This window comes from Tiliqua scincoides, chromosome 5 (genome assembly GCF_035046505.1).
Source record: "Tiliqua scincoides isolate rTilSci1 chromosome 5, rTilSci1.hap2, whole genome shotgun sequence".
In the NCBI taxonomy this organism is placed as follows: domain Eukaryota; kingdom Metazoa; phylum Chordata; class Lepidosauria; order Squamata; family Scincidae; genus Tiliqua; species Tiliqua scincoides.
In genome coordinates this window covers 5,077,851-5,366,208 of record NC_089825.1, presented here as the reverse complement: position 1 = coordinate 5,366,208, position 288,358 = coordinate 5,077,851, and the positions used below count along the sequence as shown (strand labels likewise).

The 288,358-nt window shown below is 46.5% G+C and overlaps 4 protein-coding genes and 3 pseudogenes across 6 annotated transcripts; 3 read left to right on the top strand and 4 right to left on the bottom strand.

The window, feature by feature from the left end:
• Window positions 1-44,354: 44,354 nt before the first annotated feature.
• Window positions 44,355-44,475, top strand: LOC136654485 (5S ribosomal RNA; annotated as a pseudogene).
• A 35,416-nt stretch (window positions 44,476-79,891) lies between these two features.
• XIRP1 (xin actin binding repeat containing 1) lies at window positions 79,892-115,862 on the top strand. 3 transcript variants are annotated; one of them, XM_066627564.1, is made up of 5 exons: window positions 92,309-92,404; window positions 101,579-101,739; window positions 102,882-102,935; window positions 104,920-109,614; window positions 110,108-110,200. In XM_066627564.1, exons 4-5 carry the CDS (start codon window positions 104,920-104,922, stop codon window positions 110,114-110,116), a joined length of 4,704 nt encoding a protein of 1,567 aa, XP_066483661.1. In that variant the 5' UTR covers window positions 92,309-92,404; window positions 101,579-101,739; window positions 102,882-102,935; the 3' UTR covers window positions 110,117-110,200. The 3 variants fall into 3 exon arrangements, with proteins under 3 accessions (XP_066483660.1, XP_066483661.1, XP_066483659.1); XM_066627563.1 differs by lacking the exon at window positions 92,309-92,404 and adding an exon at window positions 79,892-80,003 and having other exon boundaries at window positions 104,920-115,862; XM_066627562.1 differs by having other exon boundaries at window positions 104,920-115,862.
• Window positions 115,863-134,641: 18,779 nt separating this feature from the next.
• Window positions 134,642-149,943, bottom strand: LOC136651263 (solute carrier family 22 member 13-like). Its single transcript, XM_066627496.1, has 10 exons — window positions 149,572-149,943; window positions 146,932-147,035; window positions 144,644-144,798; window positions 143,673-143,841; window positions 143,081-143,201; window positions 142,305-142,399; window positions 140,031-140,245; window positions 137,470-137,578; window positions 136,092-136,301; window positions 134,642-134,729 (listed from the first exon to the last, which is right to left on the bottom strand). The coding sequence occupies exons 1-10, from the start codon at window positions 149,941-149,943 to the stop codon at window positions 134,642-134,644; spliced, it is 1,638 nt and encodes a 545-aa protein (XP_066483593.1).
• A 3,943-nt stretch (window positions 149,944-153,886) lies between these two features.
• LOC136651262 (solute carrier family 22 member 13-like) lies at window positions 153,887-169,833 on the bottom strand (annotated as a pseudogene).
• Window positions 169,834-171,723: 1,890 nt separating this feature from the next.
• LOC136654478 (5S ribosomal RNA) lies at window positions 171,724-171,842 on the top strand (annotated as a pseudogene).
• A 4,221-nt stretch (window positions 171,843-176,063) lies between these two features.
• OXSR1 (oxidative stress responsive kinase 1) lies at window positions 176,064-258,865 on the bottom strand. Its single transcript, XM_066627678.1, has 18 exons — window positions 258,651-258,865; window positions 239,489-239,601; window positions 225,551-225,659; window positions 219,295-219,436; window positions 209,260-209,315; window positions 202,310-202,419; window positions 198,823-198,924; window positions 196,989-197,122; window positions 194,056-194,104; window positions 192,596-192,661; window positions 190,597-190,719; window positions 188,504-188,539; window positions 187,383-187,526; window positions 183,845-183,918; window positions 182,920-182,972; window positions 181,843-181,911; window positions 181,575-181,639; window positions 176,064-179,187 (listed from the first exon to the last, which is right to left on the bottom strand). The coding sequence occupies exons 1-18, from the start codon at window positions 258,721-258,723 to the stop codon at window positions 179,113-179,115; spliced, it is 1,593 nt and encodes a 530-aa protein (XP_066483775.1). The 5' UTR covers window positions 258,724-258,865; the 3' UTR covers window positions 176,064-179,112.
• Window positions 258,866-270,706: 11,841 nt separating this feature from the next.
• MYD88 (MYD88 innate immune signal transduction adaptor) lies at window positions 270,707-277,569 on the bottom strand. The gene is made up of 5 exons (XM_066628369.1): window positions 277,257-277,569; window positions 275,365-275,481; window positions 272,418-272,598; window positions 271,518-271,609; window positions 270,707-270,958 (listed from the first exon to the last, which is right to left on the bottom strand). Exons 1-5 carry the CDS (start codon window positions 277,567-277,569, stop codon window positions 270,804-270,806), a joined length of 858 nt encoding a protein of 285 aa, XP_066484466.1. The 3' UTR covers window positions 270,707-270,803.
• Window positions 277,570-288,358: the final 10,789 nt, after the last annotated feature.

Sequence of the window (288,358 nt, the reverse complement as noted above, 5' to 3'; positions counted from 1 at the left end):
GCCACTGGAATTTGTGGGAGGGTCATGTAGGGTCAATGTAGGTGATGTGAGCCCCCCATTGGCAGCATGGTGTGCCTTGTCAATTGTCAAAAACCCCATGGTGTGCCTTGACAATTTAGTACCTCCGCAGTGTGCTGTGACATGAAAAGGGATGAGAACTGCTGGTCTAAGTTCTGCTCCTTGACGCCACCCTTCTCCCTTGCTGTCGTTGTGCCTCTTATCACCTCTGTGAGCACTTGTGGGATGTTTCTTCACTAATAATCTTCAAATCTCCTCTGAAAGCTCCTGTTGCAAGGAGTCTCTGGCAGCCTCCCCCTTCGTCCCATTTGCTCCCGTAACCAAGGGCGAGCATGTGTGCAACCGGCAGGATTGCATCTGCTTCCACCCCCACCCGAGTTTACCCTGCCTCCTTGCCCTTCTCTCCCTCCTGCCAATTTCGGTAGGGTGCTTTGAAAATATCACCTTACAGCACAAGGGAAAAGAGACTGGTGATTTGTTGGAGGACGAACCTGTTTTTAACCAAGTGGAGAGAGTGGCTCAGCCTCTGGGAGGCAACAAATCACAGGGGCTGCTGTTTTCCGAAGTGCCATGTGTGGACCCTCTAATCACCAGATTGTGGCTTTCATGATGACCTTGGGAAAAGTTCTGCGTCCCCCAAGTTCATTGGCAGTGGACCAGTTTCTTGGCTCACTGGAGGGTGAATTCTGGAAAAGATTCCCAGGGAAGAAGCCAGGGCAGTGTAAGCAGGTTATCGGGCGAAGGGAGCACAGTGTGTTCCATAGATTCCACGGTCAGTCCCTTGGCTGCCCGCCCAGTGATATTCTGGAGTCGAGTTCTCCTAGCAACCGGTCCCCAGAAACATGCATTTTTATGTATCACTATGTATGTGGTGATGTCACGGTCACCACGGCAACTATCAGCTGGAGAAACTATTACATTTTCAGCTGCTAAGGAAACAAGCAGGCCAAATGGGCCCAGACTGAAATATTTCTCCAAGAGGGAACTTCTTATGCAGCTCACATCTGTGCGCCACAAGGGGCACGCCGCAGTGCCTTTTGCTGATGGGGCTGTTCTTCAAGGAGCGCATGGGGCTGCCGCGCACTCCCTGAGCCCAGGCAAGGGGACTGCGCCAGACCTGTCCGGAGCCCCTTGCTAAGGTTTGTCTTGAGAAATGGATTTGTTATGAATTAATCCCTAGTTGCCCGTGGCTCTCGTAATATACTGGATCAAGTTTGGGGGCCAAGAGGAGGAGCCTGTATGTCATCCACCAAAAACTTTTGACACTGGGAACGGTGGCGTCTTTCAGCAAAAGCTGTCTGCCGTCCTCTGCTCCTTCAGGCATGGAGGATTAAGAGGAACGGGTTCCTTGCACAGAGGGAGCGTGCAGTTTTCAAAGGGAGCATCTGCACCTGGGCTGTGGAAAGACAAACACTGTGCTCCTGTTCGGGACTCTCCCTTAAGCAAGAAAAAAGTTCAGGAGAAAAGTTCAGGAGAAAGTTAAAAAAAAAAAAAAGAGAAAGAGGGGAAAAAAATTCTTTACCCAGTCTGTAATAGTCTGTGGAACTCCATGCCACAGGATCTGGCCTAGATGCCTTTAAAAGGACAGATTTCTGGAAGAAATGTCCATCACAGGCTACAAGCCACAGTGGGTATGTGCAACCTCTTGGTTTTAGAAGTAGGCTACCTCAGCATGCCAGGTGGAAGGGAGTGGCAACAGGATGCAGGTCTTGTCTTGTGTGCTCCCTGAGGCTTCTGGGGGCCACTGTGAGATGCAGGAAGCTGGACTAGCTTCCTTTGGCCTGATCCAGCAGGGCTCTTCTTGTGTTCTTTTGTGCTCGTGACAGCTTTGACTGCAGGGATGAGTAATCCAGAGAGCTCAGTCCAGTTTCCAGGAACTATCTACCCTGGCTCCATTGCAGCCCTTTTACAGGAGCCCAGGCTCTTCTTCTGCACAAGCTAAAGCAGAAGTAAAGGGCTTCTAATGTGAACAGCAAAGGGGGGAGGTTGGCAAAGGCCTTCCATTTTTCTGTGCACCCCAAGCTCCTTGCTCTCCCTTGCCAGTCTCTTGGCTGAGATGCATTATGGGGGAACTCTGCCAAAACAGGGGAAAGTGGACCTGTTGGTTCTCCAGGTGGAGTCCTTTGTGTGCCCCAGTGCTGCTGCTTTGTGCTGACCAAGAGGCATCATGGCATCATGAGCTGTGGATCACAGAGGCCCCTCTCTGGATCTTGCCTCTCCCAAGCCACACCAGTTGGTTGGCCTTCGGTAAGCCAAGCAATGTGGGGCCAAGAATACTTCTTGACTTTAACAGGGTTGTTGTTAAGGATAATAAGATCATATGTGTGAAGTACTTGCATGCTCAGAAAATGCTGGGCAACTGCTAATTGCCTAGCGATACATGATACATCATGTGTCCATTTGAAGTGGCAGGCTGGAGGTCTACTTGTGTGCAGCTGCTTTTTGGGGCTGCAGTTTGGTTCAGGGCTGCAGGAAAATCACCTCTAAGCAGCTGTGATGTGACAGTAGGAAGAGTGCCACTGTAGTGAATGGCAGTTTTAGGGTTAAATAGCCTCTTTTTCTCCAGGGAGGGGATTTTCAGTGGGAAAACAGAGTGGAGATCCCCTGCTGCCTGGGTAAAGAGGCAAGTTTAAAAGTCTTATATCTGGAGGGAGGGAGGGAGCAGCTGTTGCTCTTCAACCCAGCATCATGTCTTCTCCAAGGACTGATTGCGGTAGATTGAGCCCCCTTCCCTTCCGTTTGATTTTTGCTGCGTAAACAGGTTTGCGAACCTTTTTACTGAACAGTGACATATAAATATGCTCAATAATAGTGGAGCTAAATTTCCTCTATCTCTCTATGCTGCAGTCCTGGTCCAAATGACAGCCTGCGAAGAGACTATTATTAGAGATTTACTGTTATTATAGATATTACTTCCAGATTTGGGCAGCCAACAAGTCCATTCATTTGGTGCCAATAATAACATTTATATCCCATTTTCAGATGCATCCCCAAGGCTGTTTTGTTCAAAAACAAAATGTCAGCCATAAGAGCAATCATGAAATGACAAGAGGTGGCAGCCACTAAAACTGCCACTAAAGCAGAGGACTCAAGCCAGGTGTTGAGAGGAACGTCTCCGAAAAGGGCTTCAGAAAAACTTCACATAGTCCTTAGGGAGGGACCAGATGGTGTGCCCTAGGCAGGGAGTTCCACAGCCCCAGTGCAGCCACAGAAAAGACCACCCTCTCAACCACATCAGCCAGCCGTGGAACTGACAGAAAGGTCGTGCCATCTGATCTTAACAGGTGAGCAAGCTAATGGGTGAGCCAATTTTTGGTTGTGTACTGCCTCTTTAAAAGACAGGCCCAAAAGGCCTCAGGATGAGACCGGCACTGTTAGAGCACTGAAGAAAATGCTTGCTTCTGAGCAGAGGTTTGTGTTAGTGCTTGAGCTTATATGTTCTTCTCAGGGGAATCCTCTTGTAGGTGTCCACCACTGTTGGAAGGCCAGCTGGCGGTGACACAAGGGAGGGTACCACCCTCTGTGGGTCTCAGGCTGGGCTTCATCCCTGCCAGGATTCTGGAGGCAGCTGAAGACGGACTGGCTGTAGCATTTGGCACTTTTTGCTGTAGTTCTTTCACTCTGCCATGTTTATGTTTTCATGCAGCCAGCCTGCTTTTACTTGTGTCCTGAAGTTTGTGTGTGTTCCTGTCAAACCTCGGCTTGTTTACTATTTTATTGCTTTGTTTGCTTTTAAAGTGTTGCTGTAAGCTGCCTTGCAGTGGCATAACTAGAGGGGGGGCAGAGCACTAAGTTTTGCAGGGAGCCTCCCCACAGCATGCAAGCAGCCCCTCCCCTTCGGAGCCATTCTGGGTGGAGATATATGCCTCTGTTCTCCTCACCCCCCATGGATCCAAAGGGGAGGGGCTGCTTGCATGCTGTGGGGAGGCTCCCTGCAAAACTTAGTGCTTTGCACCCCGCCCAGCTACACCACTGCTGCCTTGAACTGCAATAGAATTATTTTAAATAAAGCATTAAAAGAAGAAGCAATGCCCCCCCCCATCTTTCAAACACATACAACAATGCTGGTTGGCACTCTGTCAGTTGTGTTCTGAACCAGTGGAAGCTTGAAGACACTCCTCAAAGGATGTCCGTACAGGGCAATTTCCAGGAATCCCATCTTGATGTCGGGCATGTGTAACCATGGACTCTCCACTAGATCATACTTGAGCACCCTGCCTTAAGATTTAAGATAGCCAAAGGCATAACTAGGATGCAGCCTGAAGGGCACACAGCCTGGGCACTGTGCCAAAGGGGGGCTATCCCTTAGGTTCTGCACTAGTTACAGAACAGGTGCTGGTGGTTTTGCGTGCGCACACACACACACACACAGACACACACACACACACACACACACACACACCATTTCTTCTCCTTCAAGGGAAAGTTTCAACAGGAGAAAGAATGGGGTGTGCAAAGCCACTGCAGTGAGTGCTCCCTCCTCTGGGGAGAATGTGGAAGTGACATCATGACGTCACTGCCCCAGATGCCCGGGCAGTGTGTTACACCTCTGAAGACAGCTTTTAAAGGCCTACTGAGGCTGTTTTCCAGGGCAAGGGAAACTCTGCATTGCAAAGCTGCCTTTGGGTTATGTTGAAATTGCCACTCCAGCCCTCCTGTCGAAGCTCACATTTGAGGGATAGAGTTTTTGTTTTTAGGAAACCCTGGGGTTTCTCAGAAGCTCAGGGCTCACCCCCTGCCCTTCTGGGGCAGCACCGAGGACCTGCAGGTCTGGCCTTGCGTGATCTAAGTCTGCAATCCTATTCACACTGTCCTGGGAGTCAACCTCATTGAACACAATTGAACTTACTTCTGAGTAGACATGCATGGGATTGTGCTGTATGTGTATGGCCTACGCGACAGGATCCCCTTCAGTATGCAGAGGTTCTGGGGCTCAGGTGTAGAGGTTTCTCTTCAGTAGGTACCAGGGCAACATAGCAGGGTTTACAGCCCTTTTCTCAGTGCTGTGGATCAGTCCTGCCACAAGCCCTGGATTCTTGTTTCCTGGGTGGCGAGAGGCTCTGCTGTGAGGAGGTGCCCCTCGTGACCTTCTGGAACAAGCCTGGGGTGTATTCCAGAAGGTCAATCTTAGCTCAGAGACTCCTGTCCTTTGCCACTGGCCTGCTCCGGTGCCTGTTCCAGCTTCGTTTAATTGTCCCTGTCCCTTCTGATAGGAGGATCTTTTATGCACCTCCTCAACAGTAACGTATGTATATGTGGTGAACATGAACCTTTCACCCTAATATAAAAGCTTTTATATGTGTAAGATGGCCTGAGTCAACTAGGGCAGTCCACCCTTGTGATCTCTACAACCTGCATGTCCACAAGAAAGGTTTAACCTTGGAGCAGGAGGGGCAGGAGGTCTGGTCTAGAGGGTAGAGCCTCCATTGCCTGAAGATTAACATCCACAAGGTCGCCAGTTCGAGGCCACCGGCACCGTGCGACCTTGAAGCAGCTGGCAAGCTGCAGCTGAGCTGTTCCATCTGCTCGGAGCGTGGGAGGATGGAGGCCAGAATGTTAAACCAGATCGGAGTGTAACACCTTGAATGTAGTGGTTCTTGAAAGAAAGAACCTTCTTTCAATTTGTAAAAATCCCTGCGTGGATTTAATAAGCCTGCCTATGTAAACCACCTTGAATAAAGTCTTGAATAAAGAACAAGAAAGGCGGTATATAAATACTGTATATTATTATTATTATTTAGAGCAATGGAGAAGAAGGAAGGAGAAAAAAAGGACAAAATGGCCAAAAAAAGAGGCGCAGCAAGCCCCATGTTGCAGTTTGGCTTCCAAATTTGGTCCTGGGTCTCCAAAGGTCAGAGATTGCCACCTCAGAGTCCATGGAGCTCAGTGCCCCCACCTCAATGCCACAGATCAGGACGCCTGCAATTGCCTGTGGCTGGTAGAGCTGTCTCTTCCACAAGAGAAGAGGAGAGCTCACGACCTTTCCTCAGTAACCAAAGATCAGATCCAGAGATAACTTTGAAAAGCTTCCCCTAACCTACATAACGGTTTCTTGTCTGTGTGTGTTGCTGGTGTGGAGGAAATGGCCTTTTCTCTCTGCACTGAGATCTTCCTGATAAGAAAAGAAATCAGCCTTCTGGATAACAATCTCTGGGGGGACTGGCTCATCTTCTGCTTTGGTTTCCAAGTCACTTCCATCTCTGAGCCGAGGTAAATGTATTTCAAAATGTACGTGGTCGAGTCCTTGTGGGACGATGTCACCTCAGAACGCATGGTGGGGGAAATGCGTCATTGCTCTCCTGCACGAACATCTCTCTAAGCATATCCAGTGAGAAAGAGGCAGCGTTTCAAAGACTGATGAAGGGTGCAATCCTAACCTTGTGTTAGGCCAGCGCAAGTCCCTTGCACCGGCCCAGGAAGGTCACAAACGTGCCGTAAAGCATGCTTGCACCTCCTCGTGTGTCGGCTGGGCTGGCTCAGAGATGTGTGCTGGCCCACGGAGGCTGTGTCCAGGCTCCACGCCAGCCTGGGGAGGGAAGGTTGCATTGGCTGAGCTCGGCCGGGGAGTTCCAGAGCAGGGGGAGGCTGGGTGGAGGGCATTCCAGGGGGTGAACGGTTGGGGGGTGCGGGAGTTATGCTGCTCTGTTCTCCTCAGACTTGCGTCACCTCCTGAGGTGGTACAGATCCAATTAGACCCATTGGGGCTGTGGTGGCTTACCCAGGGATAAGGGGAAGAGTTTCCCCTTGCCTCCGGCTGAGCTACTTCTGGCCCCAATCTTGTGCTGTGTTCAGCACAGGCCTCCTGGCCTGCCTGTTCCTGCACAAGGTAGGATTGCGCTGGAAAGCATTCAGGGCAGCCAAGGCCGGCCCATCAGTGAGGCCAACTGAAGCTGTTGCACTAGGAAGCAGATTGTTGAGGAGCACCCTTCTCTATCCATATTCTTGTTTCCACTGCTCCTTCTCCTCCAACTCTGTTTGGAAAATGAAGAGGTAGGCAGAGAGGAAGCAGAACTGTGGAGGGGAGGGGAGTGCTGATCTAGAACATTGGAGAGCTAGAATGTGGCAGGAGCAGCGGCTGATGCATCCTCAGGTAAGGAGGGACAGCATTTGACAAGATGTCAGGAGGTGTTGGACCAGCCCTGATATTAGCCCCAAGTTCCCCAAACCACAACAGGAAAACCACTGGGTCAGACTTGCACTTCTGAGGCATTTCACTTATTTTTATCCCATCATGAAATGCAAGGCCACAAATTCAAGACCAATCACCAATCGCCATTCCAGAGGCGGTGGATCCAAGAATGCTGCCAGATCTCATCTCAGGTCCACTGCATTTGCACTACAAAGAAGAAGAAAAAACCCAGCCCAAAACACTTACCATGCTCTTTGTGTGCTGCTCTTAAACCCAGAAGTGCAGAACATCTGGTTTCATTTACAGGGACAGCCGAGAAGTCACTAGACTTAGTGTCGCCTGGTGCAAGAGCTCACTGTTCACTATCCCCATAATAGTTCTCCTCCTGTACCAGACAATACAGAATAAATTATAATATCATATGCACAGCCTAAATGTAGAGGCATCACTAGGGTTGATGTCTCCCCATTAACTTTATTTATTTGTTTTAATATATAACCGTACTGGTCACCCAACAAATCCATAACCAACAAAAAAAACCAGTGGCCAACTTGATGACACTCACACAACTGAATACGAGTTCTGGTATAAGCTCTGATACGTGGAAATGAGAGCTGACTGATAACACCTTATAGGTTCTCTGCTGTGTCATAACAACACCTAATTGGCTCTCAGAACAATCAGTCTCACTGGTCAGTTTTGAGTTAAGGAAATCCACTTTTTGTCATCTGGCCCACACAGAGCTTGGCTTGGGAGGTGACATCTCTTGCCCACGTTGCTGTGTGCTGGGTGGGGAGTGGCAGATCAATCACAGAGCTCTTGCGCTGGATGAAGTAACCAAAGATACGCAAAACCTGTTTTAATTTTTATGGATGTTTCTGACTTCCTGCGTGCTGGTATCCTATATTTGGGATGTTAAATCACACAATCAATGCAGCATTTCCACAGCAAGTCTGAGTTGTTGTGCATCATGCACATATTGCTACCTACAACTGTGCATCAGGAGCACAGGCAACAGAATAGTTGTTGCATATGGCGTGCACAATTGTGCATCATGTTCTCCATTCAAAAGTGCAAACAGCTGTATGCATTAATGCTGATCTGTCTCATTTGTATTTAATGTTTGCATACTGCATGTTGCTACAAGCCCATTTGCAAACCTGCTGCTTTTGAGATACTTATTTGCATTAGCCAGTACCTTAGTTGGAGGTGGCGCAAAGCACTACATTTTGAAAGCGCCTGAATGCACCGTGCAAGGGGGCCCCTCCCCATCCCCTTCAAAGCCATTCTGGGTGAGGGCACAAAATGGAAGTGAAGGCAGGATGGAGCGCATGGGCAGTCAAGGCAAATGTCTCTCACCACTGGGAATGGCTCAGAAGGAATGGGGGAGGGACCCCTTGCACAGAGTGTTCAGGTGCCTGCAAAATTTAGTGCTTTGCACCCCCTCTAGCTACACCACTGGCAATAGCAATGTGCAATTTTCAAGTTGGAGAGTGGAGAAATTCACATGCATTTTGCAGCTTCATCCTTAGAAGTAACCCCCCAGCTCTTTTTATTTCTGCTGATCGTGAGTTTTCTTCTATTAAAAGTACAGTTAGTTGGTGTTTTTTTTTTTTCATAATCTGTTGCAACCAATTCTGTAGTACAGTGTTTCTCAAACTGTGGATCGGGACCCACTAGGTGGGTTGCAAACTAATTTCAGGTGGGTCCACATTCATTTCAGTATATTAGACTTGATGCTCCCATGGGATGTGACTGCATTTGGGGAAATGCGACAGACCTGTACTTTTAACAAGCTGCTGTGTATATTCTTTTAACGATGATAGTCAATGGGACTGACTCCTGGGTAAATGTGGGTAGGATTGCAGCCTAGGACTGTTAAAAATTTTCCTGCTGGATGATGTCACTTCTGGTCATGACATCACTTCCGGTGGGTCCTGACAGATTCTCATTCTAAAAAGTGGGTCCCGGTGCTAAATGTGTGAGAACCACTGCTGTAGAAGACAGAACTTCAGGACCTACTGAACTTATCTTATGTACACCCTCCACCCCCACCCCACCCCCATTGCTGCATTTAAGCTTAGAATTCAAATTAAGCAGAATGTTTTTGGAGGGAAGAAGATGTGGAGAAAAAGAACTGTCTTTAAGCACTAATAAATCTCTTTTGCAACAGCTGGCTAAGCCCTTTGAACCAGACCCAACCACCAACTGTGTACCATTATTGGATTCTTTTCTTCTCGCCGTCTCCAGTGGTGGGGAAAAGTAGATCCCACACTGAAGCAGCCTGGCCATTACTGGGGTTATTTCTACAGCAAGATTTTTGTGTGTAATGATGTCTGTTGTTCCTGTTAGTGGTTCGTACAGTTTGTTCACCGTCAAGCAGGAAGGCAGTCTCTAGCAATGCAATCGTAATTTGCCTGCCAGAGTGATGCAATACAACAGATAAGTGAGATATTCACTAAATTGTTAGACTGTATCTCTCTGGTATCCAAAGTTCGATGCCATTTGATTTGAAAAAATGCCAGCCACCCAACTGGGGGCTGGTTGGTCCAGCATCAGGGCAGCACCGGAGCTGGCAGCTCCATGAAGCCAAATGAAATCTTCAAGTTATGTGTCTTCAAGTTAAGGCAGCGTCTACAAGAGCTGGTTCACACAGGTATGGTCCCTCACCTGGTGACTGCCACTTCTGAGTGATAGCTTGCATGTGTGAATTGGCCATCTCAACCTGCCAAACATAAAGTATGCTGTGATGTACATCCATGTGTGAACCAGGCCTTTGTTTGAAGTTGACTGGCTTTGTCAGACTTCAACGCTGTTTACCTGTCAGAACATAATTAACTGGTTGGCAATTTTAAGTGTCCTTTAGGGGTGTACCCATCCTCTTACAAGGTCCTTCTTTTGTGAGCTGTGTCAGCTTTCTTGAGAGAACCTTTCATTCCATTAACTGCTGGAATGAATAATACGAGTGCTGTTAATACGAGTGCTCTAATTACACAGGCCAACACACATTTTGCTTCCTTAAACGTTACACCAATTCCTGGGTATATTTGGGGTGCCGATTCCAAAAATGGCATCTGTTTTGCCCTATCATGTCTAGTTTTGGAGACACGGCATAGCCTCTTTAGTGAATAGTTCAAGCAGCTTCCTCATGAGGAAGCCTCCACCATGGCTTTCTCATGAGGAAGTTGCTTGAACCATTCACTAATGAGGCTATACCATATCTCCAAAACTAGGCACGATAGGGCAAAATGGATGCCATTTTTGGAATCGGCACCCCAAATTCATATCAAACCACCATAAAGTTTGGGGAAAACTTTTCTGACCCTCAATTTTGTAACCCTTTGTTATTCAAAGGGAAAGGTGGTATATACATTGCTCAAACAAAATGTTCCATGGGTTTCACAGGACAACTGTACATCTTCCAAAACACTGTCTTCAGATTCAGATGCATATCTAGAGGAGATTAGCATTGCCCACTGCAGCACTTTGTCTGGATAGCAGCCTCAGAATTTTCTGGCTCCCCTAATGACCACTGGAAAGCAGAAAAGAGTGCGCAAATTCTAAAACTAGATGAAGCAGGGCTTAAGCCTCTCTGGAATTCATGCCATGTGCCCTGGAAGCTTTTAACTGTAAACTCTGAAGGATTAGGCTGGTTACGACGTGCTCCATTTTAAAGGCAAGGCACTCGCTACATGCTTGAGAAACACTTTCCTTTTCCCCATGTTCTAGATTTGAGCCTTTGCATTGAGGACACTGGAACGCTCAGATCTGGGACTGATTCAATAAGGAGGAAACATAATAGGTCGATAATTAAATGTAGATGGTGTGTTCTTTGGTACAGCCCTCTAAATCTGTGTTATTGTTGTTGTTCAACATGGTGCTTATTAATTCCTTCCAGACACTGATCCTGCAGTCGCCTGCAACTGGGAGAGTGAGACTTGGCAAGCGATTGAAGGACTGGCTAGCAAATGCGTTGAAGGTCCAAGATAAGGGTTCACAAGTGCATTCTTCCCCAGGGGATCTGTGGCAACATTTTTCCACTGCAGAGCAGGCATCCTTAGTGAAGTTCCCATTGCAGCCAGGGCTCTTTCCCATCCGCAACAAAGGCTCCCTGCTGTGAAAATGGAATGTCACCAGCTGATTCCGGTGGGGGTGCTTTAGAGACTTAAGTGGTGTACAGAGCAGCGAACAGCATGATTCATTCACAAGAACCAAAAGTACCTAAGGGCCTCCATTCATCTGAAATGCCACAGAAGCCTCCTCTGCTAACATCCATTACAAAAGGACTCTGCTTCCATTCCAGGTGATCCATTCATCACAGGTCCACACACTAGAAGCCAGCACAGCTGGAGAGCTCCTTTTTATAGCTGTTGCAGCTGGCAAGAAAGACAGGAAGGTCTGTGTTTGTCTACATTGTAAATTACTGCAGGGGAAAAAAATGTAGAGGGTTGCCCCATGTGGGACTGTTCTACATTTCCATCAGAGTTGCCCCCCTCCCCCGGTTCTGTGAGGTCTGGTGCTATGGCTGGAATATTACAAAGTATACAGAATCTGGTTTTCTTGATTTCGCTTTCTGCATGGGAGGTGGTAGGAAGCCTTCATTAATAGCAGTCCTGGAGTGGGGGGGGGGGAGGATTGATGCACGTGAAGATCAAGGTGAGACAAAGAGTGAGAGCTACACTGTGGTTCTGATCCAGTTCAGTGCGCTCACAGCTCTATTTACAAAAAGAACAAAATGGACAGGAAGGGTCAAGCAATGTGTTTAAAATTCATATCTACTTTGACTTTAAACTCATTCTGGCTCTACACTGAAACAGCAATTATGCCAATAATCAAGGAATGACTCATTAAGGCTTAGTCATCACAGCAAAGGGGCAGTCTTGCAGGTAAGCTCTTCATCCAAGGAACAGAATCAGCGGCCCCATCTAAGAGAAAAATGGGCATAGCCACAGTGACTCAGAGGCATACCAAGGTCATTTGACACCCAGGACCCATAAATTTTTGGTACCCTCATGACAAAATTGTTTTTAGAAATAGTCACGACATGAAATGAATAATAACATCAACAACAAAAATAATAATAGACTTTTATCATAATAATGGTCTGCATAAACTTTATAAGTTTGTATAATATATTTTTATAAGAACGTAAGAGCCCTGATGGATCAGGCTAAAGGCCGATTGCGTCCAGCTTCCTTTATCTCTTGGTGGCCCACCAGATGCCTCAGGGAGCACACAAGGCAACAAGAGACCTGTATCCTGGTGCCCTCCTTTGCACCTGGCATTCTGAGGTAGACTACCTCTAAAATCAGGAGGTTGCACATACCTATCATGGCTTGTAACCCATGATGGACTTTTCCTCCAAAAATCAGTACAATACCCTTTTAAAGGCATCTAGGTCAGATGCCATCCCCACATCATGTGGCAAGGGGTTCCACAGTCTAACTAAACACTGGGTAAAGAAATATTTTCTTTTGTCTGTCCTAACTATCCCAACACTCAATTTTAGTGGATGTTCCCTGGTCCTGGTGTTGTGTGAGAGGGAAAAGAACACCTCTCTATTCACTCTCTCCATCCCCTGCATAGTTTTGTATGTCTCACATCCCAATCCTATCTTGGGCTGGAATAGGCAGGCCGGTGGGCAAGATGCTCAGCCCAAGGCAAGGGGAAACTTTCCCCCTTACCTCATGTTGTGCTGCAGCATCCCCAATGGGTCTACTCGGATCTGCCATCCAAGCAGCAAATCCAAGCAGCCCAGGACTGCTCTGGGCCGCCCGCTAACAGGGCTAGAATCCAGCATAAGTGCCAAATTCTGGCCCCGCCTCCTGCTCCCTGCCCACCCCTGGGAACACTCACCTCCTCTGCTCTCCTCCCCGAAAACCTCCTCCCCGCCCTCCCCCCACACCCCCAGTTCCCCGCACCGGCCAAGGAAGGCTGACACATGTTAGTGCGCTGGCCTATCTCCCCTTATGTTGGCACAAAAGTGCTTTACGGCACTTTTGCAACAACATTGGGCTGGCGCAAGGGACTTGCATTGGCCCAAGGTGCATTTGGATTGCGCCCTTCTTCATGTCCCCCCTCAGGCGCCTTATATTTATCTCTATTTTTTGGGAGGGAGATCGCTCTCAGTTCTAGTGCATGAAACAAATGTGAGCACACCCCTTCTGTTCCAACCTCCCCCACCCCATTGCCTATGTGGGTAGTAGATACTGTTGAATGTACAGTATTTACAGTATTTGATTTGCAGGTAATAATCTGAGCTCAATCAGATCCTGTGTACAGATGGCCCTTCTTTGTCTTCTTCTTAAAAAAAAACTCTTGTGGATTATTAATATGCCTCCTGGCAAACCTCGTGCAAGACTGGAGACTGCAGAGTAAATCATGCAACATCCAAGAGCCCAAGAAGTGGGGTGAGGGTGTGGCCCAGAGGGAATGATCTTGGTGCAAGAACAGGTGTTGCAGGCACACAAGGATTTTCACCGGCGAACTGTTGCAGTGCATGAAGCGGGTTATCTTCAAAGATTTCTCAATAGGTGCTCTGGAATGCCAGGGCAGTAGTCCGCAGGAGCAGCAGCTGGGGCCCTGGTGCATCTCTTTGATACCACAAACCCCCAACCAGCCTGTCAGCAGCGCACGGCAGACGTGCCTGGAGACCCAAATCAGATAACGCCTCTCCCAGAGACAAGAGGGGACTGCGCCGTCAGGCTGCAGCAAGGTCAGGCTTCAGACTGTCAGGCTCTGTGACTCAGGGAGCTGCCTGTTCATTCAAAGGGGCCAAAGGCTGTTGTGTGGTTTCAAAGAGGCAGGGTTTCCGTTTCAGAGCAGCAAACCAGGGGCAGAGGAGTCAGTGATAAGTACATCATCAAAGTCAAGGCCCAGAGAGGATTAGGAAGACCAGAGATAGGCGCGATACCAAGAGTGTATTCAAAGGCAGGCAGAAGTCAAGAGGCTGGGTACAGGGAAAGGGAGCAGTCCCTACTTTAGCAGAGTCTCCAACTGGTCTTTGGCAACTATAGACCAGTTGCAGAGATTAGGGGGGTCAGTTTGGAGCCTGTGGCCAAAGTCCTTTAACTTTTGTCTGTTTTTCTCAAGTTTTTTGGACCTTTTCAACACTTTCCCCAGAGGTTTCTATGACATCTCAGCATCCTGAAAGTGACATCTACTTAAAGTAAATTCTGTCTTTTAAAACAAATCCAGCACCATAATGAAAAGGCCACAGGGCATCCTAGACAAGTATTCTGTGGAATGCCATCATCTGCTAGTGCTGGGGACTTGAATGTCCACACCAAGGCCCCAGGGACAGTTGTGGCTGAGGACTTCATGTGGCTCATAGCAACCACGGTTCAGTCTCAGAGGACACCTGCTCCAATAATAATAATAAATAATAATAAACTTTATTTATATCCCGCCCTTCACCCCAAAAGGGACCCAGGGTGGCTTACAACATATTAAAAACAGAATAAAAACATAATTTAACAGCAAATAAAAACATATTAAAACACATTAACAGATACCCATAAAAACAGTAGTCAGATAAAAAGTCAGATGAAAAGAGCAAAATGCAGCAAATCATAGAGGAATCAGGGCTGTAAAAATACTAAAAAGATATGAGGTCCTCTCATGGATTGTGAACTGGTTGGAGGCCAGGAAGCAGAGAGTGGGTGTCAATGGGCAATTTTCACAATGGAGAGAGGTGAAAAGCGGTGTGCCCCAAGGATCTGTTCTGGGACTGGTGCTTTTCAACCTCTTCATAATTGACCTGGAGACAGGGTTGAGCAGTGAAGCGGCTAAGTTTGCAGACGACACCAAACTTTTCCAAGTGGTGAAGACCAGAAGTGATTGTGAGGAGCTCCAGAAGGATCTCTCCAGACTGGCAGAATGGGCAGCAAAATGGCAGATGCGCTTCAATGTCAGTAAGTGTAAAGTCATGCACATTGGGGCAAAAAATCAAAACTTTAGATATAGGCTGATGGGTTCTGAGCTGTCTGTGACAGATCAGGAGAGAGATCTTGGGGTGGTGGTGGACAGGTTGATGAAAGTATCGACCCAATGTGCAGCGGCAGTGAAGAAGGCCAATTCTATGCTTGGGATCATTAGGAAGGGTATTGAGAACAAAACGGCTAGTATTATAATGCCGTTGTACAAATCTATGGTAAGGCCACACCTGGAGTATTGTGTCCAGTTCTGGTCGCCGCATCTCAAAAAAGACATAGTGGAAAAGGTGCAAAAGAGAGCGACTAAGATGATTACGGGGCTGGGGCACCTTCCTTATGAGGAAAGGCTATGGTGTTTGGGCCTCTTCAGCCTAGAAAAGAGATGCCTGAGGGGGGACATGATTGAGACATACAAAATTATGCAGGGGATGGACAGAGTGGATAGGGAGATGCTCTTTACACTCTCACATAATACCAGAACCAGGGGACATCCACTAAAATTGAGTGTTGGGCGGGTTAGGACAGACAAAAGAAAATATTTCTTTACTCAGCGTGTGGTCGGTCTGTGGAACTCCTTGCCACAGGATGTGGTGCTGGCGTCTAGCCTAGATGCCTTTAAAAGGGGATTGGACAAGTTTCTGGAGGAAAAATCCATTATGGGTACAAGCCATGATATGTATGCGCAACCTCCTGATTTTAGAAATGGGTTATGTCAGAATGCCAGATGCAAGGAAGGGCACCAGGATGAGGTCTCTTGTTATCTGGTGTGCTCCCTGGGGCATTTGGTGGGCCGCTGTGAGATACAGGAAGCTGGACTAGATGGGCCTATGGCCTGATCCAGTGGGGCTGTTCTTATGTTCTTATATAGAAAAGATGTTTAAAAAGGCCATGAACTCAGAATGCTTGTTTAAACAAAAAGGTCTTCAGGCCTCGCCAAAAAGTCTCAAGAGAGGGAGCCATTCTCAAATCAAGGGGAAGGGAGTTCCATAACGTGCTCCAACACATGATGTGGGACACAAGCTGAACCCGATGTTTACTGCTGGGCAGGTTGATGGTGATCTGAGTGTGGAGGAGATGAAGCTCACTCCTGTGCCACTTCCTGGTGGGTTTTAGACTTATTGCAGCTTTTTGCATGTATAATCCATCCCTGGATGGATCCAGAAGGATTCCTGAGGGCTCTGGGAGGCCTTCCTGTTGTGAGTCAATGATTCATGCTGTACCCTGGTTGACTTCTGGAATGGGGAGATGACGAGGGCTTTGGATCAGATCGCTCCCGAGTGTCCTCTGCCTAGCCACCAAGAGCCACTCCTCAATTTACCAAAGATTCGTGGATGATTAAGTGGTAGGGCAGGCACTTAGAGCGATGGTGGTGGGAACTGCATGCTGAGTCTGATTGTACATGGTCTAGAATTGATTTTAGAGCCTATTCTGTGCTGTGCTGTGCTGACAGCCAAAAGGGCCCTTCTTCTCTGCCACCACCTCATCTACGGAGAATCGTCCAGCTGAGCTCTTTCGTGTAGTCCATGACCTGCTCCATAGGCCCCCCTCAGCAAATGGGGAGAAACACACATTGGCTTGCTGTGATGAGTTTGTGAAGCACTTTGTGGATAAAGATGATCCGATTCAGCATGACTTGGACATCATATTAAGAGTGGCCCTGCATCCAGCACGCCTACCTGGGATAGGATTGGGCCACCGATCTAAAGCCTTGGGCAAGTTCACATGGGAGACAGTCATTCTTAAGATATTGTGGTCCCAGACTAAGAAGCCAAGAAACTGTTGGCAACTTTCAGTCTCGAAAGACTATGGTATTGCGCTCTGAAAGGTGGCTCTGGAACAGCGTCTAGTGTGGCTGAAAAGGCCGATTCGGGAGTGACAATCCCTTCCACACCGGGAGCAAGTGCAGTCTGTCCCTGGTCTGTCTCCCTGGCTGTGGGCCTTCCTTCTTTGCCTCCTTGCCTCAGTCTGTTGGCCAAGTGTCTCTTCAAACTGGGAAAGGCCATGCTGCACAGCCTGCCTCCAAGCGGGCCGCTCAGAGGCCAGGGTTTCCCACCTGTTGAGGTCCACTCCTAAGGCCTTCAGATCCCTCTTGCAGATGTCCTTGTATCGCAGCTGTGGTCTACCTGTAGGGAGCTTTCCTTGCACGGGTTCTCCATAGAGGAGAAGCCAAGAGCAGCACCTTGAACTAAGTGCAGTAACAAAACAGTAATCAATGAAGAGAATGCAAAACCATCTTCTCTTGCAGCACCGTTCATCTGAGTAGTCCTGATTAATCTGAGCACCGAGTGACTTCATTGATTACCCACTGTGGTTAGATTATAAATGTGGATTTTTAATAGTTTTTAATTGGAGCTATCCCCTTTGAAAGCAGGTTTAGTATTTGTCATATATAATAGGTAATTGGCCCATCAAAAGCGGCTATTCGGTAACAGAGTCAGAGCAAGGGCTGTCTCTTTTTAATGCCTCTTTCTCCATCGATGCCCAAGGATGAGTGCTCTTGGACGGCCAAGCGGCTGATAACAGCTCATCTCCCTGCAGTTATTAATCATAGGCTGCATTTTCGATTGTTCAGAGTGTGGGCATATGTCTGTTAAATTTAATTGCAGCAGAAATACAACCACCAGCATCACCTGATTGATCATCAAGGGTGAGAGGATCTGGAATTTGCATTACAGATGATTTTTTTAAACCTTTTTTATATGTAAATTCAAGAACACATTAAAGTCATTGCTCTCAAGCCCTTTTTGAAACAGCAGGGAGCCCAGTTGATTTTTATTAAGTGCATTAGGTAAAAGTACTGAGTTGTGTTTTTCATATTATAGAACCACAAGGTCACCTTCACAGACATGCGGAACCTTCCTTTTACTTTCTGAGAGGTTCCCTCCTTTCCAACTGCATCACATTCTCAGAAGTATCCCAAATTATCATTTTCATGATTTCCAAATTATTACTTCACATCTTCCCAGAGTGTGTACATTTGGGGAGGAGAGCATCTCAAAAACCACCCCTGCCCCTCCATATACAGTCATTTATTATCACTTCATCAGAGGGCCCCTGTGTACAGCACAGACATTCTCGTGTCCATAGGTCAGGGTGGAGTTTGCCACACTTGGTGTGTTCCATATCACATGTGGCCCTGGAAGAGAGATAGACCTGGCCGAGGAAGGGGGCTTATGAAGTTTTACCAATGGCTATTGGCCACAATAGTTAAATGGAACTTCCATATACAGGAGCAGTATACCTCTGAGTACTGGATGCTTCGGGGAGCAAACTGTGGAGAAAGGCACTGGACTCTCTTGGCTGGCAGGAGATAGGACTGGGTTATTGGTTAGGTTTTGGGGGAATTCCCCACATACCAGGGCAGGAGCATGGCACTGGGGAGATCGGGGGAAATGAAGGAGACACTGGCTTCAGAGTTCTCTCCCCCCAATCACTACCCCTTACTTGAGTTTTTTGGAGAAAGCTGACAATTTTCCAATCATTTTTCTCTTAGTCCTTCCCAATCCGCTCTCCCGCCTTTAAAAATATTTAATGTATTTTTGTTCTCAGTGAGAAAAGACCACACTGAGGACACCATTTTTTTGGGGGGGGGGAGGGGAGTGAGACGCCGGTGAGTTGGGGGGGGACTGTATTGAGCAGGGACTAACATGCAGTAATGATATAACATTTTTGCTAACTTTGTAATGGGAAAAGTGTTTGCAGTTTAAATAAAAGAGAGAGAGAGAGAGAGAGAGAGAGAGAGAGAGAGATAGATCTGTGCCTGTGTGTAAAAGGCACATCATATGCTGGCATAGCCCAGCTCCAGGCCAAAGCTGACAATCCATTGTGGATGTAATTTTAAGTCATTTTAATGCATGCCCCAAATGGCATTTCTTGTGGAAGGGACTCATTCCACTAATTGAAAAAATCCTCCAGCCCCATAGTTAAAGTGCAATAGGTCATGAATTTTGCCAGCTGTCAAATTAAGTGCATCTCCAAAAATGGGCCACCGTAGTGCTCCCCTGCCACTCAATTTGTATGCTCACTGCCTTGCAATCACCCTCCACGTTGGTTTTAAAGTGCATTGTTTAGCTTGTAAGAGATTGCCTGGCTCTTCCTTGGGAACATCGCAGGCCAAGCTGACACTCCTCGATGGTCTCGGAGCCAGCCACTTGGCAGGAGATGTAGTTCGCGCATTTCAAGATGAGTCACCGAAAACAACTCTTGAACTCCTGACAGTGAGGAAGGAAAATGCCACGCACAGCATTGTTTCATGCTTATTTTTCTGAGCAGTTCCGAGTTCTAGGACAGCTCTGTCCAAAAGCATAGCTAGAGGGGGTACAAAGCACTACGTTTTGAAGGGAGCCTCACCACATCAGGCAAGCAGCCTTCCCCCTCCCCTTCGGAGCCATTCTGGACAGGGGGAGCAAAACAGAGGCATACGCCTGGACGTGGCTCTCTGTTAGAGCTACAATCTTATATATCAGCTGTTCTCAAACTCTCAGGGAGTTTGAGCCCTGCTGTAAGTTCTTGCAGGGAAGGGGGGAAGGCAGCCAGACGATTGCCAGGATCATGTCACTTTGGAGGGGCGCTGGGGCTTGCTGCCACTTACCAGAGCCTGCAGCAGGCTCCCAGGGGTGCAGGGAGCTCCACGCCAGCCTCTACAGGGCTCCCCAACATGCGAAGAATTTAAAAATAATGATCGTGACCCACTTCTGGCTATTATTTGTCCCAAGTCCGGCTGCAAAAGGAGGAGGGTGGTCACCCTGCTGTGATGATCAGAACTGGGAAACCAGGCAAGAAACTGCATGGGAATCCAAATTACTGCATCTGGGGCAGCCAATGCGCCACCATTGGAGATCCAGGGCGCTGGTGAGAAATGGGCTACTGGCCAAAAAATAAAACTGTCAAAACTGGAAAAAATATCACCAACAATCGCAAAGTGTGGAAGCCTGTCATAAATCATACACTCATCCCAGTGGCACCTGCAGCCACAAATTTGCTGAGAGGACACCTTGCTCTCCAAGCACCAGAAAAGAAGAAGGTGAAGACCCACTAACTGCGCACTAACTTATTAATTACTTAGAGCCCAATCCTGAGCTCACACCTTTGGCATTCCACGGGCGGTGAGTGTTGCAAACATCCCGTAAAGCGTGTTCACGGCCTGCAGTGTAGATCCAGTGCCGGTGAATCACTGGTGCTCCAAGGTTCAGCGGTCATGTGGACCACTGGGTAGCAGAGAGGTGAGTGGAAGCGTGGGGGAGGTGAGGAGCAGGCATTAGGGGGCAGGGGAACATGGAGGGAGGATGGGGAAAGGACAGGGAGGAGGCATGCCGAGGGAAGGGAGAGGGGCGGGAGGGAGGCAGGAACGGTGGAGCTCTGCTCCACCAGATCCTGAGCCTCTGTGTTGGATCTACCGCCTGACAAGGAGGCTCTTGATTCTATGATGACCCAAGGGTTGCCGTAGAATCAAGCAGCCCCATTGCAGGGCTACTTCCCTTACCCAGGGGATGGGGACGAATGTTGCCTTCCCCTAAGGAGCCACTGGCAGGTGCCTGGTTGCGTTTAGGATGCTGCTGCTGCCATTTTTTGCACCACGGCAACCCCACGCTCTGGACAGCTCAAGATTGGGCTGCCCACCAGTCCAGCCAATATCAACAGAAGCAAGAAAATCAGCTGAACCTACACCAGAAAGCTTCAACACTTCAAGAGTCTTAACAGCACTGTGTCCACATTGAACTGGCTGGAGCGAAAACTGCATTTGATTTTGAGAAAAATATCACTGGGGGAAAAAAGATGGGAGGGAAATGCAGAAAGAACTGGAAGCCAGAGACTTGGAAAGAATACCCTCTGTTGTTGTTTGTAAAAAGTGAGTACACAGAGGATGGAAACTCCAGAGAAATGGGCTCGTGGGGAAGCACCGTGGGTCACGCATTGCAATAGTGGGATGAGGCTCGTGCAAAACGTGGGCTGCATGGAGCAGGCCCAATTTATACCAGATGGCTTCTGGAATTCAATATGCCCTCCATATACGTTCACATTACCGGACATTGTCAGTCTCATTTTGCAGAAGGATACCTTTTAGCAGTCCCAAAGGTGCTCATTATACATATTTTTTTTTTCCTGCAGTTCTCTTTTTTTACACAGATTCTTTCTGAAGCTTTAGAGAAATGCCAGTCAGTTTGCTGGGCTGGGTGTGTGTGTGTGTGTGTGAATGGGGGGGGGGCAGTCCTTTGGCTTATTAAACATGGTTGCCTTTTTATATCCTAGTCCCCCAGCCTGTAATTGTGGGAAATATTTGCACTCTGGCTCTTCATTTAGCAGGAGAACTCGGTGGAGGCCCTGGGGCAGGAAAGAAAAACGACATGTCAGATTTGCAAACTCCCCAGGGCAACTGGCTTCCCAGGAAAGCCCCCGGGATGGGGAAGCGAGGAGATTGCTGCAATTCATAACTCTCTGGGTAATCATCGGAGGCCTTTATCTCCCCGGTTGGCCCGGTTGGTTCATTCTTGCTGCCATCTCGTTCCAGCTAAGAAAGAATGTTGCATGAAAACAGCTGTGGTGAGGGAGGGCATGATTCTTCTCCACGCTGAAATGGCCTTTCTGAAACAGCCAAAGGAACATCTGCAGCTACTTTGGCTAAAACACGGGTTACAAACCAGGATGTGCATGTGCAACCTCCTGATTCTAGAACTGGGCTACATCAGAATGCCAGGTGCAAGGGAGGGTACCGGGATGCGGGTCTCTTGTTGTCTTGTGTGCTCCCTGGGGCATCTGGTGGGCCACTGTGAGATGCAGGAAGCTGGACTAGATGGGCCTTTGGCCTGAGCCAGTGGGGCTGTTCTTATGTTTTTAACTACAATTCCCAGGAGGCCTTGCAGGTCTTCTTGTTATCTGGTGTGCTCCCTGGGGCATTTGGTGGGCTGCTGTGAGATGCAGGAAGCTGGACTAGATGGGCCTTTGGCCTGATCCAGCGGGGCTCTTCTTATGTTCTCATGTTCTTATGTTTTTAAATCACACCATTGTCCACTCAGCTCACTATCACCTGGGAAAGTAGCTCTGCAAGTTTTCCTGATGGTACTGCCAGACTCAACCATCTCCGTAATGTATTGTTTTAGAAGTGCTTTTTGCAGGCTTCAAACCTTGCAGGGGATGGATAGGGTAGGCAGAGGCATGCTCTTTTCCCTCTCACACAACACCAGAACCAGGGGGCATCCACTAAAATTGAGTGTTGGGAGAGTCGGAACAATCAAAAGAAAATATTGCTTAACTCAGTGTGTAATTAATCTGCAGAACTCTTTGCCTGTCAGAAGCCTGACAGTTGAGGTGGCATCCTCCAGCTATGCACAGAGCTCTTACCCTTGTGCCACACAAGCCCTGCACATCACAGTCACTCTTGTGCAAGAGCCAGACTGGAGACGTAAACCGTGGGAGGCATGGTTTGACAGTGGCATGGAGTAAGATATGAGAGAGAGAGAGAGAGAGAGAGAGAGAGAGTTGCAATTGGGTGAGTACAGTACTTACACTTAATTGCCTTCTTTCGTTAATTTGTTCCCAGACAAGATAAATTGTTCACTGAGTACATGCTCTGGATTGCAACATCTTCCTGACAAAAACAGACTCGGCGTTGAGGCATTAAAAATAAACGAAGCTGAGCAGAAAAAAAAAATCTCCCTGTCATATCGATCATGTCAGGGCAGAATTCTCCAGTGAATGCCAGAGCTGATTGAGAAGGTGTGGAGATGCAGGGAAGAGATGGCCCTGCCTTGCCAGCTGTGTGTTTGCCACCGCTCTCCGTCCTGACCCTGTTTCATTCCAAACCAAAGGAATTGTTGTTGTTGAGGGTTTTAGCCCCAGACAGAGCCATCTCCAGGGGAGGGCAAAGTGGGGTGTGCCCCAAGCCTTGAGCTTTGGGGGGGGGGGCTGTTCAGGGCAGCAGACACCCCTACCAACTCCTCCAGTGCCACTGCTCTAATTGCAATGGTCTTACTGGAGGTGGTGATTAGGGTTGCTGTGATTCTGTTCCAATCACACTTCTGCCTCTTCTTGAAACCAGCCTGGGTGGGAAGAAAGTGGTGGCATAGCTAAAGGGGGTGGGAGGGTACAGGGTCCTGGGTGCCACACCTTGAGGAGTGTCAAAAGACTCCTCCACTCCTGCTCTCAGTGGGGGCAAGGAGGAGGAGGCAGCTGAAGCCAGCTGTGGGCTCCCAAGGGACTGAGGGGTCACGCAGGACAAGGTACTGCGGCAGTGAAGAGGCCTCCTGTACCCCCTCACAGGCACTCACAGAAATTGCACACCACTCTGACAGGCTGGACACTTTTTTTGCTGGAAAAGAGTGAAAAAGTGGTCAGCCGCTCAGAACGGTGCGCAACCACTCTAAGCACACCATAATCTGGATGTAATTGGTGGTTGTATAAGGTTTTTCATGAGTCAGGTTTTTCACGAGGATTCCACGGCTCCCTTGGCTGGTTTTCCCGGCTTCCCAGAGAGCCACGGCTCACAGTTTGGGAACCGCTGGAGTGGGGCATTTTGACTCGGTGAGGTTGCTTCAAAACTTGCCCTACAACCCTATCGACATTATGTCTGTCTTCATCCCTGCTACACCCACGTTCTGCTGATGGCAAAACTAGACAGGGTGAATTTGTTGCAAATTGTGAGGAATGGCTTTGTGGTGACGTGACTACTGCAGCACTTTGAAAGTTAAATATGCACTTTGGCGAGCCAATTTTTTTGGCAGGAAAATGGCATAGTCATAAAGGTTAAATATCCCCTACTCTGGCTCCAGTCTGAACTGTGGCTCTGCAGGGCTCCTACATGTAAGTAAAAGTAAGCTTCCAATGAGACCGTTATGCGTTGAACGTAATGTGTAGCTTGACTCGGAGGATCTTCTGAGTTTCACAGTAAGAAACAAATCTGCTATTTACGTATGCAACTCAAAGGAATATCTTTTCCCCCATAACCCCTCGTTAGAAAAAAGTATGTGCGGAGAACTGTGGGCTTGAGACTGTTTAACCTTTTTTCCCTGAGATTTTAAAATAAACATGACCCAGCTTTGTGCAGTAAAGATGTGCAAAGCCTCTGCCAGCACCAAATGCCCAAACCTCGTGCATGCTACATTAGTTTTATTTTCCTTCTTTCCTTCTGATTAAACTGCCCACTAGTAATTCTTTGCCTCTAGGCTAGCGCTAGTACAACTCTGTCACTAATGGAAATGGAGTGCGCGCACATAAAACTACAATTAGACTAACGGTAGAGTGCACATCTCAGATGTGGATCTTCCAGCCGCTGTTCGGAGCCTTCAGAGAGCACATTCCCTTTTGCTGCTCCTGGGTACTGCAGAGTGTATTCCGCGCTAAATTCAGATCCATTTACAATTTAAGTGCAGGAGTTTCCATTCTGCCTCCTGAGCCAGTCTTCCAAATTTTTGTAAATGAGACATCAATGCTGTCACAGTGGTCCTGCTTGCGCCAGATTCTGGGCCAAAGACCCTTCAGTGCAGTGCTTGGTGAACCCACATTTGACGCTCATGTCCCATTTTTGCAAAGATTTCATGCAAGCCTCTTCTGGGCTCCCATCTTCCTTACCTTCTTCAACTGACTGATCCAGTGGCACAGCTAGAGGGGGTGCAAAGCACTAAATTTTGCAGGGAAAAGGTGCAAAAGAGAGCAACTAAGATGATTACGGGGCTGGGGCACCTTTCTTATGAGGAAGGCTACGGCATTTGGGCCTCTTCAGCCTAGAAAAGAGGCGCCTCAGGGGGGACATGATTGAGACGTACAAAGTTATGCAGGGGATGGACAGAGTGGATAGAGAGATGCTCTTTACACTCTCACATAACACCAGAACCAGGGGACATCCACTAAAATTGAGTGTTGGGAGAGTTAGAACAGACAAAAGAAAATATTTCTTTACTCAGCGTGTAGTTGGTCTGTGGAACTCCTTGCCACAGGATGTGGTGACGGCGTCTGGCCTTGACGCCTTTAAAAGGGGATTGAACAAGTTTCTGGAGGAAAAATCCATTACGGGTTATAAGCCATGATGTGTATGTGCAACCTCCTGATTTTAGAAATGGGCTATGTCAGAATGCCAGGTGCAAGGGAGGGCACCAGGATGAGGTCTCTTGTTATCTGGTGTGCTCCCTGGGGCATTTGGGGGCCGCTGTGAGATACAGGAAGCTGGACTAGATGGGCCTATGGCCTGATCCAGTGGGGCTGTTCTTATGTTCTTATGCAGCATGCAAGTGAACCTTCTCCCTCCCCTTTGGAGTCATTTGGGGGGGGGGAGCAAAATGGAGGCACTGTGTACCACATCATTTGGCACCCAGGGCCCATAAATTTCTGGCACCTTCCCCATGACAATATTATTTTCGGTAATAGTCAAGACATTACGAGTACACACACACACCGTAAGTTTTTATATTTGTGTATGTTTATATATAACTGTAGATATAATGACACCAATAAACATGCTTCTCTTGCAGGTGGCTGCAAACAGCGCTAGCAATTGCAGCTGCAGCCAGGGTCACTGTCACTGCCATCATCTTGGGGCAGCCTCTCAGATATCCCCCTGCAGCCTGGCATCTGCGGCCAGCCCCCTAGCCACTCTCTTTTTACACCACTGCTTCAGTTATCCAGGTCTCAGTGTGTGAAGCACTTTAGCGGCAAGAGCCACCATCTTGTTTGGTTCCTAGAAAGAATGCCTCCGTTTTGCCCCCGCATGCCCCGTTTTGCCCTCCGTATGGCTCTGTTTTGCCCCCGCACCAGGAATGGCTCCAAAGGGAGGGGCCACTCACCCACCTCCCTGCCAGGCTGAGTGCCCTGTCCCCTCAAGCTATGCCACCACCGATGGCATCATGTCCATAGTTTTCCATTTCATAACATGATGTTATTAATATTTAAGACAATTCAATGGCGTTAAACATGTCAGGCCCCCTGCCCTGAGTGCACATTTTTGCTGTGCTGCCGTGATTCCTCTTCCTGATTAGCTCCCCCAACATTGCTAAAGATGCGCCAGCTAAAACCCTGGAACATTTAGTCAGGCCCTGGCGCCCAGCACTCCTCGCTGGAGAAGCTCATCGCGAAACACAGGCAACCTCAGACGAAAAATATTCCAAGCATGTGGAGGCCTCTGCCCAGACACCTCTCAAGAGAACACACTGTCACGGAACGAGACCTCTCCCCGCTCACACTCAGTGACCTCCGAGCCTCCATTCTGCAGGCCAATTAATCCGCTTGCGTTGCTTTCCCCCATCTGCTGGTGGAGCAGGCTTATGTGAAACACTCAGTACGGTTTTCATCATCTGCCAGCACGTTGGCTATTATATCAGACACAGTTCCAAAAGGTCACCCTTCAGTCAGCGTTTGACTCTGCGAAGTGCATTTCAAAACTCTTGAACATCAAAAGCCTTCCATGCCGCAGCTACAGATGCTGTGTATTAACAGATCCGGAGTGCTGCCAAAACGTTATCTTGCCGGAGAATTGAGAGCTGACTTCTCAGTAGGGCACAAATGTGTGATTCCTTCAAGATGTGAACTGGCCCAGTCCAGCTGCTTTTCAGACTCTGCTCTGTGGCATCAACAAATTTGGCTTCAGACCTGATATGTCACCTTAGAAAATGTCACAATGTGCCGGAGCCACACCCTAGAGTCCCAAGTCAAGTCCCGAGTCTCTGCCCACCTTGACTAGAGTTGCAAAACAGTCATAATTGGTGGACTTCATGACTTGTCCAGAGCCCTTTTCAGAGTCAAAGTCCAAGTCTTTCAGAAAAGTGGGTCAAGGTGGGAGTCAGGTTCAGCTCCGCAGAAAAAATGGTGGGGTGGCTGCATTTTGATTTCTCTGAATTCTTTCTTTCCACTTCCCTGATGTTGGCATCCCATCTGCCATCAACAATGTGCTGAAGTTGGGAGTTCCCAATAGGCCAGGGGTGGCTAAACTTGCTTAACACAAGAGCCACATGTGGTAAACTCCAGATGTTTGAGAGCTGCAAGACTTGAACAAATACACACATTTTATTGTTACATGCACATTTTGTTACAACATTTTCTATAAATATTAAGAAATACATGTGCATAATAATAATGATTCATTTATGTAGCAGGGATAAGAGCTCAATTCAATTGACTTGAAACTAAGGCTGCAGTCCTAACCACACTTTCCTGAGAGTAAGCCCCATTGAACAAAATAGGACTTACTTCTGAGTAGACCTGGTTAGGATTGTGCCCGAAGTTGCTAAAACAGAAGTTTGTGTGACTAGTGTGTAACTCGAGTCGCATGTCTCTGTGACTCAGGACTTAACTCATTTCAGGTCACTGACTCGGAAATGAGTCCCCATATGTGCAGACTCGAGACTCTCTCTGCCTGGGTGTGCTTGCTTGCTTTTTTTGTGGTTTCTGCATTGTGTGAAAGACCTTGTGCAGCAATCCGGAAGCCGGCATTGACTGGTGTGAGCAGCAGGGTAGGTTCGTTCCAGCCAGGACGCAGGGACTGGAGGGGTGAGGGATGGAGGAAGGGTTAAAGTTTTTGTTTTAGGTAGCTGAATCGAGCATGAAGCGGTGGAAGGAGGAAAGTGGGTCCAGTCAGCTCATGGGGAAGGGCGGAGCATGAGAAAGGAGCGACCTTTCTCTACCAGCACCTCCCCGTTTTCTGTGGTGCCATGCCTGATACGTGTATCGAAAAGACTTGTGACTCGAGTCAAAATGAGTCAGTAAAGGGCTCTGGACAAGTCCCAATGGTCACCTATTATAACTCATCTATGAGTCGAATCAAAGGAGGCAGGGACTAGGGACTTGACTCCAGTCCGGGGGAGGTGCCTTCAGCACATCCCTGGAATATAGTCTATAAACTGTTAATTTGTATTAGTTTCAAAAATCACAAAGTAAAAGGAGTAAAAGTCACTATTTTTAATGATATTTATTTGTCTTAGTAAGTAACTGGTCCAAATTATTGTTTTATTGTTATTAACTTTCCGGCAGGGCCTGAAGACTTTTTTTTATTTAGGAAAGCCTTTGAGGCTTTATAATGGCTGCTCTTATTATAAACAAATTATAATGTGATGATTAAGCAATAAATTAAATATATTATTATTATTATTATTATTATTATTATTATTATTATTATTATTATTATTATTATTATTATTATTATTATTATTATTATTATTAACAACAACAACAACAACAACAACAACAACAACAACAACAACAACAACAACAACAACTAGGTATTTATATACTGCCTTTCTGGTCATCGGATTACTCCTCTGACTTTATTCACGGCGGTTTACATAGGCAGGCATTCTAAATCCCTTAAGGGAATTTTTACAAACATAGAGGTTCTGTCTTTCAAGAACCAACAACATTTCAGATGGATCTTCCTGATTTGGTCTCACTTCTGGCCTCCAATTCTCCCACGCAGGCTGACAAGCAGCTCCATCTCTCACACGGAGGGCAGCCAAGATGCTTCTTGCTCACACCAAGAGCAGGTGGAATCACTCAGCTCAGCTTGTCAGCTGCTTCAAGGTCTCGCCATTCTCAGCCGTTCAGGGAGCTGCCAGTGTCCTCGAACTGGCGACCTTCTGATGTTATGTTCGGGTTAACGGAGGCTCTACCCTCTAGACCAGACCTCCTGCCCATTATAAACAAATTAATGTTTTTACTGTGTGTTTTATTGCTGACTGTTGTGTATTTTATATATTTTTTAAAATTGTTTTTATTTTTAATGTTTTTAATCTGTATTTTATTATGTATTTTAGTGTATTGATTGTTAGCCGCCTTGGGTGCCCCTCGGGGAGAAAGGCAGAGTATAAATCTAATAAATAAATAATCTGTGCCTAGTGTCATACTAAAACTCTGCTAATTTCACTGCCCACAACATAGCCACACATGCCACAATCACAGGATCGCAAGCCATGCTCACTAAAACTTGGGCTGCAAACCTAACCACACTTTCTTGAGAGTAAGCCCTATTGAACAAAATAGGACTTACTTCTGAGTGGACCTGGTTAGGATTGTGCCCTAATACTGTCAACCCTAGCTTATGCCATTACTGATCCTTCAGCACAGGAATTCCTCTGTAATCCTTGCTGATCTGAAATTTATTTTTTCCCTCACCCAAATCTAGCATTAAAATTAGCATTCAAATTCTTAAATGTATTTACTCATCATGAACACTAAACTTATCTTTTAATCCAGTGGACTCTCAGTTTATATTCAGTAAAGAATTATACACCTTGAAAATGTCTTATTTACCTTTCGTATTAATTGCTGTGCAAAAGGAGCTCAGCCATCATATTTCCAAGAGCCATACATTATATGTCAAAGAGCTGCATGTGGCCTGCGAACCACGATTTGGCCACCTGAGCTATAAGCCAGGCACGTCTTGGGACTCGGCTACTCAAAGGTGATTTTGTTCCCCATCTCCCTGCCTGAACTTTACGTTCTTCAGCTAAGGCCGCAGCTTGGGATTCCCCTGCTTCCTGAAGCAGTGGTGTAGCTAGAGGGGGTGCAAAGCACTAAGTTTTGCAGGGAGCCCCACCGTGATATGCAAGCACATCCTCCCCTTCAGAGCCATTTCAGGTGGGGGGAGCAAAACAGAGGCATGTGCATGGCTCCGAAGGGGAGGGGCCACTTGCATACCATGGTGGGGCTCCCTGCAAAACTGAGTGCTTTACACCTCCTCTAGCTACACCACTGCACCTGATCCAGCTCTGGCCTGAAAATAACTCGGCATGAGGTTGGCGTGTGGGGACTTGAGACAGGAGGACATTTTGGTTATTGCCTCCGTGCCTCCAAAGGAGCTTACCAGGCACTGACTATGGCGTCTTTTTTGAGGCTGGACAAACTCTTTTTAATTTTCCAAGTCATCCCAGCATGTTTGTTTGATTGATAGTTGTTTTGAAAGTTGACATGGATTTTGCCCAAGACTTTTTCTGGCTATTTCAGTGATTGTATTGTTTTTTTTTCTTGTTTTGGTTGCTATTTTATTGAATCAATTTGTTTTAAAAATAGGAATACCAGCTCAGATAAATGCTATTCCTGGAAATTTTTTCTAATGTGACATAATATCATTAAGCTTAAGGCCCTGTTAACATCTCCAGCAGGGCTTGTACTGGTCACCCGCAGACTGAAGCTGATTCCTAGAGAGACTGGTAACCCTGAGAGTCCAGTGACTGAAAGTGAGTGTTCAAAACCGCCCACATTTGCTCAGCGCAGCAAAACCTGAACAGCTTCTCTTGCAAAATTCCTTCAGTGTTTCTGGAGCTGAACTGCCACCCTTGTGCCTCTGGCTATGCCGCAGGTGGATTTGGACAAATAATTTCTTGCTGCCCACTAATCAGTTTCCATTCTGCTCATCGGCTAGCCGATGTCTCCACGCTCAGGAGAGAAACAAAGTATGCCTTCGTTTTGTATCAGGGTTTGAATGGAGCCTTATCCCTTTGGAATAGTCCAGCCAACAGCTGGCAGAAAACTGCCAGAAAACTAAGGTCTGCCCCAGCTGTGCAGAGTTTGAGGAAATTGAGAGCTTGTTCAGATTTGATCTTGCAATGCAGAACTTTGCCAAGTGACTTGGAGCTGGAGACGTCCCTCTGGGCTCTCCCCTTGTCCTACTTCTTTTTGTAAAGTACCATGAATCAAATGATCTCAGGAAAGACTACCACAACATCACACAGCAGATGTGCCCCAATGGCATCTGCATGACATATTGTGTGCGTTCTGTGGATCCTAAATCCTGGCACCACAGCAGACGCCCAATGCCATATTTCTGCTCTTGTCAGCCGAGTGCCCATTTCACCATCTGGTGATCATTTGCTGCCGGGGTCTCTGTTGCAGCTTGGCGTAATCTGTGACTCTTTCCCATGAAAGCTCAAAGACTTTCTTGACTGAAACTCCGAAGAATCTAGTCACGTGGAACCTGAAAAGACTTTAAGGACACAATCCTAAACAGGAGATAGGCTGGCACAAGTCCCTTGTGCTGGCCCAGCAGTGTTGCAAACGTGCCATAAAGCCTGGCTGGTGTCAGCTGGGTCAGCACAAGGAAATGCACCAGCCCACGGAGCTCTGCATCCAGCCTCCGCGGCTATGGAATCAGGTCAGTTCATGCCAGCTGACCTTGGCCAGTGCAGGAGTCTGGAGCTGACATGGGGAGGGCGGGGAGTTGGCCTTACAGGGAGTGCAGGCCCGTGGGTAGGCGATGGGAGAGTGAGGGTGGGGCCAGCATCCGGCACTTATGCTAGATCCTGACCCTGTTCCCTGGCAGCCTGGCGCAGCTCCTGGCTGCTCAGATCTGCGCCGCCTCCTGAAGTGGCACAGTTCCTCTTGAGGTGTCACCTCTTGAGGTGGCATAGATCCAAGTAACCCCGTTGGGGGTAGCGGGGCAGTTTGTCTGAACCATAGACATGCACCCCGCCCAGTTATGGAAATGGGCCCTAACTCATCTGGAAGATATGTGCCTGCCGTGACACTGCACGCCATTTTTAAATTTAAATCAACACACAAAATAACTACATAAATCTCAGTTAAATCCATCACATTTTGACAGCTTTCCCAAGATAACTACTTAGCCAAAGCCTCTATCAGCCATCCATCATCATACCACATTATTCCATTAGTGAAAAGGGCTTTACTTGTCAATGTGCATTTGATATTTTTCATTCATGTGCTAGACCAGTGATTTTCAACTTTTTCATCTCATGGCACACTGACAAGGTCCTAAAATTTTCAAGGCACACCATCGGTTTTTTGACAATTGACAGGGCACACCAGGCTGTTGGTGGGGGGCTCACATCCCCCAGTGGCCCTACTAGTAAATGACCCTCCCTCAAACTCCCATGGCACACCTGCAGACATAAGAACATAAGAACAGCCCCACTGGATCAGGCCATAGGCCCATCTAGTCCAGCTTCCTGTATCTCACAGCGGCCCACCAAATGCCCCAGGGAGCACACCAGATAACAAGAGACCTCATCCTGGTGCCCTCCCCTACATCTGGCATTCTGACTTAACCCATTCCTAAAATCAGGAGGTTGCGCATACTCATCATGGCTTGTACCCCATAATGGATTTTTCCTCCAGAAACTCGTCCAATCCCCTTTTAAAGGCGTCTAGGCTAGACGCCAGCACCACATCCTGTGGCAAGGAGTTCCACAGACCAACCACACGCTGAGTAAAGAAATATTTTCTTTTGTCTGTCCTAACCCGCCCAACACTCAATTTTAGTGGATGTCCCCTGGTTCTGGTATTATGTGAGAGTGTAAAGAGCATCTCCCTATCCACTCTGTCCATCCCCTGCATAATTTTGTATGTCTCAATCATGTCCCCCCTCAAGCGTCTCTTTTCTAGGCTGAAGAGGCCCAAACGCCGTAGCCTTTCCTCATAAGGAAGGTGCCCCAGCCCCGTAATCATCTTAGTCGCTCTCTTTTGCACCTTTTCCATTTCCATTCATGGCACACCGGTGTGCCACGGCACAGTGGTTGAAAACAGCTGTGCTAGACACAGGGAGCCCAGATCTTTTCCAAAGAACTCAGCAATCAAATCCTTTTCAAGAGTGAACTGCTATTCTGACATCACAACAGCGGACCAAGCCACTGATTATGTGTTATCATAGAGTTACAAGTATGATACTTGTGGCTCAATCCCATTCAGGGCCTGCGTTGGCATTCCACTAGCTCAGGCTAGCATGAAAGCACCATAAAGCCTTAGAGCTGGTGGAGAAAGAGGGACAATTTGTTACTTAAGATAGTTGCCCTAGAAACAGAGAACCTGGAAGAGATTTTCAGTGATTTTGAACCTATGAACAAAATAGTCAAACAGGGCATTGATCATCATTTGAAGTTGCTCCAAAGTCCTGTGGCACACCAATGTGCATGCGAAAATTGCTGCAAATGGCATCCAATTTGCCACTAGAAATGGGGGCCTCGGCCCGTCACTCGATTGGACCAACTTTGCTCAGTTCAATTGCTTTATGTTTGCACAAGTCCAGATTGCATGCTTTTCCAGCTGCCGAATCTCAGCCCATATATTAACAAAGCTAGAATATTGTTTCAGAGCATAATTTAAAAGTAGTACAGCATTTTGGTGTGAATTCTGAAATTTTTACCATCATTTTGGGAAAGTTCTTCCTAAAAAAAAAAAATCTGTTTATTTTTTTTTTAAGCATACATAGATATCCTTCAACCTGCATGGATCATTCCCAACTGAGACTGTGGAGAAGGTTAAATTGTGCTTATCATGTATGTGGCTCATGCATAAAAGATTTTGGCCTCCAGTTGTCTTCACCCATCATGTTTCTCCACTGTTAATTTCACCACTTCAGTGATAATGTAAAACTTGCCTAAGGGGTCACCAGAGCCTCTGTACAGAGAACACAGTGGGAGGTTGGCCTTGACAGTCAGGGAGGGGGAAGAGGATATTTAAAGGGGAAGAGCAAGAGAGGAGAGTGACTGTTTCTTGTCCACTGTGACCTTTAAACAAAGGTACGGCTTGGTTTCCAATCAGTTGTTCTGAAAGGGGGAACTTGGGCATTTGCAAAGGGTTAGTCCATTCCATTAAAAACACCTGAGTTTTGTAGCACCTTAATGGCCGATTGAGGTGTTGTGTAGAATAAACCTGCATGAACTGGAGCCCATATCATCAGAAGAACTTAGAGAAGGATTCTGAATTTGCAATGGAAAAAGATTTGAGCCCCTCATCACACATTCCTCCAGAGGCATTATTGAGGGAGGGAAGGAGGGGAATACACTTTGTGCTCCAAGTCACACATCCTCATTCTGCAGCAGCAACTCACCCGTGGAAGCCTCCCAGGGCTAATATTTATTTATTGTGAAGATTTCTATCCCACCTGTTCTGACAGCATCACCCCAAGCTGGCTTGGAAGTGGGGTATTCAATGGGACCCTCCCTTTGTCCCATAGTCTCACTGCAAATCCCCTTCCATGGGGCTGCTACTTAGCTTAAGAAAAACAACCAAACAACATAGTCAAACTGGGCATTGAACATCATGTGGAGTTTGGCCCTGGCACCTCAGAATGTCGCATTTTGCCCCCAGCTTGGGTGATTGGAGGCAAGTTCACGTACTGTGGGGCTGCCCTTGAGAACAGTCCACAGATTACAATTGGTCCCTTATGCTGCTGTCTGTAGTCTGCAAGACTGGCTGCTTTATGCCAGTTCTTTGCCAGGTTCATCAGCTATCAGTCTGTTTCGGAGGACAACTCAAGGTGCTGGACCTTTAAAGCCCTATATTCTTGGGGACCCAGATGTGTCCTGTTCTATGTCAGCGCTCTATTTGTGGAATGCCGTCCCAAGAGACGTATGATTGGCACTAAGAACATAAGAAGAGCCCTGCTGGATCAGGCCAAAGGCCCAACTAGTCCAGCTTCCTGTATCGCTCAGTGGCCCACCAATGCCCCAAGGGAGCACACAAGACAACAGACACAATCTGCTTCCTGGTGCCCTCCCCTGCATCTGGCAATCAGAGGCAGCCTGCCTCTAAAACCAAGAGACTGTATCCCAGTGATTTTCAACACGGTTTTTTTCTCATGGCACAGTGACTTCTATATTCTACTCCAGTGATTTTCAACCTTTTTCATCTCTTGGCACACCGACAAGCTACTAAAATTGTCAAGGCACAGCATCAGTTTTTTGACAATTGACAAGGCACACCATGCTATTAGTGGGGGCTCACATTCCCTAGTAGCCCTACTAATAAATGACCCTCCCCCAAACTCTTGTGGCACACCTGCAGACTGTTCGCAGCACATCAGTGTGCCATGGCACAGTGGTTGAAAATGGCTATTCTACTCTATGGTCTTCACTTCTTGTGGTGTCACTTCCAGCTTCTGGGAAGCTGTTGCTTCCAACTCTTCTGGGTTCTTCCCTAGAAACAGAGCCACAGAACCCGGAAGAGTCTCCCATAAATCAGATGTGACATCCCAAGAGGCAAAGACCATAGAAAGGACTGTAGAGGTCAGTGTGCCATGAGAAAAATATTGAAAATCACTGCTCTAATGCTTTCTTAGTGCTTTGTTCATGTTTAGAGGATTGTGTGTTGGGTGTAGGTCTATCGTTTTCCTGAAAATTGTAAGCCACTCTGAGTGTCCTAATCAGGTGGGACATGGAGAGGAAAGTGAAATGAAATGGGGAAAAAAGAAATAAAAAAAAGAAAACACAGAGTTGCCCTGCCCTCATTGCAAGTGGCACTGGTCCTCTGTCTTGTTTGACGATACCTTGCTAAAAAGAATATCGGGCTGTTCATCTCTCTGGCAGTTATCTAATTAGGTTGTGTAAAACTGCTCAGCTCCTGCAGCCCTGAAGGGAGGAATGAATGGAGAACTCCAGAGGGGCAAGGGTGATTCATTCCTGCCCTCCAGACTCTCCAGCATGGACTTGGCATTGCTTGGCCTCCTGGTTTGCAGAATAAATGGGGGTGAACGTTATTCCCAGCCAGCCAGGTTAGCTTTTGCAATGTACACAACTGATCCCTGTTCATCACTAGGATGTGCCTGCCATACCAGGTAAGAAACTGCACACAACCCAGCCGGCAAAGACAACCTCTGCTCTTGCTCTCCAAGAAGGGCATCTCAGAGAGATGAGAAACCATATTTAACAAAACAAAATTAAACGAAATTAAATTCAGTAATAATCAGCGCAGTCCTATCTTGCGTTGGAACAGGCAGGCCAGGAGGCTTGCACTGTATGCAGCACAAAATAGGGACCCAAAGTGACTCAGCTGGAGGTAAGGGAAAACTCTTCCCCTACCACAGCCCCAATGGGTCTCCTCGGACCTCGGAGAGCAGAACTATAATGCAGATCTGTAACATTTCCCCAAATGTCTTCACATACCATGGTGGCAACAAGTCTAACATATTAAAAATAAAATACACATTGAAATGAATGGGGACCCACCTGAAACTAGCTTGCAACCCACCTAGTGGGTCCTGACCCACAGTTTGAGAAGCACTGACTTAGAGGATAGTCCAATTTGATGTTCTGGTCCAGTTCCATTTCTAAAACAGCCACATTCTTTTTGTCCTGCACTTTAAATTTTCTCTTGGAAAACCTTGAGTTCTCACATCTTGCATTAAGTTACCTGTCAAGCCACCTCCTCTCCTCCATCTTCCTTCCCTACCCAGGTGTGACCCTCCAAGATGTAGTTCACAAAGCAGTTTACATAGAAAGAAATCAATAATTGGTTCCCTGTCCCCAAAAAGGCTCCCACTCTTAAAAAAAATACAGAAGAGATACCAGCAACACCTTCTGGAAAAGACTCCATGCTGGGGTGAAGAGGAACAATTGCTCTCCCCCTGCTAAATATAGGAGGACACCACTTGAAAAATATGTCTCCTTGCCCAGTTAGCAGGGGTTTGGAATACAAACTTACAAATGATGAGTGAACCATATAGTCATCAGGTATGCTAAGCAGGTCAGCAAGGTGGAAGCTGACCCGATATCCAGATTTATTGCTAATTCAGAAGCAAAGGCCATGCAGAAGAGGTGTACAGGAGTGAATCACAATGGGAACATATGTATTTACATGCTCCTCATTTCCCCAAGTGGCAGCAGGTTCTCAAGGCAGTCTGACAGGACTACTTGCCTTGCAGAAAGAGGGCACTGAAGACATGATGTTCTGGTTATGTGCAGTTCTTTGTGATTACTCAGGCTGAGCAGGCAGAAAGCAAGCAAATGCCAAGACATCAAGTATAGTGCACAAGCTCAAGAGAAGGTGGCAAATCATTTCTCTCCATGTCTGCTGATTTATTGGAAGGGGTTTCTGATCTCCAAAATGCGATTCACACGATCCTTTGTGACACTAGAATTCCTCTATGACTCCTGACTTCAAAACCACACTTGGTTCTTTGTCACGCTGAGTCCAACCTGGTTTCCAGCCACTGTGGGAGATCAGAATTCCTTTAAGAAATCAGCTAAAAGGCCATTATAAATTGGAGCTTGGTGAGCGGAAAATGGGTTTCTCACAGAGCCTACCTGACCTTCAGGGACTCATAGGGCTTCCGTGTTGGCAAGATGATCCTCTGCATCAGAAGGGACCAGGTCTTTTTAAAAAGCAAGATTCATTTTGAAAGTGTGCTTGTGTGCAGGGGGGCGGGGAGAAGAGGCCCTTCTCCCTCCTGCCCGGCTGCCCACTGGCAAGACCCCAGATGGGAAGAGCCAAGTTCAGAGCCGGACTTCAGTTGTGTCATAACTGCTTAGATCAATCATGTCTCATTAAGTAGGGTGACGGATACAAGCGGGCATGACCCATCGCAACTGCTTCCCATCAGCCAGAGGGGGAACGAGGAGGAAGATCTATGCTATCAAGAGGTTGTAAGCAAGCCGCTCCACTTCATTTCATTCTATCGCTTCCTCCATTGTTAGGAAGACTAGGAAGAAAAAATGCTGGACAGACACAATATGTATTCTTAATTTGCATGCCATCGACACTTGCTGCCCAAATTTCACAGGACTAGGGTCACAGTGAAAGACTTCCAAATCCTGACCACTTATAAGAGTCAAACTACATGTGATTTTTTTCTCCATTTTACCTTTTTTTTAAAAAAAAAAAAATAGACTGTGGCATGGAAGGGGAAGAGTCTTTGTAACCCTTTCCTTCATGTCTTGAGCCTAATTAAGATCCCCTCCTGCTTAAGCTGGCCTGAAGAGGACAGTGCCATTCGGAGAGGCAGCTTCAGCTACCATTCAGTTTGGTCTGCAATGAAATTCTGTGCACTTCCACATGTTATTGTTATTTGGTAGGAATAAAATTAAGCTGGGTTTTCTACAGGGATGTTGTGTGACCATGTATGCTAATTTTTTTTTTTAATAATTCTAGGCATAAGCATCTTTCCTGATATAAAAAATGTGACTCCTTCAATTTTATTTCCTATTTGGGTATTGAATATTACATTGTTCTCTCTGGTGTTGTTCAGTTTTGAAGGTTTCAGTCTTTAAGGGACCAGCTCCCAGTGGTCTCATTATGGGGGGGGGTTTACGGGCCACACCGGGTGACACGCATGGAGGGGGTGACACCACTACTGGCTAAAATTTTTAAAATCTTGGTATTTTAGAATAATACCATCATGTTATATATCATTTGATGTGTAATTTCATGCAGAATGCAATGAAGCAAACCACATTGAAATATCTCTATTCTGTCAAAGATTATAGCAAAAAAACTAGTGGGGGTGAGGCAGTGGTGCATCACCGCGCCTACATCCCAGGACATTGGAGAAAGTCTATCATGGGGGTGACATGCTGGCCTCCCGTACTGGGTGACGCAAACCCTAGTGTCACCACTGCCAGCTCCTTTTGGTTTTTGTTCACTCCAACCCCTAGGGCAGTGATTTTCAACTGCTGTGCACATTGGTGTGCCGTGAAAGGTTCACAGGTGTGCTGTAGAAATTTGGAGCACCGTGGTTGAAAATCGCAGAAAAACTCTTCTGGGTTCTGCGGCTCTGTTTCTAGGGCAACTGTCTGTAGTGACAAATTGCCTGTCCCTCTTCCTCTGCCAGCAGAGTCAATTCATTACTACAGACAGTTGCCCTAGAAAATGAGCCACAGAACCTGAAACAGTTTCCCGGAAGTTGGAAGTGACCTCACAAGAGCTGAAAACCATGGAGAAGACCATAGAGGTCAGTGTGTATGTACAGAGCTGGTGCAGGAAGAGGGACAGAAAATTTGTTACTACAGACAGTTGCGCAAGAAACAGAGTTGCAAAATTTGGAAGAGTCCATTAGAAGCCGGAAGTGACACTGCAAGAGGCGAGGACCATAGAGGTCAGTGTGCCATGAGAAGAAAAACGTTGACAATTGCCGCTCTACAACTTTAGAAAGCAACTGCTGAGTCCAGAGAAAAGTGTCAGAAGATCATGGCTTATGCACTGCTATAGAATGACCTTAATTCGGTTCTCCTTTGCTTCGGGACACACTTTTTATTTGTGGGGAGAGTAATGTAGCATGTTACAGCCCTAGTAATGTTCAGTGTTTATGTTCCATAGCTGAGGTTAATGGCTGAATAGGAAACCTTTTCACACTTGAGCAGTGGAGGGAGGGGGGAGAATGAGGAAAGGGAAGAAACGAATACGAGAGTGGACCAGCACTTTCAGCGGTTGGCTCTATGTGCTCTGTGTGCAGTTCTAGCAAGGTGTCACACCTGAGATAACCCCACCTCTTGTGCGCAGTAGCATAGCTACAGGGGGTGGTGCAGTAAGTATTGCAGGCGCTGCAATGCACTGTGTAAGAGGCCCCTCCCACTCACTATCACTTCCCAGAATGGCTCTGAGTGGGATGGGCCACTTACATGGTGTGTTGCGGCACCTGCAATACTTACTGTGCCACCCCCCCGCCATAGCTGTGCAGTTGCTTATGGGCACCCGCTTTGCATCCTAAGGTGCAAGGTCCTCTTTTCCCTCTCACACAACACCAGAACCAGGGGACATTCACTAAAACTGAGTGTTGAGAGAGTTAGGCCAGACAAAAGAAAATATTTCTTTACTCAGCATGTAATTAGTCTGTGGAACTCCTTGCCACAGGAAGTAGTGATGGCATCTTGTCTAGATGCCTTTAAGATGGGACTGGACAAATTTCTGGAGGAAAAGTCCATCATGGGTTACAAACCAGGATGTTTATGTGCAACCTCCTGATTTTAGAAGTGGGGACCTCAGAATGCCAGATGCAAGGGTGAGCACCAGGATGCAGGTCGTCTTATGTGCTCCCTGAGGCATCTGGTGGGCCACTGCAAGATGCAGGAGGCTGGACTACATGGGCCTTTGGCCTGATCCAGTGGGGTTCCTCTTATGTTCTTAAGGTGGGGACCTTCGAAGCAGAGCCTCTGAAGAAGATCTTCACAATCAGGCCTATAGGAAGCCATTCTTGCCTGCAAAATAGATCAGGATGATTACTCTCCTCACATTGCAGATGTATGTGGGAAGCTGGAAGAAAAAGGCCAGTGGAGGAGTTCATGGCCGAGGAGATGAGCACTGATCTTCTTGGTTCCTCCAGCTCCCACTCTTGCAACCACAGCCAGTTATCTGAGATACACAAAGTATTCACTAAGACACTGACAAATGTGGCTAGCATGCAGAATAACACTTTGTTTTTAATTTTTTTTTTTTTTTTAAAAAAAACAATGTTCTGGTTGAACGGCATGTTCAAAGGAAAATTACCGAACAAAGGTTTCCTGCATTCTTCACTCAGCGACAAAAATAGACAGCCAGCTATTTTTAGTCCGCAGAGCTTGCGTGCGCTGGTCCAAGCTCCCACCGCTAGCAATAAATATACCTCGAAGAGAGTCTGGGAACTCTTGTAAACAGTGATTTGCAACAAGCCCAGCTCTGTTCTCTTATTGCTGGAGAGGTATCATTATCTATTCTCTAATTTCATAGTTCATGTCTCATAACATCAAGGTGTTTAGAGAAGGCAGGCAGAACAATACATCATGCAGCACACCACAGCGCACACACTCCCGTCCTTGATTTCTCCTGGCTCTCAGGTTTCGAGCCTGCACTTCTGCTGAGCAAGAGGTATATAAATAAAGCCTGCGACGTGCAAGGAAAATATGGTTTCCAAAACTGTCACCTCTGTTGCGGGAATTCTGGAGGGGGGAGTATTAGAAATGCAGAGGAGTGGGGTGGAGGATATTACGTATCTTGGATTTCATTCTAGGAAATAATTTTCAAAGAATAGTGTTTGGTTTTCACACTTATCTGAGGTGCCAAGCACTGTTTAATATATTAGTGCAGCATCCACCCATGTGATCAGTGAGGCCAAGCACCACGGCTGCTTTGGGGTGGCTCTCACATTTTATCGCATAACTCTTTAAGAAGAATGAGAGTGCAATCCTAATGGAGTGCTCAGCTGGTGCAAGTCCTTTGTGCCAGCCTGGGAAGGTTGCAAATGTGCTGTGAAGCATGTTTTTGCCGCCTTGAGTGTCGGCTGCATCCAGCCTCTGTGCCGATGGAAAAAGGTAGGTCCATGCAAGCTGAGCTCACTAGTGTGGAGGTCAGGGGGTGTGGGGAGGGCGGGAGGGAGGGGGGAGGAGGTGTTTTGGGGTGGGGGAGGGCAGGCAGCAGGTGGGCCTATGGGCGGGCGGTGGATGGGCCTGTGGATGGGCGGCAGGAAAATGGGGTATGGTTCCAAGACCCAAGGCTTCAGAATTCCAAGGATCCTGACCCTGTTGAGGATGTGATTCTGGGCTGCTTGGATCTGCCCCATATCTTGAGGTGGCGCAGATCTGAGTTGACCCATTGGGGCTGCAGTGGCTCCCCTTAGGGTAAGGGGAAGTGTTTCCCCTTGCCCCGGGCTGAGCCGTTTGCAGCCCGAAACTCATGCCGGATACAGAGCAGGCCTGCCCGCCTCCCTTTTCCAGCGCAAGTTAGGATTGTGCTGTGAATCTATTTTCCTCACTCAGAACTGAACTCTAGCGAAGCTCTTTTAGGGTCATCACTGCAGACAGAGGGGAGCAAGCAGAGTGTAAGAAACCACTGCATTAACACATGGCCTATTTCAGTGATTTTTAACCACTGTGCCATGGCACACTGGTGTGCTGAGAAAGGTCTGCAGGTGTGCTGTGGGAAGAAAAATCCTTCTGGGTTCTGGACCTGCTTCGGCAAGGTGCCTTAGAACATTCTATCATCAAACTAAAGGGTGATGATATCAAGAATCAAGGAACAAAGAGCATCAAAGTAACCAGAACATTTTCTCCGTCCTCTGCCTTGCCTGGGCTGCTTACAAAAGGAAACTGTAGCCCTGCTTTATAGTCTCAACCTGTCAAGTCTCTTGGATGGGAAACGTGTTAAATCTAGAGGAGTGTTTCACTTCCACTCTGCACAGGATTAAATGGTTGCTTGCAAATAAAAATAAATAACGTTTGTTATGATAATTATTTCCAATATTTCAATTGGGACTTGCAAACCCATCTCCAAAACAATTCTGGGCAGCGGAAAATTGCCGGCAGTTGTTTTGCTCGTGAGTGTGTGTTTGTGCTTTGTGCGACTTGCAAATGTAGCAGCCGCTAACAACAGCAGAGCGCAACTTAGCGTGTGCGCTGGAGCGTACGGAAGGGCTATTCTGCAGAGTGATGGGTTGCAATAATCTAGCCAAGACATCAAAAAACCATAGACGACTCGTGTCTGCCTTAGGCTGCCTGCAGCGTTTGTCCTAGAAAGCCAGCCGTCCCCCTCCGCAGACTGACTCATGTGGACTGGAAATGATATGAAGCACTGCCCGAGTTCCGCGTTAACAAAGACATCCTTGGCACTCTGTCTGTGAGCTCCAGCTGGACTGGCCCACACTCTTTCGGGACACTCCCATGCATCATGTCTCTGTTTAGTCTGTTTTTTCCACTAGACCTCCTGTGGCTACAAGTCAGCAGCATTGGCCTAATTCTGGAGGATCTGGGCAAGGCCACGTCCTGACTGCAGCACTCATCCCAGACAGGCGTGGACCATCTAATTCCACTTCTGTGTGCTCTGATCGACACGTCCCCTGCTAAACAGAGGAGTTGCAGGAGGCTCCGAGTGGCATGGCCTTTTCAGTTGTGGTGCCAACACTACACAATGCCCTACCCAAAGAAGAACCCTCACCCCCTTTCCCCCATCACTTTATTAAGAAATGGCTTTGGAGGAGGATGCCTTTGGAGGAGCCTGGCTCTTGGGCTTTTCGTTCTGCTTCTGCAGCATTTTCCCATTGATTTTTATTTTTTTGCCCCCCCCCCTTCTGTTCATTATATCTGTACCCTTCTACGTGGCCCAGATTGGCTCCCAAGGTTTTCTTGGGACACCCTGTGGTCAAAATTATTCTGGCTGATCTGTACATGGGAGTGTCCTGAAAATTGTGGGGCTGTCCAGCTTCCTGTGAGTTATGGAAAGCTGATGGGCCTTTAGCCTGATCCAGCGGGGCTCTTCTTACGTTCTGATAGTGCAAGTTTCTTGCAAAGTCTACAGATCTCTGAAATGTATATCAGTGATTCTCAACCACTGTGCCCCATAGAGCTGTTCACCAGCACCCCAAGATCTCTCTCCTGATCTGTCACAGACAGCTCAGAACCCATTAGCCTGTTGATTTTTTGCCTCAGTGTGCATGACTTTACACTTAGGTGGGGGGGACACTATCTTGATTATGCAGAAGACGGCAGGAGTGGTGGAGACTAAGGCATAAGGAGAAGGCACTGGTGTTCCTGGAGGGAGGCAAAATGCTTGGTTTTTCAGGCTGGTGTAAAGCGGCCTCTCCCCTTACTTGCAGATCCATTCAGAGCTGCGAGGGTGAAGCGGAGGCACCTGAAAATGTAGTATTTTGCCCCCCCCCCCTCCAAGAACGCCAGTGAGAGAGGGCAGCTTGCCTCAGGCCACCTATTGAGTTCATGGTTGAGCTGAAGCAAGTTTGAACCGGGAACTTTTTGATTCTCAGTGCACAACAATGCCATCTGCAGGACGCTTGGGGGGGCGACGTATTGTCCAAGAGGCAAGCGACTCAGAGCTCACACACACCCATGCAAAGCCCCAGCATTCCCTGTTCCAAAGACGAAGCCTTGTGTTACCCAGAGAGGCTCCTGCTTTAAATTGTAACTGATACATTTGTCTTTGAAACCTTTTTACTGCTTCTGCTCCTGTTTTTTTGTAAGCAGCAAACTAGCAGGGGCTGGTGGGGAACAATTGGGGAAAGGGTCTTTTGCCAGACACCTCTGCTGCATTTGCACCCACAGACCTGACAGCTGGCTGCCCCACAGCGGGCACGTCAGCACAGTTCGGGGCCCACCCAAGATGCAGCCGTGCCTGTTTCATGGCCTGAACTGGGAGCATTTGATTGATAGCCCTGCTGCGCCAGGCCCAGAGATGACAGGGCAGGAGGGAATCCTTCCCCAAAGACTTTTGATTCTTTCGCAAAGAAAAGAACGTGCTCTCCAGTCATTTCCCCTTTTTCTTTGCTTTAACAAACGGCCCTTTAGTCCACACTCACACGGCTTCAGCGGCCAGCTGGCAACTGGTGCTGGGCAGCCGGGCTGTTTTCGGAGGTGGCACATTTTGTTCTGTTCGGGAGATGCTGTGGGGTTTTCAGGATGCTGAGGGGTGGCTGGGTGGTGCTGGACGATTCCGTTGATCAAAGGCTGCGCTGTGAATAATCCTTCTGGGCCTTGCGCCAAAGACTCAGCTGAATGGAGCCCATTGATACCTGCTGAGGATAATCTGTCATTTTGGAGTTTTAATCCACTTCCTCCCCTTCAGTTTAACTGGAGAGCTGCAACTCAGGTGTGAAATGCTAAAAGAGACTCCGCTAAGGTTTTGAGCCTGGTTTTTTTCTTCATTTTTCTTTTGCCTTTTCTCTTCTGTTACCCTGCACATGCCTGATCTCATCTGATCTCAGAAGCTAAGCAGGGTCAGGCCTGGTTAGTACTTGGATGGGAGACCGCCTGGGAATAGTGGGTGCTGTAGGCTTATACCATAGTCTTTCGAGACTGAAGGTTGCCAACCATTACCAGCTGTTGAACAGCCAATTTCTTCTGAAAAGGAGTAAAAATATATGGAACCATCCTGAGGGAGTCTTTTATCTCTTAGGGCGCAATCCTTTTATCTCTTAGGGCACAGATCCCTTGCAGCAGCCTAGGAGAGTCACAAATGTGCCATAAAGCATGTTTGCTCCTCCTTGGGAGTAAGCCGTGCCAGCTCACCGAGGTGTGCAGAAGCACAGAGGCTGCATCCAGGCTCCGTGGCGGCTTGTGCCAGGAAGGCTGCATCGGCCAAGCTTGGCGGACCCAGGGGTCTGGGGAGGGCAGAGAGGAGGTGGGAGGGACACGTTCTGGGGTGGGGGGAGGGTGTTCTAGGGGGCAGGTGGGCAGGGAGCAGGCGGTAGGGCTGGAACCTGGCAGTTATGCCGGATCCCAACCCCATTCCCCAAGCAGCACAGAGTGGCTCCAAGCTGCTCCATTTCCCTCGAACCTTGGATCACTGTGCCTCCTGATGTGGCACAGGTCCAAGGAGACCTATTGGGGCTGTGGTGGCTTACCCGGGGAGTTTCTCCTTGCCTCCGGCTGAGCCGATTCTGGCCCCAATCTTGCGCTAGATAAAGTGCAGGCCTCCTGGCCTGCCTGTTCCAGCACAAGATAGGATTGCGCTGTTAAAGTCCAATCCTGTGCATGTCTACTTAGATGTGAGTCCCATTATAGTCAATTATGCTCACTCCCAGGTAAGTGTGAATAGGATTGCAGCCTTATCAAAATAATTTTTAATATCCATTGAAATCACTATTGATGAGTGATAGGGATCGGAATTTTGCTTTGGGAAAATAAGTCAGGGTCAGATTAGTGATATGTGAGAAAACCTTGTGGAGAATTTTTGCAAATACTACTGTGATGGCCTTTAACGTCTCTTGGAGAGTCCTACATTCATGTGACTTCTAAATGCACCTCAACAACTCAGGGATCTCCTTAATCTTTTTCAGACCTACAGCCTTGCAGGACCTTCTCAGAAGTGGCATCAACTCCTTGGAATTCCCTCTCTCTTGAGTTACGAACTGCTCCCTCCTTGGAGACCTTCCCATGAGGCCTGAAGACATTTTTATTCAGACAAGCCTTCTGAGTCGTAGCCTTTTTAATTAACACCCAGCTTTTAACAGGATTGTCTTTTTTAGGGGTTGCTGTTGCTGGGTTGTTTAATTGTAATTGTTTTATGGTTGTTTTTAAGTTTGTTTTAATCTTTTATGTATTTATGGAGCAGAGTACAATGGTTTTTAACTGTGATTTTTATTCTGTGCCTTCAGTTTTGTAAGTTGTCTTGGGTCCCCATAGGGAGAAAGGCAGGGTAAAAATGCCTTAATGAATGAATGAATGAATGAAATACAGTTGCACAGATGACAGCAGCCTAGTGTAAATCACGCCCCCCCTCCCCACACACACACAAAGCAGCCAGTTCTTACAGACTGCCCTTTCACATGAGCACTTGGCCTGCTTCTGTGTAAATGTTTAACTCCAACCAAACGGACAAGTTTCTCTTTCCTCACCAAAACTGGACTGCCGTGGAACATTCCATGTCAGTCAGTGTCAGAGGTCTCCCCACCATAAATCCAATGCAATACAGAAGCAAACTTTCATAGCAAACATTTTAATTGCACAGCAGGAAACTTTATTTAAACCAATGGATTACATCAGGCTCATTCCATGATGCTTTTGATCACTGAGGGCCAAGCCAAAATATCTTGCCCTAAGTTTCAGCATCCCATTCACAGGTGGATAAATGAGGGGCATTTTTCAGGAATTTTCAGGGGGTAAAATGGAGACGAACAAGGGGAACCTTACCGCCGGGGGTGTCCTCTGCATGGTCAGCACCTCTCCTTTTTATTTCCCACAAGTGCCCTGGGAACCACAGTACGTAATGTTGTAGCATCAACATTACCCAGGGGGCTTATGGGAAATACAATTGGGGCCAACCAGCTGCCCAGAAGGAATCACTGGCACTGCTACAAAACTGGTGGCAGTGGGAGTTGATTGGGTGGGGGCAACGTCCACCCCTTCACCTTCTCAAACATTATGCAGAAAGTTTTCACAAAAGAACTGTCAGCTCATCCCTACCTGTGACCAGGGATGTGCGGTGGGTGAGGAGGCATGTGAAGCAGAGCCTCCCTACCAGAGTCCTTCGAAAAGTTCCACTGCCGTGGGAGGTGTGCAAGCACTCACAACCCATGTGCTTTTCAAAGGACTCCAGTGGGGAGGCTCTGCCTCACCTGCCTCCTTACCCACTGCACATCCCTGCCTGTGACTGCCAACAGCTGTTGTCTCTCCTCTAAAACAATTAGTTCTTCAGAAAATGCCCCTGTCCACAAAGTTTCTGCAGCAGCCCTGCAGGAACTGCTCAGCAGATGAACAAGCATGAAAGCAGCTTCCCCACCACAGATGGTTTGAAAACCACTGCAGGAGATTGAGCCAGACTGGGAAGTTTATGTTGGACTGCAACATCATCCTCCCCCTCACCTTTAAAAAAAAAAATCCAAATCCCTTGGACTTCTTCCTGGTAACAATAACAAAAGCTGCCCGGATTACGGGCATCATCACGAAGGATGTCAACCCGTTGCACGAAACCACCCCTTACATCGCTAATGACACGCTCGTTATTAATGGCAGGTGCGAGGAAGTGAAGCCCAGAATGTACACAGATTCTTATCCCAAGCTATTCTTCAGCCACTTGGCACAGACACATTACCGCACTGCTGGGCAGGAGACAGAGAGAAATTAGACATTAACCCCTCCCAGCTTTGAGTTTCGGAAGAACACAGATGTGCCCTCCACTGACGAGAACTACAGAGAGGGGCCAGGGGAAGAGATACATCAACAGTGAAGGTTATCGCCATATAAGGCAAAGAAAAGGATGCGCTCGCCAGGAGAAAACAGGTTCAGGCAGATGGGGAGATCATGGGTTTGGATCATTAGAACAGTGGCTGCTGAGTGAAGCTGGGATGAAAAATGGATGAGGGAATACTGCCAAGAGGAAGTCAGATCAGCCAGGCAACTGATCTGTGGGCATACGAATGGGGTGTGTGTCTGTGTGCAGCCCCACCACAATAACCAAGTTGCAAGTATAATTTTGGCTTGGGTCACTGCACACTTTCCCTTCTAAAGGAAAAGCTGACTCATTGAGCGAAAGGTTTCCTATAGGAGGGTAAGCCCCCTTAAACTAGGGTCGATCTCCTAGGTTCGCTTGTTCTTCCACCTATCTTGGGCGGCTCACAAACCCCACTCCTGCGCATTACTACTCTGGAAAGCAAAGCATTATCTTTAGAACTGAATTGAAACAGGGTGTTTTTACAGGGAGTTTTTCTCCTTGCAAAACTCACTCTGTTCTTCAGCAAGTTGTAACAGGGACGTGAACAGGAACCAAAGAGTTCACAGCTTGGCAGCTGTATTCTTCCCTTCCCAACACCCATTAAGTGTGAGGACAATGTGATGCAGGAAGCAGCACTGCCCTCACTCAGAATGGGCCTTTAATGCTGGCTACAAAATCAATTTGGAGTATGGGCAGGAAGACTGATTTGACTTAACGGCTTTTTGATATTTTCATGCACCCCAGTCTGAATGGTTATACAGCATTGTGTTACAGTCATGCTGGTTATGTGATCCTGGGTTGGTTGGGATCATGTAACCAGTCAGATGATGATGCAGTTAAAAACAGTGACCCAAGAGGAGCAGCAATCAGAAACAAGGTCAGCTTTGAACTGGTTCGGACTGGAGTTCCCAGGGACTGAACTTCAGACCTTCTGAGACTGATTTACTCTGCCACTGAGTGATGGCAGAGTTATTATTATTATTATTATTATTATTATTATTATTATTATTATTATTATTATTATTATACAGGTATTTATATACCACTTTTCTTGGTCATCGGATTTCTCCTCAGACTTTAATTCAAGGCGGTTTACATAGGCAGGCTGTTCTAAATCCCCATAGGGATTTTTACAATTGAAGAAAGGTTCTGTCTTTCAAGAACTGCACAACATTTCAGATGAATCTTCGCTAATCTGGTATCGCTTCTGGCCTCCAGTTGCTTCCCACGCAGGCTGACAAGCAGCTCCTTCATCTCTCACTTGAAGGGCGGCCAAGACGCTTCTTCGCTCACACCAAAGAACAGGTGGAATACCTCGGCTCAGCTTGTCAGCTACTTCAAAGTCTCGTCATTCATGGTGCCAGTGGCCTCGAACCGGCGATCTTCGGATGTTATCTTCAGGCAAACGGAGGTTCTACCCTCTAGACCAGACCTCCTGCCACCTGCCACCTGGGAGATATGACCTTCTCCCCTAAATCCAGTGTTCAGGATTAATTGGGCAGCAGATTATATATCTATGTCTGAAGTTGAAGTACTTCAATTGCAGATGGCAGCCATCATCTCAGAAGCAGTATTCCCCAGTTTTTCATACCTAGGAAAGATTGCCTCTTTTAAGGTGACTCCTCCTATGTCACATAGAGGCATTATCTACAAACAAATCTATAATTTTTCCTTCAGAACTTTCATTACTCATATGCAGTTGCATGTGCATTTAATTGATTTATGGCACCATGCATGTCTGTCCAGAAGTGTCACTAAACTCAGTCGGACTTACTCCCAGAAATTGGATATATAATTTCAGCCCCAAACTCATACAATTAACCTGCTCTTCTTTCATTGGATGACTATATTAATGATTACACTCCCAGATTTTTTTTAACTTTACTTCCAGGAGAGCCAAAGTAGTAGAACATCCAAGTTCAGAAATCACCTTTTTCAAAGTCATCAGGTGTCCTTAAATAAATAATTGGTCCAATGAAATAGTTCATCTCGCATAATCTGTTCCTTGTGCTGTGGGACCAGGAGGCTCCAAGTGCTTTGATCCACAGATGATGTGATGAATGCTCTCAGTATGATACAGTAGATTCTGATCTTTTAATTGAAGTGTTCTCCTCCCCTCCCCCCACCTCCTTATGGAACAGCTATCAGAATTGTGCCACTGGTCCTGCATGCGCAGAGAAACGTGAAATTAATGAAGGCAAAGTCACGATGCCACTTTAATTCACAGAAGTGACACTGAAGCTGTGAATAATGAGCCTTTGTGCTCCACGGACCCTCTCTAAGGAGCCCCACATAGACACATTCCATTAAGGAGTCGCTCTATCAAAGCTCCCAGGAGAAGCCACTTGAGTGCATTTTTCAGAAGCGTGCCACTGAGGGGTGGAGGTTGACTTATGATAGATGCCTGATATGATGTGTAAAGCTAGCCACCAAGGACTGATCGAGAAACATGCCAACAGTAATGGAAGACACTTTCAATCCAACCAAGTACCAGAAGGAGGCCCTGATGCAGTGATTTATTTATTGCTACCAACACCATCTCAGAAGAGGCATTCCCTCAGGAAGGAATGCCTCTTCTAAGATCTTGCCTGACATGATGTGCTACATGCCTATTTAAAAACAAAGAATCCTTTTGCCCCATCAAAAAATCATTTGGGTGTATGCAAATTTATGCAGATTTAGGACCCAATCCTATTTTAGCACCGGAGCTGCTGCAATGCAGCCCCAAAGTAAAGGGAACAAATGTTCCCATACATTGAGGAGGCCTCTGTGACTGCCTCTCCACCACAGGATGCAGTGCATGCCCCATGGGTACGGCTACACTGGCACTGGAAAATTAGATAGGATTGGGCCCTTAATCAGCTACAACTAATTTGATCCTAAAGGATCTCCTCTATGGAGAACTCGTGCAAGGAAAGCGCCCTACGGGTAGACCACAGCTGCGATACAAGGACATCTGCAAGAGGGATCTGAAGGCCTTAGGGATGGACCTCAACAAGTAGGAAACCCTGGCCTCTGAGCGGCCCGCTTGGAGGCAGGCTGTGCAGCATGGCCTTTCCCAGTTTGAAGAGACTCTTGGCCAACAGACTGAGGCTAAGAGGCAAAGAAGGAAGGCCCATAGCCAGGGAGACAGACCAGAGACAGACTGCACTTGCTCCCAGTGTGGAAGGGATTGTCACTCCCGAATCGGCCTTTTCAGCCACACTAGACGCTGTTCCAGAACCACCTTTCAGAGCGCGATACCATAGTCTTTTGAGACTGAAGGTTGCCAACAACAACAATTTGATCAATCAAGTAAGATTTCTTTCACTGGGTGAAAGTTGTAGATGGTTTTTAGCAATTCAGTAACACAGGTGACAATCTTATACAATCTTACCTGGTGGGTGAGAGCTATGAAACTAAACGAAGCTTAATTCTGAGCAGACAGGCATAGGCTTGCACTGTCAGTCTTTTCAATTTGATTATACTGTATACTGTATGAGCCCCAGGACTGTGTTTTGTTTTAGAAAAGCAGAATGGGGAGGTAACTGCAAATGGAGAAGCAGTGATAGGAAAAGTACTAATCTTGGCCCATCTCCAGACCACACCTGTCCCTAAACTGCTTTTCCCTCTGTGTATATTTCTGCTTGCAAATATTTGCCATTGTGTAGTCCTGGAGAGATCAAAAATCAATGGGGGGGGGGGGGGGCAGTCAGATTGGACCAAAATCAGCTTGCAAATTATACAGAACCCTTAATTAAGATGGTGGGATTGCATAGAACTCTCCTTTGATCTGCCCAATGTACAATGGGAACAAATCACGTGAAGACCACAACTTCAGAGTTATGCATCATTCCAAAGCTGTACATCTAAAATGAAGCACTTCATTGGAGCTTCTCAGAAACCAATCTCTGTGGGTTGTGTGCTAATTAAAATGTTTTGGTCATAAGAACATAAGAAGAGCCCCGCTGATTCAGGCCAAAGGCCCATCTAGTCCAGTTTCCTGTACCTCAAACTGGCCCACCAGATGCCTCGGGGAGCATGCAAGACAACAAGAGACTTGCATCCTGGTGCCCTCCCTTGCACCTGCCATTTTGGTCCAACATAAAAGCACCCACAACTATTGATCTTTTCACCAATGACTGTGCCAAACAGCCAGCATCTTCCCTCTTCGTGTTTAACCCACTCACACTATTTAGGTGAGTCAAATGGGGAAAAATAAAATGTTGGGAGCTGCATCAGCCGAATAGCAGAACTGTTCAAATGTCTCAGACAGTTCTAGGCAGGGTCTTCTTTGTGAATGACTACCAGTGCCATCTTCCGCCCCCCCCCCACCCCCCGGAGCAGATTACAAAAAGATGTAATGAAAAAAAACAGCTTTTTATTCTCCCAACTGCAGGAGCACAGCACAGAAAGAGCTTGTGGCCACTCCCATTTGTGGCCACCAGTGGTGTAGCTAGGAGGGGGTGCAAAGCACTAAGTTTTGTAGGAAGCCTCACCATGCTGTACAAGTGCCCCCCCCCTTCGAAGCCATTCTGGGCAATGGGAGCAAAATGGAGGCAAATGCCCAGAATGGTTCCGAAGGGGAGGGCCTGCTTTCACGGCGTGGTGAGGCTCCCTGCAAAACTTAGTACTTTGCACCCCCCTCTAGCTACGCCACTGGTGGTCAGCTTGTAAAACAGGAAGTGTTTTGCTTCAGCAAAATTCCCTGAGGCTGAAGGTTGCAATGCGGCACAGAGCCGAATAAGACACTAACTAAGCAGATCAGAACCTGGAATGGTTTCAAGGTGCCAATTCTAGTCCACCAGGTGCATTATTCTAAGAATACATTAAAATACAATCCAAGTTTATGGTTTGCAAATGCCAGGCTGAGCTCCTTAAAGAGGGCAGAGCAGTTGCCAAGGGAGACATTGTCTCCTCCTGGACTCTCCCAAGAAAAGTTTTATTTTCTTTATAACTGAGTGGTCTTGGGGGTGTCCCCCTCCCTCACTAATAGTGTGGCCTGTCTGTCTCCCAACCACTACAGACTTGTGTTCAGCAGTAATGGAATGATCAGTGGCATAGCTATGGGACGGGGTGGCACAGTACTATCCCGAGTGGCTCCAACGGTGAGTGGGAGGGGCCACTTACACAGCGCTTTGCGGCGCCTGCTGTACTTCCCGCTTCACCCCCCCCGGCTATGCTACAGGTAAAAGGCTATATGGAAATGTCATAAGTAGCTCAATAATTCTGTTCTTCCACCCCAGGACATTCAGGCAGTTCTCCACACTCATAAGCGATAAGCCCTGAGAGCATTAGTTCAGTCCCAGGCTTGAGAAGCCAGCTTGTGTGGTATTGCATTGATCCTATGTTGTACATCTTCAGAAAAGAAAACTGCAGGACATCGCAAGGACAGATTAGCTGCCTCCCCTCCTCCCCCATGCCTCTGATTGCTAGATAAACTCTGTGATTTTGCTTTGAGGGCTCCAAAGCAAAGCCTCTGAAATGGGCTCCTAATCCTTTGTTAGCAAACTGACACATCCCTCAGATTTGTTGCTGCTTGTGCACCGCTCCCATTCATGTCAGTGGGGCTTGGGCAGGAGAACATCCCAGCAAACTGGGCCTTTTTGTGGAAGTGCATCATACCATTATGATGGGACCCAGAAACAGATCCCCCCTCCTTGTGTCGCTGCTACGTAGAGACAGCGCTCAATAAAAAAAGTGTGATGATGATAAGTCCGTGTTCAAGCCCCACTGGGTTTCAGCGCGGCTGTCAGACACCTTTGATTCGCTGCATTACAGCTGCAAGCTACAGAAAATCGGAGAGCCTGGCAAAAGAATAGTAAGCTTAAGAGGGTGGGGAGGGTAGATTTTCCCTCTTTTACCAGGGAAAGTCTCAGTTTTCTGCTCCCAGTGCCCGGGAAATCATTCTTGATGCCCATCTTGTGAAGGTTTTGATGACGCTTCTTAGAAATGGGCAGTGGAAGCAAAAGGGAGGCATATGCATGGCTCCAAAGGGGAGGGAAAGGGGCCACTAGCATGGTGAGGGGAGGCTCCCTGCAAAATGTAGTGCTTTGCACCCCCTCTAGCTACACCACTCTCTGTGTGTGTGCGCACGCACTTCTCTGTTGCTCTTTATCTCTGCAAATGATGCCAAGGCAAGTATGGTGGAGATGACTTCACTATGACTTGAAGGACTTGATCCACTGACCAGATTTTTCCTCCTTCTCCCCTGCATGATGGTGGCAGATATTTGTTACTGGTACAAATCACAGTCCTGGTTTCAGCTTGAAAGCCCTGCATGGCTTTGGCCCTACCTCTCTGGACCACCCACTCCTCCAGAAGTAACCACCCTCCTCCAAAGGACCTTCCACCCTGACAGCAAAACTGAGGTGTGAAGAGTGCAACCCTTGTGTGTTTTTTAAAGAGCCGTGATCCTGACTGTTTGGCATCGCCATCAAATATTCAGTTGCACGGGTGCTATTAGTGAGTGTGAGCTAAGTTGTCTGGAAGTGGCTCAATCAGGTGTACCTCAAGGCCTGGCCTATGAGTGTCCAAATCTCCATGGCACATGGAACACAAAACACCACTTTCTGAACCACTTTCTCAATTTTGTAAACAAACAAACAAAAAAGACCAAAGTCTATTAAAAACAATAAGCCGTTTTATCTGGTTTTTATTTATTATTCAATGGGGCAGCATGGGTATGGACTGTGGCTTCATTTGCCAACACTATACCACCTATATCGCTTACCTTGAACACTTTTAAAACAATTGTAACAAACGCATCGGTAAAGCAGCTACCACGTTTTCCAGACTCACAAAGAGAGTCTGGTCCAACAAGAAGCTGACAGAACATACCAAGATCCAGGTCTACAGAGCTTGCGTCCTGAGTACACTTCTGTACTGCAGCGAGTCATGGACTCTCCGCTCACAGCAGGAGAGGAAACTGAACGCTTTCCACATGCGCTGCCTCCGGCGCATTCTCGGCATCACCTGGCAGGACAAAGTTCCTAACAACACAGTCCTGGAACGTGCTGGAATCCCTAGCATGTATGCGCTGCTGAAACAGAGATGCCTGCATTGGCTCGGTCATGTCGTGAGAATGGATGATGGCCGGATCCCAAAGGATCTCCTCTATGGAGAACTCGTGCAAGGAAAGCGCCCTACAGGTAGACCACAGCTGCGATTCAAGGACATCTGCAAGAGGGATCTGAAGGCCTTAGGGATGGACCTGAACAAGTGGGAAACCCTGGCCTCTGAGCGGTCCGCTTGGAGGCAGGTTGTGCAGCTTGGCCTTTCCCAGTTTGAAGAGACACTTTGCCAGCAGTCTGAGGCAAAGAGGCAAAGAAGGAAGGCCCATAGCCAGGGAGACAGACCAGGGACAGACTGCACTTGCTCCTGGTGTGGAAGGGATTGTCACTCCCGGATTGGCCTTTTCAGCCACACTAGACGCTGTGCCAGAACCACCTTTCAGAGCGCGATACCATAGTCTTTCGAGACTGAAGGTTGCCAATACAAAATTAATGTATAATATAAATTTTGAATAAGCACACATAACTGCTTTCTGCACTTCTACCTTTGGAAAACACCAAAATCCTCAAAGAAAACACCGTTTTCACCTCTATATATAACACAGCCAACCCACAATATTCCACTAATGCAATTGGTTGGGCCAGTAGCATAGCTAGAAGGGGTGCAAAGCATTAAGTTTTGCAGGGAGGCTCACCACACTGTACAAGCAGCCCCTCCCCTTTGGAGCCAGGCGTATGCCTCTATTTTATGCTCTAGTTCAGGGGTGCCCAAACCCCTGCCCTAGGGCCACTTGCGGCCCTTGAGCCTCTGGCCCTCTGGAGATTTGTTGGAGCCCACACTGGCCCAACACAACTGCTCTCAGTGTGAGGGTAACTGTTTGACGTCTCTCATGAGCTGTGGATGAGGGTTCCCTCCACTGCTTGTTGTTTCACATCTGTGATGCAGTAGCAGCAGCAAAGGAAAGACCAGCCTTGCTTTGTGCAAGGCCTTTTATAGACCTTGAGCTACAGCAAGACATTCATTCATTCATATAAGTTCCATCTTTAATATATTCAGTTATGTAAACTTATGTAAATTTATTCAAATTTTAAATGTAAATAAGTTCTTCCCCCCCCCCGGCCCCCGACACAGTGTCAGAGAGATCATGTGGCCCTCCTGCCAAAAACTTTGGACACCCCTGCTCTAGTTTATGCTCTAGTGGCCCAGAAGCCTCCAAACAGGAGGGGGAGGGACTGCTTGCATGCTGCGGTGAGGCTCCCTGCAAAACTTAGTGCTTTGCACCCCGTCTAGCTATGCTACTTGGGCTGGGCCTGTTGGCAACTTTCAGTCTTGAAAGACTATGGTATCGCACTCTGAATGGTGGTTCTGGGCTGAATGGTGGTTCTGAATGGTGGTTCTGGTGGTGGTTCTGGGCTGAATGGTTCTGAATGGTGGTTCTGGGCTGGGCCTGCCATATGGTATAGTAATGTTATCTTTACTAGGGATTTAAAAAAAATAGCAGAGTGAACTACGTAGAGTGCAATGTGCAGAGTTCAGAGGTCAGATTGTTTGCTTTAAATTTTATGTTTCTCTTTTCGAAATGTATTTCCTGCCATAACAAGATTCACCGAAAACCTGCTGAATACTTTTTGTTGAGATGCTTACAGTGCAGTCCTAAGCGCGTTTACTCAGGAGGAAGGAAGGCTCCTTGAGTTCAGTCAGATTGCTCTTTTTCCAAAAAGGCACCAGTGCAAACCAAGGAATCGTTTTAATATCCTGGAGAGAAGCTGCCAAGAAAGGCCAAGAGCAGCTGGTTAGGTTTTTAAAACCTCAAAGCTTGGAACAAACTGAGGACATCTGGAAAAACAGGGACTTTCCTGGTTGCAGTGTGGAGCTGTGTTTCTCTCCAAGACGGAAGGATCTAGAGGCACACCTGGGCTGCGCACCTGGCATCCCTCCACCTGCCTTTTATGGTCTTGCCTTATGTTCATGTTTCCTGAGAATCTGTTCGTAAATTGCATTCGTAGCCATGTTCAATGACACAACTGGGATCTGAAGCACAGAGCCAGAGCGGGGTGGGGGGGAGGGAAAGAAAGGAGTAGCATTTCTCTCGATTGGAGCGGAAAGGAAATATTAAAGAATATTGATGGGGGAGAAATTGAGGAATATTAACTGGGGGGAGTTATGGTGGTGAAGTGCAGACATTGCTCTCATTGCAAACATCAACCTCTCCATGTTTACACTGACCCTTCAAAATTATGGGGAGGGGGGTGAGGAAATAGCTGTGCAAAAGTGTACTTGGCCACTGCTGCTTGGTTTTCTTTTGTTCATTTTTCTCAAAGTGAAAGGCAGGTCCACTCAAAGAGTATTCTTGGTTCCACCTTGATTCCAGTTTTATCTCTCTCGCAAGTTGTTGGCTCAGTGGGGACCAAATGCCATTTGGCGTCTCCTCTCCTACCGCTGCTGTACTCAACCTGCAAATGGGACTGCCTTTCCTTTCACGCAATCCTCTCTTAGCTGTTGTATTTAGGTGGCTGTGGAGGCCTGTTTGGTTAAAATTGGGGGAATCAGAGAATGGGGCTTGTGGGTGCCATTCAGAGCTCCCCCACCTTCCCCCTCAAAGGCCCCCTTTCATCTAGTGAGCGGTGATAGTAGACGGGAGGAAGAGGAGCAACGGACTGCCACCGGCTTTGTACTTGAGGCCACAGGGTGGCCATGGGGAGATGGTCCTGCAATACAAGTGGGGTGCAGGCTTGTGGCTAGCAAGGGTTATAGAGCCAAGTACCTGGATTTAAAGCGATCCAAGGGTAGAGACAGACCCCAAGTCACTGCTAAGGGTCTCAGACTCTTCCTGGTCCCAATGAGTAATGAGGTCCGTGGGGAGTGCCCCTTCGTCTTCTTCTGGGAACAGTACATCTGTCTCAGGCTCTGAAAGGTGGCAGGTTTGGACACTGAAGGAGAGCGGCCCATCTCGAGGAAGTTCTCAAGGGCCCTCCAAACCTGGAGCCAACTTGGGGATATGTGCAGAGAAACATGTGGACAGATGAGCATCATCTTCAAACAGGGCAGGCCAAGGGTAGTTGAGTCACGCAGGAGACTCTGACGGCTGGAGGTATAGTCAAGGATTTGCAGTTTCCTGAGCTAGAGGACGGGAGAGATAATTCAGCAACAAGTTCACATTTACATTCAGCTGCTGCCTCCTAAGTAAGAAAGGAGGGGGGGAAAAACATCCCCAACACTTCCCACGATCCCTCATCCATTTTTAATACCAAGCACTGAGATGTCTGGAAAGTCCAGACAGAATATTCCCCCACCTTCACTCTCGCACAGCCCTCTCGCTTCCTGCAGAGCATGGAAATGAGAAGAAGAAACAGTCACTGAGTTCCTCCTCCCCAATGCCCTCACAGGCGAAAATGTGGTCTATGCACAGAGCTTTGAGGTTTGGAAATCTGGGTCTGAAACACATTCCCTGGAAAGAAAACTGAGCCGAAACAGGCATCTCGCTCTGATTAACAAATATGTTCAGACATCAGGGCTCATTCTCTGCATGTACAGTTAATGCATGTGTGCTGTGAGGTGGAATGCTCCACCCCTTCATAAACATGTTCACAGTTTTAAAGGCGACGCCATCACCACATCCTGTGGCAAGGAGTTCCACAGGCTAATGGCATGCTGGGTAAAGAAATATTTTCTCTTGTCTTTTCTAATTATTCTGATACTCAATTTTAATGGATGTCTCCTGGTTCTGGTGTTGTGTGAGAGGGAAAAGGACATCCCTCTATCCATCCCTTACATAATTTTGTACGTCTCAAAACTTTTTTTTCAAATTGCTTTCAAAGGTGGCTGTTAGCTGCCTTGGGCATCTCCTTGCCAGAGAGGAAAGGCGGGGGATAAATGGTTGAATAAGTGCATTTCTTTGGGGCTCTGCCCACTGACTTCAACACTCAGGGAACTCAGGTTAGTAAGAGCAACATCAGACACTGAGGTAAAGCAGCTACCTGTAGCTCCAGAAAAAACAGGAGCGTAGGAAGCAAGAGGATTATTAGTCACTGAGGATTCCAGATGCAGCACCCAGTCATCACAGTACCAAAGTTTTTCTTCCTTTATCTACCTGCATCGCCCACCCTTCATCCTATGGTCTCCAGCCTGCTCACAATATTTTTTGTTGTTGTTGGCAACCTTCAGTCTCGAAAGACTATGGTATCGCACTCTGAAAGGTGGTTCTGGAACAGCGTCTAGTGTGGCTGAAAAGGCCAATTCGGGAGTGACAGTCCCTTCCACACTGGGAGCAAGTGCAGACTGTCCCTGGTCTGTCTCCCTGGCTGTGGGCCTTCCTTCTTTGCCTCTTAGCCTCAGACTGTTGGCCAAGTGTCTCTTCAAACTGGGAAAGGCCATGCTGCACAGCCTGTCTCCAAGCGGGCCGCTCAGAGGCCAGGGTTTCCCACTTGTTGAGGTCCATCCCTAAGGCGACAATCAATCAGTTACATCGAACTAAGAGAGTAAATTCATTGGCAAGGAGAAGTCGACTTCATTGACAGCCGCAGTCCCAAAGCCTGGTGAAGCCACTTTTCAAGAGTGGGACTTTTCCACATCTCTCTTAGTAAAGCAATTCCAGGAAGCTTCAGGGGCTCCACTAACCCCCAGGGGGGACTTCTGAGCAGCCCTGTCAATTGCTCTAGTCACTTCCTCATTCCAGAGGGTGATCAGGGCTTCAGCAGAACTGCCAAGGCCAGGCAAGCAGAAAATCAAACCAAATAGAGCCATTCGGTTCTTTAGGCGTTAGAGAGTGTTCAAGGCACATCACATATGTCATTTCACCAATCCATGCAACCATGTAATAACTAGCATTAGTTATTTTTAAAAAGTGTAATCCACTTCTCAAGAATTCTTAGAGCAGAGAAATGTAAATGATAATATTTACAGAGTAATAGAAGAAGAATTGTCCCCATTTTGCAGATGGAAGAACTGAGGCTCAGAGAAGAGTAGCTCCTGGTAAAGGCTTCCCAGTGAATGGTGCACACCTCACAGTGCAACTCTCAGCATGTTTACTCAGAAGGAAGCCCCACGATTCTCAGTCAGCTTTGTGCCTTTCCTATGCACACATGACTGACACGAAGGTCCATTGCACTCTGTGAGAGTTATTGCTAATTAACATGCACAGGATTGGGCTTGTAGCCACTGCTCTACATCACAGAATTGGACTCCTCTTTTGAGTCATCCAAAGGAATACTGCCAATCCATGATCTTATGAAGGCAGGCAGGGCAGCTGCAAGTACTAATTTTGAGGCTGTACTGCTATTGGGCAAAAGGAGCAGAAGCTATAAATATGACCTCAAGGCTCTCCTAAGGTTTGATCTAAGAATAGTTAGGAAGAGCAAGTCCCCTGGTTGCCCATCTGCTTTCCTAAGGTGGGAAGGCACTATAGAATAAAGGACAGGAGCCCCTCCTAGCAGGAACTCAACAAAATCTGCTGGGAGTGCCCCTTCTTGAAATGTAAACTAATAGAGTCAACAACTGCCTTCTGCAATCAGATCACATCCTCTCTCTCATTAAGTCTAATATGCTACAAGTAACTGAATCTCATTTGTGTTTTAAACTGTCCTTAAATCTAAAAGGAGATTTTCTTAGTCACTAATCAACTGGGTTCCGGTGAAATAGGGAGGAAATTATTTGTGTGTATGAGTTGTGTAAATAATGCTATTCATTGTTAAAATACCAATACCTGCTAATAGTGATATCAAAAATATGGATACCTGCCTAATATGATATAGGGCTTTTTTGATGCAATATTGATTGAAAGACTAGGGCTGTGGTTCCCAAACTGAGTGCCGTGGTGCCTCAGTGCACTGCAGTAAACTCACAGGGGCACCACAGGATGGTTTAAATTTCAAAAGGAAACAAGGCGAAAGAAGCTTAGGGGTGCCCTGAAAAAATTACTGGGAACTCCAGGGGCACCATGAACTGAGAAAGTTCCGGAACCTCTGGATTTGGGTCTTATTAGAATCAGTGCCTTTTTTAAGTGTTCTAATGGTTGCCTTAGGGCCTAATTCTGTCCAACTTTCCATTGCTGATGCAGCCTTGCCAAACATTCCCTTACCTTGAGGAGGCCTCCATGATTGTCCCTCCCATTGCAGAATGCAGCGCTTGGCTGTGGCCATCCTGTGGTGGTGGTGGGGGAGTCATGGAGGCCTCCTCAAGGTAAGGGAACATTTGTTCCCTTACCTTGGGGCTACATTGAGGCTGCATCAGCACTGGAAAGTTGGATAGGAATGGGTCCTTAGAGAACTTACAACATGTGCCAATTTCATGCCAAATTTGTTTCACACCCAGACAGGCTTTTCAGCTCACAGGTTTCAGGTTTTTTTCTGAATTTCTCTCAGGGCCAACCAAGATATATAGATAGACGTGATATGGAACTTCTGGGATTAGTACCCTTTATGTCCTTGCTTTTTTGCTGCAGGGGAGGCATAACCCTTTCTCTCCACATTGCTAACCCTACCCATATAGCAGGTTCTGCAGCTGCTGTATGAGCCACCTGTGAGGGCTCCCCTCCAGGGCTCATGCCAGAGGTGAGATTGGCACCAATGAGGTGAGACTGGCACTAATAGGAGCTTCTCTCCTGGGACAAATAACATATGATTTGGAACCATGGCAGGGCAAAGTTCTGTAGCCGCTTCTGCTTTTACAGTCAGACCCCCTCCACCTGATTGGGACATTCTTGAATGTAAACAAACAGGTCAGGTCAAACAGGTCAGCCAACAATCGCATGTTCTTTGAATCTCCCAGTTAACACACTAGGATTTTCTGTCCTTTGTCCAAGAAACATGTGCTAGAAAAAAAAAAAGACAGGCTCAAAAATAAAATACCAGCTCCCTCTGCTGGTCACTCATGGAAATGCAACGGTTTTGTCTCAGCCTCCACAGGTAAGGGCACTTCGTTCGATGCTTCAGGTAGCCATAAGCTTTGTGATCACTGCGTCATTCAGTGCTAGCCAAATGGAAGTCTAGGATCCAACAAGGCCAGGCTGGGTATGCTTGTTGCCGTTACTGCCCCCAAATGGCTCCAATGATGAGTGGAAGGGGCTGCTTACCTGGAGTGTAGTGGCTATAGTACCTACCACACCACCCACCGCATTCTGCCTATGCTTATGGCTCTGTCCTCGCAAAGGAATCTTCCAGCTGCAGACCTTCATCTGGTCTCAGGAAGTGGGATGAGAACACACAGGGAGGCAGTCCAAAAACGACACCAAGGGGAAGGAGAGCAAGACTGAAAGAGGCTAACTGAATTTGCTTGGTTCCATGTCCACTTGCCAGCTGGCAGAAGGAGCAGCAGAAATGCGCCGGTCCCTCTCAATGGCAGAAAGGAGAAGAGGGAACACCGCCTGGCAGCCAAGCCATCTCTTGGCAGCTCAAGCAAGGGATGACAAGGGCCACTGGGTGTTTTGCCAGCCCCTCCCCAGATGTTTGGGAGAGGGAGAGAGGGATGGTTGCCACCTGGTCCTTTCAGAGGTGAAGGGGGCAACTGGGAGAGACATCAGGGGAATGGCTCCTTGGAGTTGGCACATTCCCCAGAGTCACAGGTGCAAGAAACAAGCCTTGTTGACCAGCAGAGAAAGGGGATGCTGCAGATTCAGAGGTGATTTTAGGAGACAAGATGAGGGACATAGCCAAGCCTGCAGGCACTTGCAATGTTCTTCTCCCCCCCCCCCCCGCATGACTTCCTTTTCGTTTAAACAGAACAGAAGCCGTTCCACTTCCCTTCTCTGGCACAGCACATAGGCCAAGAGTACAAGCCAGGAAGTTCCCAGTTGAAACATCAGAGCCACAAAAACTCCCAAGTAGCTTATTTAACTGTGTATTCACAGCTGCAATACAAGGACATCTGCAAGAGGGATCTGAAGGCCTTAGGAGTGGACCTCAACAGGTGGGAAACCCTGGCCTCTAAGCGGCCAGCATGTGCAGCATGGCCTTTCCCAGTTTGAAGAGACACTTGGCCAACAGTCTGAGGCAAAGAGGCAAAGAAGGAAGGCCCATAGCCAGGGAGACAGACCAGGGACAGACTGCACTTGCTCCCAGTGTGGAAGGGATGGTCACTCCCGAATCGGCCTTTTCAGCCACACTAGACGCTATGCCAGAACCACCATTCAGAGCGCGATACCATAGTCTTCGAGACTGAAGGTTGCCAACATGATTCTGCTTTGGATTTTTAAAAAAGGACACCAGAATGCCTAACAAAGCAAATGACTGTACAATAAAACCAATGAAAATGCCTTATAACAAAAACCAGAGAAACAGCATAAGACCAACAAATTCAATGACAAGAACAAGGGCATCTTATGTCATAACAAATGCCCAGCAGAAGGGCAGCCCAATCCACCGCAACTCCCTGTGCGGCATTGCCAAAACAATATCTGCTGCGTCCCATGGGGGAGTTTCGGTCTTGGGAGGCCTCTTTGGGGCAAGGGGCAAGAGTTGGGCCCAGTGGGCCAACTCGAACATCTACCAATGATAATGCCGGCAAAAGTTCACATTGATCCGTGAAGGTGTATCAGGCCCAAGAGGCAGGTCATGATTTGGCAGACACTGCTGCCGTCAAACCCACCCCTTTCCTGAGTCCAATCTGCCTTCCTCCCTGTCCCCATCACCACCTTGTTCCGCCCAGCCTGCCTACCACCCAGCCCCTGTATGGCACTGCCTGAGGTGGCAAGCATCCGGCATCTGTCGCCGTGCAGACCTGGCAACTCAGCAGCGGCCAGGCCATATTCTCGAGCAGAGTTGTGTTTGCGGCAGGCATAGAGCTTGCTATACTGCTGGAATGCGCACTCTGCTGGCATAGTGCCCAGCTAGGATTGGACCCCCAGTACAGTCTTTAAGGTCCATCAGCCTGCCAGGGAAGAGCAGGCAGCTCAGTCCTCCCAAGGAAGAGAATTCCAGAGCCTGGGAGCACCCACTCAGAAGAATCAGTCCCGTACTGTAGCCAACTGGTCAACTTGTGGAGCAAAGTCTTCTCTGATGGTCTTAGTTCGTGGGCAGGCCCACATGGGAAGCCTCAGTTCATAAGCAAAGCCTGGCCTTTCTGGAATGCAGGCCATCCCTATTTTCTGCTGTAACATGTTGGAGGGGGTGCATCTCCCCCTCAGGTCACATTCAAGCCATGTCAGCTCTTCCTTCCAGGCTGAAGAGGCTTCCTTAGAGACGATATACCAAGACTCTTAAGTTTGCTGCCATGAACCATTCCTGGGCACCGTGACCATCACTGGCTTCCTGCCCACTTCTTCTCTGGGTACATTTGCACTTCTCCATGTAGCTGTTGCACTTATGCACACTGGCCCCCCAGGAGGATGTTAACAGGTTTCCTATACACTTCCTGCCTTGAAATTTATCTTTCCTGGCAAGCCCAGAGGGCCTTCAGAGGCTCTCTTCTCCTGGCTTTCTCTTCAAAGTGGCCTTTTGTCTCCAGGTCAGTTCTTTCAAAAGCTGTGATGTGCATCCCCAAATCACCTTCCGCTCAAACAACTGAGAGATTGTTAATGGTAACTGGCTGAGGCTCCTTTCAGAAGCAACCCAAGGGAGTATCATACTCATTGAAAGGAATACAGACCAGAGGAGGTTCAAGTTGGATTCAAGTGTCTTGCCAGGTGAGGTGTTGCTTATTCTGGGCAGGGCTGCCCTTGAACCCATGTCTGTGGCCATCCATGTTCCCACATCCCAAGGTTTATTTAAATCTCTGCTTTCTAACAGAATTCATTTTTTAAAAATGTGAAAAATGGTGGGGAAGCCACTTTAGGGACTTCACTTCCATTGCATTTCAATGCAAGCAGCTGCACAAAACAGTAATACACTCATCATTTTAGGGTTAGTGAGCCAGCAAGCCATATTATTATTATTATTATTATTATTATTATTATTAACAGTGTTTATATACCGCTTTTCAACTAAAAGTTCACAAAGCAGTTTACAGAGAAAAATCAAATAACTAAATGGCTCCCTGTCCCAAAAGGGCTCACCATCTAAAAAGATGCAAACGAATACCAGCAGACAGCCACTAGAACAGACACTGCTGGGGTGAGGTGGGTCAGTTACTCTCCCCCTGCTAAAAAAAGGAGCACCCACTTGAAAAAGTGCCTCTTACCCAATTAGCAGGGGTTATATAAACAAGGGCTGGTGATTTGAAACCAATTTCTGATTATATAATCAAACCTCATTTGGTGCAACCTTCCCCCTGCTGCTCCCCAAAACTTTTAGTCCAGTGTTCTTCAGCCTTGGGGTCGGGACCCCAAGCCTCAGTGGTGGAGTTGAGGCAACTTATAGGAATGAAAAAGGTTGAAGAACACAAATAGAGCACCACCAGGTAAAGGGGGAGGCATTTGGTATCCCTTCAGGTGCCAGGAGAGTGTGTCTCAGTCCTGCTCAGGTTCTTAGCAATTGGGCTAAAATAGCGTTCATGGTGCCAGACTTCATAGTGACTTTTTCTGCTCTCTCTAACATTTGGTGACAGTGCTGGGAGTGCAACACTCAAGTGCTTTGCACCCCCTCTAGCTACGCTATTGACATAGATCATCTTCTGTGTTGATGGTTTTTCTCCTGCTGATCCTTTTTCTTGCTCTTTGTTTGCTTTCTTCTGTAAACTTCAGGAGCTCATGCAAGATTCTGACAGCCTGGGGGTGCCCATGCACTGGCCTGAAAAGGGAGAATGGTGTCTCTGGGCGCTCCCACGCAACAGTGGGTCTCTTCCCTGAGTCATGACAATATTTGTTCAAGACCAAGCAACTGTTTTCAAGTGTATGTTTGGGGTTTTTTTTACATAACCTGGTATCAAAGGTCACTCTGTTTTTTCAAGGCACAGAACATTTCTGGGTCATGAATCTTTGGCTATAGATGACTCATTTCACATTCAGCTCCTGTCCTTTATTGCCTGCCCTGGGTTGACATATTAACTTCTCCCATTTGATCATTCATGGAAGCTCTTCAGGTCATAGCAGGTGCCTGGAACAGACTGAAAATGACCAGACTCCACACCCCATCCAGATACGGCCCATATACTTATGCACACTTGTAGGAAGCTGCCCAAGGTGGAGTCAACCACTTGGTCCACCAAGTAGGGCATTGTCAACACTGGCTGGCAGCAGCTCAACCAAATGTTCAGGCAGGATTTTATTTTTTTTCCCTTTTTGCTACCAAGAGGTGCCCAGGATTGAATGTGGGATGTTCTGCTTGAGAAAACAAAGGCTTTTTCACTGAGTCGTGGCCTTCCAAATGCAGAATTCAAAGCATACAATCCACAGACCAAGGGCAGACCCACTGGCCCAGACAATGACATGAGATCATTCTAATGAGCCTTGCTCATGAGTAGCCCAACGTAGAAGGGAATCACCGGTTTCAGCCGAGTTATTTTCAGCCCAGAGCTTGATCAGGCATCACCTGATTTGATCTTGCAATTAAGGAGAAACAGAAAGAGACCAGTTCTGACTTTATTCCCGGCTAAATGAACAGGCCTTATAGATGGAGACTGTGTAGTTTTGAAGCACAGAAAAACCACCAGGCAATAAGACTTTCAGAGAATCTGGAACTGTTTTTGTTCTTAATACAAATTTAAGAGGTGATGCTTTTTTCCTGAATGGAGACAGAGAAAGTCCAACTTGCTTATTACTGCATCTGAACCCACTGTTAAAGCAACAATGTACAGCCAGTAAAGAAGGAGTTGGCAATCCCATTTAAAGGCCTTGCACAGGTGCCTCTCCCTGACTCACAGCCCAATCCAATGGATGGGGTTAAATGGGTCTTGCTCCCATGTACATGTGTATTGGGGTGGGGTGTTAAAGGTGCTCAAAACTGCAAAAAAACAAAGGGGGGGAACACTGTGTGCATCACAAGGACCATGTTGTAAGCTTCATGAAGGGTCCCTTCTTTGTCCAGCTGCTGCTTTAGTTCTCCAAGATGATGCTTAATATTTAATTCCAGACCAGCCAGGGGACTTTGCCCACCTGGTTGCTGGAGCAGCAGACCTGCCAGGCCCGGCACAGAGAGGCACTGAAGATGGAAAGTCCCCACTTGGGCTGCAAAACAACTTGTAGCAAGTGAGTACCTTGACAATTGTTGTTGACAGATGTGACCTTTTAAAAAATATATATAACTGTATTCTGTTGATACCCCAACTTTCCTCCAGAGCAGTAGATCCCAAATGTTTTAGAGGCCCTAGAGGTTTCTGCCTGATTTATAAATGCCGTGGGGTATGGCTATAATGGTGATTGGGCAGCAGTGCTTCCCCCCCCAATTAGCGGTTCAACCCTTGATGCACATAGCCTCATCTACCCTGTCAGTTTTGTGAACCACCCAAAATTGGGTCACAACCCACTGGTGGGTCCTGGACCTACAGTTTGAGAACTGCAGCTCCAGGGAACTCCAAGCAAATACATGCTAAGGGTCATTCCATTTTATCCTCCTCAGTAAGACAGGCAGACAGGTGAGGTCCAGTGTGATTAGCCCCTGCAGCCACTCAGTGAATGCCATGGCAGAGGGAGAATTTGAACCCAAGCCTCCTTGGTCTAGAATAGATCCATAGAATAGAAAAGAGCTTGGCCTCTTTTCACTCTTCTCCACCATCTGAGACTAACTGTGCATTCCCAGTCTACCGCTCAGGGGCTTTCTGTGGAATGTTGAGAAGCGAAGTGGTGTAGTGGTGAGAGCACTGGGCTACAACTGGGAGAGCTGGATTCAAATCCCACCAGCCATGACATTCATTGGGTGATGTTGGGCTAGCCACTCCCTCTTCACCTAGTTGACCTCACAGGGCTGTTGTGAGGACAAAGTGGTAAGGGGAGAGAGCCAAGTCTGCCACCTTGAGTTTCTTGGAGGAAGATGGCTGTGATACAATTGGCAGCTGAAAGTGGATCAGCCCAGCTCAGCATTGTCTGCTCTAGGGAAAAGCCTCTGCCAGTCAGCCCGACCTGGAGATTCCAGGGATTGAACCTGTAACATTTGCATGAAAGCACATACTCTACTGCAGAGAAACTTCATCTCCACTGGAAAGTAACACACTTGAGAGGGTATCAGGTGATAGAAAACTTCTCTGTGTGGTGGCCTTTGGGAAGAAAGATGGGGCAGCACGGTTTGTACCACTTCAGACCAGGCAAAGGATTGCATTTTTAAACACTGTCTTGCATTAAATGAAAACTCTCTGCAAGGAGAAAACTAGCACATCAAGAAGCAGTTTTGTCCTAAGCCTCTCTTCCTCATGAGCTAGATTTTTTTTTTAAATTTGCAGAGAATTTTTAATTTTTTACATGAAGAACTGTTAAAAATGGCATTCCCCTTCTATTATCTGAAGTGGCATGGTGCACTACACTGCTGCATGCATGGGTAGATCAAACCTGTGCCAAAACTGGACACAGCACAATCTGAATACTTTTTGGGACTGGGGAAGTTCCACAGTATCTTTTATTTGCCAGTCTTCCTGTGGGATCAGATAAGGGGTTGAGGCATAAGAGTTAGAGCAAAGGTACTTCCATATACCTTCTCTAATATTTGGTTTGCTGGTAAACTGGGGAAGTCCAGGCATGGGAATCTCCACAGGTTGATCACTCCCTCTCCCTGTGCCATCAGGTGAGGAGGCTGTGATGCTGTTTCAGCTGAAATGGAAAGAGGCTCCAGTTTGAGATCTTATATTGGCCACGGCTTTTCTCCTGCGTTTGAGTCTTCAGGAAGAAAACGGACTCTTGGTACAGCACCCCTGGGAAGGAACTCTGTATCCGAATTAGTGGCACAGTAAGCAAGAGTTGATTGAAACACACCATTCCCATCCAGTGCTGCTGTTAACATAAAACAGGCCAGGGGTTTTCAAACTGGGGGTTCGTAGATCATAGAGTTGGAAGGGGCCTAATAGGTCATCTAGTTCAACCCCAAGAGCTTCTTCAAGAGCTTCTTAGGGGTTGCCTGGTGAGAAGTTAAGTTGCTCTTAAGCTTCTTCTGTTTTCTAGCTCGTCTGCTGAGCCAAAAGTTTTCAAGCAAGAACTTTAATCCATCCACGATGCTCTTTCAGGGTAGCACTCATCTCAGGAGTGCCATTCTTTTTTCCAAGAACCCCCTTCCCAAGGACACAATGTGGGCATGTAGCACTGCTCATACAAAGCCTTCTTAGCAGAGTCTGGCCACTGGTCTACCTCACTCCAGGTTGTCCACATAGATTGCTCAGTTCACTTGGAGTGATGGGGGGGGGCTCAGAAAGGCCCATCTGGAAATTGTCCTATCCTAATTTTCGAATCCTGCCGACTACGCCAATTTGTCCCGTCCAAATATCTCAACTCCCTTCTAATGCCCACTTTTGGGCTAATTAACACCCTCTTTATCTCTAGAACAACCACCGTGGTGTGCAGAAGAATGAGCACATAACTCCTTATCTATAGCAACTACCCAAATTTATTGCTATGAACACAGACACTTCCTGCAAGTCCTCTTGTCCAGAGGCTTTCCCTCCCCAAAACTCCACTTAACTCAGTGGGTAAAGGTCTGAAGCCTCCAATTCAAGTCCACTCCGGTCTCCAAAGCACAGTCCAGTCTTTCCAGTCTTCTGTGTCCTCCAGCAGAGTTCTGGCAGTCCCCTTCTCCTGTAGGTCTGGGTCAGGTAGCCCTCTTGGTCTGGTTCCCTCCGGGTCAGGTAGCGTCTCCCTCTGGGTCAGGGTCCGGGTTTCCCTCTAGGTCAACATCTGGCTTCTGGCCCCTTTGGTCCTTCTGAAGCTGCCTTTTATCCTTTGTGTCCCATTAAGTGCAAATGCAGCTCAGCTGTGAGCTACCTCCTTAGCTCATTCAAAGTTCCATCAAGGTCAAATGAAGCTCAGGTGTCCAACCAGGTCTCCATTGGCCTTGATTGATTACAGCTGTGGAGCCAGTCCTGCCCTTCCCAGAGCTGTCAACCAGCTGTCAAAACATGGAATCTCTGTCAACACCACATCATCCACCTGATGATCTTCTGATCTTCCATTACAGAAATGAATGGAGTGTGTGGCCCAGAACTTGCCCCAGAATGCACTGGAACCCTGCAGTGGTCCCCTGGACACACAGGAGTTCCTTCCTTGACAGACAAATTAATATGTGCCAAGTTTCTTGAAGACATGTGGAGTTTTTAAGGCATATGCCAGTGGTTCCCAGACTTTTTTGACTGGTGGCTCCCTTGACCTACTAGGCCATTAGGGCTATAATCCTATAAAGGGTGACAGGTTTTTCTCAAGGATTCCCTGGCTCCCCTCGCTGGTTTCCGCGGCTCCCTGGGGAGCCACGGGTCACAGTTTGGGAATCACTGGCCTATGCTATTGGCAAGTGTTACTGCTTTCTGAGGGAGACCCAAAAGGCCTCAGAATGAGACAAACCATGTGAGAGAACTGGGGCAATAGTGCCCGTTGCTCAGCAAAAGCCTGCCTGTGCACAGATAAGTTGTGCTTGGTTTTTATTCACCAATCTAATTTTTTTAAATACACCAGGCTTTTTCAGGGAGTTGCTAGCAATAAAGAGCTGAGTTTAGAAAAGTTTGCTGTGTTCACCTATCCAGTAGCTCTTATGATGTCACGCAGGGCATTGTCCTGCCCTGGCAATGCAGCCATAGAAAGACAGTGGTCTGTAGGGTGGTCTGTGACAGTGGTCTGATATGCGTTAATATGCTTTTATCTGTTTTTAAACTATGTTGTTAATCTGTTTTTTAATTATGTTGTTTAATCTGTTTTTAACCTGTTGTAAGCCGCCTTGAGTGCCTTCGGGGAGAAAGGTGGGGTAAAAATAAAGTTGTTGTTATTGTTGTTGTTGTTATTGTTGTTGTTGTTATTATTATTAGGGATATCTCATTCCTGGCCCTTGCCAAGTGAATGGATAGCACTCAAAGGACACAGTTTGCTTATTCAGTGTTTTTCAGGTCAAATTTCCTTTGTCGTAGGTTTCAGAATATACTTGATGATGAGAACACTTCCTCCCCAGAGGGGAAACCAAAGGTGAGCAGAAGGTAAAGAGGGTCATCTCACACAACACCCCATAACAAGTAGGGGGTGGGGAGGTGGGGTGCCACGCCAGGGGAGGAGTGCACACGAGGCCCAGCTAAGATGGTGGTGGCTATGCTTCATTTCCTGTTTTGGTGGCTTCATGAAGAACCAACCTGGGTTCAGCTCAGAGGCAGCTGAGCAGGGGTGCAGGAGAGATTATACCCCCTTGGCTCTCATCTTCTGCAAGGTGGCTCAAGTCCAGGAGGTCCTTGAAGCCCTTCCTGTGGATTTCATTATCCAAAGAAATAGGTATATATAGCAGGTCTGAGAATGGATCCACGGCTGATATTGAGGACCCACTGGAAATTTTCATAGTCCATAAAACTCATAAAAGAATTTGAGGGAGACCAGAATATGCAGTTTGGCACACAGAACGTTGGGCAGGAGGTCTGGTCTAAAGGGTTGAGCCTCCATTTGCCTGAAGATAACATCCGAAGGTCGCCAGTTCGAGGCCACCGGCACCGTGAATGGCAAGACCTTGAAGCAGCTGACAAGCCCAGCCGAGCTATTCCACCTGCTCTTGAGGAGATGAAGGAGCTGCTTGTCAGCCTGCGTGGGAGGAATCTGGAGGCCAGAAAGTGATAACAGACCATAAAAGATCCATCTGAAATGTTGTGCGGTTCTTGAAAGATAGAGCCTTTCTTCAATTGTAAAAATCCCTATGGGGATTTAGAACAGCCTGCCCATGTAAACCGCCTTGAATTAAAGTCTGAGGAGAAATATGATGACCAAAAAAGGCGGTGTATAAATGCCTGTATTATTATTATTATTATTATTATTATTATTATTATTATTATTAACTTGGCGCAGAATCTGGGAATATTTTGTGACAAATTTGGAAAATAAATTGGGCCACATTTTCTTCATTAACAATCATGGGGGAGAAAAAAACTTGAGTGTAAAAGATCACCAGACTGAAGGGTCACCTTCCAAGTGGGACAAGGGCAAATCTGCAGAAGTGGCAGGTATGATGGTAAAGTGATGGCGGCGGTAGAGGTGTAGCTAGAGGGGGTGCAAAGCACTCAGTTTTGCAGGGAGCCTCACCGCAGCTTGCAAGCAGCCCCTCCCCTTCCCCTTCAGAGGCACTTGCCTCTGTTTTGCCCCCACTGCTCACAGTGGCTGCGAAGGGGGAGGGGCCGCTTGCAAGCTGGGTGGTGGAGGGTTTGCTTTGAGCAGAGGAGCAAGTAAGGCATCTTCTGATTCATTTCTAGATCCTGGAGAAACAGTTTCCCCGCAAGGCTGCAGCAGGTAGATCAGATGACCTGATATCAATGACTTCCCAGAGCAATGCTCCCAGGATTTCCAGGAGTAAATCTGCAGAGAACCTCATTCTTGGCCCAACCAACCCTGCAGCAGTGAGCTTCCTCCAGACCCGCTTGGACCCCGGAAGGGCTGGGTCCTCTCCAGACGTCTCTGATGATGCATGTGCCGTGGACCTCTGTATGAAGAGCCAAACCAGGTCCACTGAAAGGGGGGCCACTCAGCATCCCAACTCTGGGTTCAGGCTTCAGATAGATCCCTCTGTTTCTTCATTTCCATCCCAGAGCACCAGGAGAAAAGCACAAGAGAGCCGCATTGCCCGTTTCCATGACGACGGTTCAGCCCAGAAGGTAGGTGCCCTTTCTTGTTTCTGAGCCCACAAAAGACCCTCCATTGTTGTTAATAGTTAATTGCATTGCTGGCTTTCCTTGCTTTTATCATGAAACTCAATGCGCATGGATGGAGCTCCCAGGTGATCACCCATCCAGGCTCTGCAAGTCCAGGCCCAGCGATAGCGATAGCGGGCACAAAAGATGTCCTGTGTTGTTTAAGGATTTTACGCCTGAGGAAGTCCTAGTATTGCTTGCCCAGACCACAGGGATCCAAGATTCTTGCAGTTGGTAACAGAGCAGGGAGTCCCACAGGCTATTAACCGTACAGGAAATTCTCCTGCTGGCCTAGAAATGGCAATTATCTGAGCTTACCTCATGTCCCCCAAGACATCTGGATAATTGAGCTGGATCTGCTTGTGCACAGCTCTCTCCAGAGTGGGAATGACGGGAAAGTAGAGAGCTCTCTGGGGCTCTTCTGCAAGTCGTACCTGGACAGCCGGTACCAGGAGAGAAATAGGCTTTTTAAGCCCGCAAGACTTGGAGGGAAGCAGTTCGTGGAAAGAGGGGCTTGTAGAGAGAAGGGGGGCTGCCAAATGGAAACGGAAGCTGCACCGAACAGATCTAGAGAGAGCTGGCGCGTTCTGAAATAGCCAGCGTCTGCTGCGTTTCAGTGCTATGGAACTGGGTGACAAAGCTGTGAAATAAAGATTGTCTACAAGTTAGTCATGTTTCTATTTCACCCTTTCTCTGCAGAACTCAGGGTACCATGCAGGGTTCTCCTCCAAGTTGTCTCCTCCCCCTCCCCAGTTCTATGCTCACAACAACCCTGTGAGGTAGGTTAGCCTGAGAAGAAGTGACTGGCCTCACATCATCTAGCTAGCCACTTCACCAGCTGATACTCTGTGTGTTGCCATTCCGTCACCTATAGGAGGCGCAAGTCACACGGAGAAACAAGGTGACTCCTTTCACAACGGGACCAGAGTCTGCATGTGCTTCAAGAAAGGTCAAGAGCTGTGAGTGAACTGATCTCTTTTGCCCCTTAGGCTATCTTTCTGCTACCAGAATATTCATTCACAGGGCACCAGGAAAGCATGGCAATTGGTGCCTGAGGAACAAACAAATAAAAACCACCAAATTACCCCCTTGCACCTAAAACCCCCCCAACATTTGTTATTTATCACATTTTTTTGACACCCTTTCTCCAAAGAGCTCAGGGTGGTGTTCCAGTGGCATTGCTAGGGGGTGCAGGGTAATGCACACAGGGGTGGTGTCACTACTAAGAAGATAAGAACAGACCCACTGGATCAGGCCATAGGCCCATTTAGTCCAGCTTCCTGTATCTCACAGCGGCCCACCAAATGCCCCAGGGAGCACACCAGATAACAGGAGACCTCATCCTAGTGCCCACCCTTGCATCTGGCATTCTGACATTGCCTATTTCTAAAATCAGGAGGTTGCACATACACATCATGGCTTCTAACCTATAATGGATTTTTCCTCCAGAAACTTGTCCAATTCCCTTTTAAAGGCATCCAGGCCAGATGCCATCACCACATCCTGTGGCAAGGAGTTCCACAGACTGACCACACACTGACTAAAGAAATATTTTCTTTTGTCTGTCCTAACCCTCCCAACACTCAATTTTAGTGGATGTCCCCTGGTTCTGGTGTTATGTGAGAGTGTAAAGAGCATCTCTCTATCCACTTTAACCTTCCCATGCATAATTTTGTATGTCTCAATTATGCCCCCCCCAGGCACCTCTTTTCTAGGCTGAAGAGGCACAAATGCCATATCCTTTCCTCATAAGGAAGGTGCCCCAGCCCCGTAATCATCTTAGTCGCTCTCTTTTGCACCTTTTCCATTTCCATTATGTCCTTTTTGAGATGTGTCGACCAGAACTGGACACAATACTCCAGGTGTGGCCTTACCATCGATTTGTACAATGGCATTATTTATTATGTTGGCATCCTTCAGTCTCGGAAGACTATGGTATCGCGCTCTGAATAGTGGTTCTGGATCAGAGTGTCCTCTCCAGTGCGCGAAGCCTGGGTAAAGTAGATATGGAGGATAGACCCATGCAGCAAATCCCCCCCCTCCCCACATCGCTGAAATTGTCCAATGGAAAGGCAGAAGCCAGTATGGTTGGTTCCAGCGGCGTCGCAGGAGTTGCCAGAATGTGACTGTGTTCAGCCATGAAATGCCTCAGGGACTCCGGCTCCGGATTTAGCCTCGAGGTTGACTCCTGAAGCCTTTTCCACAACTGGATGTAGCCACAAGGCAGTGGAGGTTTGGGATCAGAGTTTTCCTTCTCTCAGATGAGCAGCCTTCCCAGGCTGACGAGTCCCATCTACCCGGTGGCTGTTTAGTCACCTCTTACGACAAGCACAGCCAAACTGAGGGCCTATTCTTATCCCCAGCCCCCAGGGGATAATGGGGATATTATAATATTATAACATTATAATATTCGCAGTTTTGTTCTCAATACCTTTTCTAATGATCCCAAGCATAGAATTGACCTTCTTTACTGCCACCACACATTGGGTTGACACTTTCATTGACCTGCCCACCACCACCCCAAGATCTCTCTCCTGATCTGTCACAGACAGCTCAGAACCCATTAGCCTATATGTGAAGTTTTGATTTTTTGCCCCAATGTGCATGACTTTACACTTACTGACATTGAAGCGCATCTGCCATTTTGCTGCCCATTCTGCCAGTCTGGAGAGATCCTTCTGGAGCTCCTCACAATCACTTCTGGTCTTCACCACGCGGAAAAGTTTGGTGTCGTCTGCAAACTTAGCCACCTCACTGCTCACCCCTGTCTCCTGGTCATTTATGAAGAGGTTGAAAAGCACCGGTCCCAGGACAGATCTTTGGGGCACACAGCCTTTCACCTCTCTCCATTGTGAAAATTGCCCATTGACACCCACTCTCTGTTTCCTGGTCTTCAACCAGGTCTCAATCCAGGAGAGGACCTGTCCTCTAATTCCCTGACTGTGGAGTTTTTTCAGTAGCCTTTGGTGAGGGACCATGTCGAATGCCTTCTGAAAGTCCAGCTATATCATGTCTACGGGTTCTCCCACATCCACATGCCTGTTGACCTTTTCAAATAATTCTAAAAGTTTTGTGAGGCAAGACTTACCCTTACAGAAGCCATGCTGATTCTCCCTCAGCAAGGCCTGTTTGTCTATGTGTTTTGAGATTCTATCTTTGATGAGGCATTCCACCATCTTACCCGGTATAGATGTTAGGCTGACCGGCCTATAGTTTCCTGGGTCCCCCCTCTTTCCCTTTTTAAAGATTGGTATGACATTTGCTACTCTCCAATCCTCTAGCCCCGTGGCCATTTTGAGGGACAAGTTGCATATTTTAGTCAAAAGATCAGCAACTTCATTCTTCAATTCCTTAATAACTCTTGGGTGGATGCCATCAGGGCCCGGTGACTTATTGATCTTTAATTTATCAATTAGGTCTGAAACATCTTCTCTTTCAACCTCTATCTGACTTAATTCCTTGGTCAGGAGGGGTCGTTCGGGCAGCAATATTTGCCCAAGGTCTTCTGCCGTGAAGACAGATGCAAAGAACTCATTTAATTTCTCTGCCATCTCTAAGTCTCCTTTTATCTCCCCTTTCCCTCCCTCACCATCCAGAGGGCCAACCGCTTCTCTGGCGGTTTTCCTGCTTCTAACATATTTGAAGAAGCTTTTATTATTCCCCTTAATGTTGCTGCCCATGCATTCCTCATAGTCTCGCTTGGCCTCCTGTATCACCTTCTTACATTTCTTTTGCCAGTTTATGTTCCTTTTTATTCTCCTCATTAGGGCAAGACTTCCATTTACGGAAGGAAGCTTCCTTGCCCTTTACAACCTCTCTAACTTGGCTTGTTAGCCATGCAGGCACCCTCCTGGACTTAGTCGAGCCCTTCTTCCTTTGCAGTATACACTTCCTCTGGGCCTCTATTACTGTTGTTTTAAGCAGCCTCCACAAACTCTGGAGAGATTGGACTCTTTTTACCTCCCCTTTCAACCTCCTTCTAACCAGCCTCCTCATTTGAGGGAAGTCCGCTTGTTGGAAGTCAAGGGTTTTTTGTGAGAGATTTGTCCAGTATTCTTCCCCCGACGTGCATGTCAAAACAGATCGCAGCTTGATCACTCTTCCCCAATGGCTCAGTAACATCTCTAACCAGTTCCTGAGTACTGCACAATATTAAATCCAGAGTCACCTGTCCTCTGGTGGGCTGCATGACTAGCTGCTCTAAGGCACAGTCTTTTAGCATGTCAAGAAATCCAGTCTCCTTTTCATGACCAGAACACAAATTGACCCAGTCTACATGAGGATAATTGAAGTCCCCCATGATTACAACCCTGTCCCTCCTTGTCACCTCCCTGATCTGTTTCCTCATTTCAAGGTCCCCTTCTGGTTTCTGGTCTGGAGGACGATAGTACGCCCCCAATATTATATCACTCCTGAGGCCTGGTAATTTAACCCACAGAGATTCTATGGTGGAGTCGAACCTACCTTCAATCTCTGCTGGATTCTATCCCTTCCTTAATGTAAACGGCCACGCCCCTGCCTCCTGTAGAGTTTATAGCCCGGGGTTGTGGTATCCCACTGATTCTCCGCATTCCTCCAGTTTCCGTTATTATTATTATTATTATTTTATTAATTTATATCTTGCCTTTTTGCCCAACGGGCACAAAAGGCGGCTTACAATTTTAAAGTACAACATGAAAAACAATTAAAAACAATTTACAATAATTAAAAAATCTAAAAACAAACAAACCCCGTGGATTTTCATATAAAAAGCAAGAAGCAAGAACGCCAGCCAGCCTGTCAACAATTAAAAGCTTTTTGAAATAAAAAGGTCTTCAGTCCACGCCAAAACGTTAGCAACGAGGGAGCAGTTCTCAGTTCTAAGGGGAGGGTATTCCACAGTTCGGGGGCCACCTATGTCCCCTATGTCACAGTTATGACCCCTATGTCAATGTTTTCCCTTGTCACCAGACATTCCAGTTCTCCCATCTTTGCTCGGAGACCTTGGGCATTCGCATAAAAGCATTTGTACATGGAATGCCCCAGGATGGGCTGCTTATTCGCTCCTTTGTCCCCGCATCCTCTCACTGTGCCAAACTGTCTATCACATCCCATCAGGCTACCATTCCCAATTTCTTCTCCGAATCTGTCTTTACCTTGTTGTTCTCTAACCTCCCCATCCTCGTCCCATAGAGATGAGGAGTCCCGAACCAGATGCCCCTTGGCTCCTGTTGGCCTTCCCCCAGGGATTAGTTTAAAAGTTGCTCTACCACCTTTTTAATGTTATACTACTGGCCAAAATTTTTAAAATCTTGGTATTGTAGAATAATACCATCATGTTATATATCACGTGATGCGTATTTTAATGCAGAATGCAGTGAAACAAACCACGTTGAAATATCTCGATTCTATCAAATGTTATAGCTAAAAAACCAGCAGGGGTGGGGCAATGGCACATCAACACACCCACTGCCTGGGGCGTTACCTTACCCACTGCATGGGAGGAGGTCCATCATGGGGGTGACATGCTGGCCTCCCACACAAGGTGACACAAACCCTAGTAATGCCACTGCATCTCCTCCTTTTGTCTTCACCACATCCCTGTCAAGACTAACCGTTTTAATTCTGAACAAGCAAGTAAAATTTCATGCCCAAAATATGCATTTCAGTCTCAAAGTTGAAAGTTCACATTCACCATAGGAATGACAAAACGGGGCATTTGGGGAACAGCTGGATATTTGCCTTGGGGTAAAACAATCCCACCTCTGCCCCCCCCTTTGTCTGGCGTAACATACAGGGCAGTGCAATTGTCATCAAATGAATGTCGTGACCCGTCCCATTCCAATCATATCATTCCTTGTTTTGTTCTCTTTTTCTCAACCTATTTAGAATTTTTAAGCTTGGCAAAATGCAAGGGACAGAATGCAAGTTTCCCACTTTGTAAACATCACATAAGCTTGCTAGAATGGCTAACAGCACTTCCCAGTAATGTTATCATTCACTGACCAGTTCATTGAACAATCTCTAGGAAATAACTCCAGGAAATTAGCACTATTGGGAAGGATTAGATTGCCATCTAGTGGGTAAACTCTATTAAGCAGGGCTCACATTACAGTTAGAAAAGAAAATCCCAATGTTTCCTAACTGTAATGTGAGCCCTGCTTAATCAGACCAGGGGGCCACCTAGCTTTGCACCCTGTTTTAGGCCGTGTCATCCAGTCACCTCTAAGAAAGCCCATGAGCAAGACATGACGGTAAGAGCACTCCCCTCTTGTTTGCCAGCCAGAAACTGACTTCGATAGCGTATCACCCGTGAGTAGGGAGCTCCTTAGTCATGATGACCAATAGTCCCCGGTAGACCTGGCATCCTTCACAGAGGGTGCCCATCGCCATATCTGTGCCTGCGAACTTCAGAAGGAAGCACTATGTGGAGAACGTCCTTGTCCCTAACCTGAATAGCCTACCACCAAATTCAGTTCTTTAGGTGAATATTGTATATAAATTTAGGGTCATAAAATGCCTGTTAGGCTTTTTTCCTACACTGTTTTTTAATGTCCGTGGTGGGGGAAGATGACTGTGGATGCATCACTAATCTACCCAGATGATGGTGCTACCACAAGCGCTTCTATTGCTGAGGAAGTACCATTTTCTAGCACTCAGGCCACTAAGAGCCCATTATAGTCAATGGGGCTTACTCAAAGGAAAGTCTGGATAAGATTGTAGTCTAAATATTCACTGCTGGGGGAAGTAAAGATTGGTGACAAAAGTGTTGGAGGGATGGGAGAGTGGGCAAAAGCACTTATCAAATCTTCAATGATCCAATTTACAAAGGGGCCCTTTTACTCAAGTGATGCTCTTTTTATACTGTATTTAGCAAGGAGAGAGTCACTGTCTCTCTTCATCCCAGCACAGTGTCTTTTCTAGTGAATCTTTGCTGGTGTTGTCATCTTTTTAGTTTGTGAACCCTTTTGGGACAGGGAGCCATTTACTTACCTGATTTTCTCTGCAAACTACTTTGTGGATTTTTTAAAAAAATGGTATGTTAAAAAGACTGGCAAATGTGAGCCAGTCTATCCATCTTTATTCTTGGATAAATTCTTGTCTCATTGCCTATCCAAGCTCACAGGACCATTGGAAATATAGACTGAGCAAGAGATTTTTCAATAACCAGTATCTTCAGGTGACACACAGGGGGAGGGTGACATCATACTGGACAAAATTTTTAAAACGTTGGTATTTTCGAATACCATCAAGTTATATATCAATTGCTGTGTAATTTCATGCAGAATGTAGTGGAACAAATCACACTGAAATATCTCTGTTCTATCAAAAGTTATAGCCAAGAAACCAGCGGGGGGTGGGGCGATGCCGCATCATCACACCCACCATCAAAGGCTTTGCCCCACCCACTGCATGGGAGGAGGTCCATCCTGGGGGTGACGCACTGGCCTTCTGCACTGGATGACGCAAAACCTAGTGACACCACTGATTAGTTTAAATCCAAGTTTTTTGGTTTAGTTGGGCTGCTGATGGGGCATTAATAATACATTAGCTTTCATGAAAGGTATATGACATGATGGCCTCGGCCAAGAGAAATCGTGTCATGACATGACAAGGTAGAGTATGACTCAGGGACGCAATGCCTTCCTCTGACATATTGCTTAGGCATGTTGTCCCTTTCCTGCCTCCCCTTTCAAGGGGATTCCACTGAATGAATGGGGCTTCTTGGCACTGCAAGGGACATGCTGCTGGGGTCTGAAATTCCTTCCCCTAACTCAACCATGATTGACTCAGCCTGATGGAATAGCAATTTGCTGGGCCCCTAAAAATAGACCACCCTTTTCATCCTCCCAACATAGCTCAAGACTCTCAGATATAATCAGCTGTGAGAAGCCAGTGAGAAATTCAGACAGGACTGAGAGTGGAGCAGGTCTCCTCCGTAGGCTACTCTAAGGACTGGGGCTTTTTGCACCAGCCACTACCCTGGGACTTGATACTGAGAAGATACTTCTGAGGACTGCTGGGGACTCTCTGTAAGTCATTTCTTGGGATACTGTCTTGGGGAGGGGATGTTAATTATAATTATTATTATTATTCTGTTCAAGTAGGGAAGAGCTACCCTGCACATGCCCAATCTTGTCTGATCTCAGAAGCTAAGCAGGGTCAGGCCTGGTTAGTACTTGGATGGGAGACCACCTGGGAATACCGGGTGCTGTAGGGCTATACCATAGTCTTTCGAGACTGAAGGTTGCCAACCAACCATTCTGTTCAACAAATAGAAACTGAATGATAGGGTCTCTCCCAATATAGCCCCTGTTCAACTCAAACTCCAATGGGAGCTGAAGGTTGCTAAATATAGATAAGTGTTCCCAAACTTTTTAACACTAGGACCCACTTTTTAAAATGAAACTCTATTGGGACCCACCTAGGTTTACCAGACTTTTAAAAAAGGAGATCTAGAAAGAAATAATATTTATTTTATTTATTAATAAGTAATAATAACCAGAAAAGACCCTCAAACATTTATCTCCCTATGATTACACATGCTTTCAACCAGCAGGAACTGAGCTCTCTCCCGGGCAATTAGCAGCTACGCTATCTGATTTTTGAATAACTTCAGGGCCTGAGGCAATTAGTTATCTGATCTTTTCATCACCCTTTGGCGACCCACCAAAAATCAGGTTGCGACCTACCAGTGTTAGGGAACACAGTGTTCCCACAGTTAGGGGACCACTGTCGTAAATAGAGGTGTTTGAAAATGGTGTTGTTTATTTTACTCACTAAGACTTTGGCTGAAATCCTATCTTAATCACAAGAAACAAACACCTCTATTCATAGAGTAACGTTTAAGTCCTCACATTTTTATGTGTTGAGGTCAAATTTCAGTTAGATATTTTTAGCGGATTTGGGTATGTTACTTCAGGGCATCAAAGGGTTCAAATTGTGCCAGGTTCAGGTGGAGACGTAGGACCCATTTCTTGTGGGCTCTAAAAGTCTGCCTAGGTTTTGATGTGTCATCTTCCAGTTTGCAAGTGGCAAATGACTCCTTGTGCAATACTCTGAAAAATGTATTTGTCCAGTATTTCCTGAAATATGATGCCCTTGTAAACTTCCTGTACCTTTTTTGGAAAGCCAGAATCCCATACCAGCTATCTGTTTGGAGGGTGAGTGCTTGGAGATTTTTGTCTGCCAGTACACACATGGATCAGGCTTATTGGCTGGAGATACAAAATGACTTGTAGAAAGATGTGTGACTCTGATCATCCCTTTCGTTCTCATTCTCTTTGCTTGGCTGCTTTAGGCAGTGAGCAGCTCACAGGGTTCCTCAGGACCTTTCTGAGTGCCCAGGAAGCTGAATATGCATTTGAGACCCTGATCCTACCTCATAAGAAACATAAGAACAGCCTCACTGGATCAGGCCACAGGCCCATCTAGTCCAGCTTCCTGTATCTCACAGCAGCCCACCAAATGCCCCAGGGAGCACACCAGATAACAGGAGACCTGCATCCTGGTGCCCTCCCTTGCATCTGGCATTCTAATACATAGCCCATTTCTAAAATCAGGAGGTTGCACATATACATCATAGCTTGTAAGGACTCAACAGGACCAACCCTTTTCATCTGGGAGATGGAAGAAAATTGCCCCGTTGCATTCCCAAAAAGCCCTGGGTCCTCCTGAGAGGGTACAACCCTTCACCCTCAGCTCATGTTCTGGCCAGTAGTGTAGCCAGAGGGGGGGTGCAGTAAGTACAGCAGGAGCCACAATGTGCAGTGTAAGCAGCCTCACTTGCAGTTGGAGTTGTACTTACAGTGCCACCCTCTTCTGGCTACACTACTGGTTTCAGCAGTAGTCCATCACTGCTAGAATCCTGGGATTCATCACCATCCTGCAGACATTCTGCACACACTTCTAAGAGGTCCCAAGCCATGGCTTGAAATTCTAGGTTAAATCCTAAAAAAATATTTGTGCCATGTTTACCTGGGATCGGTTCCCTCAGAACAGCCCTTGCCCAAATCCTCATCTTGGAAGTCTTGTTTCTTGAAAGAGGATAGTTCTCCCAAACATGGATTATGGTTTTGCACGATTTGCATGAAGAGGGAGTTGTGCTGGCTCCTGGGGAGGTTAGGAATGTGCTGTTAACTTCATCATTTTAAGATCTTCTCCCTCCTCCCAGTTTCCCTACTGGAATGCCTAGCAAATCAGACCTAGAAACATTGTCACTTCCTAACCAGTCTTGAATGACTACATGGCAGCATCTCCTGGTACTATTTGACCTTCTTCAGAGAGCGAAGATTTTTAAATTGCATCCCTAATGGCCAAAATACACGTTAAATTAAGTGCTTACTTTTAAAATGTAGATAGTGGGGGTGGGGGGAGAGATGATCAGGATAAGCACCGCAGTTCAAGGGAAGGGTATTTAATACTTTCCCTCCCATGCAGCACTTTAGCCCCAAGAAAACTAATGCTACAGTCCTATGCGCATTTACTTGGGTGCAGTGGCATTGCTAGGGAGTGTGTGGGTGTGGGCTACACCAAGTGATGTGCGCAGGTGACACCACTACTAGCCAAAATTTTTATAATCTTGATAATTTAGAATAATACCATCATGAGATATATCATTCAGTGTGTAATTTCATGCAGAATGCAATGAAACAGTCCGCATTGAAATAGCTCTATTCTATCAAAGGTTACAGGCAAAAAAAACCAGTGGGGGCAGGGCAATGGTGCATCATCACCATGCCCACTGCCCAAGGCACTGCCCACCCCCTGCATAAGAGAAGGGCCATCATAGGGGTGACCGATGGCTTCTCTCCATCATCTATAACCTTATATGCCTCCATGCATACAGAGTTGGCCATCTGAATATTGCATGTCTGCATTCAACATTTAGATTTTGAAATGTGCATTTTCACAGGAAGTTTTTTTTTTTTCACCATTTCAGAGTGATAGCTCTCGTTGCCATTGTTTGTAGTCTATTTCCTGGGCATCAGCCTATTTGTCTCAATAGTGATTGCTAGAAGATAATTGTTGCATGTAAAAAATAAATAAATCAAAAAGCAAACTGTAGAGGCTGCATCCTCTTTGGGCCCCACATTGCTATCAGTTCCCTGTTCAATGCACTGTATAGCATGTTGTTGGCTTTCAATAAACAGGGTTCTAGTGTGCCAGACTACTCTCTATAGAAAGAGTTCTAGAAAGCTGTATTAATTGAAACAGTGGAGCTGTCATTGGCACCAAGCTGAGGATAATCAGATCAAGAGGAAGAAAGGACATCCTGGCCCTTTAATAGTTGGGAACCTCCCGCTGGCAGATGAAGCCTATCTTCAGGGCTGGTTTAAGACCTCTAGCTACCTAAGATGGCGTACCAAAGCTCCCCTCTTTCACCTAGTGATGTGCCACCTTCTGCTGATGCTGTGTCCCCAAAAAGCCCTCCTCGTCCTAAGCGGCACTTACCGTTCTGCCACAGCACCGTGTTTCTTTCAAGCAGATCTGGGCACAGGGATGTAGAATGGTAAGTGCCACTCATGGTGGGGGGGGGAGAATTTTTTCCAAAACCTGGATCTGGCCCATGGGCCAGGGTTTGGAGAACCCTTCCTCTGCTCCACGCTTCCTTTTCTGCTCCATTCCCCTCTCCCTTTTCCAAGCCAGGAAGTGGGCAGAGGAGTGGAAGCAAGCAGGCATAGGAAGGTGGGTGCTTTTTGTCAGTCTGCTTCCTGCGGCAATAACCTCAGCAAGCAACAGGGTTGGGCCGGCCCTGCCTTTGTCACAGTGCCACAGCAAAGCTCGACCAGCTAAAGCAAGCAAGCAAACACCTTTTTCTGTTCTCCTATGAAAAGTGCAAGAGCTCCCTTCACTGTTACAGGTTGTCACCCAGATCCAACTGCACTCAATGGCACCAGTCAAGGTCACAGTTGTGTACTGCTCAGCAGTAGCGTAGCTAGAAGGGGGCGCAAAGCACTAAGTTTTGCAGGGAGCCTCACTGCTGTGTTCAAGCAGCCTGTCCCCTTCGGAGCCACTCCAGGGAGCAAAACAGAGACGAATGCCTGGCTCTGAAGGGAAGGGGGAAGGGCCGCTTGCATGCTGCGAGGAGGCTCCCTGAAAAACTTAGTGCTTTGCCCCCCCCCAGCTGTGCTACTGCAGCTCATGCTTCTCTCTTCCAAATAACCATGGTGAAAGCTCTTTTTGAAATACTAGCCTTTTGTTTGGTGGGGACCAAGCATTACTGCATGTGGTCCCTGACACTCCTTTTGTTACTAGAAAAGAAAAGGATTTGAACAGAGCTTCTAACCTTTTTTTACTGGCTCTGCTCTTGGGTGTTTAACAGTGATCTGTTCCATCATGCTGTGGAAAAGCTGCACCTGCCCAGTTGATGAGCATGACAGCTGCTATGCAGGGCACAAGAACAGGGTCAACCCAGTGGCGTAGCTAGAGGGGGTGCAAAGCACTAAGTTTTGCATGCACCTGAACATGCTGTGCAAGCGGCCACTCCATCACCACCACCACCACCACCTTGGAGCCAGTCCAGGTGGTAGGAGCAAAACAGAGGCATTCACCTCCCTGCATTCGCCTCTGTTTTGCTCCCACTTCCTGGAATGGCTGAAAGGAAAGGGGCAGGGGCTGCTTGCACAGCATGTTCAGGCACCTGCAAAACATAGTGCTTTGCATCCCCTCTGGCTACGCCACTGGAGTGGATTCCAGTAGAATCCTTTTTTAAAAGGGTAGCAGCCTTCATACGCAGAACTGACCAGTCTGTTCCTGCAGAGGACTCTTACTCAGTATCACGCTCTGCTCAGATTGATTTCCTGTTGTGCAAACAGCCAGGTTTCACACAGTACAGTTTAATCCTGCAAGTGCACACCAAAGTCACGGTTTTTCCACAGTCTTCCTACTGGAGACTTGCTGCCACTTCGCAGATCTAAAACCCCGCAGTACAAAAACACAATAGTGGTCTGAGGAGCAGAAATGAGAAACCCATTGCAGCAGTTCTACAATCCAATAGAATCCTGACCACCACCCTGAAAAACTGGGTGGACCAGAGACATGGCAGGGCAGAATAAAATGAACATGGAGTCCAACCTCGACAATAATGGCTCGACAATAATGGCTCAGCAATGCAGATCTCAGCCTCTCTAAAATAATGGCTCTGTTTCCAGTTCTCAGCCTCTCTAAAAAGCCCCCTTCTGCCGACAGCCCATCCTTCCAGGTCCATTCAAAACAACCCTGGCACCAGCCTTCTGTGGAATGTCCTCCATTGTACTTGAGCCGGCTCTTTAACATTCCAAAGGGTTGCAATATTTTTCCCCCTAGGGCAGGAATGTAGCTCCCATGGCTGGGTTTCTCCCACCAGTTGCCTTCGAGAAGGCCAGCCCCCCCTCCCCACAGCCCAAAATGCTACCAGCAGTTGTCACCCAGGGAACTGTCTTTGCATTTTTGAACCAGGAATAGAAACCCAACATTCTTTCTTTCAAATCCCCTCCCCCCCCCCGCCCTGCTTCCTCCTGGACCAAATATAACAAGCACAATCATTTTGATTCCAGTGAGGATACCATTTAGATGGGTGAGGGACAAGTCCTCTTCCTGGGATTAAATATTACAGAAGTCCTCAGTATTGTGTCCAGTTCTGGTCGCCGCATCTCAAAAAAGACATAGTGGAAATGGAAAAGGTGCAAAAGAGAGCGACTAAGATGATTACTGGCTGGGGCACCTTCCTTAGGAGGAAAGGCTACGGCATTTGGACCTCTTCAGCCTAGGGAGGTTTTGCAGGGAGCCATTCCAGGTGGTGGGAGCAAAACAGAGGTGAACAGCTCCAAAGGGGAAGGGACTACTTGAACACAGTGGCGAGGCTCCCTGCAAAACATAGTGCTTTACAGCCCCAATAGCTATGCCACTGTTCAGATTAACAGAGTGCAGTGTTCATGTTGGCATCATGAGGAAAGGCTCTTTAAGGTTCCCTATGAGGAAAGGCTACAGCATTTAGGCCTCTTCAGCCTAGAAAAGAGGCGCCTGTGGGGGGACATGATTGAGACATACAAAATTATGCAGGGGTTGGACAGAGTGGATAGAGAGATGCTCTTTACACTCTCACATAACACCAGAACCAGGGGACATCCGCTAAAATTGAGTGTTGGGAGAGTTAGGACAGACAAAAGGAAATGTTTCTTTACTCAGCGTGTGGTTGGTCTGTGGAACTCCTTGCCACAGGATGTGGTGACGGCATCTGGCCTGGACACCTTTAAAAGGGGATTGGACAAGTTTCTGGAGGAAAAATCCATTACGGGGTACAAGCCATGAGGTGTATGCACAACCTCCTGATTTTAGAAATGGGCTATGTCAGATGCAAGGGAGGGCACCAGGATGAGGTCTCTTATTATCTTGTGTGCTCCCTGGGGCATTTGGTGGGCTGCTGTGAGATGCTGGAAGCTGGACTAGATGGGCCTATGGCCTGATCCAGTGAGGCTGTTCTTATGTTCTTATTTCTTGCTGATGTATTGGATCTAGTGAGGGTCAGGCTGCACAATCTGTGATACCTGCCCTGAGTTCCCTGGGTGACCTAGGACTAATCCCTCCTTTTCTACTTATTTAAATAATGCCACCATGTTATTTATCATCCAATGAGTAAAATCATGCGGAATGCAATGAAACAAACCATGTTGAAATAGCTCTATTCTATCCAAAGTTATAGCCAAAAAACCAGCAGGGCAGGGCAATGGTGCATCACCACAAAAAAAAAAAAAAAACATTAAAAAGCCCCTCTGGATCAGGCCGTAGGCCCATCTAGTCCAGCTTCCTGTATCTCACAGTGGCTCACCACAGTGGCCCACTGCCCATTGCCCAGGACATTGCCCCACCAACTGCATGGGAGGAAGTCCATGATGGGGATGATGCCCTCGCTTCCCGGACCGGGTGACACAGACCCTAGTGATGCCACTTTTTATATATATACACACACTGAGAAGAACACACACAGTGGTAAACTGGCTGGGACTACAATTCAGTGCAGCCAGCCACTCTGAACTTCCAAATAGCAAGAACACTTTCAGAACTCGTGCTTGATCTTTCAAGTGGCCCCTTGTTCGCACGCTTGCCTTCAGCCTAGCGTTTCTGCTCCCTGCCGTGACTGAAAGGGATTCATGTAGTGAGCTGTCAGGCACTGGAAATGGATTCCTCGATCAGGAGTGTGGACCTGACAAACTGGGCTGATCAAGGGACTGACAGTTGGACCACGGCTCATCAGCATGCAGAAGGGGCTGAGCATGCAGCCATTGATTGAGCAGGGTTGGCAATCAGCCAGTCCCCCTGATTAAACTGCCAGATTGACTTCTCCTCCAGCTATTATGACTGCTTACCCATCTATGAGAATGGCTAAGGCAGGGCACATGAGCGGCGCCGGTGCTCAGCGAGCCCTTTGTCAGGGTCCAAATGATCTTGCAGCAAACTAAAGGGAAGGGATTAGGGGCGAGGCCACGTGAGCGCATTCCTCAACTTCCAGCAACAGATACGCAAACCCTGAAAAGCAGGGGCTGGAATGTTGGTGTCATGGGCAGCAGACGAAGCCTGGGCTCCTCAGGGGGAAGGCCGATTTCAAGAGCAATCACAGTAGCAGGCTCTCTGCTCCAGCTTCAGTGCTTGCATGAGACACATGCCTGCTAACCTGCAAATCCAGCCCCAGCAAATCAGCCCTTAGCCTTTCCATTCCCTGGAACTTGAAGCAGATTGTCTGTGCCTTTGCATTTATTTGTTTTGTACCCATCTATTCATTTATACCAGTGGTTCCCAAACCTTTTAGCACCAGGACTCACTTTTTAAAAATGACACTCTATCGGGATTCATAAGAACATAAGAACAGCCCCACTGGATCAGGCCATAGGCCCATCTCGTCCAGCTTCCTGTATCTCACAGCAGCCCACCAAATGCCCCAGGGAGCACACCAGATAACAGGAGACCTGCATCCTGGTGCCCTCCCTTGCATCTGGCATTCTGACATAGCCCATAGACTAGAACTAGACTCACCTAGTTTTTTTTAAAGCAATCTAAACATAACATAAGATGAGCCCCACTGGATCAGGCCACAGGCCCATCTAGTCCAGCTTCCTGTATCTCACAGTGGCCCACCAAATGCCCCAGGGAGCACACAAGACAACAGGCACAACCTGCATTCCGGTGCCCTCCCCTGCATCTGGCAATCAGAGGCAGCTTGCCTCTAAAACCGAGAGCTAGCACATACCTACTATGACTTGTAACCCATAATGAACCTCTCCTCCAGAAATTTATCCAATCTCCTCTTAAAGGCATCCAGGCAAGATGCCATCACTACTTCTTTCTTTGTAAGCATCTGTCTGTCTGTCTGCAAAAAACGTGATCCATTTCTCATAATGAGGGTCTTAATGAATAACCTCAAGGTTCAGGGGCTTAGTTATGTGATCCCAGGCTCAAATCCTAACCAATTTTCCAGCACTAATATAGCTGTGCCAATGGGGCATGTACTGCATCCTGCAGTTGAGGCAGTGGCTTCCTCGTGGTAAGGGAATGTTTGTTCCCTTACCTCGGAACTGCATTGCCCTTTTCTTGAAGCATAAATACAATCAATCAATTCTTCTCATGACACAGCAACCTCTATGGCAGGGGTGCTCAATAGGTGGATCGCGATCTACCGGTAGATCGCGAGGCAAAATGAGTAGATCGCGGAGTGCCGACCCCCCCCTTCAGGTGCCTCTGGGAGGAAACGCCGGGAGTAAGGCCCATTGTACTCAATGGGGCTTACTCCCAGGTAAGTGTGGCTAGGATTGCAGCCTCACAGCCTAATCCTAGGCATGTCTACTCAGGAGTAAGTCCTCTTATACTCCGTGGGGCTCAAGGTACACCAACATACATTGTACACATAAATGTTATATGTTATGATGACGCGAACATTGTAAAAAAAACTCTGGTAGATCTCCAGGCCTTGCTGGGTTTCAAAGTAGATCTCAAGCCAAAAAAGTGTGAGCACCCCTGCTCTATGGTCTTCTCTTTGGTCTTTGTTTCTCGTTATGTCACTTCTGGCTTCTGGAAGACTCTTCCAGGTTCCAGGGCAAATGTTTGTAGTAACAAATTGTCCTTTTCCTCCATCAGCTCTGCTGGTGGAGGAAGGGGGATAGATGATACGTTACTACAGAGTTGCCCTAGGAACAGAGCGTTAGAACTCGGATGAATTTTTTTGGCAATTTTCAATGCTATGCTCCAGACGCCCATGGCACACCTGCAGACCTTTCACAGCACCCCACTGTAATCGCTGCAATAAATGCACAACTACCTGAGTTGGCTAATAGTACAGACATGAAGATTTAGAGAATCTCATGTGACCAGGATTGTAGGGAGCAGACTGGAATGCCCACCTTTTCCACAATATGCATCAAATAACTGAGGATAAAAAACAGTTCCTCAGGTCAGTTCAGCCTCATGCTGGTTGGCCTCTTGACTTTTCTCCTGCAGAGAAGCATGTTTGGGATAAGAACATAAGAACATAAGAATAGCCCCGCTGGATCAGGTCAAGGTCCCATCTCGTCCAGCTTCCTGTATCTCGCAGTGGTCCACCAAATGCCTGAGGGAGCTCACAAGCATGCCAAAGATTTTTGGGATGCCAAAGATTCCATGACACTCAGTCCAGACAGTCATACAGACCACATAAAAGAAGATTTCTGCATATTCTGTTCACTAAAGGACATGGCTGCATGTTGGAACTGCATCCACATTGATTCGATCCCTGTAATCGTGGGCAATAACAGGGTCAGCCAGGCTAGGAACTAGCTGAGGGCACATGCTCTGCTTAGGGCCCACACTGCTGACTCACGAAGTCCCCATTACAGGGAGCAGTGATGGAGCAATGCCCTTGACATCACAAGCCACCACATCCCTACCAAGTACAATTGACTGGAGGGTTGGAGAGGAATGACTGCAATTGGCTGGGGGAATGTGGGAAGTGGAAAGAGTTGGCACAAGTCCTGTGCTGACTCCTGCTCCCCTTGACTCCTCCTGCGCCCCCTGGCCCCCCCCCGCCAATTGGATTGTTCCCTCCAAGCCTCCAGATGCAGAGGGTTAAAGAGGAGCACGTGTCTACTCAGTCACCAGCTTGAAAAAAACCAAGCAGGTAATCTAGGGGGAGAAAGGAGAGCCTTGCTGGCAAGGGGTGCCTTTGCACTTGAAAAAGGTACCTTCCCCAGTTTCTTGCCCAAGGACCCAGCATAACCTGCCACTGCCCTTGTCAGTGATGTGATGTCAGTAGCTAGTGCTGGGTCTTCCTCTGTTCCCACTGTAGATGGGAACTGTGTGGTCCAGGAGAGATTTCTGCTTTTTCATAGTGCCTGCTCTGTTGCACTTCCTGTTCTTCCAGTACTGTGCAAAACCATCTCAACCACAAGGCAATTTGAGTGTCTCAAATTGCCTTGTGGTTGCTGTCCATAGGCCCCCAAATTTCAGCTTGTATATAAATACAGAACATTTTATGGCAAGGGGTCTCTGGGGCAGCAGCGTAGCTAGAGGGGGTGAGACCAGACCAAGACAATGTGCATCCTAGTCAAATTCCAGGCTGTCACTCTAGACTGTCAAGGAAGTTAGATTCAAAATAAGTGTCTGCAGAGCAGTAGCATAGCTAGAGGGGGTGCAAAGCACAAAGTTTTGCAGGGAGCCTCCCTGCTGTATGCAAGTAGCCCCACCCTCTCCCCTGTGGAGCCAGGCGTTTTACTCCCCTGCCCAGAATGGCTCCAAAGGGGAGGGGCTGCTTGCGCACCCTGGTAAGGCTTCCTGCAAAACTTAGTGCTTTGCACCCCCTCTAGCTATGCTACTGCTCTGCCGACACTTATTTTGAATCTAACTTCCTTGACAGTCTAGAGTGACAGCCTGGAATTTGACTAGGATGCACATTGTCTTGGTCTGGTCTCATTCTTTATCACAGGAAAAAGAATGGAGAATATCGTGACCAGTCTCTGGTTAGTGACACAGAACCAGTAACAGGAGCAGGTAAACTCTCTGTGGCCATTAAGTAGATCTGCCTTCACACTGGGACTTGAAACTATATCTCTCTGGTCCAAAATTAACATTTGATCTTGTGGGCTTGGTTGCTCCATGTCTCTGATGTAGCTGCAAGTGAAATCTGGAGTTAATTTGGAAATTTCTCAGGTGACACATCTGAAGAATTTCTGAGGAAGCTGCTAGATCTCCATGGAGCTGTATCAGTGATAGAAAATATGCCCTGCATGCATCAAGCCTGAGCTTTGATCCCTGGCATTTCCAGTAGGAGCTGGGACAGACATCTGTCTGAAACTCTGAAAGATTGTCACCAGTCAGTTAATGCAGACATCACTGAACTAGATGTTCTGCTATGGCAGCCTTCAGTGTTCATAGAATTTCAATAAAGCGTAAATAAACTAAAGTAAACCTTTATTGGCATCAAGAACAAGACTAGAGACACTTCTCAGTGGGGTTCCATAGACTTGGTTATCATCCTTATTTTTTCATGCAGTTAAATTCAGAGCTAATTTGGGGATTCCTCTTTAGGCAAAACATTCAAGGAATTTCAAGGGAAATCAAAAGAATTTCAATGAGGCAAGCAAAATTGCTGGGTGGGAGGGAGGGTGTGTGGGAGGGAGGCACACACACCTGGGAAGGAGCAGCTTGGGAACCCCATGTATGCAATCCTGTTTCATCTGAAAGGAAAAGAGATTATAAATCTCCTACTCAGAGACAGGTGTTTAAATCATCCTAGACCATGTTGCAGTGTTTTGAGCAGTGGTTCCCAAACTGTGAGCCATGGCTCCCTGGAAACAATCCAGAGGAGCCATGGAATCCACTCAAAAAAACCCACCGACCTATAATATATATAGGATTGTAACCCTAATTAGGAACCATGGCCAATGTCCCAGTAGGTCAAGGGAGAAGCCAGTTGAAAAAGTTTGGGAACCACTGGGTTCGATTGTCAGGCTGGGATTTGGGAGACCCGAGTTCAAATCTCCTCCCAGCTGTGAAGTATTCTGGATGACTTTGGGCCAGTCATCGTCCTTCAGCCGAGCTTACCTAACAGCCTACCTTCTTTGGGCTACAATGGGAGAGCCACGTGTACTCACCTGAGCTCCTTGGAAGATAGAATAAAAAATGAACAGAGCAGGTGCTGAGTATTTCTGTGAGTGCCAGGGACAGTAATCCTGTGGGATTGGCACTTGGGACGGCTGGCCAAAAGGGGGCTGACACAATGACACAATGGAGGTGTGCTTAGCAGCTGTATTTGTTCAGGGCAGATGGTTTTAGTCGGAGAGCTGATGACAGGCTCTTGGCCACCTCCGGCAGCAGGGCCGGGCGCTGAGCTTGCAGCTTCTTTTTTTAATTGGGGATTCTGACTGTCGCAGCACAGGGGCGAACGGTGGAGCTCAGCCGGTCTGGGGAAGGAGATGATTGAAGCAAACAGGTGGGTGGCATTGTTGGACGCCAGGGTCACAATGGCACTTTACACAGCTGCCCAAAAGGGCGGGGGGTGGGGGGAGAAGAGAGGGAATTCTTAAGACAAGGGCATTGTGGGCAGTCCAAAAAAAGAGTGTTGATTTATATACTTTTCCCCTCTCTTGCTGGGGTTCCAGCTGCTGGATGTGATGTGGTCAGAGCTGTGACATTCTTAAGAGCAAAGGCAACTGCTGAGATCTTGCTCAGAGCTTTAGCATTTGAGGCAAGGAAGGCATTTTTGCCCAATCCAGACTAGCCGATGCTGGTGTGGGGTCTTCTCAGTCTTCCCCATGGAGGTGATAGTGGTGTGATGCTTTGTTTGTGCTGCTCATTGCTAACATTTCTACAACCCTTTTACCAAAATGCTTTACGGCAGTGTTTTTCAACCAGTGGTACTGGTACCACCAGTGGAATTTGAGGTGGTGTCTGGTGGTACTCATGGCCCTCTGAACAACTGCTGCCCAACAGCGAGACCAGGAACACATCCCAACAAACAGTGATAGGGGGCTCCAAAACATGCTTTCCTGCGCTTGAAAAAGCCTTCCCGTCCTCTCAGAGCCTCTTACTGGTGTTCATTGCATTGTATCTGGCCTCCCAACCCAGAAGTAACTGGTAATGATGTCATCGCCAGTTGCTTCCAGTTGTACTTCAGAAAGGTGGACCACATGAAGTGGTACGACAAACATTGAGAAACACTACTTTATAGTCTTTATTGCAGTGGCGTAACCAGATGGGGTGCAAAGCACTAAGTTTTGCCCCTCCCCCTCAAGCCATTCTGGGCATTCACCTCCATTTTGCTCCTCCCACCTGGAATGGCTACAAAGGGGAGGAAGAGGGGCCGCTAATGTGCTGCAGTGAGGCTCCCTGCAAAACTTAGTGCTTTGCACCCCCTCTAGCTACGCCACTGCTTTATGGTGTTGCCCCTCAGAGCAGCTCTGTTAAGCAGACTCTTCAGTTTCAGTTTCACTGGGAGACAGTGACATGCCTCAAGCTATACAATAAGTCTGTTGTCGAGGCAACACTTTAACTCAGGTTTACCAGATCTAACCAGCTCTCCAACCACTGGGCCACAGTTTACTCTCTCGAGATAGTTGGCCTTGCTTTATTCAGCATAACACGTTCTACGTTATTATTTCTCTGTTTTAACCTTGTTGTAGTTCTTGAATTGTTACCTGCTTTGTGTCCTTGTTGGAAAAAAAGGTGGCCCAGACAAATAGTAGGCTTATTTTAAAAACCCCAATCTTCAAATACAGAGGATTAGCATTTCATTGAGAGATTTCAGGACCTTTAGGTCTTTACTAACTCAGTGCTTAATGATTGTAGGATCTAGATAGGACTTGTGGTGCAGCGGTGATCTCGGTCATTAAGAGATGAAGTATTGCTGAACACCCCCAAAATAACTGATTTAAATCAGAGCTACTCCATTTGCCAAGTTACACAAGTCTTATTGTTGGACAGTAGAATATAAATGAGCAGGTACTATGTTACTCTTCAGGGCATTCAGAAGACTTATTGAGGATTTCCCCTAAGTATCAGGGATATGCGGTAGGTGGGGAGGCAGGTGAGGCAGAGACTCCCCACCAGAGTCCTTCAAAAAGTGTGGCTGTATGTGAAGTGTCCAAGCGTATCTCAAACGGCGGCGATGCTTTTCAAAGGCTCTGCCTCACCTGCCTGCCCACCTCCCACAAGTGTCTGCTAAGCATATCCTAGCTCTTTTTTATAATTATATTATATAATAATAATAATTATTATTATTGTTATTGTTATATTAAGGGTGCAATCCTAACCAACTTTCCAGCACTGAAATAACTTTGCCAATGTGCTGTGTACTGCATCCTGCAGTGGGGAGGTAGTCAAGGGGACCTCCTCAAGCTAAGGGCATGTCTGTTGCCTTACCTTGGGGTCTGCAATGTGGCTAAGTCAGTGCTGGAAAGTTGATTAGGATTGCACCCCAAGTTTTACTTAAAAACACCCCTGCTAACTGGGCAAAGAGGCACCTTTTAATGTGGTGTCCTCTTATATTTAGAGGGGGAGAACGATAGTCCCTCTTCACCCCAGCAGGGTGTCTCTTCTGCATTTTTTTTTTAAGAGTGTGGAGCCCTTTGGGGACAGGGAACCATTTATGGATTTATTTCTAGGTAAATTGCCTTGTGAACTACTCTGTTGAAAAGCAGTATATATTCTTAATAATAACAATAGACTATTATTTTTAGTTCTTCAGCTCCAATTCATATATGCACAGGACATTATAAGAATTTTTTTTTTTTTGCTATTTCTTGTTAATATACCTTAAATAGACAACAATAGATTTACACAACTCTTGATCAGACGTATGGTCCATCTGAGACCAGCATTTCAGCTCAAACAGGAGCCTGCACATACAAGATCATCTTCCTGCTGTCCATGGATATTATAGGCCTTTATATTCCACAGGGTGGTGTCAGAGGTTGGCCACCAGCCAAATGCCCACGCCCATCAGAAGACCCGCCTGGCAAGGCTGACCCCAAACCCTCAATTTAGTGCCCAACTGCATCATTGGGGGTGAATGAGGGAGCAATGTGAGGCCCGCTGCAGGACTCTGTACCTAGCAGCCTGGCACAGGCACTCAAAATGACCAAAGTCTTTCCGAAATGAGCATTACGGCTCAAATCTGTTGTGTTTCTAGGGTTATCTATAGATAAACCCAGGAAGGCTTCCAAGAGGAATTTCATCAGGGGGTTCAAAGTTTCTTTTGGGCCTCTTACCAAAGGGGGGGGGAAGGGGTGAAATGGCAATGGGTCAATAGGTTGAGGAGGGGCAAAATGGGGCAGGGGAAGGTGGTAACAGCTGGAAAAGTCTTTAGAACCCAGGTCTATCAGGCTTCCTGATGTGGAGCCCAAGTTGACCCACCTGGTAGACCTGACCTCCCAGTTGGCCTGGCCTCCATCTTTTGCCCTACTTGAGAACAGCTGAGATTCCAGGAAATTTCCAGCTCCACTTCTTTGGCTCCTGGGCTCCCTTTTTGACCCCAGGCCTGAGTGCAATTTACCCCCTGCACTCCCATCTCATGATCCCTGGTGCCCAGTCCTTCCTTTAAGCTGCTTTTGGACAGATGCCCACTTGCTATTCTTTGCTATTTTTCAGCCTCTTGCTATGCTCAGAAGTGAGCCTCTCTGCAGTTTGATGGGGCTGGCAAGTTAAGAATCAGTCCCTTTGAGGATGGCCACGATTTTCCTTGCCATTGCGCTATGTTTTAGTCATGGAAAAAGAACTGATCTCTCCTTCATGCTCTCTCAGGTGCTTTTGAGCCCATCCTAAGGGCAAGTTACCTCCCTGGTTCTTACACGATTATAGCAGCAGATCACACTTCTGGTTTACAGCCTTCCAGTTTGGCCTTGGTGCCATAACTCTGGATTTCTCATCCTGTCCAGTTGTCTGTTTCCTGAAAGCTCCCTCTTGCCTGGTTGGTTCCATCACTCCAGCAGCTATGCTTGATTTGGGGTCTGGGTTGAACATTTATTTGGGCACCACAAATTATTGCTGGATGGTTAAGCAAAGCAAAAGGCAGTGGCTATTCATAGTTTCAGACTGCCGTCACAGTTCCTTCCAGCTAATCCATCCTCCCCCCCTCCCGAAATTGCTTAGAAGTGTTCCCTCTCCCTTGCTACTATCTGATCCCTGCCCAGCATTGACAATCTAATGCTGCCTGTTGTGATATAAATACCACAGCATGTTCCTGGGTGGACTCAAAGCTTTGGATGCAATGGGCCAGGCCTGTTCCCTTGGGATCACTGAAAAACAATTACGCACTTGGTAAACACTTCCAGGGACACCAACAGTAGCATGAACTGGGCCAAGGGAGGAGGTTATAAGATAGGCACTTTTAAAGAAGGCTCTATGTGGAAGGCCACTGGAAGGTGAAAGACACTGGCTTCAGTGGCGTAGCCAGAGGGGGTGCAAAGAACGAAATTTTGCAGGCGCATGAACTTGCCGTGCAAGCAGCCCTTCCCCTTTGGGTCTGTGGGAGCAGAACAGAGGCGTTCACCTCTGTTTTGCTCTAGTGGCTTAGAATGGCTTTGAACGAGAGGGGCTGCTTGTATGCCATAGTGAAGCTCCCTGCAAAACTTAGTGTTTTGCAGCTCCTCTTGCTACACTACTGGGCCCAAGACACTCCTTGACTGGGAGTTCCATCCAGCTGAAAGGAACGATGAAAGTGTAAGGTAATTCCTCCTACCACCTTCTCTCTGTAAGTAAAACCAAGGGATAGGCTGAGCTGGAGTTTCTGGAAGAGGCAGAGTGAGGGCTCGGATTTGATCTGGCAGAGATTGTGACAGAAACTAAAAGTCCCAGCTGGCAGCTGCAGACATGCTTAGTAGACCCAAGTACTGATGCTGCTTGCAGGAGCCCCTGCTGCCTAACTCTAGCCAATGCTCCAACCTGCGTCTTTGTAAATAAAGCAAAAATCACAGACCCCGTAAGTACTCATTCCTCCAAGGCAAGGCTGAGCCCGGTCTGAGCTGCAGCTCCTGAGACATCTCAGTGTTCAGAGAAGCGGAGCACAAGCATGCAACAAGTTGTTGATATCGTGAATTGGGCCAGGGTTTTCAGATGCATGTAGGTGACTGTTCAAGGATTGCTTGGACAAGGATTGACTGCTCAAGGTGCTTGCTGCAGGAGTCACCAGTGTGGTACAAAGCAGTTGTGCTTGCTTCAAAGTGTGGAGCTGTCTCAACTCTCTGTTAATAGACTGTGGCAGGGCCTCTGAGAGGAATTTTATCAGGGGGTACTTTTGGACCCCTTTGCAAAGGGCGAAAGGTGAAACAGAGCGTGGTGACGGGCGAGCAGAATAGGGGCAGGGAGGGGTGAAGCAGGGTGAGGGGAGGGGACAGCTGGATAAGTCTTTGGAGCCCAGGTCTACCCACCCATGTGGCATCTGTAGAGTCCCCAGTATCCCCAGTCATGGTAGTGGCCCCAGCATCCCGTAAGGGCAACAAGTCTGAGAAGATAGGAAAATGTCAGATCCCAGGAAATTCCTGGGCCCCTTCCTTTGGTTCCTGGGCCCCCCTTTTGACCCTGGGCCCAGGTACAAATTACCCTCTTTACCCCCATCTCCTAGGCCCTGGACTGTGGTTTGGGTTTTTTGTGATAACTCTGCCCTACCTTTTGTCAAATTTGTTTCCCAGATTTGACCCTTTAATAGTTTATATTACTTACAGATGCTTACAGAATATTCCTCTATTGAATTCAGACCTGGATTTCATACCAGAAACTGGTTTCCCTATCCTTTTTTCATCTTTTTCCTGCATACACACACCAAAAGTAAATTTAAATAACAACGAACCCAAAAGCAATCCCGTTACAAGGTATTTCTGTTTGCACATTTGTGAATTTTTTAAAAAGAAAATTGTACATGTAAAATATGGGAGTGGTGGTGGGGTTTTTTTTGGGGGGGGGGGGAGTTCCAACAGTCTTTAATCCAGAAGTCTAGTCAGAATTTAAACAGAGCAGAACCAAAGGGGTGCTGGAATCTTGGCACAATTAGAGAAAGGAACAGTGAAAATCTGTTCAGTGTCTGGTCACAAACACCTTAGGGAGGTGCATGTGAGCCTTTTGCCCTGAAGAGACCAAAGTAAATGCACATTTCCCAAGCTTTCAAGCAGTGTTTCCGGCTGCTGCCTTTTCACTGCCTTATCTCAGGCATTTTGCTTCGTGAAAGATGATAAACAGCAAGTGTTGCAGTAAATTAATGCACATGGGAAAACCTTTAGTCTTTCAACTGCCCAACAGCACAGCCGTTCATGAGAATGGGCTTCAACTGACTTATTTTAATGGGAATTTCTTAAAAATATTTTAATGGTAATGAAGGCCATCTTGCAGAATAATCCTATGTAGGTCTACCCAGACATCACACTGGGTTCAATGAAACTTACTTCCAGGTAAGTGTGTAGAGCAGTGGTTCTTACTCCTTTAGCACCAGGACCCACTTTGAAGCTGTCAGGACCCCCCAAAAGTGATGTCAAGACTGGAAGTGACATCATCAAGCAGGAAAAATTTTAACAATCCTAGAACTGAAATCCCACCCACACTTATGCAGGAGTAAGTCCCATTTACTATCATTGTTAAAAGAATATACACAGTAGTGTTTTAAAAGTACAGATGTGTAACATTTCCTCAAATGCAGCCACATACCATCACATCACACCAAGTCTAATATATTAAAAACAAAATATTGAAATGAATGGTGACCCACCTGAAATTGGCTCATGACCCACCTTGTGGGTCCTGACCCACAGTTTGAGAAACACTGGTGTATAGGATTGCAGCTTTAGGTCACTGTGAAGAACAACATACCTGAAATTAGAAAAATACCAAGGTTCATTAGAGAGGGAGTAATTATTCTCAGAACAACAACAACAACAACTTTATTTTTACCCCGCCTTTCTCCCCGAAGGGACTCAAGGCGGCTTACAACAGATTAAAAAACATAATTTAAAACAAATAAAAACATATTAACACATATCATAAAAACAGCAGTCAGATAAAAAATAGGTAAAAAGAGCAAATCATAAAAGAATCAGGCCTGTAAAAAATATTAAAAGATGTTAAAAAGATGTTAAAAAGGCCGAGAACTCAGAAGGCTTGTTTAAACAGAAGGGTCTTCAGGCTTCGCCGAAAGGTCTCAAGAGAGGGAGCCATTCTTAAGTCAAGAGGAAGGGAGTTCCATAGCGTTGGTGCCACTACTGAGAAGGCCCTATTTCTTTCCGCCGCCCCACGTACCTCCCTAGACGGCGGCACTTCCCTTCCTGCAGGTTCTGCAATGGGACTGGAGAAAAATCATGCAGTTATCATTAGTGTGAGTGTTTCTATTGTGGCAAAAGGGCCTGTGACGATGGTTTTGTATAGTCTGACAATCTGATGGTAGGCAAAGAAGCTTCAAATGCCTAGAAATCTCTCTCCAGCCTCTTGGAATGTCACACTTAGTGGGAGAGTCAGGGAGAGACAACCTGAAGCAGTTGAAATAAATAAAGGGAGTTGGGTGGCATCAGGGTCTTCTGGTGCTCTAACCAAGAGCCATTCAGTTCTGGTTGCCCCATGTGATGAGTTGCAGATGAGCGCATATTCCTCGACAGCACAGCATCTAGGGGCAGCCGTGCCCCTGGACAGGTGCAACAGTGATTCTGCTTACCCACACCCTGGATAACTCAACAGGAAGGGCTTTAAAAGTTCTTTGTTCAGGCTGGCTGTTTGCCTAGGCATACTTTTTTCTGCCTCCTGGCATTTGCCAAGGGCCCACCCCTGGCAGACTAAGGGCGCAATCCTACCCCTTATGTCAGTGCTTTCCAGCACTGACATAAGGGCAATGCAGCTCTGAGGTAAGGGAACAAACATTCCCTTACTTTGAGGAGGCCTCCATGAGTGATACCCAACTGCAGGATGCAGCACATGTCCCACTGGCACTGCTATGCTAGTGCTGGAAAGCACTGACATTAGGGGTTAGGATTGCGCCGTAAGAAAACTGGTATTCTAGAGTTCACTAAATTGGAATCAACCTCGGTAGGGCTTTAGGTAGTAGTCTCTTGCTGCTTTCGATATAGGGTACTCTGCTTGTACATCCTCTGTTGTAAACAGATATCACAAAGACACAATCCCCCTGCAGTGGTGTAAGGACCTTGGAATATCCTACTGCTGGGGGAAGGGAACCCTTTGTTGAAATACACGCATCAAAAAATCTTTATATTTCCATTGTTCAGTCAATGCTTCCTTATCTTATCCTCTGGATTGCTAGATTGTTACTTGGAGAACCCTACTGCCCAATTAACTGGAGGCATCATTTTAGTCAATTAAAAGGTTCTTAATTAATCTAACAAAATAATCCATTTCATGCAACAAACATCTGTCACAATTTGCTGCTCATTCACACTCCCCGTTTGCCTCTGGGGTTGGCGGTTGCAGGCAGTGATGTCACTAGGGGGTGTGGGCTGTACTGGGTGATGCGCATGGGGGGGTGACACCACTACTGGCTGAAATTTTTAAAATCTTGATTTTTTCTAATACCATCATGTGCAGAATGCGGCGGCCCGTGTGGTCACTGGAGCTAGGCGGTTTGACTCGGTCAGTCCGCTTCTCCGGGGAATACATTGGCTGCCCATTCATTTCCGGGCCCAATTCAAGGTGCTGGTTTTGACCTTTAAAGCCCTATACTGCTCTGGGCCAGGCTATCTTAGAGATCCCCTACTCCTGTACACTCCGGCTCGTCCTCTCAGGTCATCAGAGAAGGCCTTTTTACAAGTGCCACCGCCCAAGGAGGTTCGTGGGGCGGCGGCAAGAAATAGGGCCTTCTCAGTAGTGGCACCAACGTTGTGGAACTCCCTTCCCCTTGACTTGAGAATGGCTCCCTCTCTTGAGTTTTTTCGGCAAGGCCTGAAGACCCTGCTCTTTAAACAAGCCTTCTGATTCCATGGCCTTTTTAACACTTTTATACATCTTTTAGTTTCTTTTTGACAGGCTGGATTCCTCTATGATTTGCTGTTTTATGCTCTTTTTATTCTGACTTTATTCTGACTACTGTTTTTATGGCCTCTGTTAATGTGTTTTTAATATGTTTTTATCTGTGTTAAATCATGCTTTTTAAAATTGTTTTTATATGTTGTAAGCCGCCCTGGGTCCCTTTCAGGGAGAAGGGCGGGATACAAATAAAGTTTATTATTTATTATTATTATTATCATGTTATATATGAATCAACGCGTCATTTCATGCAGAGTGCAACAAAACAAACCATGTTGAAATACCTCTATTCTATCAAACATTATAGCCCCCCCAAAAACAAGCAGGGGCGGGGTGAGGGTGCATCACCACACCCACTCCCCAGGGCACTGCCCCACGCACAGCATGGGAGGAGGTCTATCACAGGTTGTGATGCACTGTCACCCCACACCAGGTGACACAAACCGTAGTAATGCCACTGATTGCAGGTCAGGTGGTATTGCCTGGGGAGAGGTGCAGATTTGCTGACCCCTCTATTGGGTCAAGTGCCATCTGGACCCTGAAATGCAAAGCTACCTGGCAGGACCCCAAACCCCCCACTTCCCATAAGGACAATTATTATTTACTGTTGTGAGCCTGCTGACACATAGCTTAGTGTGTACGTCTGTCTCTTTTTCAGATGAGAGGACATTGGGAGTGTTAAGTAGCTCAGAGGCCAGAAGCCGCATCCCTCGCCAAGGACAAGGGACAGCCTCGTTCCCCTCCGTGAAGGCGCGCTCTGCTCTCTATCAGTCCCAGGCAGCTGCTTCTTCTGCTCACGCCAGGGGCCTGGCAGACCCAGTAAGTGTCTCGTGCTTGACATTCCTCCCATTTTCCTGAGCTCCCAGAAGCATTCAAGTCATGTCTTTTTCCTGCAAATGGTGGTCGTGCTGGAGAGAATGCTTGTTTTATGCTATTTGGGACTCTGATTGTATGATCGTTTCCCCTCTGCGCCCAGTTACGTATAACGCAATTCCATTCATCTGAATTGCAGGGAAACCTTTTGGAATGTTCAAATGTGCCAGGAGTTCAGATTTAGTGGCGTAGCTAGAGGGGGTGCAGAGCACTATGTTTTGCAGGTAGCCTCACTGTGGCATGCAAGTGGCCGCTTCCCCTCCCCTTCGGAGCCATTCCAGGTGGTGGGAGCAAAACAGAGGTGAACGGCTCCAAAGGGGAAGGGAAGGGGCTACTTGCACGCAGTGGCGAGGCTCCCTGCAAAACATAGTGCTTTACACCCCCAATAGCTATGCCACTGTTCAGATTAACAGAGTGCAGTGTTCATGTTGGCATCAAAGTACATGAAGAACACACTTGGGGTACCTCTACACCACAATTTACATCAGTTTAAATGGCAGCTCATTGCTACCTCCAAAGAATCTGGGAAATTATAATTTGGTGAAAGCCTAAAAAATACTCTGAGGGATCCCTGGCCAAACCCATTCACCCACCTGCTACTTCAGAGCACTACAATTCCCAGAATTCCACAGAGAGACAATGATGGTTAAACCAGTTTGTAGTCTGTAGTGTGGCTCTGCCTACAGTGAAGCTGAAAGATCAGCACATTAAGATGAAATGAGTTTATAGAGGCAGTTCATGGCTGAACACAGTCATATTCTGGCAACTCCTGCGACGCCGCTGGAACCAACCGTATTGGCTTCTGCCTTTCCATTGGACCATTTCAGTGACGTGGAGAGGGAGGATTTGCTGCATGGGTAACAGTCTATCCTCCATACTTACTTTACCCAGGCTTCGCACACTGGAGAGGACACTGTTCCAGAACCACTGTTCACAGCGTGATACCATAGTCTTCCAAGACTGAAGGATGCCCCAGATATGTGTGTGTGTATGTGTGTGTGTGTGTGTGGTTTATGAATCCATAACTATATAGTTGCATACATAAGTGTATAAATATCCAATACTTTGTTTTTGTATGTTTCATTCAGAATTTCATACACAAGATTCTTTTTAATTCTCTTGATAACCAGAAAGCAAATAAGGTAGGAGATTCTACAAACCTGTGTGATTGTCTAACATAGTTTCTGCAGCCACTTGCATGATCTTAGAGTGGACAGCTAATGAAGGCTTTGTGTCTGACTCTGACCTTCAAATAATGTTGTGTTTAAAACTGTACTGATGTAGAAATTCTTGGAAGCACAGAAAGATCTCTAACGTTGAAGAACTTTTCAGTTTGATTTACATCAGTGATTTTCAGCATTTTTCTTCTCATGGCACACCAACCTCTATGGTCTTCTCTATGGTCATCACCTCTTCCAGCTTCTGGATTGTGTAGCTCTATTTCTAGAACAACTGTCTGTAGTAATGAATTGTCTAACAGCTGGGCCATTGGTTCATGCAGGATGCACTGCGTGCATGGCTGGTGGACTCCCACAGTGTCCACAGTGTGAAGGCAGAGTCAGCCTCAGAGGTCAGTATCATTGGGCAGCTGCCACACTCCCAGTGCCCTCAGAAGCAGCTAGGGTGGACCCCAAGACCACTTCTTGTGTCCAGAGCCTTCAAAATTTTGTTACAAGGGTGACTCTTTCAGGACCCACCCAGTTAGGAGGCGGACCACAGAGGGCAGCTTTCAACCTCTGAAACCTGGAGCCAGCCCTATGCAGGGGAAAGGCCCCTCCCTGCCTCTGCTCGAGACATTTCCCATGGCTCCCAGCGCAATGCCCAAACAAGCAGGAGCATTAATAGCTACCCTCACTCCATGCAGGTTCTCCTTATCAATGTTGATGTGCAATTTCTAGAGTGTGCACACACTAAGGCTGCCCCACATCTTCCCCCCTAACTTTGTGTGCTTCCAAGGGACACAAAATGCCCTCCCAAATTATCCAGTTATTTGGTTATTCAGTAGTAGTTCTTCTGGGTCTATTCACAACCCAATCTGCTGCTACTTTATTTTTTCATTCAGTAGGGACATGCTCACTCCCTTTTATTCTATTTCAAGGTTCCCCTTAAAAAATCACCAACATTGGGTGCTTTTCAGGGGTACAAAAGCAACCACAAAAATCTATCCCCCCAAGTAACTCAGCCCTCGTGTATACACTTGCCTCCTTTTGGCATCTGCCCAGACACTTGGAATGGCTTGTTCAAGAGGACAGATGATCAAAGGAGTGATGGAGCACGAAGTTCTCCATCCAGGCGCCTTCTGATCAGTCAGTGTTACAGGGCCATTTTCTGTCAGCTGTGGTGTTGAGACAAGAAACACCCCATGGCTCTTTCAAGGAGGGGCACTCCCAGTGCACGTACGTTGGCATGCTCTCAGGAGTACCACATGACAGGTGCATTCTTGCAAGCAGTGATGCAAGATGCTGGGGGTGGCACCCTGCCTACTGCTCCTTGCAAGCTTCCAAACCCTGCCAAGATTGTCGGGGTCTAGCCTAGCCGTTGCCAGATTAGATGCCGTTGTTGCTTTCTAGCTACACAAATACAATAACTACCATTCATATGCGTTATGCAGATAGAAATTAGAGCAGTGATTTTCAACCTTTTTCATCTCCTGATACACTGACAAGGTACTAAAATTATCAAGGCACACCATCAGTTTTTGGACAATTGACAAGGCACACCATGCTGTTGGTGGGGGGCTCATATCCCCCAAAGGTCCTATTAATAAATGACCCTCCACCAAACTCCCGCAGCACACCTGGGGACCATTCACGACACACCAGTGTGTCATGGCACAGTGATTGAAAATGGCTGAATTAGAGACTGGAATAGCTATAAGTGCTTGGATTGAGTTTGTTCTGATGCATCTTGCTGTGATGAGAGATTTCTTAACATCCTTAATCAGAAACTTTTGGCAGTGAAATGGGGGACGTTGCAGTGGTGTGATGCATGGTGCATTTCAGAGACACCCAATGGGTGTGCCTCGATTAACCAAAGCTGCTGCATGAGTGTGGCTTTTCTCACTAACAACAGGCATTTTGGAGAGGGCGCTTTTCTACTGATGTTTTGAAAACTGTTTCCTTAAAGATGGCAGAGGCTCAGAATGGAAAGTCACCAAAAGCCAGCCCCAAGAAGGCAGACGATGACTTGCCTCCACCTCCTCCACCTCCTCCTTCCCAGGATTCTGTCTCAGCCCCAGTTTTGGTGACTGGGAATCAGGATTCCATCCCACTGCCTCTACCTCCACCAAAGGAATCCTTCTCCAAGTTCTACCAGCAGCGTCAAGTGAACGAGCTGAAACGGCTTTATCGCCACATGCACCCTGAGCTGCGGAAAAATTTGGAAGAGGCTGTGACGGAGGATCTGGCGGAGATGCTGAGCGGCGAGGACCCCAGTGCCCAGGCCTCAGCAAACCTGGATCCGGTGCTTCCAGGGGAGGTCCAGTCCATGCGCTGGATCTTCGAAAACTGGACACTGGACTCCATTGGAGAACACCAAGCCACCAAGAAGCTTGCTGAGGAGGAAGCCATCCCAAGTGGAGATGTGAAGAATAGATCCATGAAGTTTGAAAGCCGGCCAGCTAATGGCCAGGGGCCGTCCGCTTTAACCGGGGTATCAGAGAAAGAACAAACCAAAGGGGATGTGCACACAGCCCGGTGGTTATTTGAGACCCAGCCACTAGACTCTTTGAACAAAATGTACTTGGATGAGACGGATTTGCAAGAGGCTATACTCAAAGAGCCTGTGCAGAAAGGGGATGTGAAAGGGGCCACCCAGCTGTTCGAAACTTGCTCCTTGGATACTTTGGGTCGGTGCAGCTCAGTAGAGGAGCAGAGTATCCTCCAATTGAAGTCAGAAATTCAAGAGCTAAAAGGCGACGTCAAGAAGACGATCAAACTGTTCCAAACCGAGCCCCTCTGTGCAATCAGAGACAAGACAGGAAACATCCACGAGATCAAATCCATCTGCAGGGAAGAAATACAGAGCAACGCCGTGAAGACGGCTCGGTGGCTCTTTGAGACCCAGCCCCTGGACACCATCAACAAGGACATGTCCAAAGTGCAAGTCATCAGAGGCATTTCGCTGGAGGAGGTGGCCAAGGGGAGTGTCAGCGGAGCAAAGTGGATGTTTGAAACCCAGCCCCTGGATGCCATCCGAGAAATTGCCGTGGAAGAAGCCGATTTCCAGGCTTCTCCAGATCTTATCCAGGGTGCTGATGTCAGTAAGCAATGCCTGCTTTTTGAGACGCAGCCTCTTGACACGCTGAAAGGAGAAGCCCCCAACAGCGTCCCAGACAAAGAGGAAGTCGTCAAGGGAGATGTCAAATCCACCCTCTGGTTGTTTGAAACACAACCAATGGAAAGGCTGAAGGATAATTTTGAAGTGGGGCGTCTAAAGAAAGTGGAGCTTTCAGAAGAGGAAAAAGGGGAGGTGAAGCAAAGGAAGCACGTCTTTGAGACTTGTCCTCTGGGAAGCATTGCCAAACCACCCCCTGAGGACTTCTCAGCCACCCAGATACGAGAGGTGGAGAAAGGCGACGTCAAAGCCTTCAAAAGCCTCTTTGAGACCCTCCCGCTCGATAGCATCAGGCAAGTGAGCACTAAAGCAGCTGTTCAGGTAGGAGAGGAAATCCTACATGGGAACATCAAAGCCAGCCCATTCCTCTCCGAGACAACACCTTTGTATGCCATCAAGGACCACTTTGGCAATTACCACAGGGTCACTTCAGTGAGCAGAGAAGAGGAAGTGACTGGCGGAGATGTTAAGAACTGCAAGTGGATGTTTGAAACTAAGCCTTTGGATCAGTTTGATGATAGTATCCAAAAAGTGGACATAATCAAGGGGATCACTAAGCAGGAGGTGGTGGCCGGGGACGTTAAAGCAGCCAAGTGGCTCTTTGAAACACAACCTGTTGATGTCATCCATAATCAAATGAACCAAGCAGAACAGAATACCTCCAAGAAAGGAGAGGTGACTCAAGGAGGCGATGTCAAGACTTGCAGGTGGTTGTTTGAGACACATCCAATTGATGCCTTGTATGAGAAAGATGAGAAGAAGCAGGACCGAGAAGAACCTGTGCCACAAGCCAATGTTAAATCATGCACATGGATGTTTGAAACACAGCCCCTGGACTCCCTGAAAGGTCAGGAAGAGCAATATTTGCAGGTCAGCAAAACCTTCTGCCAGGACGAATTACAAGGAGTAGATGTGAAAACCGTCAGACACCTGTTTGAGACAGAACCCCTAGTCAATAATGTTACCAGTGATGCTGATTTAAAGAAAATAATCAGGTGTTCCAGCCATGTAGAGATACAATCTGGGGAAGTATCAAGGGTGAAAGAATTTTTTGAAGCCAAGCCCTTAGATTCAGCTGGGAAATCAAGCAAGACCATGAAGGAAATTGATATCCCAGCAGATGAGAACATTGAACCAGGGGCTGTACACAAGTTTACCTGGCTCTTTGAGAATTGCCCCATGGATACCTTAAAAAGCAGCCCAGAGGGCATTCAAGAAATACCCCTGGAGAAGGACATTCAGGGTGGAGATGTTGGAGGCAAAAGGTTTGTTTTTGAAACCTACTCCCTAGGTCAGATCCATGACCAAGAGAATGAGATGCAAATCAAGAAGATTCAGGAAGAAACCATGAACAAAGCCAATGTCAAGTCCTGCACAATGCTTTTTGAGACCCAGCCTCTGTATGCCATCCAGGACAAAGAGGGAGGATACCACGAGGTCACATCTGTGAAGAAAGAAGAAATCATGAAAGGGGATGTGAAAGGGGCCCGGTGGCAGTTTGAGACAAAACCCTTGGATCAGATCAAGAAAGAGGAAGAGGTATTTGTAATCAGGGCTGTCACCCAAGAAGATTTTAAGAAGGGTGATGTCCAAGCAGCCAGGTGGAGGTTTGAAACAGAGCCTCTTGACTCCATTGCTGAAGAAAAGAGGCCTGTCTTGAGGACTGTTGATGATGTACAGAGGGGAGAAGTCCAGTCTAACAAGCAACGCTTTGAGTCAGAGCAATTTGGCCAAAAGAAGTATGTGCGGATGGTCAGCGTCAGTGATGTCCAGCAAGGGGACGTGAGGACATCCACCTGGCTTTTTGAGAACCAGCCCATTGACTCACTGAAAGGAGAGTCTGAGAGCACCTCCAGCCTAACCACCGTACAGAGAGAGGACATCCAAAAAGGAGACGTGAAACGCTGCACCTGGCTGTTTGAGACTCAGCCCATGGACAGCCTCAAAGAGCCAGAGGATCTTGCCAGCACCGCGCCCTCAGAGGTGCTACCTCAGGCTAATGTCAAGAGCACCACATGGTTGTTTGAGAGCACCCCACTGGATAAACTCAGCGCTTCTAAACACTGCACAGAGGTTGCAGTACAAGAGAAAACCACACGAGACACATTGGAAGTTCTTTTCTCCCAACACGTGATCCAACACGATGGCATCCTGATTGAAGCTAATGACCCTGAACATGTCAAAATGGCCAAATACCAACTTGGCAGTCAAGGAACCCCAGAAATCCAAAAGGAAGAGATGATTGAGGGCAATGTGCAAAGGATCTTGCTGCAGCTCCTTCAGAGAACCAATGTGGAGGCCCAGGGAGTGTTGGTGGAGGAAGAGAAGAACGGGAATATCAAGATCAGCCCAGTGCAGTTGCTGGACCCCAGCAAAGCTGAGAAAAGTGAAGAGGATTTGAGGGGTGATGTGGCAAAAGCTCTCCAAGGCCTTCTTAGTCAGGACGGTTCAATCAAGAAAGGGTTAGTTGTGCAGGAGGCGGAGACCAGATTGGCAAGAGTGACCATCTATTCTCTTCTTTGTTGTGTTGCTCAACCACAAGAATGTGTCAAGGGTGATGTCAAGTCAACAATTGGAAACCTGCTGGCTTCTTCTCAAGAGCAAAAGGCCGCAGCAACCATCAGACGAGACGACAGCGAGAGAGGCAACGTCCAATTGTACACTAGCTGCATCGAGAAGGGTGACCTCGACTACCTAAAGAACCTCCAACGGGAATCCGAGATCGAATCTCTCGTCTCTTGCCAAGCGAAAGAGGAGCCACTGAAAACTGTACAAGAGGTCAAGGGACGTGCCCAGCTGCAGGAGGAAAAAGTTGTGACAACAGCAGATGTGGTATTAGGGGTTAGCAATGGGGCTGAGCGACTGTTGTGTGACCGCAGAGAAGGTGCATTAGAAAGGGAGGCAGTGCATGCAAATGACCTGTGTGCTCCTGCGCACTGTCTTGTGCAGTTCCCGCCCCCAGTACTGGCAAATGAAAATGTTGTTTCTGGAAATGTTAATTTGACTGTCCAGTCTGCGCAAAGGTCTGTGCAGAATGGAAGCAGTAGGGCAGTGAGAGCAGAACAGATCCTGGGAGGTAGAGAGGAGGGAACGGCCTGCACCAAAGTGACAGCTCTGAAGGATGAGATGGATGGGGCCATCCACAGTTCCCCAGTCAGGGGAATCACCCAGACCGCAGCCCAACCCCACGTGCAGGTTCTCGGGAGTGATCTCCAAGCAGCAATGCAAGATCTGAGGTTAGCCACAGCAGAGGCCCAAAGCCTCCAGCACCAAGTCCAAAACAAGCTGCAAAGGACTTCGGAAGAAATTCACCTCAGTACCAAGCAGCCCCAGACAGCAACCATTCAGTCAACGACCCACAAGGAGAGCTGTGTGGCCACCAAGCAGCAGCAGCAGCAAGCCAGCAGTGTTGCCATCATTACAGTGCAAGAGACCTCCAAGTCTGGCGGAAGCCTGTCTCAGAAGAGCATGGCGTCACATACAAAGGTCAGTGCTTCTGAGGAAGGCCAGAGAGGGGCGCTGCCACTTGCAGCCTGCCAGGATTGCCCAGTTGGGCCTAGTGCAGACGTTAGAATTAAGGACGGCCTTTACACTGCCACGCCAGTGAAATCCTATGTAAACCCATTTATTGAGTCTGATTACCAAGAGCACTCCGTTCCAGAAGAACGAGAGCAAGACGCTATAATCAGAGGGGACGTAAAGACAGCTATCCAAGCCCTGCAGAGTGCTGCCACAGAACAGAGGCTGGTAGAAAAAGAGGACGTTGTCCGTGGCAACTTAAAGGCCACGCTCAAGTCCCTGGAAAAATCTAACGTTAATGTCTCCAAGGGAGATTTTAAAGCAGCCATGATATACAGAAATGCAGGGCAGTCCAATGCCAGTTGTAAAAAGAAAAATGAGGCTCAGTCTGTTTGTAACCAGGAAGCTGTAGCGGCTTCAAGCTCACAAGCCATTAATGACTTTCCTCCCCCTCCTCCAGCTTCAGTGATGAGAACCGAATACCGCTCACCCCCAACCAAACTGGGAGATGTTGACGCTGTCAGGTGCCCCCCTCCCACGCAACCGCATGTTCCTAAGACTGATCCTCCTGCCCCTGTCAAACTAAGCGATCAGAGGACTTTAAAGAAGCCACAACTTCCCCCCAAACCAGAAGTTATTGCCCCACCAAGGAAGAAACCTGCCCCCCCTCCAAAACCAGAGTTCCTTTTACAGGAAGCACTTTCTTATCCTGCTGGCGGCAGCAAAGGACCGTCAGGAAAGGCAGTCCCTCCGCCTGTCTCTTCCAAACCTCCAGGCGTAAGTGAGCAGAGCAAACCAACGACATCACCTGTAAACCAATCAACGCCATCTGGTGGGGTTGAAGTATGGGAGCAACTCACACATGGACAAGCTGCACCGGGCCACCCTGCATCTCCGTCACGTGCGCCAACTACTGAGGAATGTATGAGTTCTGGGGGAAAGGCAATGAAAGATATTGTCAAGACTCCTCTGCAAGTAGCTGAAGAAAAATATAAGGCAAAGAAGGAGGGGCAGAGCAAGCTGGAAGTGGCTGACCATAGGACTGAATCAAAGGAAATTAAAAATGGATTGGTCGGCTGCAAGGAAGAGATCTGTCACCCAAAGGAAGAAATTCAAGGATTTCTGGAGTCATGCCAACAAGAAAATGGATGTGCACTGCCTGTGAGACAAAACTCTCCCTTGCCCCTTGGGTACCAAACAGATGTCAATAACCTGGAAGGTCAGAGGAAGCCATATCTTTCTGCAAAGTGTCATGCCAATATTCTGAGGAAAGGAACTGTCACGACACACGCTTCTTCATCAAAGACAGGAAGCATAGGCACACCTGGAATCTCTTATTCAAAGGATCACCAGCAAATTGATCTAAGAACAGAACAAGAGATTTCAGAAGCAGCCATTTCTGCAGCTTCTTCTCTCCAGTCGCAACAGTTCTTTAAGGGGCATCCGTTTGTAAACAGCAAGGGTTTAGGAGACCCCGAAAGGAAGGCTGGAAAACAAGTAGAGGAGGAAAAGCCAGAAGTGGTCATGCGGGAAAGATTTTGCAGAGAATCTGAGGATGAGCGTCGCAAAAGGCTATCTGTCCACAAGGAGGAGATCATGAAAGGCAACGTCAAAGAGGCCATGGAGATATTTGAGAACTTCCGAAAGCAAGAGGAGCTTCAGGAAATTCTGACCCGAGTGAAGGAGTTTGAAGAGGAGACTTCAAAAGTAGATGTGAAGGCCCTGACAAGCTTGTTTGAGCATGTCCCCGAGTGGGTGGTGCGTCACAAGACCAGCCAAATGAAGCAGCCCAAGATTGAGAAGGCCGAGCAGATGAAGGAAGTGAAGGAAGATGCCGACAGCATTTCCTCTGTGGAACTGGCTTTTGAGGACCTGGAAAGAGCAAGCACTGAGATCATTCACTTGAAAGAGCAAACACTGAGCAGGTTGCTGGACATTGAAGAGGCCATCAGGAAAGCTCTGTATTCCATCTCTAACCTAAAATCTGAATCGGACATAGCTGGGCTCTCAGGACTTATCAAGGAGTCTCTTGAGAATCCTGAGAGTGCTGTAGCTTGCAACAGCACCCCCAAGATCAAACCTGACTCCAGCACAGCAAAACAAGAGAAAGGGATCCAGAAGTCATCCTGGGGTGATGAAAAGGTGGCAGAGATACCCAAGGCAGAGCTAGAAGTTCCTTGCATCATTCAGCCTCGTGCAAGTTCTCCTTCTTACATCTCCATTCAGTCTGCTGCACGAAAGTCTGCAGAATCACCCAAAATGGTGCACTCCCCCTTATCAAATTACACTGACCTGGCCGTGGAAAGAGAAATGTTCACTCAGGACATTTTTAGTTCATTGCCAAGGAAATCAGTGAGGTCCGATGGCTATGACTTCTGTGAAGGTGAGCAAGATCACATCCAGATGAAAAAAGGAGCAAGTCTGATTAAACAACAGCTCTGCAGCCCTGAACAACTCCAACACCAGGTTAGCAGCAATATGGACAAGGAACAGGATGCACCCCAAAGCTTGATCCGAGAAAGCGTATCTGCTTCCAAAGCTCCCCTGAGTGCTTTAAGCCCATCAAATCCAAGAAGGCAGAAAAGCATCCTAGAACTTCAGACAAGCCATGATGGATCCAAGCTCTACGGGGCTACCAGAACTGTGACGGAGCAGTATGAGGAAGTGGATGAGTTTGGAAACAAAATTATCACTTCATCCACGACTGTCACCAAACAGTCAGAGACTCAGACCTCCACTACTTGTGAGATGGGTTCCTGCCCTACCAGGTACGAGGTGACTGCCTCGCCAATCCTTCGCAGGTACCTAAACAGCCCAGCCGAACACTTCCACTCCAACGGTGGCCTCCAGGAATCTGGAGTGGTCTTTGTCACTTTTGGCAACTCCAAGCCGGCAAAAAACCAGTAGGTGTTTCTTGGAAGATAACAACTACGGCTGCAATCAACAGTTAACCGAGGGTACTTGGAGCAAAACTAGTTTAAGCCAGCTGATTTTAAAGTGATTTTAATTACTTAAGTTATCTGGCGTATTCATGAACAAGCAAATTATAATTTGGCCTGGATGCCAAAAAAAAAAAAGGAAAAAAAAGAATTATGTATTATGCAGGGAAAACACCAAGCCTTGAAAAATATTTGGAATACACTCTTAGTTTTGTGAAGGCGTATAATCAATACATTGAGCTCCAGTTCTTGAAGACAACACTACAGCCCACGACACTACAATTGCTATGTAAACTGTGGGACCTGATGAAAGAAAAGGAGAAGAGTAAATGGGATGCTCTTTTCAAGAGCTTTCTGGATGTTTTAGGACAGTGTTCTGTCTCCGCCAATGGACAGTCAGATACTCAACCAGGCCAGAAATTGCTATCAAAACACAATTAGTTAGTCAATATATATTTGTGGGTATGCAGTCATTCTCCATCTTCACTCTTCCATCTCTTCTTGTTATGATCAGACATCTCCCAGCTATCATTCTCTTTCTTCTGCTCTCTTAGCCTGTCATATACATGCAAACAGTGGCATAGCTAGAGGGGGTGCAAAGTGCTAGGTTTTGTCAGGAGCCTCACCACAGCATGCAAGTGGCCCCTCTCCCTAGGAACCATTGGGGGGAGCAAAATGGGGGCATTTGCCTCCATTTTGCTCCCCCCACGCAGAATGACTCCAAAGGGGAGGGGAGAGGAGGGACTGCTTGCACACTGTTGTGAGGTTCCCTGCAAAACTTAGCTGTTTGCACCCCCTGATAGCTATGGCACTGCCTGCAAACACATGCTTCTCTCATATTGATACATCCATGGATGCAGTTGAAATAGTTTCTTATTCTCTCAGTAGTGATCAGCTCACTACTGAAAGTTTGCCAGGGAGGGGATAGTTAGCACAATACGTATTTAGCAAGGGCTACATGCTATAGGAAACTTAGTATGTAAATCATAATTTCAAGAACTCTTGTCATTGCCCTACCCGCTAAGTGAATAAGGATAATCTAGTTTCAATGCGGATAGTTTTTAGATACACTGATGGTTACTTTTCCCCCCTTTTTTATTTTGGAATTGTAATTTATTATGCATTGTGAACAAGTATTTTATTTTAGACTTCTTGCTTTCTTACATGTTCATGTGTTTAAATCAGTTATGAAACCATGTAAAGCAATTTTATTATGAACTTTTGTACATTATCAAGTGACATTTTAGATACTTTTGACGTTTTGTTTTTTTAACTTGCATTCTAAAGGTAAAATTGACTTCTGAAAATAGTTTGACTTGATCTGATTTTATTCCGTTTTGCCCTGAACATTTCATTCCTTTGAAAAAGCATTTTTTGATCACCTGGAGTTGATAGTAAAAGGTGTCCCTATATCTCTTGCCAAAGGAAATATTCATCTAGCACAGGGGTGCTCAAACCCCTGCCCAGGGGCCACTTGCTGCCCTCGAGGACTCCCAATCCGGCCCACAGGGAGCCCCCAGTCTCCAATGAAGCTCTGGCCCTCCTGAGACTTGCTGGAGCCCATGCTGGCCCAACGTAACTGCTCTCAGCATGAAGGTAACTGTTCAGCCTCTTGCGTGAGCTGTGGGAGGAGGGCTCCCTCCACTGCTTGCTGTTTCATGTCTGTGATGCAGCAGCGGCAGTGATGGAAAGGCTGGCCTTGCTTTGTGCAATGTCTTTTAAAAGCCTTGAGCTATTGCAAGACATATAAGTCCCATCTCTAATATATTCATTTATGTAATTTTATTCAAATTTGAAATGTACGTCAATTCTTTTTTCCGACCCCCGACACAGTGTCAGAGAGATGATGTGGCCCTCCTGCCAAAAAGTTTGGACACCCCTGATCTAGCAGAAGATGCAGCTCTGTGCATTTGGACTTAATCTGGGTTTATCAGTTGGGTAATATCGTCCCTCAGGTCCATCCCTGCCCCACTTTGTTTCACGGGCTTGCTTGTCTCCCTTAAGGTGAAGCCTTCCACCACAAGAGAACACCACAGATTGCAGAAAACAAAACAGGAGGACTGCCTTTCTCTCTTTCGTCATGTCACCCATGATTCGCTTCATTGTAGCTCCCAGTGCAGCTATTTTATTTATTTGATGCTTACCATTAATATACTGTATAACAGGGTAAAATAAATCAGTATAAAACTGCAATATTCAAACTCACATCCAAAGACAACCAAGCTAAACCCAGCAGCTGCAGCAATAACCATGGTTCATGATGTCATTTGATGAAACATTTGGGGAAACAAGGACCAGAGTAGATGTGATGCAAGAGTTTTGTGATCTGCCTCTCTCATTATTATTTGTTAATAGTTGCTGGGGGGATTGAAGGGCTGACCCATGACCTCCTGAGGTGCTATAACAAATGCAGCCACTCAGTGATGTGACAGCACCTAGTCCTCCCACTCTCCAGTGTGCTAGCTCAGAACTCTCCCCCACCACCACATTTAACTCTTCCCTTTCCAATCCAGGGAGTGGAAGGTCGAGGAGCAACAAGGGAGGCAGAGGTGGGCACTCCCCCCATCAATCTGCTGCCTGAGGCAACTGCTTCAGTTGGGCTCCTAGATTGGCCAACCCTGGTGGCCTGCATATTGGATCTGGGACCTCTTTACTAGGGCAGGGGAGTTAAGCCACCCATTACTACTGAATGAGATGTTTCTCTGGAGTGCTTTTAAAAAGGAATTTTATTATTTTCGCCAACACCTCTGTTTGTAGCATTCTTTTTTGGCCTCCCCCCCCCCCAAGTGCTATAGTCAATCTGAGCCCCCACCCTACCCCTGGCTTTTAACATCTTTAAAATTGCAGGAGATGCTGCTCATAGATCTCTTGGGTCACATATAGCTGCACACTCCTGATACAGTTTTCAGCTCGCACCCAACTTATAGAGCTGACACCTGGAGCATGTTCTAGGGAACATGTTCCAGTGTCAAGGTTTAAATCAAAGAAAGCATTCCTGCCAGCTACACTCTCAACCAAGATATGCAAGGTGGGACGAGCCAAAGATTGTAGTCTACCTATCCTCACATCTCGGAAGAATTTTCAGCAGGCCAGCAAGACTTTTTTCTCCTAATTACTTAACCATAGCAACAACAAAAAGTCTGCAATCCTAAGAACACGCACATTACTTCCCTGATCCATGGGCAAATCTGGGTATCTGTCTCTGCTTCTCAGTGTTCCCCTGCTGTAAAATGGGACTTTACCCTTAAGAGTGTGGATATATTTGGTGTTCCTTAAAAGCAATTTAAAAAATAAATTCTCTGCTGTGGCTGACCTTGTGTTTATCATGGGTATATGTTGCCTGTGACTGAGCCCTTGAGCAGGTCAGCTGGCCAGTTTAGAGCTCTGCTAGAGGCTCTGATCTATAATAACTCAAATGTAGATTTGTTCTTTTGGATACAAGTTTCCCCATATATATGAACAATAAATTATTTGGGCACCACCTTTGCAGAACTATGGTGACGCCAGGCATGGAGAAGATGTAAAACTCTGATGCTTGCAAGCTAAAGTTGGCAAATGTCCCAGCTACGTACTGCAGGCATGAACGGATAATCTCAGTGTCAGAGTGTTTATTTTTTAAAGCAAGCTGCCCAGTTATTATGGGCAAGCAAGTGCTGGCTGCTGGAGATTTAAATTCTGATTCCAAAGAGTCTCCACTGACTCTCTTCTCCATCGTGATGCCAACAATAACCTCACAATTTGTGTCATGGGCATTTCCTAATGCCTCAGTGAGCCACTTGGAACAGGTGAAGCAACAGCAGGTGTGATCCTTTCATGAAACAGGCCTCACTGAGGTCACTGAAGTGACCATCCTAGAATACTGCAGCTCCATTCCATGCCTCAGATTCAGGCTCTGGTGAGCTGTAGAACTTCCAGAGATCAACAGGTGAAATCAGATTCCAGTCAAACACCAGGGACTAGCAGAGAAGCACTTGGGAGTTCTTGTGGCGAGCTGTTTCTCAATAATGTTGGAGAACCTATGAGATCCCAAGGTTCAGTTGTCTGATCACCAGTCAGGGAAATTTATCCTGCCCTGATACAACAGAGTGCTAAGATTTCAGATGCAGGCTATGCAGTATGAGGAAATGATTGTGTTTATCCAGTGGTAAGCGGTATGGTGATCTGACTGCCAACTGGAAAGCCCAACTTAGCCCAGTCTTGCAAGTTCTGCCATCACAAGACCCAGTGGCACCGCTGGGGGGGGGGCCAGGAGGTATGGGCCACACCGGGTAACATACACAAGAGGGGTGACACCATTACTGGCCAAAAAATTTTAAATCTTGGTACTTTTGAATAATACCATCATGTTATACCATATATACCATATATATATATATATAACATGTTTTATATATATATATATAACATGTTTTATATATATATATATATATATATAAAACATATTTTAATTACACATTAAAATAAGATACACATTAAGATATATATATATCTTTTAATGTGTAATTTCATACAGAATGCAAGGAAACAAACCACGTTGAAATTTCTCTATTCTATCAAAAGTTATAGCTAATGAGCCAGTGGGGCGGGGCAATGGTGCATCACCGCACCCACTGCCCGGGGGCGTTGCCCACCCACTGCATGGGAGGAGGTCCATCATGGGGGTGACACAATGGCCTCCCGCACCAGGTGGTGCAAATCCTAGTGACGACACAAACAAGACCTTTGCTAGTGCTGCCCAGACCAGCTTGCCATGGAGTAGTGGAATGTTCCAATTGTTCATTCCCTCTAATATTAAAAGCAGCTTGGTTGGCAACCTTCAGTCTCGAAAGACTATGGTATAAGCCTACAGCACCCGGTATTCCCAGGTGGTTTCCCATCCAAGTACTAACCAGGCTTGACCCTGCTTAGCTTCCAAGATCAGGCATGTGCAGGGTAACAGTTGCTGTCAATTCTCTATTTTAAAAGATATCTTCAAAACTTCAAATATACAAACCAAATCAACACTAAATTGAGATTGTGTTCTCACACACAATAGATGAGGCAGTAAACCTATGTCTGGGCATACCACCTCAGATTGCAGGTGGGGAGTGCGGTTTAATTTTGTGCGGTACGCAGGACCTGGTTAGAGATGTAAACGTTACTGAGCCATTGGGGAACAGTGATCATGCTGCGATCCGTTTTGACGTGCACGTTGGGGGAAGAATACCAGGCAAATCTCTAACAAAAACCCTTGACTTCCGACGGGCGGACTTCCCTCAAATGAGGAGGCTGGTTAGAAGGAGGTTGAAAGGGAGGGTAAAAAGAGTCCAATCTCTCCAGAGTGCATGGAGGCTGCTTAAAACAACAGTAATAGAGGCCCAGCAGAGGTGTATACTGCAAAGAAAGAAGGGTTCCACTAAATCCAGGAGGGTGCCCGCATGGCTAACCAGCCAAGTTAGAGAGGCTGTGAAGGGCAACGAAGCTTCCTTCCATAAATGGAAGTCTTGCCCTAATGAGGAGAATAAAAAGGAACATAAACTGTGGCAAAAGAAATGTAAGAAGGTGATATGGGAGGCCAAGCGAGACTATGAGGAACGCATGGCCAGCAACATTAAGGGGAACAATAAAAGCTTCTTCAAATATGTTAGAAGCAGGAAACCCGCCAGAGAAGCGGTTGGCCCTCTGGATGGTGAGGGAGGGAAAGGGGAGATAAAAGGAGACTTAGAGATGGCAGAGAAATTAAATGAGTTCTTTGCATCTGTCTTCACGGCAGAAGACCTCGGGCAGATACCGCTGCCCGAACGGCCCCTCCTGACCGAGGAGTTAAGTCAGATAGAGGTTAAAAGAGAAGATGTTTCAGACCTCATTGATAAATTAAAGATCAATAAGTCACCGGGCCCTGATGGCATCCACCCAAGGGTTATTAAGGAATTGAAGAATGAAGTTGCAGATCTCTTGATTAAGGTATGCAACTTGTCCCTCAAAACGGCCATGGTGCCAGAAGATTGGAGGATAGCAAATGTCACGCCTATTTTTAAAAAGGGAAAGAGGGGGGACCCGGGAAACTATAGGCCGGTCAGCCTAACATCCATACCGGGTAAGATGGTGGAATGCCTCATCAAAGATAGGATCTCAAAACACATAGACAAACAGGCCTTGCTGAGGGAGAGTCAGCATGGCTTCTGTAAGGGTAAGTCTTGCCTCACAAACCTTATAGAATTCTTTGAAAAGGTCAACAGGCATGTGGATGCGGGAGAACCCGTGGACATTATATATCTGGACTTTCAGAAGGCGTTTGACACGGTCCCTCACCAAAGGCTACTGAAAAAACTCCACAGTCAGGGAATTAGAGGACAGGTCCTCTCGTGGATTGAGAACTGGTTGGAAGCCAGGAAGCAGAGAGTGGGTGTCAATGGGCAATTTTCACAATGGAGAGAGGTGAAAAGCGGTGTGCCCCAAGGATCTGTCCTGGGACCGGTGCTTTTCAACCTCTTCATAAATGACCTGGAGACAGGGTTGAGCAGTGAAGTGGCTAAGTTTGCAGATGACACCAAACTTTTCCGAGTGGTAAAGACCAGAAGTGATTGTGAGGAGCTCCAGAAGGATCTCTCCAGACTGGCAGAATGGGCAACAAAATGGCAGATGCGCTTCAATGTCAGTAAGTGTAAAGTCATGCACATTGGGGCAAAAAATCAAAACTTTAGATATAGGCTGATGGGTTCTGAGCTGTCTGTGACAGATCAGGAGAGAGATCTTGGGGTGGTGGTGGACAGGTCGATGAAAGTGTCGACCCAATGTGCGGCGGCAGTGAAGAAGGCCAATTCTATGCTTGGGATCATTAGGAAGGGTATTGAGAACAAAATGGCTAGTATTATAATGCCGTTGTACAAATCGATGGTAAGGCCACACCTGGAGTATTGTGTCCAGTTCTGGTCGCCGCATCTCAAAAAAGACATAGTGGAAATGGAAAAGGTGCAAAAGAGAGCGACTAAGATGATTACGGGGCTGGGGCACCTTCCTTATGAGGAAAGGCTACGGCATTTGGGCCTCTTCAGCCTAGAAAAGAGACGCTTGAGGGGGGACATGATTGAGACATACAAAATTATGCAGGGGATGGACAGAGTGGATAGGGAGATGCTCTTTACACTCTCACATAATACCAGAACCAGGGGACATCCACTAAAATTGAGTGTAGGGCGAGTTAGGACAGACAAAAGAAAATATTTCTTTACTTAGCGCGTGGTCGGTCTGTGGAACTCCTTGCCACAGGATGTGGTGCTGGCGTCTAGCCTAGATGCCTTTAAAAGGGGATTGGACGCGTTTCTGGAGGAAAAATCCATTATGGGGTACAAGCCATGATGAGTATGCGCAACCTCCTGATTTTAGGAATGGGTTAAGTCAGAATGCCAGATGTAGGGGAGGGCACCAGGATGAGGTCCCTTGTTATCTGGTGTGCTCCCTGGGGCATTTGGTGGGCCGCTGTGAGATACAGGAAGCTGGACTAGATGGGCCTATGGCCTGATCCAGTGGGGCTGTTCTTATGTTCTTATGAGTGACATGTCCCTAGGGGAGTGACAAACCTAGCCCTCACCTAGCCATGCTAGTTTTCTAGGTGTAGGAATGTTTATTTGAGGGGGGGCACTCCATGATGTGAATTCCCATCTTCAGTCTGAAATGATACAATAAGGAAACTGGTTTACCCACTCATTTACTGTTTTTGTGAGGAGGAGTAACTAGGCTTTAAAGGCCACTACAAATATTGCTGGGGCCAAGATTTAGTATACCAAGAAAGCTCTTAATTTAAATTTAAAAAATGCAAGATTGGAGTCCCTATGACTGCAGATAAAAGATGTCAAATGGCACAGAGAGCAAAAATCACAAAACTTACTCTTGGAGTGCAACAGAACAATAGGACAATAGGGCTGGAAGGAAGACAAGTCCAAAAGCAAAATTGCAGGAAAAACAGGTCAACTCTAGTGATGATCATCTATGCATACACACTAGACATGGCCTAGCAAGGCTGTTTAGCTACTATGCCTACCTGATGAGTTGAGTTTACCTAAATCTATTTTGGACTCAACCCATCAGTTTTATCTAATCTGCTCGTACCTAAAGAACACAACCTATTCCAGTGCTCCAGTCAATGTGGGAAGTTCTTCCTACAGTCCAGACCAAATATTTGCACCCATCAGCCTTCCTTACAATCAGTAGTGATAGCAAATACATGGTCCCCATTTCCCTTCTGTAGTTTAAGAGTCCCCACCCCACAACTTTTAGTTCTCCATCCTAGTTAGAAGGACTGCAAGGGGAAGGGGATGACAGGCTGCCACTGTTGCTTTTGACATGCACCTATACATTTACCTTTAGTGATGCAGTCGTTTATATATTGAAATGCCCAAAGTGTGTCAGTGTGGGCGTCCTTCAGGGAAACAAAATGTTTGAACCTCTTCCAGTGTACTTGAGCCAAGATCGGATGAATGACTCATGTTGTGATGGGCACTCTTTTCCAGGGAAAACATCAAGGAGGTGACACAATCACAAAGGAACATTGCTAATTGCTTTCACACCTTTCATTCAGCACATCCAGAGCTTGGAGGGAGAAGTAAAAAACATAGGTATCCAGATTCCAGTCTAAAGCTGCAATGGGAAGGGTGTCATAAGAGACAGGCACCCTCCCTCATGCCTCCTTAAGAAAACCACCTGAGCATTTGAGAGCCAGTGTTTCCTTGGTCTACCAATATCTCATGCAGGTTTCATTGAATCTCTGCTGTGATTTGAAGCACAATGACATAAATGAATATCCACCCAATCAATAGGAAATAAATCAGAAGCACTCAATTCTTTATATTAGATTCGATTACTAAGGCGTACTCTCCGTGGCCTGCCTTTATAGACCATCCACTAACTTTAATTGGTCCAATATGTAGTAAATATGTATTTAACTGGTGTGGGCTACAGGGACCACATAATACCATTATGACCAAAGCATCTGCTTAGCTGCCTGTTTCCTGGCTCCACTCGACATTCCCCTCAGGAGGAGAAAGACAGGATAGAAATGTGGTTAATAAATCAGTCATTCTGGGTTTGGTCTCTGAAATCCCAAATGGTTTAGGTTCTACCACTCTGAAAGAGGCTCTCCCCCCCCTTCGCATCTCACGCAATAAGGTTTCCATGTCATTTAAAGGGTCAACATATTATGATAATATCTTGGAAACTAAGAGATTGAACACAAAAGGAAAAAAAGAATGGGAGGGGAAGAGGGCAAGAAGCTTATTCAGGCACACACTCTTGTATATTGTAAACATTGTACTATTTTAATGACTGTGGGGGGAGCTTAAAAAGAAAGCATAAGAACCACTTAGGGCCCAATCCTATGCTTCCCTAGTGTCCAGGGCTATAGCAGGCGCTGAAATGACCACCACTGTTTCCTATGGGGCCAGGGATGCTCCCGGAGATCTTCTTCTAGTAAGTGAACAAATATGCCCTTACCCTGTGTTGAGCAATGGTGGCCCCTATGGGGCTACTTGGATCTGCACCTGGTATTGAGTGAGCACAGAACCAATGAGACGCCTGTTGAGTTTTTTTTTGCTCAGGAAGGGCATAGGATTCAGTGGCAGAATCCGCCCCCATCTCTGCTCCTCTCCCAGACCCGGTCCGCCCGGTGGTCCATCCTCCCCCTGCACAGTTCTATCCTCTGCCCACCTTCCCCTATTCCAAAAAAAGGCTCACCACCAGCTGGTGGTGAAACTTACCACCAGAGGCTTCAGTTCATCAACTTCCCAGTGCTGACGCCCATCACCACCCTGCACTGGTCTCAGCATCGACCCAGTGCTCTTACTACTGGTTTCTGGAGTACCTTATGGCATATTTTCAACAGTCTGAGTTGGTGTTATAGAGCATGCAGGATTAGCCTGATTCGGGCTGTCCAACGACATTGGTTACCGAGTCTTGTATCTGCTTAATACATGCACACCAAGAGTTCCTTCACACAGTCAAAATGGTCTTTCACATTTGCATCCTGCCCTTCCTCATAAGAACTGCCTTGGGCCAAAGTCCAAAATAAAGCTTGGACCAAGACATGCTCATTGAACGGATCATCTAGTTGCTTCCTTGTTGTTTCAGGCTGGAGCAAAGGAAAAGTGTGCATTATGTTCCAACCCCATCTATTCTGCAGAGCGCATGGTCGTCCAGAATGCCCCTCTGCATCGCTCGTGTTTCGGCTGTAAGAGCTGCGGACGGAAGCTGAGGTGAGCAGTCAGGCTAGAGGCAAATGGTAGGATAGCGGCTGCATCTCAAAATGTTAGTTTGCCCTCAAACCTCAAGTTTTTCCCCTATACAGTGGCATAGCTAGAAGGGGTGCAAAGCACTAAGTTTTGCAGGGAGCCTTACCACGGCATGCAAGTGGTCCCTCCTGCTTACCGCAATTAAGGGAAGGGGAGCAAAACAGAGGCAAAGGGGAGGGGGAGGAGCTGCTTGAATGCCACAGTGAGGCTCCCTGCAAAACTTAGTGCTTTGCACCCCTCTAGCTATGCCACTGCCCATATAAAGGATTGGCGCTCATTCGTCAGAGCGAAAACAGACATGTACTCAGAAATGGGCGGGGCTACATCCTCCTTCCGCTTTTGGGGATCCCAGTGTTTGGGGTGAGGGTCAGATTGTGCTCCCTGTCAGCTGTGTCCCAGATTGCAGCCACAGAGAAATAAATGAAAGTTAATGAACTAAGCCAGTCCTTACCTATATTTGCTTACCCTGGCTTTTCTTTCTGGTGCACCACAACCCTGGCAAGTGGTATATGGATATATGTGAAGTCGTATTTGTATGTGAAGACTATATATAAATGTTCTAGGATCAACAGCCCTGTGCTGTCGAAGAAGAACTGAGATACAAATTCACTCATGCATTTAAAAAAGCATTAAAATACTAAGACTAACTTCCGCAAGAAGAAATAACCCCATCCTACAGTGAGAGCCAGTAATTTAAGCCAATTAGACCAATTGCTTCCAAATGGACAGCACACCTAAAGAGGCCGTGCGCTAGGGTAATCTACTCTAGACTTGTCAAGTACACACAACACATGGCAACAAACAGCTAACAGCACATGGCTGTTTTTATAGAGAACAGCAACAATTTTAATTTCCTTCTGAATTCTTAAAAAGTCAGTAGTGTTTATATAAGGGGTGGTCAACCTTTCGGGCTCCTGGACATTTAACTATTTTGTAGAGGAGGGAATTTCAGCTGGGGCAGCAGGTGTCTTCACCCATACCTGCAGTTCCAGCTATCAGTGGAGAGGGGGGTTCCAGAATGGAACCCCTGCAAATAAGGGGGCATGCCTGCGTCTCAAACCAACATTTCTAAACTGCTGTAATTCAGTCACTCTTTATTGAGCATTTATGAAATTTGGCTGAGGAGGGACATGAATTTTGAGACATACAAAATTAAGCAGGGGTTGGACAGAGGGATGTTCTTTTTCCCTCTCACACAACCCCAGAACCAGGGACATCCGCTAAAATTGAGTGTTGTGAGAGTTAGAACAGACAAAAGAAAACATTTCTTTACCCAGTCTGTAATTAGTCTGTGGAACTCCTTGCCACAAGATGTGGTGATGGCATCTGGCCTAGATGCCTTTAAAAGGGGACTGGACAGATTTCTGGAGGAAATCTCCATCACAGGTTACAAGCCATGATGGGTATGTGCAACCTCCGGGTTTTAGACATAGGCGACCTCAGAATGCCAATGCAAGGGAGAGTACTAGGATGCAGGTCTCTTGTTGTCTTGTGTGCTCCCCGAGGCATCTGGTGGGCCACTGTGAGATACAGGAAGCTGGACTAGATGGGCCTTTGGCCTGATCCACTGAGGCTCTTCTTGTGTTCTTATATTCCTTGTTAAGATTGTACTGAGAGATGAAAAGGGTCTTGAACAAAATAGGATGTTCAGGTGTACAACTGGCTATAAATAATGATAATGTTCTCAATGTTTTCTTTCCCTCTGTGTGTGTGTGTGTTTGTGTGTGTTGCAGCTTGCTCAATTACACAACCTTCCGTGGTGCGTTTTATTGCAAAGTCCACTGTATTCCGCTTGCTGACTCCAAAGGACGGACCCAAGAAGAAAACACCACAGTCAAGCAGAACTACCAACTGCAGCCACTAACAGCACGGCTGCCAAGTTCAGAATCAGAAAGTAGAACTAGAAATAGTAAGACAGGGAAGGTTCTGATGAGAGAGAAAATGCAACCAAGTCTTTCTCGTTCCCAGGCACAAACTGGCCTGAGATCGCCTAAGCCAACAGGGCAACTGGGCAATGAGTTGGCCTCACAAAACAAGTTCAGACTCAGTTGGCCCCTTTTAAAGGAAGCTGCTAAGGGGGATGCTGGCAAAACTTTCAGCCAAGCAAGCAAGAAGCTGCTGCAAGAGACGGTATCGATTCTGCACAGCCAGAGCAGAGCTGATGGGATTACCCGGAAGGCACTGGAAGACAAATCAAAAGCAGAAACTGTTCATATGGAAAAGGAACAGAGCCAACTGCCCAGAGTCACATTTCCAAAGAGGGGGGAGCATGTTTCACACTGGATTAAAAGAGTGGGTGGGAGCAGAGATGGGGGAATGCAAAAAAAGAGAGTGTCATTCATAGATAGAAGCACCCCAGCGGTTCAGTCAAGAAAACAAGGCCCTACTGTGTCTGAAAGGACCACAATGTTTGAACAGGACATGCTGAAATTGACGAGAAGACTTCCCACAGTCTCACCTTTAACATCAATTCTGGCACAGCCTTCCTCTGTTGGGTCATTTCCTTCTTCCCATTCAAAAGTCTCTAAAGCAACTCATTTTGCAGCGACAAGCATTGCTGTGCCTGACACTTCTGGTCTTGCAAAGGCTTCTTTCGAGAGCAACAGGCTCAGCAAGTCTTTCTCTAATAAAGGTGTTTCTGATGAAAGAAGAGAAAGACCGAATTTCCATAGAGCAGCACCGCTGCTGAGGTTGCCTCTGTTAACATCACCGGATGACAGACAGGAGGGGAAACTTCCAGAAGGCAGCAAGAGTGACACATTTATCACTCCAACACTTGAAGAGGCTGAACAATTCAACCAAGTCAACACTGAAGCAAAGTGTGAAATGGAGGATCAGAAATCTCTCCAGGCTAAGCCTGAAGCTCCAGGATATCTAACTGACCACAATCAGGTCACAGACCATGCCGATAAGATGGGTTCTTATTCTGATTCAGTGGAGACAACTGACTGGATCAGTGGGCATTCTGGGGTAGGCAGGAATAATTGCCCCAGTCAACATGCGCAAAAAGCATACCCAGAAAGCCTGCAAAGTTTTGGACTCCACCTTTGTGCCAAAACTGACACAGAGATGACAGAGATTGAGTTGGAGGAGGAGACGCAGCCAGGAAGGAAGTTAGAAAGCTTGGAAACTCTACACTCTGCTACTGATCAAGTCTTTCAGGACACAGAGGCTGAAGGAAATCCAGTCACTTTAGCTGCAGAAATCGAAAATGATCCATCAGTTTCCAACTTACGAACAGCTTGCTCAGAAAATATCCATGTTCCACCAAGAAGTAGCCCACAGAGCACCACGCTGACCTGCAGTGTAACTCCACCTGCTCATGGAATCCCAGGACCTGTTGGGCTGCCTGTAAGAAATACGACCATAAATGGTGAATTGTCAAAGAAGGCCAGCGGTGGAAACGATATTCAGCTTGCATCTCAGGCTGATACTTTTGGAGGGACAGTGCTCCAAGGTTCTGCGCCTCGGGGCAGAGAGCCTGAACCATTCCATTCCTGTCAGGGACCTTCTTTTACCGACAACCATGCAACAGAAATTGTGGGTGCAGAACTTCCCGGTGATGAGGGTGCCACTGTACAGGCAGCTCAAGGTAACAATGTGCCCCAGGATTCTGCCAGAAAGTCCTGGTTAAAGAGGGAATTGGACCCGTTCGCCTCCATTTTGGCTTCCAGAGTCCAAGGTGGGACTCCCAAGCAGGAACCAGCAAGGGTCAAGAAAGTGCCCAAGACTCAGTCTGCCTTAGTCACATTGTTTGGCTACTCTCTGGATAAAGGCAAAAACCCAACGGAGCGGCCAGGAAAAACAGTCACAAATCCTTCAGCAGAAACAAGGGATGAACGGTTCCAGTCCGCAGCCAGCCTAGAGCCCAGAGCCTCCAAGAAAGAGGGAACCTCCATAGCTGTTATTCATACTGGGGATTCAGAATGAAGTGTACAGCATTGGCATAACTAGAGGGGGTACAAAGCACTAAATTTTGCAGGGAAGCTCACCACAGTGTGCAAGCGGCCCCTCCCCCCCACCTTTGGCTTCTAAGGCTACACCACTGGTCTGCAGGACTCAGAGAATTTGGGAAATCAGTCAAGAGAAGGGGAAGGGCAGAGAGAAAGTTCTCATTCTAAAGGATTCAGTGCTGATGCCCTTTCCACCAAAGCACGTATTTCAAGCAGCATTGCAGCAATCCAGGAATGAAGAACTTTGACACTCCCAAACCATCACATTTGAATGTGGATGCTCTTACCTGGGACAACAGCAAGGCCTCACCATGTGCTGAATTTCAGAATTCTCTAGCAGCTACGTGTTCAAATACCCCATGAGCTCTATGGTGGAAACCAGCTCAGAAACAAACATTGCTTCTGGAGAGCTTCATGACCAACAAGAGTTGCCTAACCTGGCCAGTTTGGATGACCAATGCATAAAACAAAAGGCTTGAAATGTTCCCGTGTTCGGCATTTCAAGAGAAAGGCTCATTTAATAGAGAGGGAACCATCAAATTCTCAATATGCTTCTTTTCTTTGGGAGTAGACAGAACAGGAAAGATGCAGGGAAGAGATCCAGACACTCCTGATTTGGACACAGGAAGTTTGCAAATGAAAGATGAACTTTCCTTTAGTTTAAGTCCTCCCCACGAAAGCCTTTTGCAGGCACCAAGTCCATGCTTGCTAAAATCTGTTGCTCCTTCAGGGATCAAAGATGGTAGTCTTAAAAAAAGCACTCCAGAAGCAGGAAATTCTGAGATCAGTGGTGCAGTGGTACATTTTGACATGTAGGAGATTGCCATGACACTCATCATGGCCATTGCCCTACAACTGTGCCCTCCTACAACTAAACGAAACAAATCAACTTTAAATTTCTTTATTAGAATGTTGTATCTCCTTCCATGAACTCTGGCTGTGAAGTTTTCATACTTCATTTTTAAAATCTAGCTCATTTCATTCCAAACTCTCGAAGTGGGTTGCAGCAATTGTCTAGAACCAATGTATAAAAATAAAAAACTGGAATTAAAATAATACCCCTAAATAAACTTAAAAAATATCCTTGAGTCTAACCTTTGCATGTACTCAGATGTAAGTTCCACTGTATTCGCAATAAGACTTATTCACAAGTGAATAGATTGTAGCCTTAGGACCCAATCCTATCCAACTTTCCTGCATTGATGCATTCAAGCCAATGGGGTGTGTGCTGCATCCTTTGGTGAGAAGGTAGTTACGGAGGCCTCCTCAAGGTAAGGGAATGTTTGTTCCCTTACTTTGAGGGAACTGCATTGTGGCTGCATCAACACTGGAAAGTTGGATAGGATTGGACCCTAAGTATAACATGAGCTACATACAGTTTCTCAGGTAGCTCTCAATATTCATGTATGCCTCTAGGCATATTTCTCAGTTTGCCTTCTAGTGAAGAAGGAAGGCCCATAGCCAGGGAGACAGACCAGGGACAGGCTGCACTTGCTTTCAGAGTGCGATACCATAGTCTTTCGAGACTGAAGGTTGCCAACAAGGAAACTTCTAGTGAGCCTGATATTTTTTCTTCACTAAGCTCCTTTAGAAACCATTTCAAAGGCAGCACCTGAGCACTCCTGCTGATGACATCACCGCTCTTGCTGTTGGAGAAGGCTTGGAGCTCCATGGCCCCAATACATCCCTGCCTGAGAGTTCAAATTTCTGTGACCTGCAGTCACATGATGCCTTTGGACTAGGTCTTTATATAGCGCAGGCCATAGCAGGGAGCTACACCGCAAGATAAGATGACTTCCCCTCATTGCTTATCTCCTGCCAGCATTTCCCAAAGCGCCTTAGAGATGCCATCCAGGACAAAGTTGAAGAAAGAGCAGCTGCAGGAGGCAGGACGCTAGCAGAGCATCAGTAATCAAGGGAAACCCTGCTATAATGCTCCTTGAAACCCAGCACTTTGTAATCAGAAGGCCAGCATGTTCCTAGCACGTTCAGTGCAATGTGCTTTCGGTGACTTTGCACGAGTCAGTTTTGTAAGGAGTCCAGCACATACACATGACACATTATCAAAACTTTTTTTCAGCCAAGTTATGGGATCAAAGTACTCGGAACAGTGTGAGGAAGCAGAGATAAGTCTCGGCTGAGAGAACATAAGAACAGCCCCACTGGATCAGGCCATAGGCCCATCTAGTCCAGCTTCCTGTATCTCACAGCGGCCCACCAAATGCCCCAGGGAGCACACCTGATAACAAGACACCTGCATCCTGGTGCCCTCCCTTGCATCTGACATAGCCCATTTCTAAAATCAGGAGGTTGCACATATGCATCATTGCTTGTAACCCATAATGGATTTTTCCTCCAGAAACTTGTCCAATTCCCTTTTAAAGGCATCCAGGCCAGATGCCATCACAACATCCTGTGGCAAGGAGTTCCACAGACCAACCACACGCCAAGTAAAGAAATATTTTCTTTCGTCTGTTCTAACTCTCCCAGCACGCAATTTCAAAGGCTGTCCCCTGGTTCTGGTGTTATGTGAGAGTGTAAAGAGCATCTCCCTATCCACTCTGTCCATCCCCTGCATAATTTTGTATGTCTCAATCATGTCCCCCCTCAGGTGCCTCTTTTCTAGGCCGAAGAGGCCCAAACACTGTAGCCTTTCCTCATAAGGAAGGTGCCCCAGCCCCGTAATCATATTTTAACAAGGGGTCTACCCAGTGCAAATCCAGCACTCTAACTGCTACATCCTACATCTTTAAAACCAGATATACTTCTGAATGCTGGATGCTGTGACAACCAACATGGGAAGACCACCTGACTGGCCACTGCTGGGCTAGATGAGCCTTTGTTCTGACCTAGCAAAGGCCTTCTTATGCCCTGAGGTTTAGATCATACTCACTTTGCTCCATCTCAATGGTGATTGGATACACTGCCCATAATTTGCAAGGTTAAAAAGTGGCAGCCCAGGATCCTCACCTAAGGACACACTTTTAATTGGATGACCTTCTAATCCAGGGCTGCCCAAACCCCGGCCCTGGGGCCACTTGTGGCCCTCGAGGCTTCTCAATGCGGCCCTCAGGGAGCCCCCAGTTTCCAATGAGCCTCTGGCCCTCCAGAGATTTGTTGGAGCCCACACTGGCCCGACGCAACTGCTCTCAGCGTGAGGGCAACTGTTTGATCTCTCCCATGAGCTGTGGGATGAGGGCTCCCTCCACTGCTTGCTGCTTCACATCTGTGATGCAGTAGCAGCTGAAAAGGAAAGGCCAGCCTTGCTTTGTGCAAGGCCTTTTGTAGGCCTTGAGCTATTGCAAGACCTTCATTCATTCATATAAGTTCATCTTTAATATATTCATTTATGTAAACTTATGTAAATTTATTCAAATTTTAAATGTAAATTAATTCTTTTTCCCCCCGGGCCACTGACACAGTGTCAGAGAGACGATGTGGCCCTCCTGCCAAAAACTTTGGACACCACTGTTCTAATCCCTTCACAGCCCTGTGATTCTGGAAAACCACAAAACAATGTAGGCATTTATCCCCAGTGCACTGCTTTCCCCCAGTCTCCACAGCCAACCATCTCTTCATTAAAAGGAGCTCCAAATCCACTAACAAGTTGGAGAGAGCAACCAATTCAGCAGCTCCCAAATGTCTTTTCTCTTGCTCTGAAAAACCCATAGTAATTAGCATTGCTTTGTGGAAAAGAAATTACTTTCTCTAACCCTGAGGGGGGCCAAGAACTCCATTCCCCTCCTCTTGACCTTTGCCCAAAATAATACAAGATGGAAAAAAGGATTAGTTAAATTTCTCCTATTCAAAATTTCACCCGAGGAACTAGTAAACATAAGAACATAATAACAGCCCCGCTGGATCAGGCCACAGGCCCATCTAGTCCAGCTTCCTGTATCTCACAGCAAATGCCCCAGGGAGCACACCAGATAACAAGAGACCTGCAAGGCCTCCTGGGAATTGTAGTTTAATAACATAAGAACAGCCCCACTGGATCAGGCCACAGGCCCATCTAGTCCAGCTTCCTGTATCTCACAGCAGCCCACCAAATGCCCCAGGGAGCACACCAGATTACAAGAGACCTGCAAGGCCTCCTGGGAATTGTAGTTTAAGAACATAAGAACAGCCCCACTGGATCAGGCCATAGGCCCATCTAGTCCAGCTTCCTGTATCTCACAGCAGCCCACCAAATGCCCCAGGGAGCACACCAGATAACAAGAGACCTGCATCCTGGTGCCCTCCCTTGCATCTGGCATTCTGACATAGCCCTTTTCTAAAATCATCTTTTCTAAATCAACCTTTTCTAAAATCTAAAACAAAAAGATATTGTGAGCCACCTGCCTGCATCACACATGAACAGGCTCAGACCACATGCTTAACATCTGTTTGGAACCACGGGGTCCATCTCTTGGTACACGCACATTAAATGGGGGCTTTACAATTGGGAAACTTGAAAGGATATTTCAGTCCTGAACCTACTGCCAATCCCTTTCATTGGGTGATCCCAAGTTATGGGGCTAAGAAACCTTTTAAGGGTCAACAAGAGCAGATATCATGGCAGAAAGTGTCCTCTCAGCAATGTTCGACCTCACAGACCTCACAGGTTGGTGCTGGAGAAGTGTTGCTTGTCAGGAATCTCTGTCCTTTTGGACTGCCAAGGTTCATCAGGCCAGTATTTATGTTATGCATTAACTACAGAGCCAGGTGTACAGATGAAAGCACACAGGTTCTCAGGGAGGGTATCTCTCTCAGCAGCAGTGACATAGCTAGAGGGGGTGCAAAGCACTAAGTTTTGCAGGGAGCCTCACCATGGTGTGCAAGCAGCCCCTCCCCTTCAGAGCCATTCCAGGGGATGGGAGCAAAATGGAGGCAGATGCCTTACTGAAAGCTCAGCCCCTTCACATGGAGTTTGTCCATATCCCAAAGCCATGCATATATCTGCCTTTGATCATTGTCAGCCACAACATCTGGTGACACACTTTCATTGGTCAACCACATGCAAGTGAGTGAGACAGTTTTACATAATGCACAACCCACACCAAAAAGAAGCACTGGAGGAAAATAGACTTGTGTGGTTGTATGGAGATTTCTTGGAACTGGGACCATTTCTGAAAGGACAGCTGTTCTCACATGGAGACTGCAGTATCATCTACAAGCTGGAGTCACAGGGACCTTCCAGCTGGAGTGCCAAATACAGTGAGCAGGTGATATGTGTGAATGGTGAAGATTTTAATGGAAGCACAGAGTAGGTGGATCATCTCCCTGTCACCACTACCAAGACCAAAGTTGAACAAAGAGATCTGGTCACTTCCTTTCTCCACAACACTGTTGTGTCCATTTTACAACCAGAAAGACCATTTTACAAAGCCTTTGCACCTGCTTTAGACCTAGTAAGGTATCACCCCATCATTCATTTCCTTGGCATGCCTCAGACTTTCTTGATCTACACTGAACTGCTCTCATTGTGTGTGAGAGAAAAGGGCTATTGTTTTGTTTGTCCTTCCTGTGAGTGATCCCACTTACAAAGTATGAGAACTCTGATTTAGAAGGTGGATGTTCTGAAACGGTTGGAAAATCATGGGGATAGGTTGATGCCCGGATAGAATATGGGTTTCTCTAGACCAGGGGTCGGCAACCTGTGGCTCTAGAGCCGCATGTGGCTCTTTTAGCTGTCTGCTGCGGCTCCTCCCGGTGAAAGTTGCAAAGAGGTTAACAGGAGGCACCTGTGTTGGGAGGGCAGGCTGCTTCCCTCCGCCCCCTGAGCTCACTGCCCTCCTCTCCCTTCACCCCCACCTGCCCCGCATTGGTTTCCCTTTTCAATTTTGCCCACTTTGCAGGCTTAAGCTCCCTGTTTTTCCCTTCCCCAACTCTCCAGCAGGCTCAGCCAATCAGCATCCAGCAGGTTCCTGGCTTTTTCTGTTGGAATGGCTCAGGGCCCTTCACTGGCTGACCACCAGCCAATCCTGAGCTGCCTTCCTCCTCAGCCATTGTGAGCCCTTGCAGCCGGACTTTCCCTGAGTAGGTCCCCACTCAGTGCAAGGAGAGGCTTTTCCTCCACAGCAGAGGAGACATCCTGTGTGTCTACTCAGTAGTAAGCTCCATTACAGCGGATGAAGCTTACTCCCAGGAAAGGGTGCCTGGGATGGCAGCCTTGGAGCCTGCTCAAGGCCAAGCGCAAGGACGGGTGAGTGGGAGCCCTCGCAGGTCTGTTCAAGAGTAAGCCCCAATGTAGTCCCTGGGCTACTCCCAGGAAGGTGTGGAGGGCTGTAGCCTCAGCCTCCTCCTGTGCAGGTCTACTCACAAGTAAGCCCCGCTGTAGTCAGTGAGGCTTCCTCCCAGGAAGGTGTGGAGGGCTGCAGCCTCAGCCCCCTCCTATGCAGGTCTACTCACAAGTAGTCAGTGAGGCTTCCTCCCAGGAAAGTGTAGAGAGGACTGCAACCTGAGAGCTCCAACCAACTTGTCTGCTCAGAAGTCCCATTGTAGCCAATGGGGCTTACTCCCAGGATAGTGTGGAGAGGGTTGCAGCCTGAGTGAGTGAGGGCAGGCAGGCAGGGCAGAAGCTGGCCTGTGGCTGCCCCCCCTTCTTCTCTTCCCCACCTCTGGAGTCTGTGTCCTTTTTTCCTTCCAGCAGGATGCCTCTAGAAAGTGGGGGGAGTTCTTTAGTATCCATGTAAGATAAGCAGATGTCATAACCACCAAATGTATTGGAATCCTGGAAGATCTGGTGAGGAGGTAGATGTGGTGTCAGCAGTGGCCCCTTTAAGGGTAAGGCCTGGGCATCCAGCAGAGTGTGCTGCACAGCTGCAGCCACTTGAAGGCAATAGGACCCTCAGGGATATAACAGGCACCTGAGGAAGGGGGTGTGGGTTGTAGAAGGAGTGCAGGTTGGAGGTAGGAGACTGACTGGGCTTATTGACTTTGATACTCTGACCGATTTGACTGACTTACTTTGGAATCTGATCTTGGACTGTGACTTGGCTTATTGACTTTGGACTCTGCCCTGGATACTCTGACTGACCTTGTGACTAACTGCTGGAGACACTGGAGTTTGAAGTGTGGCTGCTGTGCCCAAGACCTGCTGAGGACCAGGGGGCTGCTGTAGTGGTGGGAGACTGCTGGCAGGAGAGAGGACCTCTGCAGGTTGAACAGGCGAGCTACCCTGGAGGTGGGGTCCAGCAGGCGTGCAGGGCAGAACCAGGGTCATTTGTTGGGGGAAAGAAGGGGAGCTAATTTGCTTAAAGTGGGCATAATTCTCCAGGCAGAGAATGGCCTTGGAATCAGGCAAAACACCATAGAGGACCAGGCGTCTGAAAACACAGGACAAGAATGTATGACAAAACTAACTAAAAGCTACAAGAGGGGGCTACATTATAAAAATGGGACCTATAAGAGCATAAAGGTGAAAAAAAACACCCTATATATGCAGTATTATCTTCATTTTAGATGTCAAAAGGGTTTTGTGGCTCCTGAGGTTTTTTTCCTCCGGAAAACAGGTCCAAATGGCTCTTTGAGTGTTTAAGGTTGCCAACCCCTGCTCTAGACTTTCTGGACTGTGTATTTGCTTCTAAGACACTTATAGCACAATCCTATATGTGTTTACTCAGAAGTCAGTCCCATTTTGTTCAATGGAGCTTACTCCCAGGTAAGTGTGTTTTGGATTGTAGCCTTAGGCAGGCATGGGGAATGGCAGACTTTGGTTAACTTTGGTAAGAGATTGTAGGAATGAAGAGAGATGTCCAGGGCATTTGGCTCTTCAAGCCTTCCAAAGAAAGCTGCTTCCTCGTCCCATTGTCTGCCCATCACTCCTGTGGGACTCCAAGGAGATTTGCTGCTGCTGACCCTAGAACTTGGCTTCTGCTATAATCTGGCCATCTTCTTTTTCTCTTGCGGGGACCTTTTCAAAGTTACTGTGGTCAGCCTTGATGGACCTAATGAAAAAGGAACATTGTTAGAAAAATTTCTCAATAACCTAGTATGGTACTCTCTGCCTTTATTATTATCTGTTCTGTGTAAGCTTTCACCTGGTTACCTGTGGTGAGTGGAAATAATCCCCAAGCAACCACAATGACACTTTTATAAAATGATGGACCATTGGTTTCTTTTTTTCCTCTCTTTCTGGCCATCCATGAGGCAAAAACAACTATCATGTGTATATATGCAGGCCATAAACAAGCTGCTTATTGGCCTAACAACAAATCCAATGTGTTTTTGCATTCTGTGCACCAGTCCCTCTATTTCTAAAATCCCTGCTACTGTGCCTAAACTCAAGAAGCTTGCAGAAGTTATGAACTACAGACAGTTGACCTGGGAACAGAGCCAACCGCTGTTCTCCAAACTCCCAGGGCACACCAGTGGACCTTTTCCAGTACACTAGTGTGCCATAGCACACCAGCTGAAAATTGCTGATCAGTGGCTTACTCTCCAACATGTAGATGAAAATAGGGACACCTGTGTACTTGCATTGTCCCTAAACTTTGCAGCAGGTCTCGACGCTCAAGCCCCCACCTCGCCCTTCATTGCCTGGTGTTGCACACTCTTTTCTGTTTGCTATACACTGTATTCATCTGTCTTGGAATGACAGTCCTGGAATGAGCTGGAATCCCTTGCATGTATGCACTGCTGAAACACAAACGCCTGCATTGGCTTGGTCATGTCGTGAGAATGGACGATGATCGGATCCCAAAGGATCTCCTCTATGGAGAACTCGTGCAGGGTTCATAGAGAACTCGTGCAGCGCCCTACAGGTAGACCACAGCTGCAATACAAGGACATCTGCAAGAGGGATCTGAAGGCCTTAGGAGTGGACCTCAACAGATGGGAAACCTTGGCCTCTGAGTGTCCTGCTTGGAGGCAGGCTGTGCAGCATGGCCTCTCCCAGTTTGAAGAGACACTTGGCCAACAGACTGAGGCAAAGGAAGGCAGGCCCATAGCCAGGGAGACAGACCAGGGATAGACTGCACTTGCTCCCAGTGTGGAAGGGATTGTCACTCCCGAATTGGCCTTTTCAGCCATACTAGACGCTGTTCCAGAACCACCACCATTCAGAGCGCGATACCATAGTCTTTCGAGACTGAAGGTTGCCAACAGGTTGTTTTCATCTGTACTATTCATCTGTCTATTGTGGAGAAAGCCATTGAATGCCATGGCAATTTTTGACAAAAGACAGAAAAAGGACTCAAAAACAGGAGTTCTCCCTGGAAAGCCAAGACAGTTGGAACACATAGTATGGAAAGCAGAAACCACTCTGATTCTTGCTCTGAGCTTTTAGAAGATTCCCTGCTGCAACTGACCCCTGCTTCGATGAAGGTTTGAGTGTGTCATCCTGAAGATCTTTGTCTCGCGTCTCAGGAAGGAAGAAGCAGAGGATTCCCCCAATCAGTGCCGTGATTCCGAATAGCACCATGGGAATAGCGGGGTGATACTTGTCCAAGAGGCCGACCAACGGAGAGAGGATGCCAGCTACTCTGGCCGACATGGAACACAGCCCCAAGCCAGTTTGCCTGGTGGGAGAAGCAAAGCAAAGAACAGAGATTAGGTCACCACTAGAACTCTGCACGTCAAAGAATTTCAGAACCAAGAGGCTTCCTAGTGTGATAGTTAAGTACCAACCATCACACTGTGGAGACACACATGTGAAGCATGCTGTTCACATGAAAGCCACGAGTGAAAAGTCATACTGCAATGGCTTTAAGACATCAAGATGTCACAGATGTGTAAATATCGTAAAACTCTTATAGTTACTATTCGATATTAAATGCTGTTAATGAGTCTTCTGGGCTACCCAAAGTGTATAATTATAGGGCTGAGGATAGAGACCAAGATATGGTTAGAAATTTGCTCATTGCATCCAGAATTTTGCTGACAGTATTTCCGAAGGTCAAGCCCCAAAGGAAGAATGTACATGGACACTATGCCAGCTTATTATTATGAACAGGAGGTGTTCGTGGAACAAATTAATAAGTACTTGCTGGTTTACTCTTGGGCCAATGGCAACCCTTTCCTCTATTTTGGAAAGTCACCAGAGACTCAGTTAGAATATTGGAAAAGGAGGAGATCATTGATTTAAACTTGTTTGTAATACAGTAGAGCAAATTCATTTTGTGCTTCAATAACAGTTCGCTTAAAAATTGAGTTAATTGCCCTCTGATTCTGTCTTTGGTTTTATTTCTCCTCACAAAAGTGTGTATCTTATGCCCTATTTTTACTTCCTTTTACCAATTATATCCATGGACAGAACCATTCAGGAACAGCTAAAGAAATTAACTGCATTCCCCAGTGGTGTTACTTGGGCTTGCATCACGCAATGTAAGAAGCCAGTGCATCATCCCAGTGATGAACCTCCTCCCATGTAGTGGGCATTGCAATGCCCTGGGTGATGGGTGTGGGTGATGCACCATTGCCCCACTCCCACTGGTTTTTTGGCTATAATTTCTGATAGAACGGAGATATTTTAACATGGTTTGTTTCGTTGCATTCTGCATGAAATTACTCATCGATTGACATATAACATGATGGTATTATTCAAAAATACCAAGATTTTAAAAATTTTGGCCAGTAGTGGCATCACCCTCCTTGTGTGCCTCACTTGGTGCAGCCCGCACCCCCCCCCCAGCAATGCCACTTCCACTTCCAAACCCCTGTGCATTTAAACTGAAGAGAGAGCCTCACCTGACGACTGTGGGAAAAACCTCTGCAGAAAACACATAACTGGTTGAAAAGGAGGCAGCCAGAGCGGACTTGCCCAAGACAGCCAACACCGTCACAGCCACAGGGTAATCTGGGCAAAAACAGACAACAGAGTCTGAAATTACAGGAAGATCACAAAGCTGCCAAATGCTGGGACCTCCTTTTGGAAGGCTCTCTGCAGTTCTGCGAGAAGGGGGTGCTCCGGTGTCGGAGAATGCTGCTTGAAAGGGCCAGGAATATTCAGCACCATAAAACAAAGCAAGAGAAAAGTTTGTGGATCAAATGTGCAGGCCCAGACGTGTCAAACCAGAAATGGTTTGAGGATTGCACCAACCCGTGGGATGAACCAGCAGCCCAACGCAGCCGGGATCATCCCCAGAAAGGGCTCTGCTTGTCCAAACAGGCCCTGGTGCTCTGTGGCCGATACCCAGCTGGTAATAAGTGAATCTGAAGCTTGCTGCCTGCAGAGGCTTCCCTGTTCTTTGCTAGAAACAGGGGAACGTTCTCCAAATGCCAGGAAATTCCCAAGCACACAGAGACACTTTGGTAGACAGAAGCAGCTCTGGGACGGGCCCCTTGTCAGAGCAGCACATGTACAGGCCAAACGCGCAAAGGTTTCATGCTGCAAAACTGAGAGTCTAAGAACATAAGAACATAAGAACAGCCCCACTGGATCAGGCCATAGGCCCATCTAGTCCAGCTTCCTGTATCTCACAGCGGCCCACCAAATGCCCCAGGGAGCACACCTGATAACAAGAGACCTCATCCTGGTGCCCTCCCTTGCATCTGGCATTCTGACATAACCCATTTCCAAAATCAGGAGGTTGCGCATACACATCATGGCTTGTACCCCATAATGGATTTTTCCTCCAGAAACTTGTCCAATCCCCTTTTAAAGGCATCTAGGCTAGACGCCAGCACCACATCCTGTGGCAAGGAGTTCCACAGACCAACCACACGCTGAGTAAAGAAATATTTTCTTTTGTCTGTCCTAACCCGCCCAACACTCAATTTTGGTGGATGTCCTCTGGTTCTGGTGTTATGTGAGAGGTAAAGAGCATCTCCCTATCCACTCTGTCCATCCCCTGCATAATTTTGTATGTCTCAATCATGTCCCCCCTCAGGCGTCTCTTTTCTAGGCTGAAGAGGCCCAAACGCCGTAGCCTTTCCTCATAAGGAAGGTGCCCCAGCCCCGTAATCATCTTAGTCGCTCTCGTTTGCACCTTTCATCGACCTGTCCACCACCACCCCAAGATCTCTCTCCTGATCTGTCACAGACAGCTCAGAACCCATCAGCCTATATGTGAAGTTTTAATTTCTTGCCCCAATGTGCATGACTTTACACTTACTGACATTGAAGCGCATCTGCCATTTTGCTGCCCATTCTGCCAGTCTGGAGAGATCCTTCTGGAGCTCCTCACAATCACTTCTGGTCTTCACCACTCGGAAAAGTTTGGTGTCGTCTGCAAACTTAGCCACTTCACTGCTCAACCCTGTCTCCAGGTCATTTATGAAGAGGTTGAAAAGCACCGGTCCCAGGACAGATCCTTGGGGCACACCGCTTTTCACCTCTCTCCATTGTGAAAATTGCCCATTGACACCCACTCTCTGCTTCCTGGCCTCCAACCAGTTCTCAATCCATGAGAGGACCTGTCCTCTAATTCCCTGACTGTGGAGTTTTTTCAGTAGCCTTTGGTGAGGGACCATGTCAAACGCCTTCTGAAAGTCCAGATATATAATGTCCACGGGTTCTCCCACATCCACGTGCCTGTTGACCTTTTCAAAGAATTCTATAAGGTTCGTGAGGCAAGACTTACCCTTAAAGAAGCCATGCTGACTCTCCCTCAGCAAGGCCTGTTCGTCTATGTGTTTTGAGATCCTATCTTTGATGAGGCATTCCACCATCTTACCCGGTATAGATGTTAGGCTGACCGGCCTATAGTTTCCCGGGTCCCCCCTCTTTCCCTTTTTAAAGATAGGCGTGACATTTGCTATCCTCCAATCTTCTGGCACCGTGGCCGTTTTGAGGGACAAGTTGCATACCTTAGTCAAGAGATCTGCAACTTCATTCTTCAATTCCTTAATAACTCTAATAAAGTTATTAATATAACTTTATTATTATATATATATATATATATATATATATATATATATATATATATATATATATATATTATAAAGTTATTAATATAACTAATAATAAAGTAGATGCAAAAATAAACATGGTTGGGGTTCAAGGTGGTACAAACTACTAGAGTCCCTCATTGTTGGCTCTTTCCTTCATAAATACCAAATGCAGCAGTGGTGCTTATGTTTAACCTTGACCCTTAAACTCTTTCCCAGTAGCATAGCCGGGGGGTGGCAAGTAAATCGGCACCGCAATGCGCCGTGGAAGTGGCCCCTCCCACTTGCCATTGGAGCCATTCGGGGCAGCGATGGCAACTTACCTCATCACTCCCCCTCTGGCCACACCACCGCTCTTCCCAGTTCTTTCACATCCTGAGCCCTTCAGGCTTACCTCTTAAAACACCTATCGCCTTTACCTTGTGGAACAGCAGGGATGAGCGAACAGACAACACCCCCCAGGAGTAGCCAAGCAGCCTGGCACTTCTTTCTGCCCAGCCATTTGAGGAGGAAGATGCAGGAGAAACGGGCTGGGATCTCCACTGCGCCAAACACAAGCTGGGTCAGGTAAATGTCCAAGCCGAAATCCCCAACGTGGAGGCTCACACCGTAGTACACAAAACTGTCTGCAAACCTGAGAGCAAAGCAAGATACGGAGGTGTCATCTTACGTTCATTCGTTTTGATGTCCAGTCCACCCCACTGCTGATTTGAGGCTGGGTTATAATCAGGGCTGTGCATAGGATGCAGAGTGCAGAATGCAACCTTGGACACAGAACCAAGCTTCCCAAGAGCCTTGGCTTTTAAATGAGCACGTTTCTAGTCCTCATGACTGGAATGGACAATTGTGATTGAAATTTGTGGCTATTTCCTCAAAGTCTCTAAAGACAGAGGAGCTGCTGAATCAGATTTCCAGGAGCCATTGGGGCAGGGGCTGTGGTGCCCTGTGGAGCTCACCAACTCTCCCATAACAAGCAAAACAGTACAGAACTGTACAGATCTTGAAATTTGGCTGACTCACAAAATCTACGCAACTCACAAAATTCTATTTTGGGGGCAAAGACCAATATTGTGATGCAGTACGGAGTCCACAAAGACCCACTTAGACTCTGCCAACCACCACATATAAATAAGTTGCAATTCAACAGTGCTAAAAACATAACCCTGAAAAGACAATCGACCATTTGGCCCCTTTGGCCACATCTTGGACCTTGCAATCTCCCCATGCTTACCAGTAAGTGGGAGGAAGGTGGCAGAGGGCCCTAGCACCTGCCCACCGGCCGTCACCACCACTTTCATCACTGCACCAAGAGCAGGGACCTACCTCAAACCCCAACCTGCAGGTTGGAACCCACCTTCACAAGCACAGCAGGTGAGGGGCAGGCACTGCACCTCTTCTTTTCCCACCTGGGGCTGCAGCCCACCTGAGAGCAACTCCAACACACTTCTGGGCCCTCCTGTCCCACCTGTTGAATACCTCTGCCCTCAGGGTCAGCCCCCAGTTGACTCCACTTGAAGCCAGGCAGCTCTTGGGAAAGTGGGCAACAGATGGATCCTAGCTAGTACCTCCTCATCCCCCCCCCATTCTCTAGCATCTGCCACCCCCCCCAGCATGCCTCTGCTTCTTGTCTTGCTCCAGATGACCACACCCTGCTCCATTCTTTCTCGACCTCACCTTGCCCACTCTTTCCAAATATCTGGAGCAGGGCTGCCCAGCTGGAATCGGAGGTGGTGCAAGTGTGCTCAGAGTAGTGGCAGCTGTAGATAAAGTGCCACATAAATATGACTGGAGGGGGGAGTGAGCGTGGCATGTGCTGCACACCAAAAAAAAATGGGGGGTCCAGACCTGTTTCATCCCAAGTGATTTGGACTGGGCCTGTCTGTCCTAGATGTCCTGCAAGGTTGCAGGGGGCTCTGGGATACACTCCCATTTATAGACAGGGCTCCCAAGGCACAACAGCAGCGCCAACTTGACCACCAGTATTGGGGGATCCAGGTGCTATCCTGGCCAGATGGGTCTTCTGGTGGGTCTGAGTGTCTGACCAGGACTTAACCTGCTGAACTGCCTCTGCCATCTCCTGGACATAACTTGCTCCTTAATGTGGCAAGTGAACAAAAGAACCATATCTGCCATTGCTGATTTTACAGTAACTGTGCTTCCACGTCTGCAATGTCCCTTACTAGAGCGGTATATAATGAGAGTGTTAACTGATTGCCCTTGATGAGGTGTTTGTGTAGCTCTGCTGTCCCATTCTAAAGTCTAGTACTGGAAAACCTGCTTGCTGGAAGGTCTATTGGTACTTCCAAGTCATCCCAGTATATGGCACAGGAGGTGCTGTGGGAATTAGCACTGCCCCCCAGTCACTGTTTTACATCTGGCCTCACCCCTGGTGCCCCAGCCTCTGTTTTTGATCTGGATATGATTGCTGGGATCTGGTTTGGAAACCCAAGGAGATTCCACAGGCTTGGAGTCTGCTCACCTCTTTGACCAAGAGATCAGCTGCTCAATCGGTCAGAGATAAATTTGCAGCTACTTAGAGGCAAATGCAACAGCTACTTCTCAGTACAGCAACTAAGGAGCCCCCAGAACCAGCTGCAAGGAAGATTAAAATGACAATCCTTCAACACATCAAGCAGAAAGCACGTGTGCTTAAAAAGGCCTATGACGGAGTGTGTGTAACTGGGAAGACTTACCAAACCCAGGCCATAATCAAAGTCATTCTCCTTAGGTGCGGTTTCTTGAAAAGATCCAGCATTTTCCCGGATTTGGCCTTTTCTTCGGGAGCCAGCTTCAAGAGTGGCAGAGCAAGAGAGAGGGAAGTATCAGCCAAGTGCAAGAGGGGCCAAGTGTCAGCGTGTGAGACGTGGCTTGGGCCACTGCTGGCCTATCCAGGCTCATGAGAGTTGCATCAGCGGCAGACAGCACAGCGTCCAAAGGGACAGCAGATTTGGAGTACACCCTGAGCCTTGCCACCTCCAACTCCCTCCAGCCCTCTGCTAATGCAAGTCATTCACTCAAGTCTGCTTGAAATGAATCAAGAATAGAGCAGTGGCACCTCCAGCAATTGGGAAAAGTGCTCAGGCAGTTATGGGCTCACAGGGTGATCAAGAAAAGATCCTTTCTACAGAAATTGGGGTGTTAAAAGCTTTCATTTGTGAACGTCGGAGGAGAAACACAAGGCGAGTCTCTGATGGAGTCCATCATCGTGAGCCAAATGAAGCAATGGCTTGCAGACCAGGCAATGGTCATGATCAAATGATAAATGCCAACACTGGGAACACAAAGGTGTAATTTCAGCATCTCTTTCAAATGCTTCCAAACTGAAAGATGTTAAAATACGGAGAGGGAGATCATTTATAATGGTTTACTGTCCTCCCTTTTCCTTTGCTTCTTGTTTTCTATGCTTTTTTTTATCTGTCCCAAACATTTTCAAAGCATAAATGAGCCACAGAAATCCAAGACTTTATACCTGATCAAGTAGGTCTTTAGGGATGGTCCGTTTGTTGATGGAAGCGGCCTTCTGGAGAACTTTCTTCGCTTCCTTGACTTTCCCTTTGGTCAGGAGCCATCGAGCGGAATCAGGAAGGACCCTGCAAAGTACCAGAGTTTGTGAAACACAGCAGTGGTGAATCAGCCTGGAAAGAGCTGAGAAGGGTGGCATCATGGAGTAGCTAGTGGGGGTGCAAAGCACTAAGTTTTGCCGGGAGCCGCACTGTGGCGTGCAAGCAGCCCCTCCCCCTTCAGAGCCATTTCGGGCAGGGGGGAGTAAAACAGAGGCATTTACCTGACTCTGAACGGGAGCGGGAGGGGTCGCTTGCACACTGCAGTAAGGCTCCCTGCAAAACTTAGTGCTTTGCACCCCCTCTAGCTATGCCACTGGCATCATGTACTCCTCTGATTTGGTACAGCCAGTAAAATTCTTGGAGCCTTGAAGGACCAAGCATTGTATTGCATTGTAATAGCATTGTAAAGGGAACTTCAAGGAACTGTAGACTAGGGGGAACAAAGGCCCAGTTGTGAGATCAGACTCCAGAACCAAACGCAGCAACATCACTACTCACCAAATGTAAAAAAAGAGAGCAAAAGCAGGAGCAGAGCCGACCTTCTGATAGAGCCTCCAGTCGCGGATGGCGTATGCCAAGCCAGCCAAGGCCATCTGCCCCAGGGCATTGCAACAGTGAGTGATGATCTGTGCAAGGGCACGATAGGAAGCCCCGACCCACTCAGAACCTGAAAGGATTTGGTTAGTCTTCAATATTGCAACGTCCCAGGAACCTCATTCAGTGCATTTTTTAAAACCGATTGAACACCTTGCTTTTCACTAATCGGCCCAGTATTTAAATACATTGCATGTTAGAAAACCTCAGCACAAGGGTTATGTGAGATCTAAAACATTCACTGTTCCCAGCCAGACACTGTTACGCTCAGTGGTGTAGCTAAGGGGGGGCCAGAGGGGTTAATTGTCCTGGGGGTTATGCACGAAGTGGTACCTTTTGGAGGCCTCCTGAGGCCTGGAGAGGCTGTGCATGGAAACTGGAAGTGCCTTTCTAAGGCTTATGACAGGCCTTCGGAGGGTCAGGAGAGCCAAGCATGGTTTTTGCAAAAACTAGAAATGCCTTGCTAAGGCCTCCAGCAGCCTTCTGAGCCCCAGGAAGATTGCACCCAGTGTTTCTGACCCTCAAAAGGCCTCACAGAAGCCTTAGAAAGGCTGAAAATGTTAACTGCCTTTCTAAGGCCTTTGGTGTAAGGGGGTGTTTTGGTCTCTGCCCCATCCTGCCAACTTCCACTCATTCGCTTCCCCTGCATCACCAAAGACATTTCAAGCAAGAATTTCCAAACATCCCTAATCAGGCAGATAACTATGCTCTAAACAAGATGGACCCCCTTTGGAGGGGGTTTGCTTGCATGCCACGGTGAGGTGGCCTGCAAAACCTAGCGATTTGCACCCCTCTAGCCACACCACTGATGTGCAGACCAGATTCCTGTGGAAAAGGTGGATTGCAAGATCTGAACCAGCCCACAGGAGTCTTACTTAAGGCAGCCATGCTGATACTGATCCCCGCAAAGGCAGCACCCACAAGGAACCTTAAGGCAATGTAGACGTAGAAATGCGGTGCAAAGCCTGCCCCAACACCAAAGGAACCCATGATGAGGAGGGTCAACAGGATACTCCATCGACTGCCAATCCTGCAGAGGAGAAATGCAATACGTGGGTCAGTCGGGAAGAGACAGGCCAACGCAATAACCATTTGTATTAGGATGGGCCCAGTAGCGTAGTCAGAGGGGGGCAGCATGGCACATACAGAAAGTGCCATAATGCACTGTATAAGCAGGCCTTCCCACTTGCTGTCAGAGCCATTCTGGGCAGAGAATGTATATAAACCATCAGTTATGAGTAAAATGCCCACCAAGACAACAAGACACATTCCAGGGGCTCTTGCGGGAAGGAGAATCTGCGTACACCGACCCCCAGAGTCGTCCCATTGAGGGGAAGCCAGACAATCCTGTGACAAGGAAAGATTCTGCAACTCTAAAAATTTCCCCATGAAGGAAAGGTATATTGTAATAAGCACAGTAAATTGGCTTTCAATGTTTACTTCAAAGACAAAACAAGCGTTAATGCACCCCAAATTCTTCTCCAGCCTTTATTTTTATTTGATCTGGATAAGAATTCTACTCCTTCCCTCTCCCATCCAGGAAGTATCCAATCCTCACTCCTCCCAAAGTGAAAGGGAGCCTGGGAAATCTAGTTTCCCAAGGACTACTGTCATAGTACTTGGGAAACTATGCTTCCCAGGTCTGCTTCTATTTGGTCTGTTACATGCTATACATCGGGGTGTCCAAACTTTTTGGCAGGAGGGCCACATCATCTCTCCGACACTGTGTCAGGGGCCAGGGGAAAAAGAATTAATTAACATTTCAAATTTGAATACATTTACATAAATGAATATATTAGAGATGGGACTTATATGAATGAAAGTCTTGCAATAGCTCAAGGCCTATAAAAGGCCTAGCACAAAGCATGGCCGGCCTTTCCTTCGCTGCTGCTGCATCACAGACATGAAACAGCAAGCAGTGGAGGGAGCCCTCGTCCCAGTCAAACAATCACCCTCACACTGAGAGCAGTTGCGTTAGGCTGGCACAGGCTCCAGCAAGTCTCCGGAGGGCCAGACTGGGGGGCTCCCCACGGGCCGAATTGGCAGAGACCCCCGGGCCGGGGTTTGGGCACCCCTGCTATACATGAATGACTCCCTCTCACTTGTCCCATCACAGGACCAGCTACAGCCAAGTAAGAAAGTGGGGAGAAGGAGATTGGAAACCTGAGGAATGAATGATTCAGAGGAGAATAAGGATCAAACACTATTCCACCCCAAATGGGACCCCAACCAGGTCCAAGATACTTCCCAATTTCATTTTAATATTTTTTGACAGCTTCAGTTAATCAGAGCCAATCCATGTCTCAAGGAAACTGCCAGTTCCAGCCTCTGACTCCATAGTGAAATAAAGGGCCAGTTCACACAAACCACAGTGTTTTCTTGCCCTTATGGCTGGCAACACATTCCTAATTTTAATTAAGACACCACCCATATTTAATGTACGCATTTAATTAAGACACCACCCAGCTACCACCTTTCCTAACTGGGTGTTCCTGTGTATAAGCCGAAGAACATCAAAGAGTCCTATGAAATGCATGCATTTTGCATTGTTTGTTGCATTCTAGGGAGGAGCGAGAAAGCAAGCAGCTGGGCAGGAGACTGAAACTCCTGCACTTTTTATTACTGGAAATCCTACACAGTCCCTCCTCCAGCTTTTTTACCAGGAGCTCCTACCATTTAAAAAAAAAATCTTCATATACATAGGGACTAGAAACTTTGTTTTTACAAACAAACACTGACATTCTCTGGATGCTGCATTCTGTACCCAGTTCTAAATATTATACTTGCAACAACAGTTGTAGAACCCCAAGAGACACAGTGTCCCAGCTGTTACACTATCAGAGATAGGGAACCAATGTAGGAAGCTGCCATCCACTTGGTTCCTCGGGCTCTGTGTTGTCTACACTGACCTGCAGCAGATCTCCAGAATTGCAGCCAAGGGTCTTTCCCAGCCCCATGCAGAATGCCTGAGGGTTGAACCTGGAACCCTTCAGTATGTGTTCTACCTGTGTTCTATGCCCATCCACCCCCCGAAAGATTCTGCCTAAGTGCATGCTGTCCAGAAAGTACTTTTTGGATAGGAAGCTCTTGGAGGGAGTCAGGGTGGGAAAGATGCCAACAAGCAGGCAGAAGATATGCCAGCTCTTAAGGTCCTTCTCCTTACCTGTCGCTCAGCGGGCCGAAGACCAGTGCGCCAACAAGAAGGCCTGCCATGTAAATGGACTGTGAGATGTCCTTTAAGTCTTTCTGATCGCAGACCAGGTTAAACTAAAAAAAGGAATAGGGTACATTCCTTTGAGTTCAGCTCCTAGCAGCACAAACGTTATATTTGCTAGATATTAGTTTCCTTTTCTCAGTGTACCTCACTGTTGACTTTTATTAAGGGTAAGCCATTGTGAGCAAAGTTGTGCCTGCTATTATCACTGTAAACCAGCATTTCTCAAACTGTGGGTTGGAACCTTCTTGGTGGATCAGGACCCGATTTCGGGTGGGTTCTGCTGAAAACATGGGTAACAGAAAGATCAGATAACTCATTGCCTCCAGCCCTGAGGCTACTCAAAAATCAGAGACCTGCTAACTGCCCTGCAAAGAGCTGAGCTCCTGCCGTTTGCAAGCTTGTTTAAATACAAGGAGATAGATAAATGTCTGAGCATTTTTTTCTGGTGTGTTATTTTTCCAAGTCTGTCCATGACAGGTAGCAGGGGCAGTTGAAGCCTGGGTCACAGAACTAAGGCCCTCAAGCCTTGAGGCTATTCATTAGGGCTGCCTCATTACGAGAAATGGGTCAAGATGTTTGCAAATTATTTGCTTGAACAAAACAAAAATGTTGCTTGAAAATAAATGAAAAGATTATTTTTTTGTAGCTCACCTTTTTTAAAAAGTCTCATCAAGCGAGGTGGATCCCAATAGAGCATCATTTCAAAAAGTGGGTCTTGGGTAGTTGAGAACCACTGCTGTAAACCATTTCAACCAGTGGTGCTTGCTGAAACCCTGAGGGGATTTCCCAATGAGTGAGAGCCCTGACATTTGGTCAATCCACCAGATCACCCAGGCTCATTATTGGCAGATCATCACCATCAATCTTTCCCTGCAATGGGCAGAATTTTGGACGCATTCCAGGACTGGTGGGCAGATACCCCCATATGACCGTGACGGCATCCGGCCTGGATGCCTTTAAAAGGGGATTGGACAAGTTTCTGGAGGAAAAATCCAGTACGGATTAGAAGCCATGATGTGTATGTGCAACCTCCTGATTTTAGAAATGGGCTATGTCAGAATGCCAGATGCAAGGGAGGGCACCAGGACGCAGGTCTCTTGTTATCTGGTGTGCTCCCTGGGGCATTTGGTGGGCCGCTGTGAGATACAGGAAGCTGGACTAGATGGGCCTATGGCCTGATCCAGTGGGGCTGTTCTTATGTTCTTATGACTGGAAAACGTACCCTAGAATGCATCCCAGAATTCTCTGCAACAAGCAAAATGCTTCATAGGTAAATCAGTTCCCAGAAAGAAGACAATTTAAAAGCCACTGACCACTGCCTTCTAGGTGCTATGTAAACACTAGCTAGGCAGGAAGGCCTTATCAAGCCTCTTAGGGTTTCCCAATGCCCAACATTTGGTCAATCCATAGTGCCAGGAAAAAAAATTTCCTTTGCAATATTTCTTTTAATTCCCCTACAGCAAGCTGCAGAGCCCCAGGGAGCAACTCTAGACTCGCTCTCTCCCCCATCCACTGCCTTCGAACAACTGTACTGTTGGTTGTGCCCTGTGTTTTCTCCAAGTATTTGGCCTGGATCTCGGATTCAGACTTCGGGATGAGTCTTCAAGACAATGGGGCTTCATACTTGCGGTGCAGCCACTGTAGCAGCAGCTTCAAGAAGCACATCCTGACATTAATGGACAACCCAATTGTGAGTTTTTCAACTAGCTTTCACACCTCTGTGCCCACATGTGATGAAATAATTCAGGGGTGGCTAAACTTGCTTACTGTAAGAGCCACATATGATAAAACTTAGGTTTTAAACCACTAGACCCATGGTTCCCAAACATATTTTGATTGGCATTTCCCTTGACCTACTGGGCCACTGGCTGCAGCTCCCCATTAGGGCTACAATCCTATATATTGTGTAGGGCAGCGGGTCCTTCACAAGGATTCCGCAGCTCCCCTACCTGGCTTGTGCGGCTCCTCGGGGAGCCATGGCTCACAGTTTGGGAACCATTGCAGTAGGACTCTCAGTTTATATCTGGTAAATGACTATAACGCTTGAAAATGTTTTATTTATCCTTTATGCTAATTGTGATGCAAAAAGGAGCTCAGCCAACCATATTTCTGCAAGCCACACTTATAAAAGTCAAAGAGCTGCATGCAGCTTGAGAACTGCAGTTTTACCACTTCTGAAATTTGCACAGCACCCAGGCTAAAAAACGACGTAAGGACACCAATTGTGAAATCAGTTTAGAACAGGCCAGTGCAATTTCATGTATAGACAAGATTGGAGGCAGACACACATTTCAAGACAGACAGAATCAGTGGTGTAGCTAGAGGGGGTGCAAAGCACTAAGTTTTGCAGGTGCCTGAATGCACTGTGCAAGCAACCCCTCCCATTCCCTTTCAGAGCCATTCCAGGTGGTGAGAGCAAAACCGAGGTGAATGCCTCTGTTTTGTTCCCACCACCCAGAATGGCTCCCAAGGGGGTGCTTGCATGGTGCAGTGAGGTTCCTGCAAAACTTGGTGCTTTGCACCCCCTCCAGCTACACCACTGGACAGAATCACCTTTCATAAGAAACTGAAAAGCAAAGAACACACCTCGGTCAGCAATGTTGGCTTTTGCTCTTCTGGATACACCCAGCCATCTCGGCATTTCTCTGTATCGTTGAGTCCATGTTTGATGATGGTTTCTAGATCCTCTTCCACAGGAGTGTACATATAGCATTCCTTGAAAGATCCATCTGGGTTCCTGGGAATGGTCAAATTCCACTGCAGGCCTGTGCTTAGATTTGGGCTAATCTTACGAATCCAATTTGTGTTGCAGTAGTGCAGGGTGTCCATAGTAATAAAGGCTTGACCAAACATGTGAAAAGGGGTCAGAAAATTGGGGATGCACATCAGCAACACCAGCCATTTCTGAAACCTTCCAAACTCTCCGATCGTCTTCAAGACCTCTCCAAACTCAGTCATTCTGAACTTGCCAGGAACTGTGATCGTTGTCACATCTGGGGACTTGAAATTAATGTTTAAACTTAATAAGAGCTAAACTCGCAGTGAATAATTAATCAAGCTTTGTTGTCTGATAAACTTATGGAACCCATCATACCACGGCAGCTGCCAAGTTTGAAATCACACCTGTCTGGGAGAAGTTTATTCCTTACATTTAAGTGTGTCTTTCTCCTAATGAGACATACAAAATTATGCATGGGAAGGATAAAGTGGATAGAGAGATGCTCTTTACACTCTCACATAAACACCAGAACCAGGGGACATCCACTCAAATTGAGTGTTGGGAGAGTTAGGACAGACAAAAGAAAATATTTCTTTACTCAGCGTGTGGTCGGTCAGTGGAACTCCTTGCCACAGGATGTGGTGATGGCGTCTGGCCTGGACGCCTTTCAAAGGGGATTGGACAAGTTTCTGGAGGAAACATCCATTACGGGTTACAAGCCATGATGTGTATGTGCAACCTCCTGATTTTAGAAATGGGCTATGTATTAGAATGCCAGATGCAAGGGAGGGCACCAGGATGAGGTCTCTTGTTATCAGGTGTGCTCTCTGGGGCATTTGGTGGGCCACTGTGAGATACAGGAAGCTGGCCTACATGGGCCTATGGCCTGATCCAGTGGGGCTGTTCTTATGAGCAAACCCATGTGGACATGGGGAGAACATGAAAATGCCACCCAGACAGTGGCCCTGGCCAGGAATTTGGCTCCTTTTATACCGAGTCCAGGAGCTTGGGCAACTGGTTCCATGAGCACCATGGAGGCAGTATGCCTCTAGGGCTGCAATCCTGAATTTATTTACTAGGGAGTAAACCCCGTTGAGTTCAATGGCGTGCTTCAGAATGCTCTGCAAGAACAGAATGGCTGCATTGAAAGGGTTCCATTAATCAAAAAATAGTTTCCCCCCAACCTGTCCTCTCTCCATTTCCATCCCTTCCTCTGTTGTCTCCCTTGTGGCAAACATTAGACTGTAAACTCCTCAGGGTAGATACCTGTCCCCATGTACTGTGTTAAGCACACATGCGCATTGAAGGCCATGTGTAACTGGAACACTCCTCTCTGTGTAAGGAGATATCAGCACAACCAATCTTTAACTGATCTGAAGCCAAATCAACGTCCTGGCTTTCCCGGAGGAACCCTGGGAACAGAGCTGGTCTGGAAGGGAAGCGAGGCAGGCAATTGAGGCAGCATCTCTGGGAAAGGGCACCGTTTTCCAGTCTGCACTCACTCAGTCAGGTGCCGAAATGGTCTTAAGGCCAGCACGACCTGGAATTTGCAAAGGTGTTGCTGAGAAAATGACCTCTCCGAGCACCCTGGCTGGTTCCCAATGTACTGCAAAAGGAGCTACTCGCTACTGGTGCAGAGAAAGTCAAGCACAAAAATGTTCAAAGGAGACAGAGGAGGGGCATTTTTAAAATAGTTTTTCCTGGAGAGTATTTGTACCGTTTTCAAGAAAAAGAAGCAACACCTAATGTAATGAAAAGACATGATGATATCCAGGATGACATTAGGATTTCAAAAAAAAAAAAAAAATTCAAAAAAAAAAACCTCAATAGCAGCCATAACCAGTAAATGAAATGATTGATTACATTTTATCCCACTCTTTCGCCAAATAAGTAAGGCAAGTACGTATATTATCCTCTCCCCCCCTCCCCCCACAAAATTTTATTCTCAAAATTCTGTGATGCAAGCTAAGCTGAGAGAGATCGAATGAGATTTTAACCACGGGTTCAGTCTTCCTAGTGTGAGTCCAGCACTCGAACCACTATATCATACATCTATAAAACCAGATTAACTTCTGGATGCCAGATGCTGGGACAACCAGCAGGGAAAGATCACCTGAATCACCACCACTCAGGGAAACAGACTGCTGGACTAGATGTCCTCATGTTTGAGTGGAAAGGACATTGAGAGGTATTTAGTCTTGGATAACTAGGGGAGAGCTCATTTGATATTGCACCACCTCCCAGATGCTTCTGAGATTCCCAAATCCCTCTCAACCTGCTGCCTCCTCACATCCATCCCCTGAATGTTGTAATTGCCCATATGCATTGAGAGACACATCAGCGCTGTATGGTGCGTATGCCCCCACCCTGATGGGTGCAGAGCAGCGCGTGCATCCAACATTAATTTTGCAAGGAAACTAACTTCAAGGAACTTACACCTTGACGCACCAGCATGTTCTGCCGGGAGCACAGTTTGAGCATCACCCCTAGTGCCAGTTAGACTGCACACCGTGGCAACAATGACACACGTCACAGGAGGCAAAAATGCTTCCAAGTCTAAGGTCACAACTTCCTGAGCAGACTTGAGTCCCAGCCCTGCTCCTAACCCAGTCCATTGCCCTCACCACTATTCCTGAGCTTTCAAAGATACCTCTTGGATGCTCCGTTGGCCTCCAGGGATGGAGATGATATCACAGGTTCACTGTGCCTGCCAACTGTTGGAGAGCAGCTAGTGGTGTTCCATATCACACCTCCAGAGCTCCCACCCTGCAGCAGCTTCATGCAAGCTTTGCCCAGTACTACTTACTTTATTCTGAACCTTGCTTCGTTGCTTGCAAGAACCATAAAAGAAGGGTCAGAAGAGGAAGGCACAGAATGCCTCTGGGAGGTGGCCAAGAGCACAGAGACCAACTGAGGTAGTTGAGGCTTCAGGAGGAGGGCCAACACACCCTCTTTCATGCCTGTACATGATCAAAGTTATGCGCCTACTACATCATGCAAGGTGTCTCAATGGCAACTGCGTAGTTTCAATAGAGCAGCAGTGGACTCGTGCTTGTATCCAACAGATTATGGGCAAGACAAACTTGTTGCCTCTGAACCTCTCTCTCTCTCTCTCAACACCAGTGCTCTGGCCTGTCAGTCTTAAAAGTCAACTTCTACAGGTGAGGTTGGAAGATGAAAATCAGCTCCTAGGAGGAGGCCCCTTATTTTCTGGGAGAAGATATTTTATCTACGAGGAGGTGCTTGGTATACACCAGGAGTGGCCAAACTTGCTTAACCTCAGAGCTACTTATAATAAACTTCAGATGTTTGAGAGCCACAAAATTTAAGAAGCATTTAAATTTTTAAACTCACCATGAACATTAAACATACATTTTAATCCCGTGGACTTTCAGTTTATAGTCAGTAAATAATTACAAAGCTTGAAAATGTTTTATTTGTCTTTGATATTAATTGTGATGTTAAAAGGAGCTCCGCCAACATATTTCCACAAGTCACACATTCTATTTCATAGAGCCACATGTGGTTCACAAGCCACAGTTTGGCCACTCCGGTATACACCATTTAAAAATAATGTTCGTAGTATGGACTGGAATTCTGCGCCTTCCTTTTCCTTCCCATTGTGCTCTGCTATCTGCAGGTAAGAAAGCAAGGTCCCAAAGAAACCAGCCTGTAAGGGCAAAGGACAACTCAATTTCTATAATATGTCACGGGAAACGAAACCCCGAAGAACGACAGCTCAAGAGCACATGTGAGTGCATTATATTTGATTTCAGAGACAGTCCAAATCGCCTCCAAAAGCAAAACAGAGAGAATTATGAACAGGGTTTTATGAGAAACCAAAAAATAGCACGCCTGGAGCAATGAATGCAATCATGGATGAGTGAGTGGCACTCCACCACTCTACAACATGCGCAACCAGATTCATTGGAATTCAATGCAAGATTAAACATTCCAGTCAACATAAGGGCAGGATTTAATGTGCTTATTTCTGTGACATTTCAGGTTCTTAACAACTGAATTAAAAAGCCCTTAGAATCAACTAATTAAGAATTAACTTCTTAAAAATCTAGTGCAAAGTCTTTAAAGCGTCCCTTTTTGTCCACACTCTGCAGAATGGAGAAAACACCAATTCCTCCATTCTCTTTAGCGACAGCACACCAGAGCAATCCTCGAGCCTGGCTACAAACATGTGCTCCTGGTTTGCCCAGTAAGTTCGCTGCCTTCATTTGGGTTTTTAGATCCATTTTCCAAGCTGACTGTCCTGCTGGGCCAAAGCAAATGCAAGAGGGTTAAACAATCAGGAACACACTTCTTGATATTTTATATTCTACTGGGGGGAAAGTCAGGAAAGTGTTTGATCTAATACTAGCCAACCCAGATTAGTTCAGGCCCCCAACACGCCTACAATGAGATTAAATCAATTGATAACCCAAACTACAAATTGGGTGGGAGAGGGGAAAGGAGTGGAAGACTAGCTGCTGGGGTTGAAAATGATAAGTTGCGTTTTACCTTTGGTCTTTGTTCCCCACCGCTACCCATTCAAAGTATGTGTTACGAGCATGGCATGGGTTTGGAGAGGAGCTTGTTATTCATGCTCAGAGACACCCAGAACCCATCCTGAACATGCCTTTACACACTCAGTTGTATTATGGCTGCTGGCAATCACCATTATCTTGCTAGAAACAGCTTACGTGGCGCTGAGGCAGAGCTGGCCCAAGACCTCCCGATGCCACAGGCTGCATACCCAATGCTGTCTCCCCTTATCCAATGATGTGCCACCCTCTGTTCTTTCCCCATTCCGGTGCTCTAAGTTTAACACTCTCCCCCCCCCACACACACACTTCTTATCTGTCCCCCTCTTCCTTTCCCAATCCAGGAAGTAGAAGGAGAAGCAGTAGCAGTGGAGCAAGTAGACAATCGGAAAGGGGTATACCTTCCACCAATCTGCTGCCTGAAGGAAAGGCTGCAGTAGACCACATGGATGGGCTGGGTTTTATTTTAAGACACTTATTGTTTTCACTGAACTGGATGGTAACTTTAGATCTCAATTTTCTAAATTAAATTTAGGAAGCAGGGGAACTTCTTTTGACAACTGGAGTGGGGCCAAGAAGTCCTGTATTACTGCACCGTCTGTTAAACTGGGATCACGGGAAAGAAACACCCCATCACTACAAGTCCCCAGTGGGAAAAAGGCAAAGGGATACAACAAGACTGTCTTCCAACTTCCCAGCAGGCCTTGCCCCTGGCCCCCTGCAACATCCGCTATGTGATCCAGAAGCTCCTTGCCGCAGGTCTCAGGGAGAAGGCAGCACAGGATCCCGCCAATCACTGCTGAGCTTCCAAAGATCACCATAGGGATGGAGTGGTGGTACTTTCCCAAGAGACCAACCAGAGGCGAGAGGATGCTGGCCACTCTGCCTATCATTTTACTCACTCCCAGTCCAGTCTGCCTGAGAAGGAAGCGAAACACAGGTGCATGTGATGTACAATGAGACAAAAAGGCAGTTTTGTTATAAGCACTGGATTGTGTTGCATAAGGCTTCCCAAACTGAGAAACACAGAGACAGTGCTCAGCTCTGGAAGAAGAGCAGTGTTTTCAGTGGCGCAGCTAGAGGGGATGCAAAGCGCTAAGTTTTGCAAGGAGCCTTACTGCAGTGTGGAAGCAACTCCTCCCTTTAGGAGTCATTCTGGGTGGTGGGAGAAGCAACTAAGATGATTACGGGGCTGGGGCACCTTCCTTATGAGGAAAGGCTACTGCGTTTGGGCCTCTTCAGCCTAGAAAAGAGACGCCTGAGGAGGGACATGATTGAGACATACAAAAATATGCAGGGGATGGACAGAGTGGATAGGGAGATGCTCTTTACACTCTCACATAATACCAGAACCAGGGGACATCCACTCAAATTGAGTGTTGGGCGAGTTAGGACAGACAAAAGAAAATATTTCTTCACTCAGCGTGTGGTCGGTCTGTGGGACTCCTTGCCACAGGATGTGGTGCTGGCGTCTAGCCTAGACATCTTTAAAAGGGGATTGGACAAGTTTCTGGAGGAAAAATCCATTATGGGGTACAAGCCATGATGTGTATGCGCAACCTCCTGACTTTAGAAATGGGTTATGTCAGAATGCCAGATGCAAGGGAGTGCACAAGAATGAGGTCTCTTGTTATCTGGTGTGCTCCTTGGGGCATTTGGTGGGCCGCTGTGAAATACAGGAAGCTGGACTAGATGGGCCTATGGCCTGATCCAGTGTGGCTGTTCTTATGTTCTTATGTTCTATGAGAAAGACAGAGGCATTCAAAAAACCCCCCCCCCGCCTCCCTGCATTTGCCTCCATTTTGTTCCCATCACCCGCAATGGCTCCAAAGAGGAGGGATCGCTTGCATGCTGCAGTTAGGCTCCCTGCAAAACAGCGCTTTGCACCCCCTCCAGCTACGCACTGAGCATTTTATACTCTCGAGAACTGACACAGATCCCCGACCCCCAGGAGGCAAAAAAAGGAGCCAAAAAGGAGCCAAAAAAAGCCACCTCAGTAGCACATAAACTGTAGCACAGGTTCTCAGGACCTGAAGGCAGCGTGGGTGGCTTCCCTCATCTCACACCTGCCAAAATTCCCATTTAAACAATGGGAGAGGCAACCGTGACACTTGAGTACTGTGGGGGGGAAACGTCAGGGCAAAACAACTTGGCTCATTTCAGACCTTCTGTGCATAGCTACGCCTGGTTCCTGATCCTGGGCAGTATCATTAAAGCAAGGAGAGGGAAACTCTCACCGGACAACAGTCAGATACAGCTCTGCGGAATACACATATGTCGTGGAGAGAGAACCAGAAATGATAAACTTCCCAGTCACGGCCAACACTGTTATTACCACCGGCAAACCTGAAGAGAAAAATCAGATCTTCTTTTAAAAGCGAACCCCAGGAAATGGCTTGATGGGAAGAGGATCAAGTTATATTCGTTCACCTGTCTACGGAATTCCCCATTTCAGTAAAGGGCAACAAAAGTGCAGTGAAGTGTCAAATGCTTTATGAAGAAGGAATGGATAGATGTGGAGGAGGGCAAGGGCTTCTTGGGCACAGGTCGCCTCATTCAGGGGGCAGAAGTAGGGCATGCTGTGACCATTACAAAAGCATTTCATACCTCTAGCGCTGAGGTATTCAATCTGTGCATCCCGCCTCCTTAGGGAGGCGTGTCTAGGCTGGGCTGGGCTGCTGTGCTGCACATGCTGCCTGCTGACTTGCTGCTTCTCTGCAGCTGTGAACTAGGTGGGTGGGGCAGCGTGAGGCTGGGAGGGCATGTGAAACATGGTGGGGGGAGGTGGGAGAGAAGGTTGGCTGGGCAGGCAAAGGTGGTTCATCTCATCATGGAGCTCTCTCCATGTGCAACCTCACCCCAAGGACTACATTTCCCAGTGTGCCCCTCGCCCTGGGCATCCTGGGATTGATCAAGGCTGGAGGAGAGAAGAGTGCAGAGGTGCTGCATCTCATCAGCACAGGGGCACTCCTGGCAGGCTTCAAAGCGGGAGGGAAGAGTAAGTCCTCCACTTGGGGAGCCCAGCCTGCTCTTAGTGTCCAAATGCCCCAGCCTGCATCCCTCCGTCTTGCCTGGGGGGAACAGGGGTGGAATCTGCATGTTGGGTGTGTGTGTGAGCAGCCCCCATCTATTTTGGGGTGAGTTGTAATCTTGCTGGGTGTGGCTGCAATCCTTTCCACACTTTCCTGGGAGTAAGCCCCACTGACTCAAATGGGGCTTACTTCTGAGTAGGCCTACATAGGCTTGGGGACTTTGTTAGCTTAACCCAGGATCTTCACCTTTCTCTTTTTCCTCCCCCTCCAAAAAAGAAAAAGCCACTCTTGATGGCTTTGTCTCCAAAAACAGATTAAAAATAAAAAATCCCCATTCCTTTTTAGCCATTCCCCTTTTTCCTCCTGCCTCCTTTTTGGGGGGGGGGGGTACTCTGTTGGCTGCTATTGTAAGACAAAAGGCACAATCCTAGTTAGGTCTACTCAGAAGTAAGTCCTATTGTGTTCAATGGGGCTTACTCTGAGGTAAGTGTGGTTAGGATTGCAGCCTCAGAGTGCTGGCAGCTGTTTTTTTGTTTCTAGTGTCTAATTATAACACCTTCATCCCCATTTTGGGGGTAACCGAGGTGAAGTGTTGTAATGGGGAGCCGTGGCCAATGGCTACAAGGATCAGGGGAGGCGCAAGCCAGAAAAGTTCAAGAACCACTGCTCTAGCCCCAAAACTTTCCACCTGGGCAGCTGAGGAGCTGCACGCCTGAGGTTGGGACAAAACCTGATCGTCCCCAGATGTCTCCCCACGGTCTGCCTGCCTCTGCTTCTCCAGGTCGGCCACCAAGGCTTCAAGGGAGCAGACGCGTTCCTTGAGTCCCTGGAGCTCCTTGCACCCAGAGGCATATAGTCATACATGTGGCACTCGATGCAAAACACTGGATAGCCCCCACCCTGCTGCTGGCTGTCTGACTGCATAGCTTTTTTATTTTGCTTGTTTTTGTTTAGGGGTACTTAAAAACCCTGCACTGGTTAGCAGCCCTCTTCTCAAGGGAAGAGAAGGACAGTGTCTGGGGCCCTGGCCTCCTCGCCCTGCTGCTGAACTCGCACAGATGCTAAACTCACGGTGGCTTACCTGGCACTTGACTTACATGTGCGCACACCCAGAAATCAGAGCATGTGAGAGCCAGGATGATGTAGTGGTTCAGCAGTTGGATTTAGAACTGGAAGATCCAGGTTCAAATCCCCACTCAGTCATGAAGCTTCCTGGGTGACCATGGTCACAACCTCACCTACCCCACAGGCTTGTTGTGAGGACAATATGGAGGGCTTTTCATCACAGCTGTATCAAGCTCCAACATAGCGCCTTCATGCTGTGACCACAAACCAAATCCTCCAAGCTGCTAGTAGCTATGGAGAGGACATCTTGCAGGCAGCATTTGTGCTAAGCCTTCTTAGGTTTCCCCCTTCCCAGCTAATAACAGCTTTGAAGGACAACTGGCATGGAGGTAGATACACACATACTGCGTACTGCAGTCTCATCTGAAATAGAGCCCCCCCCTGCATTGTTGAGATTGTAACTCCTCATGCCTTTTATCCTATCAAGGAATGCCCACATAGAGTCCAGTTTGGTCCAATGCAGGAGATGCCAACATTAGAATACGTAGAATAAAATCGACGTCCTCTGCAAATGAGACTGGGGCAGTGGGGGGACAGGCAGACCAAGAAAGCACTTCCATTGCTTGTCCTTGCATTAAAAAATAGTGTTTCTGGGGGGGGGGGGGTCAGTGGTTGGCAACCTTCAGTCTCGAAAGACTATGGTATAAGCCTACAGCACCCAGTATTCCCAGGCGGTCTCCCATCCAAGTACTAACCAGGCCTGACCCTGCTTAGCTTCTGAAATCAGACAAGATCAGGGATGTGCAGGGTAACAGTTGCTGGGGGGGGGCTCTTCCCCTTTGGAGCTCCCAAACAAATTAATGCTCTCTCAAGTCACTGACTGGAATGCCCAGCAGAGGGAGCTCCAGTGAAAGCCTGCAGGTAAAGGGAGATGGGAGACATCATGTCATTTTGGAGCCCACACTTTGCCTATATTGGCTCCAAAACAATTACTGTGGCTCAGCCTGTGAGAAACCAAGCATTGGCTGCTCAGATGTCTCCTCACGTGAGCTTCTTAGGAATCCATTACTGTCCATCGGGCCCAAGAAGTATAAGAAGTGGCATGGCATCACTAAGGTTGCTATCACCCAGTGCGGTATGGTGCCCCCCCCCCGGACCTCCTCCCGTTTCACACAGCCTGCTTTGGACCCACTCCCTTGCAGCTCATATTCACCACTGATCTCCAAAAGCAGCCATGCAAAGTGCCCTTCAATAAAATATGTGGAGCACACAAGGCACTTGGAGCCTGGCAGTTCTCAAACTGTGGGGTTTTTGGTGGTTGGTGGGCCGACGCTACCTGGATGCCTTGCAGCCTTGCATTCCTGGGTGCGACAAGGCCACTGCAGCTGATGAAGTGGGTCATGGCAATCGAAAGTTTGCGAACCACTGAATTCTTATATTCCAATAGAGACCAAAGTCAGCCATGCAGGTGACCAAGGAAGTTATTTAGGAGGTGAGTTACGGCAGTCCAGAATTTCCACCAATGGTGGATTTGCCAAAAAAAAAAAAAAAAAAAAAAGCCATCTGGCACATTTAAGCACTGCCCCAAATGGCAAAGCACAGCATGCAAGCTACTTGCTACAAGACTGCCAGCACATGGCGCAATTTGAGCTTGAGTCCACCTGCCTTCTGTTCATTTCTACACCGGCTTTTAGTGGTTTTTGCTGGATCAGATCAAACCTTTTGGAATGATAGTGATGAGAAGGCACATGGTTCCACCCAGGAGCAAGCTGAAAGCCTGGCATTTCTTTCTCCCAAACCACTGGAGCAGGAAGATACACAAAAAACGAGCTGGTATTTCAACAGCCCCGAAGATGAGCTGCGTCAGGTAGATATTTAAGCCAAAACTGCCCACATTGAGGCTTAGTCCATAGTATGCCAAACCATTAACAAACCTAGAAAGGCAAAAAAAATGAATGCTTTAAAGCAGCAGTGAGGTGCATGGTCTGCACACACACACACTCCTCCCCACAACTACTTAACAGAATTAAGTTCTAGATTTTAAGTTTCTAGTCCTCCTGGATGCAAGAAAATTTTGCAAATGTGACGAAAAAGGATGTATATTTTAGCAAGATTATGTGCCTAATGTGAAATGGTACAGGGTTTTTGTTTTTGTTTTCTAATTGACATGCACAGATTCTTATTTATTTAAAATATTTCTAGGCTATCTTTCAACCCCATGTTTTTTACCCTTGAGACAGGTTATCAAGGCATCTGACAATGTTCCATGAAACAATATTAAAACCAATTCAAAACAGTGATCCAGACAAAACAAAAAGGTCTTAACTGCCCACTTGAAGGAGGCAGCATAGAGGCCACCCTGGTTACATGAGAAAGAGAGTTCTTTATTCAGGGGGCCATCACTGAAAAAGCCCTGCATTGCTTTCCCACCGGCCATACCTGAGGACATGAAGCAAGGTCCCTAACAATGACTCCCGAAGGCCTGCAAGTTGATGTTATGCAGAGTCAAACCTGTGGTCAGGGTGGGAATCTTCCTAGCCTTGCCACCTGGGTTCCAAACCAGGGACCACTTGATTGCAAGGCAGGCACCTGACCAGTGATGTTGCTAAGGAGGTGCGGGGGTGTGGGCTGCACCAGATGATGCACACGGGGGTGACACCACTACTGGCCAAACTTTTTTTTTTAATCTTGGTATTTACAAATAAAACCATCATGTTATATATCATTTGATGCATAATTTCATGCAGAATGCAATGAAGCAAACCGTGCTGATATATCTCTATTATATCAAAAGTTATAGCCAAAAAAACCAGTGGGAGTGGGGCAATAGTACATCACCACGCCCACCAGCCAGGGTGTTGCCCCACCCCCTGCATGGGAGGAGGTCCATTATGGGGGTTTCATGCTGGCCTCCTGTACCGGGTGATGCAAACCCTAGTGACACCATTGCACCCGACCGCTGCTGTCAACTTCATAGGCTTACCAGATGGATGATATGACAGCTGTCACCTTCCTCAGGTGTGGACTCCTGAAGAGCTCCAGCACACTTCCCGACTTGGCCTTCTTTTCTGGCTTCAGCTTTTGCAAGAGAGGAGAGCCACGTCACACACTCACAGGAGGGGAAAATCACCCAGGTCACCTGCCTTTCTTGTTCTCTGACTCGCCTGCCCCAGGCTGCCCTGGCGAGGCATTTTGATCATCAGATCGCCAGGACGCCTGAGTGATGTTTAAGGAAACAGGACAGGAGGTATCTGGAGAGCTCTCCTTGTGCCAGTCATCAGAACTTAGAGCAGTGATTTTCAACCAGTGTGCCACAAAAGGTCCGCAGATGTGCCACGGGTGTTTGAAAATCACAGAAAATCTCTTCCAGGTTCTGCAACTCTGGGCATCTGGCTATAGTAAGGAACTCTTCGTCCATGGGCTTTGCGGAATCACCCAGAGTCTACTAGAAGCTATAAATTACATCACAGCAAGCAATAGAGAAGGCCACAGAGATCAGTGCGCCGTGAGAAGGAAAACATTGGAAATTACTGACTCAGAGGATGTGACACAGAGACCCAAGATAAGAAGAGGAGCTAATAAGAGTTATGTGCGTACACCTCTGTTTTCCCCCACCCGGAATGGCTCCAAAGGAGAGGGGGAGGGGCTTACATGCTGCGGTGAGGCTCCTTAGTGCTTTGCATCCCCTCTAGCTATGCCACTAATTACACACACCACAGCTAGGTTTCCAGTGTTCCCTCCACCAAAGGAAGCCAAGCCCAGGTGCCACAGTCCCTGGAATTTGGCACCACTCAGAGAAGTGGGGAGTATGCAGCAATATTGTGGGGAGGGGGCAGTCCGCTGACTCACCCACACCATCTTTTGGACAGGTGGGTCATGCAAAATGTACTTGCTCATGGATCACCCATCATGATTAGCAAGAGCAGCTTTGAATGTGCACCAAGACCTGTCGGACTTTGCCCCCTAGTGGTATACAAAAAGGTCCTGCCCAACTCTCCTGCAGTTTCTGCCTGTCTTATTGGGGCAGCACCACCACCTCATTTGGCCATGGTGCAGGGGGCTACCACCAACTTTCATAGTAAGAGAAGGTCTCACTAAGGAGGCAGGGGAGGTTGTTAAGGCCACTGCAAGCTCCAAGCAAAGCAGGGTGGCCTTTTGGCTGCATCTGTTTGGGATGCAAGTGGATAGCCCACCCACTAGGAAATAAGTCACCTTGCTCGTTTGCTTTACTGTCAGGACAAGTTCCAGTAAAGAAAGGGGCAGGGCACGCTTATTTTTCCTGCGTTGTGTCCATTACCCCAACTCACCAGAAACCAAAGGGTTGCAAGTCCCTGATTCCACCCCACAGCCAGAGAGCTCCAACCCCAAGGCCCAAGTCTAGCTGAAAGGTAGAGAGGGAAACCCACACAAAAATAAACAGGAAACACACAGACTTGTATGACTGTAAACCTGGAAAAGTGTTCTTCCTCCTTTTCCACCCCATTGCCAGAATGTCTGGAATAGGCCCCAAGTTCTCCCTTCCAACCACCCTTTTCACCATATATTGATCTTGTGAAATTACCTCCCACAGAGAATGATGAGATACAAATCCCTGCCTTCCTCACCTGATCTAACAGCTTCTGTGGGATGGTCCGCTTGTTCATAGTGGCTGCCTTCTGCAGGAGCTTTTTGGCTTCCTCCACCTTCCCTCTTGTCACAAGCCAGCGAGCAGATTCAGGAAGAACCCTGAAAAAGATCTGAATGTACAACTGGACCAAGTAACTTCAATTTTTGTGTATTATCAAAGAAGGATGGGCTTTAGCAAGCCAAGATGTAAATCTGTCCTAAGGTGGGCATGAAGGAAGTTTGCACAGATTGCTAAAGATGTATAAGTTAATGTTAAAGAAATATTTGTGTCCTTTAGAGAATTTCAGAAGCAGGATGTGTGCCAGAAAAGCAACAGGTAGAAGATACTGAAGGAGTAAAAAGAGAAAGTGACACAGAAGCTCAAGGAAGGAATTCTTGGTTGATTATCTCAACCTGAACTGGGGCAACTGTCAAAATCTTTGGCAAAACAGAGCGGACCAAGCTTTAAAAGGAACTTACAAATTTAAAGAATGAGACATCATTAAGGCCAGATGACATTTCACCCAGGAGTCCCTGAAGTGTCCAAGTGTGAAGTTATAGAATTTTTATTACAAATTCACCTGCCTTGTGACCAGAAGATTGGAAATACAATTGAAACTGGCCTTCTCTCATCTTCCTTGGACTCTGGGGAAAGGGAGCATTTAATTACCCCAATGTACATTGCATGTGGGAAGGGCAGCATGCATTATAGTTCACGATACTATCTATTACAGTCTCATGTATTACTCACCATAGGTAGAAAAAGAAACAAAAGATAGGGGCTGATCCAGCAACCTGCAGCATCCTCCAGTCGCGAATGACATAAGCTACACCAGCCAGAATCATTTGCCCCGTGGCAAAACCCAGGTGGCCAACGATGAGAGCATGGGGGCGATAGGCAACCCCTACCCATTCGGTACCTAAAGAGCATTAAGAGACACTGCGAGGACTTTCTAGCACACGAATATCCTGTCTACCGGCAAAAGCAGAGGAAGAAAACAGAGGTGTGCTATTCATGCTGCTGAAGCTGAAAGGGGATTTCAACAAGCCAAAATGTCTCATTCAAAAGATGCACATTTCCAAAAGCAAATTTTAATTCTAGGAATGCTTCCCACCTTCTGGGAATGCATGAATTTGTGACTTGTGTTTTCACAAAGGACTCATTGGTGGTAAGTTTGCACGTAACCACTAAAATGTAAGGTTCTGCATGCATGCTTGCGTATTTTTGTTCATATCTTGCCACCGATGTACACGGCCATTTAGAGTTCCATTTAATGTTAGATTTAGAGTTAGAGTCAGCAACACAGACTGTCTGTTCCAAGGGTTTTACAGATAGTGGGAAAACAAAGGGCAAATGCCACTATGCATACTTAGAGCTTGCTTACAGGTGGAAAACAGGATTAAGACCCAATCCTAACCAACTTTCCAGCACCAAGGCAAGGGCAGTGCAGCTCCAAGATAAGGGAACAAACATTCCCTTACCTTGAGGAGGCCTCCCTGACTGCCCCCCATCTGCAGGATGCCACACATGCCCCATTGGCACTGCAGTGTCAATGTGGGCAAGTTGGTTAGGATTTGGGCCTAAGAGGATATATGGGAGCAGAAGACCTTCAATTAGCTGTGGGTGGTAGGGTTGATGGCAGGGTTGGTGCCAGGCTCTGGAAGATCCAGGGGAAAACCCTGCACTGGTCCCCCATGGTGCGCTGAGGTGACCACCACCACCACATGGCGCGCGCAGACAGACAGACAGACAGACACACACACACACACACAGACAGAGACACACACACACACATACACACACTGTCCCTGGGAAAGATAATCGAGGCAGTCAGTGGACGTCTCTCTCCCAGCACCATAAGAAAAGCCCCGCTGGATTAGGCCACAGACCCATCTAGTCCAGCTTCCTGTATCTCACCATGGCCCACCAAATGCCTCAGGGAGCACACAAGGCAACAAGAGACCTGCATCCTTGTGTCATTCCTTGCACCACCCAAAGGGGACAATCACTAACCCATCCCCCCCAAAAAAAGATGAAGACAGAACATTTGGCCTCACTGAATCACTGTCTCCTGCCCTTCCATTGCTCAGACTTTCTCCCCCACTATTGAAGCCCAGTTGGCTCCATTTGGGAGGTGCACAGAGAAAGTGGCCCAAGAGCAAAGTTGTCACCCAAGGCTTCCTGCCACAGCGGAACAGAAACTGTGGCCACAACCTGTGAACCAAATGTGAATGCTTTGCAAAACATGAGTAATGGGTTGAGAGTGGGGCACACAAAAAGCCTTCCTGGCTAATGGGAAGAGCCCAGAAGCTCCTTGCAATCCTCTCTTTACCCAGCGCCTTATGCAGTAGCATAGCAAGGGGTGGAGTCGATCCACTCTGGGTACTAGCCGCTAAGGGGGCACCAGTACTGCCTTCCCCACCTCCACCAACATGTGGCCACCCTCGATGACAGCCAGTAGCAGTTGGAAGTCCTGATCCCTAGTGGAGATTAGACCCAAGTAGGTGACGTCCACATTTCCCTGCACTGACACAGTGAGACCAGATCACTCTTTCATTTAAAAACTTCCCAAACAGACACCCAAAGAAGAAGTTTCCCTTTTGCACCTGGCAAAACCACTTTCAGTTCAAAAACTCTGCAAAGTGTTGAAAGGATCTTACTTAAAGCTAGACTGCTTATGGTATCTCCAGTCACACCAGCACCCACCAGAAATCGGAACACACAGTAGAGGCTGAAATGCGGAACAAAGGCTGCCGCAACCCCAAATGTGCCCATGAGTAGCAGGGACAGCATCACAGTTGGCTGCCGACCAAACCTGGAAGGAAGAAGGCGGGGCTCATTTAATGGGTTTAGAGACTGCCCATCAACTACATCTTCAAAGCCGACTAAAGGGATTGTCATTTTTGTGGTTACTGTAAGCTTATTCTTCTAACACAGTGGCTGAAACCCTGTAGGCAGTGGTATAACTAGAGGGGGTGCAAAGCACTAAGTTTTGCAGGCGCCTGATTGCTGCCTGGAATAACTTCGAAGGGGAGAACGAGGGGCCCCTTGAATGCTGCGGTGAAGCTCCCTGCTCTGCACCCCCTCTAGCTACACCACAGAGCCAGACCACAGAGCTGTGTCTAGTTCCTTTATAGCACTCCGCCCTCCCGATCATCACTGGCCATATTCCTGCTCAGTGCCACCTCAAGTATTGGGCTTGTTTGTTGGCAACCTTCAGTCTCGAAAGACTCTGGTATCACGCTCTGATTGGTGGTTCTGGAACAGCGTCTAGTGTGGCTGAAAAGGCCGATTTGGGAGTGACAATCCCTTCCACACCAGGAGCAAGTGCAGTCTGTCCCTGGTTTGTCTCCCTGGCTATGAGCCTTCCTTCTTTGCCTCTTTGCCTCAGACTGTTGGCAAAGTGTCTCTTCAAACTGGGAAAGGCCATGCTGCACAGCCTGCCTCCAAGCGGGCTGCTCAGAGGCCAGGGTTTCCCACCTGTTGAGGTCCACTCCTAAGGCCTTCAGATCCCTCTTGCAGATGTCCTTGTATCGCAGCTGTGGTCTACCTGTAGGGCGCTTTCCCTGCACGAGTTCTCCATAGAGGAGATCCTTTGGGATCCGAACATCACCCATTCTCACGACATGACCGAGCCAACGCAGGCGTCTCTGTTTCAGCAGTGCATACATGCTAGGGATTCCAGCTCATTCCAGGACTGTGTTGTTTGGAACTTTGTCCTGCCAGGTGATGCCGAGAATGCGTCGGAGGCAGCGCATGTGGAAAGCGTTCAGTTTCCTCTCCTGTTGTGAGCGAAGAGTCCATGACTCACTGCAGTACAGAAGTGTACTCAGGACACAAGCTCTGTAGACCTGGATCTTGGTATGTTCCGTCAGCTTCTTGTTGGACCAGACTCTACCACCTCTTTATTTGCTACTACTGTTTTACTTGACACTGCTCCCTATTCATAATGTTGCTGCTGTGATTTATGGTGATTGTACCACTTTAAATTGTGTCATGTGATCTGTAAGTGATTCATTTTTAAGATGGGAATTATTAGTTGTGTGGAGGTCTGGAAAGGCAGAGTATAAATCTTTTAATAAATAAACTACAAAGTATGTGCTTCAGACATAAGTTGTGCCCAATCATGCTCCCTCCCAAGAGTTAGGAAGGCTCCCACTGGCCTCTAAGGGCCCTTTTCTGAAAAGATGCCACCCCTTTTGCATTACCCTGGATCCCTCATTCTCCAGGCTGGGTTTCCTCTCTCTTACTTGTCACTCAATGTACCGAACACCAGCGCTCCAGTGAGAAGTCCAAGCATATGAATAGATAGGGAGATGTCAATCAGATCTTTCCGATCGCACACCAGGTCAAACTGAAAAGAGAAAGAAAGGGGGATTCAGAAGTTGCTCGTGCCCTGGCAACATTGCACATGTGATTGGCCAAGCCATGTTTGTGTACGCAGAGAAGCTGCCAAACTCCAAGTTGGCCCATCAGGTCCTCTAGCCCAGTAGCACTGTATTGTGTGGACTGGCAAGATCTGCTCCAAAGTTCCTTTATCAAGAGATGCCAGCAACAGCTGTTGGGATCATCTAAGGTGCCCCATCATCCAACATCTGACTTGTTCAACCACTTGGTACCAAATTCTGGACAAACACACATATGAGCAACCCAGTGCTGGCAATCTTACAATCACTGCAAGTTGAGGCTTGTTCAACTCATTTTACATCATTCATTTTATTCTGTTATTATCAAGAGTTTTGTGTGTCACCTTTTTGCCTTCTGAAAGGTGACACACAGAACTGACAGCAACTTGGCATCAGCACTGCTGGGGAGGGGGGGGCCTGATCTTTTTTTCCAAGGGCTCAGGACTTCTGAACCATGTCTAGCTCTCTGCCCCTTTCCATCTATATTGCAGGAGCCAGAAATGCATGCTCTAGCTAGATCTAACCAAAGGATACTGAGATCCTTACTGGTACAGAGCAATTTCTGCAGGGGGCACTCCTAGCTGCAAACACAGCCTTGATGACTAGTAGCAGGAGTTGTGACGTATCACAGAGGGGCTCCACCACACACAGCCCACTTTAACTGGAGCTGAACTACAGGCTGACCTTCATTCATTACTGATTTGCTTGCAGTGCAATATAGAAGCACCTGGTGTAGCAGCATTTTTAACCCCATACTAAAGTCAGGTTCTTAAAGATATAAAAACCAAGCTGGCTTGAGTAAGATTAAAAATGCAGCTGTATTATGTAAACATTGTTTTCTAACTTTGGAGGGGAGGAATAGACAATAATACATCAGTGCGGGGAGAGGACAGACAGAAACTGAATTTCCCATCTAGCAACTCTGGTCCTTGGGATCTCAGAAGTCTTTCAACTGGACCTGGTAGATACTCTAGGGTTGCAATCCTATCCACACTTACCAGGGAGTAAGCCCCATTGACTATAATGGGACTTTCTTCCGAGTATATGTGCATGGGAATGTGCCCTTAGTTTGTCTTCAACAGCCAGACACAGCCAGCTTCCAAATAAAGAGCTCAGACCCATATGACAGAGGGAGCTTATAAACCTGCAGCCTTCCTTGTATGTTAATGGCGGGGGATATAATTGTTCAGTAGTAAGGAAAATGTCCTCTGCGCCTGCCAGGGATTGAATCTGAGATCCTTTGCACGCAAAGCACGTGGTCCACCATTTTGCAACATACAATTCATTCCACAAAGTCAGTGGTGTAGCTAGAGGGGGTGTAAAGCACTAAGTTTTGCAGGAAGCCTTACTGTGGCATGCAAGTGGCCCCTCCCATTTGGAGACATTCCAGGCAGTGGGAGCAAAACTGAGGTGAATGCCTGGAATGGCTTTGAAGGGGAGGGACAGGGACCACTTGCACACCATGGTGAAGTTCCCTACAAAACTCAAGGCTTTGCACCCCCTCTAACTATGCCATCGCACAAAGTAATATATAAGTAACAGCCTTTCTAATGTTTCATGTTGGCAGCCTTGAGTCTTGAAAGACTACGGTATCACGCTCTGAATGGTGGTTCTGGAACAGCATCTAGTGTGGCTGAAAAGGCCGATTCGGGAGTGACAATCCCTTCCACACTGGGAGCAAGTGCAGTCTGTCCCTGGTCTGTCTCCCTGGCTATGGGCCTTCCTTCTTTGCCTCTTTGCCTCAGTCTGTTGGCCAAGTGTCTCTTCAAACTGGGAAAGGCCATGCTGCACAGCCTGCCTCCAAGCGGGCCGCTCAGAGGCCAGGGTTTCCCACCTGTTGAGGTCCACTCCTAAGGCCTTCAGATCCCTCTTGCAGATGTCCTTGTATCGCAGCTGTGGTCTACCTGTAGGGCGCTTTCCCTGCACGAGTTCTCCATTGAGGAGATCCTTTGGGATCCGGCCATCACCCATTCTCACAACATGACCGAGCCAATGCATAATGTTTCATAATTTATTATCATTGACTATTTTCTTATATTCCCTATGGTGATATTGCAACATTACCCATGAAGTACACAAACATCAAAGTCTATTGAAAAGAAAACAAGGAATTCAAACCTGCATGACCAATGATGGCTCTTGCTGTGAATGGTACACCCATCCATCATGGCATTTTTCAGTAGCATTAAGTCCATATCGTACAATGGCGTCAAGATCCAGGTCCACTGGAGTGTACATAAAACATTCTTCAAGAGTCCCATCTGGCTTTCTCGGAATAGTCAAGTCTCTCTTCTTCGGTCAGATTCAAGCTGATGGCATTGAACCAGCTTGTGTTGCAATAATGGGGTCCCTGCTCAACCATGAGCAGCTGGCCAAACACTTGAAAAGCCACAGTAGGAGCAGTCAGAGTGATTAACAGCACCAGCCAGAACTGGAATCTACCAAAATCATCTAGTGCTTTGATGACTTCCCCCACATCCGTCATTGTGCAGTTCTTTCCACCTTTCCTCTGCGGCTACAATTCTGCACTGAATTCTGCACTGAATTGCAAAAGGCACTGAGAGCCTTTTTTAGTTGGTTTCTGCAATTAATGTTTAAACCCAAAATAAACTTTGGGATTGTATTCAGCAACAGAAAGAGTTAATAATCACTAGATGCTTTGTTAATACAGTCCAATGCAAGATGTGCCACACTTATGCAATCACACTGCATAATATCCTGTCCTAAAGTTAGTTGGCAACCATCAGTCTTGAAAGACTCTGGTATTGCGCTCTGCATGGTGGTCCTGGAACTGCATCTAGTGTGGCTGAAAAGGCCGATTCGGGAGTGACAATCCCTTCCACACCGAGGATGCATACCGAGGATGCATCGGAGGCAGCGCATGTGGAAAGCGTTCAGTTTCCTCTCCTGTCGTGTGCAAAGAGTCCATGACCCACTGTAGTATAGAAGTGTACTCGAAGCAAGCTCTGTAGACCTGGATCTTGGTATGTTCTGTCAGCTTCTTGTTGGACCAGACTCTCTTTGCAAGTCTGCCCTACAACATAGTAGCAAAGAACATTGCGTTCCTGCAGAAGTGAAGGCTGACCATTAGAATGCACAGCTGTCTATCACAGTGATTTGCAACCTCTTTCATCTCATGGCACATTGACAAGGTGATCAAATTTTCAGGGCACACCATCAGTTTTGGGACAATTGACAAGGCACACCATGCTGCTGGTGAAGGGCTCACATCCCCCAATGGCCATACTAATAAATGACCCTCCCCCAGCACACCTGTGAACCATCCACGGCACACCAGTGTGCCACAGCACAGTGGTTGAAAACTGCTGGTCTATTGAGAGGAGAAATTAACATGGTCCACACTAAATTTTAGATGATTTCTGTTCATCAGGTGTTTTTTTAAAAAGGGTAATATTAATAGGGCCTGAAGCTTGCTTGAGCCATTTGTAATGAAATACATTTTTATCAAAACAGAATGCATCTGAGCAAGTTCTGGCAGACAAAATCTTGTGGCCCCTCTTTACGGACTCCCCTCTTTGCTGCAACCAACCAACACAGCTTCCCATTAAAAATCTTAATACACAGTGCAATCCTATGCATGCTTTCTCATCAGTCCTATTGTGTTCAATTTGACTTACTTTCAGGAATCTATGCATAGGATGACAGCCACACTGCCGTTTCTCTGAAGTGTGAGAGTTTCCAGCATAGGAAAAAGTGACCTCATCAGTGAGGAAGACCCCCTTTTAATTTTGTTTTCACTACATTTGAAAATAGTTTGCACGTCACAGTAACACATCTGAGCAAGGCTCATCATGTTGAAAATTCAGTCTATAAGAGCCCAGCATTCTGAACCACAGGGAGTCGAGGCGCAGCTAACCAGATGCATTTTGGGAATTGGAGTTGATTGATCAGATATCTGGGTTGCTGATCTCTGTGTAAAAGCATGTTCGGTGTCTGTTCACTTTCCCAAGCCTTTAAAATAATCAACATCTTTGATGAGCCTGGTCTAGCAGACCGGATGGCACCACCCTCTTCCACCCACATGTTGTTGTTTTATAGCCTTGTCTTCCTCCTCTGAATATATGACTTGCAAGCTAGCAGCAGAGGTCAGAACCCTTGTATGCTAGTGTCAGAAAATGCAGTGTAAACTATCTATTGATTCAACAGTAGTCCAGAATGCATTGCAACGTTGGCATAAACAGGCAGGCTTGACTCAAACAGGGCTGCCTGGCATAGTCTATGATGACAGATACAGCTTATGATTTTAGGTATATAAACGCATCTACATACATTATATGCATATAAAGGCATGTAGAGTAGCCAAGCAGAATGTGAGATCCCAGGTTCTCCAAAATCCTACATATAAAACAGTGGTTCCTATAAAATGTTTACCCTGCACATTCCTGATCTTGTCTGATCTCGGAAGCTAAGCAGGGTCAGGCCTGGTTAGTACTTGGATGGGAGACCACCTAGGAATACCGGGTGCTGTAGGCTTATACCATAGTCTTTCGAGACTGAAGGTTGCCAACCAATACTATGGGACCCATTTTTTAGAATGAGAATCTGTGGGGACCCACCGGAAGTGATGTCATGACCAGACATGACATCATCAAGCAGGAAAATTTTTTAACAATCCTAGGCTACAATCCTACCCACACTTAACCCAGGAGTAAGTCCCATTTACTATCATTGTTAAAAGCATATACATAGTAGCCTGTTAAAAGTACAGATGTACTTTTTCCCATTTTCCCCAAATGCAATCACACTATGGCAGCCATTTTCAACCACTGTGCCATGGCCTCAGGTGTGCCGCACGAGTTTGGTGGAGGGTCATTTATTAATAGGCCCATTGGGGGATATGCCCCACACCAACAGCATGGTGTGCCTCGACAGTTGTCCAGAAACTGATGGTGTGCCTTGACACTTCTAGTACCTTGTCAGTGTGCCATGAGATGAAAAAGGTTGAAAATCACAGCACTATAGTAGCATCAAGTCTAATATATTTAAAAATATTGAAATAAATGGGGACCCACCTGAAACTGGCTTGCGCCCCATCTAGCGGGTCCCGACCCACACTTTGAGAAACACTGCTATAAAAAAGAGCAAGCTAGCTTGAACTACTGCATTCCATGTTCCACCACATCGCTGCCTCCTCCTTTGGCCCCCCGGGAGTGAAAAGGAGAATGGACTCCACACCGAGGGAACCCCAGTAATTGGGCTGTTTGGACCTCCTTTTTGGTCTTCCCCTTTCTGGTGGGAATATCAACCCCTTTTCCAGAGACACCCAGGGGACTGTGGAGTCAGGATCAGCGACTGCACTGCGTTTTGTCCCCATCTTCCCCATCACTGAACAGCAGGCTATAGCAGCCTCACCGATTCTCACAGAGTCTCTTGCAACTTGTAAAATCAAAGACCAGTATTTGGGCTTTTTGTTGTTGGTTCATGAATATTTGTGCTTGCAGTAGAAAAATTAATAAACACATCCAATTTATGCAGTAACATGTTAACAGAAGAACAGCCCTGCTGGATAAGGGCCACCTAGTCCAGCTTCCTGTATCTCACAGTGGCCCATCAGATGCCTTCAGGAGCACATAGGACACTTGCATCCTTTTGCAACTTCCTGTTCAATTCCCTTGCACCTAGCATTCTGAGCAATTCCCTTACACCAAGCATTACACCTACTTCTAAAACCAGGAGGTTGTAGCTCCTGTTGGTGTTTTATAGCCAACAAGTCCTGGATGTACTTTTCCTCCAGAAATCTGTCCAATCCCCTTTGAAAGGTACCTAGCCCAGACGCCATCACCACATCCTGTGGCAAGGAGTTCCACAGACTAACTCTCACGACACTCAATTTAAGTGGATGGCCCCTGGTTCTGGTGTTGTGCATCCCTCTATCCATCCACTGCATAATTTGCATTGAGTTAATTCGGAGGCAAGCCTGATCAATGCAGACAAAGTTGGAGTCAGATTTCCCAACAGATAAACAACTGCATACTCTGAACTTCTGTCTCTTTATGCAGTGTAAATGATCTACAACATGTCTGCTCTTAAAGTTGTTTCATTATAAAGCTGATGACAAAAAAAATTCAATTCCTGGCCAGGGCCACTGTTTGGGTGGCATTTTCATGTTCTCTTCATGTCCACATGGGTTTCCTCATAAGAACGTAAGAACAGCCCCACTGGATCAGGCCATAGGCCCATCTAGTCCAGCTTCCTGTATCTCACAGCGACCCACCAAATGCCCCAGGGAGCACACCAGATAACAAGAGGCCTCATCCTGGTGCACTCCCTTGCATCTGACATTCTGACATAACCCATTTCTAAAATCAGGAGGTTGCGCATACACATCATGGCTTGTACCCCATAATGGATTTTTCCTCCAGAAACTTGTCCAATCCCCTTTTAAAGGCATCCAGGCCAGATACTATCACCACGTCCTGTGGCAAAGAGTTCCACAGACCAATCACACGCTAAGTAAAGAAAGATTTTCTTTTGTCTGTCCTAACTCTCCCAACACTCAATTTTAGTGGATGTCCCCTGGTTCTGGTGTTATGTGAGAGTGTAAAGAGCATCTCTCTATCCACTCTGTCCATCCCCTGCATAATTTTGTATGTCTCAATCATGTCCCCACTCAAGCGTCTCTTTTCTAGGCTAAAGAGGCCCAAATGCTGTAGCCTCTCCTCATAAGGAAGGTGCTCCAGCCCAGTAATCATCTTAGTCACTCTCTTTTGCACCTTTTCCATTTCCACTATATCCTTTTTGAGATGTGGCAACCAGAACTGGATGCAATACTCCTGGTGTGGCCTTACCATCGATGCTCAGGCCCGGAAAGCTCACATTCACTTCAATGTTTAATAGTAGAAGTGTTCTGGGTCTTTATTCAGAGGTTGGGTGATGTTTCTATGACCTGAAATATGCTTCTAGGGCAAGAGGCAGTGCCACCATTGCAGCCAGACATATATTCCTGGAACACAGTGCAGTTAGAAGATCACTGGTTTTGCAGCATTATTCAGCCTTCTCTGTACTGGTACTTTGAACAGACTGAATTTTACTTTAAGTTTTGCCATCTTTTCTTAGAACAGCGGGGCAGGAAGGACAAGAAAGAAACAAATCTGCAGTGATCCTCTTTTTAAGTTTGCACTCTGGGGAGCTTCTTTGGATACGGTGAAAGAGGGAGAGAAGTATTTAAAATACAAGTCAGCCCTAAAAACTTAGCCCCCTGAAACAAACACAGCAAACCCACCTTGTGGCAATGGACAATTTGTTTTTTATTGATTAAAAACTAGAGAAGTACATGCAGTAAAGATACAAAGTCAAAGAAAAAAGGCTGAATATTTTACATCTCATTAAAATCTACAGTACATCAAAATTGTGTAGAGGTTCCTGTTATAGTAATACATCATCATCATCATCGACTAAGATTTTCTTTTAAAAAAAATACCAACTGATTTCTAGGTTCAAGTTCAGAATTTACTCAAAATAAAAACCCTCCAACCTATAAGGGTAAAAAAGGTTAGAAATAATTTCTTGGCAAAAAATGATTGGCACTTTTGAACCTCAAGAACAAAAAAACGTTGTCTAGCGCTTTGAGTACCCCAAGCGAGACACAGAACAATGACTATCAAGAGACGTGTGCCTAGAAATCTAAAAGCAAGAGTTGAGGATCAGAAAAAATATATATAAGGAAACTTAAACCTCAGTGTGGATACTTTTGTCCTCTAGAACTGGGTTAGGCAGAGATGGGAGTAAATAAATAGATACTGGATTATTTCACTGAAATCCCTACTCCAGTGAGAAGGACAAGGTATGCGTGGCATGCAGGCAAAAGTGAAGTAATACTGTACCAGAATAATTTGGTCTCCATGGCCGAAGGTGGGGAAGGCAAATGCATGGGTGGGAAGGGTGAACTGCATGTTCCCCAAGCTGCGACCACCCCAGGTCTCAAGGACAAGACCACATGCACCAACTTTTCACATTAGGGGCTGGGATTTGAAGCAAGCTCTGTTCAACTTTAGTGACGTGACATCACAGGCTCCAAAGGACTTCTTGCCAGCCATAAGGAGGCAAGAATTTCAGAAAGTGTGATTGCGATGGAGCCTCCGAGGGCCACTCCATCAATGTGAGGATCCCTCACCCCTGTCAGAGGCACACCAAAACAGCTGTCCAGGGATATTCATTCTTGCTTCTCCCACAAGGTTGCTTCCCCCAATTTAGAACCACCCACAACTTCCATGAATGTGGACTGCAACATGCTCTCTCATAAGCTGACAAGCATAAAGGAGGAACGCTTACTAGTGCTTTAGGAGGGCTAAAGTGGGGACTGCCAAAACTTCTAACATGCACATAATTCAAATAGAACCCTTATTTCATTCTGTGCCCACCCACCCCAATCCCTATCATATTCACCACTATATTTGCGGTCTTCCCCTTTCCTGTTCTTTCATCATTTTGTCTCCATAGTATAGTAATTTTGTGTGTGTGAACTATTGGGAGATCTTGCCAATATTAAAAACTACAGGCTTACAAAAAATTATAAAAACCATGCAAAAAAAAATAAAATAGGAAGCTTCCTTAACAGCTCATAAAGAAATATATAAATATATTTTGTTACAAAGACTTAGAAAATGAAGATTCCTAACAAATCCAGGTTTCCCAATTTTTCCCACATCCACAGTGGTCTGGTGCAGACATAATGATGCGCAGCTCTTAAAATATAGTGGCAACCAGATAGTGAGGTGTGCAGATTTGACACTCTGCCCTCCCACTTCCCCTCTCCGGTGTAAATTCTCCTCCCTCCCTTGTAATGCAAAACCATGGTTAAAGATCAACAGCTGAAGAAACATTAACCAGGTCCTTCTTAAAAGCCATTTCTGCCCAACGTTGCATATACGCAACAGAGACCAAATGTATACACCTGTGGTCTGGGTAGAAATGGGTTAATGAGAGTTGTAAACCAGTATTGGGAACTTGCTTAAAAATAAGCTCCAATTAGCAGTGGTATTCTCCTATAATCATGATTAAGGTGAGTGCTGAGACAAAATGGTCACCACATTCACTGTCCTACTAATGGGAGAGATTTGGTGGACCATTCTGGTTAATATTTTCAGAAGGAGAGAAAAATTCTAAGGAAGATTTGTGAAGGACCTGACATCGGTGGCCTAGCAATGGGGGCACATTGCCCCTAGCAATGGGGCACATATGGGGGGAAGAGACACAGCACTCACCTAGAACAGCTTTACTGCATTTTTGCAGGTAGCAGTACAAAAAATGATAAAACAATTGTTTGCAGCAGTAAAAAAAGAAGTCTGCCCCCAGACCTGTTGCAAACATGAACCCAGTCTAACTGCTTCCCATTTCAGATCCCCATGTGTGGAGCTGAAAGTTACCAGGCAAAAACTTTTGGTTCAGCCTTGAAACTTGACAAGGAACAAAGGAGGGAATTTGCACTGGAGAGGGAAAGGGAAGGAGTACATAAAGCCAGCCAACTCTTAATGCACCTCAGCCACAGCTCAGGTTGGCAGTGCTATGTCTTCACCAGCACATTATAAGGCTGCAAGAAGAATAGAGAACCCAACTCCATTCATTGGATAAGTAAATTACAGTTTAAATCGGATTTCAAGGTATAAAATACTTCAAAACCAAGCAGAGATACTCAAAAAGCCCACTGTGGGGTAAAAAAACACTGGAGGAAAAAGGAAAATCAACACCATTTTATTATTCACATATTGCATTACAAGTTTTTTTCTCAAACTAAAAAGTATAATTTATATGTAGAAATGCAAAAAAAAGAAACACACCACCACATATTCTTTTTTCCAAAAAAAAAAATTGAATGCACATTATATTGGTTTCAGTTACATCATCTTGATCGAGCTCTGATGCTTGGGCTGAGAGTATAAAAACAATTTTGCAAATTCCAAGCAGTTAGTGCAGCAGGAGGGACAAAACTGTCCAGAGCTTAACCTTGCCAAGTATGAATCTACTGGCAATTTTTTTTATTGCTGTAAAAATAGAACAGGGGTAATTCCATATGTACCAGTCTGCGCAGAGAAAAAGACACATGAACAAATGCGTATTTCTTGTGAAATCACCAATGAAATCTTCTTGGAGGGTAAAACAGTCAGAAAGGTTTGCTTCAGCAGAAACACATGCACACACAGCCAGACCACATGATTAACTTTTGTTCATAATACCACATATGAATACCTGGTTTCATGAACAGTTACACATCTAACCACGCGCCTACCCTATAAGGTAACCACGTCAAGTAATCTTGCAAAACAATCCCTATTTCCATAGTCTACTTTCAAGAGGCTTCCTTCACAAAAAATTCTTGCAAACACAATCCTACCATGGAAAAAACATGTTGTGAAGAGGCCTTAATAAGCAATCCAATGTGAAGAATTTTGGGAGTTGTAGACTGGCTAGCTGCCAAGGTATTTTACCTACATACCCTTAGCCTCTCCATAGAACCACAATTCCCAGGGTTCTAAGGTTGGGACGCATGGCAGTTTAAGGAGATCTGAAATGAGTTCACCTTAAGGACTCATTCACACACATGGTTTTCCATTTAGGATCATTCTAGTAAGGTAGTTCTGCGGGAAAGAGAAGTGCAATAATGGTAGGTCAAAATGTCTGGGACAGAAATGTTGGTTTCAGAGGACACTTCCATTTTGAAGGGAATTTGTGCCTAAAAACATCTCCTCCTGCCAGAAGGGCTACTCAGAACCAACCCGAAGTGGAAAAACAGGTTGTGTGAATGAGCTATAAAGTGTCAACAAAAAAGCCATTCAGGAAGAAAGTCTGCATGCCACTTGCAGTCCGCCATTCCAATTGGTACCTTCACCTCCAGCCAGTAGGAATCTCTTAACTGCACTGAATACGGCACCCACCTTACACCTCAGCTGCAGTTCAACCCAATTTTCAGCAGTCTGCACTCCATAGATTCTAGCAACATATGAAAGAGATGTGGCTACCGCAAGCAGGGGGAGTTTCAATAAAGCACATGTTGCGCATATCACTCTAGAACCATGGGAGAAAATGGTCTAAGCAAGCTGCCCAGGGCTTGCAAACACAAAACAAAACCCAATGTTATTCAAAGTGTTCTGTTTTCCAGTACTGGAAAATAGGAAAAAGGCAGTAAAATCAGGGCAGGCAAAGCTGTTTTCCTTTTGCCCTTTATCTGCTTAATACTTTAAATATCACTGAAATAAAAGCTTTCACCTTCTTCCTATTTAAGACTTTACGTGGCTAGTGGAGCAACACAGCTCAACTTCTGACATGCCAACAGCTTACGACAGTATTGCTATTATTTTTCGTCTTGGTGAACCCAAAATGCTAAAGCGAAACCAAATCCTTTGCAGTTGGGCAAAACTATGTGGTCAAAAAAAACATTCAATATAAAGCAAGCACACGCAGCAGGATAGTTAAGAGTAGTGGAACCCCTGTTTCGTACTCTCAGTAGTATTTCTGTTTTAAATAGTTAAGGCAATAATAAACTACAAACATGCAGGCAATGAAGGAAGAGGGCTACACATCTGAGATGAGAGAAATGCAGGAACTGCGTGCCAGGTGATGACAAGCCAAATGTCTCTAATAGTGGGGGGGTCTGGGAGATGCTGTGATACTACTTGAGAAACAAAGTTAAAGCTTCTAAGAAAAAGGGCCTGTAGTTTGGTTCTTTGGCAGTAGTGGTTTTGCTTTTAGGCCGACAGAAGCGTTCAGAAGCTGTGCCCACAGGGGACCTGCATCCAGGAGTGTCATTTTAATTAATGCTGAGTTGGGCAAATCCAATGAGCTTGCTGTCGTCAGGGATATCAGAGCCTTCGACACCAGATGCCTGGAGAACAGAGGAAAGGGACAAAGGTATTAAGAATGAACAGAAAACCAGCCACATTCCTGGATGTGGTTTAATGTTTAATGTCCAGGTTTAATGTCCTGTAGTTCTGTGCAAACAATATTTTAGCCTTGAAGGCAGACCTGCAAATTGCTCTTGACAAACGAAATCTTTATTCCTTAAAAGAATGGCAAGAGTAGCCCTGTTGGACCAGACCAAAAAGGTCTATCGAGTGCAGCATCCTGGTTTCCACAGTGGCAAAGCAGATGCTCTCAGAAACCTCACAGCCAGGAGTTGAAGGCAACAGGCACCCATCACTAAGTAATATACCACCCTCTGAATATTCATACATCAATTGTTCAAGAATTCTAGCCTGCCACTCCTCCTCTTACGAGAAGCCCAAGGTGGCTTTCAGTCACAAACCCAGGCCTGCACAATTCCACCAAATATGGATGTTCCATTGAGCTATCATGAAGAGTCACCATAGACAGACTTGTCCTACATTGATTTGTGGCCATCTTCACATACTATACAAGTCCCATAAATTATGCACACTGCAAGCTGGTAAACCTTGTGTGTCGCAATGTATTGCTACTTTCATTCAGAGTACTAAGATGAGGAGAAAGGGATAGAAGCATGTCATAAGAACATAAGAACAGCCCCACTGGATCAGGCCATAGGCCCATCTAGTCCAGCTTCCTGTATCTCACAGCGGCCCACCAAATGCCCCAGGGAGCACATCAGATAACAAGAGACCTGCAAGGCTTCCTGGGAGTTGTAGTTAAGAACATAAGAACAACCCCACTGGATCAGGCCATAGGCCCATCTAGTCCAGCTTCCTGCATCTCACAGCGGCCCACCAAATGCTCTAGGGAGCACACCAGATAACAAGAGACCTCCTCCTGGTGCCCTCCCTTGCATCTGGCATTCTGACATAACCCATTTTCTTATTCTATACTATGCACATTTTTATAACCTCAAACACACACCCCTTACTTTTTTCCTCGACTAACAAGTCCCAAAATTTGTAGCCTTTTGTCACAGAGAAAGTGTTCCAGCACCACAATCACTTTGGTTTCCCTTTTCTCTCAGCAAGCAGGGAAGAGTTTGTGCTAACCAAGTAATGGGGACATGTCTCTACCCCCCCTCCCCACAGATGTGGCACAAATTACTTGCACTGATAAGCACAGAGGTAGTCACTTTCGTGCAATACTTGCAAGACTAATTAAGCTATGCAAGCTGGACAAAAGTAGCAAAAAAAATGGGCTTCATATGGATTGAGGGAATTTTTGGCTAACTTTTCTTATGAGGATTGGGAGAAAGAATTAGGACTCAGGGAGAACTGTATGCAATGAATATGTCTGCAAGAACAGGGAGCATGGATTGGAAATCAGGGCGCATGACTGATAACTGTACTAGATTTGGGGGGATCATTCGACTCCCTAGGCATTGGAATTCAAAGCTGGGTTTTCTCTATCATACTCCAATCTCTTATAAAAAAATATTTTATTTACTTATTTTATATTTTTAACCAAGCTCACTCTTTGTGAACATTTTAAAAATGGTTTATACATTTATCAAATATACATAAAAATAAAATATACGTTTTTAGCAACCCAGTGTTAGATTCCTCACTAAGACCAGGAGGATTGCAAACTTGCTTTAGAGAATTTCTCAAGCCATTGCTAAAACTTCTGATTAGGCACTAATATCCTACAAATAGTGCTTTTATGATAACAAGTTGGGTTAATTGGGTAAGAGGCACTTTTTCAAGTGGGTGCTCCTTTTTTTAGCAGGGGGAGAGTAACTGGTCCACCTCACCCCAGCAGTGTCTGTTCTGGTGGCTGTCTGCTGGTATTCCTTTGCATCTTTTTAGATTGTGAGCCCTTTTGGGACAGGGAGCCATTTAGTTATTTGATTTTTCTCTGTAAACTGCTTTGTGAACTTTTAGTTGAAAAGCGGTATATAAATACTGTTAATAATAATTAATATAAGTAATGTGTGGGGGGAAATGAGCCATGTCTAAAATGCATTGCTTAAAAAAAAAGAATGAATGGATACCATACTCAAAGCAGACCGTTTCAAACTGTCATTAAGATTTTTTTTTCAGGCAGATTAAGATTTTTTCAGGCAATTAAGATTTTTTTTTCAGCTCAGGCCCCTGGGGAGCACACACCCAAACATTTAAAAAATGTGGAGGAACACTGTACTTTCTTATATCCATTAGGATTGCAAAGTGCACTACAAGTCACCCACTGACTAGAGAAGAGTTTAAGAATCATTGGACAATGTAAGAACCAGACACCCTGTAAAGCCCAGAACAGGAACAGAAACACTTTCTCTTACATAGACTGTATAAATACCAGGGTGGGGAGGGGAGAGGTAAATACCAGTTTGAAAGTGACAGATCGGTTTGTCTGGGGCTCTTCCACGATTTTCTGTAAGTTGGCGGCAACTGAAACACAGGAGACAAGACACAGTCAGAGGTGGCTTATTCAAGCATTTCAATTCTCATTATGTTGCCCTCAGGCATTGTATAGAAGTGTGTGCCAAGGTAAGGAGAGATGATTTAACCCCTGATTTAATATAGTATCTTGTATCAACAAGTTCAATACAGGATTAAGGAGAAAATGAAAAGTCTGCAGCATGCACCATTACCTATGACCAAGTCTCTGCCATCTACAAGCCCAGCTGAGATGAGTTCTTGTGATACTCCATCAGCAGTATCTGGAAAGACCATGATTAAAAGTGTCACATTTGCCTACAAGCAATTCTGAAACAACTTTAGATTTCACAATGCATAGATACTGACAACCCAGTATTAATCAATTTTGCCCAGCCTACAGGTGTACACATTTGGTCCCTGTTGCGTATATGCAACGTTGGGCAGAAATGGCTTAAAACTGTCGTCTTCAGTTTCCAAACCTCTCTAGCATCTCAGCCTCCTAACCCCAGACTCCATGAGATCTACCTGTGGTTACTAATTTGGAAAGGGAAAGTACCCCTCACCCCAGCACTGTCTGTTCTAGTGGCTGTCTGCTGGTATTCATTTGCATCTTTTTAGATTGTGAGCCCTTTTGGGACAGGGAGCCATTTAGTTATTTGATTTTTCTCTGTAAACCGCTTTGTGAACTTTTAGTTGAAAAGCGGTATATAAATACTGTTAATAATAATAATAATACCCCTTAAGCGCTCAGAGTTCAAACCCAGCTCAAATTAAGCCCCAAGTATTAAATATGTACAGTGTGTTTTTGTAAATAAAGGTGGGTCAAATCAATTATGCTTCTGTTTCTCACCTGCACTTGATAAATGCTCTCACCTCCCAGCATTTTATTCAGTTCATTTAATACATTTATATACCACTTTCCTAAAATAAAATTCCATACCACGCGACTTACCTAAGAAGAGCAACCTAAACTTGCAGCTTTCAGCATTTTCTCTGCTAACAACAACCCAACCAACCAGCAAACACATTTTCAAGCCCTGCAAGCACCTGGAGGATTTCCTCGTCTCTCCTACTCGTCACAACATGAAGTTCAGCCCTTTGCCTTGACATCAATCATCATGGCCACACCAATCCCATATTGAGGAAACATGTGTTCAACCATAGCACTGTGATGACTCCCCCACCCCCCCAAGTTATTCTGGGATTTAAAACAAAGTCACAGGGACATGGCATTATATCAGCTGCCTGGGTCTCTGATCACCTTCCAACCATTTCCATCTCCTCCTCACCTCTCCCTGGGGTGAATTCAAACCGAATGTCATTGAGTTCTTTCTTTGAATTCCTGTTGGGTAGACAAAACACAGTTAGAATCCAGCACCAAAACTGAAATTTATAGAGTCACAGAACTAGGATTTTCTTGGTACAAAACTGGATAAGATTTTTTGGCACAGAACTACAAATTCCCACATATTAAAGCAGAGTTTCCTATATTGAGTGGAAGAACTGTGAGAACTATGATTAGTTTCACTGTTCTCAAGTGAAAGGTAACCGAGTTTATATACGAGTTCACATGAGACAACAGAAAAAAATCACAAGATGTGAAACCCAGATCTCATGTGCTGAAGTCAAATCCTTCACTGTACCCATAGAGCCTCCTATGCCAAGACAACAGTAATTTGAGTCTGAAGATACTTGCATTGTGGGAGGGCACCTGGCTGGGTGCCATGCTCTGAACAGAGATTCAGTCCCCAGTATCACCAGTTAAATGATCAAGCAGCACAGTTATTTTTCAGCTGGTGTGCTGCAAAAAGTTCAGGTGTGTTGCAGTGTTGAAAATCGGTGGAACACTTTTCCGGGTTCTGTGGCTCTCTTTCTAGGGCAACTGCCTGAGGTAGCAAATTGGGTCTTCCTCTACTGGCAGAGGAAGAGGGACAGACAATTCGTTACTACAGACAGTTGTCCAAGAAACAGAGCCACAGAACCCGGAAGAGTCTCCAAAAAGCAGGAAGTGGCATCACAAGAGGTGAACACCATAGAGGTCAGTGTGTCATAAGAAGAATATTGAAAATTGCTGAAGTAGCAGTGATGGGGAAGCTCTCTGCCCACTGGAGAGTCACTGCCTGGCAGAATAGATAATACAGGACTTGATGGGTCTGATGATTCTGTATAAACAGCCACTTCCTGTGTTGCTGCATTCCAAAGTGACAAGCTTACCTTAATCTTAGAACAAGGCTGATAGGGACTTTAGTTTCCTCTTGTGCTGGGGCTGCTGCAGGGGCTGGAGGTGCCTTGAAGAAAAAATAAATAAATGCTCAGTACCTCCTGCTCACTATAGCAGTTGCACAGAAACAGAGAATCCACATAACGGTCAGAGAATTTTTTGCAAAGGTGTACAATAATGTCAAACAAGCTAAAACAGTGATTCTCAAACTGTTTAGCCTAGGACCCACTTTTTTGAACAATAATCTGTCGGGACCCACTGGAATTGATGTCATGGCCAGAAGTGACATCATCAAGCAGGAAAAATTGTTAATAATTCTAAGCTGCAATCTTATCCACACTTACCCAGGAGTAAGCGCCACTGATTATCATTGATAAAAGCATAAGCATTGTAGCCTGTTAAAAGTACAGATCTCCCCAAATGGATTCACATACCATGTTGGCATCAAGTCTAACATAATAAAAATAAAATATTGAAATCGAGACCCACCTGAAATTGGCTCACAACCCATCTAGTGGATTTGAGAAACAGTGAAAAAGCAAAACAAGCTCAAATCAAAGGTGGGTTGGGAGGAATCTAGGGCATGGCTGGGCCCTAACAGAACCCAGAATCTAGGCCTCCCTCCTGTGAGAGGCCAGTCTAGTTCTTTTTGCTTCAGCCTTTCATAAGCAACTATCTCCTGTAGATGGGTCTTCAAATAGGATTAATTCTGGATCCCCAAATGATAGTTTTTTATTTGGTTCTAAAGGCAGTAGATTGTTGGTTTGGGGGCTCTGCTGAAAAGCAACCTGCAAAAAATGTCAAAAACTCAATGTGTAAATCAGACTCTGTAGAACGCCACTCCAGACTGTGCAGCACGGCACATTCTAATCTGCATTGCTAAAGTTCAGCTATGCTGTTTTGGGGCAGGTGAGAAGAGCACAGCTGGTTGCCTCAGTCTGTGGCAGCTCAGACTAGAAAGTCTACATTTCCACATGGATCTGCAATGCCCACCCTATTCAGGTAGAGGTGGACAATGCAACCAAACAGCTCAGGGGGAAGGGCAGGGTCCTCCACCCCCCCCCCCAAGTTGTCTCATCCTTGCCACTTTCTCTTCCTATTCCACAAATCAGCCAGGGAGAGTTTGGTTTCTCAGTCTGAAGAACCTGGCAGGAACTCTTTCCAAAACAAGGCCTTCTCAGTAGTGGCACCACCTACTTTATGGAACTCTTCCTCCTGATTTATGAACTCCTCCCAGTGTGGAAGGGATTGTCACTCCCGAATCGGCCTTTTCAGCCACACTAGACGCTGTTCCAGAACCACCTTTCAGAGCGCGATACCAGAGTCTTTCGAGACTGAAGGTTGCCAACTAGATGAACTCCTCCTTAGAGACCTTCCGGTGGGGCCTGAAGACATTTCTTTTTAGACAAGTCTGAGATAAGCCTTTCTAAACATGGACATTTGGCTTTTACAAGCCATTTATAAATTGTCTGCTGCCCTTGCATTTATACTGTGTTTGCGTTTTATTGTAATTGTTTTTAGGTGGTTTTAATGTTTTATGAATTTGGTTTTAATTTTTAAATTGTGTTTTTATGAGTTTTGTACAGTTGTAAGCCACCTTGGGGAGAAAGGCGGGATAGACCAACTGACAGCTCCAGAGACTTCCAGGATGACTCATTTCTCAATGAAAGAGGTGCCTGTGAGGTCAGATGTGGTGTCTGATGCTCTTAAGTCCCACACAGGGAGAATGGAAAAAAATTAGTCCAGGAGTCCTATGCAGCTCAGGGAGCTTAACACCCCAATCTAGGACATGGCAGGGATAATTTCAGGTCTCCCAGAGGGCTGCTCTGATGACCTGTACAGAATTGCTGACATCAGTGAAGGTACTGCTGTCTAGGTTTCAGCTGCTGGGGAACTGGTCGGAGACAGTCAAATATTCAGGAATTTTCTCAAAACGGAGGTTGGAGGTCTTTGCACGTACAGCCAAGAGGCCTGCGCAGAGCACATCTGCAAACCCTAAGCCAAGTACTATTTAATTTCAGCCAACTGGAATCGAAAGAGGCCAGATGCCCAAGTTTGTCTTCCAAGATTAATGTGCTGTCAGGACGGCAATAGGAGCCCTGTGAGCTTAGTTTATATATAGCTCTGTCCAAAACCATGAAGAAGTTTCTAGGAAAAAGCTGAAGCCCTCAAGTGTTTCTCTAGCCACAAGCGCCGCCAACCAATTCCCAGCAGGACCATTAGAGGCCCGGCAGGCGAATGCTCCCACCCCTTCCTTCCACTTCCAATATTACAGGCCTCAGACCTTGCCCCAGCTGCAAGAACAGCCATTTGTCCTTTCTCCCAGAAGAGCTGCCATCATCCAGCAGCCGCAAGCCACCACAACTGGAGGGCACACTCCAGGATGTCTAAAGAAAGGCTGGCTTTGGAAGGCACAAGAAAATCTAGTTTACTTGTCATTCTGCTCCCAGTTACATGTCGGGCCACGTAAGCAGAGGGTGGTTTTGCAAATGAAAGCCATAATGACTCCTTTAGATACTCGCAAGCATTTTCACATAGGTACCTCATTATAAGAACAGCCCTGTAAAGTAAGCCTGTTTTTGTTCCCAAGTTGCAGGTGGAAGGCCAACACCGACAGAAGAGTGGCTTGGTCAAGTCAAGGCCACCTAGAGAGGAGAAATTTGAACCAGAGAATTCCTGGTTCATAACTTTGGCTCCAGCAACACATGAAGTTCTGCGACTAGTTCTCCAGGTTTTAAAACCCTGGCCTAGATTGCATCTGAGCAGATGGGGCAGCCTAATTACACCTTCCACCTTCTGTTCTTTTTCCTCCTCTACAGTCACCTTCTCCAGCTTGCTTTTTCACCTGTGACGGAAGGTGTGACAGGCGAGAGAAAGACACAGGGAAGATACGGGATCTTCTAACTTTCTTCTTCCACAAGTCTAACAAGCAGCAGCTCGTTAGGCAATTTTGATCTGAAAATGACTCCGAAGCTATCTGCACCAGAAATCTCAGGGAGAAAGAACAGAATCCCATAACTCTTCATAATAGGAAAGACCTTTAAGCTCTCTCATGTGCTGAAAGCGAGTCTCCAGTCTATAACCATCTGCATCTAGCCTGCCTATCCAAAGTATTTCTGGAATAGGGGAAGAGAAACAAGCTTCATACACAATACACTACATAGAACTTTTACCTCAAATAAAAAAATAAAATAAAAACACAGTTGTCTGCATCTAAAGAGTGGTTCAAAGGCAGTGTGGGGCAATGGTTAGAGGGTCCTGTGCCTGCTATGAGTGAGATATGAATCCCTATTCCACCCTGAAGCTCAAGGCTGCACCTTGACTGATTATCTCTTGGCCCAACCTTTGTCACAGCCTGTGGCGAGGATCAACTGGAATGCGAAGAAGAGAGAAGCTTGTATGCCATTCTGGCCTTCTGAGCAACAAGACTAGATATTAATGCCAACCACCACCACCACCACCCCCATTTTAAGTAGCTATTGTAAACAAGTTCCATCTCCTGGCTGTAAAGCCAACAAAGCCAGGCCTTACCTGTGCTGCTGGAGGCACAGATGCAGGGGCCTGAGGAGCTGGAGATGGCTGTGCAGGTGCCTGTCCCGCAGGCTGAGGTAGTTGAGCAGGAGTCTGGCCTGGAACGTTGAGCAAAGGGCCTGTGGGCTCTGCTGATGGAAAGAGCTAGAAACACAAAACAAAAACCCCACCACCGGTGTGAGGTGGGTGTCGGGGAAGAAAAATGGCCTCAGGCCAACTGCCTAAGAAACCCACTATTTGTACTGAGACAACAGGTTCATTTCCCGATTAACACTGCCCTTTTAGATTGCCTCATTTGTTAATGAACACATTCAACATGGTTACTTCTGTCGGGGATAGAAATGGGAGCTGCCCTATGGTAAGACCTACACTGTAGGAAAAGGGGGTTCTTCACCACATGAGCCCTCCTCAATCCAAGCTCTCTTTCATGGTAGCAGGGACCTTTGGGCAAATTCATTGGTGGCCCTGTTCCAGCTGCACAGACTGGAACAGGGCCCCACCCCAAAGACTAGCATAATTTGCTGGTCTTGCCAAGGTAAGATTCAGCCCCACTGCTTTGTAGATATGCTTGCCACTCCTACTACTACTGTGGTACCTCAATTCCAACTCTTATATCCTGGGTGAGGACTGCTTGGAGGAGCTCTCTTATATGCAAGAGTGAGTTTTGAACCAGAAGACTGGCTCCCGCACCACAAATCAAAATGCATTTTAAAATATTTTACCTAGTTTCTTCAGTTTTGTTCTACTGCTTCAAGCCAACGATGAGTTTGTAAAGCTGTCTATATTGTACAATTACCAGATACTTCCTGGCAATTACTGTGTTAATGCCACAGAAAATGTGACCTTATTTTTTAATTTGCAGCACTCAAAGCATGTAGAACAATGTTCTGTTAATGATATGCATGAAAGTTGTCATGTCAATGCTATTAAACTGTTCAGCAATGCTTGATTATAAATTAAACAAATGCTATTAAAAGCAAACCCAAGGATGTTATTTCCTGCAAATTATGAAAGTGTTACCCTCTTACTGAGCAAGTAGCTACAACAATCATGAACTACACAAGAGACCAAAAAACACATGCATGAAAAGGACTTGCAAAGTGAGAAGACCAACAGCTTACCTCAGAATTCTGTAAGGATTCTTTCACTCTGGGAGACTAAAGACAAGAGTATAAATTTCATTAGCATGTAGTGCTGGAAAAATCTCATGTCACAGAAACTAATGGAGAATTTCAGTACGGTATAAAAGAGACATAGAGAAACATCACACGCTGTTACTGTCAGGAATACCAAGGCTGGAATTACAGGTTTTTCTAAGCAAACATGGTTTTTGGGAGGGGGGTGAGGAGAAGTAGTAAGCAGCATTTATGGGGAGAGCGGTGGAATGCTTATGCCTTTATTCCACCTTTCTCTCCATCCTCCAAATGCTCCTATGCAATGGGAGACATTTCCAGACTTCAAATATTATTTTAATATGATCCCCCCGGTTGTCTCATAATATGAAACCCTGGCCCAACTAATTTACTGTGTTTTATGACACAGTATAATTATACATTATATGATATAATATAATGTATAATATAATATACAATATATACAATATACAATGTATAATAATATAATTTCAGAGCGCGATATCATAGTCTTTCGAGACTGAAGGTTGCCAACACACATGATATAATATGATATATCATTATATGATATTATATGATATATACAGTATATGATACATCCCAGGGCAGAAAAGTTAAAGGATTTTCTATACACATTTATTGCCACACTTATCACTTTTTCATAAAACTCTGGAGGAGCAATTTTCAGCCAGTGTCATGTGACACACTGATGCGCTGTGAACGGTTTGCAGGTGTGCCACAGTCATTTGGGTCATTAAGAGATGCGAGCCCCACCAGGAGCATTGTGTGCCTTGTCAATTGTAAAAACAACTGATGGTGTGCCTCAGTGAATCTTTCCTGAGAGAAATGTGATCTTCTCTGAGAGAAGCTCAGTTGGTACTGCTCTCAATCCCATTTTTTCAGTCATTTCTGACAGAAAAAGAAGTCATGCCATGTTGGCTTGTAACCTAATCTTCTGCCCGATTTCATCACCCTGAGATGCCTCTTTGCTCTCTGCAATTCTTTTGTTCTTTATTGCTTAAATATGCCATCCACCATGGGTGTTTTAAACCAAGGGATGGCATGCAATAGACCAAAAAATAAAATATTGTAGATGGGCAGCCAAGGCCAAAATGGGGTGACTTACCCAGGGCCACAAACTAAGAACTTTAAATCTGTCATGAACTAACAGTGGACATCTCAATTCATAGCTTAAACTCTCAGTCACTATGGCACATCAGTTTGTGACCAAGCCTTGAGTACACTCATAAAATCACTCTGAATATGCAACTCTCTGTCCCAAAGTGAAAGTTAACCAAGACAAAGGCTTTTTCCATCATTTGCCTGGCTGTTTCATTTCTGTCAAACTGTCACAGCAGACTGAGGCAGAAAAGATACCACAAATGTCCTTTTTCCTATTCCCATTCCTCACAACAAACCCAGGTCATTGGAAGCCAAGGGAATGGCAGCAACATGCAGGGCTTTTTCGGTTGTGGTGCCATGCGTCTGAAACTAACTGACAGAAAGTCCGAGGACAGCGCCCACTTTGCAAGGTTTCTGGTGGGCTGTAGAAACATACCTATTCAGTTTGGTGAGGAAGGGAGGGAACTCTTGGGACCCCATTTCAATTAATATCTACAGGTCTTTGGTACTACTTCTATGCCACTGCTGTTTTTATATTCTTAATGGCATCTGTATTGTAATTATCTTTAATGTTTTAATTTAACAGGTTTTTGTTGTTGTGAACTGCTTTGAGCATGGAGAAAATGGTATAAAATCTTTTAATAAAAAAAGACTGCTGCAGTTTTCAAAGCTACAACTGTCAGCTTACTGAGGCTTTCCCATATCCTGCAACATTGGCCATTTGAGGGGACTGCCACAAGTTCCACTTTGCCATGAAAAAAACTTAGAGGATTCCTGGCTCAGAAATAGCTATAGGAATCAAGTCCGCAGCGTGTCTATGCAATGAGATGCTTCTTCCTTGTTGCCTGAGAAGCAGGCAGTTATGCTTCCAGTTTTATCCTTCAGAGGGTTTTCACAACAGAGCCCTCCTTGCCATTCTGGGTCCATCTTAAGAGGGAACTAGCTACACCGGTACTTGCCCTGAGCTGTGAAATTGCCGCTTTGCCTTCTTCACTTTCTTCATCAAGTTCGTCATCACTCCACTCCCAGCCACCGTCCTCAGTCTTATGAAGACGCCCACTGGAGCCAGGGACTCTCCGGACCTGTGCAGCGATAAAACTGGAAGTTACTGAAGGAAGCAAACCAAGATGTGAAGGCTCTGGAGCAGATATCTTCAATTGCTGTGCCACGGCACATTGGTGCGCTGTGAATGCTCTGGAAGTGTGCCAAGAGAGTTTGGTGCACAGCAGCTGAAAATCTCTAGAAAACTCTGCTGGGTTCTGGGACCGTTTCTAAGGCAACTGTATGTAGTGACAAATTGTCTGTCCTCTTCCTCCACCAAAGGCAGAGACAATTCATTACTACAAGCAGTTGCCCTAGAAACAGACCTGCAGAACATGAAAGACAGAAGTGACATCCCAACAGGCAAAGACCATAGAGAGGTCAGTGCGTTCTGAGATGAAAGACGCTGAAAATCACTGCTCTGGAACCTTGCAGGAAATTTGGTTCAATATCCTGAGCATCACTTGAGGGTGTGTGTGTGGGGGGGGGGGGGGTGAGGAGGTTCAAAAGAACACACACTGAGACCCTAACTGGTAAAGTTACGCAAGTGTGGTTAATCACAGGCCGTCAGTGGCTGCATTCCGTCAATCCTGCAAATCCAGACCATGGCTGGAAAGATGGTGAATGAGTCCTTTATGGGATAATTATTTACTTCATATAGTCTGATCAAGTGCTAGTCTGTCTGTAAGTAAAAAACTCAAAATAGGGCCTGAGGCTATTCTGCAGGCAAACTGGTTTGGATCAGACCATAGAAGGTAATTCACTAAGGCTGCAGTCCCATACACACTCATCTGGGAATAAGTCCCACTGAACTTAGTGGGTTTACTTTTGTGTAGACATGCACTTTTGTGTAGGCTTGCACTGTAAATCACCCAGAGAGGAATGGGGAGAAAAGGAAGTATGCAAGCTGAGAACTCTTTCCTAATCCTGCCAAGCATTATTTGGGGGATTAATCTGAATGCAGCCAATGAGCCTGAAAACAATCTGCTGTTCACCAGCGTGCAACTTCTGCACTGGTATTTCTTCACATCACTTATTGCTTTCTATACATCAGTCCCATTCCCCCAACTATAATCCTCCTCCCTCATTATACCCTTCATCCAGCTAAACCACACCTGGAAATGAGTTGAATTCAAAACCCACTAAAAAACCCCTCAAAATAAATGTAAAATAAAGCCTATAGACTGAGAACACTTTGCATAAATTACTATTAATACATTTTGGACGCAGTCTTCTTTTCTGCAATGCAAAACAACCCAAACAAGTGTCTGTGCGCTCAGGCGGCATGCTTTAATCATTTTACCAGTACACTAACTAGCTAAAGCATTTGTCAATTAATCCGAAGAGTTGACTGTTAAGGACACTGACTTATTATCTGAGGCTTTTTCAGTTTTGTTGTGCTACTGTGATATGGGGAACAAACAAGAGATGAATTATACAAGGTGGTTGCTTGTTCCAGCAATGTGACAGCTTCTGGTTTTTGTGTGAGTTTTGTTAAAGCTGCAAGCTCTCAGACATTGTTCTACATCTAAATACAACAACTATATTGACATCTTGCAAGAGAAAAATTTAATTGAAAAGGCAAATGATGAATCAACAAATTCTATAGGATGGAAGTCCTGTCCTAAGGATGGTAACAAAAGAAGCAGGGAGGTTACACATACAGGGATAGGGGCGATAGCAGACCCATCCAATATTATACCATAATTTGGAATTTTAACATTGTTACCTGCCCCAAACATTTCAGAAGGTGCAAACAACAAACATGACACAATGCCACTCAGCCCCAAACAAACCGAGGCAACATAAAGACGATGGAACACAGCTTTCCAACACCCGCATTAACTAGTCAACTGTCTGTACTAGTTTATGCTTTAACTAGTCAACTAGACCATATGCTTTAATTAGTCAACTGACCTTCTTGGCTCTTTCGGTGATTGTTGGGGCTCTCTGCAGCATTTTTTCTTGTAAGAATTCTTTATTCTGAAAAGTTAAAAACGGGAATTTGAATTACCTACAAAAGGCTATTATTTGGCTCAAGGAGCATTTCTTGACATGACTATTGGGTGTGTGTGTGAGAGAAGAGCTCATTACCATTTCTCCAGTTACTTGAAACAACAGAATCAGAAAAATCTTCCACCCAAGTGTTAAAGTCAGGAGTTGAACTGGTCTATCACTGCTCCATCCCTAAGAAATTGGCTGGAAGAGTGCTACAAGATTCCATTTTTGACCCAATATCTTTCAACATCTGGACATAGTCAATGGGAAAGACCTATATAGAGTGCGGCATGACCAATGTGGAAATGAAATCCATTTTATTTATCTTTATCATTAAATCCAGAAGTACCAACGAATGGGTGCTTAGACACCACTATAGACTGGGTGATGGTGAACAAACTCAGTTGAATCTCAACAAGATGGAAATGGTGTTGTAGACAGGCCTGATGTTTCAAGGGAAAGTAGTCAGTCTTGATCAGTCACATCCCCTTCAGTTTGCTTCACAACTGAGTATTGCTCCTAGAATCTCAGCAGCTGCAGCCAGAAGTTCCTTTTACCGTTTGATGAGCAGTTCACACCCCTTCCTTGACCATCTGGTCAGTGTCATTCACAAATTGATAACTTCCCATACTGACTACTGTAATATCTCTTCACATGGCTACCCCTTGGAGACTATCCAAGAGCAGCAGCCACAGTAGAGTGGAGCAGCTCATTCATTAATGGGTACTGGTCACAGGGGAACATTATACCTGTGTTGATCAACCTAAACCATCTACTACCAGGCTCAGTTAAAGGTGTTGGTTATGATCTCTAAAGGGCTTGGGCCCAACCTATCTGCATCCATCCCATAATGGTCCTCCCAGCTCTTTATAAATCAACTGGAAAAGTTGTGCTTCTCAGCATGAGCTCTACTGAGATCCAGGCAAGACCATCTCTGCAGTGGCACTACTGTGGAACCAACTTCTCCAGAAGGACCAAAGAAGGACTACTAGCCCTCTCCCATGTGACATTTACAATTTCGACACTGCTGTCTTTTCACAGTTGCCATTTTACTTCAAGTTATTTGATTTTATGAATGGTAAAAACACTTTTAGAGTTGAACAGAAAGGCAATTGCTGTCACCACCACCTACATCTCAGTTCAACTAACGGAAGACTGCACCAACTCAAAGAGCTTCAGGGGCCTCACAGTTAAATGATTCCAGTTTCTGCATCAGGTAAAGCACAACGGCTGTTAAGGAGCCAGCATTCCCTGGGGAGGAACAAGGTTTGGGAGGAACCACTGCAGCAACAAACAGCATATTGTTTGTCCATCAGCACACTGCTGCTCACCCCCCCTCCCCAAAGCATACACACATATGAGAAAGAGACGGCCCCTACCTTCGCTTTCTGGAAAAATTTGTGTCTTAGGAGTTCAGCTGCTGTTGGTCTATTGGGGGAAAAGAAATAAAGGTAATATTTAAGACATGTCCCCTTCAGCCTTACTTATTTACACCAAAATAAACTATGTTTTAGAAATCATTGCTTAGGTCTGATGTATTCAATCTGTGCATCCCGCCTCCCTAGTGAGGCGTGGCTAGTCTCCAGGAGCATCACCAGGTATCTCGGGGAAAGACCTCCTGACTTGCTGCTTTTCTGCAGCTGTGAACGAGGTGGGTGGGGCAGCATGACGCTGGGGGGACATGTGAAATATGGTGGGGGAAGGTGGGAGAGAAGGCTGGCTGGGCGGGCAGGCAGAGGTGCCACATCTCATCATGGAGCTCTCTCCATGTGCAACCTCGCCTCTGGGACTACATTTCCCAGTGTGCCCCTCGCCCTGGGTATCCTGGGATTGGTCAAGGCTGCTTGGGAAGGAAGGAGCCAGCCTGCTCCTAGTGGGGGGGTGTCCAAATGCCCCAGCCTGCATCCCTCCGTCTTGCCTCGAGGGAACAGGTGGCATCTGCATGTTGGGTGTGTATGTGTGAGCAGCCCCCATCTACTTAGGGGTGAGTTGTAATCTTGCTGGGTGTGGCTGCAATCCTTTCCACACTTTCCTGGGAGCAAGCCCCATTGACTCAAATGGGGCTTACTTCTGAGTAGACCTACATAGGCTTGGGGTCTGTGTCAGCTTAACCCAGGATCCTCACCTTTCTCTTTTTCCTCCCCCTTCAAAAAAGAAAAAGCCACTCTTGATGGCTTTGTCTCCAAGAATTGATTAAAAATAAAAATCCCCATTCCTTTTTAGCCATTCCCCTTTTTCCTTCTGCCTCCTTTTGGGGGGAGGGGGGTTACTCTGTTGGTTGCTATTGTAAGACAAAAGGCACAATCCTAGCTAGGTCTACTCAGAAGTAAGTCCTATTGTGTTCAATGGGACTTACTCCCAGGAAAGGGGTTAGGATTCCAGCCAAACAGTCTAGGTCTCAGTTTGCAACTAGCAGAAACACACAAAACAAAGTCTTCCCCTCCTGCAAATTCATCACTTCCCCCCTCCCTTTCCAAAACCCTCCAGGTGTGCTGCTAACAAACTCAGGGCACAATCCTAACCAGGTCTACTCAGAAGTAAGTCCTATTTTGTTCGGTGGGGCTTATTCTCAGGTAAGTGTGGTTAGGATTGCGGCCTCAGAGTGCTGGCAGCCTTGTTTCTAGTGTATAACACCTTCATCCCCATTTTGGGGGTAACTGAGGTGAGGTGTTGTAGCCACTGGCCACGGCTCCCCATTACAAGGATCAGGGGAGGCGTGAGCCGGAAAGGTTTGAGAACCACTGGCTTAGGTGGTTCCCAAATTGTGAGCTGTGGCTCCCTGAGGAGCTGCTGAATCCTCGCAAGAAAACTGTCACCCTATACAATGGATAGGATTGCAGCCTGATGAGGAGCCTTGGCCAATGACCCAGTAGGTCAACGGAGCCACCAGTTGAAAAAATTTGGGAACCACTGGCATAGACATCCCTGTAAGAACAGAAGGTAAGAACTTGGTTTGGGGCAGAGATTGCTACTTCCTGGAAATGTACACCTTCCAATCCATATGAGCATATGTTTGAATGCAAAAGGAACATGGGTCAACCTCTGGCATCGCCAGGTAGGGGTGGGAAAGACCCTTGCCCAAAACCCTGGAGAGCCAGTACCAGTCAGGTAGAAAATGCTGGATGGACCCATGCTCTGTGACTTGGTATAAGGTAGCTGATGTGTAATGCTTCCCATTCAGAACCAAGTTTCAGAAAGAGATAGACATTCAAGGGGTTCCCCTTCACCACAAAAACTTACATGTGGTTATATCAAACAGTGGTTGTGGGTTAACCTTTGCTGGCTAACTAGAAGGGGAGATGAACATTGCTTCTGACCCCCTTACATTATTCTGCACACTTACCTGTGTTAAGGCAAGTGATGTGTTAAGATTGATTTATCTGAAATCAATATTATGACTATAAGAATGGCCATGCTGGATCAATGATCTCTCCTAATACCAAACTCCATCTATCTATGGTGAGGAAACCAGAAGGATCGGGCAGATTCACAAGCACGGCAATATGCATCCCTTAATGCTGGCCCCCAGAAAACCCAAGTCAGGGATATATCTTCTCTGAAAATGGAATCAGCACTTTTGATCATCACATGGATAAGGTCCATCAGAGGCTCCTACAACATCCGATGGCAAGAGATTCCACAGGGTGATCATGCACTATTTAAAGCACTTATTTCCTTACCAACACTTGCTACCTATCCATTTCAGTGGTCATCTTTATATTTTTGGAACTGAACCATTTCCCCCATGTGCCCACTGGACCTCTTCATGTGCTACTTTAACCAGAAGTACTTTAGCTCGCACAGGAACAGGTCATGGATCCACACATATTCTCCTCTTCTTCCCCTTACTGGGCATAAATAATTATATTCAAACTGAGCTATGTCCATCGGTACAAAGCAATCCTCAAACCCAGGGACCCACCTCATCCCTCACTTCCAATATCAATCTAGGGACTGGTCACCAAATCAGGAAATATACAGATCATAATATAACAAATCATATACAGATATAGAACCTGTATACTGAATAGGGGAGCATGTAAACCCAAGATGAAACTTCTGCTATAACTATTTCAATGTACTCTTGTAAATCAGCCATCTGCATACACCCACTCTGTTTGCACAAATCACAACAGTGCAGTAAAATGAAGAACAGCAGATAGCCATTTTCCCATTCTCCCCCGGTACCCCACACAGAATACCAATCGGGCACCCATATTGTGGGGCAAAGGCAGGGTATAAATTTATCAAATTAAGCAACAGGGCCCAGTATGGGGAAGGGAGAGAGAGTGTGTCTTGAACTGCCTACTACCTTTTCTCAGGGTCTTTCTGCAAACACAAGGAAATCATCTTCCTGAATGACTTCCCGTACTTCTTCAACATCTCTTTATCTTGCACACCTGTCTCTAGCGAGGGTGGATCATTTTGTAGCGTCAACATTAAGACCTGGAAGAATTACAGGGGAAAGAAAAAAGCAAAGCTAACTTGGCAATTAATACTTATATACCGCTTTTTAACAAAAAGAATTCACAAAGGTTTACAGAGAAAAGTCAAACCACAATCTGAAAAGATGCAGAACACACAACACACGCCAGCAACAGCCACCAGAAAAGACACTGTACTGGATTAAAGAAGGATAATTACTCTCCCCCTACTAAATACAAGATAGACATCACTTGCAAAAGGCCCTCCTTGCCCAGTTTGCAGGGGTAAGAGGAACCATCATGGTCAAAAACCCAAAGGTCCACTTGGCCCAACATCCCACTCAGCCAGAAAACAGATGTACACCAAAGCAATCGTCTTCTACCTCAGCACCTGGCATTCAAATGCATCCTTCCTCTGAACAGGAAGGTAAACCATAAATAGGGTGTACAAGGTACTCATTCATTTGTAATTTTAAAGCATCTGAAAAGCAGGTTTGTTGCTTTTGCTTCTTGACTTTTCTAAGAGGCCTCAGGTCAAAAATGTAACAAAAGAAACAAGAATGAGATAGTACATCCACAGTTTGTTTTTCCTTCCTAATAATTTATATAGTTCTCCATCTTGGATTTGAAAGTAGCATTTAAAGGAACACTGAGTTTTGTTTTGTTTTTAAGAAAAAAATGGTGAAAAATCAGTTTAACCAAGTGGAACTGCCACACGAGAGCCATCACTGAAGTGGTTAAGGTTGCTTGGACTTCTCCATGCGACTAAATTTCATCTTTAAAGAACAGAGGACAAAACATCTTGGGATTGCTTCACCTGCTCTATTCAATCAAAGGTCCCATTTGCGGACCTTGAAGAAGTAGAGCAAGTTGCCATTATAAGAGTTCACATCACTTATTTGATTACTTTATTCATTTTGACTTGAGCTGCATTGTATCCAAAACATGTTAGCTGGAAGCATGTATGTCAAAATATGGAATGTAAATTGAAGTAAATACAGACATCCCCCCTGTACCCACAGGGGTTCTGTTCCAGCTCCCCTCCCTGCAGATACTTGGGAACTCTATGAAAATAGCAGCCCCTGTGCCCATTACCTTAGTTTTTGGACATTACTGAACATTAACTGTTACTTCCTGTTAACATTCAGTTAGTCTCCTTCCAGCATGCAGGATGCTTGCCTGCACATTGTGTTCTTCACAAAAACTAAGGTACTGTGATGCCCACTCAGATCCAGGGATGCCTGTAAACATGATTTGGAAGAACATTCCTGATGCAGACAGAAATAGGAAAAACTGATCAATGTGATCCATGAAAGAGGAGACGATCGGCAAGAAACTCAAGGAAGAAAGACTCAGGCGAGCCAAACCACCAAGCGCTACAAGAGCCGCAGGAGATGGGCATGTCTTTCGAGCATGCTGGTTCATCATTACCAGTCTTCTCTTGAAGAACCCACAGGGCTAGTTGCTTTTGGTGGAGGGGCAGTATTCCAAGGAACACCTCTGATGTATGCCTAGTGCTGGCTTCCTACAATTTTGCCTTCTGGTTGCAGGCTTGCTTCCTTCATTATGAAATGTATTTAAGAAAATAGATTTCTTTCTTCTCGCCCCACCCCACATATTCGCGCCTACCTCAGAGGCAGCTTTTTCCAAGGTAGGCTATAAAACCAGGAGTTCCTGTGCCACCCAAACTCGGTATCAGAATTGGTAAAATCTGCGACTCACCTTCATGGGTGGGTATTTGTGGTAAGGCGCTGCCCCTGTAGCTAGTTCAATTGCCGTGATTCCAAAACTCCAGATGTCTGCCTTGAAATCGTAACCTCTCACCTGGAAAAGTAACACACTTTTAACACCATGTTTCTCTTTCGTTATCCAACATTCCAAGCCAGTTTCCTCCAGGGCTTTCCTACACGCTCTGCCAAAACAGCTGTTCCATATACCTGTTAGCCAGGATAATTTGTGGAATCTGGTCTCTCTTTAATAAAGGAGCCATTCTTGCTCCAAAAAGCCATTTGGCAAGTACCTAAGAACCTTGAGTAGAACTTTTATTTTCTCCTTGAATTGCAGAGAAAGGATCCTTCAAGTTAATATATCCCAAGTGCTTTGGCCAAAGGAATTAACTGCTCCTGAACTCAATGGAAAAAGTAAGACCTCTACAAATGTGACAGGAGAGTGCTGTCTTGCCAACACAACAATTGCCTGGCAGAAAACACTACTTTCCTTGAAGTCAAAGACAACTGGCTCCATACAGTTGTATGAAGCTCCATGAAAAACAAGTGTGGTGGACTTTGCTCCGGATTTTTCTAAAGAAACAGTAACGAAGCATTTTCAATTTCCTTTACCTATTATTCCTAATTACAGACAGCATCACCTGTCAAAGGTCAACCAGCAATGGATAAAATGCACATTCAGATTTCTGAGGTCCATTTATGAGCTAATCTGAAGTTTACAAACCAAAAACGTCTGTGAAGGAAACAAGCATCTTTGCAAATCCTTATGCCATGCAGGAGCATTCCTCAGGGAGGCAGGACTGGCTCTTGTTCTCTATAAAGCACACACACCCCCCCCCCTTAGCAAATCCAGGTTTGCTGCCATGCAGGACACAGAAAGGCTCCAGTCCACAGCTACTAGAACCCACCAGCTTGTTGTAACCTGTGCCCGCTTATGTCCAAATGCAGGAACCATGTTCTCCAAACACACTTGTCACAATTCAAGGCAGCAAGAGCCATGGGAAGATTTTCAGAGGTCTGCCAAGTTCTCTGCTCAGGTGCTCATTTCCCCGAGCCCCCCTCCCACTGTCTTCTGCTCCTATTTGTTTTTTCAAGCATGATCTTTATTCTTTTCTCCTGAACCCTCCAGGAACTCACTCAACAGAAAATTCTTTCTAGATTCAGAATTAAATCTGCCTCACATTTCTTCCTTTCAGTTAGGAGGCATTGAGCTCTAAGGAAATTTTAATCCATTCTCCCACCCACTTCCCCCCCCCAATTCCTTATTTGAATAGATGCATTCATGTCTGAGTTTTAATCTCCTCATCTTTCAACCCCCATTTCACTAACTCACCACCACACTAACAGGGATTTACAGTTCCAGAAATTCACAGAATCCCTTCAAGCTACTGTGGGGAAAAAGAGAGCATTGTAGGGTGTCCAGGTCATTTGAAAGTGATCTCTGATGAGCCAGTTACTGAAAAAAACCAATGCCTAGGCTGCAGTCTTAACTGATTCATTATTCCAAGCACACACACACTTTTAATGGACCAAAATTGTATACCAAATCAATCAAGCAACAGATTGTTAAAGAACTCCTATTCTCTAAGTTTTTATTAAAAATGCATATGGCTGCCACCATCTTAAGAGACATTCCCTGTTCCCTCACACACACGAGAGAATGCCTCTTCTGACAGCAGGCCTCCAACACCACACACAAATCACCTAAGAATAACCAAACTATGTTTCTTGCTTCAGAAACACTGCTTTACTATGTAAAGAATTTAACAGATCCAACTCATAGAACTCATATAATTAATTGACTACGACTCCTTTACTTCAGCAACAGCTTTAAAACATGTCAAACACTCAAATTATTTTGTACTGGTCAAAATACACACCGACACATTTCACTGGATTAAGAACATAAAAACATAAGAACAGCCCCACTGGATCAGGCCATAGGCCCATCTAGTCCAGCCCCGCAATCATCTTAGTTGCCCTCTTCTGCACCTTTTCCATTTCCACTATATCCTTTTTGAGATGCGGCGACCAGAACTGGACACAATACTCCAGGTGTGGCAATTAACATTTCAGAAGTGAATGGAAGTTTAAGAGATACTGAAATTGATTTTGCATGAATTGTTCCTGGGGTATTTTTCCACCCAACTCTGGTTTGCAGTTTGCCCAAGGAAGATATTCCATCATACAACAGGAAGAGTGTTAAAGTGAGACTGACAAACTTTGTCGTGATCCTTCTCCACGGAGTTCAGGATAGAGCGCACAAATTCCCCAGTTTTGTCCTCACATTAACAGTGAGAGTTGGGTTAGGCTGCAAGCCATGACTGACCTCAAGTTCATACAGTATGCTTCAGGGCTCAGGGATGTGAACATGGGTCTCCCTAGTCCAATACTCTAGACCAGGGGTGCCCAAACCTCAGCCTGGGGGCCACCTATGGCCCTCAGGGGCTCCCAATCCGGCCCTTGGGAAGCCCCCAATGAGCCTCTGGCCCTCCAGAGACTTACTGGAGCCCATGCTGGCCAACGCAACTGCCCTCAGCATGAGGATGACTGTTCGACCTCTCACCTGAGCTGTGGGACAAGGGCTTCCTCCACTACTTGCTGTTTCACATTTGTGATGCAGCAGTGGCAGCCAAGGAAAGGCTGGTCTTGCTTTGTGCAAGGCCTTTTATAGGACTTGAGCTACTGCAAGACTTCATTCATTCATGTAAGAGGCACTTTTCAAGTGGGTGCTCCTTTTTTTAGCAGGGGGAGAGTAACTGGCCCACCTCACCCCAGCACTGTCTGTTCTAACGGCTGTCTGCTGGTATTCATTTGCATCTTTTTAGATTGTGAGCCCTTTTGGGACAGGGAGCCATTTAGTTATTTGATTTTTCTCTGTAAACCGCTTTGTGAACTTCTAGTTGAAAAGCGGTATATAAATACTGTTAATAATAATAATAATAATAATAATATAAGCTCCATCTCTAATAAATTCATTTATTTATTCAAATTTTAAAAGTAAATTAATTCTTTTTTTTTCCTGGCCCCCAACACGGTGTCAGAGAGATGATGTGGCCCTCCTGCCAAAATGTTTGGACACCCCTGCTCTAGACAGCAATTTTCAACTGGTGTGCCACAACACAATGGTGTACCACAAAGGCCCCCAGGTGTGCCAAGGGAGTTTGGAGCACAGCAGTTCAAAATTGCTGAAACACACTTCTAGATTCTGTGACTATGTTTCTAGGACAACTGTCTGTTCCTCCATCAGCAGAGCTGGCGGAGGAAGAGGGACAGACAATGCCTTATTACAGACAGCTGCCCTAAAAACAGAGCTGCAGAACCCAGAAGGGTCTCCAGGAATTTGGAAGTAACATCACAAGAGGCAAAAACCATAGAGGTCAGCACACCCCTCTATACGAGGGGCATCATTGCATGAGCAAGTCCTTAAGTGGGAGCTTCACATTTCCCACACTGAGGTTCACCAACATTGTCTTTCTTACCTGCTCCATAACTTCAGGAGCCATCCAACAAGGTGTGCCCACGAAGGTTTTTCTCACTTTATTTCTGGTAATGTCACCACCAGTTGCTAAAAAAGCACTCACACCAAAGTCTGAAACACAAGGAGAAAGAAAAAGACTTTGAGAAAAAATCCACGGAGGGAGGGAGGGATGGAGAGGCGACAACTCAAATGTTTGCCTGGCACATTCGTTCTGTCACCCTGTTACTTAATCTGGGAAATGCGAGAAAGAAATCACGAAGTGTGGACAATTGACTGATACAGAACTGTTACATTTTCAAGCTAAGCCTAATGAGTAGGGGAGCATCAAAGCTCTAACAATGCAGTACCTAATGTACTGCATACCCTCTGGCCACACTCTGAGCTGAAGCCTATTTTGAGTTTGATTTCAAATACATAGACTAAAAGCAAGTCATGTGGTTGGTTCTTACACTGGTATGATAATGAGAAAATAAGGAACCAAACACTGGAACAAACAAGAAAGGGGAAACAAAACATAGAAGAGACAACTGGATAATAACCTGTTCTTGTAACGTGTATAGAGCCGTGAATGCATTGTTACCTAAAATGGCAGGCAGTAAGTACCCTGCCCTGATGAACTTACAATCCATTTGTAAGAGAAGCCAAGGAAATGAAATACTCAACCCATTACAAGCATCATAAGCATGCCTCATCCTGAGCCTTCATCCATCTCACTTAACAGTCTCCTCTGCCTAGAAGAAGCTCTCCAGGGTTTCAGGCAGCTGTCTTCTTAAAGAATCCTGCCTGGAAGAACTGCCAGAGATTTGAACCTGGGGCCTTTTGCATGCAACACAGGTGGTCTAACCCCATTAAGATTTCCAGTAGACACAGGTGGGGTTTCAGTGCCCAGCAAAGCTTTTTACCTCTCCCCATGAACAGATGGAAAGCAAGTATACAAAATACGAATTGCAGAATGTATACAATTCATACAAAACATGAACTGTATATAAAATATGAATTTTAAAATGCAGAGAAATTTTGAAAGCTTCCATAGATGTACAGGTGGGAAGAACTGGGCTTCTCTTGGTGCAGAAGTTAGAAAATGGTGATGGGGCTGTGTTGTCCCCTGTGCTCAAACAATAAGCCCAGGAACTCTCCAAACTTCACTTTCTGCCCCAAACATCTCCATTTGAGCTGGAAACATCCTACAACCCAACATCATCCAGTCATGCGACTTCTGCTTTGTTGCTTCTCCTCAGATTATGCATAGATTTATGAAGTCTTCATTGTTTCTAGGAACACAACCGGTGTGTGTGTGTGTGGGGGGGGGGGCTACAGCAGTAGATCTTGTTCTGCACAAATCCGTCTCACACAAGAGGCATGCATTTTAAACAGCCACATATCACAATAGCAGAATACTAATTATCCTCTCATTCTTCCTTATGGATAAATGAACATGCCAGTCAATATATTTTCACTGGGGGGGGGGGGAGAGGCAGGCTTCAGCAAAACATTCCCCCTCCCTCACAGAACATAAAATATACATGACAGCTACTTTTTCCCAGCCTTAGGCCTCTACAACCTAATCTGCAATATGGGGAAAGTTCAGGGCTGTCAACACAATTATTGCAAATGCCTTGTTAATTTTGTACCTTCAAGGATTCTTGTCCACAGCAATCTGGTGAAGAATTCCTGCACATCTGCCAAGGAAACCTTCGGTGCTACAGAGGATTCTGGGACATCCAATAGCACACACTCTGGGTACAACCAGATATAATGGTGGGTAACCCACAACTGGTCCTCTCAGAGTTGGTGGTGGCTATAAGAAAGGAAAGATACAGGCACTAGCCCCTCCCAGCAAATCCAATTGGGACTGTGGTACTGTAGAGGCTGGGAGATAATGTGATAATTTGTTTTTCCCCATGAGGTAAAAAACTACAGGGCCAGAAACATCACACTGAGATAGAGGGAGGACCAAAAAGGCAACAACAAGGTAAAGAACCAGCACCATAACCTCCATAAGAACATAAGAAGAGCCTTGCTGGATCAGGCTCAGAGTCCATCTAGTTCAGCTTCCTGCATCTCCCAGTGGCCTACCAGATGCCTCAGGGAGCACACAAGACAAGATAGCCTACTTCTAGAACCAGGAGCCTGCAAATATACCCATCAGGGCTTTTAACCTGCGAGACTTTTCCTCAACCTGCTGGTGCCTCTTTAAATGTGGACTGTGTCCTATCCCCTCACAGCAGCCACAAAAAACACCAACTGCCTCGCTGAGCAGGAAAGAGAAGAAGAAAGACTGACCACTTTATTTTGGATAATGTCACCACCGGTGGTTCAAAAAGCCCCAACACCATTTCATGTTTTTATCATGGCATTTGTTTACCTTGATCAATGCAAGTCACTTTGGAGGCCTCTTCACAGGCCAAAAGACAGGATGGAAACCATCCAGAAGAACAAGAAAATAAAGGGCATACCCATGTTGGGAGGCACCAGCTGGCACCTTGCCAAGGACCCCTTCAAACCTGGAACTGGGCCTAGTTGTAGATATTCAGCACTAAGCACAAGAGCCAAGATTCCACAACAGGAAAAACTGATTCTGCAAAATCTGTGAGGATTATATCTGCTATAAAGCAAGGTAAAATGTACAATTTTCCAATACATTCTATTCAACAGGTAGTATTATAAAAAGGCACATTTTTTCAGGGACATTAAGTAAGTTACTTAACTCTGATGAAGCGTGGGCTTGCGCTTACTGAAATATCTTCAATGAAGAAGCTTCCGAATATGTACAAATGAAAACTGTCAAAATATAAGATCATTTTGACAGCTTCGTTTTTCAAGGTGGAAACACACACAGTTTAAATACGGTTTGTTACAGAAGCCCAGAAATGATTCAGAGAGCAAGATCACTCCAAGCGACAACCACATTTCTGTAGAAATCAAACATTCATGAGAAAAGCATGCCCAACTGTAGAAAGCAATCAGGTCCTGGAAAGATGTTCTAGCCTAGCCCTTTCCCAGATGTGCTACTTTTCTATGCTCAGGGATTTTTTTGTCCACAAGGGGGCACACTCAAACATGCGAGTCCCCATCTGAAGTGGTACAGTCCTGAAAGGGCTGTATTAAGATTGATCTTCTTATACTTCATCCTCATTATCAGGAAGACACGAAGCAACTGTAATTACCAGGTTTGTAGTCCGAGATGCCATCAGATCTCACTCCACCTTTGGAGAAACAAGTAACCTCAATAGCACATTTCCACCAGCTACAGCTTTCCCTGCAGAGGAACTCAGCAACAGTTTCAGACCTAATTTCAGGCCTAATTGATAAATTAAAGAACAGTAAGTCACCGGGCCCTGATGGCATCCACCCAAAAGTTATTAAGAAATTGAAGAATGAAGCTGCTGATCTCTTGACTAAAATATGCAACTTGTCCCTCAAAACGGCCACAGTGCCAGAGGATTGGAGGATAGCAAATGCCACACCGATTTTTAAAAAGGGAAAAGGGGGGACCCAGGAAACTATAGGCCGGTCAGCCTAACATCTATACCAGGTAAGATGGTGGAATGCCTCATCAAAGATAGAATCTCAAAACACATAGACGAACAGGCCTTGCTGAGGGAGAATCAGCCTGGCTTCTGTAAGGGTAAGACTTGCCTCACAAACATTTTAGAATTCTTTGAAAAGGTCAACAGGCATGTGGATGCAGGAGAACCCATGGATATATAATGTCTGAGGGGGGACTTTCGGAAGGCATTCGACACGGTCCCTCACCAAAGGCTACTGAAAAAACACCATAGTCAGGGAATTAGAGGGCAGGTTGTCTCCTGGATTGAGAACTGGTTGAAGACCAGGAAACAGAGTGGGTGTCAACAGGCAATTTTCACAATGGAGAGAGGTGAAAAGCGGTGTGCCCCAAGGATCTGACATGGGACCAGTGCTTTTCAACCTCTTCATAAATGATCTGGAGACAGGGTTGAGCAGTGAGGTGGCTAAGTTTGCAGATGACACCAAACTTTTCCGAGTGGTGAAGACCAGAAGTGATTGTGAGGAGCTCCAGAAGGTTCTCTCCAAACTGGCAGAATGGGCAGCAAAATGGCAGATGCGTTTCAATGTAAGTAAGTGTAAAGTCATGCACATTGGGGCAAGAAATCAAAACTTCACATATAGGCTAATGGGTTCTGAGCTGTCTGTGACAGATCAGGAGAGAGATCTTGGGGTGGTGGTGGACAACTCAATGAAAGTGTCAACCCAATGTGCAGCAGCAGTGAAGAAGGCCAATTCTATGCTTGGGATCATTAGAAAAGGTATTGAGAACAAAACAGCTAATATTATAATGCCGTTGTACAAATCAATGGTAAGGATACACCTGGAGTATTGTGTCCAGTTCTGGTCACCACATCTCAAAAAGGACATAGTGGAAATGGAAAAGGTGCAAAAGAGAGCGACTAAGATGATTACGGGGCTGGGGCACCTTCCTTATAAGGAAAGGCTATGGCGTTTGGGCCTCTTCAGTCCAGAAAAGAGGCACCTCAGGGGGGACATGATTGAGACATACAAAATTATGCACAGGAAGGATAAAGTGGATAGAGAGATGCTCTTTACACTCTCACATAATACCAGAACCAGGGGACATCCACTGAAATTGAGTGTTGGAAGAGTTAGGACAGACAAAAGAAAATATTTCCTTACTCAGCATGTGGTTGGTCTGTGGAACTCCTTGCCACAGGATGTGGTGATTGCATCTTGCCTAGATGCCTTTAAAAGGGGATTGGACAACTTTCTGCAGGAAAAATCCATTACAAGTTACAAGCCATGATGTGCATATGCAACCTCCTGATTTTAGAAATGGGCTACGTCAGAATGCCAGATGCAAGGGAGGGCACCAGGATGCAAGTCTCTTGCTGTCTTTTGTGCTCCCTGGGGCATTTGGTGGGCACTGTGAGATACAGGAAGCTGGACTAGATGGGCCTAGGGCCTGATCCAGCAGGGCTGTTCTTATGTTCTTGCAGTCATTCAAACAGTATGTATTATGGCAATGTGTTGTATGCGGGACTATCCTGGAAGATTGTTCAGAAGCTACCATTTAAAATACGGCACCAAGATTAACTGAGATCATTGAAAGTGAATTTCAGAGCTCAGATCAAAGTGCTTGTCTTAGTGGTATAGCTACTGGGAAGGGCAAGTATTGCAGGTGCGCAACATGCTGTATAAGCAGCCCCTCCCTCCCTCCCTTTAAACCTGGAGCTGGGCCTACCTATAATCAGCAGTAAGCCCAACAGCCAAGATTCTGCACCAAGAAAAACTAAATTCTGCAAACCTGCACAAATTATGCTGAGTCAACAAGTGTGCATTTTTGCCACAGTTCTGCACAATGTCCTGTATTCTGCCTCTGCCACAAGGGGCAATGAGTTATGCAGGTCACTGAAGCCACATCTTCTGGGCACTGGATGTGCCACGGTACCATCATGACCACAGCTTCACTAGGCATGGCCAATACACCTTAAAGCCAGAAACTCCCTCATGTCCTAACTGAAAAACAAGACCATGAAGGAGTTGAAACCTCTGCCCCATATCAAATTCTGCGACTCTTCAGAAGGTGCACAGAGTTGGGGAATAATGAGTCCTGGTTGAGTGCAAAATATAGACCTTCAGTGGTTCTCGCTTTCTCTAGTACAACAGAGAGGCGGCACATGACTATTTTCGATAAGATAAAGCACATGAGTAGGAAGAATCATTAGCAGTGAACACAAAGGCCCTCCTAAGGCACACGGACAATAGATTTCCAGTCAGAGCATCATTAAGGATTCAGGGGCTTGCTCAGAAAGCAAGTCTAGATGCCTTTGCAACCATTTGATATTTAGATGATCTCACACAGCTAAGTGGTTCTGGAAGAGGATAAAACACACGGCAAGGAATCTTAATTTGTACTGCAGCCATTGCCCACTGAGAGAGTGTGAACTGATCAACCTCTGCAGATAAAGCACACAAAGTACCCATGAATTATGGAATGCCCAGAGCCTGAGCATTAAGGAGATACAGCACAATGGCCTGGTTCATACATGCCCTCAAGCAACTGGACAGGAATCTTCTGCCTGCTGGCATTCTGAAGAAGGGAGGGGACTCCAATCCTCCAGCACTGAGGGTCTCAGTGAGTGCAAGACACTTTGGGAACAATTTCATGGGGGCACAGGCTACACCTCCTTCCTCCTCTATTTGTACACTGCCCTCAATGAGGGGAAAAGTGAAGCAACGGTGATGCTTGCCCCACTCCAGCCTGCCCTCTGTCACAGACATGTTGCTATTTTGAAAACAGAACCCTCACTCTCACTTCCAGTAGACCATTTTCAAACGGTGTGCCGTGAAAGGTCTGCAGATGAGTCACGGGAATTTGGAGCACAGTGAAAATGGCTGAAAAACTCTTCCAAGTTCTGTTTCAAATGCCTGTAGTAACAAATCGTCTGTAGTAGAGCCGGCAAATGGTTGCTTCTCCTCTCTAGGAAAGGCAACAGCCAGTCCCCAAAGCCTTTCCCTGCCTGACTAATTCAAATGCTAGGGAGAGGACTCCCATCCACCAACCAGTGGGGAGGTTACTCCTACAGATCCAGTTTGGTACCTGCATCCCTTCAAGGCACCTGGCAAGCACCCTCCAGAATCATCTGAATTACCTAGTGCAAATACCTTACACAGAATGGAGGGAAGAGAGGGAAAAATATGGCCACAGGGCCATTGGCAACAGTGGGCGCCAAAGCCCAGAGAATGCAGAGTTGAAAGGAGTACTTTGCCATACCAAGCCTGCTGAAAGAGAAGCTGGAACAGCATGGCAGGGAGATTGAAAAGCCGCTGAAGCAGGAGGGGAGGGTGGGTGCAGCAGGGTTCTTGAGGGCTACCAAAAGAGGCCTCATAGGCCACGTGTTGGACCACTCTGCTCTAAGCATATAGCAATACATATGGCAAATCAAGAATCACCTGCAATTTGGACCGAGCCATCTTCTCCCAGAAGAATGTTTCCAGCCTTCACATCCCTGGAAGGAAAAGAAAACAAAGAGACACATACAACTGTGAGTAATGGCTGTGGATTCTCCTTTCTAGCACAAGATCAATTATCACCAGGACTGCAAGTATGCAAATCAAACATTTGCCTGGAAGAAAAGCGAGATTCTGCAAATGTATAACATCAATATTATTTGCTCAACTAATAACTTACTCTGCTTCTGGCTGAGCCAACATGAAGAAAGGACCTGCAGTCATGAAAACCCCATTTCTACACAAGTCAACCCCGATGTTGTCTGGGACCAGTAAAAGGAAGGGTGCGAGTGCGTCATCCAAATCAGTTCTCCAACTTCTTAGTCACCCTCCATGCTGCCGCTGCTATCCTAGGACGCCACAGGATCATAAGGAAAGCCTATCTAGTCCAGCATTCCATTTCCTACACTGGTTCATCAGCTGCCTCTGGGAAGTCCACAAGCAGGGAAAAAAGGCATAGTTCTATCCCACCATTGCTCCCCTGCAACTAACATTCAGGGGCATGCTGCTGAGAACACCGAGGAAGTGCATAGCCATCATGGCAAGTAGCCATTGACTGACTTATCCTTCATGAATTTGACCAATCCCCTTTTCAAAGCATCCAGGCTAGTGGCATAAAACCACATCTTGAGCCTACAAATTCCCATCTGCTGTGTGAAGTTTCTTTTGTCCTGCCTCTTTTATTCCATCATCTCTGTAGCTCTACAGAGCTGTACCACCCCATCAGAAAATGGGCCCTACCTTATCCCTCCACTGGAAATTCCATGCAGCATCAAAATCCCGACAAACTTGGAGAGTGTTTTGCCTTTAACATTAAGTTATGCCATAAAAAAGAGCAAGCTTCTTGCTGAGCTAAAATGGCAATGCAAAGAGTTTTCAAATGCTGAACATTCACCTGAATATATGAAGCTGCCTTACACAGAGACAACTGGTTTTTCCAGCCCATTAAAGTTGCCTCTCACAGGCACCATCAAGACTTTGCCTTCCCTGGCCTTAAGATCCTTTCTAAACAGATGCTAACAGGAATTGCATCGCAGACTTCAGCATGCAGAGTCTGAGAGTCTCTGCTCTTATTGTCATGCTTTTACTGCCAAGGTCTGAAGATGCTTGTCACTAACCTAGAGACTAAGCAGATAAATATCTGCTCTTCCACCACAAATTTATAGATATGTTTATGAAGGTACAGGCCAAAAGAGCTTTCACATTTATTTATGCATTAAACGGACCAAGCCACACTCGGAATGAGCTTGTCAAAAAGAATCCACGTGCCCAATATTATACAGAAGGAAACTTCATTGTATCCCTTGTCTCCTGGCCATCTATTCACAAAGTGCCAAAGAGTAGCAAAAGCTTTTGTCTTCGGAATAATGGTTCTATTTGTTTTCATTTTGTTTCATAACTGGACAGGGGAGGGCGGGCTTGGTTCCTCTCCAGGACAAAAAGGGAATTTCCACTGTATGTTTCAGAATTCTTTGGGGAGCCTGCAGCACAGCTCGGGGAACCACCAGAGCATCCCTGTCCACCACAAAAACTTCAGAAGTTGAAGATTTTGATCTTCAAAACTTGAGAATGTATTTCTTGACAGCCACAGTTAACCAACCTGTCCCATCATTCTAAGGGTGCCCCGTTGCTCCAGTACAACAGTAAATGGAAATTCAAAAATGCAACCAAGGAATCATTTCCAAAGGAGATCCATTTCACATTTGAAAAAAGCTTTGACACAGGATTCTTTCCACTCAAGCAAGCACCCACCTCTTAAGACTTGGAGAACCTTAGGTCTGCTGCTGAAAGTGGAGCTTAAGAAAGCTATCTACCTCTGTAAAATGTAAGGAAACCTTTTCCTTTTGTTCTGACCTTGTCACTTTGGGTGCAACATATAGTATACAGACTGAGTTTTCCTACACATTTCAAAGGAGAACTCAACACACAGAGACCACCCTTGGGAGTAGCTCTCTTTCTCTTTATGTACAGTTCCAATCTCCAGGTGAACCCAGAACAGAAGCTGTTCCACAGAACCCAAATTGGGGGGGGGGGGGAATACACTCCACACTTCATTCTGGGATTTGTTGCTGTTTGTGTCCATTTGGGAAGGGGGTTTAATTCGCGAAAGTACAACAAGTTTGCACAACTGAAGTACGCAGGGCCTAAGTGGCGGCAGGCTCAGAGCTCAAAGGCTGCAGAGTCCACAACCAGCAAGAAACAGGAAGGATTGGCTAGAATGGATCTACAGCCCAAACCAGAGGCTGAAGGCACTGCCACAGTTCCTGTAGTCAAAGGGCAAACAAAGGATACGGCAGGTTTGTATAAGCCAGGGAAATCGACCAAGGGGAAAGTGTGGGAGGCAGCAGGCAGGAAGAAAGGCAGGCAGACAACACAGTCTGGAGTCACAGACAGTCTGATGAGTTCCCTCAGCAACAAGCAGGCCAAGTGAGGGAGTACAGAAAGCCTGGGAGTTATACAGCCAAGAGTGGCACAGAAGTGACTCAACACCCAGGATCAATAAGATTCTGGGCTAGGGTACTGTACATTTCCTCCCCCTTCCTCAAGCATATGGCAACCAATTTATCAGGAAGAGTACAGGTGAAGTTATATGATGGCCTGTGCATGAAGACTGGCGTTCAGTTTAGAGAGCGATTTTAAGGGCACCTAAGGCAGCTCACCCCCTACTCACATAATTCATGTAATATAAAACAAAAAAATTAATACAATTCAAACCAAACAGAAACCAAGATACAAGAAAGGCTCAACAATGAGGAAGACTCTAACCCAGCTGGTTCCCAAACTGTGCGTCAATTTTTTTGGCAGATTGCAAAAAAGTTGTGAGCTGGTGCCACCTGTGGCGCCCCAAGGCATTATGGGGTGCTGCCCAGCTGACAAAGTGGCTCACAGTGCTAAACAGACTGGGAAGCACTGCTCTAATCCAGATATATGGCAAAATGGAAGGGTGCTCAACCAGAAGAGAGGTTGAATGGATTTCAATGGGAAAGGCGTTCCAGGATCTGGGGCTTGTGATCAAGAATGCCCTGTCCTGTGCTCCTTCTCCCCTCTACCACCAGGTTCACATGGGAAGAGACAGTCCTCTAAGTGCCCTAGTTGCAGGCTGTTAAGGGTTTTAAGATGCTAATGAACTAACACCTTGAATTCAGGCCATAAAGAAATCCATAACCAATAGAGAAGCAATAAGGCAGATTTAACGGTACTCCTCCCCAGGAAAGAATTTGTCCCCGCTCCCAGCGAGTGGTAGAAACATTAGACCACCTTCTTTTTCATTGTCCGCTCCACAATGAGGCCAGGAGGAAATGCTTAGTTCTTCAACCCCATCTTAATTCCCTTTTTGAGGACTCTGTCATACTGCAATACCTATTAGCTACCACTGACACGAATACTATTTTTCAGATTGCTACATTCATCTCACAAATTGTGGCGTCCAACTTGAAGCGTGCCCCTATTTCTTGAAGTCCTTGGTTCTAGGAGTTAATTGTAGCTTGGTATGTTTTTAGTAAATGAACCATTAGTTAGCTCTTTTAAGCTATTTTTCTGTTATGTATGAAAGCGTTCAATGTTTTTTGTAATTGTATGCCAATAAAGGTACTGAAACTGAAACTAAAGAGAAGCAATAAAAGAGAAGTCATGGGTCTTTAGTCACAAGTGTATCCAAAGCAGGCTGCAATCAGTCGAACACCCCTTTTACCCATCTTCCTCTCTGAGCCTGAAAAGCCAGCATTTAAAGCACAAGACTTCAGGATTTGTTTTTAAGGCTATTTATAGGCAAAGGAGCGAATTTGTTCCATTGCATTCTTAATAGCTGAACAATTGGTACCCTGCCCCCCAACACACACACACACAAACAAACACACACACTACAGTCAAACAATAAAAGCTTGCTATGCTCCCTCCAGTTGCAGTAAATCTAGATATGCACCACCCAACTCCCTGTGCATTGTTTGTTTAGTACATACGCACGGCTGTCAACATGGCCTGGGGTCATCTGCTCATGAAGGATAATTTATGAGCTGTAAACAATAAGTTTCCAATGGCTTGACTATTCATCTAACCACAGGAGGCAATTCAAGTCATTTCTCTCTTGCACACACATCTATAAGTCTACATCAGGGGTGCCCAAACCCCGGCCCTGGGGCCACATGCGGCCCTCGCGGCCTCTCAATGCGGCCCTCAGGGAGCCCCCAGTCTCCAATGAGCCTCTGGCCCTCCGAAGATTTGTTGGAACCAGCACTGGCCCAACACAACTGCTCTCAGTGTGAGCGCGATTGTTTGACCTCTCACGTGAGCTGTGGGATGAGGACTCCCTCCACTGCCTGCTGTTTCATGTCTGTGATGCAGTAGCTGCAGCAAAGGAAAGGCCAGCCTTGCTTTGTGCAAGGCCTTTTATAGGCCTTGAGGTATTGCAAGACCTTCATTCATTCATATAAGTTCATCTTTAATATATTCATTTATGTAAACTTATGTAAATTTATTCAAATTTTAAATGTAAATTAATTCTTTTTTTCCCCAGCCCCCGACACAATGTCAGAGAGATGATGTGGCCCTCCTGCCAAAACCTTTGGACACCCCTGGTCTACATTAAAGTCAGTTCTACACATTACACCCCATTCTCTCAACTTTTTTTTAAAATTTAAATCTTTAAATTTTAAAATTCAAACCTTTTGGCTGCATAAAGGGTCTTTAAAATGGGTAACAATTATTTTACTCGATAGAAAGTATGATGTTCACTCATACCTCTTATAGGAGCAGTCCCCCACCTCTTAACCCAGGGCAAGGGACAAGTCAGCATCAACATTAAATGGCTGTAGGCTAACCGGGGTTTCTACTGTACCATGATTTGATGCCAAGGGTCCAACTCAGTTAGCCTCCAACAGCACTGACATATCCCTTGCTTGCAGTTAAGGCAGGGAAGAGATCCATTTGCATGGGGCACTGGAATTTGTAAGTGTCCACTAATGATCTGTTCACCATATTTCAAAGTATGAGACACAGTATCAAATCATGGTTTGCTGTGACTTGTGAACCAGTGCCATAAGATAAACCCAGCATAAGAGCAGTCCAGTGTTTCGGCATCATATCTGAAACCAACACACCACGTTTTGTCCCTCAGAAGCCATTTGTCTGGGGCAGGAGGTCTGCTCTAGAGGGTTGAGCCTCCATTTGCCTGAAGATAATATCCAAAGGTCACCAGTTCGAGGCCACCGGCACCGTGCAACCTTGAAGCAGCTAACAAGCTGAGCTGAGCTATTCCATCTGCTCTGAGCGTGGGAGGATGGAGGCCAGAATGTGCGACCAGATCAAGAAAGAAACATCTGAATGTTGTGGTTTCTTGAAAGATAGAAACCTTCTTTCAAATTATAAAAATCCCTACGGGGATTTAATTTGCCTGCCTATGTAAACCGCCTTGAATAAAGTCTAAAGAGAAATCTGAGAACCAAGAAAGGCGGTATAGAAATACATGTATTACGAGTGGAGCCCGAACAACAACGTATTATTGTTGTTGAGACAGCACCTGGGAATTTTTAGAGAAGGCAGAAAGACAAAATTGTACAAATGATGGTTTGCTTGGCGATCTGGGGCACAATTCATGGTCTGGCATCTAAACTATGGCTGAAACAAGCCATGGTTTGGTAATATGACTATACTACCTCCAGCTTCTAGATTCCGTCTCAATAATAGTAAGGCAGTCAAACAGCAATAAGTTTCAACTAATCCCAGCCTCCTACAGACATCAATCAATACCAAGAGCCCAAGTTGTGTGCCAACCTCTCTTTTCCTGAACTACACTAGATCTCTCCCCTTAGTTCCCCTTAAGCAAAAATAATTCAACACTGGAAAGAGAATAGGAGAGAATTGTATACAAGAGAGTCACTAACACAACAGAACTACAATTCTCAGCGGTCTCCACAAGCAATCAGACAGAATGGATCTTTTTTTTTTCAAATAGAAACACATACTGAACAACAATATCCATGTCAAAGCATCCTATGAAAGTGTAGGTAGGGAAACTATGAGACTGGGGATGCACAATAAATCCTACCCGCCCCCCAGGGACCCCATCTGCCCATCCGTGTCCCGTTCTACCCTCCCAGAACTTTTCACTCGCAGAAAACGTTATCATGAAGCCTGACACTAGTGAAAGCTGTTTTAGCACAGTTAAGAACTTGAGCAGGACTGGTACACGATCTCCTGGTACATGAAGGAGTACAGTAGATGCCTCTCCCTATTCCTGGTAGTGCTCTAGTCCAAAGGTCTTCAACCTATTTCGTTCCTGTAAGTTGCTGCAACCCCACAACTGAGGCTTAGCAACCTCAATGGGGTTACGGAAAAACCAGAAGTAATGTTTTTGGGCTGTCTAAAGGCCTTAGGCTTTCTATTGTATTTAAATTTTATATTTAAAATTTATTTATTTTTCTGGCCTTTGATGTGACCTTGTGGCCTAAAGGTTTAGAGACCCCTGACCTAGATGGACCAATGGCATGACTGTACAAGACAGCTTTAGATGTTCAATAGGAAGCACCTGGTTTTTGCTTTTTAGCCAATAACCACCAATACACTTTCATGCAGATCCCTTCCAAGAATTCATACAACAGCCACCTAAGCTTGTGGCCATCTTATGCAGGAAATGTGGTGGACACCTCTCTCACACAGGTACACTTATCAGTAGAAGTGTTTGAAAATGGTGTTATTTAACTTACTCAGATGTAAGTTCATTGGGTTCTGTAGGATTTAGCATGCAATCCTATCTTGCTCACCGGAAGCAAACACCCCTAACAGGAAGCAGCTCCCAGTCAACAGTACATCAACAGAAGCCTAAGTTCCCAATGGGCAGAATGTGTGAAAGAGCATTTGCTGCCATGGTTACAGGACATGACTATGTGCACCTGCCTGATTTCAATGCACCCTGACAGTTCTGAGGACCTTTTAAGCAACTCTTTATGGTTCAGCCATAGGTTAACTGTCCTTTACAGGGCTCTGGCACAATCCCAATAATTTAGCACAATAAAGCTAAAACCACCTGAAGCTGTACTGAAATCCAATCCAATTTTTTTAATTACTGCTTCCTCTTTAGAACTTGTCTGAGTTGAACAAGAGTTAATATAAGCTCAGTAATAGAAATCCAGAAGGAGGGACAACTTGCATTCTGTTAAACCAGCCACAATTCACTTGTCAGAATGACATTAGAGAATCATAACCTGAAAGGGCTTGAGTTTCAAACTTTGGTCAATGACTTCCCAACAGTGCTGCACTTTGCTTTGGTTACAGATTACACAGAATCATCCATCAGGCAGCTGGACACCTGATAATCCAAAATCAAATACACAAGCAAATCCAGCATCCAGAGCTGGGAGGGGTGCAAAATACGTGACATATCAACTGGCTCTTGTCATTTATGCCTGGGAGTGACCTCCATTATTCCCTTAGGGACCAATCCTAGCCAACTTTTTGGCGCTGATACAGCCGCAATGCAGCCCTGAGATGAGGGAACATATGTTCCCTTACCTTGAGAAGGCCTTTATGACTGCCCCCAAACAGCAGGATGCAGTGCATGCCCCATCAGTGCTGGAAAGTTGGATAGGATTGGGTCTAAACAGAACAGCGTTCACAGCCTCTGGGTTTAAGCGCAGTGTCAAATACCTCTAACTGAGTCTGCATTTGAAGACCACTGAGGAGGCTACAGCAGCAGCTCCTCTCTCTACCAGGACAAGCCATTTGGAACACAATAATAATAATAATAATAACTTGGTATTTATATACCGCCTTTCTGGTCACTCCTCTGACTTTATTCAAGGTCGTTTACATAGGCAGGCCTTTCTAAATCCCTCAAGGGGATTTTTACAATCATAGAGGTTCTCTCTTTCAAGAACCAACATTTCAGAATGGATCTTCCTGGTTTGATCTCACTTCTGACCTCCGGTTCTTCCACGCAGGCTGGCAAGCAGCTCCATCTCTCACATGGAGGGCAGCCAAGACACTTCTTGCTCACACCAAGAGAAGGTGGAATCACTCAGCTGGGTTTGTCAGCTGCTTCAAGGTCTCACCATTCTCAGCCATTCAGGGAGCTGCCGGTGTCCTCAAACTGGCGACCTTCTGATGTTATCTTCAGGCTAGCGGAGGCTCTACCCTCTAGACCAGACCTCCTGGCCAAGTGTTACTGAACCATTGCTCCACTTTATAGGAAAGGTTAGCAAGCAGAGGTTCTAGGGCCAAATCTATTCCTCCTGATGCCAATCTAGCACAGTGATTTTCAATATTTTTCTTCTCATGGCACACTGACCTCTATGATCTTCTCTATGGTCTTCAATTCTTGTGATGTCACTTCCAGGAGACACAATTCTGTTTCTAGAGCAACTGCCTAAGGTAATGAATTGTTTGTCCCTCTTCCTCTGCCATTGTTACTACAGACAGTTGCCCTAGACAGACAGTACCTGGAAACAGTTTTTCAGCAATTTTCAGCCACTATACTCCAATCTTTTGTGGCACACCTACAGACTTTTCACAGAACACCAATGCACTGAGGCACACCAGTAAAAATTGCTGACCTAGAGATAAGAGAAATTTGGAGAAAATGATGTCTGTAGCAAGCAAAGTATCCTTGCAGATACTTTAGGGAGAAGGCCGAGTTGCTGGCTCTGACTGCAAAGGCTTTTTCCTAAACCCAAAGGCAGTAAGGGAAGAAAAGGGTAGATGTCAAAAGCCAAGCATTGAGCACACAACAGTTTCTTCCTCTTATATAACTAGAATTCTGGCCCATCCAATTTTTTTTTTTATTTATGTAGCACCATCCAGTGAGTGAAAAGACCAGAAAGGAAATGAAGCCAAGCGACAAGGAAGGACTTCCTTTAAAATTAAAACTGTCCTGGTTTTGAGACCACAGCCCATTAAAATCTTCATTTTAAGTTACCTTTGTTTTCTGTCCTGCTTCCTGTTAGTGTTAGATTAGCCTCCTCCATGTAGCATGCAGGCTGCTTGCCTGCACGTCATGTTTCAGTTAAGCAAGAACGTTCCTTTGTTAAGAAAGAAACAGTCATGCTTCTGTTACTGCTAAAGGAAAACAAAAGCGATGGGTGTGGGGGAGGACGGAAACCACGGATGGGTGAAACAGTGGATACTGGATCCGTGGATATGGGGAGAGGCACAAGTAAAAGAAACAAACAAGGATGGGGGAGACTCTTAAGGCTTGTTACCGTCTCCCCCACTCCAAACCTCTGCAAAAGTCTGATTCTAAGCATTCCTTCTGGAGCACCACAGGAAATGGAACTGCTTAAATCTGGTTTAAATGTATATCATTCAGGCCTCCTAAACTTGTCCAACCTTTGAAAGCAAGGGGAGAAGATTGATATTTAAAACCAATATATTCAAAGGGGTGGGGGGGGGAGAAGAAAATGTGGTTTATTTCTTTGGCAATAACAGACATTCCAACAGCAGCAGTTCATTAAATCATCTTTTCATGTGGCTACTTGCTTTAGCTATTACTATTTTATTTTAAGAGATGTCACTGCTTAACAGTATTATTCCATCTAGTCTACAGCATCTACTGTCAGACATATCACAAGGTCCCAGCTGACCTAATACTACAACAGCCTGACCTCCCTGCACCCCTGGCACATCCATGCCAAACCTAACTCAGAAGGTTTCAATGCAGAGAATCACTCCCCTCCTACTCTGCCAATCAGCTTGGAGCCAAATCTGGACAGATGTGCTAACTGCATTCATTCTCCCCACACCATGACTCTAATTGTACTGGGCTGCTTTTCTATGAAAGGTGTGAAGTAGGACTCAGGTTTTCCAGCTGCAACTAGGGACCAAACAATCATTTTATTGTGCTAACTCGGATACACTTCTCAGAGCAGAATTTTTCCTCTGAATCGTGAAGTCCTTCAAGCTGTGGTCTACCTTCTTCAGCTGCATTTCTTACCTGAAAACAAATGCAAACCTTGACGAACAGCTATAATGCAATAATAAAGCATCCACCTGTGGATTTGCCCGTTTTTATGCAGGTATTCCAGCCCTTCCAACACCTCCTTCAGGATTGTAGCTATCGTAGCTTCATCTAAGACTCCACTCTTGTGTTCTCCTTTAGCCACAATGTGCTTAATAACATCCAGAACAGACCCTGGAAGGAAGAGGGGAGAAATGTATTAGTTAATGGGAAGAAAATGCACATGTCTACACCATCTGTTATTGCAAGGTAATGACTCTTTTGCTCACTTGTGCCCTACTTCTTAGCACAACACAGAAAGGGTGGCCCCAGAAGCCACCTGAGGCTTACAGCCCAATCCTATCCCTGGCAGGGCTGCCACGTGCAGTGGCGCCAAAATGGCAACCACTGTTTCCTGCGGCACTGCAGAGACTGCCAGAGGTCTCCTCTGGGGACAGAGATATTCACTCCCTTCTCCCAAGTAAGGATGCAGGCCCCGCAATGGGGCTACTCAAGTCTGAGTCAGATTTTTGCAGTTTCTCCACAAATATGCACAAGGCAGGGTTAAGCAGTACTTTGTCAAAAGATATAAAATACCCTTTTAAACAGTTTGCTTGCAGAGTTCCAAGAGGGTCAATTTCAGAGTCTGAACATTTCAAACATCAGATTGGTTCTATGTCTGTCCACCCACCTCCAAGATTAAGAAGTTACTGACTACTTTAAATATTAAATGCATGTATTGGCAACAGTTAACTGTTTTCTGAAAGGTTTTGAAAATCCAGTTGCCATCTCAAGTGCATGTCAAGAGCTAGCCTGATCTAATTTTAGGTTAAAAAATTTCCCTTGAAACACGAGCGCACTTACAGGCAACAATGGTTTAACTGAGAAAAGTTTGTTTTGTTTAGCTCACAGATTAACATTATGGAGTGGGGGGGGGGGGGTAATGGCAAGCTAGGACTTGTTATTGGACTCCAAAAAGCCTAGAATCCTTTTTGAACTTTGAGAATGAACAGTATTTATTTTCTTTACCAGTTAATTTAGAGCAACAGTGAGGATTACTAACATGTTCAGTTTAGGTAGCTGGCACACAGCCTAGAGCGCGTTCTCACTGCCATGTTCTACCTTCAGGCGACCTTTCCCATGCCAATTTGCCTGTCAAGGAACCCCAGCATAAAGGATTCTGGAACATATTCTAGGCCTCGCATTCGGTTTCTGTGTAATACTGGCCAGGCACTCACACACTCTGCGAGCATGACGTGTGCTCACTTCAGGCACACACACACACTCAATGCTTTCCTGGGGCTCCCCATTGCCAGGGAAGAGCAATAGTGGTTGCCCATCGACCCATCTGCCACTGTTCTATAGGGTGCACGCTGGAGTGGTGAACTATGGTAGCTGACCAGAATTAAGGAGGTTCAAGCAGTCAGTCCAGCCTGCAGGATCTTTCAAGCTTTGTTAGGCAGGAGGTGGGCAGGAGGTGTTTGTTAGGGTGGTGGGCAGGAGGTCTGGTCTAGAGGGTAGAGCCTCCTTTTGCCTGAAGATAACAGCCGAAGGTCGCCAGTTCGAGGCCACCGGCACCGTGAACGGCGAGACCTTGAAGCAGCTGACAAGCCAAGCCGAGTTTTTCCATCTGCTCTTTGGCCGGCCTTCAAGTGAGATATGATTGTCAGCTTGCGTGGGAGGAAACTGGAGGCCAGAATGTGATACCAGATCATAAAAGGATCCATCTGAAATGTTGTGGTTCTTGAAAGACAGAACCTTCTTCAATTGTAAAAATCCCTACAGGCATTCAGTATAGCCTGCCTGTGTAAACCGCCTTGAAATAAAGTCTGAGGAGAAATCCGACGACCATGAAAGGCGGTATATAAATACCTGCATTATTATTATTATTATTATTATTAGGCCTCTGGGGGGAGATGATCTCAATTCCTGGTGAGTATTTAAAACACAATGGCCCGCCCTTACAATGGAAATCCTTTCCAGAGACACCTTTGTATGGTGAAAATATTGTAATGTGAACACAATGACACTGTTTTTATGGTAATTCATTCCAAGACCTCAGAAGCTGAAGTATCTGCCACAGAATTAAACTCTAAATCAGGGGTGTCAAACATAAGGCCCGGGGCTGGATGCGGCCCTCGAAAGCTTTTTATCCGGCCCTCAGGCTCTTAGCTTCTCAGCAGTGCTGGGGTGTTACTACTGAAAGGGCAGTCCACATGAAAATTGGGCTGTCCCTTATCTTGAAACATGATCAAGATTTGCATGTTCTCTCTTCTGTCATTTGCAGCTAAGTGAGAAAAAGTGTTTATTTTTGGTTATGACCTGTTTAATGACATCACTTTCTGTCTAATGACATCACTTTCAGCCCTCGGCAGACAAGATGAATGCTATTCGGCCCTCTGTATGAAATGAGTTTGACACCCTTGTTCTAAGTGGTAATTATAAAACACAAATTACAAGGTTAATGCCAATAAAGTTCCATACAAGAATTACAAGGCTGTACCCTTCTCTCCATACACATAGAAACAATGTTAAAAACGCTGACATTGGCTGAGATGCTACCAAATTCTTGCATTCTCATTGCTGACGGGCCAGTAGTTCCCAAACTGTGAGCCAGGGCTCCCTGGGGAACTGCAGAAACCAGCCAGGGGAGTCACAGAATCCTCGCAAAAAACTTGCCACCCTATTACAACATATAGCGATGGTTCCCAACCCATGGTCTGTGGACCGCCAGAGGTCCACTAAACCCTGAGAAGTGGTTCCCAAGATCTCAGGAAAAAAAGATGTCTTTCGATCACTTCCAGTGTCCCGCCAAGCAAACACTCTCCCATGAACCACTAGAGAGGACAGAGAACGGATCACCAGCAGCCACAGCCAGCACTGAAGTGTTGGCTCTGGCTGGTCCATTCACCTTCTCCAGTAGTCCACGAGGGAGCTCTCACTCAGGAGATGCTACCCCACAGATGACCAGAGAAGGAAGAAAACGGACTGCCCACAGACAGCAACAAAAGCAGCAACTCATAAATCTTCTCTGAATAATAAACATCTAATAAAACTTCATTAATTACTACAAGTTTAATTGTATTTTTGTGCGCAGGGGTGGTGGTTGCATATGGTCTACAACAATTCAAATTTTTGCCTCAGTGGTCCATGGGCTCCTAAAGGTTGGGAACCACCGATGTAAAGAATTGTAGCCCAAATGGGGAGCCGTAGCCAGTGGTCCAGTAGGTCAAGGGAGCCACCAGTCAAAATACAGCCACAGATAAAAGCCACAGATACAAGCCCAATGCAAATATTACACTGCCCATGCTGTGTCTATAATGAGCTTTAAAAGTGAACGTGCATCATGGGAGAGGTTAAAATCCAGAATGGCATTCCTACAAGTTCACTTGCACATGGCATTCACTGTGCACATGGATGGTTGGAACCTTTCCCATGTCTCCTTTTATCAGTCCCACTTTAAATGCCAGGTAAACGAGACTTAACAAGATAATTAAGCGAGGAAGAAAAGGTCAATAAAAAGTTGATTTACGACACATGCAGGGAGAACCTTGTGCGAGTGAGCAAGTATTACGCTCTCTCCAAAGACAGGCAATTTACATGCCTCAAAAGGAGATATGATCTGAAGCTGCTGTGTGTGGGGTTGGCAGCCTTTCAACATCAGGGAGTCTTGACAAATTAGAACTACATAGAGGAACCCAGGCCACAGGTCTGAATGCCAAGGAGGTTGCCTTATCACCAAAAAATGACCAATGGATTAAATAATGTTTAAACTATTTAACTTTCTATATTTAAATTAATGTTTAAGTTGCTCAGCTCCTCCACCTTCTAACAAATTAAATTAAGATACTGCGCACAAGGAGCAAGTAATGTACTAGAAATAAAAAGGAAAGTTTTTGTTGCTTAAAATTTGGGATCAAGGTCCTCCAAAAATGAAGCAGGCACATGAGACAGCATCACCTCGCCTCATATCCTTTGAGGCTTGTGTTTCTCCTTTCCATTGTCTTTATTTTTCTGGAGATTAAATAGTATGCATGTATTTGAATACAACAACCTAGGGATAAATATTGCTACTACTGTTGTCAGATATCCCTGATGGGATTGGGTGGGTGAACTTAACAGGGTATTATTAATGTCTGTGAATTGTAGCATACTTCTCCAAAAAGAAGAAATCAGTCGTATTAATTTATATGCAAATCATATCTTATGCTCAGTGGCTTACATTCCAAATCTGCACACAGTTCTGCTCAAACAAGGTCTTACCATCCACTGCTCCTCGCCACTTCTGCCCCTCACTGCACTACTACCCCCAGAAAACCCACTCCAAAGGGCTGGGAAAGAAACCCTCCTAAGGATTCAGGACAGTTGCAATGGAGAACAAAGTGAGGGGAGAAGAGAATGACTTCACCCATACAGGTGTCATCACTGGTGTCGCTAGGGGGGTACGGGGGGTGGGGGCCGCGCCGGGGGTGACGTGCTAACTACGCAGCATTAGGCGCTGCCCTGACATGCCATACACCGTTGGATGCTGAATTCCCAGCGGAATGCAATGCAAAAAAGAAGAACTGAAATAGCTCCTTTCATTCAAAAGTTATGGCCAAAAAACCGGAAGGAAAAAATGCATGGAGTCCTATGGAAAGTGAAAGTGAGCTGTATCATGCGTTTACTCATGAGTAGGCATACTTGCCATAGTCCGTTGGAAAGGGCAGGCTGAGAGGAATCCAATGACACCAAAATGGTCCCAATCCAATGAATGCAGCCCCCCCAAAACACCCAAAAAGCTCCCCCTTCCAGCTGTGTGTCTGAGCCCGAAACGAAGCCACGTGGTTGAGTTTACTCGCAAGTAGGCAGACTTGCCTTAGTCAAGGCAGGCTGAGAGGAGTCCAAAGAGATCAGAATGGTCCTGATCCAATGAATGCAGCCCCCAAAAACACAGAGAAGGAGGTCCCCCCTCCCAGCTGCGAGTCTTTGGAGCCCTATGCAAAGTGAAGCAGCCTCATGTTGCGTTTACGCACGAGTAGGCAGACGTGCCTTGGCTGGTGGTCAGGCCAGGCAAAGGGGAATGTGAGGATACCAGAATAGCCCCAATCCAATGGAGCTGGAGTGCAACAAATGTCCTGAGGCAGCCTCCCCCCCCCCCCCACTAAAAAGGACAAAAAAGTGGTTTGAACTGGTAAGGGGCATGTTTTCTATTTTGCACTTGCAAAGCCAGGTGGGTCTTTATCTTGATATGCTTGAAATAGAAGAACTTTAAACTGGGCACTGGGAGGGCTGGAAATCTCACAGATTCTTTTTGGGGGGTTGTTATTGCAGGCAGACTACAGAGCAAGCTCCATTGACCACTATGGGACTTACTTCAGAGTAGACATGCATAGGCTTGGGCTCACAGGCTGCAATCCTACCCACACTTTCCTGAGAGTAAGCCCCATTGACCACAATAGGACTTACTTCAGAGTAGATTCACTTGGTGGAACAGGACTGGCTCCCCCTTATTTAATTATTTTATTTTAATCTAATCATTTATAATTATTTATTTGAATTTGCTTGATGATGTCACTTCTGGCCATGACATCACTTCCAATGGGTCCTGGATAGATTGTCATTCTAAAAAGTGGGTTCCAGTGCTAAAAGTTTGAGAACTGCTGCAATAAGGTATTAGTAAGTTGACACAGGTGTGTGAGACTCTACAAGTTTCCAAAATCACTAGAATCAGAGTTTGGAGGAATAAGACCATCATGTTATATATCAACGTGTAATTTCACGCAGAATGCAATGAAAGAAACCACATTGAAATATCTGTGTCCTAACAAAAGTTGCTATCTCCAACTGGGGGCACATAGGTACAGCACTTAGTTTCGCTGCTACAACTGAATGCATATTAGGCAAAAAACCCTTTTCACTTACTTGTATGTGGCAGTGAAATCCATGCTGTACTAACCACACCTACAATTCCCCAGTTGAGTTGCTTGCTACCCTCCTTAAAGGCGCAGTGTCCCAAACGAAGGTTGGGAATGCCTGCCCTGGGGTCGCAACCCTCAGGTTGTGAAACATTGCTTTAGTTGCACAAACCATGAAATGAGAGAGGAAATCAGGGGAAGAGAATACAATGATGGTTTTACATCCATTACATGTTCCTTCAACTCACAACACACTGAAATATGTTAGTAACTTCTGAGAAAACTCAGTCCAGGTGTCTTGTTACCAAAAGATGTTTGGGATAGCTTTTATGAAATTGAATTGCACATTACTACAATATTTTAAACATGTTAGATCCAAATACCCACCCACATGTAACCACCTTATACTCACCTCCGCTGAGAAGCTTCATCACTAACCAGAGTTCATCTTTCACTACGAAGGAAGTATAGTATGATACAATGTTTGGATGATGGCACTGACTCATGGCTTGAATCTCTTTCTAAAGGGGAAGAAAAACAGAACACATTAAATATGCTATTATTGTTTAGAAACAGCAGTCTAGGAGCTGTACACAGGAGCAGAAGAACCCAAACTTCAAGACAGAGCATTACAACCTACATGTAGTAGCATAACGGGGGGGAGGCAGTGTTGTAAGTATTGCAGGTTCTGCAACCCACAGAGTTGCCACTGGGTCCCAAGGGCTCTGACAGTGAGTGGGAGGGCTGCATACACAGCGGGTTGCGGAAACTACAATACTTACCACAACTCCGCCCCTCCCCTCTGGTTGCGCTACTGTCTATACACAATGTGCAGAATCACCATAGGAAAGCGGACTCCCCACCAGAACTGGACTGACCACATGCCAGCCCAAGCACAAGATCCGCTTTCTAGGTTATATGGCAACCATGTCCAGGAGAATGTTTCTAATCAACACTCCCCCTGCACCTCCCCATTTTCTGTGTGCAGGAAGACGGATTTATATGTAAATATAAAAGTGGGCAGCACTCAAATATGCCACATGGAACCTGACCAGAGCAATGAACGAAATCCAGCTTGCCACTTTGATTCTGTAGAACACACAAACTGGGCCTTTGGGACTCCAAAGCAAGAAAAATCTGGGTGAAAGGGGTGAGGGAAGTGAAGAGAAGAGAGCCCTTTCAGCTACAGAAGTACAACGTATCTCCATATTTATTTTATTTATTAGATTTGTAATCAGCCTCTCTCCCCAAAGGGCACCCAAGGCAGCTAACAACAAATAGATAAAATACGAAGAGCTAAAATACAGATAATACTATAAAAAGACAACAGACAATATAAAACAGCCAGCAGTACGAAACAACCATAAAAACATTAAAATATTAACCCAGGGTTCAGGGAGAAAGCAATATCATTAAAATCCACCTTCCTGAGTAAGGCTTCTAGTTCTTTAAGATAGTGCCGGAGCAATTTGAACTAGGTTTAATTGCTGCAATCATTAGGTGATATTTTTGCATGCGCTCACAATGGAGATTTTTTAATGCATTCTTTATTTTTAATTAACACTTCACTGTTTTTCTTCTTTGCATCACCTTAAACATAAAGGTGGGATATATTCTAAAAGTTGATAAAGCCTCCTCCAGTTTTCAAAGATTATAGCCCAACTGATGGGAAGTAAAAAAGTCTATGGCTGTCATGTGCTTGTATTGAAGGCTTTAAAATACCACTAAATCCCACCCCCACCACTGGGGAATTTATTAGGAAAGAGAAACACTTAGCTATCTGCAATATGGTCAATTCCATAATGGGAGACAAACATATTTCCATAAAATGCAGCAGCAAGGATATGAATCATTAATGAGTAAGTTGCCTTCCATTATTTTTTCCTATGCTGGGTGGACATGGAAACAGACACGGTCAAGCTTTAATATGACCCTCCATTTCAAAGATCCGTCCTCGCAAAGGCCATGTAACGGTCTTTCCTATCCATTAGCCGCACACACAAAAATCTTGAAGCTCCTCGGCAAACAGCTTTCAAACAATGAGCAGTGAAACTAGGGGAGGGGTTTCTTCTCTTTCCAACAATGACCCCAGCAATGTATGAATGAGAACATGGGGTGGGAGTGTCACAAGAGTTTATTATTAAGAATACTTATACAGCTAAAAGAACCCTTATCCGGACATCTGAACTTCGGACTATTCTGAAATCCTGACATTTTTGTCTAAAAAAAATTTTTTTTTAGCTTTCTGTTGTGTGAACACTATAAGGTCTTGCGCTCATTCCCACATACAGTGCAGGTACAGACTGCCAGTTCTGTTCTCTGCTCTGTGGTGTGTACCTGTACAGACATTGTTGAAAAATGCCAAATTGGCCAGCAGGCACCCCTATGGGTAACAGTGAAAAGAACAAGAAAAAGCATTCCTCATTATATTTTATGCAATTATTCCAAAATCTAGACAAATCCAAAATCCAGACACCTTCCCATCCCAAGCAATCCGGATAAGGGGTACTCAGCCTGCATACTGCTTTTCAACCAGAGCAGTTCAGAGCAGTTCAGAGTAGTTCAAAGCAGTTCAAAGTTCATAATACAATCAATGATTCCATGGTTTATGCATGTATCCATTTGCTTCTTGGTGAGGTGGGAACCAAGATATCCAAGATTAAAACCCTAAACCCTTGAGCACGACTTGCACCTCTAAAAAGTGTGACACACAATTCATAAAAACGATGGATACTATCAAAGTATTTCAGCAGGCAAATAGTTAAGATCAAAATTACCAAATTGTACAGCATGTTGATTTCAGGTTATAATGTTAAGTAGTCTCATGGTCTCAGAAATCCGTGCCATACATGCACGGTTTGACGAGCGAGCCACCCAACCTCAGGACTATTTATCCTGACTGTAGCTTTGGTTACAGGTCTTTCCCAGCCCTATGACATGCAAACCTTTAAATGGAGATGCAAAAACTTAACCCAAAACCTTATACCACCAGAACCCATGATTTTCCCTTGAGCCCACCCTCTTTCTGTCCTCATATCCAGTCTGTTGCCAAATCTCGACACTTCCCCCTCCACAACAAAATAAAAATGCACCCATCCTTTTCATTTCATCTCTCACTAAAACATTCCTCTCTGGTCAACCCTCTTCTCGACATTTGTAGCTTTCTCTCCTCTGTGGAGCCGGTAATTTCTGGCGCACAATTTAGCCTCCTAACCACTACACAACACAAGCTCACTTCATACTTATGGGCACCTGTCGCAATGCTGGACTAAAAGAAGGGACGCCCCGCTTGCTCACAGGCCTGAACTAAAAGATGCTGTGGGTCAAGCATATTAAGTGTAAATCCTGCCTCTCTTCCATGCTGAGCTCAAGGTAGCAGCCAGGAGGCTCCTGAGCTGCCTCCTATCCAGGAACAGGCCAAACCCAGACCTGCTTAACTCCTACAGGTTATGTTGCCCCACAAGCCTCCAAACTAGACCCAGCGAGTTATGAGGCATAACCAAGGCCCTTGGACAGTAAAGCTTACCTAAAGAGCTTACTGTCGATACCATAATCCTCTTCTAGCACTCACTTTTCTAGCAGCCCTGTTCACCGGAGGAGAAACTGAATACCACTTTTCTGCTGCAGTTGGCTAGGGCTTCCCCAATCCCTCAGCTCTGACATGGAGGCTGAACTATAAGAGATGACATCAATCTGCAGAATAATTAAGACTGCTTGGTTTTAAACTCGGGCACTGGTTCCTTGCAACGCCACTTTGGGGAGAGCCCTGCCAGTTTGATTTCAGGACCATCACGACTCCCTCTTTCCACCTCCATGAGGCTCCAATAGTGGAGCTCCTGTAAGGGGACACCAGTCACAGCTCTGCAGCCTGCAAAGAGATATCCATGTCTCACACCTCCACATGGCATGCACTGCGGCACTGGAATCTGGATTTCTAGGAATTCTAGTGACCTTGTTTTCAAAGCCATTGCCTACCAGCAGCATTTACTGAATGCTCAAACCCAAGAGAGGCTCATGGTCAGAATGCTACCCAGTATAACCTGTATGATCGCAGCACAGTAATTGCGACAGGTAAATTAAATTGTACAGATGGATTAAGCACAGCAGAACAAGAAGTTCTGCGGCACCTCAAAGACCAACAACTCTGTTGAGCATATGCTGTCATGGGTTAGAACAGCAAGTTTTAACCTTTTCCATCTCACAGCACACTGACAAGGTGCTAAAATGACCCCATCAGTTTTTTGTCAATTAACAAGGCACTCCACATAAGGAAAGCGGGCAAGGGGGCTCACATTCCCCCAATGATCCTCCTAATAAATGACACTCTCCAAACTCCTATAGACTGTCCACAGCATACAGTGTGCCACGACATAGTGCAGGGGCAGGCAAACATTTTGGCAAAAGGGCCACATCATCTTTCTGTCACTGTGTCGGGGCCAGGAAAAAAGAACTTACATTTCAAATTTGAATAAATTTACATAAATGAATACATTAGAGACAGAACATATGAATGAATGAATTTTACTGAGTAAGAACGCATAAGAATTTTACACATAAGAACTAATAGAGGCATGTAGAACCACATAAGAACTATGAAATGTTTGCCACTCCCCTTTTGCACAGTGAAAACATACAGACCAAGCCAGACACACATGGAGACATAAGCCTATCAGAGGCAATGGGGGGGTGTTAAAATAATGCTGAGGGGAAAAGCAAAAAACACATGTAGACTATAAAAGACCTTGCTCTGACTTGGCCCGCAGCTCATGTCCGGCAGTCGCAACCAGCACTTGCGGGTCAGCGCAGGCTCCAACAGCCTCCCATGGGCCAGAGGCTCATTGATCTCTCTCCTGATCTGTCACAGACAGCTCAGAACCCATCAGCCTATATCTAAAGTTCTGATTTTTTGCCCCAATGTGCATGACCTTACACTTACTGACATTGAAGCGCATCTGCCATTTTGTTGCCCATTCTGCCAGTCTGGAGAGATCCTTCTGGAGCTCCTCACAATCACTTCTGGTCTTCACCACTCGGAAAAGTTTGGTGTCATCTGCAAACTTTGCCACCTCACTGCTCTCCCCTGTCTCCAGGTCATTTATGAAGAGGTTGAAAAGCCTTCCAGGAAAAGGTTCTACCACTCCAGACATAAACCAAAACCACCTCACAAGTGCTGAACAAGTTGGAAGTCCTTTGGATCCCAGTCATCATTCTGGGAGAACCAGATTCAAATTCCTGCTTAACCACAACGCCTACTGGGTTACTTTAGGCCAGTCACACTCACCCACAAAGAAGTCAACTTCACAGAGTTGTTGTGAGGAACTGCGTGTGCTGTTCTTGTCCCTTGGGAAGTAAAGCAGGACAGAAATGCAACAATAGCAGTTTTTCTCTAGCAGCCTCCAGGTATGCCACCTTGGGGATACCATCTCATCCACTTGACCTACAATTCCTAGTTTCAAGCCCAAGTATGATAAGCCTACAGGTGTCTGACACAATATTCTAATTTCCAGGATATATCATCACCAAATCATCATCTCTCACCTTCCTGTGCAAAAAGCCAAGGCATCCTGAGATACTGTGTGCCTATTTCCATGCGAAATCGCCCAGGCTAAACATTGGTGTGGGCAAACCCTCGCCTTCTAAATTTAAAAAGCTGCCCCGGTGTATGAAGACAGCATTCATCTAGAAATGCATGCCTGGTAATTATAAACACGTCGCCACTGCAAACTGCCGCATGACAACAAGGTGCGAGGGTTACAGGAGGCCAGGCGGCCTCACAGAGTATATTTTGAGACTTAAAATGGATCAAGGCTAAGTGCTTCCAAGACAGGCTACTTGCACCCGCCAAGCTCCTCTCTCAGAATAAATCCTTCTAAGGGAAGGAAATGAGGATCTCTTCACGTAAGTTTTGCTTCTGCATAAACTCTTATCATACTCTGTGCCACACTTGGCTCTTGGGTTTTTTGTTCTCCTAGGAAACTGCCATTTCCATCAGTGGCAATTGAGCAGGGTCCATCCCAAGTTCCTTGTTTCACAGATTTGCACAGTTATATTTTCCACAGCTACAACTTTCTGTTTCTAAATGAAAAAAAAAATACTTAACTAAATAGCAATAGTACAAACTGATACAGTACTGGTCAAATGGGGAGGCTTCAAAGTTCTAACAGGCTTGCTCCCCAGTAAGTACCCCCAGCAGACAAGCATGCGCATAAAGAGCTATGCGCTCATATTTGCTCAAATTAGCATGCCAGTTTTAATTCTCTCATTTTCTTCTTTACACTTAAACGCAAGGAACTATACACTACTAAGTTGCCCTGTCTTAAAAAGAAACATCTACAAATAAGCCAATCAAAATCATTGTTGAGTAAACCTTGGATTAGTCTGAATATCTAAGCCACATTTAGGGTGCTTTGAGATTTTCTTAAATAAGGCTCAAATGCCTTTGGATACTTGTAGAGCCCCTAGGCCCCTTGTGTTCTTCCCGAGCAGGGGAGTCCATGACATACAGTGAGGGGAAAGACATGGCATGTATTCATCAGAGATCCTAGGGGGCGGACAGAGACAAGGAGATGTTGAGTCCATCATCAGCCCTTGTTCACTTGCATTTACATGCCGTCATCTTGAAAGCAGGGTCCCAGATACTTCTCTCCCCCATTGTCCTGTTGCTTTCCTGTCTTCAGTTACAAGCTGCTCCTTTGCCTAATCTCTGGGCTAGCCAGGACAGCTTCCTGCCTTTATATTATTTCATCACAGCTGTAGCACTCTTTTCTGCCCCTTACATGTTTGTTCAGTTTCTCCTCTGTTCCTACAACTGCAACATCAGTTTAGAGACCAGAGTGGTGTAGGATTAAACTGAGGATCACTAAATCAGTTAGTTGAGAGGATGCTATAGAGGACGCTGTAGTAGAAACAACTACTTTAAAAGTCTCTCAATATGATAGCTTTGAGCACCATGCCTGAAGCCAGATGTGGGAAGAGAACGACTGCCCAGCATGTGCTGCTCAGGCAGGAAGTCCAGGTTCAATCTCTGGAATCCCAACAGAGGGGTGAGATAGTCCTTCTTGAAACCCCGGGGATCTGCTGCCAATCACTGCAGACAACGTGAACTAGGTGGACCAAGGGTCTGACTCAGCCATAAAGCTGTTGCGCGCATGCTCATTAAGGCAAACGGTGTGAACCATTTCTACGTAGATTGCGAAAGCAGGAAATTTCTCTCAGGTCCAAAGTGCTCAACTAAGGTGAACTTCATGGGGGAACAGGTGCCTAAACAATCAGCATGTATCAATTCCTTGCAAATGGCCAGTTCTCAGAAGTTCTGGCTCCTGTGCAGGAATCTGAAATACTTTCTCTGGTCCCTGTAGCTAATGGTGGCAGTGGTCAAATGTAGAAGCCTAACTCCAAAAGCTTTAGTTTATCAGTGGGTCTGGAAACCAGAGAGAGGGATAAGGGACGCTCAGGGGTCTGGAAAGGGCACTCCTACAACATCATTCCAAAGTTGCTTCCTATTGGAGATACCACCAAGCTTTCTTTGAAGCTATGAACTCTGAAGCAGCATCTCCCAAACTCGGTGAAGTGCAGAGTTTCAAGAAACAGGACTAGGAAGATGCAAATGCCCCAAGGCAAAGCAATGCAACAATTGAGAAATTCACACCCTCAACAGGAGACCGATGACCTTGTCCCCTGCATAGCAGACACCAAAAGGGAGACTTAAGCACATGCCTTTGGAAAAGACGTCCGACTAGGGGCATGAAGAGACCAGCCAGACTCGTTCATGCTTCCACAAAGTTCAGCAACGTGAACGTTTGTCGAAATTGCTCACAGGTTGGTTTGGTCGCTGCCCCCTGCCTCCTCTAATCTCTATTCCTGCACCCCCATTCTCAGAGGTGGAAAGGCCAGAGCTTTTGATGCGACACAAAAGCTAGGATTTTGTTGCCTAGAGACAGAATGGAATGTGTTACAAGCTGGCAACCAGGCTTGGATTCTCCCCTTGATCAGCACAGTTGCTGCAAGGATAACAGCTCTCACATGGCGTACGGGGGCCGCACATGAATAGCTGGGCTGTAAAAGAGCCTCCGTCCTCTCAACTGTCCTTGCATTTTTCCTTTTTCCAAGTTCCTTAGTTCTAAAGTTGTTGGGGGAATGTTGAAGTACTTTTCTAAAACTGTAAGAATTCATTAGCACTCAGGCTGTCACCAGCTATATTTCTATCCCACCTTTCAGTCAACACATACCCAAAGTAGCACACAAAGGGAAGCCACAGCAGAGAAACCACCAGTACAGCAAGAACCGGGAACATGATAATAAAATCCGAGAACAAAACTATAAGCAGCTGTTATTAAATGAAACAAGAACAGGACACTAAACATTAAAAATTTAAGAATGAAAAGAATTTCTTCAATTCAGAATCAGGGGGAGAGAAGTTAGTCGGAAGGAGGACCAAGAAGGGTGGAAAATTCCTATCTTCCAGGTTCTAACAGGATAATGCTGGAATCCAAAAGTTATTTTCAACCACTGTGCTGCGCACATTGGTGTGCCAAGAAAGGCCCTCAGGTGTGCCACGGGGGTTTGGAGCATAGAAGCTGAAAATCGTGGAAAATCTGTTTCAGGTTCTGTGGCTCTGTTTTCAGGGAAACTGTGTGTAGTAAAAGACTATCAGTCCCCTTATTCCATCAGCGGGGGAAGAGGAACAGACACTTTGTTACTACAGATAGTTGCCCTATAAACAGTCACAGAACTCAGCTGAGAATTGTGGAAACTGGAAGTGGCATCACAAGATGCAAAGACCATCAAGAAATCCGTAGATCAGCAATTTTCAACCTTTTTCATCTCATGGCACTAAGATGTCAAGGCAGGGCAATTGACAAGGCACACCATGCTGCCAGTGGGGGGCTCACGTCCCCCATTGGCCCTACTAATAAATGACCTTCCCCCAAATTTCTGTGGCACACCTGTAGACCAATCGTAGCAAACCAGTGTGCTACAGTATAGTGGTTGAAAATGGCTGCTGTAGAGGTTAGTATACCATGAGAAGAAAAATCTTGTACTGCAGCAATTTTCAGTAACAAGCTTATCATGACATTTAAGCCAACAGGGAAAGAGATCAGTAGTTCCCAAATTGTTGGGACCCGCGACACACATGCACATGCTGTATTTGTGGTGTGCAGCTTACAGAAGTGACTGACAATGACATTGCCCGTTACTTCCAGGTTCGGAAGCCTGAGATGCTCCCACAAAAAAGGGGCCACTTGCCAGGGTGTTGCCCTGACTGGTTTGAGGCATGGTGTGGTACGACGATTTCCAGCTTGTGAAAACTGTGTGGCTTCAAGGGGGTCACGGCAGGCAGGAGGGCTTTCCCAGTACACAGTTTTCACATCCTGGAGCTCATCGTGCCACATCATGAGAACATAAGAACAGCCCCACTGGATCAGGGCATAGGCCCATCTAGTCCAGTTTCCTGTATCTCACAGCGGCCCACCAAATGCCCCAGGGAGCACACCAGACAACAAGAGACCTGCAAGGCTTCCTGGGAATTGTAGTTAAGAACATAAGAACAGCCCCACTGGATCAGGCCATAGGCCCATCTAGTCCAGCTTCCTGTATCTCACAGCAGCCCACCAAATGCCCCAGGGAGCACACCAGATAACAAGAGACCTGCAAGGCTTCCTGGGAATTGTAGTTAAGAACCTAAGAGCAGCCCCACTGGATCAGGGCATAGGCCCATCTAGTCCAGCTTCCTGTATCTCACAGCGGCCCACCAAATGCCCCAGGGAGCACACCAGATAACAAGAGACCTGCAAGGCTTACTGGGAATTGTAGTTAAGAACATAAGAAGAGCCCCACTGGATCAGGCCATAGGCCCATCTAGTCCAGCTTCCTGTATCTCACAGCGGCCCCACCAAATGCCCCAGGGAGCACACCTGATAATAATAATTAATAATATTAATAATTAATTAAGTCATATGGGGTGACAAAAATTTATGGGCCCCAGGTGTCAAATGACCTAGCTATGCCTCTCCCTCCACCCCAAGTTCTGGAATAGTTCAAGTTCCACATAAACCCCTGATCAATGTTTTGGGTTCTGGTTCAGGAAAATTAAATGTTCAGGTTACCTTTACTTACTGCTTGCTAATCAACAACAGCATTTCCCCAACTTTTTATATGTACATAGAATTTGTTTGACAAAATCTGGAGCCGCAGTCCCTGAGGCAGTTCATGGCTGAACACAGTCACGTTCTGGCAACTCCTGTGACACCGTTGGAACCAACCATATTGGCTTCTGCCTTTCCATTGGACCATTTCAGTGACGTGGAGAGGGGGGATTTGCTGCATGGGTAACAGTCTATCCTCCATATCTACTTTACCCAGGCTTTGCACACTGGAGAGGACACTCTGTTCCAGAACCACCATTCAGAACGTGATACCATAGTCTTCAGAGACTGAAGGATGCAAACAACCATTAAAATTTGGAGGTTGGCTTAAATCTCTGGCAATCAAAAACAATCTTTTCCCTATCACACCTCCAGAAGCAGAGTTTTTTTTTTTTAATCTGCTCCTTTTTAATTTCATGTGGTTTTGTTGTAAATTGTTTTATGAGCCACTATGATTTGGTAGATTTTATTTTCAGCTGAACTACTGTTTGTTCATTCATACACACGCACACAGCAGGACCCTGCAGTTTCGTCTGGTTAGAGACCAGAGCATTAATTAAATGTCAAAGCATCGCTTTATTTAGCTTGCAAATTGATTTTGGCAAGTGAAAAACTCCAAATGCAAATGTGTGAGAAAACTAAATAAACAGCAATAAAAGTAAAAACAAATATAAGAACATCAACAAAACGGACGAAAGAGGAAAGCACATGGACAAAATCTGAAATGTGGTTATAATTGAAAACGACTGAAAGAGAAAAGTGATGAAAGTCAAGCGGATGAAAGTTACGGTATTGCTGTATATATTTTGACATTAAAAGTATTGTAAACAAAACTGTGTTTAGGAGGATTTTAGACACACTGTTTCTCGCAGGCCCTCTGCCTAATAAAGGGCCAGAACTTGCTGCTTTAAGGGTGAAAAAATCTATACTCAAATGATGATGTTTGTCCATCATTTTCGAAGAAGACCTTGACATCTAAGGGGTTGTGGACTGTCCACGGTGTGTCCGCAGGTGACTAATAAGGCCAATACGCGCACGGAATGTTCTGCCACGTCGGGCAGACATGTCTAGGCACCACTGTTGCAGCATTTGCAGCTCTGGCTTTACGGAGTGCTCGCTTCTCTTGTGCTATGGTTGTCCTTCTGGTTTCAGATGTCTGACAGCCTTGGTGGATCAGCGTGCACCATGTTGATCAGTCTTGTGCCAGAATTTCCCAGGTGGTGGTGTCAATATCCAGGGACTTGAGAGAGGCTTTCAGTGTGTCTTTATATCACTTTTGTCCCCCATGCAATCGCTTTCCTTGAGACAGCTCACCACAGAAGAGCTGTTTAGGGATGCGGTGGTCTGGCATCCTTACAACATGACCTGCCCAGTGTGTCTGGGCTTTCATCAGCAAGGCGTGAACTGACGGCAGTCCTGCTCTGGAGAGGACTTCTGTATCTGGCACCCTGTCCTGCCACCAGATCCTCAGGAATCTGCAGTGACACGTCGTGTGGAAGTGGTTCAGTTGCCTCACATGCCTCCTGTATACAGTCCAAGTCTCAGTGGCATACAGCAGTTAGCACAACTGCTTGGTAGACTTTAAGCTTTGTAGCTAGGCTTATTCCACAGCGATTCCACACATTGTTCCGCAGTCTGCCGAACGCAGAACTTGCCTTGACGATTCTGCAGTTGACCTTGATGTCAATTGTCACTGTGCGGGAGAGGGTGCTGCCAAGGTATGTAAATTGGTCAACTGCTTGCAGCTTTTGTCCCTTCACTATGATGGTGGGCTCTCCCTGTTGGGCCTTCGGAGCTGGCTGGGGCATCACTTCGGCTTTCTTTGCATTGATGAGGAAACCGAAGTTGTCACGTACTGCTTCAAATTTGTCCATGCTGGCTTGCATTTCCTGTTCTGATCCAGCATTCAGGGCACAGTCGTCAGCAAAAAGAAGGTCTCGTAGCGCAGTCTCCTTTATCTTGGTGACAGCCTGGAGTCTACGCAGGTTAAACAGTTTCCCATCGGTTCTGTATCTCAGGCTGACTCCCAAAGAACTGTTCTGAAAGGCATCTGACAGCAAGGCTGAAAACATTATACTGAACAGGGTCGGTCAAGCAAGCAACTTGCTTGAGGCCAGTTGTGATGGGAAAGGCCTCTGAAGCTTCTCCGTCACCCAGAACACGAGCCATCATGCCGTCGTGGAACTGACGCACCATCAGGATGAATTTGTCAGGGCGACCAAACTACAACATGATGCGCCACAGACCTTCGCAACTGACAGTGTCAAAAGCCTTTGTGAGATCCACGAAGGTGGTGTACAGTTCAAGATTCTGCTCGACACTTCTGTCGGACACTTCTGGAGCTGTCGGGCTGCAAAGATCATGTCCACAGTGCCACGCCCTTTACGGAAGCCGCACTGTGTCTCAGGTAGTAGAGGCTGTTCCAGGTGGTCAATTAGGCAATTCAGCAACACTCGTGCAAGGATCTTGCCTGCGATGGAGAGCAGTGATATTCCTCTGTAATTATCGCAGACGTATCTATTTCCTTTCCTGTTGTAGAGGTGTACGATGGACGCATCTTTCAGTTCCTGAGGGATGGATCCTTGATTCCAGAAAGACTGGAACAGATGAGTGAGTTTATCGACAAGCACTGCACCACCATCTTTATAAACTTCTGCTGGGATTGCGTCAGATCCTGGGGGCTTGCCACTGGACAACTAGCTAATGGCCTACAGAGTTTCAGTTTCTGATGGCGGGACATCCAGGCTGTAGTTGATATCCGCCTGGGGCATTCTATCAATCGCCTCGTTATTGATGGAGAATGGATGGTTCAGTACGGATTGAAAGTGCTCAGCCCAACACTGTAGAATCAGGGTCTTCTTGGTAATGAGAGTTACACCATCTGAGTCCAGTAGAGGGGAGCTGCATGAGGGCCAAGGTCCATACAAGGATCTGAGAGCTTCATAGAACCGTTTGGCATTGTTTCTATCAGCAAACTTCTGGATTTCATCTGCTTTGGCACTCAACCATGAGTCCTGCATCTTGCAGAGATTGCTCTGTATGGTCCTGCGAACGCAGAAGGTATTTTTCTTAGTTGTTGACGACGGGTCCTTCTGATGAGCACAGTGAAGGCGGTGCTTTTCAGCAAGTAGCACCCTGATCTCTTCATCGTTATCATCAAACCAGTCCTGCTGTTTCCTGTATGAGGGTCCAAGAATCTTTAGTGCAGAAGAGTGCACGATGCCCCGGAAGCATTCCCAGTCCTTCTCAGCATTTACCTCTAATTGCAGCTCCGAGAGTTGATTGTCAAGTTCTTCTGCTAATGAAGCTAATGCGATGGAATTCCTCAGTTTACTGATGTTGATCTTTTTCATCACAGCTTTGTTTCCCTGCGGATGTCTCTTTGGCTTGATGTGAAGGCTTAATTTGGAGATGATAAGTCTGTGGTCAGTTCAGTATTCAGCACTCGGCATGGCCTTGGTCACCCTTACATCCTGTCTGTCTTTCCTTCGCACAATGACATAATCAATAAGATGCCAGTGCTTGGAGCGTGGGTGCATCCAGGACACCTTTTTGCGAGTGGGCAAGCGGAAGATGGTATTGGTATTGATCAGATCATGCCTTTGGTAGTAGTAGGCCATACTGAAATAGTGCAAACTGAAAACATGTTGGAAATTTAGAAGTGTTCTGGTGATTTTTTTAATGAATCTTTCACAATATATGGGGGTTATAACAGGCTTTCAGCTGTTAAATTTCCATTCTATTCTGCAAAACAGCAATGTGATTCATATTTAAAGCTGCCCCATCTGAACTGGTTCCAGAAGAATCCTGAACCAGTTATGAAATGTTTACTGCCTTGAACTGGAACGGCTTCTCTCATAACTGACGCTGAACTAAGCTTTAAAAGGTTAGTAATCCGATACCCTAACAACAGCAAGGAAAGTAGGACAGTCAGGAGGTAAGTTTCTCTGCCCACTTTCCAAGATGAAGCACCTTCCCCCCAAATAAGGCAAGTCAATAAATCAGTACCACACAAGATGTTCACCCAAGTCTAATAGTAGACCCCCTTTCAAATTTTTCCCACAGTCACATGGTCTTGAAACTTCTCCTTGCCCCTGTAATCCCCCAAAATGCCAGTACGCAAGAGCCCAACATCAATACTACAGACATCATGATTTATAGACCAGAGTCAAAATTGTGCAAGAACACTGATGGAATTTGCCTACCAGGAGCTCATCCATACTGGTCTGACATTTCTCAAGATTGATTCGTTTAATGGCCACTTTCTCTTTCTTCGGGTTGCAATAGGCTGCCTGCACCACTGCTGTTGCTCCACTCCCTGGAAAAGAAGAGAAAGAGGCAAAAAAATACAAGTCAGAAATACGCCAAGTACTTTTCTTTGCAGGACAGGCTTGAAATATCGAACACCTCTCAACACAAACATGTAGGGCAGCCAGGAACAGACTCCTCAGCGCAAACACACGCAGGATGGCCATTACGAACACTGACCACAAAGAAGAGGCTGCTTTGGCTTACAGGACACCTTGAGGGAGGTCTGGATCCTTAACCAGGATATTCTTGCAGACAAATGCTATGTATGCACACACAAACATCCTTCCTATATGTCACTACCTACATCTTGCACAGAGGGATGAGTTTCCAAATATGAAAAGTATTTTCTTTATAAACATACTGCCTTTTGGACGATGGCCCCACATAGCAGCTAACAAAGCCAACCCAGAAAATACGCCAAGTCAAACTACGCATTTGAACACAGAGAGAGAGAGAGAGAGAGAGAGAGAGAGAGAGAGCAACACAGCAGAGAGCCAGCAAGCACAAAAATCTAGCAGCAGAATACCTTGACAAAATAACCCATCCCAAAACAGCTGGGATCCCATAAAATCAACACATACTTTGGAATGAAACTGCCTTCAGTAGTAGTGTAGCCAAAAGGGGGTGGCGCGGTAAGTACTGAAGGTGCCACAATGTGCTGTGTGAGCGGCACCCCTCACCTGCCTTCAGAGCCACTGGGACTGTGACGGCAATGTGCAGGTGCTCGCTGAGTGAGGGGGCCACTCACATGGCGCACTGCAGCACCTTCAATACTTACTGTGCCGCCCCCTTCTGGCTACGCTACTGGCTTTCACTCAATGCCCAGAAGCCAGTGAAGGGAGGGGGGAACCACAGAGTCCTCATATGGGACAAGTTCCAAGGGCTTAATGACACTGCTAAGGAGACCCTGTCTTAGGCAGGACCCTCCCTACCATATTTCAAACAGCTGGGAACCAATAAAGCAGTTTTCAAAAACAAATACACTGACATGATAACTCATAAAATGTTAGAGGTGTAAGGAACCTTGAAGGTCATCTAGCCCAACCTCATGCAGGGAAATACAGCAGGTAGTGGCTTGAAACTGCCAGATGCTCTCCTCCCAAGGTTTGATTGTGAAGATGTGCCCAAGCCAAATGAAGAGACAGAACTGTGACAATATTTGATACTGTTAAGTAAGCAAAAGAAGTGAGAAAACGGTACTTAATAATGTAATGGTAAATTGTGAAGGAGACTGATATAATATCCCCCCATAGCAATAACCCACTTGGGTCCTATAACAAGAGGAGGAAAAACCACGCATACTTAAACAGAAGTCCCACAGAGTTCAACATTACCTACTCCAGGTAATGTCTGCATAGGCTTGCACCTTAATGCAACGTGAATTACGGTACATACAGTCTCTCAGGCAGTCCCTGAAAGACAATGGCTGAAACATTACGATAGGCCCCTAGGCACATTTCTCATTTTGCCTCCTGTTGAGTCTGATGCTTCTTCTCAGCTAAGGTCCTTTGAAAAAAGTTTCAAAGGCAGCTCTTGAGTGCTGAGAAGGTCACGGCTCCTTCTACAAGACAAATCCCAAAGCTACAAGTCACTCCCCCTCCACTATATCCTTGACGTTTTTTCAGCCAAAACGAAGTCGTTAGTTGGGAAATACTACTCAGTTACAAAGGTTTAGTCTTGCTTCTCTCTCTCGCACATTAGAATGCACCCACCATCCTTTCTTATAAGGAGCAGGGGTCGCTGGTACCTGTCCAAAAGTGTAGCATGCAGAGGCCCTGTCACTTTCATACCTAGTCTAATCCCTACCTACATGCTAGCAGTGGTCAGAGTTTAGTGGTTATAGCTTGTCCTTGTGCTGAGAGAGGCCCCAGTACAGTCTCGCTTGAATGAAATCTCAAGCAGCTGCCTGCAGAAGACCTCCAAGGATGAAGTTCACATAAAACAGGTAGGACAGACTGCTCAAAAGGTCTTCCTGGATTGCATCACCTATGGCTGTTTGAATGAGATCTCAGAAAGCCACTGCTAGGGACAATGTCTGCCTGCACTCCCCAAAACGTCTAATAGAAAGGACACATTTTGTTCCCCTAATAGAAGTTGAAGGCACATGCACTCAAAAGGTAAGCTTCTGGGGGTGCATGAGAAAGAGCTACCTGTCCCCAGGAAGCCACTCCCTTGTGTTCCTGCATGAGCTGCTGTTCCAGGCATGTCTGAAAGTAGGCGATTCTGACAGTGCATCAAGAGTTGTACAATGATCCCATCACCCTGATGCAGATTCATTTCAGAATCACCCACTCAGAAGAGGACGATGACTGGAAGGGGGCAAGACCAGGCAATGAATTATGCTGATGAGCAGACAGCCTACTTCGCAGATAGGAACTCTGACTTGCAGTCAAAGTTCAACTCTAAATTGTCTCATCTCTTGTAGCACTCGGAGTCCCACCATACAGTTTCGTAATCTGGAATCAATAGCACTGGGTATGATGAATCAATGTCAGGACATGTACAGGTTATTCGCTTCTGGAATGGAAGACTTCTCCAAAGGAGGAAGCTTGCACAGAGCTCTTGGTTATCCATTCAGCGCTTGCACTCCATCCACCCCCATTCATATCCTTCTGTCACCCTTAGCTTTTTAGTAACTGACAAAAGCAACGACACTTCAAAAGGCTGCCTTGAGTGCTCCTTTCTGGAGTGGAAAGGCAGGATATAAATATATTTATATTTATATAAATATAAATTCTACTAAATAAATAAATAAAAAGGCACCTCTAGCACAAACTTTAAGATAAAGCTGCAAAAAGTAGACTTGCTCTTCCACAGCGACAGCCAGTTGTAACCCTGGCTTCATACAAGTTGACCAAGTCAGAGAATAAACTAGAATACAGTTTGTCAAAGCATACCCACAGAGAAAACAGTGTGGTATATGGAGATTCTGACAGGTGCCATTAAATCCCCCAAAAAGTTTAGTTTGCTCTGGAACGAAACTCAGAAAGCTTCCAGGTCCCACAAAAAAACAAAAAACAAAAACACCACAGGACAGCTCTGTTCTGCTTTTTCCTGTTCCTTAATGTTTTGAGAGTTGTTTTCCCTTTACCTTTTGCTATAAGAAAGGCAGAAAAAAATGTTTTAAAATGGCAGTAAAAAACCCTTTAACCTGTCACTATGTCATTTGCAAAAACTTCAGTCTTGAGAAGTTATACAAATGTATGCAGATTTATTTTGCAAATGTTTATCCTGGACTCAGAACTGAGGCTCCCTGGGCTGCCTTTGTAGCTCACCAGACACAGACTGCGAGGTTTCCAGTATCTGAAACAGGACTGTACTCTCTAGAAAAGTGTCGTCGTCGTTCCCGCTGCAACTGACCGCTCTAGAAAGGAAGCAAGGAAGAGCGACGGGAGCCTTACACATCTTGCCAAGATCATCTGTTTAGTTACGGTACTGTTAACATGTTCAAATTAGATTTGCCATTTGAAAACCTGTAATCATATTCCTCCTATTCCTTTTAGCCAGGCTCCCTCCAGAGCCAATTTAAAAGGGCATCCTAACTATCCAGTGTTAATTCTCCTAGCGGGAGGCAGCAGAGCATGGCACTGTCCCATTTCCAATCACAGCCATCTGACCGGCAATTGCACACCATTCCCCTTTAATCGCCCACAGCTGTCTTTAAAGAAGAATCCACAACAAATGCTATCTTCACTGTTTCACTCCTCATGTTACTGTGGCTCAATTTTCTTTCTTCCCCTACAGCAAATAAAAACGGCAGTAACTGAACCTGTACTCCTCATTTACTTCTGAAAAGACCCCCCCCCTCAGCAATGATCAGTGGTAAAGAATATCTTAGTCAGATATAATTGAAGCTATTATGTTGACTCCTGTGCAAGGAATTACGATCCAATTCGTCTTTGATGCTGTAACTAGTTCACTGCCAAGAATTACCCTCCGCTTCTGTCAATATAAAAAACTATCAGGTTCATCTTTACTAGCACTTTCTACCTCCCAAGGGACCCACATGCTCTAATTCGGTGATGGAGGCAGAATCCATTAGATTTTACAGTCAAGGAACAGAAGAATGGGTATGGTCTGTGATCCAGGAGACCTGTATACATCCTGTGGCCTATTCAGCACCTAGGGAGGCTAATCAAATTGTATCTGAATAACTCCTCCTTCACTCACCCCAAGACCCTTGGGACTGCAGAAACTACAATCTCTGGAGCCTCAACACCATGCCCAACTTTTCTCTATCCCTGCCCCACCGTTGCATTGCTCAGAATACAGGCTGAAGAAACTTTTAAGAGAACAAAAGCTTACTTGCTAGTTATGACTTTAGTTGCCCCAAGTACAGCTAAGACCTCATTGTGGTATTTTGCAATGGATCAACACAGCTAGCTATTGAGTGGCTGGTATTTCAAAATATAGTTTTGCTATAGTAGAACTTTAGAGTTCCAAGGATCAGAAGTTCCATGGTGAAAAAAAAATCAGTAAAGGGAGACTACATTTCCTTGAAAGGCAACTTAGGGCGCAATCCTAACCCCTTATTTCAGTGCTTTCCAGCACTGACATAAGGGCAATGCAGCTCTGAGGTAAGGGAACAAACATTCCCTTACTTTGACGAGGCCTCCATGAGTGACATCCAACTGCAGGATGCAGCACATGTCCCATTGGCACCGCTATGCCAGTGCTGGAAAACACTGACATAAGGGGTTAGGACTGCGCCCTAAGGCTCCAAATCTGTACACATTTTCCTGGGAGCTATGCTGGCATCCTTCAGTCTCAGAAGACTATGGTATCACGCTCTGAATGGTGGTTCTGGAACAGAGTGCCCTCTCCAGTGCACGAAGCCTGGGTAAAGTAGGTATGGAAGGTAGACTGTTTCCCATGCAGCAAATCCCCCCTCTCCACGTAGCTGAAATGGTCCAATGGAAAGGCAGAAGCCAATACAGTTGGTTCCAGCGGCGTCGCAGGAGTTGCCTAAACGTGACTGTGTTCAGCCATGAACTGCCTCAGGGACTCTGGATTTTGCCTCGAGGTTGACTCCTGAAGCCTTTTCCATAACTGGATGTAGCCACAAGGCAGTGGAGGTTTGGGATCAGAGTTTTCCTTCTCTCAGATGAGCTGCCTTCCCAGGCTAACAAGTCCCATCTACCCGGTGGCTGTTTAGTCGCCTCTTACGACAAGTACAGCCAAACTGTACTGGCCCCCAAACTTCCTAGGAGCAAGACCAACTGATCTCATTGTGTCTTACTTCTGGAGTTCATATGCCCAAGATCACATGGTCAAATCATCACTACTCATCTTGCCCTGCAACCAGGGTGTAAGAATGTGTGGCGCTCTCTGGCAATAGAGAGGCCAGGACTCCAGGTGTGCACCCTAGGACATGCACATAGAATCTCCTGCAGTGCACAGAGGCCCTGGGGAAAACAAATCCACACTAAAAGGGTATCTGAAGCTAGAAAGTCTACAAATATTGCACTAAAACTCACGTGCAAGTGTCCACGGATGTCAAGCAGGGCAAGCTTACAGGTGCTCATTCTTGCCATTGCAGCAGATGCTCCTCCATGAAGCAATGAGAAGAGCAGGCTGTTCTTAAATAAAGAGGCTCCTTTCAACATGAAATATATTGGACCCATGTCAAACAGGAGGCCAACTGACAATGTACAAGCCAGTGTGGTGTATATCAGTGTTCTTCAACCTGTGGGTCATGACCCCAATGGGGACACAAAGCCTCATTTGGGATGGGGTTGTGGTAACCTTTCCAAGCCTGTGCAAGAGGGGGCTTGGATCCAACCCCATAATGACACTGCCTTATCGAAACTGAGTTCTTGATATAATCCTGCACAGCCTAGTCTCCCTGTTTTGTCCTGCCATTCCAAAGGCCAGCCCTGCTCAGGCTTCTACATCACAAGGTTGCTGCAAAGACACAAGAGATGGGTGGAAATGGGGTGGGTGGCAACAGGAAGGAGAGTGGGCAGATTGGGTCACGGGAGGGGGCAGGATCAGCAGTGGGTCCCCAGTCTCAAACTTTATTTGGGTAGTGGCAAGAAAAAATTAGAAGACCACTGGTGTAGAGCATGAGGTGTAAGGCTCTGGCATGGCACTCAGTGCACAAACCTCAGAGGCCTTTTCCACCCTCAATATAAGACATGCTGAGAGGAGTTTGAACAGCTGAGGGTAAAGCGAGTTGAAGTGAGACACATTTTGAGCACCACCACTCAAGGGAGGGGGGGAGAGAACAGAACTACTACCACCACCACAAGCCAGGTCTCTTCAGCGAAGTTCTTATGACTACATACATGTATGCAAATCACAAATTTAAAATCAAACACAGTATTAGGCAACCTCATCCTTAACACTAAATGGACCCAATACAAAATTACAGAATTAAGTTTTTATACCAAGAGAAACATACCAAGCTATTTAACACTTTAAGAGTCTAGAACAGGGGTGTCAAACCCGTTTCATACAGTGAGCCAAACAGCATTCATGATGCTTGCTAAGGGCAGGAAGTGACATCATTAAGCATACGATAGGCAGAAATACACATGTTGTTCTCACAAAGAAACTAATTTGGCTGCAAATGACAGAAGAGAAAGTGTGCAAATCTTGTTCACAATTTCAAGATATTAGAGATTCCAATTATCAGACCTGGAGAGCCCAATTATAACAAGGGCTGGATAAATTGCTTCCGGGGCAGCATCCAGCCCGCAGGTCTTATGTTTGATTCCCCAGTCTAGAAGGCAGCAACCAGGAGATGTGTGTGTTTTCTTGACATTTCAGTTTTATTTACCTGAACTAAGTATTGTGAATACTCTGCATCACTTCTTGCTTTATCTTCAAGCCAATTATAGGATATTTAACCTAACAAAGAAACAGTTAATACACCTATGCTCAGGAGACATTGGTCAGTTAGTCATGACCAACTTGTCTCGCCTATTTCAACAGTACTTAATTATGACCATCTCCAGGGTTTTATGATGTTCAGTACCTTCTCATGCAAATTCTTTTTCTTTTTTTGACAGGGGAATCGAGTCTTTCCTGCATATTTTTTTTTCCTTTTTGCTAACTTATGAGCTTATTGTTTTCCTGGTTTGTCAAAAAGTCAAAATTGTTTATTGTATTAGCTAATAGCCATCACAATGAAATAAAATATATATAAGTCCAGGTGTACATCAAAATACAAACAATGATGGAATAAAATCAAGATCAGATACAAGGCACCTACACCCATCATATTAAGGAATCTCCTTTACAGTCTACCACTATTTCCCCCAGGTAGTTGGCACAAATAGTTCTAGCAGCTTTAGAAAACAACACTACACTATAAGTGACCGATGGGTCACAGTCAGAAAGTAACCAGCACAGTTTCATTTATAGATTCTCCCCTTGTAAGGTAGCCGAAATAGGCTCCAGAAATCTTTCCCTAGGATTTGGATAGAGCTGGCAGAAAAGCAGGTAATGTGCAATATCCTCAATCTGTCCTGCTCCACAAATACAAAATCTCAAACGCCTGGGAATGGACAAGTATCTGCCATCTAGAACTGCCGTTGGCATGGTCTGAAAACGCAGTTCGGTGAACGCCTTTCTCAAAGAGGCAAAGGTAAGTGAATATAAATATTTTGCTCTTGAGTGACTTAATTTCAGGAAACGATACAACTGAGAAAAAATTAAAGATCTTACTGAATCTAAATCCTGATCATTATCCAGTTTAAAAATCCATTCCCTCAGCATTGGTTTAATTTCAGAAAAGACAAATATATCAGTAGAAAGAGCTTTAGATTTTAGGAGCATTTGCACTAAAGAAGCCCAACCTCCTCTTCTCCACTGCTCTGCCAAACAGAGTTTAGGAAGACTATTTTCCGGCATATCCAACACTCTCTTATAATATGAAATTATGGCTAAGGCTGACCTGGCCTTTATAGATACCATGCCTGTCTCCGTTCTGAGAAGTGCTGCCGGAGTGCCTGGGGATTCCTGGTTTGTCACAAGCTTCAAAATACAGTGTGTATGAAACAAGAGTAAATCAAAATAGGATGTATGAGTAATCCATTTTGAACAAGTCTAAGTTATAACAATATTCTTTAGTCCCATACAGAATTCCTAGAATTCCTCTCTTTGAAACACTACTTCGACTGTTCAGGTAAGCTACTCTATAAGCCTCTAGAACTGAACATGCTTGTTCTCTGTTTGAAGGCTCTCACCCAACATTACATTAAGATTCATCTGTGCCTTTAAGTACTTCATTGTGTGTCATGTAACAGAACAGCATTTCATGCTTTTAGTACATCTTCATTAGATAACAGCAACTCTATACACTAGTGAGCATAAATAAAATCAAAAATTCAAGTATTGTTAGTCCTGTGGATTATAGTGGCAATATGATTTCTTATAACGGCTGTAGAATAATTGTTTGCTACATTAGAAGAGGGGTGCAGGAAAAGAGGAAGGTACCCACAAAGGGAGGAAGAAAGGAGAACATCTAGGGTTCCACTCTTACTTGCATTGGGGGAATACATATCCATGACTGGGAAAGTGATCTTTTACACTAGGAAAATGCTAGTGAGCCCTTCCCTCATCTCCCACAGATTTCATTATCCACAGAATTCAAGGGTTCCTGGAATGGATCCCTATGAATATCGAGGGCCCACTGTATGCCATGAGATGGAAAATTGCTGCTCAGACGCCTGTAGGTGCTGTTTCACCTTGACTGCAGCCCCCCCACACCACACCACATGCCATTGTGAAAGGTCCCCAAGAACAGCTTTGTAGAGGATTTAAGGGACTGTAGCAGGAAGGGGGCAGAAAACCAATGCAAACTGCTACTGGTCTAGATACCCAGATGCACCACGGAGGAAGCTCCCTCCTTTCCAATGCCACATTTTCCTGCAGTCCTGCAGCCTGCAGGTGGGGAGGCGTGTCATGGAGGCCTATTCAAGGTAAGGAAATGCTTGTTCCCTTACCTTGCAGCTGCATCAGCACTGGAAAGATGGATAGGATTGGGCCCACTGAGGTGCAACGGGCTGTATTTGTTTATTCTGGAGGTGGAAGAAGCTTTTCAGGGAGGTTCACATCAGTTAAGGCAGTTTTTCCTCAAACTGTGGGTTGGGACCCAGTTGGTGGGTCGCAAGCCAATTTCAGGTAGATCTTCATTCATTTCAATACGCAATTTATTTTTAATATACAGGCTGAGTTATTCGCAAGGGTTCCATTCCAAGAACTCAGATGGATGGCAAAAAATGCACTATAGCAAGTCAATTTAAAAAACAAACTCTCTTCTGGTGATTTAAAAACAGCCTTGATTACCTTTAAAATGCACACAGAGGCAATCAGTCTCTCTCCAGGCACTTAGGCTTCATTAGGAGGCAGTAATCCCTCCCTTCACCAGGAGCCCCAGCAAGGGGGAAAGAACAGAGAAGGTGATAATTGCTGCCATTTAGCCTTCTTTCAAGTGCTCAGGGGGAAGGGAAGAGTGAAGCCTGCAGAGAGAATGATTGATGGATTGTCAGCCAGCTGCCCTCTCTGGCATTATTAAACTACTGTTTTCCTTTAATTTAAAGGGCCCTTACCAGCTTTGAGATAGAAAAATCTGTTGATACTTAGGTTATACCTGTAATCACTTGTATGACTATCTCTTCCTTAGTATCCGTGGATTGGTGGGGGTCCCCAAGCCCACTGAACCCAAACAGAGCTGCACTCTGATCAGATCTGGTGGGCCTTCTGAGGACTGGGGGAGGCTGTGCAGTCTCCCCAACTTCCAGAACGTCTTTGGAAGGCTGAAAAGTATGACTTCTGGTTTTTGGCTGAAAACTGGAAGTCATGCTTTTGGGCCCTCAGAAGGTCCTCCAGACCCAACCGGGGCAAAGCTCCAGTCAGGTTCAGAAGACTACAGATGACCCAGCCCAGAGGTTTGGAACCTGTGGATTTTCAAATCCGCAGGCACCAACCCACGGATACCAAGGGCCGCCTGTATATGCTTTTAACAATGCTAGTCAATGGAGCCTACTCCTAAGGGTGGATAGGATTGCAACCTTTCAGATGTTTGGGGAATTTTTTAAAAACAGATCAACTGCTTGGGAAGATTCTGAGATTTTTATTTTAAATATATGTTTAAGCATTTATTGCAAACTTTTAATTTACTTAATTGATTTGATTTTGTCATATGGGAGTGCTAAAAGTTTTCCTGCTTGATGTCACTTCTGGCGGGTTCCGATAGACTGTCATTCAGAAAAGTGGGTCTCAGTGCTAGAACGTTTGAGTACCACTGGATTAAGGGACACAACTACAGTGCTAAAGTATTTTTAAAAATTATCTTCCTCCTCTCCAAGCAATTACTGTTGCCATGGCCACCGTCCAAGTTTAAAACTAGGTATATAGGGAAATCAAGTTCTATCCCCGAAATGTTATCCATTCACCCCTCTAGTTTGAGATTTTACAAGGGCCAGCCACTTCCAAGCCTCTGTCAGGGTTGCAAGACACACATCTAAAAAAGCAGCCAACTTTTGGTGCCCAATGCAACATTCTGAACTTCACAAAATCTAAGTGCACAGGCAGAGCACCCAAAGGCCATACAGGGAAAGCTCAAGGATGAGCCAAGTCTATCTCTTCTGCCTCCAAGGGCAGCTGTCCCATTTCAAGGACCTTTGATCCAAGTCCACCGAAACTACACAGCTGTTAGGCTAATCCAGGATCATGACACAGATATAATACATACCTTCTAAACTGAATGAATCAGATTCATGCTGAGTAATAGTTGTGGTTTTCTCTTCTTTGTGTGCCCTGGATAAAGCAAGAATGTTTCGCAAGGGGATTTCCTTTTCTTTCATTTTTTTTAAAGAATTCAGCAAACAGTGCTCAGATGGCACAGGGTCAACTGGAGTAACACAAGATCTCCGCATGGGTACTTTTCAGGGAGAGAACCAGTGTCAGGAAATTGAAGAAGAAAGAAGCCATTTCCATTAAATGGTTTGTATCGATATGTTTTGTAGCACTGCCATTGCCCCTTCATTCTACAGGGGCAAAGCTTAATGCTTACCATGCAACTTGGTTTCCAAGAGGACAAGTGATTTTTACCAGTTGCACAAGTTCCTGGTAGGATAGGACTGGTGATCCTCTTGGACAGGGGACAATGGTTTGCTCCCCACTGGATCATGGTGACACAATACACAGCTGGGAAGAAAAGAGGCTAAAAGCAACGTCCATGACCTTTCACCTGTCTTCCTAAGAATTACATACTGTACATTCTTTGAAATACTTTTAGTCACATCCTGAGGCAGATATTTCAGTGCCTGAAAGAATCTGGGGGCCTAGAGAGAAAGTAACACATCCTGTCCTTCTGATGACATTTCAACACACTTAAGATACAAAAATTCTTGCAACACTTAAAATATAATGATGGATGGCAGACTGACAGGTTGATAGTCTTGAGGTTTGTGGGATATATATGAGATTCAGCAACTGCAGACAAACGCAAACCAGTATCTGCCATTCCCACTTGAGTGGTCTCTTTCTGAAGGAATTCAGGCAAGGCAGAGTTTCCATTCTCACTGTCTCATTCCTTTTTGCAACAAGCTCTTCTGACATGTGGAGAAAGTTCACCTGCGATCTCACCAGAATCTAGGCCAAATTTGTCAACAGTTTGAACATACAACTGACATACACGGAAGCAGTGGAAATAAGTAAGGAGAATGAACCTGGGTGTCTTCCAGAACCCTGCTTACCATCTCCTGGAAATGCAGCTCAAGTATTGCGTTACTAAGTCACCCCAGGATCAAACTTGGCACAAGAAGTTCAGCAAAGAGAATATCCGCTGGTCCCATTTATTGTCTGGCAGAAGGTAGTCAAGATTTACCAGGGCCAGACCTGGCTCTTGGCTCTGGGCACAGCTCTCAACAGGGCTACAGGTTGGAGCATCTCCAGGGCAGCAAAGGGATCCCAGGTGATTCTGCAGCTGTTGGCTCTCCCATCTTTCTGTTTAGGCCAAGACTCTGCCTGGCTGACGACAGACTTGGCAGGTTCTGGCTCTTGGCTTGATCCCCGGTTGTGACTTTATGGCTGAGCTCAGACAAAACCAAGGAAAGTATGCCAGTCAGGCCGCTCCTCGGAAAAAAAAAGTTACTGCTAACCACCTCAAGGTTCTCCATTCTTTTGGAGGAAGGTATTTTGTTCTTATGTCTGTCTTCCAGGTAACCCAGCCACTCAGAAAGCCACACTATTCAGAGCATTCACAGAGGGGAAATCAAGGCTTGGCAGCCATAATTAGCAAAAGCAGCCTAAGTCCAAATTATACGTCTGAGGAACTTGCGGCTGCCAGTGATCTATGCCTCCTCAGATGCCTTTTAGGTAAAGAAGCAGGGTGAGGTCATTGCCCTCAGAGTTTCTCTGCAGATGAGCCAGATTTTTGCAAAATGCGGAAAGTGAAGTCATTTGGGTGAAATGAGTGGTAACCAAGTGTTTCAGGATGAAATAAACATTTTGAATTCAAGAATATAAGCTGCCAAGGTCCATACGTGGAACCTCAACATGTTTCCTAAAGGCTTTCAAAAAAAATTTCTTGCTAGTCTACGCCTCCCCCTTCCACGATGCACGGGGGAGGGTTCAGATTGAGAAAATAAACATGGAGAACACGACACCCCTTTCTCTGAACTTGATGTCATCATACTGAGCAGTCCTGCCTCCTTGCAAACCTCAGAGACAGGATTCACACCAGACAGGCAAAGGAGTCCATTCAAAACGTGGCATGGCTGTTGTGGAGCAGTGACACCAAAGAATGCTTGCATCTCTGCTCCAAGCTCCCCTTCGGTCTCCAGGAGCTTTCCAGTGTGTGATGACTGTAGGGCCTTGAGTGAAAGTCTTGAACTACTGAATATACCAACTCTCCTCTAGGGACAAAAACTTTTTCCAGCCCTCAGTATTGTGGAGATGCATTTCAAGAAGCAATGGAAGTCGGACGAGAAGCAAAAGAGGGGTGTGAGCAGCATTCTTTTTCCAGTTAATATTTCCAAATCTTCCACAGGATTTAATGGATGACTCACTTTAAGAAAGCAATTGAACTCAAGGGTGTCACAATGTAGTAGCTCAACCACAATGTATCAACAAGTTGTAGTTTTGCATTTCCTTTGCCAATTAGCATGACATGAAAGTTAGTTTTTTTTATACTGTGATCTTGGTGGACACCTCACTTTACCAGGTAATACAAGCAGAGGACAAGTCTCTGCCCTAAGGAGCCTACAATTCAAATTTAGACTGGGGAGAGAAGATGCAAGATCGGACTGAGCAGTTTAGACATACTTAGGGCCCAATCCTTCCAACTTTTCAGCACCAATGCAGCCACAATGCAACCCCAGAGTAAAGGAACAAGTGTTCCCTTACCTTGAGGAGGCCTCAATGACTGCCCCTCTATCACAGAATGCAGTGCACATGCTGCTGGCACAGCTGCACCAGTACCAAATAGGATTGGCCTTTAGTCTCTTGTTGAAACAAAGCCTAAGAGATCAAAGCAAAGGATTTAATGGACACTGTAAGAATGGAGCTGGAATTTGACATTTTATTTATTAAGATGCTTGCAGTTCCACCAAAATGACCATCAAGCAATTTATAACATTCAACAAAATATTAAAAATCAATGTAAAAACCAGCAAATCAGAACACAAGTACCAAAACAAAGGAAACTAAAGAGATGGTCAATGTAAACAAGATTTTCACCGTCCATTTGAAAGTTGGCTGCACAGAATTCAGTTAAGCCTCCCAGGGGAGGGAGTCCCATAATTGAGGGGCCACTATCAAGAAGGCCCTAACCCATGTCTTCCCCAACTGTGCCTTGGTTAGCAGCAGGACACAAATTAGGGCCTCCAACGATGAACGCAGAGTGCAGGTAGGTTGATGTGGGAGGAGATGGACCCTCAAAGTAGCCAGGTTCCAAGCATATAAATTTAAAGAAAGAGAGATGTGGGTAGCACTAACAGAAGCATTTGAAGGGAATTATAGACACAAAAGCAGAGGTAGAGAAAGCAAATGACCCCCCCCCCCAATACTGAAGGTGAAAATACAAAACTACTACAAAGATCTTTGTCCAGCTAATGACCTATAGGTTTCTTCTCTTCCCACTTAATACATCAGTAGCTTGTTGTCTTTGGAGAAAGCAGAAAAAAGCATCAAGTCCTCCTCTAGTCACCTGTTACACCAAAAGTATAGATCAGGCAAATCGCTGCCCATCGCTTGAGACACAGCACTGAGCGGACCAGGAGGTACACTGCTGTCAGCAGTGGAGTTTGACCCACAAGTGACTCATTCATTTACGAGAGGCTGCCTTCCCAACCCTGAGCAACAGTTTGCATAGGAACTATTGCAGGCATAAAGTGAGAGGGACTGTTAGGCTGACTCAGTACAACGAAGTCCACAAGACAGCTCTTTTTGTTTTCTTAAAATACTTATCCTATAAACATGGCAGCCAAGACTGGGGCTGCAGTAGAAAAGACAGAGGCAACTGCAACAGGAGAAAGCGTGTCCCATGTCAGGCTCTCCCTGCTGAGGAAACAAAAAGACTACAATATTATCCCCTACTTCTAAAGTCCAGGGAGGATTATAACTTCTGCAAACTCTTCTATTCTAAGAGGCATCGACCGCCACCTAGCACAGTTCAGCAACTCAAGAGCAAGATGTGGGCCAGCAGATCCCACATGGCCTTGAGAAATGGATACCACCTCCAAGCTGCAATAAGATGTGCACATTCCTCCTGCACTATCATGGATGAAGGGACTCGAACCCAGATCTAATGTGGCTCCATCCCAGCCCTTACTCGCAAGTGGCTTTGCTTGATGGACGCCCCCAGGACCTGCAATTTTCTCTTACTCCTCCATCATAGAGACACTTACAGAGATCCTCCCATCCTTTCTAAACACAGCTGGCCCACAAGGGGCTTGCTACTCCAAGAGTCCTGCTCTGTGCTGACCACCCATCTACCCTAGCTTGTTTCTGATCTTCTGATTAGGATTCTGCAGTGCATCTTGCCTTGCCCTTGCCTCATAAACAGACTAGCCTCATCCCAGCCTTGCAATCAGCTCCTATCTACATCCTTCAAAAATCCTTCCATCTCCATTACACTGTCCCATTTTCCCCTGCACTCTCTCATTGAACTGCCTGGAGTTCACACTGTGGTCTTGCCCAACGCCTTGGGGGTCCTCCCCCTCAAGAATCCATTTAATGGCTAATCCCAGCCCCATCAAGATCAACAGCAACTGCTGATCCTCAACACACTGAACACCTGATCCATGGGGATCCACTGTAACAGAGTTGCTGGCAGAGCAGAGAGCAACTAGCATAGCTTCAGCAACACAAAAATTGTAACACAGTGGCACTACCAGCACTGAGACTTCCCATCCACTCACAGTGTGCCTGACATCAGTAGGGAAACCTCAGATTTTCCAACATCCCTAGACAGTAAGATTTTTGCTACCTCCTTTAGCTTGCAGACACACCCCCAAGAGCCACAAACCCAGGTGGACCTGGCACAAAATTGCACAATGCCCATCCATGTCAACTAAAGACACAAAGTGCACATATCAGAAGCAAAAAATTTCCTAGCATACACAATATGTCTAAGGTTTGAGCTAGAAAAATTGGAGGACACAATAAGAATCCGATTTCAAAAATCTTAATTATAACAGAGCCACGTCCCCAAGGCTTCAAGTCATTAAACCACGGACATCCAAAACTCCCTATCCTATAGCATTAATAAAACGGAGGGCAACCCCAATCCTAGAGGTCAATATGAAGGCACAACCCTACTCCTCGCAAGAGATAAAGGTACACACAAAAACCTTATGGGAACGAAGCAAGCACAAATACTCTAGAGCAGGGGTGTCAAACATGAGGCCCAAGGGCCACATGTGGTCCATAGAAGCTCTTTATGGCTCTCCCAGCACCATCAGCTGCTGAGCTGAACTGAGGTCTCACTGATGAAAGCGTGGCCTGCATGATAACTGGGCTCTCCCATATCTTGAAATTATGGTCAAGATTTGCATACTTCCTGTCTGGCGTCTGAGCTAATGAATTCTTAAGTGAGAAAAAATGCTCATTTCTGGTCATGACCAGCTTAATGACATCACTTCCTACTTAATGGCATCGTTTCCAGCCCTCAGCAGGCATCATGAATGCTGTGAGGCCTACTGAGTGAAATGAGTTTGACACCTCTGCTCTAGATGCATACACACAGCATCTTGAGGTGTACAAAAGCAAAACACAGTATCTATAGATGGGTGGGTGTGAAACAAGGTCTGTCATAAACTGGTTTTTAACTGTATATGAAAGGGGCAGAGTGACATGCCAATAGTTTGACTTGTATTTAATATTCCCAGAACTGCTTCGCCCCAAAACACATATTCCCAGAATGGAAGTGAGCATACACCCACCCCATTCCCAACTTTCCAGGAACAGCCTGTCCCTCTCACAGTCAAAAAAGCACACTGCCCCCAAAAACTGACATCATAAACTTCTCCCTCAATCATCACTGCAAGTCCCCTTCATCCCATGCATGCACACAAGTTCTGCAGGGGAATGACCAAGGCATGCGCAAGACCAAAGTTCCTACAGCTGAGTACACACACCTATCTCAAAAGTACAGCACATATGCCAGCATCCCCCACGAATCACTATAACCCACAGCTACAAGGCGGTGGCTCATCCAAGCAGACACAAGGAAAACATACACAAAGCCCTGTTGGTGTCTTTTCTGTATAAATGTCACATACACAATATTCCCAAAATGAATGCAGATGCCTACACCTTCCAGAACTACAATTCCAAGAATTACTAAATTCTTGTAGTACAATAAAATAAGCTCAACTGAACCCAGTTATTACACTCAAGAAAACATGTTAAGGGGGGGGGGGAGATGACTGTAAGTCTGGGAATCACACAAACACTCCCCACATTACTCTCTCAAATGCCAGACAAGTAAAGAGAGCTTGACTCTAAAGTGCCTGCAACCCAGGCAGAGGACATAGTTACTAGAAAGAGCAAAAGGTAGCCTTGTCACCATCATGAGCAGAACACACACACACCCCTATTCATTTAGTGTGCGACGAAAGTATAGCCTTAGACCAGTGCTATTCAAACTGGGGCGTCGCGACACCCCAGCCTGAGGACCCTGGTCTCTGCCCCCTTAAGGGGCGGGGGAAGCCTAGAGGCATGCGGAACAATGGCACTCCACCTCCACTTTAGCAGGGGCGGGGCACAATCACTCTGCATCCACTTTCCCTGCTGTGGGGAGCCCTGCCAGAAGTCACGCCGGACTCCCTGCACCCCGGGGAGGCTGCAGGAGGCTTGGGTAAGTGCACCCAAGCCCCTGCAGCCGCCCCCCAGCAGCAGGATCCTGGGGATTGTGCTGCTGCCTTCCCCCCACCCCCGCTGCCTCCTCCCCCCACCCCTGCAAAGACTTACTGGCTCTCAAACTCTCCCAGAGAGTTTGAGAACCACTGCCTTAGAACATCGATTTTCAACCAGTGTGCTGTGGCACACTGGTGTGCTGCAAATGGTCTGCAAGTATGCCACAGGACTTTGGAGGGGAGGGTCATTAGTAGAGCCACTGGGGATGTGAGCCGCCCCCCCCCACCAGCAGTGAAGACAACTGTCATAAAGACTGATGGTGTGCCCTGATTTTAGTGCCTTGTCAGTGAGCCATGGGATGAAAAGGGTTGTAAATTCCTGCCTTAGACCTTTTCAATCCATGATCTCCAACATTATGATGCACACAAAGACAACTTTTTCTAGGACATCCCCGTGTGTGTATGTGTGTTTCTCACACACATGTTCCACAAAAAATGCAGCCCAGGCACACACCCCTGGCTCTCAGAACCTGCATTCCCCAGGATTAAAGTCATAGCTCCTAGAGAGAGAGGAAGAGGAACTCTTGTGCATACACCCCTATTCCTTACGCGTGTGACCAAAGGATAACCTCAGAACCTTTTAGTCCAGGATGTGAAACATGCCTATGATAGACACAAAGACAGTCTTTTCTAGGAACTAAATCTCTTTCTCTGTATGTGTGTGCGTGTCGCGCACACACACAGAGGTTTATGTACAAAAATGCAGCCCAAACACACACCCCTGGCTCCCAGAATCTGCACTCCCCAGGATTAAAGCCACGCACGCATAGCTCCCAGAAAGAGGGAGAGGAACTCCTATGCACATGCACACACCCCTAATCGTTTTAAGTCTGTGACCAAAGTATAACCTTAGACCCTTTCAGCCCAGGATCTGAAACATGACTACAATAGACACAAAGACAGTCTTTTCTAGGAACTAAATCTGTGGGGGAGGGGGCACACACAGGTCCAAGCACAAAAATGCAGCCCAGGCACACACCCCTGGCTCCCAGAACCTGCACTTCACAAGATTAAAGTCATGCACACGCTGCTCTGAGAGAGAGGAACTCCTGTACACGCAAGCAAACAGACACTCACGCCCTTGTTCACCAAGTGTGTGACTACACACACACTCATTAAGTGTGCAACCAAGTATAGCTTTAAGACCCTTCCAGCCCATGATGTCAGACATGGCTGGCACACACAAAGACAGTCTTTTCTAGGACCCCTCTGTGTGTGTGTTGCACATATGCAGGTTCATAGACAAAAATGCAGCTCAGGCACACACCCCTGGCTCCCAGAAGCTGCACCCCCGAAGATTAAAGCCACAGCTCCTAGAGAGGGGGGAAGGGAGAGGAAGTCTGGTGCACAGAAGCAGGCGCGCACACACCCCTTCTTCATTAAGTGTGGCCTTAAGACCCTTCCAGCCCATGATGCCAGGCATGACTGGCACACACAAAGACAGTGTTTCACAGGACCCCTGTGTGTGAGTGTGGCATGCAGCTCAGGCTCCCAGAGCTGCCCTCCCCAGGAGGAGAGTGCTGCACACACAGCCCAGAGGAACTCCTGAGCAAGGCACACACCCCTCTGCAGAACCCCAGCCCCACCTCCCTGCCTGGCAACACCAGGCCCCAGTGCAGAGCAGCAGCAGCAGCAGGGCCCGGGAAAGGCTGCCTCCTCCCCCTGCCCAGCCAGCCCAACTCACCAATCACCTCCTGCAACTCATAGTCATCCTTGTTGATGGACCAGGGCAGGGAGCTGGAGTCCTCAGCAGCCATGGCAGCAGCAGCTGCTCCCCAGTGAGTGAGTGCAGGCAGGGCTGGGCCTGGCTCCAGGCAGGGCACAGAGGGGGAGAGCGCCCTGGGCTGCCCTGAGCCTTCCAGACACAACCACACAGCAGCGCAGCCTCCTCCTTCTCCTGCTCCCAGGGACCAAACTTAGCCTGCTCCTTCCCACCTGCCCATGCCCAGCAGCGCGCTGACGTCACACGCACGGCGGCCATCTTGGGCCGCGCCCGCGCCATCTTGAGTGTGTCGGTCGAACATGAAGCCCTCTCACCGCGACGCTCTCAAACCAAGCTGTTACTAGGACTCATCCTCCCCCCGCTTTGGCTTCAGTGACCCTGGCTGTGGGGGGGTGCTGCGGGGGGCGGAAAAACACCCAATGAGGTTTTGTGCCACACTCAAGATGGCGGGCGCCGCTTTCGTCGTCGTCTCTCGCTGGTCTGACTAACGGCGAAAGGACACGCCCCCTGCCTTTTTTCTGTCGCGTTTTGATTGGTGGAAGGGTGGGCGGGACAGGGTGGGATGTGCTCCCATCCATTGGCTAGCGTGCTGTCAATAATACTTGATTGGCACTTGTGCATCTCCCTGGTTTTAAAACTGAAACCATCCAGTTTTTTTTCACAGTTTAAAGCAAGAGCCTCAAGGGGAGAAGGGAAAGGTGGAGTCCCATTTGCCCCTGAGCAGAGCAAAGTTCATTCAGCTTTTAAAATGAGGGAGCATCCACTGAAACTGATTGGGAGAGTTAGCACAGGCAGAAGAAAATGTTTCTTTACCCAGCATGTTGTTAATCTGTGGAACTCCTTGCCACAGGAAGTGGTGGCATCTCACCTAGTGGCCTTTAAGAGGGAATTGACAAATTTCTGGAGGAAAAGTCCATCAAAGGTTACAAGCCATGGTGGGTATCCGTCCTGTGTTACATTTGTCTCATCTCTAGTTGTAAGCAGTCCTTTATCTTTGGAACTCCTTGCCACAGGATGTAGTGATGGCATCTGACCTGGATGCCTTTAAAAGGGGCTTGGACAGTTTTCTGAAGGAAAACTCCATCACAGGTTACAAGCCATGATGAGTATGTTCAACCTCCTGATTTTAGGCTACCTTAGAAGGCCTGGTGCAAGGAAGTGGCACCAGGATGCTCATATTCTATTGGAAATTTATTTTATAAGAACATAAGAACAGCCCCACTGGATCAGGCCATAGGCCCATCTAGTCCAGCTTCCTGTATCTCACAGCGGCCCACCAAAAGCCCCAGGGAGCACACCAGATAACAAGAGACCTCATCCTGGTCATAAATACCTCATTTATACAGGTATTTATATACCGCCTTTCTTTGGTCAGATTTCTCCTTTCTCCTTAGACTTTAATCCAAGGCGGTTTACATAGGCAGGCTGTTCTAAACCCCCGTAGGGATTTTTACAATTGATTAGTTCTAGTCTTTCATAGAACTTCTCATTCCAGCTGAATTCCTTCCTGGTCTGGCCTCTCTCTGGCCCTTCGCCTCCCACACTCCACTTGATGGCAACTCCTCTCTGCCACCGAGGGTCAGCTCATCAGTATATCAGTTCTCAGGTACTTCTGGTTGTTTCGAACTGGCAGCCTCAGATCTTCAGGCATACAAGGCGGCAGCTCTACCAACTGAGCCAGACCTCCTGGCTGGAGGAGGAAATACCTGGTTCTATTGCAAATACTCTTGCGTAGCGATCTGTGGAACTGTTTGCCACAGGATGTGGTGATGGCATCTGGCCTAGATGCCTTGATGCAAGGGAGTGGCAACAGGATGCAGGTCTCTTGTTGCAGGATTATATCAAGAACTCAGTTTTGTTTAGGCAGCACCACTATTGGATTGGATCCACTCCTTCTCTTGCACAGGATTTGAAAGATTGCCATGACCCCCAAAATGAGGCTTTGCAACTTCATTGGGATCCCAACTCACAGGCTGAAGAAAGCTAAGATATAAGAAACTGGACTAGACAGGCACTTAGCCTGATCCAACAAGGCTCTTCTTATGTTCATTTAGGGTTCATGTAATATTGAGCACAGAGGTCCTGAGCTCTGAAGAGGGCCAGCATCTGAGCATGTTCAGAGGGCCCCCACCACTACCACAACCCAGAGAACACAATTCATATCTGTGTCCAGCCACTGGTCCTTCATGAGAACCGGTGAGAACAGAATGCCAGTTGACTCCAGTCGGTTTGCTCATGAATTGTTTATTGTGCAACTAACCAAAATCATCAACTTAAATCCTTAAGCGACGGAGGTATCTAAATTCCAGCTCCTTGTTGGCTTTACTCTCTCCTCTCAGGTCCAGAAAGCAGCTCAACCCACTCAGCAAGGCCTGCGCAGCAAGGCTGAGCTGTTAAGCTTTGCATTAAATGGTACCTAACAGAACCCAGGGGTCTGACGCCACTCAAATCACAGAATTGTATGGGGTTCAGGATTCATTCAAACATTCGATTTTTATCCCACTTCTCCCCAAAGGGCACCCCAAGGCAGGTCACAACCAATTAAAGTTATTTAAACAATAAAATACATAACATAAATACATAAACTATAACATAAACTGCAGCCATTGTACTCTAGATCTTTTAGGGTACCGAAGGCTTTTTGGAATAAAAATGTCTTCAGGCCTCAGTGGAAAGCTAGAAATGAGGGAGCTGTTCTCAGTTCAAAGGGGAGGGAATTCCATCGTACAGATGTCACCACCAAGAAGGCCCTATTTCTGGCCGTCATCCCCCTGACCTCTCTCAATGGTGGCACAACCAAAAGGGCCCTCTCCAATGACTGCAGGGATTTTTCCAGGATAGGAAAGAGCTGGAGAGACCAAAAATGACCTTGCTTCTGTTTATCACTCTAACCTTTCTATGGGTAATGGTTGTACTTAATATAAAAGTTAAGCCACCAGCCTAGCTACAAGGCTTAACTGTGCCTGTCAAAAAGAACCCCCTGATGGGCAGGACATGGACGGAGGCAATTCATACACAGTGATGAGGAAATATGGTGATGACAACAGACCACACCCCACCGGACACATGATTGCCACAGTGTCCCCTCCTGCAGCATATTCTTAAGCTGCTCCAGACTGGGGTGTCTGTATAGGATTGTACCCTAAGGCTGCAATTCTTTGCACTGTTCTGTTAAACTCAACGGGACTTACTTCTGAGCAGATATGCCCAGGACTAAGCTATAAACCACTCCCCAGTGTAACTATAAAGCATATGCTTGATAGAATAGACATCTGAGGGCCCAATCCTATCCAATTTTCCAGTGCCAATGCAGCTATGCCAATGGGTCAGGCACTGCATCTTGTGGTAGGGCAGCAGTCACAGAGGCCCTCTTAAAGTATAGGCACATTTGTTCCCTTACCTTGGGGCTGCATTGTGGCTGGAAAATTGGATAGGATTGGGCCCTATGTTCTCTTGCATGTTATAACTCTCATTAACAATGTAGGACAAGATATGGGAAATCTAAGCTATGGCTAAGGCTGAACATCAGCTAAAGGTTGTGGAGAATGACGATTTTATAGAAGAATGGCCCCCTGTTTGAAATCCAGTCAACTAAGCTATCTTAATGATACTTTATTGATTATAGGATATATGATTGCAATATGCTTTTATACATGTACCCACATTTTGGTTGTGAGTGCTTGCACGCCTCACATGTGGCGGCGCTTTTCAAAGGACTCCAGTGAGGAGGCTCTGCCTCACCTGCCTCCCTACCCACTGGACATTCCTGGGATCGAGGGCCCCCATTGTTGCCCCAGGAGAAAAGTTCCCATGGGTGCCAACTGGAGTTTTTTTAACATGGCAAACAGCACCGGCAGAGGCCAGGCAAGGTGGGAGGAAGGTCCGTTCCAAAATGTGCTGGGAACAGAGGGTAAAAGTCTTCTCCAGCCATTCCATAGTCTGGATTGGGAATCCTCACACCTGTCACTGAGTAACAAATAGTTAAGCATATCAACTCTAATACCACGATGAACATAACATGCAATCTGGCCCTCTTGAGCCTCCTGCTTTCACTGTGCTGGTGATCTGGGGAAGAAAAGGCTCTTAGTGGAGTTTTCACTTCTAGGAGACCCTTGGAGGTCCAGGCACACTCTCAGGGGCTGGGATTGGCAGCCTGGGTTCCTGGCTGTGGTCTCGCTTTACCACCCTAACAATGCCCGTCCTGTTCTGTCCACAGAAGCACACGTGGGCATTGGCAAGCCGGCTGCCTGACCTTGTCACTGCTGAAAACTGGTCTCTTGGTCTCCATTGAAGGAAATATTTTTCAGGCTTGTTAAGCGGAGCTCAGTAGCCGTTTGGAGCCCAAAGAAGCTGCTGGACTCCAGTTTGCTCTGTGGTTAACAAAACAGTCAAAATGCATTTTGCAATCTCCTCCAAGCTCTCCTGCTGTTCAGAGCTGCAAATAGCTGTGCTTTACTCCCCTTGATGTGGCTTCAGTCATCAGCTCACAGCCCAAGGTTTCCAAAACAGGAGCCAAAGCCCAACAGACCCAGTGCCAAGGAGGTTTCCTGCACCAATTATTCTCTGAAATGCAGAGCACTTCAAATGGGTTGCTCATTTCTTGTCCAGTTTGCCTGCCAGTTCCTTTTCCCATTCACTTTCGACAGGCTCTGCTCAACCCCATTCCCAAGCCCCAATACATTAGGCATGCCAACAGTTCTGCTTGAAGAGTTGTGCATAAATACACTCGATTTGTATCCCCCATTCTGGATATCTGAGCTCAGAATTTTATCATCGTTTATTAATATTTTAAAGATTTATTTTTTACCGCAACTGCAGAAGCATTCATTGCCGTCAAGGAGGAACCCAGGGACTGTCAGGTTGGAGACAGCTCTATTCCGATCTAGGGTTAGATTGTTGGCTCTCCAGCTCAGCATCCCTGAGACCAGCTTAGGGGGGCAGTGGGCTGGTAGGCTCTGAAGTGCAATAGGTAGGCATGCCTTTCCCTGAACAGAAACTGCTCACCAAGCAGATGACTGTCAATGGTTGGTTGGCAACCTTCAGTCTCGAAAGACTATGGTATAAGCCTACAGCACCCGGTAGTCCCAGGCGGTCTCCCATCCAAGTACTAACCAGGCCTGACCCTGCTTAACTACAGAGATCAGACAAGAGCAGGCATGTGCAGGGTAACTGGCAATGTTGCTTTGGCAGTGCTGAGATTGACAACAACAGAGTGCCTGGATTACGTCCTCCCACCAACTCACCCAGCAGGTGATTATGACCTTGCCAAACATCTCTCTGAGGGGTGCTGAGATGTGAGGAGCTTTAGTGCGCTTAGTGCCTGCTGGTGGACAGAGAAATTGTTCAAGCAGTAGGCTTATTTGGTAAGGTAGTTTCAGGGTAGCATCATTGTTTACATTTTACTTTATTCTGCCCTCTCCAGTGGCATAGCTAGTGGGGGTGCAAAGCACTAAATTTTGCAGGCAGCTGCAAGCAGCCCCTCCCCCTCCTCTCCACAGCCATTCCAGGCAGTGGGAGTAAAATGGAATGGAATGGGTTAGGGCCACTTGCATGCTGTGGTGAGGCTCCCTGCAAAACTTAGTGCTTTGCACCCCCTCTAGCTACACCACTGGCCCTCTCTGCAAAGAGCTCAGAGAGGTATAAGTGGGTTATCACAACAACCTTGTGAGGTAGGCTAGGTTGAGAGATAATGACATCATGGCAGAGTGGCATTGGAATCCATATATCCTTGGGCCAACGCTACTGCTCTGCCCACTGCACCATGCTGTCCCCCTTCGCCAGGAACTCCGGCTTTCCTAGGAATTGTTATTGAGCTGTTCTCTCCTATACCTTTACATTGCACTATTGCCTTGTGCTTCTAAGCTAGGTAAGGCTGCCAGCCATCAGGTATTCCACCTGCCTGTTTAGCATTTTGGCTTCAGTGGCAGGTATCTTCAAGCCAAGGATTAAGCAATTTTTTAAAAATGACATTTTTATTCCGCCCTTCCTCCAAAGAACTCAGGACAGCATTTATGGTTCCCTGTCCCCACCCATTTTATTCTCACAACAGCCCTGCAGGGTAGCTTAGTCTGCAAGTACCCTGAGGTTAGCCAGTAAGCTTTGTGACTGTGTAGGGCTTTGAAACCTCCCAGCCCAGCACTGTCACAGTATCCCGCACTGCAAGCATAATCCTATATCTGCATCCTCAGAAGTTAGTCCCACTGGGACTTACTCCCCAGTGGGACTTACTCCCAGGAAAGTGTGCCTAGAGTTGCAGCCTGCCTCTTTTTCTTCTCACCCACATCCCCCAACCCACCAGGCTCCATCTGCAGACCTTCCCAGCCCTGAGCTTGTCTGCTCTGCCGCCCCCAGCTCCATCAACTGGCCAGGTATTTTTTAGCATCTCATTGACAAACCTGAAGCCAGGGCAGCTTGAAATCTAAATAAATTTTCTGGATGATTTTCTGGATGGCTGCATATCCTAGAGAGATTTTTAAAAAGCGGAGCAATTCTTCACCTCCAGTTGATCTTTAGCCTTCACCATGGAAATGGAAAGCTTGAAAGCGTAGGTTTGGCGATTCTCTTTCACTGCCTACTCAGCAAAAAGGAGACACTGTGGCGCACCCCCCACCCCCAGTCTCCCTCCCCATGATGTAGCCATTGCTTAAAGGCCAAGGACAATGTCACTTCACTGACAGACAGTTACTAAAAATAGGAGCATTTCTGTGGATAGAGGAACCAAGGAAGGATTAGAATGAAACACATGGTACTTGGGGAGGAGGAAAGCTAGCACGCAAAAGAGAAGCATGGAATAATGGAGAGTGAAATTTAGGAGCATTGCCAAAATAAATAGAAGCTGAGAGAGATGATTAAGAGACTTGCTGTACAATTATGCAAAACACACACACAACCCCTGAATAAATGGGGGCAGGCGGGCAATCCTGCACCAGTGGTGTTACTAGGGGGTGCGGGGGGGGGGTGCAGACCACACTGGATAACACCCTTCAGAGGTTGACAGCCCAATCCTATCCACACTTTCCTGGGAGTAAGCCCCATTGACTCTAATGGGACTTACTTCTGAGTAGGCATGCATAGGATTGGGCTGTGACATCACTAGTGGCCAAAACTTTGGAAACCTTATGGAAAATGTCTATTTATGAGTAATACCTGGGGGCTGGGGATAAGAATAGGCCCTCAGTTTGGCTGTACTTGTCGTAAGAGGTGACTAAACAGCCACCGGGTAGATGGGACTCGTCAGCCTGGGAAGGCAGCTCATCTGAGAGAAGGAAAACTCTGATCCCAAACCTCCACTGCCTTGTGGCTACATCCAGTTATGGAAAAGGCTTCAGGAGTCAACCTCGAGGCAAAATCCGGAGCCGGAGTCCCTGAGGCAGTTCATGGCTGAACACAGTCACGTTCTAGCAACTCCTGCGACGCTGCTGGAACCAACCGTATTGGCCTCTGCCTTTCCATTGGACCATTTCAGCAACGTGGAGAGGGGGGATTTGCTGCATGGGAAACAGTCTATCCTCCATATCTACTTTACCCAGGCTTCGCGCACTGGAGAGGACACTGTTTTCCAGAACCACCATTCAGAGCGTGATACCATAGTCTTCCAAGACTGAAGGATGCCAACAAATCTGAGTAATACCATCAAGTTATATGTCATTGGAAAAGTAATTTCGTGCAGAATGTAATGAAATCAACTATGTTGAATTATATTTATTCTGTCAAAAGGTACAGCCAATCAACCAGAAGAATAAAACATAATTACCTTATGTTACAAAAAGTGGATTTTCTTAATTCAAAAACTGACCAATGAGACTGATTGTTCCGAGAGCCAATGAGAGCTGTCTATGTCACAGCATGGGAACCAATAAGGTGCTAGTATGAGTCAGCTCTCACTTCCATGTATCAGACCTAATACTAGAACTCTTATTCAATTATGTGTATCATCACATTGGCCACTGATTGGTTGGGTGACCTGTATTGTTGTGTATTAAGATAAACTTAATGGTGGTTACACCAACCCCAGTAATGCCATTGCATTTAGGCTGTGAATATGATATTCTGTATGGTCTAGTACGGGAGGAGGTCCATCATGGGGGTGACGCAATGAACTCTTGTATACTTTCTATAATCCCAGCACTGCATGCCAGGAGCTACCAACACTAAAGCAGGGAACCCACAAGACCATGGGACCTGACCTCATGTGGCTACCAGGGCAGCATCAGAGCAGAGCTTCCCGGAGCAGTAAAGTTGCTTTCCACCCATCCAGACTGACCATTATCTCATCCAGATCTGGAAGGGCTATAAAGCCTTCTAGAACAAGCTGGGGCACCGGAAACTAACAGTGTCCAGTCTTCAGCACCTGACTCCTTCTGGACACCTTTCCTTCATCTTCAGAGACTGGACCCTGTGAAAAATGGTGGCAGGTAGCCTTAGCTTCCTTTCTTGCTCAGCTGCTTTGAACTCTAATCTCTTGCCCAAGGGAGATCATTGTATTATCATAAGAACCTAAGAAGCACCACACTGGGTCAGATCAAAGGTTAGTCTAGTTTGGGCCAGCTTGGACACAAGGCCAATTTGAGGTGGCTGCCCCTGGCAGCAGACTGGCAAGAGGGTGCCCACCTCCATTTGCCCACTCAATTCCCCTGCTCCCTGGATTGGAAAAGAGAAAGGGAATTCCTCTTTTGCTCCACCCCCTGCTTCCTGTTACAGTCCTGTGAGCAGGAGCTGAGGCTCAGGGCAGTATTCAGCATGCTGCCTCAGGTGCTTGGAGATTTGAGACCAAGCTCCAGTCTAGCTCTGCATTCTGGTCTTTCAACAGTGGCATGCAAGATTCAAGAGAAGGCCAAGAAACCAGACAGGTTGCTGATGTTAGCCCACTCTTCTTACAGACCAATCCCTCTTAATTCCCCCTGCGGTGGTGCAGCAGTGCCAATGTGTTTTGACCTCTGGAGGCCTCCTCAGGGCAAGCCTTGGTTGGCCCACAGGGACAACACACATGCTCGTTCTGGCAGAGTTAGATGCCTGTAGGATGGGGCCATTAGAGGCCAATCCTGAGCTCTGTCGTGCCAGCCTTATACTGGCACTGGGTGTCACAAATGAGCCGTAAGCCACGCTGCAACACTCACCACGGGTCAGTGTGGCACCAGTTCAGGGCCAGTCCATGCTGAGCTCAGCACCAGCTGTTCAGTCACTGCACACCACCCACAGCAAGGGAAGAGCTCCAGGCGGTAGAGAGGTTCGTGGGGGGGGGGAGGAGAGGTGTTTTGGGGCAAGGAGAGGGCAAGGTGGGAGGGGCGCTGGACCAGTAGAGCTCTGCTCCACCGGATCCAGAACCCCATGTTGGGCTTTCCAGCCCAAGGAGACTCCAGCAGTATCGTGGCGCCCACAGAATTCAGAGGTCACCATTTTGGCACTGCTGGAGCCACAGATGCCAGGAATCATAGGATTGGGCTGCTAGCCTGCCAGCAGCTGGTAGTCAAAGATATTTTGTTCATTTTTGTAGCTTATGACGCATTAAAATATTATGAAAACTAACCCAGTGGCTTTATTCCCCCCCCCCCAATCCTTCCCCTCCTTTCAGTAGTCCAAGGGCACTTAGACAAACTGCCTAGTACGGCATGAATTTTTAAGTTACCTACAAGAACACAGAGCAATCCTCCCAATAATGACTAATAATCATTTTTCTGACTCACAGGAAACAGTTTGATACTCACACACACACACACAATTTATTCCTGATGTATTAAAATTTATTACAAACATAAAAAGTGGCCTGATGTTACGTGCAACAAGCATTCACCTTGAAATTAATTTTTAAAAAACACATTAATTTCCTCAAATGTCTCTCAGAATGGATTTGTATTCTCATCTCGTGACAAGTCTTCATGGTAATTTTGGTTGAGAAAGAGACAGAAACTTACCCAGGGCCACCCTGACCCACACTTCTGACATGAAGTGCTCTTGCCATTGGGTCAACGCGACTCTGGATTTTTTAAATGTCTATTAAAAAATATAGCTCCAAAGGATGAAGTAAAAAAAAAACAACAACCACAACTAAGTGCCTTGTCATTCAGGAGTTCAGCGGAGATTTAGGAGAAAAGGTATACATGGTTTAGAAGGAGGAAAATCGTAGCCTGCAGTCATGAAAAGGAGACGATAACTGTTAGGAATGGGGATTCCTTTTTCAGTCACTATTTTCTTTCAAAATACAGTTCCTCATTTTCTTGGTATAGGATGCCATGTTTCAGTACACAGTATGTATTTGACAGCGCAATCCTATTGTGATACAAATCTGTCCAATCCCTTTTTCAGGGCATCTAGGCCAGGTGCCATTACCACATGCTGTGGCAAGGAGTTCCACAGACTAGTCACACACTGGGTAAAGAAATTTTTTCCTTTGTCTATATCTCCTGCCTCTTAGTTTTAGTGGATGCCCCCTGGTTCTGGTGTTGCGCAAGAGGGAAAAGAATATCCCTCTATCCAATCTATCCATGTCCTGCATAATTATATATCTCAACCAGGTGCCTTTTTGCTAGACTGAAGAGCCCCATCCACTTTATCAACATGGTAAGAACCCACCTCTTTTAAAGAGCTTTGACCTTCCAAAATGTGAAAGCAGGTACCGTAGGTGGAAAAACTGCATGAACCAGCCCAGTGACTTTCAAATATGACCTTCCAGAAGGTCATTCTCCAACTCCACTTGGAGACGATGCTTCTGCAAGTCCACAAAGAATCACGTTCAGTGCTGAACTGGCCTTGTGCAATTTCAGATGTACATGTTAACCAACTTAAAAGTGAGGAAGAAACCCCCCCCCCCCAATAAAAACAAAGTAATCAGGAGTCTTTTCTCTCCCTGTTTCATTTCTGGAGGTCATGTGGAAAGCTCTTTTGATTTGGCAGAGCTGGGTGCAGCTCAGAACTAACAACAGGAATGATGTACCTGAGATTTACCTGAAAGGGTGAGGAAGAGGGTACTGCTAAGATGCCTTGTCAAGTCCGACCTCAATAAACAAACTCAAGGAGAGGTAGATCAGTTAGGATAATAAGTGAACAAACTTGGATTATCTCTTGACTTTCAAAGTAAACAAACCTTCCGACTCCACCCTGCCTCCAAGGTCAAGCTGCCAGGTGCAACCTCAGGGTGCATCAACTGGGCGACATAAGAGATTTGACACCCCTCCTTAGATACATCATGCATTTCCTTGTAATCTCATTGTTTTCTATTTGCTGATTAGCTAAGAGCTATTAGCCAATACCTATTGCTATTGTGATATTGCTAATATTGGTATCTAAAATAAGTCAGGTTGGAATTGTGTAAACCTATAAAACATGGGCTGGTTGTCTAGATCTGGACCCTGTAGACCAGGGGTGCCCAAACCCCGTCTCTGGGGCCAGTTGCGGCCCTTGAGGACTCTCAATTCGGCCCTCAGGGAACCCCCAGTCTCCAATGAGCCTCTGGCCCTCTGGAGACTTGCTGGAGCCCATGCTGGCCTGATGCAACTGCTCTCAGCATGATGGCCAACTGTTCGACCTTTCAAGTGAGCTATGGGACGAGGGCTTCCTCCACTGCTTGCTGTTTTACATCTGTGATGCAGCAGCAGCAGCAGCAAAGGAAAGGCTGGCCTTGCTTTGTGCAAGGCCTTTCATAGGCCTTGAGCTATTGCAAGACCTTCATGCATTCATATAAGTTCCATCTCTAATATATTCATTTATGTAAATTTATTCAAATTTGAAATGTAAATTAATTCTTCCCCCGCGCCCCTCCCCGCCCCGGCCCCTGACACAGTGTCAGAGAGATGATGTGGCCTTCCTGCCAAAACGTTTGGACACCCCTGCTATAGACCAATGGCCAATCCCTGCTCTGAAATACCTGGAACCCACCACTACTGGGAACAAACTCTCAGAAATCAGATGAATATTCCAGAAGCAGCTGAAGATATTATTACTCTCTAGAGCTCTCTTCTTAAACTAGTTGAGTTTGGAGACAGGAAATTGTTTCAGAGCAAGGTCCAGACTGAATGCGAGATGCCTGCGTTCGAGAGAAAGGCACGGAGAGGCTTACACAGCCCTTCAGGAAGGCACAGTCAAGGTGAGCCACAAGGCACCTGGTCTTGCAGCGTTGCATCATGGCAGCAAGAGGGACTTGGCCAATCGTGTCCAGAACCATTTTTTGGTGCAGATGTTGGTGTAGTCGCAAACTGTGATGAACCTCAAGATGCTTGGAAACTCCTTCTTCATAGGTTTGCATTTCACTGGAATGAGGCGTTTGGAGCGGGCTCCTAGAACAGAGAAGTCAGCATCGGGATGCGATATAACAAGATCTGCCATAGCCAGGAGCATGTTCTGCCCAATCCCTTTGCAGGAATGCAGAACAGCTCCAGGTCCTCTCTGAGCCTTGATGCTTACACACCTGTAGGGAGAGCCTGGGGTGGTGGAGGGAGGAGAAGTATCAGTGCCTTAAACAGCTCCTTACTCCTTTATGACTACTACATATGAGTGAACTGTTCCCACCTTGCCTTGCTTGCCTCCCAGCCTCTGTCAGCTCCATGTGGACCAGTGATTATGCTGCTGGATGCATCAGGGTCAGGTGGCTGGCCAGAGCAGACCCCTGCACAAGCCTCCCTCCCCTATTGACTCTGTGGGGTGGAACAGGATACCACACAGACTCATGCTGGAGCAGAGATGAGATGAATACCCGGTTGGTACAAGGAACTGCGACCAGCATGTAGAACTGCTATAAGCAGCCTGGATGAGCCATCTTATCATGTCTGCCTGCTGGAAGTTGTCCATTGTAACCAGCTCTGTGGGGTGACCCACACTAGTGTTTTAATATCTTACCTGGGGAGAGGCTGAGGGCAAACTTGGTCTGGAAATCACACTCTTCGCTCTCCAGATAGTCATCCGAAATAACAACCACCATTCTCCGGCACCTGAAGTTAAAGACCAAATGAGGACTATGAAATAGTTTTCAGGGCATGGACCATTGAGAAGCGGGGTGGGGGGGGGGAGGAAGGAACCCATGCAAAGGTGCAGGTTTCAACTCCTGCATGTAGAATTTGGGGGATGGTCCTGGGGGTCACCATATTGCCTTCTGTCCCTGTCAGCAGGCTTCCTGGAGGCATGCTTGAGCAGATGAACTTATAGGCTCTTATGTTCTTCTCTGGGCCTGAAGTACCTGGGGACAGAAGGTGCTAATTGGGGCCTATTTCTACCTTCTCTTAAGACCTGAAATACCAACTTGTGTGCGCCCTCTCTCTCTCTCTCTCTCTCTCTCTCTCTCTCTCTCTCTCTCTCTCTCATGCTTTAAAGCTGGGGGAGGGTAGTTTAGACCATCCTGGCCATCAACCTTATCATTTCACCACATCCTTCACCCTCCACTTGCAACAGTGGGACCATTTTTGATATTTCTCAGCTGCATTTTTCAGCCCTTTTCCTTCCCTCCCAGGCACCCTGACAAAATCTGAACAGGACCTCTTATCATTGAAGAATTGAACAGAAAAGAAAACACGAGCCTATTGTTGGAGAGGGCTGAGAAAAGCAGCATCTCCTTCCATTCTTCGTTTTAAAAATACCTTTAATTACTCTTGGGGATGTCGATACACAACTTGTCAACTGAATAATGCTCTCAGGCAGTGGCGCAGTTATTTGATTTTTTTTTTCTGTAAGCCACTTTGTGAACTGCAGTAATTTTTAAATTATTTAATTCTCAAGACATACTCTCAGGACACCTCAACTCACCGCTTCTCGATAAGTTCACTTGTAATGGTCCACACACACGCTCCAGGCAAGACGTCCCGGTCAAACACGCAGAGTTTCAGCCGGTGTTCTGTCTGCTCCAGCTCTTGGATCATCTCTTGAACAAAGTGAATGTCTTTCCGGCAGTAACAGATGAAGGCATCAAACAGCTCTGGCGTTTGTCCTGCAAAAAAGTAGACCAAGGAATGGGGGGGGGATGTATCAACACTAGAATTCACTTAAACCAGCTCTGCAAGTAGTCCACAAAAATTACTAATCACATCCTCCCTCTGCTTTTCAAGAGCAGGGCTCCCCAGACTCTGACCTGCAGACCAGATCTGGTGTCCTTTCTAACCCCTCCCCCAGGTGAATGGAGCTTACCATTCTGCGGGGGAAGCTTCCATTGTTGCCTCCAATTGCTCCCCCCATGTTTGCTCCATCCCAACACTTCTGTGTTCTGGTGCCCCAGTAGGCTCTGTTCCAGGATTTCCTGGCAGGCGCAGCAAACATGGGGGACAATCAGTGGTGACAATGGTGGAATGGTAAGCTCTGGTTGTGCCATGGAGCACTTCATAGCACAGCAGTCTCCAGTTTGGAGACCACTGTTCAAGAGCAGCAAAGAAAATCTTTGCAAAAGGCCTCAGCTTAGGGCCCAATCCTATCCAACTTTCCAGCTCCGGTGCAATCGCAATACAGTCATGAGGTAAGGGAACAAGAGTTCCCATACATTGAGGAGGCCTCTGTGACTGCCTCCCCACCATAAGATGCAGTGCACGCCCTGGAAAGTTGGATAGGATTGGGCCCTTAGTCACCTAGCTGATCATAATTACTCACCACAGGCGATCAGCAAATGGTTTTTTACAGGTCTGACTTAAGCCATCCTTAGCTATAACAGACACCTGCTCACGGCATGAAATGCAAAATCACTGTATTTCTCACAATGCTCTGTTGTATGCTGACATAGTTGCACTCTGCTGTTATTCACAGTTTTGTGGTTGATTTGCCAGTTTTAAGGAGCTTCACAGGAAGCAGCGCCATACTGCTACCACAACCTGCTTCCACTGCCCTCACTATTTTGTCAGACACAACCATTCCTCAGAATGACTCAGACACAATGATGGATGACCCAGGCACCAAACTGGGCATCTTGCCTATGGGTCTGGTGACCCCACATCACAAGGTAGTTGCAAAGTCAACGATGACAAAGCAGTCCAATAAAATCAGCTGGGGACTTGAAGACAAAATCAATATATCAATTTTAACCCTTCAACAGCAGTTCCTCAAAGCTTCTTCTCTCTGTCCTTCCAATGAAAAATACGCACTCCTGGGTCTAGGACTAGAACATATGTGGTATTCCACCAACCAGTCACACCCACCTTTCACTTACTTTCCAGCAGCTGCACTTGGTCAACATTCCGTGGCCAACACCTTCCCCCTCATTGATCAGAATGTCTACAAGCACAGCAGCTCACCCAATGACTGGGAGAAACTCACAGATAGAGGTGCGGAAGTCTCCTCAAGGTAAGGGGACATGCAATGCCTCTCAACAGAGGCATTGCATGGAGTTGTGATGGGGAAGGGAAGCTTCTCCTGCTGAATTCTGCCTGTTATGAAGGGCGCAGAAACCTTGCCAGAGAAATAAAGGGGTAACCCCTAGCCACCAAAGACAAAGATTGGGCAGCCCCATCCAGCACAAATTCCCAAGCAGTGATAGCGCAGGGTCCGCTGCATCCTGTGCAAGAATTTAGCAGGCTGGAAGTCTCCTCAAGGTAAGGGGACATTCGTGCCCTTGCCCTGGGGTAAGTCCCAGTCCATGTAATGAGTCGGCTCAGGATTTCAGGCCCAGGAAGGAGGATAGGATGCAGTGTGCGCCACTGCTGCCAATCCCGTCCCCTCTCAGGGCTGATTCACCCATCCCCCAACCCAGCTCTATTATACCCCCTCCCTACCTTGCTCCTGAGCTACTAGGCATCAATGGCGTAGCCAGAGGGGGTGCAAAGCACTAAGTTTTGCAGGGAGCCTCACTGCAGTGTGCAAACAGCCCCTCCCCTTCGGCACCATTCTAGGCGGTGGGAGCAAAATGGAGGTGTTCACCTCCAGAATGGCTCCGAAGGGGAGGGGCTGCCTGCACACTGCAGTGAGGCTCCCTGCAAAACTTAGTGCTTTGCACCCCCTCTAGCTATGCTACTGGCTCTACGCCATGCCCTGTTTGCATAAGTGTAATGGAAGATCAGAAGATCATCAGGTGAATGATGTGGTGTTGACAGAGATTCCATGTTTTGACAGCTGGTTGACAGCTCTGGGAAGGGCAGGGCTGGCTCCACAGCTGTAATCAATCAAGGCCAATGGAGACCTGGTTGGACACCTGAGCTTCATTTGACCTTGATGGGGCTTTGAATGAGCTAAGGAGGTAGCTCACAGCTGAGCTGCATTTGCACTTAATGGGACACACAGGATAAAAGGCAGCTTCAGAAGGCCCAAAGGAGCCAGATGCTGACCCAGAGGGAAACCCAGACCCTGACTCAGAGGGAGATGCTACCTGACCTGGCGGGAACCAGACCTACAGGAGAAGGGGACTGCCAGGACTCTGCTAGAGGACACAGAAGACTGGACTGTGCTTTGGAGACCAGATTGGACTTGAATTGGAGGCTTCAGACCTTTACCCACTGAGTTAAGTGGAGTTTTGGGGAGGGAAAGCCTCTGGACAAGAGGACTTGCAGGGAGTGTCTGTGTTCATAGCAATAAATTTGGGTAGTTACTATAGATAAGGAGTTCTGTGTTCATTCTTCTGCACACCACGGTGGTTGTTCTAGAGATAAAGAGGGTGTTAATTAGCCAAAAAGCGGGCATTAGAAGGGAGTTGAGATATTTGGACGGGACAAATTGGCATAGTCAGCAGGATTTGAAAATTAAGATAGGACAATAAGCAAATTATCTCATGGTCTTTTACCAAATGGATCATCCTGAGTGGTGATGCCTTGTCTTTCCTGTGTGACTGGAATGCTGCTGTCCACCTCTGGGTCCTGAATGGGCTGTTTTTTCTGCAGGTACTTCTTGCAATCTTCTTCTGCAAAAGTTCCAAATAGAAAGACATCTTTGAGGATGTTATTAATTATTATATTAACAGTATTTATATACCGCTTTTCAACTAAAAGTTCACAAAGCGGTTTACAGAGAAAAATCAAACAACTAATGGCTCCCTGTCCCAAAAGGGCTCACAATCTAAAAAGATGCAAAGGAGTACCAGCAGACAGCCACTAGAACAGACAGTGCTGGGGTGAGGTGGGCCAGTTACCCAGATGTTCCATCTGAAGTACATGGAATAGCCTCCGATGCTCCTCATTGAGCAGTTTAGAGCAGGGGTGCCAAACCCATTTCATACAGTAGGCCACATTCATAGTGCCTCCTGAGGGCCTAAAGTGATGTCATTTAGCAGGAAGTGATGTCATTAATCAGATCATGACCAGAAACAAGCACTTCTTCTCACTTAGGAACTCATTAGCTGTAAATAGCAGAAAATACACAAATCTAGATCATATTTTCAAGATAGGGGAGAGGCCAATTATCATGTGGGCTGCCCTTTCAGTGGTGACACCTCAGCTCAGCACCTGAGGGCAGCTGGTGTTGGTGCTGGGAGAGCCCGAGGGCTAGATAAAGAGCTTCCAGGGGCCACATGCAGCCCAAGGGCCTTATGTTTGATACCCCTGGTTTAGAGGCTAGCCAGAAATGCAGAAAACATCCCAGAGGTGGGTAGGCCCTGCCAAACTGCTGCCTGAGGCAACTGTCTCAGTTGGCCTCCTAGATGGACCGGACACTTTCCAAGCATGGAGATCATGGGAACAATGAAAAATGGGTACGACATATGCAGGCAAAAATACTGAATGAATTGCACAGAGAGAGAGAGAACACTAGGACAGGCCTGCGCAATTCAAGTCTCTCTCCCCAAACTGAATGCAGCCCACCAACAAGGGGGGTGGTGTGGTTTGATAGGTACTTCACCACCACTACTCCAGAACTCCCAAGGGTTGCCACATGTGGTAGATGGGTGTTGTTTCACTATCTGAGTCCTGCTCTAAGGGCAAAGACACAACCCCCACTCCTCCCCTACTTCCACCTCAACTAAAAGTTCAAAGCCTACTTCCACCTCCCTAGTCCTTCCTCTGTTGTTCTCCTTGAGTCTAACTAGATTGGAAGCCACTTGGGGCAGGGACCAGTCCTCACATTTGATATAATAAAGTGCTGTGCTCAGCTACGGTGTCACCATAGGGAGAAATGGGGGGGATCAGATGTGAGGAAGGGCACACACACATCACAGCTGCATGCTGTGATGAAGAGGTGCCAACAAGGAGGAAATGCTCAAACAAGGAAGAAGGTCAAAAGAAGGGGCGGGCAGGCTCTGGAGGCATTTTTTTGCCACCCAGCAGGGCTCCTGACCCCTCAGTGGCAGCCATCCAACAGGTGATGTTTGGCCCAGCTGGTGATGCTGGAGGAAAGCATCACCTGGTGCACGCCTCCTCATCACATTGCACAGCCACAAATCCTGTGCACACCTACTCATAAGAAAGTGTCATTATAGTCAGTGGGGCTTGCTCCCAGGAAAGTGTGACTTGGGTTGCAGCCTAAGAGCCCAATCCTAGGCACATCTCCTCGGGAGTAAGTTGCATTGCAGTCAGTGGGGCTTACTCCCGGGGGAGTGTGGCTTGGCTTGCAGCCTAAGAGCCCAATGCTGTGCACACCTACTCCTAAGTAGGCGCCATTAGAGTCAGTGGGGCTTGCAGCCTAAGAGCCCAGTCCCGGGCACAGCTCCTCGGAAGTCAGCCTGCTGGGAGTCGCGGGGCTCACCGATGCGGGCGCCCAGGTCCTGCAGGACGTCGAGGCGCTGGAGGCGGCGCAGCAGGGCGAGGAGGCGGCCGACGGTGGCGTCGGCGGGGCGGCGGCGCTGCCAGTCGTCGAGCAGGCAGGCGGTGGGGTCGGGCTGCCGCTCCCAGGCGCGGATCTGCAGGTACTCGCAGCCCAGCGCCTCGGCCAGCGCCGTCCAGTCGGCCGCCACCGCCGCGCGCCCGTTCAGGAACAGCCCCAGCCGCCGCCGCACCGCGTAGTTCAGCGCCGCCAGCGGCACCGCCGGCTCCGGCTCGGGCTCCGCGCTCTCCGCCATGGCTGCCCTGCGATCGCCCCGCCCCGGCCCGCCCCGCGCAACTTCCCGAAGCGGCGTCACCAGGCTGCGCTGGGCGCTCCGCCCCGAGGTGCGAGCAAGGACCGCGCAGGGAGGGTGGGGGTCCCGGCCAGGCGCACAGCATCCCCTGGTGCGAGGGGTCCTGGGGGGCCTCTAGCCCGTCTCCTGGGGTACTGACGGCCCAAGCCTAGCCACGCTTTCCCGGGAGTAAGCCCCGTCGACTCTAATGGGACTTACTTCTGAGTAGACATGCATAGGCTTGGGCTCTGACCACCCAGTCCTAGCCACGCTTTCCCGGGAGTAAGCCCCGTCGACTCTAATGGGACTTACTGCTGAGTAGACATGCATAGGCTTGGGCTCTGACCACCCAATCCTAGCCACGCTTTCCCGGGAGTAAGCCCCGTCGACTCTAATGGGACTTACTTCTGAGTAGACATGCATAGGCTTGGGCTCTGACCACCCAATCCTAGCCACGCTTTCCCGGGAGTAAGCCCCGTCGACTCTAATGGGACTTACTTCTGAGTAGACATGCATAGGCTTGGGCTCTGACCACCCAATCCTAGCCACGCTTTCCCGGGAGTAAGCCCCGTCGACTCTAATGGGACTTACTTCTGAGTAGACATGCATAGGCTTGGGCTCTGACCACCCAGTCCTAGCCACGCTTTCCCGGGAGTAAGCCCCGTCGACTCTAATGGGACTTACTTCTGAGTAGACATGCATAGGCTTGGGCTCTGACCACCCAGTCCTAGCCACGCTTTCCCGGGAGTAAGCCCCGTCGACTCTAATGGGACTTACTTCTGAGTAGACATGCATAGGCTTGGGCTCTGACCACCCAATCCTAGCCACGCTTTCCTGGGAGTAAGCCCCGTCGACTCTAATGGGACCTACTTCTGAGTAGACAGGCATAGGATTGGGCTGCGAGTCTGTAGGTTCCCTACAGTGATGGGGGCTGCCAAAAGCCCTTGCTCCTTCTCCTAACTGTAGGTGGTGTCCCTAGATCTGAGGTCTGAGTCCTGGCATCCCCTGATCCTGTGGCAACCAGGAAGCAGTTTCCTGGGCAGAATGACCAGTGGGATTCTTTGAACAACATGGGGCCCAATCCTATTCAACAGTTCAGCACTGGTGCAGCCCTGGGGTAAGGGAATAAGGTTCCCATACCTTCAGAAGCCCTCAGTGACAGCCCCTCTGCCACAGGATGCAGCGCAAACCCCGTTGGCACAGCTGCACCAGCACTGGATAGGATTGGGCCCACAGTTCCAAGAAGTGGGAGGTGGAAACAGAAGAATTGCCATGGCAGGTCAAGCCAACAGTGGCCACCCAAATGCCACTGTGAGCTTTTTTTGTGAGGTTCAACTCTAGATATGTCAGATCAGGGGTCATTTGGCAAAGGGCAACTCTAGAGAGTGAGAGCAATATCCACCTCCCTTGAGTTGCCCTTTGAGAGCAATATCCACCCCAACATCCGAGGGCTCCCTTAAGAACACTCCTTCAAGCAAGGCTCAATGACCTGGTTCTCCCACTTCCACTCTTGCTGACAGTCCACAGAACTTGACCCGTGACTGCAGAAAAAACAGTAGTGAGAATTGACACCGTGGTCTTAATCCCAGCCTTGTTGAATCCTGTTAAACTCCCTGTTTCCTCTTGGATCTCTGCCAACACCTGTACTGTACAACCAGTTGCAACCAATTGTAGACCAATTGTCCTAACTCACCTTTGATGAGCGGAACACACATGTGCAGAAGGGATGGTGCAGTCCTGCTGAGTCAGATGTTCAGTGCAATCCTCTAACATTTCCTTGCCTTCCTTTTTGATGACAGATCCTTTGCTTGGGCTGCTCCGATGATTCCAAGAAGTGTGTGTGTGGGGGGGGGAGCTCTCAGTATTGCGCAGTACTAGTCCCATGCTTGAGGCAATCCTGATGGGAGGGGCCACAACCCCTGCTTTGACTGCAGAAGAGCCCCCGTTCATGCCCTGGTAGCACTTCCAGGAAAGACCCCTGCCTGAGACCCTGAACAGCCACCCCCAGTCTCCATAGGTAACAGGAAGCTGGCAGAGCAGTGGCCTGAATCAGTATAACAACAATGGCAGCCAAATGACAGGGCCCATGAGAAGGGAGTAAAGGGGGTAATTTGTACCTGGGTCCAGGGTCAAAAGAGGGGCCTGGGAGCCAAAGGAGGGGGCCTAGAAATATCCTGGGAACTTATATTTTCTGATCTCATCCAAATTCACTGACTGCATGGGATGCTGGGTGCACAGTGACAGCTGCTGCCATAAGCCACATGTGCTGGGCCAAGGAATGCATACACTTGGTTTGACACTCCTTGACACAGTGTCAAACCTGGGAAGAAACTGGCCTGCTTCAGTAGCTCTTTGGCTTGTGGATCTGCTTACCATGAAGGAGTGTATAGGAGCTCAGGGACACACAGCTGTGGGACTACAGCTGCTGCAGAACTAAGTTTTGGTACATACAGGACACTTTCCATTCTAGTGTGAGCCTAAATATGATGATGCTCATTTTCTGCAATGACTTTCAACATTTAAAAAATTTCAGAGAGACTTAGGAGTGCATTTGGTTTTCCATATTACTGTATCTAGTTGCTAATGGCACATAGGCAGGTAGACCTGGGCTCTGCATTGGGAAGTGTTGTCTGCAAACTTGGTCACTGGTCCCAGGACAGATCCTTGGGGCACACTGCTTTCACCTGACTCCACTGTGAAAATTGGCCATTGACACCCACTCTCTGCTTCCTAGTCCTCAATCAGTTCCCAATCCATGAGAAGACCTGCTCTCTATTTCCCTGACTGTGGAGTCAGCAGCCTTTGGTCAGGAACCGTATCAAACACCTTCACCAACATGCCTGTTGACCTTTTCAAAGAATTCTAATAGGTTAGTGGGGCAAGACTTACCCTTAGAAAAGCCATGCTGGTTCTCCCTCAGCTGACAGAACATACCAAGATCCCTCAAGCTTCCCTCAAGAAGCTGACAGAACATACCAAGATCCAGGTCTACAGAGCTTGTGTCCTGAGTACACTTATGTACTGCAGCGAGTCATGGACTCTCCGCTCACAACAGGAGAGGAAACTGAACGCTTTCCACATGCGCTGCCTCCGACGCATTCTCGGCATCACCTGGCAGGACAAAGTTCCTAACAACACAGTCCTGGAACGTGCTGGAATCCCTAGCATGTATGCACTGCTGAAACAGAGACGCCTGCGTTGGCTCGGTCATGTCGTGAGAATGGATGATGGCCAGATCCCAAAGGATCTCCTCTATGGAGAACTCCTGCAAGGAAAGCACCCTACAGGTAGACCACAGCTGCGATACAAGGACATCTGCAAGAGGGATCTGAAGGCCTTAGGGATGGACCTCAACAAGTGGGAAACCCTGGCCTCTGAGCAGTCCACTTGGAGGCAGGCTGTGCAGCATGGCCTTTCCCAGTTTGAAGAGACACTTTGCCAGCAGTCTGAGGCTAAGAGGCAAAGAAGGAAGGCCCATAGCCAGGGAGACAGACCAGGGACAGACTGCACTTGCTCCCAGTGTGGAAGGGATTGTCACTCCCGGATTGGCCTTTTCAGCCACACTAGACGCTGTGCCAGAACCACCTTCCAGAGCGTGATACCATAGCCTTTCGAGACTGAAGGTTGCCAATACAATCTCCCTCAGCAAGGCCAGTTTGCCTATGTGTTTTAATATTTTGTCTTTGATCAAATCTCCTAGGTGAAAGAGAGAGAGGAATGCCTCTTCTGAGGGCAGTGGCATAGCTAGAGGGGGTGCAAAGCGCTCACTGCGGCGTGCTAGCAGCCCCTACCCTTCAGAGCTATTCCCAGCAGTAGGAGCAAATGCAGGGAGGCAAATGTCTCCATTTTGCTCTCCCTGCCCCAATGGCTCCGAAGGGGAGGGGAGAGGCTGCTTAACATAAGAACATAAGAACAGCCCCACTGGATCAGGCCATAGGCCCATCTAGTCCAGCTTCCTGTATCTCACAGCGGCCCACCAAATGCCCCAGGGAGCACACCAGATAACAAGAGACCTCATCCTGGTGCCCTCCCTTGCATCTGGCATTCTGACATAACCCATTTCTAAAATCAGGAGGTTGTGCATACACATCATGGCTTGTAACCCGTAATGGATTTTTCTTCCAGAAACTTGTCCAATCCCCTTTTAAAGGTGTCCAGGCTAGACACCAGCACCACATCCTGTGGCAAGGAGTTCCACAGACCAACCACACGCTGAGTAAAGAAATATTTTCTTTTGTCTGTTCTCACTCTCCCAACACTCAATTTTAGTGGATGTCCCCTGGTTCTGGTGTTATGTGAGAGTGTAAAGAGCATCTCCCTATCCACTCTGTCCATCCCCTACATAATTTTGTATGTCTCAATCATGTCCCCCCTCAGGCGTCTCTTTTCTAGGCTGAAGAGGCCCAAACGCCGTAGCCCTTCCTCATAAGGAAGGTGCCCCAGCCCCGTAATCATCTTAGTCGCTCTCTTTTGCACCTTTTCCATTTCCACTATGTCTTTTTTGAGATGCGGAGACCAGAACTGGACACAATACTCCAGGTGTGGCCTTACCATAGATTTGTACAACGGCATTATAATATTAGCCGTTGCCATTGCCTGCCCACTGTGGTGAGGCTCCCTGCAAAACTTAATGTTTTCCATCCCCTCTAACTCTGCCACTAGTTTGGTTTTTCTTGCTCCATTCACTTCCAGCTGGCCTGCAAACTTCACCAGTGTAGGAAGTTTGGGTTTTTTATGTCTTTCCTACATAGCTTCCTGCCTCCCCCTGCTGGGTGTTACTCGTTACTGCGTCCAATTTCATCAAGTTCTCTCTTTCACCTTTCCATTTTGTTTAATTCTTTTAGGTTTTCAATAAACTAGATATATTTTGACTCCTTGCCTGCCTATTCCATGTTCACTGGTGAATCAGTAAGTTGCCATTGCTGATCACTTGTACGTGCTACCACAAATTGGTTTTTAACAAGAATGTGGGCTCTGACCTCTTCCAGGAGGGGACATTTTTCCCAGACAGACCCCCTCTGCATGGTTGTTTTTTTTAGCCTGGGACTGTGACAGTGGATATATCTACCAATTTCTCCCAGATTCAGTCACCGACTCAGTAAAACAGAGAAGCAAAGAACACGGAAAAGGTGTGCTAAGAGCTAACCACTAGATGCTACTCCTCTCAGTCAGCCTCCAGCTTTCTCTAACAGGAGGCCAATCATACTACTACAGGGTTGTTGTAAGGATTACAAGATGTCTCTGAAATGCTTTTAATGTTCAAAAGTGCTGAGAAAGGAATAATTAGGTCAATTCAGTAGAATCAAGGAGGTTGATTTCTACGTCACTAACACAGATGAAAGGAACCAAGGCTTGTGTTGACACAACCAAACACAAGCACAAACAAGGCTTGCTTGCTTAGCACATGTGCTTCACACACAGGCCTGTAGCTTCAGTGTCTTGTGACTCACCATTTCCCTGTAATTCCCAGTGTGTACAGTATTTCCCAGTCTGTGTGCCATGAAGGAACTGTCAAGCATGCTGCACAAAAAACCAGCTAGTAAAATCTATAAAGGCTCTTGTGAGCCTAAAAGCCCACCCTTCAAGGAGGTTGCCTTGCTGCACCTCTGTGCCATACTCTTCTGGCCTATTCCCTTCCATTCAGTTTCTTCATGGGTATGTTGCTGTGCTTCATCTCTGCATGCAGTGTGATTATAGTCACACCACATGCAGATAATCATCCAGGGGACAGAAGCACAGGAGAAGTGCCCAGTGCCTGTCGCATCTCTGCATGAGCCCCACTCAGAACAGTGACTCAGGGAGGGTCAGTTCCTTGGAGGGAATTTTGTTCCTCAAAATTCAAAAAGCAAACCTTTCAAAAAACCTTTCAAAAAAATTCAAAAAGCACACTCAAAAAGCAAACCTTTAGAAGAGTGAAGTGCTCCTCAGCAATAGGAATTTTGGAGAATGCTGCATGATAGCTATACTGTATTTCAGATGCAAGTGCAAAGAGTTAAGCACATCCGGGGTTTCCATCTTATTGTTTCTGTAATTAGAATGTGAATGGTGACTCCCTGAGAACTTCACTCCTTCCACTGAAATCATTCAAGCTGGCCCCTGGAGCCTAACATAGTACAAGGAGGTTTTCTTCTATGACATCATCTTTGGGTGTGTAAAAAAACAGCTCACATGGACAGTGACTCAAGGAGCAGCCATTGCTTCTTGTGCAGTCACAGAAGCCACCTTTATGGCACGACGTAAACAAGGGCAGTTTCCTGGCTGTGCAAAGTGAGGAGGTGAATATTTGGACACCTGTGCAGTAGCTGGGCCTTTCTAGATTTATCAGCAGGAAGAAAGCTGACTGGAGTAGCCCAGCTGTCCAAGAAGGAGAAGACAAGCAGGAGCTGGAGGAGCAGACTTCAGGACTCATCCCTCCCACCCGACTGCAAAAGAGTGACTGCAAACATGCTCTCCAAATCAGGCAACACATTTTGTTTACCATACATTTATTAGCAGAAGCATCTCCTACAAAAGAACACGAGTGGCGTTGCTGGTGCATTTACACCTGGGCTGGGTGTCACTCCCTCCACTACATGATACCCCCTTCACTCACAGTCATGAGCTGCAGACCTGGGATCAATGGCACCAAGTGTGCAGGTTTGAAGCACAGCACCCGGAAATAGGTTGATGGTGACGTGATCATGTCATTGCATGACGGCCTCACTGCCAATTGCTTCTGGAGTGCTGCAATTTGTAGCCAACAGGAGGCAAGGGTGGGCAGGCCCTTCTGCCACCAAACACAGCTCAGAGTTCCACTCGCTGGCACAATGGTACGGGAGACCAAGGTGGCACACCCATCGCACCGCTGGAGCACTGCACCCAGGCAGGCCTCCCCCCAGTGACGCCACTCAAGAACATCCCTATGATCCTCTGCAGGTGTCAGGAGGCAGGTAGCAGCCCAAGGCAGCCTTTCTAGGGAAACATAAGCCACTGGATTCTGCAGCAAAAGCCATTCCCCACAAATAGGCACAAGATCTGTTCACAGAAGTAACTTCTGTTCTGTTGCCAGGAATGGCTATTTCCTGTGCCAAATAATCCATTAACCCAGATGTCCTTCTCCTTGAATTTTCTGTGGCTCAGTACTTTCAATGATCCACACTCCTAAAAAATGCCACAGAGCAAGTTTATACAATTAAAAAAAATTACTCATGCTTCTGCTACCCCTGTTCATTTACTAGACTTCCTCTTTGCAAGAGAGCTATTTTTACATTTTCTACCATACTCCTATTGTTCACCAGGGAGATAATCATCTTATCTTGCAAGACTGCCTGGTCACTCACTTTTCATGTTCCGCCACGACTCTTACACCCTGATGGGGCAAAAAGGAGTTCTCTTTTCTGGATGGGTGTAAAGCAGTGCTATAAATAAGGGCTTGATTCACTCACATTTTTAGTCACCTGAGTAGTCCCTGGTTTCATCAGTCCTCACATCAATAAAGCCCACAGTGGTCTGGGAATTTGTTTCCTTAAGGACCACTTTGTTGCATATGAACCCACACAAGCCTTAAACCATTTTTGCCCAATGTTGCATATGCACAGCAAGGATCAAATGTGGACACCTGTGGCCTGGGCAGAAATGGGCTTAACTGAGCTCTTTGGGAAATGAAAACTTTGAGCTCTTTGGCCTGGTTCTGTTGGAAATACAGTTGTGTCATTGGTCTGTGGAACTCCTTGCCACAGGATGTAGAGATGGCATCTGGCCTCGATCCTTTAAAAGGGGATTGGACAGATTTCCAGAGGACTTTTGGGCCCAATCTTATCCAGCTTCCCAGCACTGATGCAGCCATGCCAGTGGAGTGTGTGCTGCATCCTGTGTTGGGGAGGACAGTCATGGAGGCCTCCTCAAGATAAGGGAACATGTGTTCTCTTACTTTGGGGCTGCATTGAGGCTGCATCAGTGCTGGAAAGTTGGTTAGGATTGGGCCCTTTTTCTGCTTTTCTAGTTGATTTTAATTTATGGTGATTTTATATGTTTACATTGATTTAATATATTGATTTTACATAGTTAAATCAATTTACATTGATTTTAAATATGTTTTGTAAGTGAATTTGAGTGTATTTGTAAAAGAGCAGGATAAAAACAGATAGGAATAAATAAGCAAACCCAACAGTGCAGGTAGGAAAATATAATGCATGACAATCCAGGATGTGTGGTCAGTAGCAATTTTTGTTATTACAATAAACAGGAGAAAAATTCCACTATTGCAGACAGCAGCTTCTGCAAAATAGCTTTTTGCCAGTAGGTGGCACTGCAGGACACACAGTGTAAGGTCTGAGATCAGGGTAATTTTTTTTTTCCAAGCAACTTTTTATATCATCCTCAACACCATCCCTTGTGTCCCAAATTTTTTTGGCTTTCAAGCTCTACACATCTAAAATCAAGCTGGTGCATATTCACAGTGTTGCGATCAACATGTTCAGCACAGCAGCAGTTCTATGAAATTGAACACAAGTGGAGAATGTGCCAGGCAGCTAGAGAAAGGGCAGAATTTCTCTACTTTGCTGTTGTTGCTGCCACAAGGGTGATTTGTTGTGTAAAGTAGAGCTCCGGTCACATCTCTACCACTGCCACCATAATTTTTGCCTCTATTTGTCTATGCGTCCTGAGTTCTGTACTGCAGCGAGTCATGAACTCTTCACTCACATCGTATTGGCAACCTTCAGTCTCGAAAGACTATGGTATCGCGCTCTGAAAGGTGGTTCTGGCACAGCGTCTAGTGTGGCTGAAAAGGCCAATCCGGGAGTGACAATCCCTTCCACACCGGGAGCAAGTGCAGTCTGTCCCTGGTCTGTCTCCCTGGCTATGGGCCTTCCTTCTTTGCCTCTTAGCCTCAGACTGTTGGCAAAGTGTCTCTTCAAACTGGGAAAGGCCATGCTGCACAGCCTGCCTCCAAGCGGGCCGCTCAGAGGCCAGGGTTTCCCACTTGTTGAGGTCCATCCCTAAGGCCTTCAGATCCCTCTTGCAGATGTCCTTGTATCACAGCTGTGGTCTACCTGTAGGGCGCTTTCCTTGCACGAGTTCTCCATAGAGGAGATCCTTTGGGATCCGGCCATCATCCATCCTCACGACATGACCAAGCCAACGCAGGCGTCTCTGTTTCAGCAGTGAATACATGCTAGGGATTCCAGCACGTTCCAGGACTGTGTTGTTTGGAACTTTGTCCTGCCAGGTGATGCCGAGGATGCGTCGGAGGCAGCGCATGTGGAAAGCGCTCAGTTTCCTCTCCTGTTGTGGGCGAAGAGTCCATGACTCGCTGCAGTACAGAAGTGTACTCAGGACGCAAGCTCTGTAGACCTGGATCTTGGTATGTTCCGTCAGCTTCTTGTTGGACCAGACTCTCTTTGTGAGTCTGGAAAACGTGGTAGCTGCTTTACCGATGCGCCTGTTTAGCTCGGCATCGAGAGAATGAGTGTCGGAGATCGTTGAGCCAAGGTACACAAAGTCATGGACAACCTCCAGTTCATGCTCAGAGATTGTAATGCAGGGAGGTGAGTCCACATCCTGAACCATGACCTGTGTTTTCTTCAGGCTGATTGTCAGTCCAAAATCTTGGCAGGCCTTGCTAAAACGATCCATGAGCTGCTGGAGATCTTTGGCAGAGTGGGTAGTGACAGCTGCATCGTCGGCAAAGAGGAAGTCACGCAGACATTTCAGCTGGACTTTGGATTTTGCTCTCAGTCTGGAGAGGTTGAAGAGCTTTCCGTCTGATCTGGTCCGGAGATAGATGCCTTCTGTTGCAGTTCCAAAGGCCTGCTTCAGCAGGACAGCGAAGAAAATCCCAAACAAGGTTGGTGCAAGAACACAGCCCTGCTTCACTCCGCTTCGGATGTCAAAAGGGTCTGATGTGGAGCCATCGAAGACAACAGTGCCCTTCATGTCCTTGTGGAAGGATCTGATGATGCTGAGGAGCCTGGGTGGACATCCAATCTTGGGGAGAATCTTGAAGAGGCCGTCTCTGCTGACCAGGTCGAAAGCCTTTGTGAGATCTATGAAGGCTATAAAGAGTGGCTGTTGTTGTTCCCTGCATTTCTCCTGCAGTTGTCTAAGGGAGAATACCATATCAGTGGTGGACCTGTTGGCTCGGAATCCACACTGCGATTCTGGATAGACGCTCTCTGCAAGTACCTGGAGCCTCTTTAGTACAACTCGGGCAAACAGCTTTCCTACAACGCTAAGGAGAGAGATGCCGCGGTAGTTGTTGCAGTCACCCCTGTCACCTTTGTTCTTGTACAGCGTGATGATGTTTGCATCCCTCATGTCTTGAGGTACTCCACCTTCTCTCCAGCAGAGACAGAGGATTTCATGCAGCTCAGTGACGATGATCTCTTTGCAGCATTTTAGGACTTCAGCAGGGATGCTGTCTTTTCCAGGTGCCTTGCCAAAGGCAAGGGAGTCCAGGGCCACGTGAAGTTCTTCTAGGGTTGGTTCACTGTCAAGCTCTTCCAGCACAGGCAGGCACTCAATGTTGTTCAGTGCTTCTTCGGTGACTACATTTTCTCTGGAATATAGCTCAGAGTAGTGCTGCACCCAGCGTTCCATCTGCTGCGCCCGATCCTGGATGACCTCGCCTGTGGCAGACTTCAGAGGGGCAATTTTCTTCTGTGTTGGACCTAGGGCCTGCTTGATACCATCATACATCCCCTTGATGTTGCCCGTGTCAGCTGCTATCTGTATCTCGGAACAGAGGTGGAGCCAGTAGTCGTTAGCACATCTC

Coding starts and splice junctions, on each gene's coding strand:
- XIRP1 (XM_066627563.1), top strand. CDS start 104,920: ATGGCAGAGGCTCAGAATGGAAAGTCACCAAAAGCCAGCCCCAAGAAG.
- LOC136651263 (XM_066627496.1), bottom strand. CDS start 149,943: ATGACTGAGTTTGGAGAGGTCTTGAAGACGATCGGAGAGTTTGGAAGG. Junction 143,842..144,643: donor TATCAGCATGGCTGCCTTAA/GTAAGACTCCTG, acceptor AAATCCTTTCAG/GTTCTGAGTGGGTCGGGGCT. Junction 140,246..142,304: donor TTGATTATGGCCTGGGTTTG/GTAAGTCTTCCC, acceptor CTTTGCTCTCAG/GTTTGCAGACAGTTTTGTGT.
- OXSR1 (XM_066627678.1), bottom strand. CDS start 258,723: ATGGCTGCTGAGGACTCCAGCTCCCTGCCCTGGTCCATCAACAAGGAT. Junction 194,105..196,988: donor CAGAAAGACCCTGAGAAAAG/GTAGTAGGCAGT, acceptor TTCCCCCAATAG/ACCAACAGCAGCTGAACTCC. Junction 179,188..181,574: donor GATCTGTCACTTTCAAACTG/GTATTTACCTCT, acceptor TCTGTTCTCCAG/GCATCTGGTGTCGAAGGCTC.
- MYD88 (XM_066628369.1), bottom strand. CDS start 277,569: ATGGCGGAGAGCGCGGAGCCCGAGCCGGAGCCGGCGGTGCCGCTGGCG. Junction 275,482..277,256: donor GGACCTGGGCGCCCGCATCG/GTGAGCCCCGCG, acceptor GAACTTTTGCAG/AAGAAGATTGCAAGAAGTAC. Junction 270,959..271,517: donor TGCCCTCAGCCTCTCCCCAG/GTAAGATATTAA, acceptor TCTCTGTTCTAG/GAGCCCGCTCCAAACGCCTC.